Here is a 288,358-nt window from a genome sequence, read left to right on the forward strand (position 1 = left end):
TGATTGTAGCAGGATTGGTGTGTTAACTTAGCTGAACCAGATGGAGGCAAAGTTTGTTCAGTAAATGTGCATACACGGCAAATCCGACGTGGTAATGTCCGGTTGGTCTGATGGAATATATGCTGAAGGATCCTTACAGGAGCAGCTGATGAATCACGGAACTCCAGCTGAGTGTATCCCGTTGCAGCAAGCTGTATAAGAAATGACAAGAAGAAAACAGCGCATCCACGAATCAGAGCAGCGTTTATTCAGGTAAATGACACACACAGAAAATTGCACACTTACAAGATGACAGTAATGTATGAGCGGTAATGCCCTCTGGCTAGTTGTCTTTCGCCTGTAGCAAATCTCAGCGGGAACACCTCAGACACCGACCAGCAGCACCAAGAGACCCGCTTCCTGTCACATACGGCAGGTGCCAAAGAGAAACTCAAAAGAGCAGCAGTCCTAAACACTTTGATGGTAGAAGTTAGTTACCCTACGCGTTTCCTCTGCACACGGGCAGACTTTTTCAGGGGTATATGAAAATACAAGCTCAGGCTGTGCAGAGGAAACGCGTAGGGTAACTAACTCCTACCATTAAAGTGTTTAGGACTGCTGCTCTTTTGAGTTTCACTTTGGCACCTGCCGTATGTGACAGGAAGCGGGACTCTTGGTGCTGCTGGTCGGTGTCTGAGTTGATCCCGCTGAGATTTGCTACAGGCGAAAGACAACTAGCCAGAGGGCATTACCGCTCATACATTGCTGTCATCTTGTAAGTGTGCAATTTTCTGTGTGTGTCATTTACCTGAATAAACGCTGCTGTGATTTGTGGATGCGCTGTTTTCTTCTTGTCATTTCATCAAAGGGATAAAACAAATATGAGTATATTTGTATCTTTTAAAAAGTGTATCTTTTCTCCAAAATTCACCTTTTTAAGTGTTTTTTTTTTTAAAGTAAATAATTTGACAAGCTTTTCATAATATACTTATCTACAGAGCTGCAATATATTGCTGTGGCAGAGCAGGAGCCAATCAGAAGTGACATACACATATAGCCACCAATCAATATCTGTATGAGATTATTCCTTTGCAGGGGTTAAACACATTGTGAGCGACTAATGAACATTCATGAAGTAACAGAGCACTAACAAATTAGAACATCCCTGTAAAGGGACATGAATCCCAATTTTGTTTTGTTATAATAGATAAACACATTTTAATTCTCATATATCTTCCATATCAAATTAAGTTCCATCTCCTCAAAACTTTGACTCATTGGTCCCCATTTAGGAAGCTGTTTCTTGACGTGTTTGCAACTTCAGAGGTTGTGGATGTCAAATATCTTGGACACATTTGTCTGTGATGACTATTGGTTATATAAAGGGTGGGGTGCATAAATTCTGGAAGCTGATGCTGCACCATAGGCCCCATAATGTGTGCATTTTCCACAAGTGCCATGATAAATGGGAGACATTATATGCTCACTAAAGTAGAAGTAAAGTGGAGAGCTAACTAGGTAGGGCATTTAGTGTGAGCTTGGGTCCTGGGCAATGTAAAGTGATGCTAATTAGTTGCTGCCATAGTCACCCAATTTGACACACAGAGCTCATCAGTGTCTTTGATTGCAATAGCTCGGTCGTCTAGACTAATACGTTTTGTTTTCTGGGCTGTAAACATGCTATGGAAGGCTAAAATTTACTGAATACTGTAGGCTCAAACAATATAGACTAAACACAATATTATTCAATGGCAAATTCCCAAACATTAATGCTGAAAGCTCACTCATATATGTGACCCATACATGTGTTTTTGAAACTAGTAAAAAAAAAAAACCTTATTAGTGTCCCTTTAATGACAAGTCAGCAGATCAGTAAAGTCACCTCTCACAAGCATGTGTGTCACTGTCATCTGTTGCTTAATGTTGACAAAACTGTTCTCCCCTTTCTGTGTTTTCTATTTTTAGAGAGAGAATTAATTTGTTTGACTCACCATTTTAAACAATATATCATGTTAGTAATCACTGGTGTGAGCATACTTCTACCTTTTTTGTACTATTCAAATTCCCAAGGCAAATATGAATAGATTTTCATGTATGAACTGTACAGATAAATGCCAGCAACAGTGACTCACAACTGCGGCAACGCAAATATTTTACTAAGCAAAAACATCTACGTTTCTTTCTAACCACATTTTTATTTAAATGAAAGTGAACAGGGTACTATCTCAGTCAGCACTTCAAATATCTACACCCTTCCCTAAAGGCTACGTTTTATCCTATGCAGTAAGGTTATTCAATTATTAAGATAAGAATCTTGTTATTGTCGCATGTATCTGATTAAGCTGCTATAAATCATTTTTAAACATTAGACGTTCTACTATAATAAAGATGCTGCAATTCAGTAAAGATATGTATTATTATACATAATACATCATTACTGTTACATAATTAAAGTAATTTAAGAGGTGTGCTCTCATGACAGGATATTGGTGAATAAACCTAAGGCTGGCACTGTGTCTATTAGATATAGAGGGCTAGAAGACTGGTGCTATCACCCCTACAAAAACTATATTGACAATTAGGGAAAAGGGAAAAAAAGTATAGGAAACCAAAAGGGGTTCAGTGGACTCCCTCTAATTATTAATGTATCCCTTTATGATGTAACTTTTAGTGTACAAATATTAAAAAGAATATGCCAACAGGAACTACCAGCTTGGCTAAATGTACAAGATAGAGCAATCCTAATGGTCCTGGAAAATGGAAACACTATTGGCAGACAAACAAAGGCATAAACAAAGGAAAAAATAACAAAAGGCAAAAAACCTGTTACTTATGCGTAATACCCTCTGGTATTCCTGAAAATAACTGGAGCCTCAGCATCAGTTGGGGGTGGCTATTTCTGTTAAAACAAAAACAAACGCGTTTCGACCCATACACAGGTCTTTATCCATGCAAAGGTTAAAACCCAGAATGGCTCAAACATGCCGGTATTTAAACTCTATGCCTCCACTCACCAATCATCCTAATCATTAGGACATACATCTTCAAAACTATCAGACCGAATAATATCAGCTCTGGTTAACTATTGTGTGAAACAAAAAAGTGTTGCAAAACACATAAAAAATACATTACAAAGTACAGTTACACTCATTATAACACAGTCTAATAAAATAATCAGAATATATCAGATCTCCTGTGTTAGAAAAAAAAGGCACCCAAAGGGCTTTAACATAGCAATACATACTGTACATGTCTAAACATGGATATTATAAATATATATATATATATATATATATATATATATATATATATATATATATATATATACTGTATATGTATTTACAGACATATATACATATATAAACACAAATACATATGTATACTTATTTAGACATATATAAGTGCATTGGAGCCCGTCACAGTCGTGTAAATGAAAACATGTAAAAGCATATATTAATAAAGTGTTATACTGTATATTTACTGTAAATATTTCCCATTCAAGTGTTCTGCACATAGCAGAAAATGTTGTTCTTTGTATTTATAAATAGATATTCCTATATATATCTGTGTATATATATATATTTATGTACCTATATATAATCATCTATTTATAGGTATAAATATTTGTGCAAAAACATCAGATATATATATAGAAATATATATATATAAATATGTATTTTGAATAAATAGAACATTTTCTCTTATGTGAAAACATTGGAATGTGAAATATTCATATTTCCATGTCGGGCTAGCGCACTTGAGAATATTCGATAGGTGTTAGTTTTTTTTCCCCACTTTTTTGCTCCATTGACTTTCATGGGGGAATACATTATTGCGGGCGCGATATTGCAAGTTCGGCTTTTCACGCTCGCTGGGTTAGGGCGTGAGCGAAAACAGTTTACTTTTAATATGTGCGCAACCTGATGTTCTAGCGCAGTTATATTAACCACTAACACCATATGTAATTTCCTGTGATTTTGTCTAATTCAGACTAACTATAAAATGATTTTTTTTGCTGCCCTAAGCTGGGTCATGTCAATTTGTGGCATACTTAAAGTGATACGAAACCCAAGACATTTCTTTTGTGATTAAGACAGAACATACAATTTTAAAAAAAGTTTCCTATTTACTTTTATTATTATTATTGGTTATTTGTAGAGCACTGCGCTAACAGATTCTGCAGCGCTATAAAAATACATTACAAGGTACAGTTACACTCTCTATAAAACAATCTAATAAAATTATCAAAACAATATTGGACAAGAAAGTTATAAGAGCTCAAAGATATCAGATCTCCTGTGTTAGAAAAAAAAGGCAGGCAAAGGGCTTTAACATACAATACATACATGTCTATTATACAATTTGCTTAAAGGACCAGTAAATACGGTAGATTTGCATAATCAACAAATGCATGATAAAAAGACAATGCAATAGCACTTAGGGGCCGATTAATGAAGCAGCGGATGCTGCTTCCGACCCACCCCGCTTCAGTTCCGCCTGAAGCGGAAGTGAAAAAGCAGCGGTCCTAAGACTCCTGCTCCTTAACTCGTCCGCCACCTCTGAGGTGGCGGACAGCAATCAGTCTGATCGAATACGATTGGGTTGATTGACACCCCCTACTAGCAGCCGATTGGCATCAAATCTGCAGGGGGCGGTATTGCACCAGCAGTTCACAAGAACTGCTGGTGCAATGATAAATGCTGACAGCGTATGCTGTCGGCATTTATCGATGTGCGGCAGACATGATTCGCTATAGTGGATCATGTCTGTCCGCACCAGGATAAATTTACCCCATAGTCTGAACTTCAGATGAGTAGTAGATTTTTTTCTGACAAGTATCAGTTATGTCTATTTCCCCTTCCCCTCTATCATGTGACAGCCATCAGCCAATCACAAATGCATATACCTATATTCTGTGAATTCTTGCACATGCTCAGTAGGAGCTGGTGACTCAAAACGTGTAAATATAAAAAGACTGTGCACATTTTGTTGATTGAAGTAAATTTGAAAGTTATTTAAAATTGTGTGCTCTATCTGAATCATGAACGTTTAATTTTGAGTTGAGTATCCCTTACATTCCCATGATATTCTTTGTTGAAGAGATACCTAGGTAGGTGTCTAGAGCACTACATGGCAGGAAATAGTGGTGCCATATATGTATAACATTCTTGCAAAACTGCTACCATATAGTGCTCCAGACATGTGCATGCTCCTGAGCTTACGTCCATGTTTTCAACAAAAGATACCAAGAGAACAAAGAACATTTGATAATAGAAGTAATTTAAAAAGCTAACTCAAGGTATTTTACAGCAAAAACAAATACAAATCAGACCCAATGTATACTGCAATGTTGTTTAATTTTTATGAATTAATCAATCCATTAAAGTGATGGTAAACTTTCCCCTTTGAATAAATAGATCTGGAATGTTAGCAATATTCTAGATAGAGCTTAATGTATTATTTGTAATGAATATATACTTTAACCCCTTAATGACAACTGACGTACCAGGTACGTCATGCATTAACAAGCAGTTAATGACAATGGACGTACCTGGTACGTCAGTTGTCTAACAGAGTGCTGGAAGTGATCACAATCACTTCCAGCAGCTCTGAGGGTATTGCAGTGATGCCTCAATATGGAGGCATCCTGCAATACCCCTTTACAAGACTCCGATGCAGAGAGAGCCACTCTGTGGCCCTCTCTGCACCGGTAGTGATGGTGCCGATGGTGCCTTTGTCCGGTGGGAGGAGGAAGCGTGTGCGCGCGCGCGTGTGCACGATGCGCGCGTGCACGTGCACGGGTGTGCGTGTGCACGTGGGCGCGCGTGCACGTGCACATGCGCGCATTAGCCACACTGACACCAATGAAAAAGGAAGGGGAAATTTTTTTTTTTTATTTTTTTTTTACATTTAAAAGGATCTCGGAGGGGGAGGGGGTGGGGGTATTGTGGGGGGGCTACTACACTACAGCAATAATTAAATATACAAATAAAAGTTAAAAATAAAATTAAAATAGTTTGGTTTGTGGGGCCAAACTGGGTACTGGCAGACAGCTGCCAGTACCCAAGATGGCGGTAATTAGGTAGGGGAGAGGGTTAGAGAGCTGGAGGGGGGGATCAGGGAGGTTGGTGCTAAGGCAGGGGTCCATCACAACTAAAATATTTTATAATTTTTATTTAAAAAAAAAACAAAACTCTTTTATTTAGTACTGGCAGACTTTCTGCCAGTACTTAAGATGGCGGTAACAATTGTGGGGTGGGGGAGGGAAGAGAGCTGTTTGGGAGGGATCAGGGGGTGGGATGTGTCAGGTGGGAGGCTGATCTCTAAAATTAACCCTGCAAGCTCCCTACAAGCTACCTAATTTAACCCCTTCACTGCTGGGCATAATTCACGTGTGGTGCGCAGCAGCATTTAGCGGCCTTCTAATTACCAAAAAGCAACGCCAAAGCCATATAAGTCTGCTATTTCTGAACAAAGGGGATCCCAGAGAAGCTTTTACAACAATTCCTCCCATAATAGCACAAGCTGTTTGTAAATAATTTCAGTGAGAAACCTAAAATTGTGAAAAATGTAAAGTTTTTTTTTTTTATTTGCTCGCATTTGGCGGTGAAATGGTGGCATAAAATATACCAAAATGGGCCAAGATCAATACTTTGGGTTGTCTACTACACTACACTAAAGCTAAAATTAACCCTACAAGCTCCCTAATTAACCCCTTCACTCCTGGGCATAAAACATGTGTGGTGCGCAGCGGCATTTAGCGGCCTTCTAATTACCAAAAAGCAACCACAAAGCCATATAAGTCTGCTATTTCTGAACAAAGGGGATCCCAGAGAAGCTTTTACAACAATTTCTGCCATAATAGCACAAGCTGTTTGTAAATAATTTCAGTGAGAAACCTAAAATTGTGAAAAATGTAAAGTTTTTTTTTTTATTTGCTCGCATTTGGCGGTGAAATGGTGGCATAAAATATACCAAAATGGGCCTAGATCAATACTTTGGGTTGTCTACTACACTACACTAAAGCTAAAATTAACCCTACAAGCTCCCTACAAGCTCCCTAATTAACCCCTTCACTCCTGGGCATAAAACATGTGTGGTGCGCAGCAGCATTTAGCGGCCTTCTAATTACCAAAAAGCAACCACAAAGCCATATAAGTCTGTTATTTCTGAAAAAGGGGATCCCAGAGAAGCATTTACAACCATTTGTGCCATAATTGCAGAAGCTGTTTGTAAATAATTTCAGTGGGAAACCTAAAGTTTGTGACAAAATTTGTGAAAAAGTGAACTTTTTTTTTTTTTATCGCATTTGGCGGTGAAATGGTGGCATGAAATATACCAAAATGGGCCTAGATCAATACTTTGGGATGTCTTCTAAAACAAAATATATACATGTCAAGGGATATTCAGGTATTCCTGACAGATATCAGTGTCCCAATGTAACTAGCGCTCATTTTGAAAAAAAGTGGTTTGGAAATAGCAAAGTGCTACTTGTATTTATTGCCCCATAAATTGCAAAAAAAGCAAAGAACATGTAAACATTGGGTATTTCTAAACTCAGGACAAAATTTATAAGCTATTTAGCATGGGTGTTTTTTGGTGATTGTAGATGTGTAACAGATTTTGGGGGTCAAAGTTAGAAAAAGTGTGTTTTTTTCCATTTTTTCCTCATATTTTCTCATTATTTTTTTTTAGTAAATTATAAGATATGATGAAAATAATGGTATCTTTAGAAAGTCCATTTAATGACGAGAAAAACGGTATATAATATGTGTGGGTACAGTAAACGAGTAAGAGGAAAATTACAGCTAAACGCAAACACTGCAGAAATGTAAAAATAGCCATTGTCATTAAGGGTAAGAAAATTGAAAAATGGTCCGGTCATTAAGGGGTTAACATACATTTTAATGTATCGGTAAAATGAAAAAACACTGCTCTCCAGCTGCCCACTTCAAAATGTTTTTTTTTTTTGTGAGCTAACGGTTTGAACTGTTCTCCAATCGGCGCTCTAGCTTAAAAAAAAATTAAAAAATTGTCTGAGTGTCTTATGGCTAGATCGCCAATTGGAGAACAGTTTAAACCGTTTGCTCACAAAAAAAAATTAGCTTTGAAGTGGGCGGCTGCAAGGTATGAGAATTTCAATGCTGCATTAAAAAGTAAGTTATAGCGCTTTTTCATTACAACTGATGAATTAAACTTCATCTAAAATATAGCTAAAATTCTGGATCTGTTTATAATAAATAACTTTATTCTGAGTTAAATATCCCTTTAACTCTTTAATAGGAGGTAAAGGCAAATGAAAATTCATTGTATGCCAGGTCAGTACACTTCACAAGGCTAGGGGGGCGATTTATCAAGCGTCGTATGCATCTGTTTCCGCGCAAGCCTTCAGGCTCGCCGCAAACAGGAGTTAAAGGGACAGTCAAGTCCAAAACAAAATTTCAAGTTTCAAATAGGGCATGTAATTTTAAACAGCTTTCCAATTTACTTTTATCACCAATTTTGCTTTGTTCTCTTGGTATTCTTAGTTAAAAGCTAAACCAAGGAAGGCTCATATGATAATTTCTCAGCCCTTAACGGCCGCCTCTTATCACATGCTTTATTATTTGCTTTTCATGTGAGCCATATAGATAACATTGTGATCACGCCCGTGGCTTGTGGCAGACACTGCACTAATTGGCTAAAATTAAAGTCAATAGATAATAAATAAAATGTCATGTGATCAGGGGGCTGTCAGAAGATGCTTAGATACAAGGTAATCACAGACATAAAACGTTTATTAATATAACAGTGTTGGTTATGCAAAACTTGGGAATGGGTAATAAAGAGGTTATTTATCTTTTTAAACAACAAAAATTCTGGTGTTGACTGTCCCTTTAAGTGCACACCCAGTGCAACCCCTCAGGTAATGATAAGTAGGTATGCTCCATGCACAAGATATGGCGAATATTTTCCAATCAGCTAAATTCATATTGCAGTGTCCTATAAATGTTTTTGTTTTGGATCACAGCCACTCTCATTTGTTTATATACCGCCTATGGCTGCTTTTCGTGCTAAAACCTCAGAGCTGAGTAGTTTTGACAGAGACCGTATGTGACGCTCTTACCACTTTGCACTGCTGCTCTAGGCCCTGCAATATACAGTGACACTACCCTACTCAAAGTAAAAAAATAGAATGTTTTCAATGGATTCTCATCACAGCAGAATTTCTTCAAAAAAATAAAAACTAGTATGAGGATAAAACTAAAGTACGCTTCCCAAGCTCATCTGGTCACATATGTTAAAGTTTTGGAAATTTGTTTTCTTTCTTGCTATAGAAGTAACTACATAAGATCCTTTATTTTGCCTCTTGGCCCATAATGTCAGCTGCTTTACTCAGCCTGGGGGAATACTCCATTTAAAAAACAGCGTGGTCAAGGGGGTTGTGATTTAAGAACAATACTTGAGTATCCCTTGCTTACGATCCAAATGCCCCTAAGGTATTTATTAAACAATTCATATAGAGCATACTATTTTAAATAACTTTCCAATTTACTTTTAGAATCAAATTTGCATCATTCTCTTGGTATCCTTTGTTTAAGGAGTAGCAATAAACATTTGGTGAGCCAATGGCAAGAGGAATATGTGATGAGAGCAGGATGTGATGTCACTAGCTTGTGGGCGGGGCTTAGGTCCGGTGTCTGTGTCGCAGTTAGTTTAGTACAATCAACCTGTCTGGATGTGTATTGCTATGCTCTGTAATAAAATAGAGTTGTACCATCATTGCTGTGTCCTGCATATGTCCTGCATCTCATGACATGGTGTCAGAAGTTCTGGACTACGCTTCTGTTTCTGATGATGACGATGTCAAAGTTTACCCCACCTGAGCCTTTTGACTTTTCTCAGCCTGCAGCTTGGCCCACATGGCGTCAGCGGTTTCAGCGCTTCAGGATTGCATCCAAACTGAACAAGAAGAGTGGTGAAGTACAAGTTAATTCTCTTTTATATTCTATGGGGAAAGATGTAGAGCCAGTGTTCAATGCTTTTACTTTCCAAGAAGGGGACGAAGTTAACTTTGATATAGTTATGGATAAACTCAGTGCCCACTTTGTGCCCAAAAGAAATGTGATTCATGAGAGAGCTTGTTTTCACAAACGTAATCAGCGTGTGGGAGAATCTGTGGAGTCATTCGTGCGCAGCCTGTATGAATTAGCTGAATTCTGTGAGTTTGGTGTTGCTAAAGAAGAGCAAATCAGAGACAGAATAGTTATTGGAATTGCAGATGCTGAAGTCTCCCTGAAGCTGCAGTTAGAGCCTGATTTAACGTTAGACGGGGCTATTAGGATGGCCCGCCAGAGTGAACTGGTGAAAAAGCAAAGTGCTGATCTGAGGTCTGAGAGTATTGTGGATGAAGTGCAACAGTCTAGGAAAATTACTAGTGAAAGGCACAGTGTGAGCGGTAGATCTAAAGTACTGGAAAGGCCTAGAAGTGGATGGGCACAACATGGCCGATGCACACGGTGCTACCGGGCTCATGATCAGAGTGCTATATGCCCGGCCAGAGATAAAAGATGCAGAAAATGTAACAGAATAGGCCATTTTGAAGTGGTGTGTAAAACTGAATACATTAAGGAGATGCAGGTGGACAGTGACCAGGAGGGTCAGGAAGTGTCTTTTGTGGGGTCTGTTGTGGAACGGACAAGCTCAGAGGAAGATTGGAAAGTTACCTTTACTGTAATGGGAGCCAATGTTGATTTTAAGATTGACACAGGAGCTGATATCACTGTAATGTCTTTTGCTGAATTTATGAAACTGCCTCGACAGCCCCAGCTGGCGAAGGTTACTACAAATGTTCATAGTCCTGGTGGCCGCATTGATTGTGTGGGGAAATTTCTTGCCAGCTGTGAGTACAAACAAAGGAAGTTCACCATGTGGGTGCATGTGATCCGAGGTCAGTGTGTTAACAGTTTATTGAGCAGAAAAGCAGCCTGTGACTTGGGCCTCGTGGCCAGAGTGAATGAGATCTCTGAAGATATGTTTGGCGAGTTGGGCCTACTGAGCTGCAAACCTGTCCGTATAGCACTTAAAAGTGACGCAGTCCCGTACAGTATTTCTACTCCTCGTAGAATCCCGTTCCCGCTCATGCCTCAAGTGGAGAAAGAGCTCATGCGCATGAAGTCTATGGGGGTTATTGAAGAGGTTGTTGAAGCAACTGATTGGTGTGCCCCCATTGTTCCAGTTGCAAAGAAAAACGGAAAGGTGCGCATCTGTGTGGACCTGAAAAGGTTGAATGAGGCAGTGAAGAGGGAGAGATTTGTGCTGCCGACACTGGAAGATATAGCCCCGAAGTTGGCTGGGGCGAAGTTCTTTTCCACATTAGACGCTTCTAGCGGCTTTTGGCAGATCCCCCTGGATCCAAAGTGCCGCAAACTGACTACCTTTATCACTCCGGTAGGTCGGTTCTGTTTCTGCAGACTTCCCTTTGGGATATCCTCCGCTCCTGAGATCTTTCAGAGGGAAATGAGTTCTCTCCTGAGTGGCCACGTGGGCACAGCAGTCGTCATGGACGACATTCTAGTGTATGGGTCTACAGTGGAGGAGCATGATCAGCGTTTGAGTTGTGTGCTGCAGGCTATCAAAGAGTCTGGGCTGAAGCTGAATAAAGAAAAATGTCATTTTAGGAAAACTGAATTATGCTACTTTGGGCATATCATCAACGGGGATGGCATCAAGCCGGACCCCGAGAAAATTCGGGCTATCGAACAGATGAAAAGCCCTTCTGATGTACATGAGCTGAGACAGATATTGGGCCTTGTGAATTACGTGGGCAAGTTTCTTCCAGATTTATCTACAGTTTTACACCCTATCACAGAGTTGCTTAAGAAAGATGTTGCCTGGGTCTGGGGACCCTCACAAGAAAAAGCGTTCCTGCATGCTAAGTCCCTGCTGGGGTCTGCCCCAGTGCTGGGGTTCTACGACCCTTCAAAAAAGACTGTGGTTAGTGCTGATGCAAGCAGTTATGGGTTGGGGGCTGCACTCCTGCAGCTGAATGACAACAAACTACAGCCCATCGCCTACTGTTCCCGCACACTGACGGCTGCGGAGTCAAAATACGCTCAAATTGAGAAAGAGTGCCTGGCTGCAGTTTGGGCCTGTGAGCGCTTTCAGCGTTATCTAGTGGGTTTGGAGAAATTTAGTCTGGAAACTGACCACAAACCGCTAGTCCCTCTTATCAATTCTTATGACATCGACAAAACACCCTTGAGATGCCAGAGACTTTTAATGAGACTGCTCAGGTTCAATGTTCAGGCAGTGCATGTGCCGGGGAAGCAGCTGGTTGTGGCAGATACACTGTCCAGGCTCCCGCTGGCTGCTGCTGAAGAATCCTCCACAGAGTCGGATGTAAAAGTGTATGTTGATTCTGTTCTGGCCTCTAAGTCCATTTCCTCAAGGAAACTGGAAGAGATAAAGAAAGAGACATATTTGGACACAGATCTGCAAGAAGTTATAAGGTACATAAGAGATGGCTGGCCCGAGAGCCGGGCAGCCTGGATGTCTTTAAATGCTTACCAGCCAGAGAGGTCACAGCTCACGGAGCTGGAGGGGTTGGTGCTGTTCCAAGACCGTATTGTAATTCCTGTCAGCATGAGGAAGGAGATGTTAAACAGGATTCACGATGGCCACTTAGGCATTACAAAGTGCAGAGAAAGAGCAGCTACAGCTGTGTGGTGGCCTGGGATCAGCTCCGACATTGCAAATCACGTGTCTAAATGTGCCTTTTGCCGGGAACGCCGGCCTACTCAGAGAAGGGAGCCCTTAATGTCTACTCCGCTGCCTGCGGGGCCGTGGCAGAAAATAGCTGCTGATTTGTGCGAACTGCACGGGAAAAAGTTTCTTGTTGTTATCGACTACTATTCCAGGTATTTGGAAATAGCACCCCTGAATGATATCACAAGTCAGGCCGTTATCATTCGCCTGAAGAGCCTGTTCGCCCGCTGGGGCATTCCAATGGAGCTGGTGAGTGATAATGGCATGCAGTTCGCTTCTACAGAGTTCAGTGCTTTCAGCAGGGAATATGATTTTGTACATTCCACGTCAAGTCCACATTATCCGCAGGCCAACGGAATGGCTGAAAGGGCAGTTCAAACAACAAAATTCATTCTAAAGCAATCTGAACCGTACCTAGCCCTCTTGTCATACAGGGCGACGCCCATTCAAGCCACCGGGTTTAGCCCGGCACAGCTGATGCTAGGACGCCAGATTCGCACCACTTTACCCTCAGTGGGTGTCTTCAAGCCGCCTGGCCCTGTTCCTAGGGACGAAGTCCTTAGGAGGGATGAAGAGGCCAAAAAGGGTTATCGTTTCTTCTACGACAGGAGACATTCTGTCAGGCCTTTACAGGAACTGAAAGCGGGCCAAAGTGTCAGAATTAAACTGGATGATGAGAAGAAATGGAAGACGCCTGCTACGGTAGTGGGCCGCTCTCCAGAACCAAGGTCTTACACAGTCCTTACAGAGGGAGGGACGGTTACACGCCGTAACCGAAGACATCTTCAGCCTGTACCTGAGAGTCTGGAACCGGATACCTCAGTACCACCGCCGGTGGGATCCCCTGTTCTAAGAGAGGTGCCTTCCCCTCAGCAAGATCATAGCGGGGATATATCTTTGCCTCCAGCAGACTCTTGTTCACCATCTTCTGTATCAGAGGACAGTTCATGCAAAGTTACATCAAGCGGAAGAGTGGTGAGGCTTCCGGCCCGATACAGGGACTGACTTTAGCTAGAACAGTGACCGGAAGTATGGGCAGAATAATCCCATGGTCACTGTGGACTAGGGTAGTCTACCCCGATGTCCAAGTCAGGATGTAATTTATTTGTTCATGTTTTCTAATCCATCTGTTCTTATAATGTTCTAAAACAAAATGTTGTTGTATACCCTGTTGGTGTACCTTGTTATTTAATATATGCGAATGTATGCTTTGCCTTTGAAAAAGGGGAAGATGTGATGAGAGCAGGATGTGATGTCACTAGCTTGTGGGCGGGGCTTAGGTCCGGTGTCTGTGTCGCAGTTAGTTTAGTACAATCAACCTGTCTGGATGTGTATTGCTATGCTCTGTAATAAAATAGAGTTGTACCATCATTGCTGTGTCCTGCATATGTCCTGCATCTCATGACAGAATATATGTGCAGCCTCCATTTAGCAACTAGTGCGATGCTGTTCCCGAGCTTACCTGGGTATGCATTTTCAACAAAGATTACCAAGAGAATCTTGCAAATGAGGTAAAAGAAGTAAATTGGAATGTTGGGAAATCGCACCTTGAAAGTTTAATTTAGTTGTTACTGTCCATTTAACTAGAGCAGGAGGATGAGGGCCCTGCTTTGCCTGTACTAGATTTGTTTAGTCTGTGATGTGCTTGTATCTAATCACAAATGCCTGCCATTGTATACTCCTATCCAGCGCTACAGAATGTTGTGGCGCTATACAAATAACTGATAATACCAATGATAATATTTGATAATAATAATAAATGCAGAATTCCGTAGAGCTTCCTGTAACTGCTAAGGTTCTCACTTACAAGTAGAATTAACAAAAATAAGCTATAAAATGGATGGCATTACTGTTTCTGGTCTAAATCCAAGCAAATGTTGCAATTAGTTGCACAAGCTGATTTCCCTCACAGCTTCTGTTGTATTTCTATACACTGTTTTACCTAAATTATAAATTCCTTCCTTCCTCTCCCCAGCTGACATTCCTTTGTTGGCTTCCTACTAAGTGACTCATACCTTGCAAATCATCTTCCTCTCCTTCCAGACTAATAATCCCCCTGCATATCTCAATTTACCTCTCACACTATGCATTGTTAACATCTTCAGTTCAGAAATGTATATAGGACTTTTTAGTTTTTTTTTTGTTTCAAGATTTTGCATTGAGATGGATTCACTAAGTCCAAGAAAAATCCACCATTTTTATAATTTATTCTTTAACACAAAATATTAATTTAAGAAGTTTTGTGACCATCATATTGTGACATGGGACACTGGAGTCAGGTGTCTAGTAGGCCTAAAAGCCCCAAACTGCAAGAATGGTACACTGTTTGATTTTTTCTGTGCCCAACTTGTTTTCTGCACAGCCATTTTGGATGTGCGGCAGGAAACCTGGCTGCTAGTAAAACGCAAACTGGTGGGGTGAAGGCCAGGACAGGGTGGGGGCAATTGGACTACTTGTGTAGCACACACTAAAGCTACTCAGGTTCCTATTTAGGAAGTGGAACTGAAACAGCACAGGAACTTTGAGACTCCGAGGGGGCTGGCACAGTGGTGGTTCTATAGGGGTGCTGGGGGGTGATATGATCCTCCATACACACATGCAACACCCCCATTGAGCTGTAAAGGGCTCCTTGTAAAATTTTCACAACCTCTGTTAGTCCCCTCAATGAACCCCCAAATATTAATTTCTAGAACCACCACTGGGCTGGCTCCAGCACAATGGTAAAGTCAGAGCTGGAGCTGTACAGTTATTCAACATTGTATCTGAATCATGAAAGAAATGGGTTTCATGTCCTTTTAAAAACATCACTAATAGCAAAACAAAATATTTGTATATACATTTTTTATAGAGTCAGATTGTGTTGGATGGTTGTGCCGTGCAGTCATTTTTAATGGAGGTAGGTAGCTCTTCCTTAGCCACTGTTTCTAGCTAGCTGCAGTTCCAGCATTAGTTATTCAGTTTATTACTGATATATATCCACTAAATTAATAAATATGTACCCCCTGAAAACTCCAAATGCTGTAGAAAGTATCCCCTAGTATATCAGCAGATTGTTTTGTGTCAACTAATATTCAGACCTATGATACCTCTGTAAAGGTGAGTATTTAATACTTTGTATTTCTCTACTAGCCACTTAGTATTCCTATTGGGGGCAGGTATCTTTGAAATAAATAGAAGTGTAACATGTTACATAGACAGTGTAAATGTGTGTATTTCTTTGCTTGTTGTTATGTTGCTGTTTGTGTTTCTGTATGTGTTTGTTAGTATGTGTTTCTGTGTGCGTCAGAGTGTTTCCATGTGAGTGTGTCTGTATGTGAGTGTGTGTTTCATTGTAAATGTGTGTCTCTGTGTGCATTTGTGTGTTTCTGTGTGTGTGAGTTTGTCTGTGAGTGCCTGTGTTTGGGACTGTGCGCGATTGTGTCTGTTTGTGAGTGTGTGTTTCTGTATGTGCGTGTCTGTATGTGAGGGAATGTTTTTTTTCAAGTGTGTCTTTGTGTATCTGTGTGTGTCTGTGTCAATTAAAGGGACATAATACTCATATGCTAAATCACTTGAAACTGATGCAGTATAACTGTAAAAAGCTGACAGCAAAATATCACCTGAGCATCTCTATGTAAAAAAGGAAGATATACTTCACCTGCTCCCAGCTGCAGGTAAAAAAAATAAAAAAAAATGAAGAAATGAACAGCAGCCAATCAGCATCAGCAGTGCTGAGTTCATGAACTCTTACTGTGATCTCATGAGATTTGACTTAACTCTCATGAGATTTCATAGTAAGCTTCCTTTACCTGATTGGTGAAATAATATGAGAGTTCACAAGGCTCATCCCCTATGCTGTCCTAGGACAGACATACTAAAACGCTGCTTAGAAATCCTTTACAATGGGAGGTGGCTACTGAGGAACTTTTGAGGTAAAATATCTTTCTTACATAGAGATGTTCAGGAGATATTTTCTAGTCAGCTTTTTACAGCTATGCTGCATCACTTTCAAGTGTTTAAACATTTGGGTATTCTGGCCCTTTAATGTGTCTGTGTGTGTGTATGTTTTGGTTTGTGAGTGTGTGTTTGAGTGTTTCTGTTTGTCTGTGAGTGTCTGTGTTTTTTTAGAGGGATGCTAGTATCTTTACAACATTATCAAGCTAGGCTACACTCAACAATAAAGTGTGCAAACATTTTGGTCACTTGGCCCTAACTTCCACTGTTTAATTAGGGGCCCCAACATTTCTAGTGGCTGCCCTGATCACAATTCGTTATAAAAAATAAAGGGCCATATTATGAGTGGAGCAAGAGTTATGGGATTTATTTATTTTAATTTTTTTTTGGTTTTCAAAAAGCTTTATTTGCATCAAGTTAAAACATACATTTCACGAAAGTTGAACAATATTAGACATAAATATAAAGTGATACAGGCGACTAGCCCGTTAGGGAGGGAATATTGATGGACAAAGCTCAATAAGAAAAAGGTTTAGAATGTCTCTCAAAGTCCATTAACTGGAGGAATTACTCTCAGTTAGGTTCTGTTCATCATTTCAACCAGGGAATAGCTCCATTTTGCATATGTAACTCGATACTAACATATGAGAAAAGTCAAACATATAACAAGATATAAATCATCAAATGAAAAGACAAAAAAGAAAGGGTATCAACCATGCCGCTATATAAAAAAAAAAAAGGGAATTATTGAACAAGTAGTCTATATGTCCATGCGCTGGTTATGGAAGAAAAGTGTAATGTGTTAATAATCGTGGGCTCCTTAAGAGGTCGTGAGTATTGTGTTTGTCACTGGGTATTAGTTATTGAAGGGAAAACAAGGGAGGGGATAGGTGAGAAGGTTATGATGGTTGGTCCGTTATATTATTGGCAAGCTGTAGAGAATGTTGGTATTCCTCCCAAATTAATCGGATAGACAAGAATTAATCCGTTTTGTGTAGTTTTGAGTAATGATACTGTTCTAACTCTATAGCAGTGGTCACTCTATCGCGCCAAAATTGTAAGGTTGGTAAAGTTAGTTGCTTCCAATTATATGGAATGTATCTTTTAGCCGTGTTGACCATAATAGTAAGAAGTTTGAGTCTCAGCGAACAGGTGATCTGAGGGAAATAGTTAAAAAGAAAAGTCCATGGGGTATGTGGAAGGGGAGAACCTATTACTAGCTGTATTTCCTCTCTTATTTGGGACCAGTAAGTTTGTGCGACCGGACATGTCCACCATAAATGGGTAAAGGTTCCGCGTTGTGAGCAGCCCCTCCAACAATTAATATTAGAGCCTGGGAATAGTTTCCCGATTCTATCAGGGGTGTAGTGCCATCTGCAGAGAAGCTTTGTATTAATTTCCGCTATATTTATAGAGGATGCAGAGGAACTCATCTATTTATATATTATTTTCCAAATTTTGGAAGTTTGTTGATCATTAAGTTCCCTCTCCCAGCTGTTACAGTGTGTCGGGGGGTGTATTGAGCGATGTGAAAGTAACAATTTGTAAGATATGGAGAGAATACCCGTAGTTGGGAATGGTAGGTGGCACATTGATTCAAATGCAGTTAAAGGTCTCACCAAGTTATGTCTATCCGTATGTCTTAAGAGGTAGTATCTAAGCTGATGGTATGTGAGCCAACTGTTTAGGGTAAGGCCTACAATCTCTGTCACTTCCTCCCTGGGCCTAAGTTTACCATCTTGTAGGAGTAGATAATGCGGTATCGTCTGAGAAAGTGTATAGTTGTCGGTCGTGTGTAAAGTAAGTTGAAGAGGAACTGTGGGGTTATCTATAAGGGGTGTCAGCGGAGAGTTCGGTGTAGAAACCATCTTGTATCCCCTTAAAACTTTCCCCCATACATTAAATGTTTCTCGGATCAGGAAGGGAGAATCTAGAGAATTCTGCTCACATTTTTTTGTGAGCCAGCATCTACCGCCCAACTGCCCTCCCTTTGAAAGTTCGTGCTCCAAACCCACCCACTCCCTGTGACTAGCATGTTTGCACCAATCCACTATTCTGGTCAAGCGTTATGGGATTTATAGCGGGTGTTTGCGCTCATCAGGCTTATTGAAAGTAAACGTGATCACTTTAACGCAATCGTGATTTAGCCTAGAATGATTACCACAACTTCAGAGCTCTGGTTAACTATTTTGCAAAACAATAAAGTTGCACAAAACACATCAAAGTACATTACAAAAGTTATAAGGGCTCAAAAATATGAGGTCTCAGGTGTTAGAAAAAAAAAAAGGTAGACAAATGACTTTAACATTGAGATACAAATACATACATGTCTAAACATGTATATGTATGTATATAGATATGTCTATATATGTAAACATATGTATTTATATATGTATATATGTATTGACAAACATATATACACATATAAACACATAAATACATATGTAAATATATAGAGACATATATATATATATATATATATATATATATAAATATATATATATATATATAAGTGTATGGGAGCCCTTTGCAGTTAAGTAGATAAAAACATGTAAAAGCATATTTATGCAATATTCATATTTAATAAAGGTTTTAACTATATAATTAGTGTAAGTATTTCACATTCCAATGTTCTGCACATAGCAGAATATTTTCTATGGATTTTTAAATAGATCTATCTATCTATCTATCTATCTATCTATCTATCTATCTATCTATCTATCTATCTATCTATCTATCTATCTATATACAGGTATACCCCGCTCATACAGCGGGTTAGGGACCGGAGCCCCGCTGTAAAGTGAAAACCTCCTTAAAGTGAAATAAGGCAGTTTTAGCTTTCTTTTCACTTGCCAGTGTGTTTAAAAACTTGAACACATGTTTGAACTAACAAATATTAGGAGTGCAATAGTGCTGCATTTAGTTTAACACTAGCACAGCACAGTATTCAATAAATACTGCACCTGTAAAATAGTGACAATGACTGTAGTAAAATTTGTCAGACTATACCACTGAGACACAGATTGCACTGTAATGCTGTAAACAGAGTGAAGTGCGCATAACAAAATGGTGCCAGTCACTTTTCTCGCAATCTCACGAAGATTACAGCACTGTTTCAAAATCTTTGGAGGTTGAACTTCAGCTCCACAAAGCGCTGTATTAGCGAAACGCTGTAAAGTGAAGCGCTGTAAAGTGAGGTATACCTGTATACACAATCATATAGATTTATAGGTATACATATATATATATATATATATATATATATATATATACAGACATATGTATATATAGGAATATCTATTTACACATATTAACACATACATATATATGTACAGTATATAAGCAGTCCCTAAGACCACTATGTAAAGGCACTTTTCAGTGCGTTTTTTTTGTTTTGTTTTCTAACACCCCAGGCCTGCTCACTTTTGCTTTGTGCAGTTATGATTTAAAAAAAAAAAAAAAAAAAAAAAAAAAAAAAGCAGCTATTTTTTTTTATTTTATTAAAGACGCTACACACTTTATTTTGGGGGCAATTGAGGTTTGCCCGTTTACTGGTGCACAATAAATTAGTGCTCCAGTTGTAATCTAGCCCTAAATCTCTTACTCTGAGGGGCCCATTAGGGAACATTTTTATGTATATAATTATTTTTTTTTGTCGAACAGTTTGAGTGCATGGATGCACCTTATTTGGAACATTCACTTTCTTTTTTAAATTTGTTATAAACTTTCTAATTTACTTCTATTATCAAATTTGCTTCATTCACTTGGTGTCCTTTGTTGAAGGAGTAGCAATGCACTACTGTGAGCTAGCTGCACACATTAGGTGAACCAATGATGTCAGAATGAAGCAAATTAAATAAAGGAGGTTAATTGGAAAGTTGTTTTAAACTATATGCTATATCTGAATCATGATTAAATTTGGACTTTACTGTCCCTTTAACTATAGTGTATGTACTGAAATAACCATGTGTTTTGGATCCCTGTTCATTATAATAACCACATTAAATGAATACATTTTCAGAGGTAATAGAATTTCATGCTGATTCTCAGTCCGGCTTTTCACTGCTGTACATTTAAAGAGCAATATCATTTAAATTGTACTGGATGAACAGCCAGCAACAAGTCCAGACTTTTTCAAAACACAGTATGACCCAACAGCTAATGCAACATTTGGCCTCTTGAGAAAGTCAATAATGTAGGTTATTTACTTAAGGCCCTCTCATCACAAAACAGGCTTGTTGCTTAATTATCTTTGCAAAATTTCCAAGGCAACCAGCGCAATGATCCTGTGCTAATTAATGTAATCACTTAACCTCAGCAAAACGCTGCTCTGGTACTTTCCAAACTGTACTAAGTGTAAAGTGTGGAGATGAGGTTATTTATTAATCTCGTTCTTTTTGCTTCATAATTCAGATAGAGAATATAATTTTAAACAATATTCCTATTTACTTCTATTATCTAATTTGTTTCATTTTTTAGATATCCTTTGTTGAAGCAATAGCAATGCACATCGGTGAACCAATTACACAAGGCATCTATGTGCAGCCACCAATCAGCAGCTACTGAGCTTATTAAGATATGCTTTTCAACAAAGGATATTAAGAGAATGAAGCAGATTTGATAAAATAAGTAAATTGGAAGGTTGTGTAAAATTGCACGCTCTTTCTAAATCATGAAAAAAAACACAAAAAAACAATGATGTTTCATGTCCATTTAATCTTACATTTCTTTTGTTTATTGTGTTGATTTGTAAAAAAAGGAATAGAAAGTTGTTGAATTATACAAAAATAGGATGATCAAAAGCAAGAATATAATAATTTATTTAATGTGTTATCAATGTAAGAGACATTACAAATCGACTTGGCTTAATACAGTACTGAAGCCGAAACCCCCTTGAACTTGAGCCAGTGCCTCACCTTTCCTCGGAAAGCATAATTCACCCTTAGCAGATTTAACTGTCTTTTAAAATTTTGTGAATGATCTTTTATTCTCCTATATCTTTCATTTATACATGGAAGTGCAGCATGGGTTTTAATGAATTTCATTCTACATAAAGAAAACGTGCCTTTAAAAATACACCTTGTTCATTATTGCATTTTAAAGGGACATAAAACAAGTTGGGATAGAGACAAAATATAATAATATGTACAGGTAGCCCTCAGTTTACGCCGGGGTTAGGTTCCAGAAGGAATGGTTGTAAATCGAAACCGTTGTAAATTGAAACCCAGTTTATAATGTAAGTCAATGGGAAGTAAGGGAGATAGGTTCCAGGCCCCTCTTATTAAGTAACACTTAATACATTATTAAAATGAAGACTTTAAATGCTATACAGCATTATAAACCTAATAAAATAATCACACAACACAAAATATATAATTAAACTAAGTTAAATTAACAAAAACATTTGCTAAACAGCATTATAAATCTAATAAAATAAACACACAACACAGACTTCACTTGCATTTTTCTGCAAACAGTTCTTTCTTTGCATTCCAATCTGGACTGAGTTATAGACAGGAAGATCTTGTTCCTTTGAAATCTGCTTGATAGCTCAGGTCAGGTTAAACTGATTAATTTCAGCTTGCTTGGCTTTGCTGCAACACAAGCGGACAGCTCCACCTACTGGCTATTTTAATAAATGCACTGCTTTTCAAAGCTTTTTAATAGCAGTCACATGACTGGAAAAAAAGGTTGTTATTCTGAAACGGTGTAAATTGAACCGTTGTAAAACGAGGGCCACCTGTACTTTAATTACTTTACCTGCAAATGTATACTGCAGTGCCTCGCCATTAACCCTTTCTTTTTAGTTTCTCAACTGTAAAGCTCTAACTCCCCCACACATTTCCTTCTATGGCTGTATCTATATCTATTGTTTTTTTGGTAGAATGCAAAAGTGCATAGGGATTATCTGCTGGAGCATGCCTAGAATTTGTGAACTCAGTTGAAATACAATGCCTGTGTCTAAACGCTGATAAGGGTGGGTGGAGTTGGCTGCTCCAGGCAGCTTAGCTATGTTACTCATTTTGCTTATTTTTGAAAATTATTTTAAAATACTTGCCAGCAATTTTTAAACAATTTTTTATTTAAACTATTTTTAATTAATTAGGATATGCACAGATCGCAACCTGTTTTATGTCCCTTTAACAACTTACTTTTGCCTTCTATCAGAATATTATTTCTTTGGTTTTAGCCTGGGGAGGAAAGAGAATGAAGCACGTTCTTGCCACATAAGCAGTCTGCTATCTTATCCTTTCTGTGGGTAAACAAATACAATTGTATGGCTTTGTCAGAATAATCTCTAATCAGCTGTATAAGAGCTTATGACTGTCCAGAATTTTCCATAAGAGTCCAGCCCTTTCTTATTACAATTCTGCTTTTACAAAGTAAATCAGAATACACAGCCAACTCTGCATAACTCCCACCTGACTCCATTCTGCAGCTCCGCCCACATGTCTCCTAGTTCAGCCCCCAGGTTTCCTTTCAAAATATATGGGGCGAAATCCGATAAACGGGGTAGTTTGCAGCGCAAGCGAGGGAACCCCCGCCGCCCGCAGTTTCAGCTCGCAACTCGAGCTATCCTATATACGGCGCAGTCAGAGGCTAAATTTCTGGAGTCGCCAGTGACTTACGGCACTTTAGAAACTGCCGGCGCCTACAAAACCTGACTAAAGTATGAAATCTCCCGTACTGTCTAACACGCCTCCCAAACATAGCCCGACACGTCTAACCCTCTATCCGCTATCCCCCCTCACTATCCTAACAATAAAAAATGTATTAACCCCTAAACCGCTGCTCCCGGACCCCGCTGCCACCAAATAAAGTTATTAACCCCTAAACCGCCACTCCCGGACCCCGCCGCCAGCTATATTAAAACTATAACCCACTAATGTGAGCCCCTACCCTGATCTACCTTACCTACCCCCTAAAGTGAGCCCCTACCCCGCTGCCATCTATTTTAAAATTATTAACCCCTAATTTAATCCCCCTACACCGCCGCCACCTATATTAAATTTTTTAACCCCTAATTTAATCCCCTACCCCGCCACCACCTATATTAAATTAATTAACCACTAATCTAATCCCCCTACCCCGCCGCCAGCTATATTAAATTATTTAACCCCTAAAATACTAAACTATCCCTACCACTAAACCTAAGTCTAACCCTACAAATAGCCCTGAAAAGGGCTTTTTGCGTGGCATTACCCCAAAGTAAACTGCTCTATTGCCAGCCCTTAAAAGGGCTTTTTGCGGGGCATGCCCCAAAGAAAACTGCTCTTTTACCAGCCCTTTAAAGGGCTTTTGGCTGGGCTTTGTCACAAAGTAAACTGCTCTTTTGCCTACAATCTAAATTCCCCTACACCGCCGCCACCTATAATAAATGTATTAACCCCTAATCTAATCCCCCTACACCGCCGCCACCTATATTAAACACATTAACCCCTAATCTAATCCCCCTACACCGCCGCCAGCTATATTAACTAAATTAACCCTAATTATATTAGGGTTAATATAGTTAATATATTTATTATATTATATATGTTAACTATATTAACCCTAATTATATTAGGGTTAATATAGTTAATATCGTTATTATATTATATATATATATTATGTATAATAACCCTATCTAACTCTAACATCCCTAACTAAACTCTTTTTAAAATAAATCTAATATTAATATTATTAATTAAAATATTCCTATTTAAATCTAAAAACTTACCTATAAAATAAACCCTAAGATAGCTACAATGTAATTAATAATTACATTGTAGCTATTTTAGGGTTTATATTTATTTTACAGGTAACTTGGTATTTATTTTAACTAGGTACAATAGCTTTTAAATAGTTAACAACTATTTAATAGCTACCTAGTTAAAATAATTACCAATTTACCTGTAAAATAAATCCTAACCTAAGTTACAAATACACCTACACTATCAATAAATTAAATAAACTACAAATATCTAAACTAAAATACAATTAAATAAACTAAACTAAATTACAAAAACAAACACTAAATTACAAAAAATAAAAAAAAGATTACAAGATTTTTAAGCTAATTACACCTATTCTAAGCCCCCTAATAAAATAATAAATACCCCCAAAATAAAAAAAATTCCCTATCCTATTCTAAGTTAAAAAAATTAGCTCTTTTACCTTACCAGCCCTTAAAAGGACCTTTTGCGGGGCATGCCCCAAAGAAAACTGCTCTTTTGCCTGAAAAAAAAACACCATACCACCCCCCAACATTACAACCCACCACCCACATACCCCTAATCTAACCCAAACCCCCTTAAATAAACCTAACACTACCCCCTGAAGATCTCCCTACCTTGTATTCACCCAGCTGGGCAGAACTCTTCATCCGATCCGGGCGATGTCTTCAATCAAGCGGCAGTGAAGTCTTCTTCCATCCGGCGATGTCTTGAATCAAGCGGCAAAGAAGTCTTCTTCCATCCGGGCAATGTCTTCAAGCAAGCGGCAGAGAGTCTTCTTCCATCCGGCGATGTCTTCAAGCAAAGTGGCATCTTCAATCTTCTCTCTTCACTCCTCCGCCGCCGAGCATCCATCCGGCACGACGACTTCCCGACGAATGAGGTTCCTTTAAATGACGTCATCCAAGATGGCGTCCATCGAATTCCGATTGGCTGATAGGATTCTATCAGTCAATCGGAATTAAGGTAGAAAAATCTGATTGGCTGATTGAATCAGCCAATCAGATTCAAGTTCAATCCGATTGGCTGATTGGTAGGGAGATCTTCAGGGGGGTAGTGTTAGGTTTATTTAAGGGGGGTTTGGGTTAGATTTGGGGTATGTGGGTGGTGGGTTGTAATGTTGGGGGGTGGTATTGTGTTTTTTTTCAGGCAAAAGAGCAGTTTTCTTTTAAGGGCTGGTAAGGTAAAAGAGCTAACTTTTTAAAATTTAGAATAGGGTAGGGGATTTTTTTTATTTTGGGGGGCTTTATTATTTTATTAGGGGGCTTAGAATAGGTGTAATTAGCTTAAAAATCTTTTTTTTATTTTTTGTAATTTAGTGTTTTTTTTTTGTAATTTAGTTTAGTTTATTTAATTGTATTTTAGTTTAGATATTTGTAGTTTATTTAATTTATTGATAGTGTAGGTGTATTTGTAACTTAGGTTAGGATTTATTTTACAGGTAAATTGGTAATTATTTTAACTAGGTAGCTATTAAATAGTTATTAACTATTTAATAGCTATTGTACCTAGTTAAAATAAATACCAAGTTACCTGTAAAATAAATATAAACCCTAAAATAGCTACAATGTAATTATTAATTACATAGTAGCTATCTTAGGGTTTATTTTATAGGTAAGTATTAAGATTTAAATAGGAATATTTTAATTAATAATATTAATATTAGATTTATTTTAATAAGAGTTTAGTTAGGGATGTTAGAGTTAGATAGGGTTATTATACTTAATATATATATAATATAATAACGATATTAACTATATTAACCCTAATATAATTAGGGTTAATATAGTTAATATATATAATATAATAACTATATTAACTATATTAACCCTAATATAATTAGGGTTAATTTAACTAATATAGCTGGCCGCGGTGTAGGGGGATTAGATTAGGGGTTAATGTGTTTAATATAGGTGGCAGCGGTGTAGGGGGATTAGATTAGGGGTTAATACATTTATTATAGGTGGCGGCGGTGTAGGGGGATTTAGATTGTAGGCAAAAGAGCAGTTTACTTTGTGACAAAGCCCCACCAAAAGCCCTTTTAAGGGCTGGTAAAAGAGCAGTTTTCTTTGGGGCATGCCCCGCAAAAAGCCCTTTTAAGGGCTGGCAATAGAGCAGTTTACTTTGGGGTAATGCCACGCAAAAACCCCTTTTCAGGGCTATTTGTAGGGTTAGACTTAGGTTTAGTGGTAGGGATAGTTTAGTATTTTAGGGGTTAAATAATTTAATATAGCTGGCGGCGGGGTAGGGGGATTAAATTAGGGGTTAATTAATTTAATATAGGTGGCGGCGGGGTAGGGGGATTAAATTAGGGGTTAATAATTTTAAAATAGATGGCGGCGGGTAGGAGCTCACTTTAGGGGGTAGGTAAGGTAGATGGCGGCGGTGTAGGGGGCTCACTTTAGTGGGTAGGTAAGGTAGATAGCGGCAGTGTAAGGGGCTCACTTTAGGGGGTAGTTTAATATAGTTGGCGACGGTGTAGGGGGATCACATTAGGGGGTAGTTAATGTAGGTGGCGGCGGGGTCCGGGAGCGGCGGTTTAGGGGTTAAATATTTTATTAGGGATTGTGGTTGGGGATCGCGGTTGACAGGTAGATAGACATTGCACATGCGTTAGGTGTTAGGTTTATTTTGTAGCTAGTTTAGGGAGTTACGGGGCTCCAATAGACAGCGTAAGGCTTACTACAGCTGCTTTTTGTGGCGAGGTGAAAATGGAGTAAGATTTCTCCATTTTCGCCACGTAAGTCCTTACGCTGTATATTGGATACCAAACTGCGCTGTTTTGGTATACCTGTCTATGGCCCAAAAAACTACGGGCGACGGCAAAAATATACGACCGTAACTTCTAGGTTATGCCGTATATAGGATACCAAACCAGCGCAAAATTCAGCGTCGCCGGCATTTGCGGGCGACGCTGCATATCGGGTCGGGCCCATGTTGGGTATATTGTATTGCTCCTAGTTCTCAGAATTTCTAAAAATATTTATTTTTTACATTTAATGAACTATGCAGATATTTTTAAAGCCAGATTTAGTTAATGTAGAATGGGATCGGGACATGATTCAAATGAGTAATGAGAAACTGGGAAACTAATATATACAATTAGTACTTCAATTGAGAAATGTCATTATTAATGCAATATCAATAAAGCGAGTACAAGAGTAACCAAATACTTATATAAAATAGCTTAATAAATATCTTGAAATGCACTTGCAACATAAAAATATTCAAACTAGGATAAAACAATTATACTGTTAATGCAACATAGGTCACATCAGGTAGATCATGAAACTCAGGAAAGATCTCAATGAAAAGCACCATTGGATATAAAGGGATATTAAAAACCCAAGTGTTTTTCTTTTGTGATAGTGTCCATTTTACTTATATTATCAACATTGCTTTGTTTTCATTGTATTCTGTGTTGAAGAATTACCTAGGTAAGTGTCTAGCCTAGAGCACTATATGGCAGGAAATAGTGCTGCCATCTAGTGCTTCTGCAGATGTATAGCATTCTTGCAAAACTGCTACCATAAAGTGTTGCAGAGACACGCAAGCTCCTGAGCTTAAAGGACCAGTCAACACAGTAGATTTGCATAATCAACAAATGCAAGATAACAAGACAATGCAATAGCACTTAGTCTGAACTTCAAATGAGTAGTAGATTTTTTTTCTGACAATTTTTAAAGTTATGTTTTTTTCCACTCCCCCTGTACCATGTGACAGCCATCAGCCAATCACAAATGCATACACGTACCATGTGACAGCCATCAGCCAATCACAAATGCATACACGTACCATGTGACAGCCATCAGCCATTCACAAATGCATACACACTTATTCTTGCACATGCTCAGTAGGAGCTGGTGACTCAAAAAGCTTAAATATAAAAAGGCTGTGCACATTTAGTTAATGGAAGTAAATTGGAAAGTTGTTTAAAATGGCATGCTCTAGCTGAATAATGAAAGTTTAATTGAGTGTCCCTATAACTCCCTGCTTTTCAACAATGGATACCAAGAGAATGATGAAAATGTGATCATAGAAGTAAGCTGGGCAGTTGTGTAAAATGACATGCTCTATCTGAATCATAAAATAAAAAAAAATGTGTTTCATATCCCTTTAAAAATGATGTTCCCGTGTGGTTACATGCCATAGGAGAAGCTTTAGGCATAGAAGACATAGGAGCCCATCACAATCCTTTAGAAAAATGTATCAAAGGATTTGCAAAGTTAAAAGGATTTTTGTAGATAAATCATTTGATACTTTTCTTTTATAAAGGATTGCGATCAGCCCCACAAGTTAATTGCAAGCAAATCAAAGGTGCAATAACAAAATGATATATACTGTTTTAAGTCTCTTTAAAGGGACATAAACCCCCACATTTTTCTTTCATGACTCAAATAGAGCATGCCATTTTAAACAACTTTCCAATTTACTTATATTATGAATTTTTCTTTGCTTTCTTGTTACCCTTTGATGATTTCATGGGCGATAACTCTTGATTGGTGGCTGCACATATAGATACTTCTTGGCATTGGCTGACACAATGTGTTCTGCTAGCTCCCAGTAGTGCAGTGTTGCTCCTTCAACAAAGGATACCAAGATAATGAAACCAATTTGATAACAGAAGTACATTGTAAAGTTGTTTAAAATTGTATGTTCTATCTGAATTATTAAAGGAAACAAATAGGTTTCATGTCCCTTTAAATGCAAGAGTTCCTGCAAAATAAATATCTTACAAGACCAGACTAGCTGCAATACATGAAGCACACGTTCCCAGCTATGGTATTCACTGTAGCATGCCTAGATTTGCTAAATGTCTGTGAGTCTGCAAACAGCCCATTAAATTCACAAAATGTGCAGATAACAGTCTCCATAGGATTTATCAGGCGCTGCTTCTCATGCAATGTAATGGTGCTTGCTGAAAAAGGGAACACAGGTTTTAACAAGTCCTCTGTAACATTGTCCAAAATTGCCAGAATTTAATACAGATCAGAACTCAAAGTTTGCGGTGGGGAACATATGCTCATTTTTGAATGGCTGAGTAATTTATGTGGTTCATGGGGGAATTTTCTGAAACATTATTTATTGGTTCTGCATCAGTTTGATTACTATTTGTGTCATGGTGCATACATAAAGCAATATAAAGTAATAACTGTTGTTTTTACAGTTTAAATATAGTAATTAACCCTTTCATCAGTGACTTCATTCCTATCATACGTTTTATTGTACAGGTAGCCCTCAGTTTATGCCGGGGTTAGGTTCCAGAAGGAATGGTTGTAAATCGAAACCGTTGTAAATTGAAACCCAGTTTATAATGTAAGTCAATGGGAAGTGACGGAGATCGGTTCCAGGCCTCTCTCAAAATTGTCATAAGCAACACCTAATACATTATTTTTAAAGCTTTGAAATGAAGACTTTAAATGCTAAACAGCACTATAAACCTAATAAAATAATCACTTGCATTTTTCTGCAAACAGTTCTTTCTATGCATTCCAATCTCCAATCTGGACTGATTTATAGAAAGGAAGATCTTGTTCCTTTGAAATCTGCTCGATAGCTCAGGTCTGGTTAAACTGATTAATTTCAGCTTGCTTGGCTTTGCTGCAACACAAGCGGACAGCTCCACCTACTGGCTATTTTAATAAATGCACTGCTTCTCAATGCTTTTCAATAGCAGTCACATGACTGGAAAAAAGGTTGTTATTCTGAAACTGTGTAAATTGAACCTTTGTAAAACGATGGCCACCTGTATTTAATTTAAATGTCAATAATTGTATACAATTAGAGTTATGGACATTATCATTTGAAGGACATTAAACACTGACAAATTAATTTAATTAGTGAACACAAATATCTAACTTGTAACAAAAAGTACAGTATGTTGGCTATCCGCAAGCAACTGACTTTAAAGGGATACTAAACCCAATTTATTTATTTTATGATTCAGATAGAGCATGCGATATTAAGCACCGTTCTTATTTACTCCTATTATCATATTTCGTTCTCTTGGTATCTTTATTTGAGAAAGCAGGAATGTAAGGCAATTTTAGTTCAGCACCTGGGAAGCGCTTGCTTGATTGGTGGCTAAATGTATTAAAGTTTGCAAACAATGCAAGTGTTTCATTTTATAAATGTATTGTTAAATGTAATATTTATTGCATATATAGGAGTTATGCACCTATTTAAAGGGACATGGAACTCAACCATTTCCTTTTATTATTCAGATAGAGAATACAATTTTAAATAACTTCCCAACTTACTTCTATTATCTAATTTCCTTCATTCTCTTGGCATCCTTTGTTGATGGGGCAGTAATGCACTACTGGGAGCTAGCTGTTTCAAACTGCATGATCTATCTGAAATAAACATTTTGATCAATTAAAAAAATAAATGCTATCCAGCTTGTTCTGTATAAGGCCATTTTTAAAACCAAGAAAAAAAAAATCAGATAACCTTTTTTATGAACTCCTTTTACAAGTTGGGTAAACTTGGCCAATTTCTGGTGAAAATTAACTCTTACTAACTTTATTCAGTTAAGTTTGACTGTCTTTGGCCATATCCAGGAGTTAAAGGGACATGAAGCCCAAAATTTTCTTTCATAATTCAGACAGAGCATACAATTTTAACCCCTTAACGACCGAGGACGTGCAGGGTACGTCCTCAGAAAAAAGGCAGTTAATGCCTGAGAACGTACCCTGCACGTCCTCGGTTTGGAAAGCAGCTGGAAGCGATCCTGATCACTTCCAGCTGCTTTCCGGTTATTGCAGGATGCCTCGATCCTGCAATAACAATTTTTGCCCCTCCGGTGCAGAGAGAGCCACTCTGTGGCCCTCTCTGCACCGGACATCGATGGCCGCATTCGTTGGTGGGTGGGAGCGTAAATGGGAGGTGGGTGGGCGGCCATCGATGGCTTCTTAGTCAGAGAGGGGGGCAGGATCGGGGGCGGGATCGCCGGGGGCGCGCACAGGCGCGCGCGTGCACAGGGGGCGGCGGGAGGGCGCGTGCACGGGGAGGGAGCGGGTGGGAACCGCTTACACTACAGAAACTTGTACATATTTTTGTACAATATAATAAAAAATAAAACGTAATGGAAGGGATCTGGGAGGGGGTGGGGGATTGATCTGGGGGGGGGGAGCTACACTACAGAAAAAACTGAAATAAATGAAAAAAAAAACATTTTTATATGCAAACTGGGTACTGGCAGACAGCTGCCAGTACCCAAGATGGCCCCCAATAAGGCAGTGGGGGGGGGGGGGGGTAGAGAGCTGTTTTGGGGGGGATCAGAGAGGTTGGGGGCTAAGGGGGGATCCTACATAGCAGCATATGTAAATATGCTTAAAAAAAAAAAGTAAAAAAAAAAACCTTTTATTTTAGTACTGGCAGACTTTCTGCCAGTACTTAAGATGGCGGGGACAATTGTGGGGTGGGGGAGGGAAGAGAGCTCTATGGGAGGGATCAGGGGGTCTGATGTGTCAGGTGGGAAGCTGATCTCTACACTAAAGCTAAAATTAACCCTGCAAGCTCCCTACAAGCTACCTAATTAACCCCTTCACTGCTGGGCATAATTCACGTTTTGTGCGCAGTGGCATTTAGCGGCCTTTTAATTACCAAAAAGCAACACCAAAGCCATATATGTCTGCTATTTCTGAACAAAGGGGATCCCAGAGAATCATTTACAACCATTTGTACCATAATTGCACAAGTTGTTTCTAAATAATTTCAGTGAGAAACCTAAAGTTTGTGAAAAAGTTGACTATTTTTTTTAATTTAATCGTATTTGGCGGTGAAATGGTGGCCTGAAATATACCAAAATGGGCCTAGATCAATACTTGGGGTTGTCTACTACACTACACTAAAGCTAAAATTAACCCTACAAGCTCCCTACAAGTTCCCTAATTAACCCCTGCACTGCTGAGCATAATACACTTGTGGTGTGCAGCAGCATTTAGCGGACTTCTAATTACTTAAAAACAACGCCAAAGCGATATATGTTTGCTATTTCTGAACAAAGGGGATCCCAGAGAAGCATTTACAACCATTTGTGCCATAATTGCACAAAATGTTTGTTAATGATTTCAGTGAGAAACCTAAAATTTGGAAAAATTTTACTTTTTTTTTTTATTTGATCGCATTTGGCGGTGAAATGGTGGCATGAAATATACCAAAATGGGCCTAGATCAATACTTTGGGATGTCTTCTAAAAAAATATATATACATGTCAAGGGATATTCAGGGATTCCTGAAAGATATCAGTGTTCCAATGTAACTAGCGCTAATTTTGAAAAAAAGTGGTTTGGAAATAGCAAAGTGCTACTTATATTTATGGCCCTATAACTTGCAAAAAAAGCAAAGAACATGTAAACATTGGGTATTTATAAACTCTGGACAAAATTTAGAAACTATTTAGCATGGGTGTTTTTTGGTGGTTGTAGATGTGTAACAGATTTTGGGGGTCAAAGTTAGAAAAAGTGTGTTTTTTTTCCATTTTTTCCTCATATTTTATAATTTTTTTTATAGTAAATTATAAGATATGATGAAAATAATGGTATCTTTAGAAAGTCCATTTAATGGCGAGAAAAACGGTATATAATATGTGTGGGTACAGTAAATGAGTAAGAGGGAAATTACAGCTAAACACAAAGACCGCAAAAATGTAAAAATAGCCTTGGTCCCAAACGGACAGAAAATGGAAAAGTGCTGTGGTCATTAAGGGGTTAAACAACTTTCCCAAGTACTTCTATTATCTAAATTACTTAGCTTTTTTGGGTATCCTTTGTTGAAAAGCATATCCAGGTAGTCTCAGGGGCTGGGAGCTAGATGCTGATTGGTGTATGCACATTTATACCTCATTTAATTGGCTTACTGTTGTATTCAGCTAGCTCCCAGTAGTGCATTGCTGCACCTTAAAGGGACACTGAACCCAAATTTTTTCTTTTGTGATTCAGAGAGAGCATGAAATTTTAAGCAACTTTCTGATTTACTCCTATTATCAAATTTTATTCATTCTCTTGGTATCGTTATTTGAAATGCAAGAATGTTAGTTAAGATGCCGGACCATTTTTGGTGAACAACCTGTGTTGTCCTTGCTGATTGGTGGATAAATTCATCCACCAATAAAAAACTGCTGCCCAGAGTCATGAACAAAAAAAAAAAAGCTTAGATGCCTTCTTTTTCAATTAAAGATAGCAAGAGAACGAAGAAAAATTGATAATAGGAGTAAATTAGAAAGTTGCTTAAAATTGAATGCTCTATCTGAATCACGAAAGAAAACATTTGGGTTCAGTGTCCCTTTAAATAAGCGATAGTAAGAGAATGAAGTAAAATTGATAATAGAAGTAAATTGGAAAGTTGTTTAACCCCTTTACTATTCCCGGGAATTTCAGAGATGAACTGTCCCAAAATATTGGTTGAATTTTTAGCATTTTTGCTATTACTCCATTTTAACAGAAATAGAGCCTTGTTTTTTTTTTTCATCTGTCAAAACTATATATATGTTTTAAGCAGACAACCTAAGGTATTGATCTAGGCCCATTTCTGTTTATTTCATGTCATCATTTCACTGCCAATTGTGATTATCTAAAAAAAAAGTTAACTTTTTCACAAATATTGCGTTTCTCACTGCTTGTGCAATTGTGACATAAATTATTGGAAAAGCTTCTCTAGGATACCCTTTATTCATAAATAGCAGACATACATTGATTTGCTATTGGTTTTTGGTAATTAGAATGCCGCTAATTGCAGCTGTGCACCACATTTCTATTGTTCCCGGCAGTAAAGGGGTTAATCAGGTAGCTTGTAAGGTTAATTTTAGCTGCAGTGTAAAGATTATCCTCCCACCTGACACCTCCCTCCCTCACCCCACACTAGTCACCCCCATCTTAGGTACTGGTAGTTTTTTTATTATTATTATTTTTTTAAATATATATTTGTTTTTTTTAATGCAGATTATTGATCCTCCCAACCCTCCCTGATCCCCCCCAATTAGCTCTCTAACCCTCTCCCTCCTACTAAAAATGTTTTTTCCCTTTTTACATTTTTTTCTGTAGTGTAGTGGTCCCCCCCTCCCGGGATAGTTAGCTAGGGCCCCCCCACCCCATCACCCCAAATTTATTTCTGTAGTGTAGCTCCTGATCCCTCCCTCCCTCACTCCCTCCCTCTCCCTTCATTTTATTTTCTGCAGTGTAGTGCCATCCCACTCCTTCCCCCTTCTACCCCCCCTAAGCTTGACCGCCTACCTGCCTCCCGGATTCCCACCCACACCTACCACCAGCACCAGCAGATAATTGTTACAGACGGTGACACACACAGTGCCACAGTCTGTAAAAATCAGGCACCAGCCTTCATATGGAACTGGGGCACCGATCATGCTCCGGTTCCATATGCCTGGAGCTCAGGAACTCCAGATATATATAGATGCAAATGCTGAATCTGCCCTCCTGGGTCAACCACCTGCGCTTACACTCCAGTAATACATCCACAGCACAAACAGTGAAGACACAGGACATTTTTGAAAAGTGTAAATATAATTGACGTTTCAGGGATAGATTCTCCCTGAAACGTCAATTATATTTACACTTTTCAAAAATGTCCTGTGTCTTCACTCTTTGTGTTGTGTGTGTGTATATATATATATATATATATATATATATATATATATATATATATATACACATGTCATGTGGTACAATAGGCAAAGTACCACATGGCGTATATATACGTAATTTTGGGTTAAAGGGTTAAAAAAGTAAGCTCTATCTGAATCATAAAAGAAAAAAATGTGATTTCATGTCTCTTTTAGGAATAGACCATATTATGCAGAAATTTTTCCCCATTTCCTACTAAGATGAGATGCACTTGGGTCTGAAAAAAACGTGTCTGAAATGAAAGGGACATTAAACACTAAGTACATTTTACAAGCATAGTATTGATGATATTCCTCGCCTCCCTCTAGTGATGGGTGCTGCCATGTTGAAATTTGCCTTTCATTGCATTTCAGTGCTGATATGTTTGCACATGTGCAGCAACTCACTTCACATACCTGCAGTGTAACTTAAGTTCCAAAATGGTGGCACCCATGATTCGAGAAAGGTGCATGAAAAGTATTTAGTGTTTAATGTCCTTTTAGGAAGAGACAAACTATTTTGCAATTAATTCACACCAAAAAAAACACATCAATACAATTTATTTTCTATGTAAACATTTAAATAAATATGATGAATAACAGCTATGTGGTTTTAGTTAATATCGCATACTGTTTTCTCCAGCTGAAGCGAACTGCAAATATCTTATTTCTTTCCCTTAGAGAGATGTAACAACGGAGCTATAACTTTATATACGATCTAAAATAAATAGTTTAAGTAAATCATGTGTTAACTGTTAAATTGTATATATATTAATAGTATATTAAAGAAAAGTTCCAAACAAAAGATAACAGAAAATGAACATAAAGTGAAGATAAGCCATCATTTTTAACCACTATCAATTGCATGTCACCATGTGATAAGTGGTGAGGTGATTATTAACTTTACTTCACCTGATGCTCGTCCGTCTTATTATACTAAGTAATTGAAACAGTCAATCTTTTTGGCATGTGTTATCCTATAGGAAGTCTGTAAGGAATACATGATAGATTGTCCTCGAGGAAGAAGGAATGTCAGGTCAAGGAGAATGGAATTGTAGAACTGTGTCCTTCCTAAAAGTTTATATGTCAGTGATCATAATTTATATCATAATATTGGTACTAATTAATTCTACATGGTGTTTTTAACTCTGTCTGTATGCCTATCCATATATATGTGGGTGGGTGTATATATATATATATATATATATATATACACACCCATTTATCTAGCTATGATCTCTGTCTGTCTGCCTACCCATATATATGTGTGGGTGTATATATATATATATATATATATATATATATATTCATTAAAATGATTGTGGAGATAAAGGTCTGAGATTAAAATCCTCCATGTTACAAAAGTAAATCAATAAAAATTATTGCATAGGAAATGAGCACATCTAGGCAAGTATCCCCGCTTGCTTTTATCCAGGAAAACTCCATATACACTGTTACCAATGCACAAGAGGATTCTGGGTAAGATATGCAATTTAGATATTCAATCTGAGATGTTAAATATCTAATTTGCATATCATATATATATATATAAAAACTTTATGGGAAGGTGAAAATTAGATTAAAATCCTCCACTATGTACAATATGTAGATAGAATAACTAATTGTGAAGCCCATTAACAAATCTAGACAAGTCAGAAGGCTTGTTTTCCAAAAGAAGACCTCTGGATACATTGTTTCTAATGCAGCAAATAATCCTTTGCGGTTTTGGAGAAAATGTATCCAGAGGATTTCTGGGGGGAAAAAACAAGCCTTCTGACTTGACTAGATTTGGTAACGAGCTACACAATTAGCAGGATTTATCAAAGCAATTCTAAAATTGTGCCTATAAATCTGCATATGACTTAATCCTCTGGTTTATTAAAGAGATAGTCTAGTCAAAATTAAACTTTCATGATTCAGATAGAGAGTGCAATTTTAAGCAACTTTCTAATGTACTCCTATTATAATTTTTTCTTCATTTTTTTGGTTTTAAAAAGATTTAATGTAAGTTTAGAAGCTGGCTCATTTTTGGTTCAGCGCTTGATGATTGGTGTCTAAATGTAGCCATCCAAAGAGCTACCCAGGTGCTGTTCTTAAGCTTACTTTCCAGCTTTTTAAAATAAAGATACCAAGAGAACGAAGTAAAATTGATAATAGGAATAAATTTGAAAGTTGCTTAAAATTGCATGCTCTATCTGAATCATGAAAGTTTTTTTTTTGACTAGACTATCCCTTTAATGCAAATTGTGCCTTAAATTCGGCAAGTCCATCTATACATTCCTCTCACTTCATTCACTAAGGTGCACAGGTGCACTTAAAAAAGGATTACATTTGCTAGTTTTAGTCGCTTTTCATATAGAGTCCACCTTAGCACTACACACAGTTACCAATGTATCATTTTTTTGCTCCTTTTGAGAATGCAAAGTTAGCCTACAAATACGGGCATTATAGTTCTCCATTGTTAATGTGGAGAACAGCATTAGAAATCATTATGTCTTTGAGCTTGTGTCGTGTTCACATCTATTTCTGATGGAGTTAGCGCTGTGGAATCTGTTGGCGCTCTACAAATACCTGATAATAATAATGGAGTACTTTCTGATTCTAGCAGGTCTATCATCGCTAGATACATATGCTAAATAAAGAAGGTAAAATTGCCCCACAAAGAATGAAAATTCTTTTAAAGGGATACTAAACCCACATTTTTTTTCTTTCGTGATTCAGATAGAGCATGCAATTTTAAGCAAGTTTCTAATTTACTCTTATTAATTTTTTTTTCTTTGTTCTCTTCCTATCTTTATTTAAAAAGCAGGAATGTAAAGCTTAGCAGACAGCCCATTTTAGGTTCAGCACCCTGTATAGCGCTTGCTTATTGGTGGCTACATTTAGCAAACCAATAAGCAGGCATAACACAGGTCCTGAACCAAAAATGGGCCGGCTACTATGCTTTACATTCCTGCTTTTTAAATAAAGATAGCAACAGAACGAAGAAAAATTGATAATAGGAGTAAATTAAAAAAGTTGCTTAAAATTGCATGCTCTATTTGAATAATGAACGAAACAAATTGGCTTTAGTATCCCTTTAACGATTTGAATGTGCTTTGGTTATATAGGGTCATTATTATAGCAAAGTTACTTTATAACTGTACTAGTCCTAAAGCCCGTGTACACGGGCCAATTTTTCAAATACCGCGGTTCCAACCCTTGCTCCCTCTTTCTCCCTCTCTCTTTTGCACTCTCTCTCCCCCTCTCTTTTGAGCTCTCTCTCTCCCCCCTATTTTGCGCTCTCTCTCCCCCTCTTTTGCTCTCTCTCCCCCCTCTTTTGCTCTCTCTCTCCCCCTCTTTTGCTCTCTCTCCCCTCTTTTGTTAGCTTTATCTCTCTCTTCCCCCTCTTCTGCTCTCTCCCCCCTCTTTTGCTCTCTCTCTCTCGCCCTCTTTTGCTCTCTCCCCCTCTTTTGCTCTCTCTCCCTTATTTTGCTCTCCCTATCCCCTCTTTTGCTCTCTCTCCCCCCTCTTTTGCTCTCTCTCCCCACTCTTTTGCTCTCTCTCCCCCCTCTTTTATTCTCTCTCCCCCCTCTTTTACTCGCTCTCTCCCCCCTCTTTTGATCTCTCTCTCTCCCTCTTTTGCGCTCTCTCTCCCCCCTCTTTTGCTCTCTCTCCCCCTCTCTTTTGCACTCTCTCCCCCTCTCTTTTGCGCTCTCTCCCCTCTCTTTTGTGCTCTCTCCCTCCCTCTTTTGTGCTCTCTCTCCCTCTTTTGCACTCTCTCTTCCCCTTCTCTTTTGCACTCTCTTTCTCTCCCTCCTCTCTTTTGAGCTCTCTCTCTCCCCCTCTCTTTTGAGCTCTCTCTCTCCCCCCTCTCTTTTGTGCTCTCTCTCTCCCCCCTCTCTTTTGATCTCTCTCCCTCCCCCCTCTCTTTTGAGCTCTCTCTCTCCCTCTCTTTTGTGCTCTCTCTCTCCCCACTCTCTTTTGAGCTCTCTCTCTTTTGCGCTCTCTCTCTCCCCCCTCTCTTTTGAGCTCTTTCTCCCCCCCTTTTGTGCTTTCTCTCTCCCCCTCTTTTGCGCTCTCTCTCGCGCCCTCTTTTGCTCTCTCCCCCTCTTTTGCTCTCTCTCTCCCTTATTTTGCTCTCCCTATCCCCTCTTTTGCTCTCTATCCCCCCTCTTTTGCTCTCTCTCCCCACTCTTTTGCTCTCTCTCCCCCTCTTTTGCTCTCTCTCCCCCCTCTTTTACTCGCTCTCTCCCCCCTCTTTTGATCTCTCTCTCTCCCTCTTTTGCGCTCTCTCTCCCCCCTCTTTTGCTCTCCCCCCCTCTCTTTTGCGCTCTCTCCCCCTCTCTTTTGCGCTCTCTACCCCTCTCTTTTGTGCTCTCTCCCTCCCTATTTTGCACTCTCTCTCTCTCCCTCTTTTGCGCTCTCTCTTCCCCTTCTCTTTCGCACTCTCTTTCTCTCCCTCCTCTCTTTTGAGCTCTCTCTCTCCCCCCTCTCTTTTGAGCTCTCTCTCTCCCCCCTCTCTTTTGAGCTCTCTCTCTCCCTCTCTTTTGTGCTCTCTCTCTCCCCACTCTCTTTTGAGCTCTCTCTCTCTTTTGTGCTCTCTCTCCCCCCTCTCTTTTGAGCTCTCTCTCCCCCTCTTTTGCGCTCTCTCTCCCCCTTCTCATTTGTGCTCTCTCTCTTCCCCCTCTCTTTTGAGCTCTCTCTCTCCCCCCTCTCTTTTGAGCTCTCTCCCCCCTCTCTTTTGAGCTCTCTCTCCCCCCTCTCTTTTGTGCTCTCTCTCCCTCTCTTTTGCGCTCTCTCTCTCCCCCTCTATTTTGCACTCTCTCTATTTTGCGCTCCCTCTCCCCCCCTCTCTTTTGCGCTCTCTCTCTCCCCCATCTCTTTTGTGCTCTCTCTCTCCCCCCTCTCTTTTGTGCTCTCTCTCTCCCCCCCTCTTTTGTGCTCTCTCTCTCCCCCTCTTTTGCGCTCTCTCTCCCCCTCTTTTGCGCTCTCTCTCCCCCTCTTTTGCGCTCTCTCTCCCCCTCTTTTGCACTCTCTCCCCCTCTTTTGCTCTCCCCCCCTCTTTTGCTCTCTCTCCTCCTCTTTCTCTCCCCCCCTCTTTTGCTCTCTCCCTCTTCCCCCTCTTTTGCTCGCTTTCTATATTTCCCTCCTCTCTTTTGGTCTCTCCCACCTCTTTTGGTCTCTCCCACCTCTCTCCTTTTGGTCACGCCCATTTCACGCTCGCTCACGTGAGACCACGCCCCTTGTCACGTCCGAGAGGCCACGCCCCCTTATCATGTCCGCCGGTCATGCCCCCTTGTCATGCCCATCGGCCACGCCCCCAGCATGGCATGCCCGGCCACGCCCCCACCAGACAGCTTCCGAAGTGCGCACTCCTCTGCTGATCAAGGCCAGGTATGTTAATCCTCTGCCGTCTCTACTGCGCATGACTGCATCTGACAAACATACCTGGCCTTTTATTATATAGGATTGTGGTAACACACGATAGTCTCACCAAAAATAATGCGCAAATTTGCCCCATGTAAAACTCAAATGTCATGGATTTGCTCGAAGATCTAAAAAAAAAATTTACCTAAAAAAACTTGGGTTTGAAATGATCAATCAGGAGAACTTCCTTTTTTGCGTAGACAAATTCATCATAATTGGCCCCAGCTCACCTTCCAAACAGTGCGGATGAATACATGCAATTGTTTTATATATTCTTGCGCACCGGTGCGCCTCTCCAAGGGCGAGCTGCAGAGAACTTGGAGGAGAATATAAAGGAGAATTCTCCTAGCCCTATGAGTTATTCTCTCTCTACTACTCTCTCTCTCTAGACACTGTATATATTTTTATATATATATTTTACAAAGTATGTTATATGACAGAAATTATAATCAAGTTGTAACAACTGACGAGTCAGACAGAACTGTTTGTAGTGAGGGGGAGTGCACAAAATACATTTTGCAGGGTAAAGAAGTAAAGTTCTTGTGCTATCAGATATATTTTGAGGTTGTAACACAAAATGTTTACTTTTGTGTAGTAAATTGCAATATTGTTTATTTATTATTTATTTTATCCCATTTTATTGTAACTTAAAGGGACATGAAACCCAACATTTTCTTCTGTTATTCAGACAGAACATATAGTTAAAAAAAAAGTTTCCGATTTATTTCTATTATCAGATTTGCTTTGTTGTTATAGTATTCTTTGTTGAAGAGATACCTAGGTAGGTAGCGAACATATTTCTAGAGCAGTACATGACAGGAAACACTGCTGCCACCTAGTGTTCTTGCAATTGTATTAAATAGTTTTCAAGATGCTGCTATGTATTGCTCCATTCACATGCACACTCCTACACCTTCCTACCTGATTTTCAACAAAGGATACCAACAGAACAAAGTACATTTGATATTAGAAGTAAAGTTTTAATTTTTTATTTTTACACTCAATTCTGAATAACAAGATAAGTTTTTTTTTTATGTCCCTTTAACTCTGAAAATTGAAAGTGCACACTGCAAACTTTACAAACTAACTGGCTTAAAGGGACACTAAACCCAAAAATGTTCTTTTATGATTCAGGTAGAGAATACAATTTTAAACTACATTCCAATTTACTTCTATTGACTAATTTGCTTTATTCTTTAGATATCCTTTGTTGAATAAATAGCAATGCACACGGTAAGCCAATCACACGAGGCATCTATGTGTTGCCACCAATCAGCAGCTACTGAGCCTATCTAGATATGCTTTTCAGCAAAGGATATCAAGAGAATGAAGCAAATTAGCTAATTGAAGTAAATTAGAAAGTTGTTCAAAATTGCACACTCTTTCTAAATCAGTAAAAAAAGGGGGGGTTTCATGTCCCTTTAAGCATGGGACACCAGATTAGAAACTGCAACGCAATGTTAGTTTGGATAACAAAATGACAGTGGCTACTCAAGTACACTGCAAATAAATTAATTGGTGGGGAGAGTTTGGTTAATCAGAAACAATTGCAGTAAAAATGGTGTTAATACATTCAAAACATTTTCCCTCTCACCTAGTATGGTAATTTATTGCAAGACTACCGAACAGTCTAGTAATTACTTTTTTTTATATGCTTTCTAGCGGTGTAATATGGCAACATTAATATATATGAGAAATAAGCGGCGTATACATACTTATAATATCCAAATCTGAACAGAAGTTGATATTGCATTTTTATTCATCATGTGTTTGCATGTTGTCCTGATTATACATAGACAAAATGAAACAATTTATCCTATGGTGTAGTGTGTGCCTAATATGTGTTGGTGAATGTTCTATATTTGTAATGGTTTTATGTTCATATTTAGCATTTAGGGTTTAAAAAATATTTGCACTAATTTGCATATCTGATGATGTCACAGGAAGATCGGATGATGTCACCATATACTTATAATTATTTAGACACTTTACTTATGAAGTGACATGATCGCCTTATATATTAGAAATGTATTTATTAAGCACTGAAATCTCCCACTAAATAGATTGATCAACTTCAAACTTCATAAAATCCAAGGTACTGTGATAACACAGGAGGCGCTTACACAATCTGATATTTAATTTTCGTTCCACAATGTAAAAGTATTCATTAGAAATATGTATTCCGATTTGTACACATGCAAATTATTACAGTTCTACACTATTAATAAGGATCCATCAATATTCTTGTTCGGCGATTGATTCCTATGTCAGCCAATACATATGTAATCTTCATTATTATTCTTGACAATCACAAGAAAAAGCAAAAAAAAAGACAAATTATCAGACATAATCAAAGTATTTTTTTATGTGATGAATTATTCATCCAAAAGGAATTTTTTGTCTGTGTAATAGTAATTGTATAACATGCGACACGACATGTGATTATGACATTTGACAGTTCTGAATATGGAGCAGCAGTGCTAAAATACCTGAACTAAACATGTACCAAAGCACCCTGTTATTTACAGGATCATAAGAATACCTGTGATGTTACATGACCACTTAGATGCTAGTTGGGGCAAGTAGCCATGCAGACTGAAATTTACAAATATACGTGCTTGACAGAAGAATGTAATAACTTTAATGACATGTTATTGTCAGCATTTTTTCACCTTAAAACATTTCTCCCACAACCAGGGCAATAACATCACACACACACACACACACACACACATATATTTACTATATATATACATACATACACACACACACACATATATATACAGGGAGTGCAGAATTATTAGGCAAGTTGTATATTTGAGGATTAATTTTATTATTGAACAACAACCATGTTCTCAATGAACCCAAAAAACTCATTAATATCAAAGCTGAATAGTTTTGGAAGCAGTTTTTAGTTTGTTTTTAGTTATAGCTATTTTAGGGGGATATTTGTGTGTGCAGGTGACTATTACTGTGCATAATTATTAGGCAACTTAACAAAAAACAAATATATACCCATTTCAATTATTTATTTTTACCAGTGAAACCAATATAACATCTCAACATTCATAAATATACATTTCTGACATTCAAAAACAAAACAAAAACAAATCAGTGACCAATATAGCCACCTTTCTTTGCAAGGACACTCAAAAGCCTGCCATCCATGGATTCTGTCAGTGTTTTGATCTGTTCACCATCAACATTGCGTGCAGCAGCAACCACAGCCTCCCAGACACTGTTCAGAGAGGTGTACTGTTTTCCCTCCTTGTAAATCTCACATTTGATGATGGACCACAGGTTCTCAATGGGGTTCAGATCAGGTGAACAAGGAGGCCATGTCATTAGATTTTCTTCTTTTATACCCTTTCTTGCCAGCCACGCTGTGGAGTACTTGGACGCGTGTGATGGAGCATTGTCCTGCATGAAAATCATGTTTTTCTTGAAGGATGCAGACTTCTTCCTGTACCACTGCTTGAAGAAGGTGTCTTCCAGAAACTGGCAGTAGGACTGGGAGTTGAGCTTGACTCCATCCTCAACCCGAAAAGGCCCCACAAGCTCATCTTTGATGATACCAGCCCAAACCAGTACTCCACCTCCACCTTGCTGGCGTCTGAGTCGGACTGGAGCTCTCTGCCCTTTACCAATCCAGCCACGGGCCCATCCATCTGGCCCATCAAGACTCACTCTCATTTCATCAGTCCATAAAACCTTAGAAAAATCAGTCTTGAGATATTTCTTGGCCCAGTCTTGACGTTTCAGCTTGTGTGTCTTGTTCAGTGGTGGTCGTCTTACAGCCTTTCTTACCTTGGCCATGTCTCTGAGTATTGCACACCTTGTGCTTTTGGGCACTCCAGTGATGTTGCAGCTCTGAAATATGGCCAAACTGGTGGCAAGTGGCAGCTTGGCAGCTGCACGCTTGACTTTTCTCAGTTCATGGGCAGTTATTTTGCGCCTTGGTTTTTCCACACGCTTCTTGTGACCCTGTTGACTATTTTGAATGAAACACTTGATTGTTCGATGATCACGCTTCAGAAGCTTTGCAATTTTAAGAGTGCTGCATCCCTCTGCAAGATATCTCACTATTTTTTTACTTTTCTGAGCCTGTCAAGTCCTTCTTTTGACCCATTTTGCCAAAGGAAAGGAAGTTGCCTAATAATTATGCACACCTGATATACGGTGTTGATGTCATTAGACCACACCCCTTCTCATTACAGAGATGCACATCACCTAATATGCTTAATTGGTAGTAGGCTTTCGAGCCTATACAGCTTGGAGTAAGACAACATGCATAAAGAGGATGATGTGGTCAAAATACTCATTTGCCTAATAATTCTGCACTCCCTGTATATACACAGTATCTCACAAAAGTGAGTACACCCTTCACATATTTTATTATATCTTTTCATGTGACAACACTGAAGAAATGACACTTTGCTGCAATATAAAGTAGTGAGTGTACAGCCTGTATAACAGTGTAAATTTGCTGTCCCCTCAAAATAACTCAACACACAGCCATTAATGTCTAAACCATTGGCAACAAAAGTGAGTACACCCCTAAGTGGAGATTTCCAAATTGGGCCCAATTAGCCATTTCCCTCTCCGGTGTCATGTGACTCATTAGTGTTAAAGGTCTCAGGTGTGAATGGGGAGCAGGTGTGTTAAATTTGGTGTTATTGCTCTCACACTCTCTCATATTGGTCACTGGAAGTTCAACATGGCACCTCATGGCAAAGAACTCTGAGGATCTGAAAAAAAGAATTGTTCCTCTACATAAAGAGGACCTAGGCTATAAGAAGATTGCCAAGACCCTGAAACTGAGCAACAGCATGGTGGGCACGACCATACAGCGGTTTCACAGGACAGGTTCCACTCAGAACAGGCCTTTCGCCATGGTGGACCAAAGAAGTATAGTGCACGTGCTCAGCAACATATGCAGAAGTTGTCTTTTGAAAAGATATAATAAAATATTTACAAAAATGTTAGGGGTGTACTCACTGTTGTGAGATACTGTGTGTATATATATATATATATATATATATACACATACACACACACACACATATATATATATACACACAAACACACACACACACACACACATATATATATATATATATATATATATATATATATATATATATATATATATATATATATATATATTTATATTTACAGTATCCCACAAAAGTGAGTACACCCCTCACATTTTTGTAAATATTTTATTATATCTTTTCATGTGACAACACTGAAGAAATGACACTTTGCTACAATGTAGTGAGTGTACAGCCTGTATAACAGTGTAAATTTGCTGTCCTCTCAAAATAAATCAACACACAGCCATTAATGTCTAAACCATTGGCAACAAAAGTGAGTACACCCCTAAGTGGAAATGTCCAAATTGGGCCCAAAGTATCAATACTTTGTGTGGCCACCATTATTTTCTTGCACTGCCTTAACCCTCTTGGGCATGGAGTTCACCAGAGCTTCACAGATTGTCACTGGAGTCCTCTTCCACTCCTCCATGACAACATCACAGAGCTGGTGGATGTTAGAGACCTTGCGCTCCCCCACCTTCCATTTGAGGATGCCCCACAGATGCTCAATAGGGTTTAGGTCTGGAGACATGCTTGGCCAGTGCATCACCTTTACCCTCAGCTTCTTGAGCAAGGCAATGATCGTCTTGGAGGTGTGTTTGGGGTTGTTATCATGGTGGAATACTGCCCTGCAGCCCTGTAGCCGAAGGGAGGGGATCATGCTCTGCTTCAGTATGTCACAGTACATGTTGGCATTCATGTTTCCCTCAATAAACTGTAGCTCCCCAGTGCCAGCAGCACTCATGCAGGCCCAGACCATGACACTCCCGCCACCATGCTTGACTGTAGGCAAAACACACTTGTCTTTGTACTCCTCACCTGGTTGCCACCACACACACTTGACACCATCTGAACCAAATAAGTTTATCTTGGTCTTATCGGACCACCGGACATGGTTCCGGTAATCCATGTCCTTAGTCTGCTTGTCTTCAGCAAACTGTTTGCGGGCTTTCTTGTGCATCATCTTTAGAAGAGGCTTCCTTCTGGGACGAAAGCCATGCAGACCAATTTGATGCAGTGTGCAGTTTATGGTCTGAGCACTGACAGGCTGACCCCCCACCCCTTCAACCTCTGCAGCAATGCTGGCAGCACTCATACGTCTATTTACCAAAGACAACCTCTGGATATGATGCTGAGCACGTGCACTCAACTTCTTTGGACGACCATGGCGAGGCCTGTTCTGAGTGGAACCTGTCTTGTGAAACCGCTGTATGGTTGTGCCCACTGTGCTGCAGCTCAGTTTCAGGGTCTTGGCAATCTTCTTATAGCTTAGCCCATCTTTATGTAGAGCAACAATTCTTTTTTTTAGATCCTCACAGAGTTCTTTGTCATGAGGTGCCATGTTGAACTTCCAGTGACCAGTATGAGAGAGTGTGAGAGCGATAACACCAAATTTAACACACCTGCTCCCGATTCCCACCTGAGACCTTGCAACACTAACGAGTCACATGACACCGGGGAGGGAAAATGGCTAATTGGGCCTAATTTGGACATTTCCACTTAGTGGTGTACTCACTTTTGTTGCCAATGGTTTAGACATTAATGGCTGTGTTTTGAGTTATTTTGAGAGGACAGCAAATTTACACTGTTATACAGGCTGTACACTCACTACTTTACATTGTAGCAAAGTGTAATTTATTCAGTGTTGTCACAGGAAAAGATATAATAAAATATTTACAAAAATGTGAGTGGTGTACTCACTTTTGTGGGATACTGTATATAAACACACACATACATATATATATATGTATGTATATATATATATATATATATATATATATATATATATACACACACACATATATCTATCTATCTATCTATCTATCTATCTATCTATCTATCTATCTATCTATCTATATATATATATATATTATATATATATATATATAGCACACAGAGAAAGTCCAGCACTCACTCACAAGCTGTCATCTAAGATAAAAAGCAGCAATGGAAGAGTTAGTTACCGCATCTGGCCAAATGGGAAAAGCCCAGGTACATCGTCAAGGTCTCTTCCAAAAACCTGAGTCCCTAAACAGCCACGCAATGCAGGCTCACAATCAAACAACTGTGAAAAAATGGAGGGTGCACAGGCTTATGTAATTTCCCCAAACATATACAAAACACTGATGGGGTTAGCACTCTCAGGCCGGACTGGGTACACATCCTATGACCCTGTAACATGCACAGCCCTGGGTGCAAAACAGCACTCTCAGGAAGCTGCACTGTCACCAGAGTCACAGGCAGTTAACCCCAGACAGGCCTGGGTGCAAGGCCCAACAGGGAAAAATTAAAAAAAAAATACATTAATATAGCACACAGAGAAAGTCCAGCACTCACTCACAAGCTCTCAGCTAAGATAAAAAGCAGCAATGGAAGCGTTAGTTACCGCATCTGGCCAAATGGGAAAATCCCAGGTACCTCGTCAAGGTCTCTTCCAAAAATCTGGGCCCTAAACAGCCACACAATGCAGGCTCACAATCAAACAACTGTGAAAAAATGGAGGCTGCACAGGCTTATGTAATCTCCCCAAACATATACAAAACACGGATGGGGTTAGCACTCTCAGGCCGGACCAGGTACACATCCGATGACCCTGTAACATGCACAGCCCTGGGTGCAAAACAGCACTCTCAGGAAGCTGCACTGTCACCAGAGTCACAGGCAGTTAACCCCAGACAGGCCTGGGTGGAAGGCCCAAACAGGGAAAATTACAAAAAAATAATACATTAATATAGCACACTCACAGTTGTTTGATTGTGAGCCTGCATTGTGTGGCTGTTTAGGGACCCAGGTTTTTGGAAGAGACCTTGACGGGGTACCTGGGCTTTCCCATTTGGCCAGATGCGGTAACTAACTCTTCCATTGCTGCTTTTTATCTTAGCTGAGAGCTTGTGAGTGAGTGCTGGACTTTCTCTGTGTGCTATATTAATGTATTATTTTTTTGTAATTTTCCCTGTTTGGGCCCTGCACCCAGGCCTGTCTGGGGTTAACTGCCTGTGACTCTGGTGACAATGCAGCTTCCTGAGAGTGCTGTTTTGCACCCAGGGCTGTAAATGTTACAGGGTCATATGATGTGTACCCGGTCCGGCCTGAGAGTGCTGACCCCACCCGTGTTTTGTATCTATCTATCTATCTATCTATCTATCTATCTATCTATCTATCTATCTATTTATCTATATACACTCCTGTGGTTAGTTGGAAAATATCTGACATATGCAGGAAGATGACAAGTAATTTAATATAAAGGTTTTGAGCCATTAGTCAAAATGAGCTGTTTCATCACATGGAGATTCTTCATAGAGAATCAAATATGACCTCAGATTAGATGCATATCCCTTTTTATATTGTTTTAGATGCTACAGACTAAAAATGTAAGATGACCCAGTAAAGACTTTTACGAGGTATATATCCATATTGTCAGATTTTGTATTACTAAAACTTTTAGGAAGCTGTATGCCCAGGACAGGGGGTGTCAGAGCAGAAGCATATACTTAGCAACCTGTTTAACCCCTTAAGGCCGGAGATATTTCCCAGTTTCAGCGCCTAAATGACTGGTAATTTTGCTATTTTTGTCTGTATTGGTTTCATCATAATTATTCACTCTCTTGTTAATCGCACCCATACATATTATATACCTCTTTTAACAGATAAACAGGCTTTCTTAAATGTTTTGACACTTTCAATTTAACCATTTTGGGCTAGATTACAAGTATCGCTCTAAAGTTAGCGCGGTACACAAAAAGCAATATCACGACCGCTCTAACTTTTGTGCATATTACAAGTTGAAAGTAATTGGTTGTACACCAAGCACAACATAAATAAATTAAAATAAAGTATTACACTCATATATACACTACGGTACATAAATATATATGTATACATATATATTATATTAATAAATGTGTCACAATGAATCCCTATGTAAACGCACTTTCAGTTAGTTTTTTTCTAACACCTGACATATCATAACTTTGGAATCTTAATCATTTTTTAATGCAATAAAATGTATTTAGAATTTTTATCAGACAGTGTTACTGTGCTGCCCAATATATTTTTGATGTGTTTTGTGTAACTTTTAAGGTTTGCACTTTGGTTAACACCAGCTGTTCAGAAGCAGTTTTAACCAAAGTGCAAATCGCAATTGCGATGGCGAGATTGTATTTACTCACAACTTGTAATATGAGTAAAATTAGGTGTGCGCCCATAAAGTTACAATTTTTCTCAACCGTGAGCGCACGGAAGCATGTGCTCAACTTGTAAACTAGCCCTTAATTTTTTGTTCTATTTTTTTCATGTGAATATCTTTTCTTTCATGTAAGTGGCAAGAGTCCATGAGCTAGTGACGTATGGGATATACATTCCTACCTGGAGGGGGCAAAGTTTCCCAAACCTCAAAATGCCTATAAATACACCTCCACCTCACTCATACTTCAGTTTTACAAACTTTGCCTTCGTTGGAGGATGGTGAAGCAAGTTGTGCTTGATTTCATCTGTGAAAGGCGCTTCTAAGCATTTTGAAGCCCAGTTCCTCTCAAAGTACAGTGTTTATCTGAGGGATGTGAAGGGAGTATTTGCCTAATGATGCCATGTTTTCTCCTATGGAAAATCTATTCTAAGGCTCTCTGTAAATTCGGTCGTGGGGATTCATCTGCTGCCTCCCATTACAGATCGACATTATACTCCTCTACCATTAACTCTGCTGATATGTTTCAGTACTGGTTTGGCTGTCTGCTATATGTGGATGGGTGTCTTCAGGAAAGTATTATATATCTTTTGTCACTCTCAGCTATGTTTGGCACGTTATATTTTTTAAGTTTTAAATATATATTGCATATATTTGCTATGAGTCAGCTCTATGTTTATTTTCCTTTGCAGTCTAAGAGTTTCAGCATGGAAAGTTATGTTTGGGAAAAATGTATTATATTTTTTACTTAGCTGAGGTTTCAGCTAGTTGTAACTTTGGTCTGTTTTTTTCAAATTTTCACGGGCAAATTAGGCTCGCGATGGCGCAAAATACTTCTATTTATTGCGTCATTTTTGTCACAAATTTTTTGGCACGAAGGTTGCGTTTGTTGTGACGCGAGTCACGTCATTTCTTGCGTCTTTGTAGACGCAAATTTGTTTGACGCGAAGTCGCACCTCTTATGATGCAAATTCTGTCATTTCCTGTTAACCTTGGCGCCAAAAATTTTGCTATGTTAAATCTCTCCCTCTTTTGCTCTCTGCTTTTATTTGTTACAGAGGGCTATGATATTTGCTTTTGTTTTTCATATAAGCATTTTTTCCCATTCTTGAAACTGCTATTTTGAGGAAATTGGAAATATTGTTTAAATGTTATTTTTTCTTTTTTGTTACATTTTTCAAGATGTCTCAAACTGATCCTTTCTCTGATGTTACTGTAGGAACCAAGTTGCCAGAAAACAAATCTACCAAAGCTAAGTGTGTATGTTGTAAATTGGTTCATCTTCCTTCTTCAGCTCAAGTATGTGACACTTGTTTCATGCTGATAAAGTTTCTATAAGTACAAATACATATACTAATAAACCTCACAGTCTAATGTACATGACATTCCTATAGATATAAAGGAGAAGGCTATGACTGCTATTCCGCCTTCAAATAAACGTAAAACGTCTCTTCCTACTTCTCATAATTCTGATGAAGTTTGTATTGACCAACAGCATACTGAAGTATTGTCTGCTGATGAGGACTTCTCTGGCTCAGAGGATCCTATTTCAGACTCTGAATTTGATAAATCTTCCTTTATTTTTAAGATGGAATATATCCGTTCTTTGTTAAAGGAAGTATTGTTTACTTTGGGTATTGAGGAATCTAGTCCTCTTGATAACAAGAATAGCAAACGTTTGAATTCTGTTTTTAAAACTTCTGAGGTTACTCCTGAAGTTTTTCCAATTCCAGATGCTATCTCTAATATGATTACTAAGGAATGGTCTAAGCCTGGCACTTCTTTTAATCCTTCATCTAGGTTTAAAAAATTGTATCCTTTACCTGTGTCTAATTTAGAACTTTGGGAGAAAGTCCATAAAGTTGATGACGCTATTTCTACTCTTGCCAAATGTACTACTATTCCTATGGAAGATAGCACTTGTTTTAAAGATCCCTTAGATAGGAAGTTTGAATCTTATCGTAGGAAGGCATATTTATAAACTGGCTATATTTTTAGACCTGCTATTTCTATAGCTGATGTTGCTGCTGCTTCAACTTTTTGGTTGGACAATTTAGCAGAGCAGCTATTGAATCCTGATTTGTCTAACGTTGTTTTACTTCAACATGCTAATCATTTAATTTGTGATGCTATATTTGATATTATTAAGATTGATATTAAATCTATGTCTTTAGCTATTCTATCTAGAAGAGCTTTATGGCTTAAATCATGGAATGCAGATATGGTGTCTAAATTTAGATTACTATCAAGGTAATAGTTTATTTGGTTCTCAATTTGATTCTATTATCTTCACTATCAGTGGGGGTAAGGGAGTTTTCTGCCCCAAGATAAGAAATCTAAGGGTAAATTTAAAGCTCCCAATAGTTTTCTTTCCTTTCGTCAGTCTAAGGAACAAAAAAATACTCCTTCCCCTAAGGCCTCTGGTTCCAATTTGAGACCATCCACAAATTGGAATAAGTCTAAGCCTTATAAGAAACCAAATACAGCCCCTAAGACTGCACGAAGGTGCGGCCCTCAAACCAGTTCAACTGGTGGGGGGGCAGACTAAAATTATTTCAAGACATTTGGGCAGATTCTGTCCAAAATTAGTTGATTCAGGATATTGTTTCTCAGGGGTATCGAATAGGATTCAGAATTAGACCTCCCATGGGAAAATTCTTTCTTTCCCATGTTACAACAAACCCTGTGAAGGCTCAGGCTTTTCTGAAGGTTTCAGACCTAGAGCTTTCAGGGGTGATTGTTCCAGTTCCTCTACAGGAACAGGGTTTGGGTTTTTATTCAAATCTGTTCATTGTCCCAAAGAAGGAGAATTCATTCAGACCAATTCTGGATCTGAAAACTTTAAATCGTTTTATAAAAGTCCCAACTTTCAAGATGGTGACTATAAGGACTATTCTGCCTTTTGTTCAGCAAGGTCATTTCATGTCCACAATAGACTTACAGGACGCTTATCTTCATATTCCGATTCACCCAGACCACTATCGGTTTCTGAGATTCTCTTTTCTAGACCAGCATTACCAATTTGTCGCTCTTCCATTTGGTCTAGCAACAGCTCAGAGAATCTTTTCAAAGGTTCTTGGTGCCCTTCTATCTGTAATCAGAAAGCAGGGTATTGTGGTGTTTCCTTATTTGGACAATATCTTGGTTCTAGCTCAATCTTTGCATTTAGCAGAATCTCACATGAAACAACTTGTGTCGTTTCTTCAAGGACATGGTTGGAGGATCAATTTACAAAAGAGTTTCTTGATTCCTCAGACAAAGGTAACCTTTTTAGGTTTCCAGATAGATTCAGTGTCCATGATTTTTTCTTTGACAGAAAAGAGACGAATTAAGTTAGTGTTAGCTTGTCTAAACCTTCAGTCTCTATCATTCCCTTCAGTGGGTCTCATGATTGCAGCATCGGACGCGATCCCCTTTGCTCATTTTCATATGAGACCTCTTCAGCTTTGCATGTTGCACCAATGGTGCAGGGATTATACTCAGATATCACAGTTGATATACTTAAGTCCCAATATTCGACAATCTCTGTCTTGGTGGTTAAACCATCACCTTATTATTCAAGGGGCCTCCTTTGTTCGTCCTTCCTGGACTGTGATCACAAAAGATGACTTACAGGTTGGTGAGCTGTCTGGAGGTCTCTAACAGCACAACGGGTTTGGGAACCTCAGGAGGTGAGTTTACCAATCAATATTTTAGAACTATGTGCTATTTTCAGAATTCTTCAGGCTTGGCCTCTATTGAAGACAGAACTTTTTATTCAATTCCAGACAGACAATATCACTATAGTGGCATATGTCAATCATCAAGGGGGGGACTCGCAGTCCTTCAGCAATGAACAAAGTATCTCTGATACTGTCTTGGGCGGAATCCAACTCTTGTCAAATTTCTGCGATTCCTATCCCAGGAGTAGACAATTGGGAAGCGGATAATATAAGTCATCAGACTTTACATCCAGGAGAGTGGTCTCTCTATCCAGATGTGTTTTTTCAATTGGTACAGATGTGGGGTCACCCAGAAATAGATCTGATGGCCTCGCATCTGAACAAGAAGCTTCCAAGATATCTTTCCAGGTCCAAGGATCCTCAGGCGGACATGGTAGATACTCTAGCAGTTCCTTGGTTTTACCAACCTGCTTGTGTTTCTGATAGCTCCAGCTTGGCCTCAGGTTTTGGTATGCAGACCTTGTCAAGATGTCCAGTTGCCAACCTTGGCCACTTCCTTTAAGGCCAGACCTTCTGTCTCAAGGGCCATTTTTCCATCAGGATCTCAAATCTCTAAATTTGATTGAATGGAAATTGAACGCTTAGTGATTAGTCATAGAGGTTTTTCTGACTCAGCGATTAGCACTATGATACAGGCTCGTAAGTCTGTTTCCAGGAAAATGTATCATTGGGTTTGAAAAACCTATATTTCTTGGTGTTCCTCTCATTATTATTCTTGGCATTATTTCAGAATCCCTAGGATTTTATAGTTTATTCAGGATGGTTTGGATAAGGGTTTGTCTGTAAATACTTTGAAAGGACAAATTTCTGCTATTTCTGTCTTATTTCATAGAAAGATTGCTAAACTTCCTGATATTCACTGTTTTGTTCAGGCTTTGATTCGTATTAAACCTGTTATTAAATCTATTTCTCCTCCTTGGAGTCTAAACTTGGTTTTGAAAAGTTTGCAGGCTCCTTCTTTTGAGCCTTTGCATTCTTTGGATATTACATTACTTTCTTGGAAAGTGTTATTTCTTTTGGCTATCTCTTCTGCTAGAAGAGTTTTTGAGTTATCTGCTCTCTCTTGTGAGTCTCCTTATTTGATTTTCCATCAAGATAAAGCTGTTTTGCGGACTTCATTTAAATTTTTATCTAAAGTTGTGAATTCTAACAACATCAATAGTGAAATTGTTGTTCCTTATTATGTCCTAATCCTAAGAATACTCTATAAAGGTCTTTACATTCTTTGGATGTGGTAAAAGCTTTGAAATATTATGTTGAGGCTACTAAAGATTTCAGAAAGACTTCTAGTCTATTTGTTATTTTTTTCTGGCTCTAGGAAAGGTCAGAAAGCCTCTGCCATTTCTTTGGCATCTTGGTTGAAACTTTTGATTCACAAAGCTTATTTGGAGGCGGGACAGTCTCCGCCTCAGAGAATTACAGCTCATTCTACTAGATCAGTTGCCACTTCTTGGGCTTTTGAGAATGAAGCTTCAGTTGATCAAATTTGCCAAGCAGCAACTTGGTCTTCTTTGCATACTTTTACTAAATTTTACCATTTTGATGTGTTTGCTTCTTCGGATGCAGCCTTTGGTAGAAAGGTTCTTCAGGCAGTTGTCTCAGTTTGATTCTAATGCCTTTGATTTGAATTTTTCTGACATTTTTAAGAAAACGTAACTATTTTTTTTTATTTAATTTCTCAGCGGAATTAGCTGTTTTTATTTCATTCCACATCTTGGGTATTATATCTCATATGTCACTAGCTCATGGACTCTTGCCACTTTCATGAAAGAAAACATAATTTATGTAAGAACTTACCTGATAAATTCATTTCTTTCATAGTGGCAAGAGTCCATGAGACCCACCCTTTTTGTGGTTATGATCTTTTTGTATAAAGCACATTATTTTTTCCAGTTCCTCTTTTTTGTATGCTTTTTATTTCTTTTTTACACCTTACCTTTTAGCTATATGTTGAACTGAAGTATGAGTGAGGTGGGAGGTGTATTTATAGGCATTTTGAGGTTTGGGAAACTTTGCCTCCTCCAGGTAGGAATTTATATCCCATACGTCACTAGATCATGGACTTATATGACACATCAAATAAACAAAACAAATATATAATCATTAAAAATGTTACAAAGTGAAAATTAATTATATTGTTTCACTGCTCTACGTTATGCCTAACAAGAGTTTATAAGATATGTTGGTTGGCTTGAAAAAGTGGAAAACAGTTAGCGTTTCTCAGTGCAAGCAAATACAGTAAGACAGTTAAGTAAAATTGAAAACAGCCTTAACAATTACCTGTTTCTTTGCTTTTGGCTCATGTAAAGACATTTCACAACCACGAGATATAGTTTTGTGAATAGTTCCATACTGATTTTTTTGACATTTCCAGGAACAAAAAATGAATTCCTGGAAAAGTCTGACCATGCTTGCTGTTATATAGAGATGCTGGACAATGAAGCGGAAGACTATTCATGTTTGTTAATCATAGCGTGAAATTATATGGAATAAACTCAAGCCTACACAAGAATATATTTTTCTGAAATATGTACACTAAAAATATTAAATGTAAGAAAGAATAAATATTTTTTTAGTTGTGAAAATATATAGTTGTGTGAGATGTCCCAATACATGATATCTTGCCCATCAAATGAGAACAATTACAGCTGCAACAATTAGGAAACACTTGCAAAATTGTTGTACATGTTTGTAATCCTGCCTGTTTTCCTATGGTAAAGTAGTCTGGCTGGATAAAATGAAGGGAGATCAACCTGGGAGGTTCAGGGCTTTTTTAGGTTTTCTTTTTTTGTTATATGTTAGAGAAGATTGTTTTGTAGCGAGGGGGAACTTCCGGACTGAGGCCTTCTTGGGTCACAATATTTTGTGCTGCTTCAGCTTGCAATACAATCTGCTTAAAACCTATAATCATCCTGCTACAGGACTTCGCGCAATCCCTCTACAAGGTGTTCTGGAATCACTTAAGCTGTGTATTGTGTTGGATAGGTTCAGGGCTGGACTGGGAATAAAAAGCAGCCCTGGAAAAATATGAGTCGATAGAATGCACATGCCCTATTTTCCTCAAAGGGGAATACTGGGACACTCCTTCCCCAATATTTTTTCAGAATTAAATTATATTACTTTGTATTAAATACAAATGTCAGATTGATGTTATATAGCAGCCCTACAACCCAATTTGCAACCATTAATCACCCCTTTCAATTGTAGCTTTCCAGCCCCAGCTGCTGCAGCCCACCGGGAAATCTCCTGGTATCCTGGTAGGCCAATCCGGCCCTGGATAGGTTGGGCAGCCACAACCACCCCACAGCAGGACTCTTTGAGCTCCTGATGTATTGCAGCATCGATTTTACACTGCTTTATAACACTGCATTTAAAGAGATATGAAACACAAACACATTATTTTGTGATTCAGATAGAACATACCATTTTAGGTAGGCATCTGGAGCACTAAATGGCAGGAAATAGTGCTGCCATCTAGTGCTCTTGCTAATGGATAACATTCTTGCAAAACTGCTGCCAAATAATTCTTCAGAAATTGGCCAGCTCCTAAGCATACATCCCTGTTTTTCAACAAAAGATACCATGAGAACAAATACAAATTGACAATAGAAGTAAATTAAAAAGTGGTTTAAAATTGCATGCTCTGTTTGAATCATGAAAGTAAAATGTTTGGTTTCGTATCCCTTTAATGTTGAATAAAATCTTCAATTGCTGGCACTAACCTACTTAATAGGGGGTTTGTGAGCTCTAGGGCTACTTACGCTTTTCTAAGAGCAAGCAAAATATAGGGAGGCTGTGCTTCTGACTTTAAGATGGCATCAATCCCTTATAAAGGTATTGAAGACCCTGCTAGTTGCTCACTTTCTGTGGCTGACTATTCGATTTGATGCGACTTTGAGTATCATTGCGCCTGAGGTCTCTGCACAGCCTGTCTCTTGGCTGGAGGACAGAGCGGAAACTTCCTATGTCGGAGAATTCAGTGGAAGTGCCTGAGGTTGTGATCTGGAATTGGCTGAGGAGTATTGAACAGGGTGCCGCAACACTCTACCTCCTTCACCTCAGTGAGCCAGGAGACCAGTGAAGAAAAGCTGCTTATGAGAGTCTTACTAGTGGAGGGGGAGATTGGCCCAGAGTACTAATTCTCAAAAATGGTGGAAGAGGGGTGCCTTCCCTAGTGTTTGTCTGGGAGCCCTTACAGGTCTCAATATGCCCCTGTTTACTTTTTTTTTTTTTCTCGGAAATCAAAAATACCTGGTTGACTGAGGTGGTGCATAAATTCCCCTGGAAACCATGACCCCGGGTTGTCCGAAATATATAGTAAAATTTATGTTGAGTAAGTATTGCTTGAGCCACATGCCAATAGTTTGCTAAGCAGAGGGTGCGCTAAGCTGTTAACCCGTAAGAAGTTCTTCCTATAGCTCTGTTCTTGTCTACTTATATAATAATAATTGTTTGCTTCAGGTCTCTAAATTTTACTGCAGTATTTTGGCTTGTGCAACACTTAACTCACCACTTGTAAAACGGATGTAATGAGCTATTGATTAAAAGTATAAGGTACACTAAACGCGTTTTTCAGACGTGTTAAGATAAGTTGAATAAAATATTTATGCAACTGTATTGCAAAGTCCTTTGCAATTATATATAGGAGTTGTTCAGCTCCAGCATATTTCTGATTTTCATGTCTTCCAATTTAAGATATACAGATTTATGGATTAATAATTGTAATGAAAGACTATAAAAGCAATAAGACAAATGAAAAAAAAAACAAACAAGACTTGTTTGTTGATTCATAATGAGCAGTAAGTAGTCTAGTAACAGTTGTGGTATGCACTCTAGTCTCTATATTGTTTTATACAGATAACCTTATAGACAGAAGATTAAACCACAAAATTATTAGCAGAATGGTTTATACCAAAGCAATCTCACATTCCTGTAAAATAACATCAAAGAAGATTATAAAACTGTAAAAGCAATTTAATATAATAGACTTTTTTTTAAGGGAATAAATACTATTTCTGTTTATACAATTTTAAAGGGGCATTGTAGTAATTACATTTTTTTTTTTAATGTCATTTTAAAATATGTTACAGTTTGAAAAAAGAACATATGTTGCCTCGATAGGCCAGCAAGCGTTAGTACATACACAACTGACACTGCTGTATTAGTTTTAATTAAAATGATACAGCTTTTGTTTAACATTTTTTTCTGATAATATATTAGATATTTTCAATGTTTTTAAAGTAATATGAAAGTCAAAAACGGTAGTTTGTGCTCCCTCTCGTGCGTTTACTACGATAGAAGTAAGCTTTTTTGTGTGCGCCAAAGTACGAATATCATGATCGCATTAATGTCTTCCCCCTATAGAGTTCAATGGAGTGCAAAAAGTGGGAAAAAAAATCATAACACCCTTACTCGTGCGCAAACCTGATCACATTTTGTCAAGTGAGCTAAACTGACATGAAATATTAACATTTATCATTCAAATGTTCTTCACATAGAAGAATATTTTCCATTTATTTATATAAAATAAAACAGTATATATATATATGGTATACTATTTTGGTACAATATATTTCTATACCTATATATATATATATATATATATATATATATACATACATACAGATATATAAAGGAATATGTATTTATAAATACTTAGAACATTTTCCCTTATGTGTAGAACATTGGAATATGAAATATTTACAGTAAATACAAAGACTTTATTAAATATGAATATTGCATAAATATGATTTTCAGCTCCAATGCACTTAAAAATATGTCTATATCTGTATACATATGTATTTATGTTTATATATGGCTATTAAAAGGACATTAAACACTTTGAGATTGTAAAATAAAATGATAAATCGTATCTATAAAAAAAAGTCTGCAATATACTTTCATTATTTATTTTGTCCCCTTTTCCTATAATTCCATTCAGAAATTGTGAGCTTTTCAGTTCCTGTTAGAAATGGAAGTAAAGAACACTGTTATATTCCACACAGCTATTGGCTACACACTCTAGTGACCTATTTATAACTGTCTCTAATTGGCTACAGCTGAGAAGGCAACCTAAGTTACAACATGGCAGCTCCCATTGTTTTATAGACACTAAAACTTTGCACTTATTTTGTCACTATTTAAACAATTAATGAAAATGCATCTACAATGTTATTCTCAGACTAATCTTTTTTTTAATGCATTATTCTTTCTAGCACTTATTTAGTGTTTAATATACCTTTAATACATAAATACATACAGTGGAGCAAAAAAGTATTTAGTCAGCCACCAATTGTGCAAGTTCTCCCACTTAAGAAGATGAGAGAGGCCTGTAATTTCATCATAGGTATACCTCAACTATGAGAGACAAAATGTGGAAACAAATCCAGACAATCACATTGTCTGATTTGGAAAGAATTTATTTGCAAATGATGGTGGAAAATAAGTATTTGGTCAATATCAAAAGTTCATCTCAATACTTTGTTATATATCCTTTGTTGGCAATGACAGAGGTCAAACACACTGTTGCTGGTATGTTGGCCCATTCCTGCATGCAGATCTCCTCTAGAGCAGTGATGTTTTGGGGCTGTCGCTGGGCAACACGGACTTTCAACTCCCTCCAAAGATTTTCTATGGGGTTGAGATCTGGAGACTGGCTAGGCCACTCCAGGACCTTGAAATGCTTCTTACGAAGCCACTCCTTCGTTGCCCGGGCGGTGTGTTTGGGATCTTTGTCATGCTGAAAGACCCAGCCACGTTTCATCTTCAATGCCCTTGCTGATGGAAGGAGGTTTGCACTCAAAATCTCACGATACATGGCCCCATTCATTCTTTCAAGTACACGGATCAGTCGTCCTGTTCCCTTTGCAGAGAAACAGCCCCAAAGCATGATGTTGCCTCCCCCATGCTTCACAGTAGGTATGGTGTTTTTTGGTTGCAACTCAGCATTCTCTCTCCTCCAAACACGACGAGTTGTGTTTCTACCAAACAGTTCTACTTTGGTTTCATCTGACCATATGACATTCTCCCAATCCGCTTCTGGATCATCCAAATGCTCTCTAGCATACATCAGACGGGCCCGGACATGTACTGGCTTAAGCAGGGGGACACGTATGGCACTGCAGAATCTGAGTCCCTGGCGGCGTAGTGTGTTACTGATGGTAGTCTTTGTTACGTTGGTCCCAGCTCTCTGCAGGTCATTCACTAGGTCCCCCTGTGTGGTTCTGGGATGTTTGCTCACCGTTCTTGTGATCATTTTGACCCCACGGGGTGAGATCTTGCGTGGAGCCCCAGATCGAGGGAGATTATCAGTGGTCTTGTATGTCTTCCATTTTCTAATTATTGCTCCCACAGTTGATTTCTTCACACCAAGCTGCTTGCCTATTGCAGATTCCGTCTTCACAGCCTGGTGCAGGTCTACAATTTTGTTTCTGGTGTCCTTCGACAGCTCTTTGGTCTTCACCATAGTGGAGTTTGGAGTGTGACTGTTTGAGGTTGTGGACAGGTGTCTTTTATACTGCTAACAAGCTCAAACAGGTGCCATTAATACAGGTAATGAGTGGAGGACAGAGGAGCCTCTCAAAGAAGAAGATACAGGTCTGTGAGAGCCAGACATCTTGCTTGTTTGTAGGTGACCAAATACTTATTTTCCACCATAATATGGAAATAATTTCTTTCCAAATTAGACAATGTGATTGTCTGGATTTGTTTCCACATTTTGTCTCACATAGTTGAGGTATACCTATGATGAAAATTACAGGCCTCTCTCATCTTCTTAAGTGGGAGAACTTGCACAATTGGTGGCTGACTAAATACTTTTTTGCCCCACTGTATATACACACACATACACACACATACAAACACATACATATTTAGACATATGTATGTATGTATCTCTATATTAAAGCCCTTTGCAGTCCTTTTTTTTAAAAAAACCACTTGAGACCAAAGGGCATATTTATCAATCTCCGTATGGAGCTTGATGCCCCGTGTTTCTGGCGAGCCTTCAGGCTCGCCGGAAACACAAGTTATGAAACAGGGGTCTAAAGACCGCTGCTCCATAACCTGTCCGCCTGCTCTGAGGCGGCGGGCAGATATCTCCAAAAATCAACCCGATCGAATACGATAGGGTTGATTGACACCCCCTGCCGCGAATCTGCAGGGGGCGGTATTGCACCAGCAGTTCACAAGAACCGCTGGTGCAATAATAAATGCAGAGAGCGTAATGCATTTATTGATGTGCAGTGGACATGATCCGCAATATTGGATCATGTCCGCTCGCACAATGATAATTCGACCCCCAAATATCTTTGAGACCTTATAACTTTTAAAGCAATATTTTTTATTAGACAGTGTTATTATGTGTGTAACTGTACCTTTAAATGTATTTTTGCTGTGTTTTCCTCCCACTTTTTTGTCTTGCGTAACAGTTAACCAGAGTTCTGAGGTCACGCTATCCCGACGTGTTAAATTCAATTGCGCTCAAGCAGACACATTTACTTTCAACCTGTAATTTGCGCGTTACTTCCGACGCATAATCTAGCCCTAAACGTTTATTTGCCAGTATGCGCTCCAGCATGTCTCTGATTATTAGGCATGCTCCTTACACAGCACACAGATCATACAAATCAGCGCACCTGTTACATAGAGCAACACAGCACAAGTTCATATAGTAGCAAACTCAGCATTGAAAAAAGACTACAGCAGCTTTTTAAACACTTATTTGTAGCTTACTACCACAATGGGTACCCCTTTAAATGTGACGCCTTCATATATATGTGATAGAAAGTGTTTAAGAACAACGTCCCTTTAAAGGAGCATAAAAGAAAACAGTTTATTATTCAATTATAACCTGCTTATAAAGTTAATTTATGTTAGCTAGTTAAAGGGACATGAAACCCCACATTTTTCTTTCATGATTCAGACAGAGAATACAATTTTACACAACTTTCTAATTTACTTCTTTTATCTAATTGTCTTCATTCTCTTAGTATCCTTTTTTAAAGAAACAGTAATGCACATGACTGAGTCAATAACATGATGCATCTATGTGCAGCCACCAATCAGCAAATAACATGAGGCAAGGATGTGCAGCCACCAATCTGCAGATCCTGAGCCTAACTAGGTATGTTTGTCAGCAAAGGATACCAAGAGAGCAATAAAAATTAAATAATAGAAGTCAATTAGAAAGTTGTTTAAAATTGCATGCCCTCTCTGAATCATTAAATAATTATTTTAGGGTTCATGTCTCCTTAAAGCCAGCTCTAGAGCAGCAATACAATTCAAAGAAAGGCAATACTAGGACCTAGCTGAACTCATTTGTGCAGCCACCAATCACCAGCTAGTTCCCGGGAGTGCACTGCTCTGCTGCCCTTGAGCCTACCTACCTTTTCAACAAAGAATACAAGGAGAACAAATGTTGAATGCTCTGTCTGAATTATGAAAGGTAAATTGTGCCTTTAAGTTTAAACATTTACACCTTGAATGTATGTGAGACAAAGCAGTGCAGTACTCCTTGGTTGCTTGTGGGTTAAGTAATTAAGTTAAGCTCTAATGTTTGTTTTCTATACATTCCAGTAGTGATCTCTTGTCTTTGCTACTACATCTGTGGAACATGTTTTTGACAGCACTTTAAAGAGAGCTATAGCATATTTGTGAATGAGGATCATGTCTCCCAATGAGGAGGCCCTGTGCTAATGTAAATATGTCTGGTCTGCAGTCTTTCCTCTGAGCCTTTTAATGTAATATACATCCTATGGATTGCATCATCCTTTCTATTCCTGTTTTTTTTAGAGTTTGTGAGCAGCCAGCAGGAAAGCAGAATGAATTACTGAAAGAAAACAGCATGTCATTGAAAAATATGAAAACCTGTCTGACTCATCTCCTTATGTTTACTTTGTTAATAATTTATAGTTTGCTGTATTCTTAGCAATGTTTAACTTGCTGTGTTGATAAGGACTTTATTTATCATTAATGGGACATGAAACCCAATTTTTTTCTCTCTTGATTCACATAGAAATTACAATTTTAAACAACTTTCTAATTTACTTCTATTATCTAATTTGTTTCATTCTCTTGGTATCATTTGTTGAAGAAGCATCAATGCACTAATGGTTTCTAACTGAACTCATGGGTGAGCCAATCCCGATCGATATATATATTCAGCCACCGATCAACATATAGAACCTAGGTTCTCTGCTGCTCCTGAGCTTGCCTAGATAAACCTTTCAGCAAATGATAACAAGAGAAGGAAGCAAATTAAATAATAGAAGTAAATTGGAAAGTTGTTTAAAATTGTATTCTCTATCTGAATCATGAAAGAAAATTTTTGGGATTCGTGTTTAAAAAGTAAAATTAAGCACCATTACAGTTACAGTACAACCTTAAAGGGATATGAAACTTATTTTTATTTTTTTATTTTGTGATTGCAGAGCATGCAATTTTAAGCATCTTTCTAATTTACTCCAATTATCAAATTTTCTTTGTTTTCTTTCTTGGTATCTTTATAAAAAAAAAAAAAACAAGAATGTAAGCTTGAGTCAACCCATTTTTGGTACAGCACCCTGGGTATAGAGTTGCCACCTCAGCCATATTTTCCTTGACACTTATGAGTTACACATGCTACAGGGTTTTGCATGGAGGAACATGTAGTGCTGTCCAGAGTCACTATTCATGTGCTGGCCAGGTGCGCAGTGCATGTTGCCCTCTCTACACCCTGCAACATGTGTAACTCTTAAGTGTCTAGGAAAACATGGCCAATATGGCAAAGCTACGTAGGTAGCGCTTGCTAATTGGTGGCTACATTTAGCCACTAATCAGCAAGCGCTACCCAGGTGCTGAACCAAGCTTACATTCCTGCTTTTCAAAAAAAGATACCAAGAGAACGAAGAGAAATTGACAATAGGAGTAAATTAGAAGGTTGCTTAAAATTGCATGCTCTATTTGAATCATGAAAGAAAAAAAAATGGATTTCATATTCCTTTAAGTTAAGTGTTGCAAATATATATTTTTTTGCATTTTGTGATTTAAAGGCTTTCTTAATAGGCTTGATGATCTAAAATTTGTCAGCACTGCGAGAAATATCACACTGAGCCTCACTTAGGTAGACCTCATTGAAAAGGGACCATTGTGAACTTGCATCTATAGAAAGTAATGAAACTCACTAGAATGCAGAGGAGAGCGAAATGTGACATTGAGTGACAATAACAGCAACATTAGAAGCATATACAAATCAAATGACACTGTTTTCAGCGTACTTTACCTTGCATTTTGTTTTCAGTGCATTGCATATTTTATTTAAAAAATCACCAGCCTACATATAGCAATATGAAACTGCAAGGTGTAATATGCTTAGATAATTCTATACCAATTGTATGGCAACTTCATATATGCCCAAAGAACACCCCTGTTCAGCCCACTTGCTAATGCTAAGAATATTACTGTTTACCTTAAATAATTAGTTTTATTGCCTACATTGAATAAAATTCTATGTAATTTCATGGGGCAGTAAAGTCAAAATTAAACTTTCATTACTTAGATAGAGCATGTGCTTTAAAACAATGTTCCAGGGGATGTGTCATGGCAGTGACCAAGCAATATCAGGAACTCTAGGAGATAACAATGATATCCACTGAATATCTCTGGCATACAGTATCATATACACTAGAGAAAAAGAGACTTTGATATACTGCAGTTTACTGTATCTAACAGTACCAAGATCACTGTAAGTGTGAACCTAGAGGTCTGATCTGGACTATCTTGTTTTCTCACTCTCTTCTACAATATTATTTACTGCTTCAGCTAAATTACATTATGGAGGACATTGGAATTGCCAATCAAACCCCTTTTTTTGAAAGGACAATGCTCAAGAGATTTGATTACTGCTTTATGTGTGCTCCTGGCAGTCAAGGGGGTCGCATCACTATTATGTATGTGTGTTACTGGAAGCCAAAGAGGAAAATTAAAATAGGGCTTAATGACTGACTCATGGAAAATATACATAAGGAGGTCAAGAAAGGTTCTAAGGTAAAGGTTTTGGACTCGGAGGTACCATTGTGTGACCCCCACCTACCACATGTGTAGAGAATAAGAGTTGGAAAAGGCATCATGCCATAGAATTGGCAGACCAAATTTGCTAAATGTCCCTGCCCTAGGAATACACCTTGTTGGCCTATGCCAAAATATATCCCTGGTATTTTCCTGAGTGTCACAGTGAGTTACTGCAATAGCTTTTGATAAGCGGTATCGACCCAGCATCCTTTGCAAGAAAACAAATGTGCTATGATATTGGCTTCAAATAGGTATATTATAAAGGTGCAATATAAACAATATAAACAAACAAGAAACAATGCAATGGTGATTCATGTCCTTCTAATTCTGTTTAAGCTGAACATTGTTATATTGTACAGAGTAAGTTGGCACTAGAATGTCTAGAATACAGTGTTTCTTGGTTGGCACTATAAGAAACTAAATCACCCTGTGACTGACTCCTTCATTTACAATCAAGCCCTCTTAGCAAATAATGCAATGCAATAAAATAACAAACACAAATGAGTCATAAGGCAGCAGAATATTTGAAATGAAAGAAGCTTTATCTTACTGATCTGTCAGATCTATCCTCAGTAAAGTTAGCTCCACTACACCAAGTGCGCGCCCTAGAGAAACCTATTTAGCAGCTGCACAGTAACTACACCTGTAGTGCGCTCCCGGAGAATCAAATGCAACCTGATAAAGGTAATAAATAGGTTGTATTTGTCGTTATTTATAATAATTGCATCTCCATTATAAACATCTCCAATATACCATATATCCTGTCACTTTTGCTCCATGAGAGTCTCCTTCTTCTGTGTTTATCACATTTCATGAATTGTTTCAGTCATTTAAAGGGACAGTAAAGTCAAAATTAAACTTTCATGATTCTGACCCAACATGTCATTTTAAATATCTTTCTCATTTACTTTTATTGGCAAATTTTATTCGTTCCCTTGGAATTATTTATTGAAGAGTAAATCTAGGTAGGGTCATGAGTGTGCATGTATCTTGACTACTATATGACAGCAGTGTTTTGCAACATTGTTTGTAGCAGTTTAACACATTGTTGCAAAAACAGCTGCAGTAGGGTGCTAAAGACATGTGCACGCCCTTAAAGGGACAGTCTAGTCCAAAAAAAACTTTCATGATTCAGAAAGAGAATGTAATTTTAAACAATTTTCCAGTTTATTTTTATCACCAATTTTGCTTTGTTCTCTTGGAATTCTTAGATCAAAGCTAAACCTAGGAGGTTCATATGCTAATTTCTAAGCCCTTAAAGGCCGCCTCTTCTCTCAGGGCATTTTAACAGTTTTTCACCACTAGAGGGTGTTAGTTCATGTGTGTCATATAGATAACACTGTGCTCAGGCACGTGGAGTTCCAGTGAGCCAGCTCTGATTGGCTAAAATGAATGTATGACAAAAGAACTGAAATAAGGGGGCAGTTTAAAGAGGTTTAGATACAAGGTAATCACAGAGGCAAAAAGTGTATTTATATAACTGTGTTGGTTATGCAAAACTAGGGAATGGGTAATAAAGGGATTATCTATCTTTTTACAATACAAAATCTGGTGTAGACTGTCCTTTTGAGGTCCTATAAGCCTACCTAGATTTATTATTCAAATAAGGATAATAAGAGAACAAAGTAAATTTGATAATAGTAGTAATTTTGAACATTATTTAAAATTGCATGCTCTAGCAAAACCATTAAAGTTTAATTTTAATGTTCCTTTAAATGTGTGCTTGATATGGCAAATTTATAAAGAATCTACTTTGATTTTATGAAAGGTAAGTTGTTCCGAATAGAATACCCAGGGAGCCCTAAATCTTTAGGTAAACATACATCTACATATAGTAGTTCCTGGACTAATAAAGTAGGAACTAGGTTCTCCTATTTATGTTTGGTACCAGGCCAAATTTATGTCTTAGCAATGCAGTGTATGCAGAATGCATGTAGCCAACAACATGGCTATCTCCTTATGGCACAGATCATTTATCAGCAACAATATTGGAGGTGAAAGAAAGTGAATTTTAGACATCCTTAGTTTTAGAGCTACAGCAAGGGAAGCAATTTAGAGGTTAGACTGTTTGATTAGTGGTTTAGGTGTTGGATTTGAATTAGGGTGGGAAGGGCTATGGATGTGGTTATGTTTGGGATTTAGGGTCAGTGTTAGGGTAGCGCGCTAAGGGTAAGATTAAGGTTAGAATGAGGGGACAGCATGGATGTCTGCAGAAAATTTTCTGTTAGGTGGCAAAAAAATCTACCTTGGCAAAAATATTGTTTCTACAAACAAACGTTAATTTGATAAAGATTAAAATTCCTGGTTTAATTGCCCACCGTGCCCCGTTCTTCAGATAACTATGATTGATAAGCATATGGTTGTGTCTAGGGTTAGGGGCATGCATTACAACTGTTGCAGGAAATTATATATCCACAAAGTGAAATGTTGAGGCCAGATTAGAGTGTCCATATTTTTTTCTTATTGGCAACATGGTTTAATTAAGGATGAGAACTGTTCTACCCAAGACAAACAAGATTACTTTAGAGACCATCCTGGAGTCATTTGATGATCATTAAACTACTTAAGAAGTCATTTGCACATCATTAGGATGGTAAAGTCATCAGCTAAGGTAAACAATGCTGGGTAATGACTTCAGAATGATTAGCAGATAACCGTACTGATTACTTCACAAGCATGAACAGCCAATGAATGACTCTAGAGTCCTCTCATTTAAATATTTTGGCCTGTGGGCATACTTCATGATGGCTTCTGATGTCTAGTCTGGCGTTATCGATTACTTCAGAATGACTCCAGGAAGATCATCATTTTTGATGAGGAACAGCCAAGTCTAAATGTTTTAAAAACAAATTAATATCCTTTTTTTACTGCAATTGTTTTTCAATAGCTAAACTCCACCCACCATTTGCCTTATTTGTAAGAGCCAATCTGGGACTTTAGCTTGCCGACCACAATGCTAGCCAAGTTCATAATGTTAGTATTAACTAAATTGTTTTGCAGTTTTTATCTGTTAAAGCCTATGAGGGACAGATGTGTAGAAGGGTTAACCTTAAAGGGACAGTCAACTCAATTTTTTTTTATTGTTTTAAAATATAGATAATACCTTTAATGCACATTAACAGTTTTGCACAGAAAACATGGTTATATTAATACACTTTTTACCTCTGCGATCACCTTGTATCTAAGCATCTTATGACTGCCCCCTGATCACATGACTTTATCTATTGACTTGCATTTAAGCCAATTAGTGCTGTGTTGTTAGAACCCAAGGGCGTCAGCACAATGTTATCTATATGACTCACATGAACTAGCTTCCCCTGATGCGAAAAGCAAATACAAAAGCATGTGATCATTTTGCTGTCTGTAGGGACTTAGAAACAGACAGAAATTTAGAGGTTTAAAGGTTATAAAGTATATTAATATAGCCATGTTTTTGTGCAAAGCTGGGGAATGGGTAGTAAAGGCATTATCTATCTTTTTAAACAATAACCATTTTAGTATTGACTGTCCCTTTAAGATGCTAGCAGGGTACATTACAAGTTATGAGAATTAGAAAATCCTAAATTTTTAGAACTAAATTACATGAAAAGGGTAAAAATGCAAAACAAACAAATAAATAAATAAATAAATAAATAAAAGTATATTACAAAAATGTTTCATTACATATAATAACATTTTATATAAAATAATCTGAAGGTGTCCCCTGTCCCTTTAATTGTATATCCCTATTTTTAACTAGTTTTTACTTGTTCTCTCTTTATGCTCTTAGTATGAAGACTGATATTTAAAAGGAAGTTAATGTCTGTATACTATTAGGCAGCCTTCTAATGGGTCAGTAATTTAAAAATTAAACCTTCACATAGCGCATGAAATTTTAAACATCTTTCCAATTTACGCCTGTTGTCAAACTTGCTTTGTTCTCTTAATTTTATTAGTTGAAGGAACAGCAATGCACTACTGGGAGCTAGCTGAACACATATAGGGCCAGTTTATGAATGGCACATAAATGCGATAGCTGAGTTTTTTTACATGTAAATCCATATTACAAGTGGCACGTTGCTCAAATTACCGCAAATTTGGTTACGTGACCTTGTGGTAATTTACGTTCCCCATATTATCTATAGGTGGTGTTCAGCAGCAATGTCTGCTCGTATTACAAGTTGAAAGTAAATGCTATCGCTCAAATGCAATCGCATTTCATGCTTAAACTTTTTACGCAATTTAAAACTACACTATTAACCCTTAAACCCCCACACCCCCACATCACAAACTACCCTGCTACACTATTAACCCCTAAAATATGACACCCCCATATCGCAAACTACACCACTACATTATTAACCCCTAAACTGCCACACCCCCACATCACAAACTACCCCTCTACACTATTAACCCCTTAACCACCACAACCCCCATCACAAACTGCCCACTAACCTCTAATCCCCTAACCAGCCATACTCCCCTAACACCCCTAAACTAACACCCCCTAAGTTATAAAACCCCCCCAAAAAGCTAACATTACATTAAAAAACCCTATTTTAAAAAACAAAAACACACCCCAAAAAAGCCTACCACTAAACCCCAAAGATGGCACTCACCAAACTTGAATCCTGCTTCTACGTGATCGCCAAATGCGGTGCTCATCTTCTATCATGGTGGCGGTGGTCTTCTATCCCTATTCCGGCAGTGGCGGACGTCTTCTATCTTCATTCATCTTTATTTCTTCTCATCTTTGGATCTTCCGTCCCCGACTTCCTTTTCATGAGGTCACCGACCAGACACTGAATTTTGAATGCGAGGTACACCCTTTATATAGGGGGTACCCTTATATTCCTTTTGGCTGTTTTTTGCGATATTGTATTTTCAGCCCTTTGAGCATGTTGGTTTAGCTTGCAAACAAAAAACATTTTTTCAACATGTAATACGCGCGGTACCCAACAAGTGCAAACAGCTAAAGTCGAGTGTAGTTAGCGCGCAAGTGTGAGCTCCACGCTTAATCTAGTCCATAGTAAGCCAATAAAAGAGACATATATGTGCAGTCACCAATCATGAGCTAGCTCCCAGAAGGGCGTTGCTGTCCCTGATCCTACCTAGGTATGCTTTTCAACAGAGAATATCAAGAAAACAAAGCAAATTGAAAAGTAATTTGGAAAGTTATTTAAAACGGCATGCTCTATCTGAATCATAAAAGTTTCTTTTTGACTTTATTAACCCATTAAATAACATTAACTTTTTAAAATAAAGTGCTCTATTTTATCATACTACTTTTATTTTAATCAAAGTTGCTTCTTTTACTACGGGGGTTAATTCCAATCTTTTAGAAAAAAAATATATCTGATTAATCTAGAAAAATCCCTGAAGACTTAAATGATAGTGTCCTGTAGAAAATCATTAGATTAGTTTTTCTAAAGGATTAGAATCAACTACTTTCTATTAATTCCTTTTAAAGGGTTAAACATGTAGTCAATGGTCTAGATTTAATAAAGCTCATTCATTAAACCAATATCTCAGGAGAAGAAATTGCTGCTACATCGCAATTTGTGCAATTCATTAAGATTTATACCTATCCTCATCAGATATGTAAAGTGTGATTGTGAATTATTCCCCATGTAATCAATGCACCACAATCACCACAACTCAAGACAAGGTACTTCACAAGGGTAATAGTGTAATTAAGCCGAATGCTGAGCCGAAGTGTAGGCAAAGAATATAGACCACGCCCCTAGAACACCCATGGCAATCCCCTGCTTTACCATAAAAAGACAGACATGCAATTTTTTATATTAAACACACACTCATTTATATAAAAATAAAATGGTCAAACAAAATAGAGTATTTTATTATTTTATTGTTTTAAAATGTCCCTTTAAGGTACTCTTTTTAGTAGACATGTGCACAAGCAAACATTTCTGTTTGTCCGAGAGATTTGGTTCCGAATTTTCAGCCGATTCGTATTATTAGAATTTTGTTCATGGTTGCATTCGGTTTATCCGAATATTCGGATAAGAATTTAGTTTGAAATGAAATTTGTTCAATTGCATTACCACCAATGGGAAGCCCATGAAACATTCCTTTTAGCAGCAAATTTGATATTTAAGTAATTATCAAATGCTTTTAATTTCAATTTATTGTTTAAATTGCTGTAGCTCCTGTAGGTTGTTGTGTACCAGTTAGCACTGGATCTTTAAATTGTTGGCATTTCATAGCAGTGTAATTTAAATTATTCACTAATACTACCTTTTCTTACCACCCTATTGTATACCTTCTTCTAACCTTTCATTTCCACCACTACAGCCTTTCTTTACAAACTTACTATTTTTTCAAATCCCTCATGCTTAAGTACCCACATTCCTCAGTTTCTCACACACCTGCTCCATAAGTTTGTAGTTAGTTACCCTTGGAGACTCAATTCAGAGTAGAGCAGGCTTCTGATAATAATTAGGCTTCTGATAATAATAATACATAAAGCTAAAAAATAAAAACGTGTTTACAGTCCCTTGGATACATCGGCCAACATTTTCCTGAGGATTTGTCTTTGATGGGTGATGGCTACAACACAGTAGGAAGGGCAGGAGCAGCAGACTTACTGAACTAAAAAGGCCTCACAGTGCACAGATCTAAAAAAAAATACACCTCCAAGGGAGGAGGACAAACGTGTTTAAAGTCTCTTGGACACAGCAGCCAGCAATTTCCTGAGAATTTTGCACTGACTGATAATGACTACCACAGAACTGGATGGGCATTAGTAGGAGTAGCATCATATGGCAGCAGCGTTATTAAACAAGGTAGGCCACCGGATCACAAACCCCAAAATACACCTCCAAGGGAGGTGGACAAACACATGCTGAAATACCTTTGGACATAGAAGTCAACACTTTGCTAAGATTTTTAGCAATAAACTGATGATGACCACCACAGAGGAGGAAGGACAGGAGAGGGAGCGGTAGCAGAGTGAAAGCCGAATAACTGAAGTAGGCCTCTGATTATATTACACAAATACTACTATGGAAAGGATACTTTGGTAAAGGGAGTGAACTTTTGAGATATGCACAATTGTGGGGAATGTGCATCAGTACTGCAGCGACCACGGTCTTGTCCGTTTTGTTTTCCTAACTTGTGTGTACTCCACGTATTGGCAAATCATGTTATGACAGAACTACAATTATCCTCAGGGACATGGTATGGCATGGCTCCATATATTGGTTGAAACATCCACAGGGACCTTGTGTGGCACAGTGCCATCTATTGGTTGAACGTTTATAGTCACCAATATGTTTGCATATATTTTGCATGATGCGACATGATAACATGTTTTGTGCTGGAATATGTTGCATATGTTCCACAGACTCCCCTTCTCTTTTTCTGAGTCAGATTTCATGATTGTATTGTTACCTGTATATATACTATTTGGTTATCTTTTTGGTTGAGTGGGTCAACCCAAGCTAAGTGTAATGTTTTTAGTGCTAGTCCCAGTTCAAATAAAGCATTAGTAGTTGAGAAAAAATACTGTTAGTCTTGGGCAAGTCATAGTCTTGTTCAGTCATCTCTTGAGGAAGGTGGATGCCTTTCTTGAAAATTGTTCCTGGGGCATACTGAGTAGTGAAGTAGCAGCACTTGGCAGGAGACTGAAGGATTATATGAAATATTGTGTACTGTACGGACCTTATTTGGCAAACAATCTCAGTTCCACCCCCCTTTCCCGTGTGCCCTGAAAAATATTGTTACTCAATCATTTCCGTCCCCTATCCATTCATCTACTTGTTATGCAGACAATTGGATGAATGGTCCAACATTCAAGATGAATGCATATGTCTATTTTTTAGAAAGTTCTTGACTAGGAACAGTCTACTCTAGAATTTTAATTGTTTTAAAAGATAGATAATCCCTTTTTTACCCATTCCCCAGTTTTGTATAACCAAACACAATTATATTAATATACTTTTTACCTATGTGATTACCTTGTATCTAAGCCTCTGCAGACTGCACCCTTATTTCAGTCCTTTTGACAGACTTGCATTTAGCCAATCAGTGAACTCTCATAAGTAAATCCATGGGAGTGAGCGGAATGTTATCTATATGGCACACATCAACTAGAGCTTTCTAGCTGTGAAAAACTATCAAATGCACTGAGATAAGATGTGGCCATCATGGGCTTAGAAATTAGCATACCTAGGTTTAGCTTTTAACAAAGAGTACCAAGAGAACAAAGCAAATTTGATGATAAAAGTAAATTGGAAAGTTGTTTAAAATTGCATGCTCTACCTGAATCATGAAAGTTTAATTTTGACCAGACTGTCCCTTTAATGTTTTTTTTATGTTTAAACATTAAATTGTTATTAAAATATTGCTTAAATGGACATAAAAGTACAAAAAATGGTAATTTCAGCATTAAAACAGCACTGCAGCCATTCCAAATCTTGTCGGTATAGCTTGGGACTTCCATAGTGCATCCATTACAAGTTTTGCGGTGAGGCTAAAAAGCTTGCGTTCTAGCCTATACCGACAAGATCCGTTTCGCCATCTGAGACCAGTATTTATGAGTTTTACGCTACAAAACTGTTACATACATAACTAAAGTGTTAAAAAGTACACTAACACCCATAAACTACATATTAACCCCTAAACCGAGGCCCTCCCACATCGCAAACCCTAAATTAAATTTATTAACCCCTAATCTGCCGCTCTCGACATCGCCGCCACTAATAAAAGCTATTAACCCCTAAACCGCCACCCTCCCGCATCGCAAACACTATTTAAATATTATTAACCCCTAATCTGCCGTCATCCCACATCGCCCCCACTATACTAAAGTTATTAACCCCTAATTCTGCAGCCACTATAATAAACCTATTAACCCCTAAACTGAAAGCCCCCCACATCACAATAAACTACTTTAAACTAGTAACCCCTAAACCTAACCCCCCCAAACTTTATATTAAAATTACAATTTCTCTATCTTAAAAATTAAATTAAAACTTACCTGTAAAGTTTAAACTAACAATTAAACTAATATAACTATTTAACTAATATTAAACTAACTAACAAAAACCTAAGCTACCCATTGCCCTGAGGGAATTTGTATGGGCATTGCCCTTAAAAGGGCATTTAGCTCTTTTAAGAAAAGCCCAAACTCTGAACTAAAATAAAAACACCCAAAAAAAACCTTAAATAAACCTATCACTAACCCCCCGAAGATCCACTTACAGTTTTTGAAGTCCCGCTTGAATGATCTTCATCCAGGTGGCGAAGTCCTCATCCAGGTGGCAAGAAGTTTTCATCCAGGCGGCCTCTTCTATCTTCATCCAGATGGCGAAGTCCTCATCCAGGCGACAAGAAGTCTTCATCCAGGCAGCCTCTTCTATCTTCATTTGATTTGAACAGCCAATCGAATTTCAGAAGCTCTCATCCTATTGGCTGTTTTGAACAGCCAATAGGATTTCAGTAGCTCTCATCCTATTGGCTGATTTGAATTTTACAAAATCAAATCAGCCAATAGGAATGCAAGGGACGTCATTTTGAATTGCGTACCTTGCATTGAAGATTCAGTATACAGTCGCCGCCGAGGATGCTCCACCCCGGATGTCTTCAGGATGGACCCGCTTAGCGCCGACTGGATGAAGATAGAAGAGGCTGCCTGGATGAAGACTTCTCGCCACCTGGATGAGGACTTCGCTGCCTGGATAAAGATAGAAGAGGCCACCTGGATGAAGACTTCTCGCCGCCTGGATAAGGACTTTGCCGCCTGGATGAAGATCGTTCAAGCGGGGCTTCAAAAACTGTAAGTGGATCTTCGGGGGTTAGTGTTTTTTTTTTAGTTTAGGGTTTGGGCTTTGCATAAAAGAGCTAAATGCCCTTTTCAGGGCAATGCAAAAGACCTAAATGCCCTTTTAAGGGCAATGCCCATACAAATGCCCTTTTCAGGGCAATGGCTAGCTTAGGTTTTTTTTTAGATATTTTTTTTATTTTGTGGGTTTGGGGGGTGGGGTTTTTTAATGTTATTGGGACTTTGTATTTTTTTTCAGGTAAAAGAGCTGTTTAACTTAGGGCAATGCTCTACAAAAGGTCCTTTTAAGGGCTATTTGTAGTTTATTGTAGATGATGTTTTTTATTTTGGGGTGTTTTTTTTTAAAATGGGTATTAGAATAGGAATAATTTTTATTATTTTTGATAATTAGTTTGTTATTTTGTTTAATTTTTTTTCGTTTTGGAATGGGTTTTTATTTTTAGATTAGGGTTTGGGCATTTCATAAAAGAGCTGAATGCCCTTTTAAGGGCAGGAAAAATAGCTAAATGCCCTTTGGGTAATGCCCATACAAATGCCCTTTTCAGGGCAATGGGTAGATTAGGTTTTACATTATTTTTATTTTCTGGGTTTGAGGGCTGGGTTTTTTTATACTGTTAGGGGGTGTTTGTTTTGTTTTTTAGCAAAAGAGCTGTTAACTTTAGGACAATGCCCAACAAAAGATCCTTTTAAGGGCCCACAAAAATGCCCTTTTAAGGGCCCTTGGTAGTTTATTTTAGATTAGGCTTTTTTATTTTGAGGTGTTTTTTTTGTAAGGATATTAGAACAGGAATAATTTTTATTATTTTGGATAATTTCGTTTGTTATTTTTTGTAATGGTAGTTTTTTTTATTTTTGTAATTTTAGTGTTTTTTATTTTATGTATTGGTAGTTTTAATTTTTGTAATGTTAGGTTTTAGTGTAAGGCAGCTTAGGTTTTATTTGACAGGTAAGTTTGTATTTATTTTAACTAGGTAGCTATTAAATAGTTAATAACTATTTACTAACTAGTCTACCTAGTTAAAATAAATACAAACTTATCTGTGAAATGAAAATAAAACCTAAGCTAGCTACAATATAACTATTAGTTATATTGTAGCTAGCTTAGTTTTATTTCACAGGTAAGTATGTATTTAGTTTTAAATAGGTATTATTTAGTGAATAATTGTAACTTTAATGTAGCTCTATTTTAATTATGTTAAAGTTAGGGGGTGTTAGGGTTAGGGTTATGTTAGGGTTAGGTTAAGGGGTTAATAGTTTAATTTAAGTTGTTGTGATGTGGGGACTGGCGGTTTAGAGGTTAATAGATTTATTTAGTTGGGGTGCAGGGGCATAGGGGTTAATAACTTTAGTATAGTGGCTGCAATATCGGGAGCAGCAGATTAGAAGTTAATAGATTTATTTAGGTGGCGGTGATATTGGGAGCGACAGATTAGGGGTTAATAACATTATGTAGGTGGCGGCGATGTCAGGGGCGGCAGATTAGGGGTGTTTAGACTTAGGCTTTATGCTAGGGTGTTAGGTTTAAACGTTATTTTTTTTCCCCCATAGACATTAATGGGGCTGCGTTACGGAGCTTTTCATTCCGCATTCGCAGGTGTTAGATTTTTTTCTGACCCGCTCTCCCGATTGATGTCTAGGGGGAAAGTGTGCACGAGCAATAGACATCAATGGGGCTGCGTTACGGAGCTTTTCATTCCGCAATCGCAGGTGTTAGGTTTTTTCTGACCTGCTCTCCTGATGTCTAGGGGGAAAGTGTGCACGAGCACGTCAAAACAACGCTTGTATTTTGTGCGGTATGGAGCTTAAAACCACCATATCGCATGCACAAGCCGGCTGTTTCAAAACTTGTAATGGCTGCGCTATAGAGAGTTAAATAACGCAACTTTTGTCGCGTCCGTTAATTTCCCTATAGTGCGCATAACTCATAATCTAGCTGTCTGTGTTTAACAATAGTTAAAAAATAAGGTTTTGCATTAGGATGATGTAAGAAAACTATAGGGGCTTTTATTGTGTTAGTGTGTTTTTAAATTGTTAAGAGAGATGAAAGATGTGTGAGAAAACATAACACTATTTATGTGTAATTCAGTTTATTAACGTTGTAGTGATACAAGTGACCAAATGTTCTATTATTTTAGGTTTGTGTAATGGAAGATTTGTGTACTTAGAATTACATTTTCTCACATAATCAAAAGGAAACAGAAAGCGGAAGATTCTCATTTTTCCTGATGGGAAGCCTCACCTTTCCTGCTCGAATAGATGACAGTATTATGACATAAATGAAGCGTTGTTATACTTTCCATGAGGAAAAAGAGATGTGCAGCAAAAATGTTTCATTAGCCCACAAATTATTGTAAGGTCGTTTGTGCTCATTAACAAAGATTCTGTAATTAAATAAATTAGACTTATATTTAAAAAAGTTCTTATTTTTCTCTGTATGTTGTATATTCAGATGCACTTTTTTATTATAATTTATTTATTCGTAGAGCATGAACAAATTTGCTAGTGTTGGGCAAATGAGTAGAAATACACAATGTGTACAGGGAGTGCAGAATTATTAGGCAAGTTGTATTTATGAGGATTAATTTTATTATTGAACAACAACCATGTTCTTAATGAACCAAAAAAACTCATTAATATCAAAGCTGAATAGTTTTGGAAGTAGTTTTTAGTTTGTTTTTAGTTATAGCTATTTTAGGGGGATATCTGTGTGTGCAGGTGACTATTACTGTGCATAATTACTAGGCAACTTAACAAAAAACAAATATATACCCATTTCAATTATTTATTTTTACCAGTGAAACCAATATAACATCTCAACATTCACAAATATACATTTCTGACATTCAAAAACAAAACAAAAACAAATCAGTGACCAATATAGCCACCTTTCTTTGCAAGGACACTCAAAAGCCTGCCATCCATGGATTCTGTCAGTGTTTTGATCTGTTCACCATCAACATTGCGTGCAGCAGCAACCACAGCCTCTCAGACACTGTTCAGAGTGTTGTACTGTTTTCCCTCCTTGTAAATCTCACATTTGATGATGGACCACAGGTTCTCAATGGGGTTCGGATCAGGTGAACAAGGAGGCCATGTCATTAGATTTTCTTCTTTTATACCCTTTCTTGCCAGCCACGCTGTGGAGTACTTGGACGCGTGTGATGGAGCATTGTCCTGCATGAAAATCATGTTTTTCTTGAAGGATGTAGACTTCTTCCTGTACCACTGCTTGAAGAAGGTGTCTTCCAGAAACTGGCAGTAGGACTGGGAGTTGAGCTTGACTCCATCCTCAACCCGAAAAGGCCCCACAAGCTCATCTTTGATGATACCAGCCCAAACCAGTACTCCACCTCCACCTTGCTGGCGTCTGAGTCGGACTGGAGCTCTCTGCCCTTTACCAATCCAGCCACGGGCCCATCCATCTGGCCCATCAAGACTCACTCTCATTTCATCAGTCCATAAAACCTTAGAAAAATCAGTCTTGAGATATTTCTTGGCCCAGTCTTGACGTTTCAGCTTGTGTGTCTTGTTCAGTGGTGGTCGTCTTTCAGCCTTTCTTACCTTGGCCATGTCTATGAGTATTGCACACCTTGTGCTTTTGGGCACTCCAGTGATGTTGCAGCTCTGAAATATGGCCAAACTGGTGGCAAGTGGCATCTTGGCAGCTGCACGCTTGACTTTTCTCAGTGCATGGGCAGTTATTTTGCGCCTTGGTTTTTCCACACGCTTCTTGCGACCCTGTTGACTATTTTGAATGAAACGCTTGATTGTTCGATGATCACGCTTCAGAAGCTTTGCAATTTTAAGAGTGCTGCATCCCTCTGCAAGATATCTCACTATTTTTTACTTTTCTGAGCCTGTCAAGTCCTTCTTTTGAGCCATTTTGCCAAAGGAAAGGAAGTTGCCTAATAATTATGCACACCTGATATAGGGTGTTGATGTCATTAGACCACACCCCTTCTCATTACAGAGATGCACATCACCTAATATGCTTAATTGGTAGTAGGCTTTCGAGCCTATACAACTTGGAGTAAGACAACATGCATAAAGAGGATGATGTGGTCAAAATACTCATTTGCCTAATAATTCTGCACTCCCTGTATTGTGGTTCCGGCGAGTTCATGTTCGAAACTCAATGGGGCTCATTTCAACTCCATTTTCTTGCCGTTCACCACTACTTTTATTTATATATATAAGGGTTGTTCACAATCTATTGGCTGCAGCCTTTTTCCTCTCTTTTTCTGGCCGAAAAGGTCACTTTTCTATTTGGTGCAATCACCGTAGTGCATTCTCAGCTATTTCCCGCCCACACAATCTCTTTTATTGCATTTTACATTATCGAACATTTAAACAGGATTGTTCCTTTCTAAACATGAGTTTGCCCAAAACGCAAAAAACAAACAAAAAAACATTTTGAGAGAAAATCTCTGATAGGTTGTGATCGACTCCATATTTGTGATAAATGTCTCCATCCATACTACATGGTTATGAACCTTCATATTTGAAAACTGCAGCTTTATTGTTTTCAAATGAGCATATTGTTTACTGATTTCCCTGTCCCAAGAACAAATCACAAACTAATACGCAGATATAACATGAACTCTGCAGTTCATGAAAAGACTGGGGTAGCCTGACCTCTTCTCTTCGTTTAAACTTATTGTACACTTTAGATAATCAAATACCATATATGTAATCTTTACCATTAAAAAAGTATATGTGTACCTTTTTTTTTTTTAAATTTATCAGTGAAAAGGGTTACATGCGTGCTATAGTAATGCTTCTGATACACTATGTTATGCCGGCCCACTGGGATGAACTCTTTTTTTATGACAATTCCAATGAACATCCAATCAGTTTGTGGGTCATATGACACTCTTGAAGTCCAGCCCTTTGAAAGCCCTTAGGAAGCCTATGTAGAGAGTGGGTGGAACTGCTCTATTTGTCAAAGCCCAGCCAAAAGAGGAAGTCAAGGGGGCGGAGGAACAGAAGATACCAAGTATACTTATAAAATACATACACACTTTTTTTTTTTTTTAAATAATTATGCGGTTTTGCTTGTATACTAGTATATTTTTTAATTGCAACATTCTTAAAATCTGAAATCTACCATCACTTTAAAATGGTTTTAGCACTGATTCAACTTAGTTACTTAGGTAATAATTTATTTAAACAGACAGACATATACTCTTTTCTTTTTTCTATTGAAAAGCTAAATACAAATATATATTTATGTATTAACAATAATATGCAAATCTAAAATACCTAGTATGCCCACTGCACTTGCAAAGAATGATTTCCCTATCATGATTGTTAATGCAAAACTGATAATCCAACTTTTAATAACAAGTAACAGGTTAGGAGGGAGGAGGGAAATACATAAAAGTTCACATAGATTGCCTTAAAGTATTAACCTAAACCTCCCAGGGAGAAAATAGAACAAGCACAATTTCCAGATGTATTTTACAGCAAAAGACAGCAAAATAAATAATGAATGTATACAGCAAGAGTAAGTCACTTGCAATGAAACATTTTAAGTGCTATTGTACTGTCAAGTTTAATGATCATTCAAAGTAGTCTTGCTGCCTAGACCACAGGGGATCAAATGATTTATCTACAAATATCCTCAAACTTAAAGGGATACTAAACCCAAATTTTTATTTCGTGATTCGAATAGAGCACGCAATTTTAAGCAATTTTCTAATTTACTCCTTTTATCAATTTTTATTCATTCTCTTGGTATCTTTATTTGAAAAAGCAGGAATAAAAGCTTTGGAGCCGGCCCATTTTAGGCTGAGAACTTGGGTTGCGCTTGCTGATTGAATGGCTAAATGTAGCCACCAATCAGCAAGCCCTATTCAGGGTTCTGAACCAAAAATAGTCCGGCTCCAAAGTTTTCATTCCTGCTCTTTCAAATAAAGATAGCAAGTGAACAAAGACAAATTGATAATAGGAGTAAATTAGAAAGTTGCCTAAAATTGCATGCTCTATCTGAATCATGAAAGAAAATATTTGGGTTTACTATCCCTTTAAATGGGACACAAAAACCCATATTTTTTCTTTTATGACTCAGCTAGAACAGACAATTTTAAACAAATTTCCAACCTGTACTTCTATTGTCCAATTTTTTGTTATCCTTTGTTTAAAAGTAGGAAGGTAAGTTCAGTAGTGTGCACGTGTCTGCAGCACTATATGCCAGCAGCAATGCAACAATGTTATACATTAGCAAGCGCACTAGATGGCAGCACTATTTCCTGTCATGTGGTGCTCCAGTCATGTGCACGTTACCTATCTAGATATCTCTTTAACAAAGCATAACATGAGAACGACACAAATTTGATAACAGAAGTAAATTGGAAACTTTTTAAAAATGGTATTCTCTGTCTGAATCCTGAAAGAAAAAGTTTTGGTTTTATGTCCCTTTAATGGTGGTTTTCTGTAGAAAAAAATAAGATACATTTTTCTAAAGGACATGCGGTCGACCCCTGTATCAGTTGCTGATGGGCGTTCCAGGGTTGTCCTTGAGGTGTGGTGGAAATGTTGTGTCTAACATACATGATTTAGATAGACATGATTGTCTGGGCGCAGTATCACATCTCACGTTCGTGTCTGACCAAAGCTGCTGATATTGTCTCATTTTATTTTCTTTTTTTTTCAGATTTGCTTAACAGAGCATTACAAAAGCTTTTTTTTTCATCTTTGTTCTTTGTTTGTTTAGTAAAGTTTTTAAAACACTTTTGTGATGCCAGTTTCCTTGACAGTAAAAGTGACTCTATGCTGCAGGAAGTTAACAGTTGTGAGATAGAGGAAGCTTCATTGATTTCAAAGGAGCTGATCTCACCCCTTGCTCTTTTGATAAAGGGCAGGTACAAAGCTCTTTAAAATGTGTCATTTTCTAGAGCCGATTGTAGATATTAGTTTTATGAAAATTCTTAATTAAAGGGACAATCTACTTCACAATTTTGATTGTTTAACCCCTTTGCTACCGGGACTTTTAGAGAAGAACTTAGCCAAAATACGGGAGAATTTTTAGCATTTTTGCTATCACTCCATTTGAACAGAAATAGAGCCTTGTTTTTTTATTTACATGTGAAAAAGATATATTTTTTTAAGTAGACAACCCAAGGTATTGATCTAAGCCCATTTTGGTATATCTCATGCAACCATTTCGCTGCCAAATGTGATCAAATAAAACAATTGTTAACGTTTTGACAAACTTTGGGTTTTCCCCTGAAATTATTTACATTCTGCTTGTGCAATCATGGTGCAAATGATTGTAAAAGCTTCTCTGGGATGCCCTTTGTTTGGAAATAGACATACGTGTGTTTGCCATTGTTTCTTTCATGTAATTAGCAAGAGTCCATGAGCTAGTGACGTATGGGATATACATTCCTACCAGGAGGGGCAAAGTTTCCCAAACCTCAAAATGCCTATAAATACACCCCTCACCACACCCACAAATCAGTTTTACAAACTTTGCCTCCTATGGAGGTGGTGAAGTAAGTTTGTGCTAGATTCTACGTTGATATGCGCTCCACAGCAGGTTGGAGCCCGGTTTTCCTCTCAGCGTGCAGTGAATGTCAGAGGGATGTGAGGAGAGTATTGCCTATTTGAATTCAATGATCTCCTTCTACGGGGTCTATTTCATAGGTTCTCTGTTATCGGTCGTAGAGATTCATCTCTTACCTCCCTTTTCAGATCGACGATATACTCTTATATATACCATTACCTCTACTGATTCTCGTTTCAGTACTGGTTTGGCTTTCTACTACATGTAGATGAGTGTCCTGGGGTAAGTAAGTCTTATTTTCTGTGACACTCTAAGCTATGGTTGGGCACTTTTATATAAAGTTCTAAATATATGTATTCAAACATTTATTTGCCTTGACTCAGGATGTTCAACGTTCCTTATTTCAGACAGTCAGTTTCATATTTGGTATAATGCATATGAATAAATCATTTTTTCTTACCTTAAAATTTGACTTTTTCCCCTGTGGGCTGTTAGGCTCGCGGGGGCTGAAAATGCTTAATTTTATTGCGTCATTCTTGGCGCTGACTTTTTTTGCCCAAAAACTTTTTTTCCGTTTCCGGCGTCATACGTGTCGCTGGAAGTTGCGTCATTTTTTACGTTTTTTTTTGCGCCAAAAGTGTCGGCGTTCCGGATGTGGCGTCATTTTTGGCGCTAAAAGCATTTAGGCGTCAAATAATGTGGGCATCTTTTTTGGCGCTAAAAAATATGGGCGTCACTATTGTCTCCACATTATTTAAGTCTCATTATTTTTTGCTTCTGATTGCTAGAAGCTTGTTCACTGGCATTTTTTCCCATTCCTGAAACTGTCATTTAAGGAATTTGATCAATTTTGCTTTATATGTTGTTTTTTCTATTACATATTGCAAGATGTCCCAGATTGACACTGAGTCAGAAGATACTTCTGGAAAATCGCTGCCTGGTGCTGGATCTACCAAAGTTAAGTGTATCTGCTGTAAACTTGTGGTATCTGTTCCTCCAGCTGTTGTTTGTACTGAATGTCATGACAAACTTGTTAATGCAGATAATATTTCCTTTAGTAATGTTACATTACCTGTTGCTGTTCCGTCAACATCTAATACTCAGAGTGTTCCTGTTAACATAAGAGATTTTGTTTCTAAATCCATTAAGAAGGCTTTGTCTGTTATTCCTCCTTCTAGTAAACGTAAAAGGTCTTTTAAAACTTCTCATTTTTCAGATGAATTTTTAAATGAACATCATCATTCTGATTCTGATAATGGTTCCTCTGGTTCAGAGGATTCGGTCTCAGAGGTTGATGCTGATAAATCTTCATATTTATTTAAAATGGAATTTATTCATTCTTTACTTAAAGAAGTCTTAATTGCATTAGAAATAGAGGATTCTGGTCCTCTTGATACTAAATCTAAACGTTTAAATAAGGTTTTTAAATCTCCTGTAGTTATTCCAGAAGTTTTTCCTGTCCCTGGTGCTATTTCTGAAGTAATCTCCAGGGAATGGAATAATTTGGGTAATTCATTTACTCCTTCTAAACGTTTTAAGCAATTATATCCTGTGCCATCTGACAGATTAGAGTTTTGGGACAAAATCCCTAAGGTTGATGGGGCTGTCTCTACTCTTGCTAAGCGTACTACTATTCCTACGGCAGATAGTACTTCCTTTAAGGATCCTTTAGATAGGAAAATTGAATCCTTTCTAAGAAAAGCTTACTTATGTTCAGGTAATCTTCTTAGACCTGCTATATCTTTAGCGGATGTTGCTGCAGCTTCAACTTTTTGGTTAGAAGCTTTAGCGCAACAAGTAACAGATCATAATTCTCATAGCATTGTTAATCTTCTTCAACGTGCTAATAACTTTATTTGTGATGCCATCTTTGATATCATTAGAGTTGATGTCAGGTATATGTCTCTAGCTATTTTAGCTAGAAGAGCTTTATGGCTTAAAACTTGGAATGCTGATATGTCTTCTAAGTCAACTTTGCTTTCCCTTTCTTTCCAGGGTAATAAATAATTTGGTTCTCAGTTGGATTCTATTATCTCAACTGTTACTGGAGGGAAAGGAACTTTTTTACCACAGGATAAAAAATCTAAAGGTAAATTTAGATCTAATAATTGTTTTCGTTCCTTTCGTCACAATAAGGAACAAAAGCCTGATCCTTTATCCACAGGAGCGGTATCAGTTTGGAAACCATCTCTAGTCTGGAATAAATCCAAGCCTTTTAGAAAACCAAAGCCAGCTCCCAAGTCCACATGAAGGTGCGGCCCTCATTCCAGCCCAGCTGGTAGGGGGCAGATTACGTTTTTTCAAAGAAATTTGGATCAATTCAATTCACAATCTTTGGATTCAGAACATTGTTTCAGAAGGGTACAGAATTGGCTTCAAGATAAGGCCTCCTGCAAAGAGATTTTTTCTTTCCCGTGTCCCAGTAAACCCAGCGAAGACTCGAGCATTTCTGAAATGTGTTTCAGATCTAGAGTTGGCTGGAGTAATTATGCCAGTTCCAGTTCTGGAACAGGGGCTGGGGTTTTATTCAAATCTCTTCATTGTACCAAAGAAGGAGAATTCCTTCAGACCAGTTCTGGATCTAAAAATATTGAATCGTTATGTAAGGATACCAACATTCAAAATGGTAACTGTAAGGACTATCCTGCCTTTTGTTCAGCAAGGGCATTATATGTCCACAATAGATTTACAGGATGCATATCTGCATATTCCGATTCATCCAGATCACTATCAGTTTCTGAGATTCTCTTTCCTAGACAAGCATTACCAGTTTGTGGCTCTGCCGTTTGGCCTAGCAACAGCTCCAAGAATTTTTACAAAGGTTCTCGGTGCCCTTCTGTCTGTAATCAGAGAACAGGGTATTGTGGTATTTCCTTATTTGGACGATATCTTGGTACTTGCTCAGTCTTCACATTTAGCAGAATCTCATACGAATCGACTTGTGTTGTTTCTTCAAGATCATGGTTGGAGGATCAATTTACCGAAAAGTTCATTGATTCCTCAGACAAGGGTAACCTTTTTAGGTTTCCAGATAGATTCAGTGTCCATGACTCTGTCTCTGACAGACAAGAGATGTCTAAAATTGATCTCAGCTTGTCGAAACCTTCAGTCACAATCATTCCCTTCGGTAGCTTTATGCATGGAAATTCTAGGTCTTATGACTGCTGCATCGGACGCGATCCCCTTTGCTCGTTTTCACATGCAACCTCTTCAGCTCTGTATGCTGAACCAGTGGTGCAGGGATTACACAAAGATATCTCAATGAATATCTTTAAAACCGATTGTACGACACTCTCTGACGTGGTGGACAGATCACCATCGTTTAGTTCAGGGGGCTTCTTTTGTTCTTCCGACCTGGACTGTAATTTCAACAGATGCAAGTCTGACAGGTTGGGGAGCTGTTTGGGGGTCTCTGACAGCACAAGTGGGTTTGGGAATCTCAGGAGGTGAGATTACCGATCAATATTTTGGAACTCCGTGCAATTTTCAGAGCTCTTCAGTCATGGCCTCTTCTAAAGAGAGAATCGTTCATTTGTTTTCAGACAGACAATGTCACAACTGTGGCATACATCAATCATCAAGGAGGGACTCACAGTCCTCTGGCTATGAAAGAAGTATCTCGAATACTGGTATGGGCGGAATCCAGCTCCTGTCTAATTTCTGCGGTTCATATCCCAGGTATAGACAATTGGGAAGCGGATTATCTCAGTCGCCAAACGTTACATCCGGGCAAATGGTCTCTTCACCCAGAGGTATTTCTTCAGATTGTTCAAATGTGGGGACTTCCAGAAATAGATCTGATGGCTTCTCATCTAAACAAGAAACTTCCCAGGTATCTGTCCAGATACAGGGATCCTCAGGCGGAAGCAGTGGATGCATTGACACTTCCTTCGAAGTATCATCCTGCCTATATCTTTACGCCTCTAGTTCTTCTTCCAAGAGTAATCTCCAAGATTCTGAAGGAATGCTCGTTTGTTCTGCTGGTGGCTCCAGCATGGCCTCACAGGTTTTGGTATGCGGATCTTGTCCGGATGGCTTCTTGCCAACCGTGGACTCTTCCGTTAAGACCAGACCTTCTGTCACAAGGTCCTTTTTTCCATCAGGATCTCAAATCCTTAAATTTAAAGGTATGGAGATTGAACGCTTAATTCTTAGTCAAAGAGGTTTCTCTGACTCTGTGATTAGTACTATGTTACAGGCTCGTAAATCTGTATCTAGGAAGATATATTATCGAGTTTGGAAGACTTACATTTCTTGGTGTCTTTCTCATCATTTTTCCTGGCATTCTTTTAGAATTCCGAGAATTCTACAGTTTCTTCAGGATGGTTTGGATAGAGGTTTGTCTGCAAGTTCCTTGAAAGGACAAATCTCTGCTCTTTCTGTTCTTTTTCACAGAAAGATTGCTAATCTTCCTGATATTCATTGTTTTGTACAAGCTTTGGTTCGTATAAAGCCTGTCATTAAGTCAATTTCTCCTCCTTGGAGTTTAAATTTGGTTCTGGGGGCTCTTCAAGCTCCTCCGTTTGAACCTATGCATTCATTGGACATTAAATTACTTTTTTGGAAAGTTTTGTTTCTTTTGGCCATCTCTTCTGCTAGAAGAGTTTCTGAATTATCTGCTCTTTCTTGTGAGTCTCCTTTTCTGATTTTTCATCAGGATAAGGCGGTGCTGCGAACTTCTTTTAAATTTTTACCTAAGGTTGTGAATTCTAACAACATTAGTAGAGAAATTGTGGTTCCTTCATTGTGTCCTAATTCTAAGAATTCTAAGGAGAGATCATTGCATTCTTTGGATGTAGTTAGAGCTTTGAAATATTATGTTGAAGCTACTAAGAATTTCTGAAAGACTTCTAGTCTATTTGTTATCTTTTCCGGTTCTAGGAAAGGTCAGAAGGCCTCTGCCATTTCTTTGGCATCTTGGTTGAAATCTTTAATTCATCATGCTTATGTCGAGTCGGGTAAAACTCCGCCTCAAAGGATTACAGCTCATTCTACTAGGTCAGTTTCTACTTCCTGGGCGTTTAGGAATGAAGCTTCGGTTAATCAGATTTACAAAGCAGCAACTTGGTCTTCTTTGCATACTTTTACTAAATTCTACCATTTTGATGTGTTTTCTTCTTCTGAAGCAGTTTTTGGTAGAAAAGTACTTCAGGCAGCTGTTTCAGTTTGATTCTTCTGCTTATAATTTCAGTTTTTTTCATTATAAGATTTAAACTTTATTTTGGGTGTGGATTTTTTTCAGCGGAATTGGCTGTCTTTATTTTATCCCTCCCTCTCTAGTGACTCTTGCGTGGAAGATCCACATCTTGGGTAGTCATTATACCATACATCACTAGCTCATGGACTCTTGCTAATTACATGAAAGAAAACATAATTTATGTAAGAATTTACCTGATAAATTCATTTATTTCATATTAGCAAGAGTCCATGAGGCCCACCCTTTTTTTGTGGTGGTTATGATTTTTTTTTTTTTGTATAAAGCACAATTATTCCAATTCCTTATTTTTTATGCTTTCGCACTTTTTTCTTATCACCCCACTTCTTGGCTATGCGTTAAACTGATTTGTGGGTGTGGTGAGGGGTGTATTTATAGGCATTTTGAGGTTTCGGAAACTTTGCCCCTCCTGGTAGGAATGTATATCCCATACGTCACTAGCTCATGGACTCTTGCTAATATGAAAGAAATGAATTTATCAGGTAAGTTCTTACATAAATTATGTTTTTTTGTTAATTAGAATGCCTCTAATTGCAGCTGCACACCACACTTCTTTTATTCCCAACAGTGAAGGGGTTAATTAGGTATTTTATAAGGTTAATTTTAGCTTTTGGAGAAGATTACCCTACCAGCTGACACCTCCCACTCTTTGATCTCTACCTAATCCCACAAAACAGCTCTCTTTCTTCCCTCACCCCCCCCCCCCCAGCAGTCACCACCATCTTAGGTACTTATTATTATTTTTTTTAAAATGTATTTTTTCTGCATTGCAGTTATCCTCCTCGACGATCCCACCTGCCTGATCCCCCCAAATAGCTCTCTAACCCTCCCACTACTTACGGCCATCTTTAGTACTGGCAGCTGTCTGCTAGCACCAATAAAATACATATTTTTTTTTGTAATTTTTATATTTTTATTTTACATTTTCTGTAGTGTAGTGGAACCCCCACATCCCCTCCTCTGGCGATCATTGTCTAAGACCCTCCACCCCAACTTTCTTTTCCTGTAGTGTGGCTTCCCATCCCTCCCTCTCCATTTATATATTTTTCCGCAGTGTAGGGCCATCCCACTCCCTCCCTCCCTCCCTCCCCCTCCCTCCCCCCTCCACTGCTGGAATACCCAACTGCCTCCTGATTTCCCTCCCACACCTCTCACCAGCACCAGCAGATGATCATTACAGAAGGTTACACACACAGTGTCACCATCTATAGCGATCTGACATCTGCCTTCATTTGGAACTGGAGCACCGATCGTGCATTGGTTCCATATGCAGGCAGATGCCATAAGTTCAGGAACTCCAGCTCTCAGCTGTAACGCAGTTATATTAATATACTTTTTACCTCTGTGATTACCTTGTATTTAAGCCTCTGCAGACTGCCCCCTTACTTCAGTTCTTTTGACAGACTTGCATTTTAGCCACAATGTGATCTATATGGCACACATGAACTAGTGCTGTCTAGCTGGGAAAAACTGTCAAAACGCACTGAGATAAGAAGCGGTCTTCAATGGCTTAGAAATTAGTGTATGAGCCCACCTAGGTTTAGCTTTAAAAAAAAAAACAAGAGAAAAAAGCAAATTTGATGATAAAAGTAAATTGGAATCATGAAAGTTTAATTTTGACTAGACTGTCCCTTTAAGTCTAGGCCAATGGCAGTAATTTATGGTAAAAAATGAAATACAGATACATAAATTAGACAAAACAAAAGAGTTTACAATCTATTGGATAGCGTTAGGAGGTAGATTGTGTGGGTAGCTTGTCACATGGATTGTGCAAGTGAGACACTTAAAGGGACAGTCTAGTCAAAATTATACTTTCATGATTCAGATAGGGCATGCAAATTTAATTAACTTTCCAATCTACTTTTATCATCAAATTTGCTTTGTTCTCTTTGTGTTGTTGGTTCAAAGTTAAACTTAGGTAGGCTTATATGCTAATTTCTAAGCCATTGAAGGCTGCCTCTTATCTCAGTGCATTTTGGCAGCTAGACAGCGCTAGTTTATGTATTTCATATAGATAACATTGTGCTCACTCCTGTAGAGTTATGCATAAATCAGGAATGACTGGCTTAAATGCAAGTCTTTCAAAATAACTGAAATAAGGGGGCAGTCTTCAGAGGCTTAGATACAAGGTATTTAAAGAGGTAAAAAGTATAATAATATAACTGTGTTGGTTATGCAAACCTGGAGAATGGGTAATAAAGGGATTATCTATCTTGTTAAACAATAACAATTCTGGAGTTTTGCAATCAAGTGGTTAATAGCATTACATGAAAACAAAATACTATTTGTATATATACTGAACAGCATGTCTGTGCTCATTTTTGGGGAGTGGTTAAAAATGTCTCCATAATTAGCAACATCAGTTTAGCAACTCCTTTAATTTGTCTTTAAATGTTTAATAACAATACAATTTGCTTTTTTTTAGATAACATTTGCAAACCTTCCCCTATCCATGCAATTATTTTTGAGAAAATTATACTTTACAAATCTGCAGGTTGTAAAAATGTCCACTCATGGTTCTTTGGAAAAAGTTTAAACAAGGCTACAGTCATTTAACTGTATTCCTTTATAGCAGAGAGATAGAGATAGACATCTTCTGCTGTCCTAAAAAAACAAAGTAATTTGTCAAAATGATTTCTGAAATAACCTGGGACCTCCCAAAATGTGGACTGGAGAGCCAAAGCTCCACTCCAAGATTATTTGGCCCTCAACAGCTCACAATCAAGTCAGAGTCCAATCTTGCAACTCTCAGCTGTGCTGAAAGGTGTTTAAAAATCTCTATGAAATCTATAATTTTCACATTGTAAAGGTGGGGCAACTTTTTCTGTGTAAGATATTAATTTCACAAATGGGCTTTATGAAAAATCTTGTCCAATATCTTTTATACTAGTACTCTATGCTTCATGTACTTTTTTTGTGTAACTGAAGAGGAAATCAACAAGAACAAACATCAAAAATTCTTCTGCAAGTCTACAGAATTTGGTTTCTATGTGACTGTGCGACTGTACATTTATTCAATTAATTTGTTTGATTCATATGTTTCACAACATTGCATTTTAGCCTTCCCTTCATGCCAAGAATCTGTATGTTTTACATTTCCAGTATTGTTTTTAGGCTGAACACTTTTTAGTGATAATTTTTTCTTCTCACAAAAGTAAACTCAGACATTATGGGGGCCTATTTTTGACAGTGCGAGCGGGCATGATAGTGTGTATGTAGCATATCATGTCCACTGCACATCCATAAATGCCGTCAGCATATGCTGTCTGCATTTATCATTGCACAAGCAGTTCTTGTGAACTGCTTGTGCAATACCGACCCCTGCAGATTCGCAGCCAATTGGCCACTAGCAGGGGGTGTCAATCAGCCCGATCATATAGGATGAGGTGGATTGATGTCCGCAGCCTCAGAGGCAGCGGACAAGTTATGGATCAGCGGTCTTTAGACCGCTGCTTCATAACTGCTGTTTCCAGCGAGCCTGAAGGCTCGTGCGGAAACAGGGGTATCAAGCTCCATTCGGAGCGTGATAATTCGGCCCCTATACTTCACTACTAGAAGCAATACAGGCCCTCAACTTTCCTGCAAACAAACTCAGACAGACATTATACCTCACTACTACAAGCAATACCTCACTGATTACTGTCTGAAATCAAGAAATGTGTGAATATGTTTTCCACATTTCTTTGGGCTATTTTACAAACTCTCTCTTTTTCTTATTCCCATCCTCACTCCTCTGCCTCCAGCATTGTTTTTAGGCTGAACACTTTTTTATTAATATTTTTTCTTCTCACAAAAGCAAACTCAGACAGACATTAAACTTCACTACTACAATTAATACAGATACCAGGGCTGGACTGGGAATAAAAATCAGCCCTGGAAAAATATGAAGACCAGCCCTATTTTCCGTTGAGTCGATAGAATGCACATGCCCCATTTTCCTCAAAGGGGATTACTGGGACACTCCTTCCCCAATATTTTTTCAGACTTAAATTATATTACTTTGTATTAAATACAAATGTCAGATTGATGTTATATAGCAGCCCTACAACCCAATTGCATCCATTAATCACCCCTTTCAATTGTAGCTTTCCAGCCCCAGCTGCTGCAGCCCACCGGGAAATCTCCTGGTATCCTGGTAGGCCAATCCGGCCCTGACAGATACCCACCTTTCCTGAAAATTCACTACAAATATCTACAAGCACTTCCCACCCACCCCTCCACCCTACTGCTTACTCATTTATATAACCTTGCCTTTTAACTAAGATTAGGTGAAAGTGTATGTGTAACTTATCACATAACTGCTTTCGTATTCTTCCCTCTCTCCAGCTATTACACATCCTCAAATAAAACAAAACAATTGTTATAGCAATTTATCTATTTCCCCTCTCGTGCTGTGTCATATATTTTTTCTCCTTTAGAGTGTAAGCTTCAATCTATACAGTATAATAAAGCCACATCACCACAAGTATCTTCAAAGGATAATACCTTTAGTCCGCAGAAAACATGCAACGTTTCGGCCTCAGAGGCCTTAATCATGCTTATCAAATTAGATTGTAAGCTTGAGAGCACCTCTAACTGTAGCTCACTTTGTATAAAAGTGCACCTACAACTAATTGTGCTCTGGGGCAGGGTGTTCCTCTCATTTTGGTACGTTTGTCAATGCAAATGTAGTAATGCACATTGTATAGTCTTACATAATGTCTTATTGTGTTTTATTGTATTGTACCCTTATGACTGTAATGTACCTTTGTATAGCGTTGCGTAAAATGTTGGCGCTTTATAAATAAACAATAATATTAATAATAATATAGATTTTGCCTCTTATGTATTACAATATTGTATTTTATACTTCCCTTCATACACAAGAATATGTATGTTTTATATTTCCAGTATTCTTTCTAGGCTGAACATTTGCTATTGATAATTGGTACTCTCCTCTCTCAGAAAAAAATAAGTTAAAGGGGCATGAAACCCATTTTTTTCTTCTTTCAGGATTCAGATAGAACATACCATTTTAACCCCTTAACGACCAAGGACGTACGCCACACGTCCTAAAAAAAAATACAGTTAATGACCGAGGACGTGTGGCGTACGTCCTTGGTCTGGAAAGCAGCTGGAAGCGATCCTGCTCGCTTCCAGCTGCTTTCCGGTTATTGCAGTGATGCCTCAACATCGAGGCATCCTGCAATAACCCCCCTTGGCCATCCAATGCAGAGAGAGCCACTCTGTGGCCCTCTCTGTACCGGACATCGATGGCCGGTTTCGTTGGTGGGTGGGAGCCAGTCTGGGAGGCGGGTGGGCGGCCATCGATGGGCCGTATGATGTGGAGGGGGGCAGGATCGTGGGCGGGAACGCCGGGTGCGCGCGCGCGGGGGTAGGAAGCGGGTGGGAACCGCTACACTACAGAAAATTTATGGGAGAAAAGTGGCAGTGATTGCCAAATATATATATATATATATATCGATCTAAGAGATCTGGGAGGGGTGGTGGGTTGGTCTTTTGGGGGGGGGCAAGCTACACTACAGAAAATTATTTTAAAAAAATAATAAAACAATGTTTTACTATAAACTGGGTACTGGCAGACAGCTGCCAGTACCAAAGATGGCTACTAATAAGTTAGAGGGGGATGGGTAAAGAGCTGTTTGGGGGGTATCAGGGAGGTTGGGGGCTAAGGGGGGATCCTCCAGAGCAGCATATGTAAATATGCCTTTTTTTTTATTTATGTTTTATCAAGGATAGCTTTTTTTTTTAGTACTGGCAGACTTTCTGCCAGTACTTAACATGGCGGGGACAATTGTGGGGGGGGAGGGAAGAGAGCTGTTTGGGAGGGATCAGGGGGTGTAATGTGTCAGGTGGGAGGCTGATCTCTACACTAAAGCTAAAATTAACCCTGCAAGCTCCCTACATGCTACCTAATTAACCCCTTCACTGCTAGCCATAATACACGTGTGATGCGCAGCAGCATTTAGCGGCCTTCTAATTACCAAAAAGCAACGCCAAAGCCATGTATGTCTGCTATTTCTCAACAAAGGGGATCCCAGAGAAGCATTTACAACCATTTGTGCCATAATTGCACAAGCTGTTTGTAAATGATTTCAGTGAGAAACCTAAAATTGTGAAAAATTTTACTTTTTTTTTTATTTAATCGCATTTGGCGTTGAAATGGTGGCATGAAATATACCAAAATGGGCCTAGATCAATACTTAGGGTTGTCTACTACACTACAATAAAGCTAAAATTAACCCTACAAGCTCCCTACATGCTCCCTAATTAACCCTTTCATTGCTGGGCATAATACACGTGTGGTGCGCAGTGGCATTTAGCGGCCTTCTAATTACCAAAAAGCAACACCAAATCCATATATGTCTGCTATTTATGAAAAAAGGGGATTGCAGAGAAGCATTTACAACCATTTGTGCCATAATTGCACGAGCTGTTTGTAAATAAATTCAGTGAGAAACCTAAAGTTTGTAACAAAATGTGTGAAAAAGTGAACAATTTTTTTTATTTGATCGCATTTGGCGGTGAAATGGTGGCATGAAATATACCAAAATGGGCCTAGATCAATACTTTGGGATGTCTTCTAAAAAAAAATATATACATGTCAAGGGATATTCAGGGATTCCTGGAAGATATCAGTGTTCCAATGTAACTAGCGCTAAGTTTGAAAAAAAGTGGTTTGGAAATAGCAAAGTGCTTCTTGTATTTATTGCCCTATAACTTGCAAAAAAAAGCAAAGAACATGTAAACATTGGGTATTTCTAAACTCAGGACAAAATTTGGAAACTATTTAGCATGAGTGTTTTTTGGTGGTTGCAGATGTGTAACAGATTTTGGGGGTCAAAGTTAGAAAAAGTGTGTTTTTTTCCATTTTTTCCTCATATTTTATATTTTTTTTATAGTAAATTATAAGATATGATGAAAATAATGGTATCTTTAGAAAGTCCATTTAATGGCGAGAAAAACGGTATATAATATGTGTGGGTACAGTAAATGAGTAAGAGTAAAATTACAGCTAAACACAAACACTGCAGAAATGTAAAAATAGCCTTGGTCCCAAACGGTCAGAAAATGGAAAAGTGCTGTGGTCATTAAGGGGTTAAACAACTTTGCAATTAACTTCTATTATCAAATTTGCTTCATTCCCTTGATAACCTTTTCTGAAGGAACAGGAGAAAGCTAGCTGAACACATCTAGTCAGCCAATCACAAGAGACAAATGTGTGCAGGCACCAATCACCAGCTAGCTCCCACTAGTGTAGGAAATGTCCATATTCTTTTTAGCAAGAGAATTAAGTACATTTAAAAATAGAAGTGGATTTAAATGTGTCTTAAAAGTACATGCTCTAGAAATCCAGGGGCTTCCGGTGTGTGATGTCATGCTTTGCACGCTGCGCATGTTGAACACGCTGAGCAAGAAGCACGCTGAGTAAGGAGCAAGGAGCGGTTGCAGCCCTGTGAGAATCGCAGAGGAGAGAGCGTGGACCAGCGTTATTCAAGCAGACACCGTCGTTAGTTTTTTCCTAGGCCTGTCTCGCAATTAACCGGCCGGAACAACTAAACCATCTTGCAAGGACACCGAGACTGTCCTGAAGCCTCCCACAAAGAGCCACGGGCTGGATTCCTTGGCAGTTCATCACACACGGATCTGAGCTTCTGACACACACACAGGAGAGACGGTATTGGCCCTACAGTACGGAACAACACAGCTCCAAGTACACACTGTAGACCCTGCTCGGACAATCCCTATCTTCTGACTGAGGTATCAGTGGGAAGGGGGACAGCCTACAGGCTAGGTGCAGTTGTAACTGACAGCCGAGATACAAGGAAACTGCTCTGGAAAGAAGTACCCCGACTCAGGTAGGGCCGTACCATTTAAAGTTTGCAACGTATATGTTTGCTGTGTGGGACATTTAGAGGACTGCCAGAAGAAGGGAGTATAAGAGGGGAAGGTAATAAAAAACACCCCAAACTTTAAACACCCTAGCTGTTGATGCCTAATTCAATTTAATCCTGTATTATGGAAATGCTTTAAATATGACATATTAAGAGGTGCGCTAAAGGGTAACTTAAGCTTCCTATCCCTTATTATACCTCTGAAGCAGCAGGTGGGCTTGAGATAAAAGAAAAGAAAGTCTGTATTGGTGAAAGACTACGGGACTATACTGGGGCTAACACTGAGATCTTTTGATGGCACGTATGTCCTAACATCTATGCTATTACTGTCAGGGACTGATGTGAATGCTTTGATAATCTAACTGGGAGAAAAAAATCACCTATAAAGCTGGTAACAGACAAAGCATAAAAACGCTATACAGAGACATTTGCAGTTATTCACAGTCTCTTCAAAGATACTCTAACGTTTGCAATAAACTAAGCCACCTTCTTTTAAAAGAAAAAGGGGAACTCTATAAAGATCTAAGAGAATTGAAATCTTATGGGAGAGAAGAACAGTATCTAATTCTATGAGAAAAGCTGTGACTCTTTCTTGGCTGTCCTCTTCTCTTTTTGCTCCTTATTCTCTTCTTGTGTATCCTGGCTTACATATACATTTATGTCGCTGCATATCCACTTGTACGATAAGCTGTTTTTCTTATATTAGAAATGTTTGCTGCACTAGATAAAAAGAAATAGCTACATGTGAAATAACTGTAGAGTACAAATACAAGTTTCGTGCTGAAACTAACTCACTATTTATACGATCAGTGTGTTAAGTTGAAAGCACATTTGGAATCTATAATCTCTGAGCTAGGGCCAAATAGTAGATCTCCTTAAACCTGCCACATTGGGTATATGAGATTTTTGATTAAGGGGCATTATGGGGCCACTCGGTTACTTAGCAGATTCAAATTGTAACTTACAGTTATAGAATATTCTGAAAGTAAGATATTTTGAATAATATCGACAAACAATCTTTATGTAAAGGGGTAAATACTAGCCTTTTGTTGATATCCTTTTTGGTATATGAGATAAGTGTGTAAAACGCATCTCGAAGTTATCCTGTTTTTGGCAGCCTTTTTTTTTCTTTTTTTTTTTCCTCATCTACACTATATAATTTTTCACAACTACACTATTTTGCATGTTTCACATAACCCTGTAATAAAGAGGTAAATCAAAATAAGGAGGAAGGACAGAATACAGAATACAGAAAGGGTAAAAAAAAAAAAAGTAATTTTGGTCACTTAGGAATACACCAGAATAGTTTTTTTACGATAGAAATTTTTTCGTTTGTTTTTGTGTTTAACTTTACACTTATCACCTATGGATAGATTCTTATCCAATAAATCACCTGCAATGCCTGCCAGAAATAGAGATAAAAGGGTAGCGATGAGGAATAGCATTGAGAACAGTTCAGAAATTAGGACGGAGACAGCTGGAATAGGTATTAACCCTGCAGATATAATTGAAATTTCTAAACAAGTAGCAAATTTGTTATTACCACAATTTGAACAGATTAGACAAGATGTTGCTTTATTAGCAACAGAAATGAAACAGTTTATAGCAAGAATTACAGAGACTGAAAATAGGATTTCAGAGATAGAAGACACTCAGGTCATTCAGGAACAAAACTTACAAACTCATAGTGAGCAGATCTTAGATATGCAGAAGAAGATTGAGGAACTTGAGGATAGGTCCCGCAGGAATAACCTTAGAGTTATAGGGGTACCTGAGATTACTGCTTTTCAAGTCCTGATGAATTTTGCGTCTACCATTTTACCTCAGGCTTTAGGAATAAATACACAAGAAAGAGCGATACCAATTGAAAGAGCACAAAAATCCCCCTTAGAAAATGGCGCACATAGGAGACCTATTATGATTAAATTTCTGAATTTTCAAGACAAGACAGCCATACTTCGAGCTTATAGAGGGGTTAACAATCTAGAAATAGCGCAAAATAAGGTGTTGCTCTTTCAGGACAGGAAGTGCTAGAAATTTTACAAAGAAATGGTGTTGGAAACTGTACCTAAAAGACGATGGGTATTGCAAAGAATTGGTTTTATAAAAAATTCTACTTATTTGTTTTTTTTCTTTTTTCTTTTTTTTTTTCTTCTCCTCTCTCTCTTCTTCTCTCGCTCCTCCCCCTTTGGGTCAAGTCACAGTGACAAATATTAGTGATGGCCAATGTTAAAATAATATCATGGAATGTGGGGGGTATAACTAGTCCAATAAAACGGAAACGTATCCTAGCTAATATTAAAAAGAACAAGGCAGATATAGCTCTAATCCTTAAGACACATCTTTCCAAAACAGAAAATGAGAAGTTAAAAGTAAACTGGGTACAAGAAGTAATAGCTACGCCCTGTACAGCTAGAAAAAGGGGAGTAGCAATACTGTTCCATCGCAATTTGGAATATCAAATTCTATTCAAAGATCTAGACCCCAAAGAAAGATATATTATAATCAAAATATTAGTTAGAGACAGAATCTTTGTAATATGTAATGTTTATGGACCAAATAAGGCTGATCCAATCTTCTGGTTGGATCTAAGAAATAAACTTTACAAATTTATGGACTTTAATATAATTATAGCCGGGGATTATTACAATATGGTATTCAATAAGCTAGATAGATTGAGAACTGCAGATTTGAGTAGCGGAAATAAATTAACAAATAAATCACTTAAGATGATTTGTAAAGATCTTAAATTAACAGATGTATGGCGACTTTATAACCCTAATATAAGAGCATATACTTGCGAATCCAAGAAATATAAGTCACTATCTAGAATTGACTTTTTTTTAGTTTCAGCAGCAGTGCTTGGATTAAATCCGGAAGCTGAGGTCGGTGACTTTACAATCTCAGATCATGCCATAATTTCACTTAAAGTACATTGGGGGGAAGGTCCTTGTGACATAACTAGAGGATATATCTTTCCAAGATACCTTGCGTCTAATTTCAAATTTAAAAACTGGCTGATTCAACAATGGCATACATATAAGCATGCCAATTATACATACATAAAGAAAGAGGAAACATTTTGGGAAGCTGCAAAAGTAGTGTTAAGGGGGGGACATAAGAATGTATGCTGTTAAGCAAAAGAAAGAAACAAATAGAAAAGAAATGGAATGTTCAAGTTATTTAAAAAACAGATATAATACATACGTCAGTACTCCCAATAAAGAAAACTGGGAAAGATATATTAAGGCTAGAGCAGAATGGGAAATAGTAACGGAGCAGAAAAATACCTTAAAAGATCTTAGGTATAGAGCCAAATTCTACAGTTTTGGGGATAAAATTGGTAAACTGCTAACAAACTGTGTCTCGGTTAAGGGGAAACAAAATTCTATCAATAGGATTAAAGTGGGGGATAAAACTATCATAGAACTTAATAAGATAAGAGATTAATTTTTTTTTAATTTTTCAAAAATCTATATTCCTCTACAGAAGTATGTGCAATAAATAAAAATATATTTTGGCAGGATATCTCTCTCCCGCAGATAAATGCAGAAAGCTTACAACTTTTAAACTCGCCCATTTCTCTCTTAGAAGTACAATATGCCATAGACAACTTAAAACTTAACAAGGCGTCAGAACCGGATTTGATACCCGGAGAGTTTTATAAAATACTTAAAGATCAGATCGCCCCCACCTTGATGGATCTCTTCAATAATTATCTTATCAAAGGAGAAGTTCTATCAAGATATTTTGCAGAATCATTAACAACACTACTCAAAAAGGGGAAAAATCCTGAAAATATAGATTCTTATAGACCCATTTCATTACTGAACGCTGATTATAAATTATTTACAAGTATATTGGCTAAGAGGCTCAAAAAAATTATTGATCTTTTAATAAATATAGATCAAACTGGATTCATGCCCAATCGCAACCCATCAGCTAATCTACATAAGGTTTTTCTATTATTAGATGCATATGCGAATATTACTAAAAATAAGATGGAGGAAAGGTCAGTTCACAACTCTGCCATATTATCGATCGATGCCCAAAAAGCATTTGATTCGATAATATGGGACCATCTTTTTTTTACACTAGGACAATTTGGGATTAAGAATCAATTCCCAGAATGTATCCAAGTTATCTATAGTAAAGCATCAGCGACCTTATTAATCAATGGAACAAGAACAGATAGCTTTGAACTAGCTAAAGGGACACGCCAAGGCTGTCCAATGTCTCCTCTCCTCTTTAACTTGGCAATTGAGCCTTTAGAAATTAAGCTTAGAGACTTGTTGGAGGGATTGTGTCTTTACGCAGAAGATTTGCTTCTATTTATTAAGGATGTTAGATCTAAAGTCCCTAAGGTTTTAGAACTAGTACAGATATTTAGCTCTATATCTGTATATCAGATCAACGAAGCTAAATCCGAATTATTTTGGATTTTGCAAGATGTTAAACGAGATATATTGACGCCATTCAAGGAAATAAATACCCAATTTACATATCTGGGCATAAATATATGTAGTGACACGAAACTATGGTATAAAATTAACTATACCCCTATAATTAGTAAAGTAAAACGGGATTTAGAAAGCTGGGCAAGATTGCCGCTATTCCTAACCGCTAAGGTTAATTTAATTAAGATGATAATAATTCCTAAATTCCTATATCTCATGCATAATATACCAGTTTTGATGCCCAAAAAGGATATCGAAGAGATCTATAAAAAATTTAGATGGTTTATATGGGGAAAAGGGCGTAACAAAATAGCATTGAATACATTAATGCAGGCTAAAGGTGCAGGTGGACTCGCACTCCCCTCGCTTGAGATATATAATAATATCTGTCTTGGAAAAGTGGCACTGGATTGGTTTACGCAAGGGAATTATATTGCATCACTAGTGACAGAGGAATATATAGCATCGCCATACTCTTTACAAGCGCTTTTGCACTGTCATCCAAGGGCAGTACCAGCTAATATAAAAAAATACTCGACCATATATGTTATTATTAAAGCTTGGTATCACATATATAACTGGCTAAAAGTAGATCACTCAGTTTCTAATCGATTACCGATAGTGGGGAACACCTTTTTTGTAGAAGTAATCAATAACAATCTATTTAAAGTATGGGCCAATAATGGCTTAAAATATATATATATATATCAATTAAAAGATCCAGGAGGTTTTAATATCCTCTCAAGCATCAATTTGATTTAGTTAATTCAGATTTCTATGCGTATCTACAAACACGTCACTGGTACAACTCAATAATTAAGAGGCAAAATCATACATGGATAAATACCGATATACATTCAGGTATAATCTTATACTCAGCCGGTATTCATTCTCTAAAATATTGGCTTAAGCTGATATTAGAGCAGCGAGGAGAATCTTCAAAAGTTGGTTTTGTCGTAGTCCTCTGCGGTACAAGATTTAAATAAGGAAGACATTATTAGAAGTATTCAGAAAGTAGAAAATGCCACATTGGCAGCAAGTTGTCGTGAAAGCCATTTTAAACTAATTAATAGGAGTTATATCTCACCCGCCGCCTTAAATAAATGGTTCCCTAATACAGAACACTGCTGTGCCAGATGTGCCAACTCTAAGGCCGACATATTACATATGTTTTGGTCCTGCCCCAAAATTCAACAATTCTGGGGTAAGATAAGTTAAGTAAAGTATTACAGGCTCCATTCAAATTAGAGAAAAACCATATCTTTTTCTTAGTAGACTTTGATACTCGTAGACAAGTAAATGTGCGGTTTATTAACTGTACGATCCTTGGTGGCCGTTATGTGATTCTTAAAAATTGGAAAGATAAAAAGCCCTCATCAATCCATAATTTAATTCACTTAATCTTGAAGCAAGCTGTAATGGAGCAATTTGACTGTACCTCAGGTACTGAACAGCGTATAAAGAAATTCTGTAACAAGTGGTATAGTCTTATAAAGACATATGCCCCATTCCTTACATGTAACTATGTGGAGCGTTTAATGCAGAGGATTTAGAAATAAATCACTAAATATTAAACTAAGGCGGGATGGGTGGGAGGGGAAGGGGAGAGGGAGAAGGAACGTAATTTCCCCTTTTTTTTCTTTCTTTATGCGTTATGCGTCATGTTTTGTGATATGTATTAACTGCAATTGTATTCACACCATATTGTGTCGTGACTATTAGTATGATTCTAGCCACGACCTTGTGTAATGGACTATTTCACTTGGATTAGGTGGACAAAGCCTAATCGAATGTAATATAAGTTTTGAAACTAGAGTCAGATTAGGGATGTAGATAAACCGTATTGCCTTACTGTCTTTGTTTTGGAGAAAGTCACCATGAGTTGCTATAATGTGCTTACTGAAGTATTATTCTTGTTTGTTGTATATAGGTTTATATATTTAATTAAGGATATTATGTAACATAGCAAGCTGATGCGAGTAGACAAATGCAAATATGGTTTATATTATGTCAGTAAGAGGTAGACTGGTACTTGTCATTTAGATAAAAATAGGAAGTTTTCTTTTGGTCAAGATACAAGGATTTTAATCTTTTTTGCTTTTTTTTTAATGTTAAAAAATGAAGACACTGTACAACATATATTGTTTCTTCATTTATTTTGTTTTCCGTGTTTTTTTTTCTGTTTTTCTGTATGATATGTTTTTGAGTGTACATCCTTTAAAAACTCTAATAAAAAGATGTTAAAAAAAAAAAAAAAGTACATGCTCTATTAAATCATGCACGTTTAATTCTGACTTTCCTACCCCTTTAATCTCTCTTGCTATTTGTGATGCAATCCTGTGGAGTATTGCATTATGCACCAAATGTACACACAAGTATACACAGTGTATGAAAATCATGTGCTTGCTATATATGCGAATTATTCATTGAAGCATTTAATTGAATCCCACGTGGTTGGGTGGATACAGATCATTAAGGGATTAAAAAAAAAGGGAACGGAAGAGATTTGCAAATGATGCCTGCTCTCTATTGACATAACAAATGGAATGAGACCTAACAGTCACATTTACTGTTTACATTAAATTAGACATGTGAGACAGAACATGTCAGCTCAGTATACAATACCCTGTTCTAGTCTATCACACCTTGTGTTCCTTATGGTATTAAAATGGTTGTAAAAATGACTAATTCCTTCTCATACTGATAATTGTATGTTTCTGTAACCAACTACTTTTATTTGTTTAAATACATTTTCGTATGTTTCAACAAGTGATGTAAGTCAAACCTAGCCTGGTGTTACTTGTTCAAAGGACATTAAACACATATTGCTTTTTGTAAAAAACAGTTTTTGTTTAAAGTCTCTACAATAAAGGGATATTAAAAATAAGAAAAAAAAAACCCATCAAGAAATTCTAATGAAAGTACAATGTTTTAGTTTGTATCAAAAAGGTTAAGGGGACTGTGAACTTCTTATAAATACAAGATATTTTTTGTATTGCTATAGAATAACATATCAGCCAAATCTAAACATTTTAAAACAAATGTATTCGCTTGGGCAGGACGAGAGGGGCACCCGCCCAGGGCCCCGCACTTTGGGGGCCCCCGCACTTTCAGGGTCGAGAGTATGAGAAGGTGCAATGTATATCCTGTAGAGAGGCAGGGCCCCTCTCCCCCTTGCCAAAAGGGCAGACCTGTATTTGACATTTAAGCATAGGAGTGGACAAGTATCATACCATATAATTACTCTTCAAAATCTTCTGCCTCACCCTAAAGCCGGTTGCCCTAGGCAGAGGCCACATTCGTTTTTGCCAAAATATACCAATAGTCTTGTGCAAAAGTCATAGCTCCTGCAAAGAAATTAACAAGCACCATTTAGCCAAAATGACACTAAAGTCTAATAAAAATAAAACTTTTATGATTCAGAGAGAGCATGCAGTTTTAAACAACTTTCCAATTTACTTCCATTATCAAATCGTGCACAGTATTTTTATATGCACACTTTGTGTGGCTTCAGTCCATACTGAGCATGTGCAAGAGTTCACAGTATATAGTAAGTAGTACTATTAGGGATATCTCGTCAAACTTAATTTTACAGGTACCACGCCCCTTTATAGGCAAATTTTCGCCCCTTTATATGCAGATCCCCGCCCACTTTCCTCCCAATATTTTCACCCTATCCGCCCACTCTTTTCCATATTTTACGCCCCTTTTATGGCTTCTTCTAAGAGCATTTTAACATTTATTTTAATGTTAAAATAATTCCCTTTTATGGCTTTATTTGAGTTATAAAGCAAACAAAAAAAAAGTTTTATTACAGAAAACAACCGTTGATAAAATTTACAAAGTCAACCACGTTGAAGGATTAAAAAGTGATTTAGGTCTTTTCTTTGATGTCAGCTCAGGTAACCTTGAGGTGTAGTTAGTCCCATGGTGGGTGTTGAAGGTAATGGTAAAATATGATGTTGAAGCAATGTCTCTGGTAAATGAGTAATATCCCTAATTTCCATTTTTAGATGTTCAAAATTATCCCTTTTTCTAGTATTACCAACAACTGACGATGGAATATTCAGTTCAGCCATAGCTTTCATAAAAGACTCCCAACCTTGTGGTGTTTTGCGGATGGTCACATTGTGACTTTGGGCGCCATGTACTAAGCTTCGAAGTGACCGTCCGTCTGTATTTCCGCGTCAAAATTCGCTCACGATCTGCTTCTCGTATGTATCAATCTGCGATCTGCTCGAAAAACCACTATTTTTCATCAGCGATCGTAATTTTACTCAACTCATCGTTCCGAAGCCTTTTTCCACTTACTACATGTTCGATCGCACGTAAATTCGCTGTAATCGGAAATTATGAATGTTACAACTAATCCGCCCGCTCCAACTTTCACTGTAACTTCGCGTGATTTGCTTCGCGACCATTTAGGTAGCGAATACAATAGAAAACTATAGGGGGTATCAACCTGACGCCAGGTAGAAGTACTTTAGTGAAAGGACTAGACTACTATTGTAGCATTATTGGTTTTTGGATCAGTGAATGAAGATGGAGACAGTTTTACACATGTTTCTTTTCCGATTAATTCAATTACGAGGAAGAAGGGCTATACAGGCACCGGTTAACAACTTGCAGAGAAGGAGAGGTAGAAGAATTAGAGTCCCTAGAGTTTTCCTTCCACGTTTGGGTTTGGAAAGCATTTCTGATCAAGAGATTATCCAGAGATTCCGTTTGGATAGAGAAGCTATTATGCAACTTTACAATGAAATAGCAGAATACCTTGAACCAATGACAGCGCGATCACAAGCCATACCCGGACTATTAAAACTGTTGGCAGCCTTACACTTTTTTGCCACCGGTTCATTCCAAGCTGTGTCTAGCGTTATAATTGGCATCAGCCAGTCTGCTTTTTCGAGGCACCTAACACAAATGAAAAGGTCTCTAAAAACATCTTTCTCAAATGTTTCCAATAGAGAATACAATAAAAAAGAAATTACAATTAACTACTATTATCTACTTTGCTTCATTCGTTAGTTCTCCTTTGTTGAAGAAATAACAGCTAGCGTGTATTTCTAATATCAATATATGTTATTCAACAAAGAATATATAGAAAATAAAGCAATTTAGATAATGAAAAAACTAAATTAAAGGTGGGTTAAAATTGCATGCCCTTTCAAAATCAAACATTTGGGTTTCATTTTACTGTGCCATGTAGGCCTTATTTTTTTAAAATACATTAAGCAATATGAAAAAAAATTGAGCATATTAGATAATTTAAAATGTTTTTCATGCTCCATCATGAATGCTTTCCTTTTTTGTTCACTGGAACTTTAAAAAAATAGATACAGAGAGAAGTTATGTAAATCATAAATCTATTTTAAAGGAACAGTAAAGCAAAAATTGTACAATCAAGATTCCGTTAACAGAATCCAATTTTGTAAAACATGAACGTAAGAGAAATAATTTTGGAGCAGACAAGAAAACAATATAAATATTAATTTATAACTTATAATTACCACGAATATCGCTATCACAGTCATCGGTTATGCCCTCAATGACCTCCGTGCCAAGCCTCTGTAAAACTTTTCTTTCAAAGTCTGTCAAATCTGCGACATAAGGTTGTCCGCCTCCAGTACCTCGGGCATATTGCTTTTCTTTGGCAATTTTGGATTTAGTTTGACGCTTGATATCGTTGAACCTTTTTTTGCAGGACTCGATATCTTTTTTAGTGGGTCCTTGAGCACTCACTGCGTCACTAATTTTCTCCCAAATAATCTTCTTACGAGCGCCTGGGGTTTGCTTGACTCGACTACCATAAATATTGTCATAATATTCGAGTACTAGATCAACAAGTACAACATTCTGTTGATGCGAGAAGTTAGGGTTGCGAGTCTTCTTAGAAGTAGCAGAATCTCCGGAGCAAGCCATCTTGTCAAAGTGAATACCGAAAAGTAAATAAACAATATTCTAAGATTTCTGGGAAAATGCACATTCTTATACATGTCAGCAGCCAGACGTTGCCGCTTGTCTGGCGATTATGACACCTAGATCGTCACGTGGGTAAAGAACTAAACCAATCAGGTCGCAGACTGCTTCTTAACTTTGCTCTTTCGCGCCGAACGAAGCTTCAAAATTATCAATAATCCGATTGTCTTCGACACACAATAGACGCAAAATTTTACGGCTTGGTTTTTAGTACATTCATGTAACGAAGTGCCACCCGCATGGTGCGAATGCCGGCGGGTTATTTCGATACGGTCTGTGCGACAAAATTGACGCCTTAGTACATGGCGCCCTTTGTGTAGCACAACATACTAAGTCTAGTTTGTTTGAACCAATAATTGTTTGTTTTTTTTAAACATACTCCCCATTATCATTCCAATTAGTTATATGTTTGGATTGTGCCATTTTAGAAAGAAGTAATTCAGCATTTTTCTTAAACCGGTCATGCACATTGTTCCGGTCATGCACAACTTCATGAAATATCCTATCACCTTTTTCAATAGATACACTACTTGTGTTATTATAAGTGTGAATAGGATCTCCTGGGGGCATTAAAAGTCTTAAAGTAGTACTCTCTCTAGAATTTTGTTTAGCAAACACCAGATATTTTTGCAATGCAGCATTGTACTTTTTAATTTTTACATCTTCAGGCAAATTATAATTATTTAAGATATCAGCAATTTCATCATCCAAACGTGTTGTAACTGTGTGACGAATATCTGTATCACCCTGTTTTGTACGTTTCAAGCGGTCCACATCCTGTTTTGGTACCAGGTACATTTTTTGAGTATGCTCCATTAACGGTTAGTTAACAGACTTGTCAGTAGAGGTATAGCAAATCCTAAAAGCGGTGCTAAAAATCCACCAGATTGATTTACCAACTTCTTTTTTTTGCTAATCGATATTGTCCTATTACTAAGACTTTTTATAATTTTTCTCCACTTTTTAAGACGTCCTTTCTGCTTTGCTGTCAAGGGCAATCTACCTTTTAGAATGTTCAGTGCTATTTCACATATAGCAGATATTAAGTCTGTAGAAGCACCACGTAAAATAGTCTTTCTCTGTGTTGGTGAGGCATGACTTAACATTTTTAAAGCTTACCAGATGCGGAATAGCACAGTCCTAATGTTTTAAGTTGAATGATGGATAAACCAAAAAAACTTTACTTTTTAGAGGGCGACTTTTTAAAAATATATGCAACAGGTGTATCTGGTGGAAAGAGGCATGTTCTTAACCTGAACTCATCAGGTGTGGTGGCTCTTACATCTACTAACAAATAACCATAAGGGATACGTGTGGCATTTTCAAAAGCTTCTAAAAAGTAATTAGATTTCCCAGGGTACATCTGTCGTGCTAAAGTAGTAATTTGTAACTTATCTCTTGGGTTTTTAAAAAGTACCATATATTTTGTGTTTAAAGTGATAGTTCTGGTTTTTTTACCCTGACAAAAAACATTTTGTACAAGATACATGATACTCAGATTCCTGTGGTGTACATATTTTGTAAACACTTTCTCAATTTCAGAACTGCCACTGGCAGCTTCCATCAAATCATCAACAATTGTTAGATTAATTTTATCAGGTGGAAATAAATCATCATCGACAAATGTGTTTGGAAGACCTTCTATAAATTTAATATATGGGAAAGTATATAATAATTCATCATACAATTTTTGCCAGCATGCATAAAACCACACAATATTATCAGGTTTGTGGGACAGAAGTGTGTCAGAATGTTGTAAAATTTGTTTTACAAAATAACTTTTGCCTGAATTTGAAGGACCTGCTAAACTACAAGAAAAAGGGTGTTGCGAACGCGTGTCCATTGTTAGGACTATATTAGTAACCAAATGGTAGTGTTGTAAAATCGTGTGATAACTTTCTTTTTGTATGAACACACTTTTGTGTTTTCCTTAATGGACGTGTCTCAATCTGCCAGTAGCGTTTGTTTCTGGTAAAACACTGTTGCTCTACCACAAGTCTTTTTTTTATTGTCTATGTTACAATTTAAAGGGTAGTCCAACACCAAGTCTTTTAAGCTTTCAAAATTGATTATATCTGTGTTAGCAGTGTTCAAGGTTATGCCCTTTACTTTAAGATTTGTTTTTCCATTGCTCAGTCTGTACCCATACGTCTTGGGACCTGCAGAAACAAACTCTATGATGTGTTCTCCGGGCCGGTAGTTCACTAGTTAACTCCCCTAGATAATCACCCAGAGGTGGATTCCAAGCACTGTCCTTGCTCACAAATATTACAGAATATGTGTCATGATAAAGGCACCTCTCTTGCAGACTGTCCAGTACTCTGTACTATTCAAGTCTGGCATATGCTGTAGTAAAACAGGCTATAAATATGTTAACATTTTTACTGGTTGTGTACCTCTCTTTTGCATATTTCCAACTAAGCATTGCTGTTTCATCATCTATGAAATCCAAAGAAGACACCTCATAGTATGGTAAAAAATGCATACCTGAAAAGCTCACCAGGGTCTGTCACAATGCATGTGTTGGGAAAATTAGTTCTTTGACCAAACTTACCCCACAGGGAATTTAGAAACAATTTAGAAATGTGTCTTTTTGCAGAGTTTACTGTGATATGATTTGTCTTAATTCTACATCCTCCTTTTTTTGTAATCTTGGATGTACTGTGTCTTTTTTTCATCATCAGTACATCATGCAGGGTAGCCAGAAGCTTCCTGTTTATCCCTGAGATGTAGTTTAATGTAGTTTTCAAACAGATTTTTTTTATAATTTTCAAAATGCCAAATCTCATAGATTTTAGAAATTTTATATCCTTTTTCCACAGCTAATTGTATTTCAATTGTACACCATGTGCCAGTCAGAGCGTGTTGTTCATCACTATGATCACACTGTGTCACGCTGTTATTGGTGGCACAGGTCAAGCAAAGTGGGAACATGAGCTTACCATTTAATTTTAGAGGTAGGACCGGGAAAAATAATCCTCTAGGTGGTAGCATTTTTACTTTAGCCAAACCAAAATAAAAATTAATGTTCCTGAAATTCTCATAAATAATTCTTGGGTGCCCTACAGGGTAAGCTTTTGTCTTGTTCACAAAGGGGTACAAACTTGTAAAGTCATAGTAGTGGATACTTTCACCAGGTGCTGTTTTGTGGTACAGTTTAATAGCATTTGTGCGACCACCGTAAAGTACATCTCTGGGGTCCAAGGGCTGTGGGAACTCGTTTTTAATAATAAAAGCTTGCAGCTCTTTGTCTTTGGCTAACATATCCAACCACTCGTGTTCCCAGAGCTCTCTGACCTCAAATCCGCACGACTGTAAAAAAAGTTTATTTTTATTTTTATTTCATCTGTTTATTGGGAATCGTACAACAATACAAACGTCATAGTGAAAGTGAATTTTCAACATACATTTCTCCAAAGGTCTGCATAATTATCTTTAGTACAGATGATGATATTGAACATAGCTCTAACCAAAATAAAATACAGTAATACCAAACCTTGTCCTGTGCTCACTAGTGCAAAATAATTTATCTCCACCTCAAACTATCTGGCATATTTCGCTAGCCTAGGTAGTCAAAAGTATATACTGTATAAGATTCCAAAACTAAAAATGTCCTCTATAAACTGCTGATACTTATATTTTTAGAGAATGTATTGAAGAGGGATTGGAATGAGCAAGTAGGGACCTCCGGAACTCTGTCTATTATACCGATCTTCTCCGTAATGGCAGTAATGATTCTTCCCATATGAAGCGTATACCAGCTATGATATCTAGTTTATGTCTTTTTAAGTAACCATATTCCTCTAGATCCAGGAGACTGGAAACTTTCATTCTCCATACTGGTATAGAGGGTATATCTGGTGATTTCCATTTATGTGCAATTAGGGCCTTAGCTCTGTTTAATCCCATTTGCAATAGTGTAAGTCTCAATGTGCAAGTGGCGTGTGGTTTGTCGTTAAGTAAAGCTATTTTATGTGTCAACCTGAAACTGTCCGGCAGTATTCTTCTGAAATGTGTTTCTATGCCTTCCCATAATGGCTTAACTCTGTCACACTCCCACCACATATGTAAATAATCTCCCCTCTGCCTACATCCTCTCCAGCACCTGTCACTTGCTCCCAGATAAATCAAATGTAACCTCGCCGGTGTCAAATACCATCACATCAGAACCTTAAAGTTAAGTTCTATTATTTGTGGGGACGTGGAAGATTTTTTAGTGTTTTTAAATATCTTTATCCAGTCCTCTGTTCCTATTTCTAGGTTCAGATCTGTGTGCCATCTGGTGGTATAAGTGGGAAGTTGGGTGGTCTGAGGTGTCTGCAACAGTTTTCTTGAGAATGATAGAGAATGTGGTGTTGTCTCCTCTCTGGAGCACAACTGTTCAAAGGCTGTCAAGTCTCTCAGGTAGTCAGTTCTGTATGGGGATGTGTGAATAAAGTGAGCCAGTTGGTGGTATTTAAGCCATCTCGCATAGTTACCGTTCGCTATGTTTCTGATGTCTTCCCTGGGTTTAAGTTTCCAGTTCAGCGTAAAGTCCACTAATGGTGTTGTGTAACCCCATTCTGTCAAGCGTTGCTGCCCACTATCTAAACCCTCTATTAGTTCTGCATTGGTGGGAATAGGAAACAAGGGGGATCTAAGCCCCGTAATATGTGGTTTTGTTGCAATTATTCTATCCCAAGAATCGAACATCTGTCGGTATCTCTCTAAATTCATGCATTGTGGGGGTCTTAAGTGTTTTGGTGTCCAACATAGTGTTCCCACTTTAGGGACTTTCATTTAAAAAAAAAGTTTTTAACAATGTATTTATTATACAGCTGACTGTATGTGGAGTCTGTTACCTCATTTGTATCATTTTCATTGTAACAAACAGGGCAACCATGGTAAAAACAACCTTGAAATTCAAAAGCTGTAGGAACATTGTTTATTACAGCATAGCCATCCAAGCAGTATTTACCTACCCTGCGCTTACCACCGCGTAAAGTGTGTTGTATTGCAATACCCTCCTTATGTGCAACATACATCAACCACTGAATGGCTGGTGTAGAGTAGCGTTTTTGTGTTTTGTGATAATTATCACAAGGGAGTATTGCAATAGTGTGATTAGGTAAGAATTTGAATCTATACATAGCCATACACACTGACGCTAATGTGGTGAGTTGAAACGGGTCAATACAGTTTATGTCTTCAATCAACTCCCCATTTTTGTTAAATTTGATTGTTTCTGTCCAAGTCATGTCCATTACGCTTTCTCTAAAACACAAACATGCAAGTCTTAAAACCTCAACATCTTGTTTACAGTAGATTTTAAGAGCAGTCTGAAAGTCAAATGTCTCATTCTTATTCTCTTAAAAAAATTCAGCTTTCTCATCGGGCATCATGTACTCAACACCATAGTGGTCTACACAGGGCATAGGCCCTATATAGCTTTGATTTTGGAGTGTGTTAAAGAATGAGGAAAATGGCCTTTAGATTCATAAAAACCTAGGGCTTTTGGCAGTTCGCTGAGTTTCATTGGTAGAAAATTTAGAGAATCTATAAAACTGATTTTTAAGTCAGGCACTGTGACACACAAGAGTTTACCACCTTGCGCCAACAACTTAATTGCTAATTTCTCTTTAATTAGCTGTTGAACCACTAAATTTTGAATCATATCTACCACCGTTATGTGCTATAAATGTAACAGACTGGACTTTCGTTGTAACAAAATGGTTCACAAAATCCTTCAAACAATCAGATCCCTGAAACTCACATGACTTTGAATCATCTAACTTTTTAGCATAAACGTAATTAGGTATATGAGCACCTGTTTCATAAACATAAACAATGTAATCAGTCTCTTTCTTTGGTGGTTTGTATGGCGTCATGTAACAGAGATGTGTGTCAATTTCATCATGGCATATGCTACATGTTGGGGGTGTACAGTCATGACCATCTTTCCTAACATATGCACAACACACATCACAATACACTTTGGTATGACACTCTACCTTACCCTCTTGTGCTAAAGCATTATGCAAAGCCAAACACTCAACTGAGCGACAAACCAAACGACAACTAAGGCATCTACATATTTCATCTTTAACCTCAACACAATTCTGTCTGTGACATGTTCTGCAAAAATATTTACAAGAGTGATTATTCTTGTGGTGAAAATGGAATGGCAATACTGACAAAAATAATCATGACCTATAAAAGCTTTGATGTTTTTAATGCCGTAATAGTGCTCATTGTGATGCAAAACAAACAGCACTTTATCCTTACAGGGGCCATCAGTATAAAAATACTGCCAAGAACCCTGATTATGATAAAGTATTTTAATAGTGACATTCAAGAGCTTTTCAAAAGCCTGAATGTCACTAAAATTAACAAGATGTTCAGCGGGTATGCACAGTGTTTTGTGCATCTCTCTGGCTTCTACTATTAGTTCTGAATCAGTAATGTCACGTTGTTCATCTAAAAGGGCTTTGAGACTAGCAGCCAAACACAAGTTAGAGTCATAGTTGTCAAAAATTAAATAGCCGTCTTTTTGTGTTTATGAGTGAACTATATGTAGTTGACCGTATCTTCCTACGTTTCATAACACCACCAGCCCTGTTTCTAAGAATTATGATCACAAGTCTTAAACAACCACTACCTATACACTCGGCATTGCTTTGCAACAAACCAGAAACATTGTTTAAAAAAGACTCAGCATCTAGACCATCCATGTCCCTTCTTAAGGAATATAAAGGCCTGTCAAATCCATCACCTTCAAATCTTAACTGAACTAGGTCACCAGGTCTTACTTCAGATTCAAACGATCTTAATTTATCTAGGTTTACAAACCTGAAATGCTCATAATACATAACAGCACCAAAACGATTAATGTTTCTTTGATACCCATCTATGCGTTCTAAAATGACAGGTGGATCACTTTGATGCTGTCCAGCATTATGTTGAAGCTCTGGCTCAGGGGGTGATTGGCAATCTACAGTTTCTGATTGGTGGGGTAATTGTGTCTCTGATACAGGAGTTGTGCCCTGAGATACATGATACATATCTGAGTTTTGCTGCATATTTATTGCTTGGTTACCCAGCTCCCTGGATAACACACTATGTCGTAGTCGGTCAACACGCCCTAATATCTTTATTGCTTTTCTGACAGCTCTATTTCTATACTGTCTTCTTAGCAACCACCGTCGCCCCCTACTACGTCGAATTCCCCTTCCAACCATGTCTAGTCAATTTGTCATGGGTGTCTGTTGAAAATATAGATTACTGGTCTTTACAATACTGTTGATAGTCTCTAGAAGATTGCTAATGGCAATGTCTTTTTGAATGATAACTGCTTCTAAGCTCTCACACCTTGAACTACATATCCGTGGAACCCCTAAGCTTAAACATGTGTTGTTTTTTACTGTGTTTGTGATATCCTGCAGTGGAACAACAGGTTTTAAGATATTACCAGAATTTTTGAGTAGAGTTCTTTTTTTTGTATTTTGAGCATTATTCTCACCACTAGGTTTTCTTTTAACACATGATTTCTTAGTTGTGTTTGTGTGTTGTGTTTTCTGTCCCAAACCTGGTAATTGTAGAGAATTCAAAGAGTTTTTTGGATTGTTAGAAAAATCCTTGGCTCTGCAATTCGTGGATACTGCTGTTGGAGACTTTTCATCATCATCAATGGTGGTTATGATGTCTTCTACAGGTATAGATTTTCTAGAAGCCACAGATGAAATGGGCTGTGATTGTTTACTTCTGGAACATGATGAGACTAGTGGAAAAAGATATAATTGTAAAGTATTGTGCTTTTAATTCTAAGTAAATACAAAATAACAAGAGAGCCCCAACAATTTGAACTCACCAGTAGTAGAAGCTTTTAGTGCTTGTTTTACATGTTCCTGCTGTCTGACAGAGCAGGAGCGAGCTGCACTTAGTGCTATGGTGCGGTCGGGCCGGGCTGTGACTATACAGCTGGCCCGATGCGCTGTTTGAAAAAAACAGACCCGCTCAGAAGATCACAGAGAGCGGGTCTGTAAAACAGCAGGGTTTTTTTTAAATTCAAAGGGGAAATTTTGTTTTAAAACGTTTGCGCTAATATAATAACATTATTTTTAAGGTTTACTGTCCCTTTAAAATAAAAAAAAATAAAAAAAAATATAGCTTTTAAGGATTTATGATGTTAAACAATAGTAGGATATAGACACAAATACACAATATTAAAGCTGTGTCACAAATTGCTTGTATTCTGTACAGACTGCAACTAAAGGTATACCTCACTTTACAGCAATCATTGTGTTCTGTTTTTTTTTTTGTTTAAATTTAATCGCATTGAAATCTTACAAAATATCATATACATAAAACATTAACACAACACTATTTAAAATAAAATTATATTGTTTATAATTTTAACATTAAAATAAATGTTAAAATGCTCTTAGAAGAAGCCATAAAAGGGGCGTAAAATATGGAAAAGAGTGGGCGGATAGGGTAAAAATATTGGGAGGACAGTGGACGGGGATCTGCATATAAAGGGGCGGGAATATGCCTATAAAGGGCGTGGTTTTGCATATAAAGGGGCGGGGTTTTGCATATAAAGCGGCGTGGTACCTGTCAAATTAAGTTTAACGAGATATCCCTAATAGTACTACTATAGTATAAGGGTTTGTGATTGGTTGATGGCTGTCACATGATACAAGTGCTATTGCATTGTCTTTTTATTATGTAGGTGTTGATTATGCAATTCTACTGTATTTACTGGCTCTTTAAAAATACACTAAACACCTTGTAATTACTGTACAATTATTTTGTGCTGCTATAGAATAATTTATAAACCAAGGCTGAACATTTAAAAAAAATATCTTGTGTTCTGCAACTCTTTTCCACAGCTGAACTCCACCCACTATTTGCCTAATTTAGAGGAGCCAATCTGGGTTGTCATCAGTCTGCCACTGACAAGGCCACTGTCATAATGTTAGTATAAAGTGCAACGTTTTGCAGTTCTTATCTGTTAAAGCCAATGAGGGAAATACATGTAGCAGGGTTAGCCTTGAACAGCCTGCAGTGTGCTTTTTTTGCTCTAAGAATTAGAAAAGTCTTTTTATATTCAAATCTCAAGGTATTTACTGCCCTTTTTAATATTTGCTATAGACATTTTATTTATTTATAAAAAACAAACAAACAAATAAAACATCCTACATAGCAAACATATATTGTTTGCATGGGAATTAGGAAACTTAAAGGGGCAGTAAACCTACACAATAATGTTGTATAATTCTGCACATAGTGTAGAATTATATAACATTATGTTAGCACCAAGTTTATAAAACAAAGAATTTTTATCAAGAATTTTGTATAACGCCTCTCCTGGCTCTACTGAGCGAGTCTGTTATTTACCTAAGAGCATTGCGGCACGCTGTCTAGTCACAGCCAGCCTGGTCGCGCCATTAAACTCAATGTAGCTCGCTCTAGCTACCAGACCAGAGCAGGAGGGAGCTACATTGAGTTTAATGGTGTGACCGAGCCGGCTGTGACTAGACAGCGTGCCACGATGCGCTTAGGTAAATAACAGACCAGCTTAGTAGAGTCAGGAGTGGCGTAATACAAAATTCTAAGTTCTTGATACAAATTATTTGAAATAATTTGTTTTATAAACTTGGTGCTAAAATAATGTTATATAATTCTGCACTGCACTATGTGCAGAATTATATAATATTATTGTGTATATTTACTACCCCTTTAAATCCAGTAATATCTGGGATACAAGTATATCTAGGAACTGTTAGCAAAAACATAAACAAAAACCTGACACTTGCATTACACAATTTAGATAGAAGTTGGTATATCTTTTTTATCACAGCATTGTACTCAATATGTTTATTTTTACAAGCTTTGAGGTGTTTAACATATATTTAAGCAATTTGTCAAAATGAGTATCTGTGGGTTGCCTGTGGTGCGGAATAAAAACTGTTTTCTAGGTTTTAGGACACTTATTTTTTTTAATTCTATGACAAAAAAAATCTTATACAGAAGAACCTGCTTTTTTGCATTGTGGAAATGTTGGAAGTGTCTAGTCCTTTAATTCTAAGAAATAATGTATTCAAGTCCTTGGCATTTATTGCAACAATGTAAATGGAAAAAAGCTTGAATCTTAAAATGGAAAGGAAGAGAGTTGTGAAAATGAATCTGTTCTTGTTTGTTGAACAAACAAACATCAATCCTTCCAGCGGCACTGATTCACGTAGGAGGCAACATTTAATTTGGTTGGCACATTGAGCTATGCTCACCCTATTTCACCTTGGCAATTTCATAATTCCTCCATTTGGCAATACAAACACCATCACTCCTTTCCATGTCACGCCATGAGTCAAAATATTTCAGAGCCCTGCATGATTTATTGAGCAACATATGAGCGTTTCTACTTTATTTCAGATATGCCATTTGCTACACAGACCAACGCAAAATAAAGTCAGTAACATATGCCGAATATTTCCTCTCTCATAGGAACCATTGATCTAAATATCTCTGGGCTGGCGAGATTCTTTAACAATGTTTGCCAGTACTTGTATTTCCCTAATGGAATTCTTTAAAGCCACTTTTTAACCTTAAAGGGACACTCAAGTCAAATTTAAATTTTCATGATTCAGATAGAGCATGCAATTTTAAACAACTTTCCAATTTACTTCTATTATCAAAATATGCACAGTCTTTTTATATTTCAAGTTTTGAGTCACCAGTTCCTACTGAGCATGTGCAAGAATTCACAGACTATACGTTTATTCATTTGTGATTGGCTGATGGATGTCACATGATACAGGAGGAGTGGAAATATACATAACTTTGACATTTGAGAGAAAAAATCTACTACTCATTTGAAGTTCAGACTAAATGCTATTGCATTGTGTTTTTATCATGCATTTGTTGATTATGCAAATCTACTGTATTTACTGTTCCTTTAAAAAGGGTCTTTCGCTAAGGGGAATATACTGTTAGTGCAAAATGAAAACCGTAATTTAAATATCATACAAAACTAATAATTTAACCTTTGACAGAAAATAACACAGGAATACGTTATTGCTAAGGTGCATCAAAAATTGTAATAAAATTGTTCACCAAAAAACATATTTTATAAAAATAAATTAAGTTTTATATGTAAATTACACAGGAATAAATTGTATTAAATATGTACAAAATAAATCGTCATTTAAGTACTCTGGATGTGCAAAAAACACAGAGAAATTTGTACTAATAAGTACTTGATACAAAAAGCGTAATTGTTTTTTTTTTTTATTGTAAAATAAGTTGAATATGGGCGTTCCATGGAGGTGCATGAAATTGTCTCTCAAATCGCAGAGTAATCCTGTAAACATTTCTGCCCTACAGATCTCACTCGGCTAGATTTAGAGTTTTGTCGGTAACGACCCACATAGCTAACGCTGGCTTTTTTCCCCCGCACCTTTTAAATACCGCTGGTATTAAGAGTTCACAGAATGGCTGCGTTAGGCTCCAAAAAAGGGAGCGTAGAGCATAATTTACCGCCACTGCAACTCTCAATACCAGCGGTGCTTACGGACGCGGCCAGCTTCAAAAACGTGCTGGTGCACGATTCCCCCATAGGAAACAATGGGGCAGTTTGAACTGAAAAAAAAACTAACACCTGCAAAAAAGCAGCTTTCAGCGTTCACCTAACACCCTAACATGTACCCCGAGTCCAAACACCCCTAACCTTACACTTATTAACCCCTAATCTGCTGCCCCCGCTATCGCTGACACCTGCATATTTTTTTTAACCCCTAATCTGCCGCTCCGTACACCGCCGCAACCTACGTTATCCCTATGTACCCCTAATCTGCTGCCCCTAACACCGCCGACCCCTATATTATATTTATTAACCCCTAATCTGCCCCCCCAACGTCGCCAATCAGCCAATCGGAATTAAGGTAGGAAAATTCTTATTGGCTGATCGGAACAGCCAATAGAATGCAAGCTCAATCTGATTGGCTGATTGGATCAGCCAATCGGATTGAACTTGAATCTGATTGGCTGATTCCATCAGCCAATCAGAATTTTCCTACCTTAATTCCGATTGGCTGATAGAATCCTATCAGCCAATCGGAATTCGAGGGACGCCATCTTGGATGACGTCCCTTAAAGGAACCTTCATTCTTTGTTAGGACGTCAGAAGAAGAGGATGGATCCGCGCCGGAGGTCTTGAAGATGGAGCCGCTCATCGTCGGATGGAAGAAGATAGAAGATGCCGCTTGGATGAAGATGTCTACCGGTCCGGATCATGGACATCTTCAGCCCCCGCTTGGGCTTGGATGAAGACTTCGTAGCCTGGACCGATCGGTGATACCCGGAGTGGTGAAGATAAGGTAGGAAGATCTTCAGGGGCTTAGTGTTAGGTTTATTTAAGGAGGGTTTGGGTTAGATTAGGGGTATATGGGTGGTGGGTTGTAATGTTGGGGGGGGTATTGTATGTTTTTTTTTACAGGCAAAAGAGCTGAATTCTTTGGGGCATGCCCCGCAAAAGGCCCTTTTAAGGGCTGTTAAGGTAAAAGAGCTTTTCTATTTGTATTTTAGAATAGGGTAGGGCATTTTTTTATTTTGGGGGGCTTTGTTATTTTATTAGGGGGCTTAGAGTAGGTGTAATTAGCTTACAATTGTTGTAATATTTTTATAATGTTTGTAAATATTTTTTGTATTTTTTGTAACTTAGTTCTTTTTTTATTTTTTGTACTTTAGTTAGTTTATTTAATTATATTTATTTGTAGGTATTTTATTTAATTAATTTATTGATAGTGTAGTGTTAGGTTTAATTGTAGATAATTGTAGGTATTTTATTTAATTAATTTATTGATAGTGTAGTGTTAGGTTTAATTGTAATTTAGGTTAGTATTTATTTTACAGGTAATTTTGTAATTATTTTAACTAGGTAACTATTAAATAGTTATTAACTATTTAATAGCTATTGTACCTGGTTAAAATAAATACAAAGTTGCCTGTAAAATAAATATGAATCCTAAAATAGCTACAATATAATTATAATTTATATTGTAGCTATATTAGGATTTATTTTACAGGTAACTATTTAGCTTTAAATAGGAATAATTTATTTAATAAGAGTTAATTTATTTCGTTAGATTTAAATTATATTTAATTTAGGGGGGTGTTAGTGTTAGGGTTAGACTTAGCTTTAGGGGTTAATACATTTATTATAGTGTTGGCGAGGTCCGGTCGGCAGATTAGGGGTTAATACTTGAAGTTAGGTGTCGGTGATGTTAAGGATGGCAGATTAGGGGTTAATACTATTTTTTATAGAGTTTTTGAGGTGGGAGTGAGGCGGATTAGGGGTTAATAACTTTATTATAGTAGCGGTGAGGTCCGGTCGGCAGATTAGGGGTTAATAAGTGTAGGTAGGTGGCGGCGACGTTTGGGGTGGCAGATTAGGGGTTAATAAATATAATATAGGGGTCGGCGATGTTAGGGGCAGCAGATTAGGGGTACATAGAGATAACGTAGGTGGCGGCGGTGTGCGGTCGGCAGATTAGGGGTTAAATTTTTTTATTAGAGTGGCGGCGATGTGGGGGGACCTCGGTTTAGGGGTACATAGGTAGTTTATGGGTGTTAGTGTACTTTAGAGCACAGTAGTTAAGAGCTTTATGAACCGGCGTTAGCCCAGAAAGCTCTTAACTCCTGGCTTTTTGCTGCGGCTGGAGTTTTGTCGTTAGATTTCTAACGCTCACTTCAGCCACGACTCTAAATACCGGTGTTAGAAAGATCCCATTGAAAAGATAGGATACGCAATTGATGTAAGGGGATCTGCGGTATGGAAAAGTTGCGGCTGCAAAGTGAGCATTAGACCCTTTCCTGACTGACTCTAAATACCAGCGGTAGCCCAAAACCAGCGTTAGGAGCCCCTAACGCTGGTTTTGACGGCTAACGCCAAACTCTAAATCTAGCCGACGTTTTTTTCTCTAAAATTAAAAGTGGTGATGTTTTATCAAACTACTCAAAACACTAATTACTCATATTATATGTATTTTTATTTGTATTAGGTGTAATATTAAAGTTTAGAAATACTCCGGGGTTCTCCATTGTGAACTTTTATATTGCAGAGAACTCTAATTAATTCTATTAGAGACAGTTTGCATGTTTTTTTCTTGTTTTTAGTGGTGAACAATTGGCCCATAGTGTCTTTGGAAGGATGTGTGGTGTCTCCACACCATTGCCAGCAATACATCTGATAACTGTGCATGAAACATTTGTACAATGTAGGGCATTGTAAGTGGAGTTTAATAGGTTGACAATGTAGCCTGTTAATGGTTTTATGTGACAAACTCCTAGGTAAACACTATAAACAGTGTATTTATGTTTTCAAAGCGTCATAGAGTAAAAGAACATAATAAACTGAAAATGTAATTCCCATTTAATGGCTTAATTATGCATAGCGGAAAAACTATGTAATGCACTTTCCTTATTTATTTTGCATTAATCCCTTGTACTTTAAAGGGACACTGAACCCAAAATTTTTCTTTCGTGATTCAGATAGAGCATGCAATTTTAAGCAACTTTCTATTTTACTACTATTATCAATTTTTCTTCGTTCTCTTGCTTTCTTTATTTGAAAAAGAAGGCATCTAAGCTTTTTTATTTGTTCAGAACTCTGGACAGCTTTTATTTATTGATGGATGAATTTATCCACCAATCAGCAAGAACAACCCAGGTTGTTCACCAAAAATGGTCCGCATCTAAACGTACATTCTTGCATTTCAAATAAAGATACAAAGAGAATGAAGGAAATTTGAGTAAATTAGAAAGTTGCCTCAAATTTCATGCTCTATCTGAATTATGAAAGAAAAAAATTGGGTTCAGTGTCCCTTAAAGTTTGACAACCATAATGTTGAGAGTTTGGGGTGCATTTGAATTTCAGAACAGGCTGATATTTGCAGGATCTTTTTGTTATACCTGCCCCTAAGTAACCCTAAGAGAAAAGATAAACAGCTATGAAGAGTTTTTAAGGTGTTTGCCTGTACTGCATGATTTAGTTACAAAATGATAGTTGTAAATGCTTTTAAAAATGTGTTGCTTTTGCATGTAGATCTCTTGCAATGATCTGATTCATTTCTGATAAGTATACAGTAAATTACCTCAATGCCCCTTCAAATTATTGGTTTTCCCAAACACATCAGCCTTTATTTTGCAAATCACTCTTCTGTATATATACACATTGGAGCCCTTTCCAGTCAAACTTTACCATATACCATATCCCCTTTTAACCTTTTTAAAACCTTTCTATAAATGTTAAGATTATATTTTTTATTTAAATATAAGTGAAAAACTTAATTTTATTACATTTTGGAAGTGTTTTGTGAATTTTTTAAAACTACACTAAGGTGGATATTTATCAAAGGTATGTTGGACCTTATCCGACAGTGCGGATCAGGTCCGACATACCTCGCTGAATGTGGAGAGAAATACGCTCTCCGTATTCAGCATTGCACCAGCAGCTCTTGTCAGATGCTGGTGCAACGCTGCCCCCTGCAGATTCACAGCCAATCGGCCGCTAGCAGGGGGTGTCAATCAACCCGATCATACTCGATCGGGTTGAATTCCGGCAGGCGAACAGCGTTATGGAGCAGCGGTCTTTCAACGGGCCCTCAAGCTCCATTCGGAGCTTGATAAATGGGCCTCTAAGCCTCCTGTTAGTGTGGCCATGGCTCTGGCTAGAAGAAGATCGGGTTAGCGCTCTCTACAGCACGCAAAATGTATATATTAACCCTTATTTTTTTTTTACGGAAACAAAGGAATGCTGATGAATTTCATCAGTATTTATTTATTTTTTTACATTTTTTCTTGGTGTATTCAGACAAATATCCGTTTTTCGATATGAACGTTTATTTGTAACAAAACAAATGAACAGCACTAGTGGCGCTGCTTACAGATCTGAGAAAAATATATAAATATTTTCAAAAAGTAAATGATTTAAAAAGCTCATTTAAAATGTCAGATTTTTATTATCAAAAATATTTCTGCATACATTTAATTACTGTTAAGGCAACAATAAGTATCATTATGATTCTCATAGTTATGACTAATGACAAAAAGTCCCTGTATCACCACTACAGTCATGGATGTCTAAAAACATTGATGTCTTAATCTCATCATAAGATCAATTAAAAACAAAGCAAAAATTAACTGAGCCTCAGGGGCCATTTAACAAGTGTCTGGCGGACATGATCCGCTGTACCAGAATATGTTTGCCAGACATCGATAAATGCCGGCAGCATATGCTGTAGGCATTTATCATTGCACAAACAGTTCTGGTGAATTGCTTGTGCAATGCTGCCCCCGGCCAATCGGCCACTAGCAGGGGGTGTCACGAAAGGAGGCGTACGAGTTAAGACCGCTGCTTCTTAACTCCTGTTTCTGGTGAGCCTGATGGCTCACGTGGAAACAGGGGTATACGGCCCCATTTGGGCCGTGATAAATTGGCCCCTCAGCCTCATATAAGCAAATATGGGCCAGATTATGAGTGGAGCGCAAAATTGCAATTATGGGCTGGTGTTTGCAGTGCAGCGCAATGTGAACGTGATCTTTAGGAAGCTATGCGCTCAATAGAGCATGCTTCCATAGGCTTCAGTAGGAGCCTCGTTCTCATGCCATGATACACAGCATAAGAACTAGCACAGCAAAGGGAAAAAGTTGCACAGCGATGGGCAGCAGATTGTAAATATATATTTGTATGAATATATACATATATATGTATGTGTTATTATGTGTATATACATATATATGTATGTGTTATTATGTGTATATACATATATATGTATATGTTAATATGTGTATATACATATATATATTTAAAGGGAACACACAGTTCCCATAGACCACAATGTAAAGACGTTTTTCAGTGTCGTTTTATTTCAAATACCCAACACCCTCCAAATTTAGCCCAGATTGTACTTTTTTCTTTTTTTATTAAAGCAACACTATTCCTAAGAGATCTGATCTCTGGTTAATTTAATTAATGCTAATTGCTATCGCAAGCTCGCTGTAGCAATAACCAGCCACTTGTAATTGGCAAATTTGCATGTTTGCGGGTGCACGATAAATTAGCGCTCGAGCCCTTAATAATTTTTAATGCTTCAGAGCCATACTCCCCAGAAATTCCAAGTTTTGCATAAACTGCAGGCATCAATATTGACACCAGGAATTTTAAACAATCAGATTTTCTGAATATTGTTTTATTAGATGCTTTTTTGAACAAATGATTGGTCAGATAACTGCATATGTGGGGCAACATATGTAAAAAAAAAACTTGGATTCCCACAACATCATTAGAATTCTAAAAAATTCTTTAGAATCTATCGGCTAGATTACGAGTTGTACGTTAGGGTAAAAAAGCAGTGTTAAAAGGTCCTAATGCTGCTTTTTTACGCCTGCTGGTATTACGAGTCTTGCAGGTTTAGGGGCACCGCACACTTCTTTGGCCTTACCGCAAAACGACTTACGTAAACTTCATAAAGTCTTTTTTCTATGGGACTTCCATAGCGCCGGTATTACGAGTCTGTCCAGGGAGGCCAAAAAGTGAGCAGTACACCCTACCCTGTCAAGATCCCTAACACATTTAAAAGTCAGTAGTTAACTCATAACTAAAGTGCTAAAAAGTACACTAACAACCATAAACTACCTATTAACCCCTAAACCGAGGCCCTCCCGCATCGCAAACACTATAATAAAAATGTTAACCCCTAATCCGCCACTCCAGACACCGCCGCCACCTACATTATATTTATGAACCCCTAATCTGCTGCCCCCAACATTGTCGACACCTACATTACATTAATTAACCCCTAATCTGCCGCCCCCAATGTCGCTGCAACCTACCTACACTTTTTAACCCCCTAAGCTGCCGCCCCCAAAGTCGCCGCCACTATAATAAACATATTAACCCCTAAACCGCCTCACTCCCGCCTCGCAAACATTAGTTAAATATTATTAACCCCTAATCTGCTGGCTCTAACATCGCCGCCACCTACCTACATTTATTAACCCCTAATCTGCTGCCCCTAATGTCGCTGCCACTATATTAAAGTTATTAACCCCTAAACATAAGTCTAACCCTAAACTTAACACCCACTAACTTAAATATAATTTAAATAAATCTAAACAAATATTCCTATCATTAACTAAATAATTATTTAAAACTAAATACTTACCTATAAAATAAACCCTAAGCTAGCTACAATATAACTAAAATAAAGACAAATTTACCTGTAAAATAAAACCTAACCTAAGTTACAATAACACCTAACACTACAATATAATTAAATAAATTAACTAAATTAAATACAATTACCTAAATTAAATTAAATTAGCTAAAGTACAAAAAAAAACAACACTAAATTACAGAAAATAATAAACAAATTACAGATATTTAAACTAATTACACCTAATCTAATAGCCCTATTAAAATAAAAAAAGCCCCCCCAAAATAAAAAAACCCCTAGCCTAAACTAAACTACCAATAGCCCTTAAAAGGGCCTTTTGTGGGGCATTGCCCCAAAGTAATCAGCTCTTTTACCTTTTTAAAAAAATACAAACAACCCCCCAACAGTAAAACCCACCACCCACACAACCAACCGTAATCTAGGTGTATGATTCTAAAAAATCTTTAGAATCTATGATGACAAAGGTTGCAAAATAGATCTCCTTTGTTGTCCACGCTCCCTAGGTACAAGTGCGAAAATATCTAGAAGCTTATTTTTTCCTTGTCAGGTCATAGTGGCCAAATGGACAAAATTCTGGTAACATGTTATGCAATGAAGAACGTTTACCTATGAATTTATTCACCAAATATAATTTTCCTGTTGTCTACCAATAAGTATGAGAGCACAGAACAGTTCTTCTAAGATGTAAAATTCATACGTTCTATACAAAGCAATTACACCCAAAAAGCCACTCTCTATCTCTAAATTGCTAAACAGAGGCAATTGCTAGTTTTTTATTTGATAACCATAAATGTAAAAATCTTGTTAGATTTTCTGCTAAAAATGTTCCTTGTTCAATTCCCTCTTCACAAAATAAATTCATGCCTGAAACACTGGTAATCGTTCTTTAAAAATGGTGAGAGAAGAAACTCCAGTACCACTATAGAAAATGCCTATCAAAACACATTCTTTATCTTCAGAACCATATTAGAAAATATTAAAAACTTCTAAAAAACTGATAATATATGAGTGAAAAGCCCAAATTAGTTTTATGTTCCTAAAACCTGAAGTTTGCAAAAATGCTGTTAAAAAATGTTCTAGATTGTAAGTTCCCATAGAAATAGGGCCCTAAAGGCCTCCTGTATTTGTTTAATTTTTTTGTCCCTTAAAATATTTATCATTGTTGTATTTTTATTTTTTGTACCCATGGACATCACTGCAGATTTTTTTGGTGCTTTATAAATAAAGAATAATAATAAAAATAATACCCTTGCCAAAGGCAATGAGAAATCCATACATGCTTGTTATTCTCAGACTCAAGAGATCATAATGACCATTTATCTTATGGATATTAACACTGTCTGTAAATAATAAGATTGAGAATTTAAAAGATTATAAAAACGTTTTTGTTCAATTTTGCATTCATTTTATGGTAATCTGGTGGCATGAAGACTGAATACAATGCCTAAATATTACATTGGTCTGTATACTTTTACAATATATATAATTGTGTTTTTATTATGTGAATATTGGACAGTTATTCTATAATCAATAAGTGATGGCTTCTGTCCCCGAGCAAATTAACACAGTCTTTTCATTATTGTGATGCACACTTGTTATTGAATCAATGACAAACACGTACATGTTGGGCATTAATTTTCCAGGATTTCTTGCAGCATAGAATGTAAATATCCATGCCTAAAATACCTTGTGTTATAGCATATCAAATGAGTGATGATTCTTTTATACTAAATCATCTTTAGAAATTGTGATGCATAGCTTTTTTTTGGTATAATAATAGTTTTGCAATATGTAATATAGGTACAAAACCCTTTATCCAAACTGCTTGGCACCAGAAAAGGTTTGGATTTCAAAATAGTTTGGTTTTCTGAGTAGTTTATATTTTATATCAATAAAATGGCTTGGAGAGGAGATGTGACCATTTAAGAAATATTTACATGTCCTAACACAGCATATACATGCAACCTAAAGGTAGTTTTATATAACTTTTAAAATGCTTTTATACACAGTGCCATCAGAAAGGTAATAGTTGTTGATTTAAATAAATATAGAATATAATTTGCACTTTAGAAAACAAAAACCAAACCAAATATGCAAGAAGAGAAGATTGTGACTTACTGGCTGGGAAAATGGTATTTTTTAATTATTTTAATTTAAAAAATGTTATTAATAAAAAAAGTCTTGATTTTGGAATAATTTGGGATTTCGGAATTCCAGATTTGGGGATTTATACTTAAATTGTACTGACTCATTTCATTTTTAGTTTTAGTAACATTTCTAAAATATGTACTAACATGAACTTGCCATTAATTTAAAAGACCACACAATACTATAGAATTTAATAATTGACATATACACAATAAAAAGCACTTACTTTGAATTTAAAATGAGCAGCAGAATATTTTCTGGAAAATTTCAAAGTAAATAGTTCCCTCCCCCTGTATCATGTGACAGCCATCAGCCAATCACAAAATGCTCATATATGTATACTCTGCCCTTTTGCACATGCTCAGCAGAAGTTGGAATCTCAGAAAGTGTGCATATAAAGAGAATGTCCAGATTTTGATAAAATAATTATATTGGAAAGTGTTTTTAAATTGTATGCTTTATCTGAATCATGAAACATGTTTTATTCTGGGGATAAAAACAATATGTAGTTTCCATGGGTAGATCAGAATAAATCATTAAAGTTTAACTGAGCTATGTCAAATATATATATACTGTATATATATATATATATATATATATATATATATATATATATATATATATATATATATATATATATATATATATATATATATATATATATATATATATATGTGTGTGTGCGTGTGTATATCCTTATTATTTAAGATGTCAAGGCTAGGTCCTTAGAAGGTTAATTATAGACATAGCAGCCATAAGTGCTATGGAAAATGAACCTTATTGATTCTGATTGACTCCTCTTGAGTACCATTATAAATGTGAGCTGGAATTCATGGCAGGTTTAGGACATGAGTCATAATGTTCATTTTTGCTCTTTGACCTTGTGTTCTGGTTCCTCACACAAATTATTGCATCACCCCAGGCGGTTGCAATAAAGCATTCAGGAAAGCATTATGATTTATGGATAGTTTCGTGAAGACACTGATTATAAAATTTAATCTAAATTATTGATTAGGATAACGTTTCTCCTATGGGGTAAGCCATTCTAGCCCAAAATAGCTAAATAAACTTTCATTGCAGATATCTCTATTCTGTTGGCTCTCCCTTATCAGCATTTGGATGCACGAATGAGAAGTTTGTTCTTATTTATCAGAAAGGTATTATTATAGTTTAAATGAACTGTTATAAAGAAACAACTCTTCTCCTTTCCACAGTTTTAATTGTATTTAAAGGGATATTAAAGACCAATAGCACAAATGCTCTAATGCACTCTTACATGATTAGCACACAACTTGATATATTACAAGTCCATGGTAAAACGCGTTTGCCAGAGAAGGGTTAGCGCATCTGACATAGCTCTAGCGCAGCCTATACTTTCAACGGATATTGTGACCAAGATAATGCGCTCAGAAGTTGAAAGTTAAAGTTTGCACTCAATCAAAAGTCTAAACTGTGCTAGCAAATTTAGCTCAACTTAAAACCTGAAGTAAAGTGTAAGGGTTAAAGAAAGTTGCACAAAACACATAAAAAACACATTAAAATAAAATATTACACACATATATACACTTTACATATTTACATATTTTAATATTTTAATAACCCCTAAACCCCCACAACCCCCACAGTAATAAACTCCCTTCTACACTATTAACCCCTAAACCACCTCATAGCCCACCACTATAAACTGACTACACTAGTATCCCCTAAACTGCCACATAGCCAATTAATATACACTCCCTATACCAGTAACTCCTAAACCTCCAATCTCTCCATTGCAAACTACCCCCCTATCCTATTAACCCCTAACTTCCACAACCCCCAATCTCAAAATACCGCCTAACCTATTTAACCCCTAACCGCCACAACCCCCATCGCAAAATTCCCCCTAACCTATTAACCCTCTACCAACCACAACCCCCATCACAAAATACACCCTAACCTCCTAACAGCTAATCCCACAAGAACCCTAACCTAAATTACAAAAAATAAAAAACTACCATTACAAAAAATAAAAAAAAACTATCGGCTAGATTATGAGTTTTTGTTGGTAATGGTGTGCGGTGCTAACGCTCCTTTTTTTCCTCACCGCTCACTTAAGACAACGCTGGTATTACGAGTTTTCTGCAACCCGGCGTTAGCCTCAGAAAAGTGAGCGTAGAGCAAAATTTAGCTCCCCATCTCACCTCAAAAATTGCTTAAGTCAGCAGTAAGCTGGCTGAACGTGCTCGTGCAAGATTTCCCCATAGGAAACAATGGGGCTGAGCCGGCTGAAAAAACCTAACACCTGCAAAAAAGCAGCGTTCAGCTCCTAACGCAGCCCCATTGTTTCCTATGGGGAAATACTTTTTACGTCTGCACCTAACACCCTAACATGAACCCCGAGTCTAAACACCCCTAATATTACACTTATTAACCCCTAATCTGCCGACCCGACATTATCGCCACCTGCATTATATTATTAACCCCTAATCTGCCGCTCCGGACACCGCCGCCACCTACATTATACCTATGAACCCCTAATCTACTGCCCCCAACATCGCCGAACCCTACATTATATGTATTAACCCCTAATCTGACCCCCCAATGTCGCTGCAACTATATTAAATTTATTAATCCCTAATCTGCCACCGCCAACGTTGCCGCCACTATAATAAATGTATTAACCCCTAAACCTAACACCACCCCCTAAATTAAATATAATTTAAATACATCTAAATAAATTATTCCTATTTAAAACTATTGCAATTAGCCAATAGAATTGAAGTTCAATCCTATTGGCTGATCTAATCAGCCAATAGGATTGAGCTCACATTCTATTGGCTGTTCCAATCAGCCAATAGAATGCAAGCTCAATTCTATTGGCTGATTGCATCAGCCAATAGGATCTTTCCTACCTTAATTCCGATTGGCTGATAGGATTCTATCAGCCAATCAGAATTGAAGGGACGCCATCTTGGATGATGTCACTTAAAGGAACCTTCATTCTTCAGTCGCCGTCGGATGGAAGAGGATGCTCCGCGTCGGATGTCTTCAAGATGGACCCGCTCCGCTCCGTATAAAAGAAGATAGAAGATGCCGCTTGGATGAAGACTTCTGCTGGTCTGGATGTCCTCTTCTGGCCAGATCGGATGAAGACTTCTGCCGTTCTAGAGGTCCACTTGTGCCCGGCTGGGTGAAGTCAGCTCAAGGTAGGGTGATCTTCAGGGGGTTAGTGTTAGGTTTTTTTAAGGGGGGATTGGGTGGGTTTTAGAGTAGGGTTGGGTGTGTGGGTGGTGGGTTTTAATGTTGGGGGGATTGTATTTTTTTTTACAGGTAAAAGAGCTGATTACTTTCTGGCAATGCCCTGCAAAAGGCCCTTTTAAGGGCTATTGGTAGTTTTTTTTTTTTTTTAAATACATTTTTATTGAGGTTTTTGCATAATAAATATAGAACACAATACACCTTTTTGTCACAAGAAAGAGATACAAACAGACTTGACCGGAACATTTCGGCAGCCATATAATACATTGGTGAAAAGTTGATGAAACCTCGATTTTTCAATAAGATATCATGAATGACTGACCAGCTGAGAACATATTATTAGGCCCCATGAGCCAAACGTATAGAAAGTAAAGGGTATCTGGTGGTCAGATGTCCAGCTCTTTAGGAGCTTCGTAAAGAGCGTAAATGCGTATATAGAAAAAGGGGGAGGAGGATATTCAGCGGATAAGCACCGCTATATATATGAGGGAAAGGGTGGAGGGCGAAGCCTTATATATATATATATATATATAAGTATTATAGGAAACTTGGTGGGGACTCTTGCCAGTGAAGTAATATAGATGAGCTATGGGGCTGAGTTGTCTATCTATTTGATGTGAGCCATATATAAGCATAATGGGGGTATACAAAATTATAGTATTATGTATGTAAGTTGAACGATCCATTGAGAATCAGACATTATATAATGAGTGAGTAGGCCGTAGGATTATAGCAATATGTGTTAGGAGTGGATATCTATATTATGTAGTAGCCAGAATCAGAGCAGCCACTAAACTAATAGTAGCCTTACAACATTATAAGATATATCTTATATTACACTTAAACAGGTAGGTAGAATACAATACTATTGGAAAAAAGGGAAGCAAACTGTCACCTACATATAAGCACTTTAGGTGAAGTGTGGCAGTGCATCAAAGTCCGCTGTGTGCATGATAACCTGAATAGAAATGCAACATCATTATAAGGTGTAAGTTATCTTAATACCAAACAACTAGTGAACATATAAATTGTTGGTAGTGTTCACACTGTGAATATAGGTAGACCTTTAGATAATGAACTATGCCTTAATATGTCGTGAGCTATATACATTATAGAGAGTATGCGAGGGTGGAATTATGAACTCCTAAACTTAGTTCAGCAGTACCAGTAACACTTTAACTAGGCAAAGTTTACCAGAATATATATGGGCATATCTAGAGAAGGGAGTATTATGAGTCTTGAGGATTAGCTATAAAAACAAATACTGCTGGCTTACAATCTGTACCACAAAAGAGGACATCTGGATCCCTCCCTAGGGGGGATGTCGTGGTCAATGGGATCTAGTGGAGTATCTATCTCCTGATATATAGTGGAGTCTGATTATAAATAGATGAAAGATACTGGGCATATATAATATAGCCCCTTGGGTTAATAGAAGTAAGCATTAGCAAATTATGTTATTTTACATGTAGTATGATTGCATTTCAAAGCGAACATTAAACAGTCATCTGTGCACTAGAGTTATCAAGCAACAAAAAAGCATAAAACAATAACAGTGCACATATTTATAATAGTATATCTCATGGAAAGTGTTTTAGTCCGTATATCATTGCGACAGACATAGAACATAAGAATAGTCTAACTTGTCCCTGAGAAAAAAACAAAACAAAAAAAAACTGCTGGGTTCTTTTATACTATAGGTGGATGGAAAGTTAAAGAGACCTCTATATAGGAAAAACATTTAGAACTCTACACATAAACACCAATTTTAGTGACCCTCAACTCAACCATGGACTTTTAAATCAAGCCTTATTATTAACATTGAAGACCTGAGAATGAACTACTACATGCTAGGGGCTCTTAATTATACTTGCTGCAATATGGTATGTCAGATGAAAAGTTCAGGCATAAACTGCATGTTAGTGGACATTCCTTCATAAGTGTACTTTGTTTTAGTATACATCGTACCAAGAGTAAAAGTGCAGGGGTATAACATGTGTATATTAGTATATCAAGTAGATGGCTGTGACATTTAGGCATCACCCAAGCCACACAATGCTGAATATATCTTTGTGAAGGGAGAACAGATACACAGCAGACATAAACTAATATTAGCTAAACTGAAACGTGGGGGTTAAAGCTACATCTGAACTAGTTATGTGTCCATAATAGGAAATATCCCACTAAGGAAACTCTCCAATTCCCAGGTTAAATGGTATGCTATAATTACCAAGGTGGGGTATACTGTAAATTTGTCAGAGAGTAGAGTATTTGCTGTAGTAGCGCTTACTCAGGGAGCTACTCAAAATATATCTTTATTATCTCCTCTAATTGCAAATATGGTAGGGAAGATTTACCCATAGTCATATATGAATGTCCTTAACCAGACACTCCAGCTCCAACTCAACCCCAGACTGTAGCGGTTAAAAAAAAAAAAAAAAGATTGCATTAATCTTTTTTGCACAGTCTTAAAAATAACCTGAGGCAAGTCATAGTACTGCAGACCACATTTGTAAAGCTTATGTATAAGGGGGGGCATGCACAACTAACTAGAGGATATAGACTTACAGATGTATGAAGAGAGCTTACTCCCACTATACACACTTAGATAGATAATCCTTATTGGTAATGATTAAATAAGGAGGCACAGAACATTATTAATCTCAAACATACACATTAACTATATAGTGCAAAGGTATATCATTAGGCATAATACAGCAACAACCTAGGTTAAGCATAATGAGCTAACATAAATGTCTGTCCCTTGTTAAGTCACCAAGCTAAGCAGCTGTCATTAGGGAATAGAGGGCCAAAATGAAAATGCTACATGTCTCATATTTATACTAGATTAGAGGAAAGAGTCTAATGCCGTGCACCGTTTGAGATGTGTTTGCAGTTGCTTGACTAGGGTGCGCTGATCAGTCTGCTCACGTTTGCAGAGTGTTTCAAACTGAACGATCAGATAAGTCCTAGGGAGAGCCAACACAAGAAGCGCTGCATCTCTTCCTCCCAGCCCGACAAACAAGTGCAGCCAACTGCAAAACTCTCACAGAAATATCCACATGAATGTCCAGGAGACACAGACACAAGGAAGCCCCGTGCGGGAGCAGGAGTCTGTGGCTTCAACAGCATAGCGTCCACATCACCATACTCCAGCCCTTGTATGGTGACTTAGGGAATGATTACACTCAGGCTGTAGTGCTGGTCCGCATGGTGTGTAGATCCCACTGGTTAGCTGCAACCCAAATCCACCAGGGCTAGCCAGGTAGTGCAGATATAAACTGCCCTTCAGGGAATTTCGATGAGCTCCCCCTGTGATCAGAAGTGGGTGTTCATCAGCAATAGCACCTTCATAAACAGCATCGCGGTTCAGAAAAACGGCCTCTATGATGCAAATGTCTGAGAGGCAAAGTTTCATGTTAGAGCCATGTTGCTGTATGGTCATATTGTCATTACTTGTAGTGTGTGTGCTACTGGGTCCCCTCTTAGGTAATGCCACCTCTAGTACCTTATCTGCACTTCCATGTGGTATCTGATCCTCCTTTCTGCTATCGGTGAGGGGCTCAGCTTGCGTGGTCAGCGCACGTGGGGATTCAGCTCTGCTCTCCGCCATCTTGATTTTTGTGTCTTCTCCCATGGTGTGTGGCGCTCTAATTATGGACGTTAGTTCGAGAAAATTATTTTGCATCTGCCCCGCGAACTGCGAGAGGAGCATCCGAATCTCGTCCATGGTCAGCAAGTAGAAAGTTTCAGATGTAGCTGGAATCGGCTGTAGTGGGAGTAGAGCCAAGTTTCAAACTATCTAGGATGTATAAATCTCCTCCCTTCAATACTCTATTACAATAAGCTAGTCGTTTGTCCTAGAATGCCCCTAAAGCAAGAGTTAGTCACTGATATGCTGAGAAAACTTAGTTTTTTGCCACAAATATGCATGTGTTTTGGCTCTAGATGAGGAGCCCCAAAGATATGCGTCTGGCTCCAATGGCTGTTGGCTCCGCCCCCCGGCTATTTGTAATTTAGTATAGGGTAGGGATTTTTTTTATTTTGGGGGGCTTTTTAATTTTGTTAGGGGGATTAGATTAGGTGTAATTAGTTTAAAATATATGTAATTTCTTTTTTATTTTCTGTAATTTAGTGTTAGTGGTTTTTCGTAATTTAGTTTATTTAATTTAATTGTAATTAATTGTAGGTATTTTATGTAATTAATTTAATGATAGTGTAGTGTTAGGTGTAATTGTAACTTAGGTTAGGGTTCATTTTACAGGTAAATTTGTACTTATTTTAGCTAGGTAGTTATTAAATAGTTAATAACTATTTAATAACTATTGTACCTAGTTAAAATAAATACAAAGTTGCCTGTAAAATAAAAATAAATCCTGAGATAGCTACAATGTAATTATTAGTTATATTGTAGCTATCTTAGGGTTTATTTTACAGGTAAGTATTTAGTTTTAAATAGGAATAATTTATTTAGATGTATTTAAATTATATTTAAGTTAGGGGGGTTAGGGTTAGACAGGTTTAGGGGTTAATAAATGTATTATAGTGGCGGTGAAGTTGGCTGCGGCAGATTAGGGGTTAATAAAATTTAACTAGTGTTTGCGAGGCGGGAGTGCAGAGGTTTAGGGGTTAATACATTTATTACAGTGGCGGCGATGTCTGGTCGGCAGATTAGGGGTTAAATAATTTTATTATAGTGTTTGTGATGTGGGGGGGCCTCGGTTTAGGGGTTAATAGGTAGTTTATGGGTGTTAGTGTACTTTATAGCACTTTAGTTAGGAGTTTTATGATACGGCGTTAGCCCATAAAACTCTTAACTACTGACTTTAAAATGCGGTAGGAGTCTTGGTTGTAGAGGGTGTACCGCTCACTTTTTAAAGCGATCGTAATACTGGCGTTAGGCAAATCCCATTAAAAAGATAGGATACGCAATTGACGTAAAGGGATTTGCGGTATGCTAAAATAGCGGGAAAAAGTGAGCGTTACACCTGTACTTGCCTGACTCGTAATACCAGTGGGCGTTAAAAAGCAGCGTTAGAACCCCTTAACGCTGCTTTTTATCCCTAACGCAAGACGTGTAATCTAGGCGTATCGGATTAAAAAATAAATAAAAAAATATGAAAAATAAAAAACCCAACCAATAAGACATATCCTAAAACTAAAGTCCCATTAAAAAGCCTACCTAAAAAACCCTAAACTAACACTAAAACCTTCTCTAAAAATTGCTCTGAAAAGGACATTTGTCAGGCAGTGCCCTAGTTGTTAGTGATAAGCTCTTTTGCATAAAAAAAGCCAAAGGAAAAAAAAGTAAATAAATAAAATAAAAAGAAGACGGATGGAAGATGAAAGAAGAGGTCATCCCCAGAGGAGAGGAGTATCGCAGGACCAGCTGATTCAAGTTGGTGAATATTAACTTTTGGGGTTTACCATAAGGGATTTTTTTTGGGGGGGGGGGGGGTTTAGTTTAGGGTTTGCAAAACATCTTAATGACAGATGCACTTTTCAGGGTATATTTTTTTTTAATATTTTTTTATAATTTTTTTGCAAAATAGCTTAATTTGTTTTTATGTATTATTTTTTTTTTTTGTAGCTTAGGGGGTCTTAGGTTAGGGGCCTTAGGGGGTTAGCTTTTAGGAGGTAAGAGGTTATTTTGCAATGGAGGGTTGTGGCGGTTAGGGGGTTGATAGATTAGGGGGTATTTTGCAATTGGGGGTTGTGGCCTATGCGGTGGTTTTGGGGGTAATAGTGTAGGGTGTGGATACCCTTTTTTTTGTTTGTTTAGTGCAACACTTTTCTCCAACCAATGTCTTTACGTGAACTTTCATGTCGCGTAAAAAGTTTGACCTTAAAGGGCCACTAAACCCAAAATCTTTCTTTCATGATTCAGATAGAACATACAAATTTAAACAACATTACATTTTACTTCTATTATTTATTTTGCTTCATTTGTTAGATATCCTTATTTGAAGAAAAAGCAATGCACATGGGTGAGCCAATCACATGAGTCTTCTACGTGCAGCAGCAAATCAGCAGCTACTGAGCATATCTAGATATGCTTTTCAGCAATGAATATCAAGAGAATAAAACAAATTAGATAATAGAAGTAAATTAGAAAGATGTTTAAAAAGGCATTCTCTTTCTAAATCATGAAAGAAAAAATGTGGGTATTATAGCCCTTTAAAGTGACATGAAACCCAATATTTTTTCTTTCATGATTTAGGAAGAGCAAGCAATTTTTTTTTCTAATTTACTTCTATTATCTAATGTGTTTCATTCTCTTGATATCTAGATAGGCTCAGTAGCTGCTGATTGGTCAAGGCCTTTGCAGCCACCTATTAGACTTTTTGCAAACAGTCTTTTACTTGCACCTATGTCAAACACTCTGAAATGACTACTGGAGACATTCTACAGGTTTATTAACATATGTGGTATCGATTTAATAAAGCTCTATTTTTCCCCTATTGGAGAGGCTGTATATGGTCAACAGGGTAAACATTTACATATGTATAGGGACATATACATACGTAATTATGAAGATTACCTGATACATGTCCAGCAACATCTACGAATAGCGTAATTTTATGTTTCATTTTTAATATTTGGTTGTATTTCTCACTTGCACTGTTGTGATTGTCACAAACAGTACAGATGTTTCTACAGGAGATAACATAACCGCAGCTTTCAGAGTTAACTATTATAATGCTTTTCCCACGGCACCACTAGTGCTAAGTCATCTAAATGCATCTTTTAGGTTATGTAGATGGGCCGACTGTGCACTGCTTTCTATTGCTTCTGTATATGGGCGTTTGAAAACTTTCAAAAGGATTCTTTCAAACTATATTTATTTCTATTAGTTGTTAAAGGCCCAGGTCCATTTTGGAGTGAACTATAAACAAAATGGCAGACACAAGTTTCTATGCAAAATATTTAAAATAACATTTTTTATAGGATTTTCACTTCATTTAAACTGTATGTTTCAGCCTTGCTTCTTTGCAGGTTAGTATCTTTCTAATAGACCATTAAATGAGAATGCCTTTTTATAGGGGACAATCCCCTATGCACGCTAAGTCCAAACTCATTCATGACAATCCCTATATTATTGACCTCACAGTCATGAATGCTTGTTCCAGATTACAAGTTCAAAGACTAAAACACTTCACCTTCTCATAGAGTCTGCAGTGGCTTGTACGACACAAATTAAATGAAGTCTTCACAGGCACAATGCACACCACCGCCGACAGCTCTATGAGCTTGAATTCTGGTGCACAGGACCTCACAGATTTCTAGAAGCATTATAGCTAATGGTAACTCTAACAATCTCTTTTTAACAGCTCCTCTGCGCAATGATCTCTTCCTCAGCAGGGACAACCATTTAAAAAGCATTACCTGAGACTGCAGAATGACTCCTATACCCTCCCATGTTTAATATTTTATTGCCATATGGTAGGGACAAGAAAAGTTCTTACTAGGAAAAAAAATAAGTCTAAGATTCGCCAGCTGCCAAAGGGCCATAATTTAATTAATTACAACAGCTTTCGAAACAAAGGCCAATTGAAATTAGACATCTGCAAGAGAGTTATTACACCTGGCACAAGTCATGCTATAAAGTGGATATTTAGGGGTCGATTTATAAAGCAGTGCTGCTTCCGACCCACTCCTCTTCAGTTCCGCCTAAAGCGAAAGTTAAGAAGTAGCGGTCCTAAGACTCTGAGATGGCGGCAGCAATCAGCCCGATCAAATATGATTGATTGGCCGCGAATCTGCAGGGGGCGGCATTGCACCAGAAGTTCACAAGAACTGCTGGTGCAATGATAAATGCTGACAGTGTATGCTGTCGGCATTTATCGATGTGCGGCGGACATAATTTGCTATAGCGGATCATGTCTGTCCGCACCATTATAAATTTACCCCATAGTGCTTAGCAACACAAGACCAAGAGGCACAGATATCAGATCGCAAAAAAAGAGCAAGCTCAGTTTGTCACACCAAAGTTTCACAGAGCTGCCCTAGAAGCACCCTCCAAAGCTCTACAGCAAGAACTATGGGGACAATGTCAAGCAGGTTTAAGTTCTTAGTAGGATCTTTCTGCAGTCGCTCCGCTGGCCAGGGACCTGCACTTTATTTGCCTTGTAAATACCGTAATTGTGTCTTTAAAGAAGTGTAATGTTTGGCTAATTCTTATTTGTTTTTTCTCCTTTTTGTGTGTGTGTAATTAGGGGAAGGATTAGTTTCACTTGTGTGGGTGTGTGGGTCTACACTATAAATTTAGCTCGCTAACTCTGTGAGCCTTGCCTGTGAGTGGCTTGCTGCATTCAGTTTCTCCGTGTTAAGTAAGTTTCTCTGTGTTATGTATAGCGTTAAAGAACTAAGGGAGTTTGAGCAAATAAGGGAATGGAGTAACCAAGATTAAATATCTTTTATATTTTTAAGATAAACCTTTTAAGTAAGAATGTGTGAGAATCTCATTCAGCTTACAGCTTGCCATTTATTTGCATCACTGGAGCAGCCACTTCAGGGATCATACTGTATGTCTGTGGGAAGTGTGAGCATATTGTCTCTTTAGAAGCTTGCATTAGTGTTCTAAAGGAACAAATAGCAACACCCCATAATATTCAGACACTTGAAAGGGAAATGCTGGGTCACAGTTAGAATGGAAAGTAAAGTAAGCTGAAGAGACAGGTCAGTTCTGATATGGTACATCCCAATATATTTGCCATACTGAGTTAAGATATTGAGGATATCAGCTCAGGGTTGGCAATGTCAAACAGGGCTGTTCTGCCTAGTATAGTGAGCAGTCTTTCAGTCATAGAAGAGGAGCATAATATAGTGAACAGTCCTTCAGTCATGAAAGAGGAGCATACTAGAGTCAACAGTCCTTCAGTCATGGAAGAGGAGCATACTATAGTGAACAATCCTTCAGTCATGAAAGAGGAGCATACTAGAGTCAACAGTCCTTCAGTCATGGAAGAGGGGCATACTATAGTGAACAGTCCTTCAGTCATGGAAGAGGAGCATACTATAGTGAACAGTCCTTCAGTCATGGAAGAGGAGCATACTATAGTGAACAGTCCTTCAGTCATGGAAGAGGAGCATACTATAGTGAACAGTCCTTCAGTCATGGAAGAGGAGCATACTATAGTGAACAGTCCTTCAGTCATGGAAGAGGGGCATACTATAGTGAACAGTCCTTCAGTCATGGAAGAGGAGCATACTATAGTGAACAGTCCTTCAGTCATGGAAGAGGAGCATACTATAGTGAACAGTCCTTCAGTCATGGAAGAGGAGCATACTATAGTGAACAGTCCTTCAGTCATGGAAGAGGGGCATACTAAAGTAAACAGTCCTTCAGTCATGGAAGAGGGGCATACTATAGTGAACAGTCCTTCAGTCATGGAAGAGGAGCATACTATAGTGAACAGTCCTTCAGTCATGGAAGAGGGGCATACTATAGTGAACAGTCCTTCAGTCATGGAAGAGGAGCATACTATAGTGAACAGTCCTTCAGTCATGGAAGAGGAGCATACTATAGTGAACAGTCCTTCAGTCATGGAAGAGGAGCATACTATAGTGAACAGTCCTTCAGTCATGGAAGAGGAGCATACTATAGTGAACAGTCCTTCAGTCATGGAAGAGGAGCATACTATAGTGAACAGTCCTTCAGCCATGGAAGAGGAGCATACTATAGTGAACAGTCCTTCAGTCATGGAAGAGGAGCATACTATAATGAACAGTCCTTCAGTCATGGAAGAGGAGCATACTACAGTGAACAGTCCTTCAGTCATGGAAGAGGGGCATACTATAGTGAACAGTCCTTCAGTCATGGAAGAGGAGCATACTATAGTGAACACTCCTTCAGTCATGGAAGAGGAGCATACTATAGTGAACAGTCCTTCAGTCATGGAAGAGGGGAATACTATAGTGAACAGTCCTTCAGTCATGGAAGAGGAGCATACTATAGTGAACAGTCCTTCAGTCATGGAAGAGGAGCATACTATAGTGAACAGTCCTTCAGTCATGGAAGAGGAGCATACTATAGTGAACAATCTTTCAGTCATGAAAGAGGAGCATACTATAGTGAACAGTCCTTCAGTCATGGAAGAGGAGCATACTATAGTGAACAGTCCTTCAGTCATGAAAGAGGAGCATACTAGAGTCAACAGTCCTTCAGTCATGGAAGAGGAGCATACTATAGTGAACAGTCCTTCAGTCATGGAAGAGGAGCATACTATAGTGAACAGTCCTTCAGTCATGAAAGAGGAGCATACTAGAGTCAACAGTCCTTCAGTCATGGAAGAGGAGCATACTATAGTGAACAGTCCTTCAATCATGGAAGAGGAGCATACTAGAGTCAACAGTCCTTCAGTCATGGAAGAGGAGCATACTAGAGTCAATAGTCCTTCAGTCATGGAAGAGGAGCATACTATAGTGAACAGTCCTTCAGCCATGGAAGAGGAGCATACTATAGTGAACAGTCCTTCAGTCATGGAAGAGGGGCATAGTATAGTGAACAGTCCTTCAGTCATGGAAGAGGAGCATACTATAGTGAACAGTCCTTCAGTCATGGAAGAGGAGCATACTATAGTGAACAATCTTTCAGTCATGAAAGAGGAGCATACTAGAGTCAACAGTCCTTCAGTCATGGAAGAGGAGCATACTATAGGGAACAGTCCTTCAGTCATGGAAGAGGAGCATACTAGAGTCAACAGTCCTTCAGTCATGGAAGAGGAGCATACTAGAGTCAACAGTCCTTCAGTCATGGAAGAGGGGCATACTATAGTGAACAGTCCTTCAGTCATGGAAGAGGAGCATACTATAGTGAACAGTCCTTCAGTCATGGAAGAGGAGCATACTATAGTGAACAGTCCTTCAGTCATGGAAGAGGAGCATACTATAGTGAACAGTCCTTCAGTCATGGAAGAGGAGCATACTATAGTGAACAGTCCTTCAGTCATGGAAGAGGGGCATACTATAGTGAACAGTCCTTCAGTCATGGAAGAGGAGCATACTATAGTGAACAGTCCTTCAGTCATGGAAGAGGAGCATACTATAGTGAACAGTCCTTCAGTCATGGAAGAGGAGCATACTATAGTGAACAGTCCTTCAGTCATGGAAGAGGGGCATACTATAGTAAACAGTCCTTCAGTCATGGAAGAGGGGCATACTATAGTGAACAGTCCTTCAGTCATGGAAGAGGAGCATACTATAGTGAACAGTCCTTCAGTCATGGAAGAGGGGCATACTATAGTGAACAGTCCTTCAGTCATGGAAGAGGAGCATACTATAGTGAACAGTCCTTCAGTCATGAAAGAGGAGCATACTATAGTGAACAGTCCTTCAGTCATGGAAGAGGAGCATACTATAGTGAACAGTCCTTCAGTCATGGAAGAGGAGCATACTATAGTGAACAGTCCTTCAGTCATGGAAGAGGAGCATACTATAGTGAACAGTCCTTCAGCCATGGAAGAGGAGCATACTATAGTGAACAGTCCTTCAGTCATGGAAGAGGAGCATACTATAATGAACAGTCCTTCAGTCATGGAAGAGGAGCATACTACAGTGAACAGTCCTTCAGTCATGGAAGAGGGGCATACTATAGTGAACAGTCCTTCAGTCATGGAAGAGGAGCATACTATAGTGAACACTCCTTCAGTCATGGAAGAGGAGCATACTATAGTGAACAGTCCTTCAGTCATGGAAGAGGGGAATACTATAGTGAACAGTCCTTCAGTCATGGAAGAGGAGCATACTATAGTGAACAGTCCTTCAGTCATGGAAGAGGAGCATACTATAGTGAACAGTCCTTCAGTCATGGAAGAGGAGCATACTATAGTGAACAGTCCTTCAGTCATGAAAGAGGAGCATACTAGAGTCAACAGTCCTTCAGTCATGGAAGAGGAGCATACTATAGTGAACAGTCCTTCAATCATGGAAGAGGAGCATACTAGAGTCAACAGTCCTTCAGTCATGGAAGAGGAGCATACTAGAGTCAATAGTCCTTCAGTCATGGAAGAGGAGCATACTATAGTGAACAGTCCTTCAGCCATGGAAGAGGAGCATACTATAGTGAACAGTCCTTCAGTCATGGAAGAGGGGCATAGTATAGTGAACAGTCCTTCAGTCATGGAAGAGGAGCATACTATAGTGAACAGTCCTTCAGTCATGGAAGAGGAGCATACTATAGTGAACAATCTTTCAGTCATGAAAGAGGAGCATACTAGAGTCAACAGTCCTTCAGTCATGGAAGAGGAGCATACTATAGGGAACAGTCCTTCAGTCATGGAAGAGGAGCATACTAGAGTCAACAGTCCTTCAGTCATGGAAGAGGAGCATACTATAGTGAACAGTCCTTCAGTCATGGAAGAGGAGCATACTATAGTGAACAGTCCTTCAGTCATTGAAGAGGAGCATACTATAGTGAACAGTCCTTCAGTCATGGAAGAGGAGCATACTAGAGTCAACAGTCCTTCAGTCATGGAAGAGGAGCATACTAGAGCCAACAGTCCTTCAGTCATAGAAGAGGAGCATACTATAGTGAACAGTCCTTCAGTCATGGAAGAGGGGCATACAAGTCTGGGACTGAGGCAGATGTTGGTTGTAGGAGACTCTATTGTTGGGAAGGTTGATAGGGTAAATTGTCATCCAGATCCCTTAAATAGAACAGTTTTCTGTACTTCAGAGGCTTGTGTTAAGCATATTGTGGGGTGTATTGATTGATTGTTAGAGTGATCTGGGTCTGATCCTGCAGTCATGGTGCATATTGGCACTAATGAAGGAACCAGGGGGAGATGGAGTGTCCTAAAAACTGACTTCAGGCAGTTAGGTAGCAAGCTTAATTCACGGACCTCCAAGGTAATATTTTCTGAGATGTTACCAGTGCCAAGTGCTAACCCAGTCAGGCATAATGAGCTAAGGTAATTTAATTCCTGGTTTAAAACTTTTTAGAGCACTGGGCTGACTTTTTACTTGGTTACAATTTGTACAGTAAGGATGGATTTCACCTGAATGACATGGGTGCAGGCATGTTGGGGGAGAGGATGGTAGCACGCTTAGAGAATCTTTTAAACTAGGAAAAGTGGGGAGGGTCAGTCCAAACAAAAGAGAACAGACAGATCAGCCTGTAAATATGTCACACCTACAATATCTCAAGGAAGAGATGACAGAAGGGTATACTAAGGAAATGTCACACTAGGAAGCTTGGAAGAAAGTGCACCAAGTAGCAGCAGAAAGCACATGAAAATGAAATGTATGACAGCAAATGCAAGAAGCATGACTGGTAAAATGGGTGAGGTAAAGAACTGCTGGTCATGAACCAAACACTGGGTGAGTGGTAGTTTCCCCTTGGGGCCAGCATTTCTTTACCTGAGTTTCAAGAACAGTACTTTATATATGTGTTTATCCTTTTTAATGAGTTAAACACATACTGATAGATTACGAGTTTTGCCAAACCCGGCGCAAAAAGACAAAAAGTGAGCGTAGAGCAAAGTTTTGCTCCAAATCTCACTTCAATACCAGCGCTGCTTAAGTCAGCAGTGAGCTGGTCGTACATGCTTGTGCACGATTTCCCCATAAGAATCAACGGGGAGAGCCGGCTGAAAAAAGTCTAACACCTGCAATAAAGCAGTGTAAAACTCAGTAACGCAGCCCCTTTGATTCCTATGAGGAAACACATTTTATGTTTACACCTAACACCCTAACATAAACCCTGAGTCTAAACACCCCCTAATCTTACACTTATTAACCCCTAATCTACCGCCCCCGACATCGCCGACACCTACATTATACTTATTAACCCCTAATCTTCCGCTCTGGACACTGCCGCCACCTACATTATACTTATTAATCCCTAATCTGCTGCCCCCAACATCGCCGACACCTACATTATATTTATTAACCCCTATTCTGCCACCCCCAATGTCGCTGCAACCTACCTACACTTATTAACCCCTAATCTGCCGCCTCAACGTTGCCGCCACTGTTATAAATATATTAACCCTTAAACCGCCACACTCCTGCCTTGCAAACATTAGTTAAATATTATTAACCCCTAATCTGCTGCCCCCAATGTCACTGCAACCTACCTACATTTATTAACCCCTAATCTGCTGCCCCCAACGTCACTGCCACTATATTAAATGTATTAACCACTAAACCTAAGTCTAACCCTAACCATAACACCCCCTAAGTTAAATATAATTTAAATAAATTTAAATACAAATTACTATAATTAACTACATTATTCCTATTTAAAACTATATTCTTACCTATAAAATAAACCCTAATCTAGCTACAATATAACCAATAGTTACATTATATCTAGCTTAGGGTTTATTTTTATTTTACAGGCAAGTTTGTATTTATTTTAGCTAGGTAGTTATTAAATAGTTAATAACTATTTAATAACTATTCTACCTAGTTAAAATAAATACAAACTTGCCTGTAAAATGAAAATAAACCCTAAGCTAGCTACAATGTAACTATATTGTAGCTAGTTTAGGGTTTATTTTATAGGTAAGTATTTAGTTTTAAATAGGAATAATTTAGTTAATGATAGTAATTTTATTTAGATTTTTTTAAATTATATATAAGTTAGGGGGTATTAGGGTTAGACTTAGGTTTAGGGGTTAATACATTTAGTATAGTGACTGCGACGTTGGGGATGGCAGATTAGGGGTTAATAAATGTAGGTAGGTGGCGGCGATGTTAGGGACGGCAGATTAGGGGTTAACAATATTTAACTAATGTTTGCCAGGCGGGAGTGCGGCGGTTTAGGGGTTAATATGTTTATTATAGTGGCGGCGACATTGGGGGCGGCAGATTAGGGGTTAAAAAGTGTAGGTAGGTGGCGGCGACATTGTGGGCGGCAGATTAGGGGTTAATAAATATAATGTAGGTGGCGGCGATGTTGGGGGCAGCAGATTAGGGGTTCATAAGTATAATGTAGGTGGCGGCGGTGTCCGGAGCGGCAGATTAGGGGTTAATAAATATAATGCAGGTGTCGACGATGTCGGGGCGGCAGATTAGGGGTTAATAAGTGTAAGATTAGGGGTGTTTAGACTCAGGGTTCATGCTAGGGTGTTAGGTGTAAACATAAATTTTATTTCCCATTAGGAATCAATGGGGCTGCGTTACTGAGTTATACGCTGCTTTTTTGCAGGTGTTAGACTTTTTTTCAGCCGGCTCTCCCTGTTGATTCCTATGGGGAAATCGTGCACGAGCAAGTTACACCAGCTCAACGCTGACTTAAGCAGCGCTGGTATTGAAGTGAGATTTGGAGCAAAATTTTGCTCTACGCTCACTTCTTGTCTTTTAATGCCGGGTTTGTAAAAACCCGTAATACCAGCGCTGTATGTAAGTGAGCGGTGAGAATAACGTGAATAAAAGTTAGCACTGCACCCCTGTTACCCCAAAACTCGTAATCTAGGGAGTTTCTTATAGAATTATAGAATTTTACAAGATCATAGAGCTTTAGAGAACTGGACTCTAAGTGATCTAAGCTTTCCACTTAAAGGCCAATTCTTCATCCATTAAAGGGACACTCAATCAAAATTAAACTTTCATTATTCAGATAGAGCATGCCATTTTAAACAACTTTCCAATTTACTTCTATTAACTAAATGTGCACAGTCTTTTTATATTTAAACATTTTGAGTCACCAGCTCCTACTGAGCATGTGCAAGAATAAGTGTGTATGCATTTGTGAATGGCTGATGGCTGTCACATGGTACGTGTATGCATGTGTGATTGGCTGATGGCTGTCACATGGTACAGGGGGAGTGGAAAAAGACATAACTTTTTAAATTGTCAGAAAAAAAATCTACTACTCATTTGAAGTTCAGACTATTATTATTATTATTTATTTTATTGTCGGTTATTTGTAGAGCGCCAACAGATTCCGCAGCGCTATTAACAAAGGCGGAGTACAACAAAACAATTATAGGCATCAAATGGGTAGAGGGCCCTGCCAAGAGTTGCACTGTTGTAGTCAGCTCTTGAGAAGGTGATCAACAAACAGCTGGACTCTTAGGCTTACATGCTAAGGGGGTTCAGGGGATAGCAATGGAGGAGAGGAACTGGTATAAAGAAAGGTTAGCATAGGTTGTATGCATCCCTGAACAGTAGAGTCTTTAGGGAGCACTTGAAGCTTTTAAAACTAGAAGAGAGTCTTGTGGAGCGAGGCAGAGAGTTCCACAAGATGGGAGCCTGTCTGGAGAAATCCTGTAAATGGGAGTGTGATGAGGTGACAAGAGAGGAGGAGAGTGGGAGGTCGTGAGCAGAGCGAAGGGGACGGGAGGGAGAGTATTTGGAGACAAGGTCTGAGATATAGGGGGGAGCAGTGCAGTTGAGTGCTTTGTATGTCAGAATGAGAATTTTGTGTTTGATCCTAGAGGCAAGAGGAAGCGAGTGAAGAGATTGGCAGAGAGGTGCAGCAGATGAAGAGTGATGTGTAAGGAAGATGAGTCTGGCAGAGGCATTCATTATGGATTGTAAAGTTGCTAGGCGGTAGGTGGGGAGACCAGAGAGGACAGAGTTGCAGTAATCGAGGCGGGAGAGAATGAGAGAGTGGATTAAAATCTTAGTTGTGTCTTGTGTAAGGAAGTGTCTAATTTTAGAGACGTTTTTAAGGTGGAAGCGACAGGCTTTAGCCAATGACTAAATGTGAGGAGTAAAAGAAAGATCTGAGTCAAATGTGACCCCGAGACATTGGGCATGCGGGGTAGGAGTAATGATGGAGTTGTCGACAGTTATAGAGAGATTGGGGGGGAGAGTTTAGAAGAAGGGGGGGAAATAAGGAGCTCAGTTTTGGAGAGATTTAGCTTGAGGTAGTGAGAGGACATCCAGTTGGAGATGTGAGAAAGACATTTAGTGACACGGGTTAGCAAGGAAGGAGAAAGGTCTGGTGCAGAGAAGTAGATTTGGGTGTCATCGGCATACAAATGATATTGTAAACCGTGGGACTTTATTAGGGAACCTAGTGATGACGTGTAGATTGAGAAGAGAAGGGGACCGAGGACAGAGCCTTGCGTTACTCCGACAAAAAGTGGTGACGGGGCAGAAGAGGCCCAAGAGAAGGCTACACTAAAGGTACGGTTTGACAGGTAGGAAGAGTGCCACAAAAGGGCTATGTCACATATTCTGAAGGATTGGAGGGTTTGGAGCAAGAGAGGGTGGTCAACAGTGTCAAAGGCTGCGGACAGATCAAGGAGGATAAGCAGAGAGAAGTGGCCTTTTGATTTTGCTGTAAGTAGGTCATTGGTAACCTTAACAATTGCTGTCTCAGTGGAGTGATGGGGGCGAAATCCAGATTGCAATGGGTCAAGGAGGGAGTTTATTGTAAGGAAATAGTATAGGCATGCATAAGCTAGTTTTTCGATAAGCTTTAATGCAAGAGGGAGGAGGGAAATAGGGCGGTAGTTGGATGGGGAGGTAAGATCAAGGGAAGGTTTTTTGAGGATAGGTGTGACCAGTGCATGTTTCAGCGATGAGGGAAATATACCGGTGCTGAGGGAGAGGTTGAAAGTGTGTGTGAGTATAGGGGTAAGGGTGGCAGAGAGGGAGGGGAGTAGCTGTGAGGGGATAGGGTCAAGGGGACAGGTAGTGAGGTGAGAGCGCAGTATAAGTGCCGAAACTTCTTCCTCAGTAACAGGGGAGAATGAGCTAAGTTTAAGGTTATGTGGGTTGTGGTTGATTGAGAGCATTTGAGGGGGGTGAGAGAATGGAATTATGTTGAGAGCTGATTTCACTTCTGAGTCGATTTTGTTGAAGTGGTTGGCAAAGTCTTGAGCTGACAGAGAAGTTGTATTAGGAGGTGGGGGACTGCGGAGAAGAGTATTGACTAAGTGCTATTGCATTGTCTTGTTATCTTGCATTTGTTGATTATGCAAATCAACTGTGTTGACTGGTCCTTTAATAAGATCCCAATATATGTTAGAATCAATTGGTCTTATATTCCTTAAAGGGACATGAACCCCCAAAGTTTTGCTTTCATAATTCAGATAGACAATGCGATTTTAAACAACTTTTTAATTAACTTTGATTATCAAATCTTCATTCTCTAATGAGCCGGCCCATGTCTGGAGCACAATATGGCAGCAGTTTTTCAAGAATGTTATCCATCTGTAAGCACTAGATGGCAGTTCTATTTCCTGTCATGTAATACTCTGGACTCCTACCTAGGTATCTATTCAACAAATAGTACTGTGGGAATAAAACAAATTTGATAATAGAATTAAATTGGTAACTGTTTTAAAATTGTAAGCTGTCTAAATTACAAAATAATTTTTTTATGTTTCATATCCCTTTAACATCTTTACAGAAACAACCTCTATTTCAGCTGAATTTTTTTACACCCTTATATGACTGTAACTTCTGATAAATACAGAAACACTACTAACACTAGTTTGTGTAGTTCATTATTTTGACCACTTTGTGGAATGCTGGGAAATTGCTTGTTTTGTGTCTATGATGTTTAAGTTAGTGGTCTTCATCAGTTTGATATATCTCAGAAGTTAAAGTGAACCCATTGCTTTGTATTCATAGTGCCTAAATGCATTGTCATTGTCAAGTTATTATTTTGTATATAAGTAGAGAGGAGATAAGCATTGCATGGCACACTTTATAGAGAGTGGTTACAAACAATCATTGAATTGCAAACAATAAAACGTAACATTTAATAAAGTATATTAAAATATATGGACATCGCCATCAAGTATAAAATATATGTATTTAAACCAAACAGAAGTACAGAACTGCCCCCACACACACACGTATCACTCTTGAGCACTATCAAAGAAAGGAAAAACGCTATTGTATTAAAAAATACAGGATCAGCACAGAGTGGGTGATTAGCACTATCAAAGAAAGGAAAAACGCTATTGTATTAAAAAATACAGGATCAGCACAGAGTGGGTGATTAGCTTCACCATTAAGTGTACTGCGAGTACAAGCAGTCCCTATAATACTAGAGTAGCCATCAGACTTAACTAGTCTTAAGCAATACCCCTGGGTAATACTGTGCTGTTACTATTATGTGGTTAACAAAGTGTTCCTATTTTCCAGTGAAGGCCAACAATTTACAGAGTGATCAACATATGTAGGGAGGCAGTGCCAAAGCCTGACGCGTGTTTCACAACTGCTTTATCAAAGGCAAGTTATTATTTTGTTAGGATTATAATAAAAAACTGTTTTGTTTATTTAAAGGAGAATATAATAATAAGAAATATTGCAGAAATTATCTACTACCTTACATAATACAAAATATAAATAGGGGGCGCCTTTAATTAATATCCAATCAATATATATATATATACAAACACAGACAGTATATGTCACACCAATAAATGAACTAAAGAGTGTATATTCTCATGGGATAATATAACATACTATCAAATATGATACCAGATAAAACTTTGTTATAATACAGTGTGTAGTTACACCATTAGACCAAAGTCCCAAATTATGGTAATAGAGGGTTTGGTGTACTCCTCAAGCACAGTAGGTAGATGTAGGTCCATCCAGCTATCTGTGGAGGATTAGGTCACGATCCAGGTTCAGCAATCTATTACAATGGAAAACAGATGCACAACATGGCCTAGTATTGTCCAACTATATAAAAAGTTCTAATGTGATATATTCCACTCACATTTGATAAAGCACCTTTGCAGTGCAAATGGAGCAGTCTGGGATCAAACAGTCACCTAGCAGACTGGCCTCTGGTATGGATTCAGCAATCTCTAAATGAGGTGGAAGCAGAATAATGCAAATATGGCCTAGTATCGTTTGACTCAGTGAATAGTAGTGATACAAGTAAAATTGCACTCACGTGTGGTAAAGCACCCCTCTTGGTGCAAATGTAGTAGGCTGAGATTAAAACAGTCACCCAGCAGACTGGCCTCCAGTCTATCAGGAAAAACTCCAAGGAGATCCAAGGACTCAAGTGTAGAGTCCCCAAATTGAAGGTATGGCAGCAAGTGGTAAGTAAAAACTTAATTTAATAAAAGTATAAAAACATGCAACGCGTTTCTCAATCCAGAAAGGTTGTACTTTTCTGGGTTGAGAAACGTATTGCATCTTTTTATACTTTTATTAAAGTAAGTTTTTACTTACCACTTGCTGCCATACCTTCATTTTATCTACTATATTGACATCTTTTGATGTACTCAATTTGGGTACTCTACACTTGAGTCTTTGGATCTCCTTGGAGTTTTTCCTGATAGACCGGAGGCCAGTCTGCTGGGTGACTGTTTTAATCTCAGCCTGCTACATTTGCACCAAGAGGGGTGCTTTACCACACGTGAGTGCAATTTTACTTGTATCACTATTATTCACTGAGCCAAACAATACTAGGCCATATTGGCATTATTCTGCTTCCACCTCATTTAGAGATTTCTGAATCCATACCAGAGGCCAGTCTGCTGGGTGACTGTTTGATCCCAGCCTGCTCCATTTGCACTGCAAAGGTGCTTCATCAAATGTGAGTGCAATATATCACATTAGAATTTGTTATATAGTTAGACAATACTAGGCCATGTGGCGCATCTGTTTTCCATTGTCATTACTACCTTACATGTTTAAACACATATTTACTTTTCTCCTCTTTTGCTGTCTTGGGTTCTTTAAATTTGTGAATTTCTGAATATAAATACATTGTGTTGATTTTTACATAGCAATAGATCAAAGTTTGAAAAAAAATATTTAAACCACTAGGTTCCAAGTTAAGTTGTAGGAAAAGTTTTTGATGACAAAAATCTATTTCTAGAAAGAATATACATGAGATCACATTTTTAAACCAACCAAGATTGCTCAAGAGCGAGTGTTTTAAAAATGTCAGTCAAGTAATATTTAAATGTAACAAGAAAAAGAGGCTCCAAGTCTAAGATGTTGTATAAAAAAAGCTGTGGTGGCTCTGTTATTTAATAATCCCGCCACAATTTTCACATCCCTCAATTCCTAAAGCAGAACCCTGTAACAAAGTATTCTAGAAGTCTTCTCTTTTAATTCCTTAGGCCTAATTTGTATTTCTTCCTGTTTGAGTTCAAGAGTAAGATATAACCCATTGTTTGTAATAATGTTCTACATATAGTGCTCAAGATCTGCATGAGTCTGAGGAAACCTCAGCAGCATTTGCAAGAATGTTTGTAATAATGTTATACATATGGGGCTGGATTACAAGTGGCGCTCTAACAGTTGTGCGCAAGCGAAAAGGGGTTTGTGCACGTGTTTTTTTTTGGCTGGTATTACAAGTTGAAAGTAAATGCAATCGTTTGAGCGCAATTGAAGTTAATGTGCAATGGGTTAGCTCAACCTCAGAGCTCTGGATAACTGTTTTGCGAAACAAAAATGGGTCACAAAACACATCAAAAATACATTACAATGTACAATAACAGTTATAATAACACCATCTAATAAAAAATATTAAAAATACATATTGCACAAACAGGTTATAAAGACTCAAGATATGAGGTTTCAGGTGAAAAAAAGGCAGGTAAAGGGCTTTAACAGAGACATACATATACATCTCTAAAGATGTGTATGTATGTGTGTGTGTGTGTATATATATATCTATATATATATATATATATATATATATATATATATATATATGTGTGTGTATATATGTATTTATATGTGTATTTACAGACATATAAACACATAGATATATGTACACATCATAACACATATATAGAAGTGCACTGGAGCCCTTTAAGTAGATGAAAACATGTAAAAGCATATTTATGCAATATTCATATATTTTAAAGGTTTTAACTATGTATTTACTGTAAATATGTCACATTCCAATGTTCTGCACATAGTAAAATATGTTCTATGTATTTATACATAGATATTCTTATATATCTGTATATAAGCCAATATGATTTGAGCAGCTCTTATTCTATTGGCTGTCCCAATCAGCCAATAAGATTTGAGCTCTCATTCTATTGGCTGATTGGAACAGCCAATAGGATTTTAGCAGCTCTAATCCTATTGGTTGATTGAAATCTTTCAGCCAATCGGAATGCAAGGGACGCCAACTTGGATGGCGTCACTTGCATTGAAGTTCCAGTTTACAGCGGCGACCGTATGAAGAGAATGCTCCGCGCTGGATGTATTCAGGATGGATCCTCTCCACGCCGGATGGATGAAGATAGAAGATGCTGTCTGGATGAAGACTTCTTGCCACCTGGATGAGGACTTCGGCTGGATGAAGATGGAAGAGGCCACCCGGATGAAGACTTCTTGTCGTCTAGATGAGGACTTCCCCGGCTGGATGGATCTTTCAAGCGGGACTTCAAGAACTGTAAGTGGATCGTCGGGGGTTAGTGTTAGGTTTTTTTTAAAGTTTTTTTTGGGTGGGTTTTATTTTTAGATTAGGGTCTGGGCATGTAAAAGAGCTAAATGCCCTTTTAAGGGCAATGCCCATACAAATGCCCTTTTCAGGCCAATGGGGAGCTTAGGTTATTTTAGATTTTTTATTTGGGGGGGTTGGTTGGGTGGTAGGTTTTACTGTTGGGGGGGTGTTTGTATTTTTTTTACAGGTAAAAGAGCTGATATCTTTGGGGCAATGCCCCACAAAAGGCCCTTTTAAGGGCCATTGGTAGTTTATTGTAGCCTAGGGTTTTTTTTTATTTTGGGGGGGCTTTTTTATTTTGATAGCGCTATTAGATTAGTTGTAATTTTTATTTTTATTTTTGATAAATTGTTTTTTTATTTTTTTCGCAATTTAGTGTTTTTCTTAATATGTAATTTAGTTTATTTAATTGGTAGTTTAATTTAATTGTAGTATAATAGTTAGGGTAGGTTAATTAATAGTTTAAAATAGTTTCTTTAAATACTACAGGTAAGTTTTAATTTATATTAAGATAGGGATTTTGTAATTTTAATTTAAAGTTAGGTGATTGTTATGTTTAGGGGTTAATAGCTTAATTTAGTTTTTGGCGATGTGGGGGGCTGAAGGTTTAGGGGTTAATAGGTTTAGTTAGTGGTAGTGATGTGGGAGGTCAGAGGATTAGGGGTTAATACGTTTATTTAGTGGTGGTGGCGGTGGCGGGGAGCGGAGGGATAGGGGTTAATAACTTTATTTAGGTTTCAGCGATGTCGGGCAGCAGCGGGATAGGGGTTAATACATTTTATTTAGGTTGCATCGATGTCGGGGAGCAGCGGGATAGGGGTTAATACATTTTATTTAGGTTGCAGCGATGTCGGGGTGGCAGATTAGGTGTGTTTAGACTCGGGGTTTATGTTAGGGTGTTATGGGTTATATTTATTTGTCTTGCAGCATTGAACATAAGCTTTCACTGCTTTCAGACTTCCATTGATTTCTATGGCATCTGCGGCCTCCAGGATGGCGGATTGAAAACCAGGTACGATGCGTCCTAATAGTCACGAGCGTACCTGTTAAAAGTTTGATAACTGGGAAAAAGAGATAGAGCCGAATGTGTATTTGTAACATCTGAAATGACGTAAGCATCGATCTGCGTCGGATTGAGACCGGCAGATCGTATGTTACATCACAAATTTCAACTTTTGCCGGTCTGTAGGCTTTGATAACTAGGTCAGATCAATCTTGCAACAATTTTGATGATGAATTCCGGCGTATTTGTGGTTGACAGCTTGATAGATAGGCCCCAAAGTTTTTACCGTCCCTTTAACACAGCATGAAGTAACTGATTAGAAAACCTGTTTAGCCAACAAGTTATGATGGTGGCTTTGAAAACAGCCAATCCCACCACGTTAATCTATGCAAAAAACTCAGCAAGAAGATTGAAATCTGGGCACCAGTTATCTTATCCCTCTTCCCAGGGAGCATCTGGATGGGTGTCTGAGCTACATCTTGCACCGTTTTCTACCTGTTAATGGTTGCACCCTGTTAAAGTGTTTATAGGAGCAGCCCACCTTGCTTTTCCCGTCCCCTAAATCTTCCAAAGTGCATTAAATTTGACTGTACTTTCAGATTTGTTTTCTGGGAAACAGAAATAGTTTTTCAGTAAAACAGCTGCATTTAGTGAAAGGAACTTGTATGAAACAGAGCTCGCACAATGTGACATAGCCAGTGAATCATCTCTGAGAAGGCCTTAAATTAGCAGAAGCAAAGAAAGCAATGAACTATAAAATATTCTGACCTCCGTGGTTGTTATTTCCTCTTGTCGTTTACTATTTAAGGAAATAGGAATGCAGCAAGTGTGTTCTCAACTATATTAATCATAATAAAATAATATTTCCTTTGAACTGATAGAGAAATAAGATATTTCTGTGTAAGACCATCTATGAAATAAAACTGATAAGTAAAGCCTGGTTTAAGTCTATTAAAGAATGTATTTCTGTAATTTCTTTGTGTATTTAGCTGACACCGGCATTTATTATATGGCAATCTATGTTACAGTGAAGAATTGTGCAAGATCTGAACTTATTGTTAGCCTGAGAGGTAGAGATGTCATATAGTTACTGCTGACTAAAATATTCCTGTTACTATCATGGAGAAAGTCTTATTTTATTATTATTATACTTTATTTATGAAGCGCCAACATATTCCGCAGCGCTGTCCATGGGTACAATTAATTTAAATAAAACAATGATATAAAACTTGTAAGAGACAGGACAAAATTTACAAACACATACATCAGGAATTAAGGGCCCTATTCCTGTGGGAACTTACAATCTAGAAGGGTAGGAGGTTGAGGAACAGGAGGCGAGGACTGGAAAAATAGGAAAGATGTTAATGCAGAGTTAGATGAGGGAAGTGAAATTAATTTATTATTGAGTTAGGTGGTTGGCTTCTCTGAACAAAAATAGTCTTCGTTTACAGGACTATGTGTGGCAGTATACCTCCCAACATTGGCGACTGGGACTCTGAGGTTTGGCTGAAGTCTGATTAGTTTGTCGTTGGGCTTATATGATCGAAAGGTAAGGTGAGTCAGTCAGCTAGTTGGTGTCTGCATGGCCCTGGGGCTTGCCTGAGGCTGTAATTTAAGCATTTCCTGTGATGTCTAGGATCATAAGACATAGAACCCAATAGCTAGATCTATAAGAAATGCTCATTCCAGTTTCTCAAGGCTCCCAACAGGCAAAATGTTATAAAAAAGTGGGCTGACCTTCGCTGTACAGGCGAGAGGTGATGTTACTTCAATAGGAAAGTATAGGGTTCACTGCCTGAAGAACAATCCCAACACATCGCCAGCACATTTACACAACATATAATGTGCGTTCAGTAAATATAAAAATGATTTCTGTTTTGTAGTAGTTCAAATAATAGGTAAGCAAACTCGGTTTCACAGTACATGCATTTGATTACTTCCAACTTCTTATCTCGTAACTGAAAGTTTGGTGACACAGGTATGTATTAAAAGGTTCACCTAAGCTGGTAAATATTGTTTAGAACTTTAGAACTTCTCAGGCAAGTATTCCCAATATAATAGCGGTTACTCCCATGGAAGGCCTATGAAACTCCTATGGAACATCTATATATTCCCTATCTATGTGATCGCCATTGTTGATAAAGAACAAAAAAAAATCTTAATAATTAATCTATATCAGCTGGGGGATTGAGGGTATATTGTACATGTGTATATTGTGTGATCTATTATATATTATACTGTAAAATAGTCGAATATGTTTTTTAACTATGTTAGTCATTTAAATAAATAAATGTATTTTTTTACTTTTGGCAATTTTTTTTTAAGAACAAGTTTCTGTGTGCTGGATATTAATAGAATGTAAAAAAGTGGTCAGCACTTCTTCCGATTAAAAACACATTCCTTTATTGGCACATATTTAAAAAAAATAAAAAATGGCGAGGTCACACCTTACATGTTTCGACCTGAGGCTTTAATCATAGACTTCTAATGCCGACCTTGCCATTTGGTTTTTTAAACATGTGCCGAAGTGGAACGAGCTGATAAATAAATACTTTAACACCAATATGTTATATCCAGGTGCCAAGGGGACAGCATTTGCAGTGATGGTCTCTAGACACGGTTTGTTACACGGAAGGCACAGGCTGCCGAAACCCACTCAGTGAGCTTCATGAGGGGAATGGATTGATTGTAATACCCTGCATTATATACTATGGTTCTAGGGGAACTGGTCAAGAGGTAACAACTTTTTTTCACAATACTGTGAAAGAAATAAAGGGGACTACATTGCTGCTTTATCATCTCATTAATGATAGAGAGCTGGAGTTTTGGAAGTAAGGTTTCCTTTTGCAAACATTTGAGGACTTGTTAGAACTTTGATCAAATATATAATTCCAGCATTTATAACTTTTATTGTTGCTTTATTAAGAGTATGTTGTAATTTTGTACATGAGATTAGGTACATTTGTAACTTAATAAAATGTTGTTTTTTTAATCCATAGTTTCACTACGGTTTCTAATTATTATTTTAATGAATACTTTAATGTGCAGTGCCAGATAGGAATAATCAGTTTTTTTCTTTTATTACATGAATTTCTTCCTTTAGATATTCCCCAACCACCAGTAGTGGCGATATTTATTGGACACCGATACTGGGACCCACATTATATTACAAATTCCTATGGTGCAAATGGCTAGTTTCAATAAATTAATAAATAAATATATATATATATAAATATATATACAGGGAGTGCAGAATTATTAGGCAAATGAGTATTTTGACCACATCATCCTCTTTATGCATGTTGTCTTACTCCAAGCTGTATAGGCTCGAAAGCCTACTACCAATTAAGCATATTAGGTGATGTGCATCTCTGTAATGAGAAGGGGTGTGGTCTAATGACATCAACACCCTATATCAGGTGTGCATAATTATTAGGCAACTTCCTTTCCTTTGGCAAAATGGGTCAAAAGAAGGACTTGACAGGCTCAGAAAAGTCAAAAATAGTGAGATATCTTGCAGAGGGATGCAGCACTCTTAAAATTGCAAAGCTTCTGAAGAGTGATCATCGAACAATCAAGCGTTTCATTCAAAATAGTCAACATGGTCGCAAGAAGGCGCAAAATAACTGCCCATGCACTGAGAAAAGTCAAGCATGCAGCTGCCAAGATGCCACTTGCCACCAGTTTGGCCATATTTCAGAGCTGCAACATCACTGGAGTGCCCAAAAGCACAAGGTGTGCAATACTCAGAGACATGGCCAAGGTAAGAAAGGCTGAAAGACGACCACCACTGAACAAGACACACAAGCTGAAACGTCAAGACTGGGCCAAGAAATATCTCAAGACTGATTTTTCTAAGGTTTTATGGACTGATGAAATGAGAGTGAGTCTTGATGGGCCAGATGGATCGGCCCGTGGCTGGATTGGTAAAGGGCAGAGAGCTCCAGTCCAACTCAGACGCCAGCAAGGTGGAGGTGGAGTACTGGTTTGGGCTGGTATCATCAAAGATGAGCTTGTGGGGCCTTTTCGGGTTGAGGATGGAGTCAAGCTCAACTCCCAGTCCTACTGCCAGTTTCTGGAAGACACCTTCTTCAAGCAGTGGTACAGGAAGAAGTCTGCATCCTTCAAGAAAAACATGATTTTCATGCAGGACAATGCTCCATCACACACGTCCAAGTACTCCACAGCGTGGCTGGCAAGAAAGGGTATAAAAGAAGAAAATCTAATGACATGGCCTCCTTGTTCACCTGATCTGAACCCCATTGAGAACCTGTGGTCCATCATCAAATGTGAGATTTACAAGGAGGGAAAACAGTACACCTCTCTGAACAGTGTCTGGGAGGCTGTGGTTGCTGCTGCAATGTTGATGGTGAACAGATCAAAACACTGACAGAATCCATGGATGGCAGGCTTTTGAGTGTCCTTGCAAAGAAAGGTGGCTATATTGGTCACTGATTTGTTTTTGTTTTGTTTTTGAATGTCAGAAATGTATATTTGTGAATGTTGAGATGTTATATTGGTTTCACTGGTAAAAATAAATAATTGAAATGGGTATATATTTGTTTTTTGTTAAGTTGCCTAATAATTATGCACAGTAATAGTCACCTGCGCACACAGATATCCCCCTAAAATAGCTATAACTAAAAACAAACTAAAAACTACTTCCAAAACTATTCAGCTTTGATATTAATGAGTTTTTTTGGGTTCATTGAGAACATGGTTGTTGTTCAATAATAAAATTAATCCTCAAAAATACAACTTGCCTAATAATTCTGCACTCCCTGTACATACATGCACACATACATATATATATATATATATATATATATTTCAATATTTATATGAATAGTTTAATCAGATAGTATATATTATTGTAACACTTTATTTGAATGTACTTATACTGTGCTTGGTGCAACTTTATTTTTACCCCTTACACAAGGGCGCCCATTTATCAAGCTCCGTAGTAAGCTTCTGGACACGTGTTTTTGGCGAGCCTTCAGACTCGCCAGAAACAGCAGTTATGAAGCAGCGGTCACAAAAACCGCTGCTCCATAATCTGTCTGCCTGCTTTGAGCAGGCGGACAGACATTGCCGGAAATCAACCCGATCGAGTTCAATCGGGTTGATTGACACCTCCCTGCCATTGGCCGTGAGTCTGCAAGGGGCGGCGTTCTCTTGTGAGCTGCTGGTGCAATGCTGAATACGGAGAGCGTATTGCTCTCCAGATTCAGTGAGGTCTGGCGGACCTGATCCGCACTGTCGGATCAGGTCCAGCAGACTTTGTAAAATAGAGGCCATGGTCTTCACTTGTGCTAACCTGAAGAGCGCAAACATTAAACTTTTAATACGTGTGCAAGTTAGTGTGATTGCAATATTGCTTATTCTTTCTGAAGGGCCAAGTGACTACTCAGTAAGATGTCTGTGAAAAAGGAGGCATATTTAACCCCCCAATGTGACTTAACTTCCCTTCCTCACCTTTTTTATGGCAGTGGCATTTCTGTGGGGTAAATGGTGGCAAAAGCACTCCATTCTCTTAAGTTGCAGCCTCATTGTGCTTCTTGGGCTGAGAAAGAGGATGAAAACTGCACTCTGCTGCTCTCCCTTCATGCTTAGCCACTCTCCTGAATGGTCTAGCCACACCCATATCATCCCTGACTCTCCCTGTTTAGCTCACAAAATGCCCTCAACTATGTGCCCACCCACTCTGTCTACATGGAATAAAAGCAACTCCTTCCAGTGGCTTCCTGACTCCGGCACAGAGCTGCAGGCTAGGGGCCTGATAATTTAAAGCTCTCTGCTCAGATGAGATGATCTAAAAGGATCCTCCAGCCTGGAAAGATCCCTAAAAAAAGTCTAGAAAGGCAAATGTTGCTTTACTTCTCAAAGGGTATTCTCTGCATTTCCGAATGTGAAGGAGAGAAGCCAAGTGCAATATAACACTGCATCATAGGAGTTTTGTTACATTTACACTTTCTTCTTTGTATTTTATATTGCTTTATACTTTAGGTTATGTCATAGCGTTTTATTACATTTAAACTTTGCACTTTCTATTTGGTATTGTCATGAATTTAGATGCTATATGTGTCTGTATCTTCTCACAATTCACATTATATTCTCTAAGCATTTTACACCTGCTGGACTAATTTATCTTGCCAACTCTATGCAGGTGACATTGATTCAAAATTCAATACACTTATTAACTGTCAGAAAATTAATTTTTAGTACCAAATAAGTAGCAAATGCAAGTTAAATTGTAGTGAAGATATTTGTTTAATTTGTGTTTGCTACATAATTCCTGTCAGTGCCAAGTACTCCCCTGTTAACTTTATTCTCCTTTGTGATATGCTCTATCCCAGAGAGCTTTGTTGCTATCTATGGGAATCAGTGCTCATCACCCTTTTCCTTAGAGAATTCAGTGAGTTCAGCCCCATTGAAGTCTGCACTATAATTTCTCTCCAAACTGGAAATTTTTGATCATTGAGCCCTTAGGGGCATATTTATCAAGGTCCGTATGGAGCTTGAGGCCCCTTGTCTAAAGACCGCTGCTCCATAACTTGTCTGCCTGCTCTGAGGCAGCAGACATAAATCAACACGATCGAATATGATTGGGTTGATTGACACCCCCTTCTAGCAGCCGATTGGTGGCGAATGTGTAGGGGGCGGCATTGCACCAGCAGTTCACAAGAACTGCTGGTGCAATGATAAATGCAGACAGCGTACGCTGTCAACATTTATCGATGTGCAGCGGACATGATACATTACTTCGTATCATGTCCGCCCACACATTGTGAAATATGCCCCCATGTGTTGGCCTCTCAAAATGTTTTACTGGTTTTACTTTTTATAGATATGTGTTTGAGTAAAATGAACATTTTCGTTTTATTCTATAAACTACTGACAACATTTCTCCGCAATTCCAAATAAAAATAATGTAATTTTGATAATGTATTTGCAGAATATGACAACTGGTCAAAATAACAAAAAAAGTGCAGTGTTCCCTTGAATAATGCAAAGAAAACTAGTTCATATTAGTTTTTAAACAACACAATACTAATGTTTTAACGTAGCAAGAGTTAAGAAATCAGTATTTGGTGGAATAACCCTGATTTTCAATCACAGCTTTCATGCGTCTTGGCAAGCTCTTTACCAGTCTTTAACATTGCTGTTGGGTGACTTTGGGGGAGATTTATCAAAGGAATCCGCTCACAATTGCGCCCACAACTATGCATACGACTATCTCTCTATGTTTATGTAAGCAATCTGCGCCTATAATTGCGGAAATCTGAAAAAAAATTATTTGCACTCTGCTTTAATTTGCCTAGGTGCACAGGCGCGCTCCCGAGTGCACCAATATACATTAGTAATAGACGTAATTTCACAGCCCAACCTACAAATACACCCAGTTTCTTATTTATCGTTGCTTTTGGGAACTGAAATTTCTCCTTAAATTGCGTGTTCTATATGTCGCCATACATACATAGGCGAACAGCATTATCATACATTCTTTTACAGCTTGTGATAGAGTACTTTCTTCTTTTAACTGCTTTATCCAAGGCTTAGCACCAAGAAGAGACTGATATTGCCAGAAATTAGCGCTTCCACAAGCACATAGGGGTACCAAGAGTTTTCTTGCCCGTTGTGGTCTTTATAAACCTTGACTGACAATTATACACACACACACACACATATATATATATATATATATATATATATATATATATATATATATATATATATATATATACAGTCGTATGCAAAAGTTTAGGCACCCCTGACAATTTCCATGATTTTCATTTATAATTAATTGGGTGTTTGGATCAGTAATTTCATTTTGATCTATCAAAAATCTGAAGGACACAGTAATATTTCACTAGTGAAATGAGGTTTATTGGATTAACAGAAAATGTGCAGTATGCATCCAAACGCAATTAGACAGGTGCATAAATTTAGGCACCCCAACTGAAATATTGCATTAATATTTAGTAGAGCCTGCTTTAGCCGAAATAACAGCCTCTAGACGCTTCCTATAGCCTGAGTGTCTGAATTCTGGATGAAGGTATTTTGGACCATTCCTCCTTGTAAAACATCTCCAGTTCAGTTAGGTTTTATGGTTGCAGAGCATGGACAGCCCACTTCAAATCACCCCACAGATTTTCAATGATATTCAGGTCTGGGGACTGGGATGGCCATTCCAGAACATTGTATTTGTTCCTCTGCATAATTGCCATAGAAGATTTTGAGTAGTGTTTTGGGTTATTGTGTTGTTGAAATATCCAGCCCCGGCATAACTTCAACTTTGTGACTGATTCCTCAACATTATTCTCAAGTATCTGCTGATATTGAGTGAAATCAATGCGACCCTCAATTTTAAAAATATTCCCAGTACCGACACTGGCCACACAGCCCCACAGCATGATGGAACATCCACCAAATTTTACTGTGGGTAGCAAGTGTTTGTCTTGGAACACTGTGTTCTTTTGCCACCTTGCATAACGCCCCTTGTTATGACCAAATAACTAAATCTTTGTTTCATCAGTCCACAGCACCTTCTTTGAAAATGAAGCTGGCGTCCAAATGTGCGTTTGCATACCTCAAGCGACTCTGTTTGTGGCGTGTGTGCAGAAAGGCTTTTTCCGCATCACCCTCCCATACAGCTTCTCCTTGTGCAAAGTGCGCTGAATTGTTGAATGATGCACAGTGACACCATCTGCAGCAAGATGATGTTGTAGGTCTTTGGAGGTTGTCTGTGGGCTGTAATTTGACCGTTTTTGCCTTTGCCTCTCTGATATTTTACTTGGCCTGCCACTTCTAGCCTTAAAAAGAACTGTACCTGTGGTCTTCCATTTCATTACTATGTTCCTCACAGTGGACACTGACAGCTTAAATCTCTGTGATAGCTTTTTGCAGCCTTCCCCTAAACCATAATGTTGAACAATCTTTGTTTTCAGGTCATTTGAGAGTTGTTTTGAGGCCCCCATGTTGCCACTCTTCAGAGGAGAGTCAAAGAGAACAACAACTTGCAATTGTCCACCTTAAATGCCTTTTCTCATGATTCGATGCACCTGTCTATGAAGTTCAAGGCTTAATGGGCTCACCAAGCCAATTGTGTGTTCCAATTAATCAGTGCTAGGTATTTACAGGTATTCAAATCAACAAAATGACAAGGGTGCCCAAATTATATTGCACATTTTCTGTTAATCCAATAAACCTAATTTCACTACTGAAATATTACTGTGTCCTTCAGTTATTTGATAGATCAAAATGAAATTGCTGATCCAAACTGAAAATCATGGAAATTGTCAGGGGTGCCTAAACTTTTGCATATGACTGTATATATATATATATATATATATTTTTTTTTTTTTTTTTGTTTGTTTTAATTTTTTTTTTATATATTGATTTGTGTGATCTTAAATTACCAACAAGGAAGAACATATGGAAAAACAGTACGGAAACATTATTAAATATGTCAAAAATAGAAAATATAACATTAACACATTATTAAATTAAGTATTGTACCTAACTGTACATTTTTTTTAAAAGATATGACATATAAATATGCGCAAAATAGATACCTAAAAAAAGCATCTTTAATAATCAAGACATGGCGGCGTAAATATTTATAGGGATGTACTATGATAAATAGGGAGTAAATGATTTTTTCTGACAGGCGAAATTTATCATTATTACGCCCGAGCTCGCCTTTTACTAAACGTGCAAAGTTACGTCAATTTTTGTGATAAATTCAGGCACACATGTGCGCTTCTCTGGAGGCGAGCTGGGGCACAGTTACAGGCAAAGCACATCGACAGTTCGCCTAGCCTTTGATAAATCGCCCCATTTATGCCACTCCTGGCGCAAAACTTCAAGCAGCTCAGGTTTGTTTGATGGCTTGTGACCATCCATCTTCCTCTTGATCACATTCCAGAGGTTTTCAATGAGGTTCAGGTCTGGAGATTGAGCTGGACATGACGGGTCTTGATCTGGTGGTCCTCCATCCACACCTTCATTGAACTGACTGTATGGCATGGAGCATTGTCCTGCTGGAAAAAAACAATCCTCAGAGTTGCACACTTAATAGACTACAGTATAGTGTACATATAACTTTAATATGTGCTGGGAAACAAAAAAAATGAGTGTGACTCACTTTATTGCTATAACCAAACTGCAATATCTCCATCTATTTATTTATTTTGTCCACTTCTCCTATAATATAAAATTGCCTGATTCATTGTTGTAATATAAAAAACACACTAAACAGTGGGTCTTTACAGGAAGGCAAAGGAAAATCTTAATATTTTAAGTGGTTGCTAAGAGACATGTGCACTAACTTTGTCAGTTTCTTGCCCATGCTCAGCAGAGGACTTTTGCTGCATAAATCATGTAGAACATAAGTTCTATAATTCTAGCTTCCTTATCTCACTAAAGGCAGGGAAAACACACAAGAAAACATGAAATTGCTTTGCTCTTTTTCACACAATCTGTTTACTTTGATTTAGATACTTTTTATCTAATGGAGCACTGTTTTCATATCCATAAAAGTTGTTGGTTTTCTTAATTCCACTGAGTTTCTATGAAGTAGTGGGCACCACCATGTTTGAACTTAGATTTTCTATTTGTTTCTCTCTACTGCTGAAGACAATTAGGGACATATATAAATCAGACAGTAAAAGAGACTGTGCAATAAAGGCTGTGTGGAAACCATGTTAGATGATTACTTTAACAAACTTATATTATGCACAACTCTTTTACTGCCTGATTTATATATGTCCCTAATTGTCTTTGGCAGAAGAAAAAAATCAAACCTGGTGGCTCCCTTTGCCTTATATAAACTAATGTACTTTATAGAAACTACATTTTTACACATATCATTAATATTTAAGCAACTAATATAAAGTAAAAATACATCTCCAGTACATATAATTCTTAGGGCTTATCATTGCTTTAAATACATAATTATATCTAGCATATATTTACTGTTTAATATCCATTTAAAAAGAGCAATAAAGGGTACTGTTGAAATGAGGTGCTCCATTGTAGCTTTTGTCCTGGAGTGGAACAAGCTCTAGTTACTCCCCTGCAGGGAATTTAATAATATAATTATAAACTATGTTATTTGATTGGGTAGTGAAAATTTTGGAAAATCTATGTATTTAACAATTTTTTTTACATTAAATATATATATATATATATATATATATATATATATATATATATATATATATATATATATATATATATATATATATATATATATATATATACAGGTGGCCCTCGGTTTACAACGGTTCAATTTGCACCGTTTCAGAATAACAACCTTTTTTCCCAGTTATGTGACTGCTATTGAAAAGCATTGAGAAGCAGTGCATTGATTAAAATAGCCAGTAGGTGGAGCTGTCCGCTTGTGTTGCAATAAAGATATGCAAGACAAGCAAGCTGAAATTAATCAGTTTAACCAGACCTGAGCTATCGAGCAGCTTGCAAAGGAACAAGATCTTTCTGTCTATAAATCAGTCCAGATTGAAATGCATAGAAAGAACTGTTTGCAGAAAAATTAAAGTAAAGTCTGTGTTGTGTGATTATTTTATTAGGTTTATAATGCTGTTCAGCAAATGTTTTTGTTCATTTAACTTAGTTTAATTATATATTCTGTGTTGTGTGATTATTTTATTAGGTTTATAATGCTGTTTAGCATTTAAAGTCTTCATTTCAAAGCTTTAAAAATAATGTATTAGGTATTACTTATGCCAATTTTGAGAGGGGCCTGGAACCTAACTCCCTCACTTCCCATTGACTTATATTATTAGCTGGGTTTCAATTTACAACAGTTTCGATTTACAACCATTCCTTCTGGAACCTAACCCCGGCGTAAATTGAGGGCTACCTATATATATATATCCAATGAGACCAAGTCAGTTCACTGCAGTAACTAAAAAAAGTCAGAAAAAAGGGCAGAATTTCTGAGTGTAAGTGGATGTTATCTGGTATCAGTATCTGAAACAACCAAAAGGTCAGAGGTTCTGAAGGTTTCACAGATTCTGTAGTTCCCCTGAGAATTTTCTCAACAGCAAATTTAAAGGACAAAGGTCTTGTGCTATGTCCTGAGGGAGAAAGTCTAAAACAGGAGAAAACCTGCAATGGACTCATAAGATTTCCATGATCACATAGTTGATTTACATCAAGATGCAGACGTGGTTTGGATTATGGGAATATTGCTCAATCACACAGCACAAAAATAGCACTTCTTGTAATCTGTTTCTATGAAATGTGCTAACTCACTAAAACTGCAGTATTTAACTGTATTTGTGTAGTGTTTGTTTATTTATTCTAATAAATGTACTTATTTCTCAGAAGACCCTCAGCTTAATTATTTAAAATAAATAAATAAATAAATAAATAAAATCTAGTTTATGCCTAGAAATTGTTTTTTTTTTTATTTTAGTGCCTAATAATATTCATATTAAATAATAAATTATAAGAATCCGTTTGGGCTCTACAAATAATTAATAATAAAAGTAGTATAAGACTTTCATTATCTATTATAACATATTTCATATAGGCATTGGTATAAGCTGCTATTAATCATTAAAAGTGACAGTAAAGGGACATGAAACCCATATTATTTTCTTTCATGATTTAGAAAGAGCATGCAATTTTAAACAACTTTCCAATTTACTTATTTTATCTAATTTGCTTCATTCTCTAGATATACTTTGTTTAAAAGCATATCTAGATAGGCTCAGTAGGTTCTGATTGGTGGCTGCACATAGATGCCTTGTATGATTGTCTCACCCGTGTGCATTACTATTTCTTCAACAAAGAATATCTAAAGAATGAAGCAAATTAGATTGTAGAAGTAAAGTGGAATGTTGTTTAAAATTGTATTCCCTATCTGAATCATAAAATAAAAATTATGGGTTTCATGTCCCTTTAAAGAGACATTTTTTAAGGGGACATTATGGTGCAGTTAGAAAATCCTCTAATGGGTTAAACATTTTTTGCTTATAACTTTGGAGCTGTGGAGTGGCAACACACTTTTGATAAACATAACTGATAATTTGAAGCTATGCACATATGTTGCCCCTGATTGGCTCATTGGCTCTGTTCAGCTTTGGACTACTAGTGTGTGCTTCTAGTCAGTTTCTGACTTTAACTATGTGTTTAGTCATTTTACTAGATGCATTGGAGCATTTCTTTTTCCTATAATTATTATCATTTATTTGTACAGTACCACCAAATTCTGTATTTTAATATTGCAGATTTATGTCCTTTAAAATATATATCTACTATTTGTCTACAATTGCAAAACACTTGCACGTGTTATACAGAGTTAAAAATAATTAAAAACTGTCATTTTTGTTTACATTTAACATTTTAAAGCAATCTAGGGTTACACCACTTGAAAACCCTCTTGAGTATGTTTAAGTATATGGGAAAATGGGAAGACCACAATTTGCAGAGCTAAATCACTGGAAAACAAGGCAAATAAATAAAGTATAAATAAAGCATTTTTACTATGATTTAAAGACACATACAAGTGCAAAAAGAAAATGCACTGCATGCTGGTATATATTACTATTGCACTGTTCCTTGCATATTTATTTATAAAATATTTTACCAGGAAGGATACATTGAGATTTCTCTCGTTTTCAAGTATGTCCTATAACTATGTTTTTTAATAAATTATTATTATGAGTTATTTGTAGAGCGCAAACAGATTTCACAGTGCTATAGGTATAGTATGCAAATGGATACAGGAATCTGCCAAGTGTTGCACTGCTGTAATTCAGTTCTCATGAAGGTGATCTACACAACAGCTGGGCTCATAGGCTTACATGCTAAGAGGCATCAAGGGGGGGCAAAAGAGACACAAAACTGAGGTAGGAAAATGTACATTGTCTGCATCCCTGAACAGTAGACACTTTAGGAGCATTTGACACTAGGGGAGAAAAAACTAGGCTTTAGTCTTGTGGGATGAGGCAGAGAGTTCCATAAAATAGGGGCAATTCTGGAGAAGTGCTGTAGATAGGAATGTGAGGAGGTAACAAGGAGGAGGAGAAAAGCAGTTCACGGGCTAAGCAAGGGGACAGAAGGGAGAATGTTTGGAGACATAGTCAGAGATAAAGGGGGGAGAAATGTTATTAAGGGTTTTGAATGTTATAGTCAGGATTTTGTGTTTTATTCTGGAGGTTGGAGGAAGCCAGTGAAGGGATTGGCAGAGAGTGCAGCAGATGAGGAACAACGTGTAAGGAAAATCAGTAAGAGGGAGGCATTCTTTGCTATAAATGGCAGCTAGGGAGACCAGAGAGGATGGAGTTGCTATAGTCAAGGCAGGAAATGATGGATTAATTAGTTGTGCCTTGTGTGAGGATGTGATAGATTATGTTTTTAAGGAAGAAATAACAATAATTAGCAAAAGACTGGATGTGAGGAGTGAATGAAAGATCTGAGTCAAGTGTGACTAGAAGGTGTTAGACTTGAGGGGTTGGGGTAATTATGTTATTATTGACAGTTATAGAAAATTGGGGGGTCAAGATTTTGGATGAAGGGGGAAAATAAGGAGCTTAGTTTTAGAGAGATTTAGCTTAAGGTAGTGAGAGGATATCCATGATGGAACACCAGACTGACAGTTAGTGACACAAGTTAGCAAGGAAGGGAATAGGTCTAGTGCAGAGAGAAAGATTTGTGTTTCATCAGCATACAAGTGATATTGAAACCTGTGGGACTTTATTAAGTAACCTAAAGATGAAGTATAGATTGAGAAGAGTGGGGGATCAAGGTTAGAGCCTTGTGGTACCCCAACAGAAAGTGGTAAAGGGGCAGAGAATGCACCAGAGAAGGCTTTACTAAAGGTGCAGTTAGACAGGTAGGAGAAGAACCACGAAAGGGCTGTGTCACAAATGCCAAAGGATTGGAGGATTTGGAGCAAGGGAAGGTGGTCAACAGTTTCAAAGGCTGCAGATAGATTGAGAAAGATTAACATAGAGAAGGGGCCTTTAGATTTTGCTGTAAGTAGGTAATTAATACATGATTACAGTCTCTGTGGATTGTTGGGGGGGGGGGAATCTAGATTGCAATGAATCAATAAGGAGTTTAATGTGAGGAAATGTGATAGACATGTATATAATTGCCTTTCCAGAAATTTTGAAGCAAGGGAAGTTGGGAATATGGTGGCAGTTGGAGGGGGAGGTTGGAGCAAGAGTTTTTTTTTTGTTTAAGGGATCAGGGAAATATACCAGTGCTGAGGGAAAGAGTGGATAATTGTGTAAAGATTGGAGTAACAGTTAATGGGGCAAAAGAGCAGAATTTGTGGCTATGTGGGTTTTGGACATTTGCAAATGGTTGAGACGGCTGGAGACTGGTGGTGTGTTGAGAGACTATTTAATTTATGATGGAATCAATTTTGTTGTTGAAGTTGCTGGCAAAAAGTGGTCATAGGATGTAGGGGTGGGAAGAGAAGGGTATTGAAAGTGGAGAACAGATGTTTTGGGTTTGAAGAAAAAAAATAGATGATAGCAAAGAAGTAATCCTGAAGAATAGTAGGAGATCAAGGTGAACTTGTAGTTCTCAACATCTGCAAAGACGTTACACACAATTTTGTGCAGAAAACCATCATTGACACCCTCCATATGTATTTTGTGCAGAAAACCATCATTGACACCCTCCATAAGGAGGGAAAGCCTCAAAAGGTAATTGCAAAAGAAGTTGGATGTTCCCAAAGTGCTATATCAAAGCACATTAATAGAAAGTTATGTGGAAGGGAAAAGTGTGGAAGAAAAAGGTGCACAAGCAGCAGGGATGACCGCAGCCTCGAGAGGATTGTCAGGAAAAGGCCATTCAAAAGTGTTGGGGACTTTCACAAGGAGTGGACTGAGGCTGGAGTCAGTGCATCAAGAGCCACCACACACAGACAGATCGTGGACATGGGCTTCAAATGTCGTATTCCTCTTGTCAAGCCACTCCTGAACAACAAACAACGTCAGAAGTGTCTTACCTGGGCTAATGAAAAACAGATCTGATCTATTGCTCAGTGGTTCAAAGTCCTCTTTTCTGATGAGAGCAAATTTTGCATCTCATTTGGAAACCAAGGACCCAGAGTATGGAGGAAGAATGGAGAGGCACACACTGCAAGATGCTTGAAGTCCAGTCTGAAGTTTCCACAGTCTGTGTTGATTTGGGGAGCCATGTCATCTGCAGGTGTTGGTCCACTGTGATTCATTAAGTCCAGGGTCAACGCAGCTGTCTACCAGGAGATTTTGGAGCACTTCATGCTTCTTTCCGCAGACAAGCTCTATGGGGATGCTGACATTTTCCAGCAAGACTTGGCACCTGCCCACACTGCCAAAAGCACCAAAACCTGGTTCAGTGACCATTGGATTACTGTGATTGATTGGCCAGCAAACACGCATGACCTGAACCCCATAGATAATCTATGGGGCATTGCCAAGAGAAAGATGAGAGACATGAGACTGAATAATGCAGAAGAGCTGAAGGCCGCTATTGAAGCATCCTGGTCTTCCATAACACCTCAGCAGTGCCACAGGCTGATAGCTTCCATGCCACGCATTTCTGCAAAAGGGGCCCAAACCATGTACGGAGTACATACAGTATGCATGCTTATGCTTTTCAGAGGTCCAATATTGTTCTATGTACAATCCTTGTTTTATTGATTGCATGTAATATTCTAATTTTCTGAGATTGTGGATTTGGGGTTTTCATGCGCTGTAAGCCATAATCATCACAATTATGTCAAATCACAACTTGAACTGTCCATTCTTATACAGCATAAGAATATCAGTTCCTTAGAGTCCTCAGAGTGTATTATGTACTACAAATGATTTATGCTTAGCCACATATTGTAAACAATTATCTTAATATATATATTTTTTAAATTTTCCAAAGCCTTTTGTAACAGCGCTTTACCATAAACCTCTCCTACCAATATATATATATATATATATATATATATATATTGTGTTGGAAGAGAAAAAGAGAAGATTCGGCGCTAGGTGTCCCCCCCGAGAAGTATTTTGTTTGTAACGTGAATGAATGAACTGGCTGCCCTTGTACCTGAAATAAGGGCAATTGCAGGGTCCCCACCCTGCACTGTCCTATTTCGATTTATAGAGAGAACTATTGGTGGGAAGAGCGGTATTGAGGCGCACTGTTCATAAGAATAATAACCAATGTATTATTAGTAATGGTGTCAGAGGAGTGGGTATAATGCAAACAATCAGAATTTAATGATGTAGATAGTTCTATATGGTATATATAGTACAAATATTTGTACCAGCGGTGTCTGATTGAGTTAAACCCAAAAATGTTTGCTAATTATATAATGTATAGGTATAGGATGGGGTACCTGCCAGGTCAGAATAACATCCTAAAATCCTAAAAAATACCTTCCTTCACAGTTCAAAATATGGATACACATTCAGTATAACATAATAAAATGAAGTTCACAAAGATTCACAGGTGTTCTTAGTCCCAAAAGTCCAGTAGATATATGTAGAGTTAATGAATATAAAATAATAATAAATACAAATTTCTCTGTCTAATCCTTATGTTGTAAGTAAATGCCCACTTACTAGATGAAACCTCAATCCTATGAGGTAAGTGGGAAGCGTCTTTGGTAGATACAATTGTCCCCCAGCAATCTGGAACCTCTGCTTCTCTGCCTCTTAGGTGTAGTCAGAAACACTGCTTTCCTGCTTCTTTAGTATGGTAGAGATTCCTTTCTCCCTCCTTCCAAATGGCTTAGATATTCACTCAGCTCCCAGTAGTCCGTGATGTGGAATACTTCTTCATCAGAGGAAATTTTTGAGTGTCGAAAAAAAAATAATTTCCTCTGATGAAGAAGTATTCCACATCACGGACTACTGGGAGCTGAGTGAATATCTAAGCCATTTGGAAGGAGGGAGAAAGGAATCTCTACCATACTAAAGAAGCAGGAAAGCAGTGTTTCTGACTACACCTAAGAGGCAGAGAAGCAGAGGTTCCAGATTGCTGGGGGACAATTGTATCTACCAAAGACGCTTCCCACTTACCTCACAGGATTGAGGTTTCATCTAGTAAGTGGGCATTTACTTACAACATAAGGATTAGACAGAGAAATTTGTATTTATTATTATTTTATATTCATTAACTCTACATATATCTACTGGACTTTTGGGACTAAGAACACCTGTGAATCTTTGTGAACTTCATTTTATTATGTTATACTGAATGTGTATCCATATTTTGAACTGTGAAGGAAGGTATTTTTTAGGATTTTAGGATGTTATTCTGACCTGGCAGGTACCCCATCCTATACCTATACATTATATAATTAGCAAACATTTTTGGGTTTAACTCAATCAGACGCCGCTGGTACAAATATTTGTACTATATATACCATATAGAACTATCTACATCATTAAATTCTGATTGTTTGCATTATACCCACTCCTCTGACACCATTACTAATAATACATTGGTTATTATTCTTATGAACAGTGCGCCTCAATACCGCTCTTCCCACCAATATATATATATATATATATATATATATATATATAAGTAATATGTTTTGCTGTGTATTTACTGTAAATATTTAACATTCTAATGTTCTTTATATAGAGGTAAATGTTCTTTGTATTTTTACATAGATATTCCTATACTTATCTGTATATATCTATACCTGTATATATTCATAGTATTAATAATTATTATAGCTAATGTAAAATATACATATACATTCAAATGATTTTTAAGAATTTTTAAGAACATCTATAATAATTATTATTAATATTTTTTTTAAATATTCTATATTTAAAATTTACATAACGCTCATTCCCGGGGGGAAGCTGGAGTGGCTGTCAAGTTTAAAAGGTAAGTATTTTTTCACAATGAGTGAAATGTAAATTTTGATTAATTAAAGTGCCCCTGTTTTTAATCGAATTTTTAAAAACCGGGCACTTTAGCATCAAAATTTACATTCACTTTAATTTGGGGTGGCTAGAATCCCTGTTAAGGGATAGACTTAAAGGGACAGTCTGGTTAAAATTAAACTTTCATGATTCAGATAGGGCAACTTTCCATTTTACTTTTATCATCAAATAGGCTTCGTTCTCTTGGTATTTTTTTTGAAAGCTACACCTAGGTAGGCTCATATGCTAATTTCTAAGCTCTTGAAGGCCGCCTCTTATCTCAGTGCATTTTGACAGTTTTCACAGCTAGATAGCACTAGGTCATGTGTGCTCACTCCCGTGGAGTTATTTATGAGTCAGCACTGATTGGCTAAAATGCAAGTCTTTCAAAATAACTGAAATTAGGGGGCAGTCTGCAGAGGCTTAGATACAAGGTATTCACAGAGGTAAAACGTATATTAATATAACCGTGTTAGTTATGCAAAACTGGGGAATGGGTATAAAGGGATTATCTATCTTTTTAAACATTAACAATTGTGTAGTAGACTGTCCCTTTAAGGTTGCCAGATACCTTGAGCTATCATTCCATTCATTTATTAAATAATAATATATACAAGCAACACATTTCTCAATCATTGATCAATTTGCTATTTCAATAGGCTTCATAAACATTACCTGCTGAGCCTGTTTATATATCGACACACAACATATCCGTAATTCACCTGAGTGATACTGCATGTCTAAGTATAGCATAGTAAAATATTAAGCACACAAACCCATTGGCAAGATTTTGTAGATAAAAATGTGAAAAGAAGAAGTAAATATTATAACTAAACTATAATGTCACAGCAAATCAAAGGATTTCTTAATGTGGAATTACTAGAACCAAAAAGATTATGGGGTCCCTTGTTTCAGGCTCGCCGGAAAAAGAAGTTATGAAGCAGCGGTCTAAAGACTGCTACTCCATAACTTGTCCATCTGCTCTGAGGCGGTGGACAGAAATCAACTTGATCGAATACGATCGGGTGGATTGACACCCCCTTAATCTGCAGGGGGCGGCATTGCACCAGCAGTTTACAAGAACTGCTGGTGCAATGATAAATGCCGACAGCGTATGCTGTCTGCATTTATCAATGTGTACCGATGTGCAGCGGACATGATATGCTACTTCCTATTATGTCCGCTCGCACATTGATACATATGCCCCTATATATGAAGTCATGTAACCACTCCAAACCAATAACTGGTGATCATGTCATTGTGACACACTAATAAGGACATTAATAGCAATCATGTAACATCAATTAGCAATTAAGAAATGGAGAAAAAAACACAAAGAAGAATATGAATAAATATCCATAGTAACCATGAAAAGAATTCTAAAATTATATATACAGTTAAAATCTAAATTATTCAACCCCCATTACAAATCAGGTTTATTGTCAAAATTTACAGTCTTTCAGCTGTTTGCAATGAACAAATCAAACAAAAGCAATTGAAATAGCTCAACACAACGAATGCTTTAAGTTATTTCCCCAAATTCAACTGAAAATGCAACTTTTAATGAATTCTGCAGTCTCAAAACTATTCAACCCCTTTATGGCAAGCATCTTTAGTACTTAGATGAGCACCCTTTTGTTGTTATGACCTGCTGTAAACAAATGCATAGCCAGACATCAGCTTCTGGCATCATCACTGAGAAATCTTAGCACGTTCCTCATGAACAATGGCCTCCAGTTCAGTAATATTATTGTGCATGCGTGCTGCAACCACCTTCTTCAAATCCCACCAGAGATTTTCTATGGGGTTCAAGTCAGGTGAATGTGATGGCCACTGTAGAATCTTCCAGGACTTCTTCTGTATACAAGCCTTGTTGGAATTTGATTTATGCTTGGGATCATTGTCCTTTTGAAAAGTCCAATGAAGCCCAAGCTTCAGCTTCCTCACTGACGGCATAATGTTTTCTCCTAGGATTTCCTGATACTTCCATGATACCATCTTACCTTCCAAATGCTGCAGGTTTCCAGTGCCAGAGGATGCAAAGCAGCACCAGATCATCACTGAGCCACCACCATGCTTAATTGTAGGCAGAGTAATCTTTTCAGCATTTGCTTCATTCTTCTTCCGACATACCGCTAATCCACTGGGCTGTAACGTTCCAGTTTTGTTTCATCGTTCCACAGAACAGAATCCCAAAACTGTTGCTTATTTATATGATTTTGAGCATATTGGAGCTGACTTTTCTTGTGCTTTTGGGTCAGTAGTGGTGTACGTCTTGGAGTTCTGACAAAGAAACCTTCTACGTTTTGTATGCTCCTTACTGTGCAAACTGAAACCTCAGTCCCTTTTGCTACGAAGTCTTGCTTCAGGTCTTTTGCATTCACTTCAGGGTTTTTCTCAGCTTGCCTTCTCAGAAATCTGGTTGCTGCTGTTGATAGCTTCCTTTTTCTGCCCCATCCAAGTAGTGTAACCACTGTTCCTTTAACTTTGAACTTGCGAACTATGCTTCCAATGGTGTCTCTGGAACATTAGGTGCCTTTGCTATCTTCTTGTACCCTTTTCCTTGTGTGTGAAGGGCGATGATCTCTTGTCTTAACTTTTGGGACCATTATTTTGCATGTTTCTAACATGCAGTCAAACATGACACTCAACAAACCCCTAGCCAGTTCAGGTATTTCATGTGTTCTAGCTCACACCTGCTGCAACCAGTTAAGCTATTGATTAGTTGCATCAGGTGTGCTTGAGACAACACCTGTTTTGCATATTTGTGCTGTTGTGAGGGATTCTATTCAGGGGGTTGAATAATTTTGCGACTGCAGAATTTATTTCCAGTTGAATTGGGGGAAACCAATTGAAGCATTCGTATGTTGAGCTATTTCAATTGCTTTTGTTTGATTTGTTTATTATTACAAACAGCTTAAAATCTGTACATTTCGACAATAAACCTGATTTGCAGTGGGGGTTGAATAATTTTGTAATTTTGATTACAACTGTACATATATACTGTGTGCGTATACTACAACTGTACATATATACTGTGTGTGTATATTACAACTGTACATATATACTGTGTGCGTATACTACAACTGTACATATATACTGTGTGTGTATATTACAACTGTACATATATACTGTGTGCGTATACTACAACTGTACATATATACTGTGTGTGTATACTACAACTGTACATATATACTGTGTGTGTGTATATATATATATATATATATATATATATATATATATATATGTGTGTGTGTATGAGTGTTTGTTGTGTGTAAATCTCTATTGTGTGTAAGCCTCAGTTGCAGCTGAAAGGGCTGTTCTGCTACACCATTGTACCTGTTTTAAATGAAGCAAATAAAGACAACTCTTCTGTATCATCGTTCTTTTTAAATATCTATTGTACCAAAAAAAAATCAAACATGTAGAAATATTTATTTATAAATAAACAGAACATATGCTGCTATGTGAAGAAGATTGTGATGTGAAATATTAATATTTTCATGTCGGTTTAGTGCACATGAGAATATGCAATCGGGTTTGCGCGAGAGTAGGGTTTTTTCCACTTTTTTTCTCCATTGACTTCTACCGGGGGAATAAGTGAACATGCACGCAATAGTCTAACTTCGGCTTTTTGCGCTCGTTTGGGTAAACTCTCACTGTTCTGAAGTGTTATACTTATAATATTGCGACCACACTGTAAAAAACGTGTTCTATATTATTAACGCATTTGCTACAGTGCGGTAGCAATATTATAAGTATAACAGTGAAAACGTATAATATAGTAAACACACTGTAAAAAAATGTGTTGTTAATATAGCACACATTTGTTACAGTGCGGTTATAATATTTTAAGTATAACACGTTCAGAACAGTGAGAATTTATATTGGCAATAAATAAAGAAAACTAGAAAGTTGCGGCTACTGTCATCTATGAAATATTAATAGTAATAAGAAAAGGTGCAAAACCAAATCATTTAACCAATATACTTATATGTTTCCCATACACTTATATCTAATCCAGGAGTGCTAGGAGTGCCAAGGTAAATATATAGCATATAGTATTCCCACATAAAGAAAATATATAACCACTTGGCACACACAATATCCCATAACCTAATGATAGGGCCAAAGATTAAAACATAACTTTTATTCTAAATGCTAAAAATGTATCATCTAGATACTTAAAGTGAAGGTAAAGTTTTAATATGCTGAATACAGTAATGAATTTGTCATTATTTAAATAAGGTAATAGCTATCTTTTTGTTTATTTATTAAATAAATCTTTTTTAGAATTCCTTACTTTTCCGATCTTGACTTCTCCCAACCGATATTTCCTTATTTTCTATTCAGTGATGTATAGAGGGGTTCCACCCGTTCTATACATGTCTCCAAAGTGGGTTCACGATGATCCGTTGAACTGCGCATGTGCAAAGCAGCAATTTCTCTCACTATTGCGCATACCATCTGTAGGAAGCCTATTGTGTATTATGGTAAATCCATAATTATACCAATAGGCATGTGTGAAACTGGAGCGCGCGTGGAGTCTGAGAGGCGGATGACGTTGATTGACGGTCGCCTAATGGCCAGATTTTCAATTGGCTCATAAAAAAACGTGACCAACCCAGGAAAAAAAAATATATCAACGGGTTGAATTTGTGGACCAACAAAAAGTGATTAAAAATGGCAAAAACTTACTTTAAACTTTAAAAAAACGTATGAATAAAACTCATATTCATTTTGGGGAGCTAATATTATTACAATTTACCTTCACTTTAATTAAAATCAATTAAAAAGGGTAAACAAGTAGCACTGCCAGAGTACCTGAAAATACTATCCAAATAAATCCGAGAGCAGCAACTGACTTAGAGGCCCATTGTGAAACACCCAGTGAGTATAAAAGATCACTAGAATTTTACAGTCTATGATTGCGTGAGCCCCACAAATATGGGAGATCAATGAGCTTATCAGACTATCTCTCACTGGGTGAATGTTCACAATAAAAAATGTCCCGGCATAGTCAAGCTCTTTGGAACTGTACAAATAAACCAAAATTACATTTAAAAGTAACGCATAATATGACTAGTTCACAGTCACTATCTCACACACTGCTGGTGCAATGCCACCCCCTGCAGATTCGTGGCCAATTGGCCGCTAGCAGGGATGCCAATCAGCCCGATCGTATTCTATCAGTTTGATTTCTGTCTGCGGCCTCAGAGCAGGCGGACAGGTTATGGAGCAGTGGTCTTTAGACCGCTGCTTCATAACTTCTGTTTCCGGAGAACCTGAAGGCTTGCTGGAAACAAGCAGCATCAAGCTCCATACTGAGCTTGATAAATCGGCCCCACAATCTCTCTCACACACAAAGACACTCACTCACACAAAGACACTGACACTCACACACACAAAAGACACTAACACTCACACACACACTCTCACACACACACACACACTTTCTGTAGGCATGTGCAGTTTGTAGCAAATGCACAATGTCACCTTTTTGGCTTTGGCGGTTTCCAACCAAACCCTGATATTTGCATGTCCTATCCTGACCCTGCTTCAAACCCGGACACACAAATGGAAAAATTGACTGCCTGGTTCATTACTGTACAGGTGGCAACCCTATATTGTCTGTATAGTGTTGTTGATTACTAATTTCCATTGGGATACACACATATAGGTATATTTTTTTTAGACATTTTGATTTTTTTTTTATTCTTTTATATTAACACTCCATTTTATCTTACCGTAAACACATCTTCTTGCCTCTGTTTAAGCAATGACAAGTAGGATATTTGGATTCTATAAAAAAGCAAGCTATAGGCAATCTCTCTTTCTCTTCTGTAATGCTTGGCATTTGTCCATAAATAGGTTTCTTTGAACAACAGAAATACAGAGGTGCTTATGAGAAATAAGAATATTAGATTGCATTAATACAATTTTGCTAGCATCTGTAATTTTCTGCATTTGTTCCGCAGAACAGTTTCACAATCACAGTTATGTAGCAAACCCCAGCTGGTTATAGAATCATTATCATAATTCCATACTGTCTTGAAGCTTTCTCTGCCCACATGCTAAGAATGTTCCTATAAGGATTTAAAGTAGTAGCATCAACCACCCATTTTTATTAATTTAGTTTAGCTTGCATGTTTCACTTCTATAGGGAAAAACATCTGCTATCTTTCCTAATCTCCATTACCCTGCCATAATAATGCAGATTTCCGAACCTCTCCAGTTCCTCTTTCACTTCTATGCAAGGTTATTTTATTTTTATTAAGGCTCTTAGTGTACGCATGGAAACTAAGTTAAATCACTGTGAACAAGGGGAAGACCCCTTAGGGACAAAACTCAGCTTCTCCTTATTGCATAAGAAGTATTTTCATTTGCATGAATCACACAGTATGTCTCCATCAATTATTTGCCGAGTTAAGCATTTTGGCAAACCAAACCATATCACTGGTAGGCATACAAAAATGGCTATTCATGAATAACAAAAACATTTTTATCTATATAAAGACAGTTTTCTTTTTTGTTTACAAATAAAACACAGTTTTTTGTTAGAATATTTTATTAAATAACATTTATAGGGGCTAAAGTCATAAACAATGCAATCTTGAGAAAGGTACGACTAATCAGGTGTGGAATATTTTTGCCTCCACCAATCACTTATAAACTCTTGCTGAGAAACAGCACAAGTGCACACCTAGGAGTAGATTTATTAAAAGTCGAGCGGACATGATTCGCTGTCGACATTTAACATTGCACAATCATTTCTGGTAAAATGCTTGAGCAATGCCGCCCCCTGCTCCCTGGCGGACAATCGACCACTAGCAGAGACTGTCAATCATAATCATCCCAATAGGACCGGATTGGGATGATCTCAATCTAAAAGGTGGCGGACAAGTTAAGGAGCAGCGGTCTTATGACCACTGCTTCTTAACTTCCGTTTCAGGCGAGCCTGAAACGATGGGACTCCAAAGCAGCATCCGCTAATTCATAAATAGATGTAACTTTATGTGTTTAATACCTTTTACAAGTTAAGTATATGGTGACAAGAATATTTTTTTTAACAAAACACTTACAAAAAAAATGTAATACCTTAGCTGTATCTCCCTTTAATACATTAACAATTATTTTATTTTTATATTAAGTTTGAATGAATTAATGGCATGCCAGTCAACTAAATTCTGTAAGGCTTTAAATAGACAGGTGCATAGGCGAAATTTTTGATTCCGCAGAATCTTTCATGGGGCTGATTTATCAAGCTTCGATGCCTTCAGGCTCGCTGGAAACAGAAGTTATAAAGCAGCGGTCTAAAGGCTGCTACTCCATAACTTGTCCGCCTGCTCTGAGGCCGCGGACAGAAATCAACCCGATCGAATACGTTATGGAAATAAATCTCATGTAAAAGTGAACCTAAATTTGTATCTGCAGATGTATATAAATGTACACCAGCATAAATGTACACCAGTATAAATAAGTATAGAATGCAAGACCTGCTACACACTCCCTGCTAGCGGCCGACTGGCCACAAATCTGCAGGGGGCAGCATTGCACCAGCAGTTCACAAGAACCACTGGTGCAATGATAAATGCAGACAGCATATGCAGCGGACATGATACGCTACTTCGTATCATGTCCACTTGCACTATGATAAATCTACCCCCATGTATTCAAAATACTTGCTGTTCAGTATTCGCCTTGTTTTAAACTAAACGAATACCAACCACTCCTTTAACATTTTCGTTGAATGAATGTGCATGTTCCATTGTTACAGGTGAAAAAGTTCACTGAGAGCAACTAAAATACTTACTTAAGCACTGGAGAGCCGAGCTAACCCACTCCTCATCTTTACAGAGCGCTGGCCGTTCTAACACGGCAGCTCCCAGGGCCTTTACTAAAAGACCTTCTCTTTTAGTGTAGGCCCTGGGAGTTTCTGCGCTAAGCCTCATGATAGAATGTCCAGCCCTGTGAAGAAGAGGAACGGGTTAGTTTGCTTTCATCATACTTAGGTAAGTATTTTTAACTATTTAAACTTAGGAAACAAATGAAAACTGCCAAATTTTGTATTATTCCTTCATTTTCTTTTAATTTCATGCTGCATTCTTTTGGATATGTGTCTTGTTAAAACAAAACAAATGTACATGTCTAGCTTTAACTATTACCTGCTGAATAAGTTCTTCGAGTCTCGCTGACATGATTATTATCACCTTTTTTATGTCCTTTTATTTCTCTTAACATTTCTTACAGATTTCTTTTGTGCAAGAGAGGACTGTTTTATAGAGAGTGTTTATTTATTTACTTTTATCATTCGTTTGGTAAAGTTGTGAAAGTGTTTTTGTGATACGCAGCCATCTTAGAACTCATTCTATTTGGCGATACATTAACTGCTGCTTGTTAGATTCAGCTCCATTGATTATAATTCAAGTTTTAAATTATGATGTTGTATCCAATTTTTCAGTACAATTTTAGTTTCAAGAACAGGTTTTATTGAATCTATGACATTGTATTCTAATGTAAGTCGTTCTCTTTATTATATCTCTTGTTAGCTAGTTTTAGAAGAACAGTAGCTGGCTTTCTGGATTAGTAAATACTCTGCTCTGCATAAATTATACTTTACAATAGGAATAAAGTAGTAACAAGTGAACAATGTTTAGATTACAGTATTTGCTTATAGGAACAATAACAAGCTTAAAGGGACATTAAAGAGATGGTAAACTATGCCGACTTCAAACTTGCGATGGTATGCAAAATAAAAAATTAGGTGGACTTTCATTTATGAAAATCTCTTATTCGCTCGTTATATTTAAATAATTACTATAAAATAGATGAAATTTCACATACTTTCCTCCTCCCGTACAATGGCCGTCATTGATTTATTCATGTCACGTGTTTTCAAACACCAATGACAACCCAGGCCAGTTGGCGATACTGATATCAGCAAACACGCCGTAGGTTACTTATGCGTATGCACTACACGTTGGATCGCCGACTGACAGTGCCATAACATGTATTAATATGACGTAGCGAGGGGAGGTTCAGCTCTCTTGCCGGCTAAAGAAAATAACAGAAAGTAATGCTGGGGGCAGAGCAAGGAGCGATAACGCTCTGTAAGTATAATATAAATTATTATATAAAAGGATTAAGAGAAATAAGACAAAAACATAGTGATTTGTGTTGTACATAACTGAGAATTAGAAATTTATTTGCAAATTGGTCAAAATTTACCATCACTTTAAACAATAAATAAATGCTAGACAGAATGAGACATTTAAAAAATGATTAGTCTGAGAATAACATGTAGATGAATTTTTTAAAGTTTCATTAGCTTTAAATATTGATAAAAAAAAGTGTAAAGATAGACGCCTAGATTTAGAGTTTTGTTGGTAAGGACCCGCGTAGCTAATGCTGGCTTTTTTCTGGCCGCACCTTTTAAATACCTCTCGTATTGAGAGTTCACAGAATGGCTGCGTTAGGCTCCAAAAAGGGAGCGTACAGGCATATTTCCGCCACTGCAACTCTCGATACCAGCGGTGCTTACGGATGCGGCCAGCTTCAAAAACGTGCTCGTGCACGATTCCCCCATAGAAAACAATGGGGCTGTTTGAGCTGAAAAAAAAACCCTGCAAAAAAGCCGCGTTCAGCTCCTAACGCAGCCCCATTGTTTCCTATGGGGAAACACTTCCTACGTCTGCACCTAACACTCTCACATGTACCCCGAGTCTAAACACCCCTAACCTTACACTTATTAACCCCTAATCTGCCACCCCCGTTATCGCTGAACCCTGCATATTATTTTTAACCCCTAATCTGCCGCTCCGTACACCCCCGCCACCTACATTATCCCTATGTACCCCTAATCTGCTGCCCTAACATCGCCGACCCCTATATTATATTTATTAACCCCTAATCTGCCGCCCCCAACATCGCCTCCACCTAACTACACTTATTAACCCCTAATCTACTGACCGGACCTGAGCGCTACTATAATAAATGTATTGACCCCTAATCCGCCTCACTCCCGCCTCAATAACCCTATAATAAATAGTATTAACCCCTAATCTGCCCTCCCTAACATCGCCGACACCTAACTTCAAACATTAACCCCTAATCTGGAGCTCACCGCTATTCTAATAAATGTATTAACCCCTAAAGCTAAGTCTAACCCTAACACTAACACCCCCCTAAGTTAAATATAATTTAAATCTAACAAAATAAATTAACTCTTATTAAATAAATTATTCCTATTTAAAGCTAAATACTTACCTGTAAAATAAACCCTAATATAGCTACAATATAAATTATAATTATATTATAGCTATTTTAGGATTTATATTTATTTTACAGGTAACTTTGTATTTATTTTAACCAGGTACAATAGCTATTAAATAGTTAAGAACTATTTAATAGCTAAAATAGTTAAAATAATTACAAAATTACCTGTAAAATAAATCCTAACCTAAGTTACAATTAAACCTAACACTACACTAGCAATAAATTAATTAAATAAAATACCTACAATTACCTACAATTAAACCTAACACTACACTATCAATAAATTAATGAAATACAATATCTACAAATAAATACATTTAAATAAACTAACTAAAGTACAAAAAATAAAAAAGAACTAAGTTACAAAAAATAATAAAATATTTACAAACATTAGAAAAATATTACAACAATTTTAAACTAATTACACCTACTCTAAGCCCCCTAATAAAATAACAAAGACCCCCAAAATAAAAAAATGCCCTACCCTATTCTAAATTACAAAAGTTCAATGCTCTTGTACCTTACCAGCCCTAAACAGGGCCCTTTGCGGGGCATGCCCCAAAGAATTCAGCTCTTTTCCCTGTAAAAAAAAACATACAATACCCCCCCCCAACATTAAAACCCACCACCCACATACCCCTAATCTAACCCAAACCCCCCTTATATAAACCTAACACTAAGCCCCTGAAGATCTTCCTACCTTATCTTCACCTCACCGGGTATCACCGATCGGTCCTGGCTCCAAAATCTTCATCCAACACAAGCGGGGGCTGGCGATCCATAATCCTGCGGCTGAAGAGGTCCAGAAGAGGCTCCAAAGTCTTCATCCTATCCGGGAAGAAGAGGCGATCCAGACCAGCAACCATCTTGATCCAAGCGGCATCTTCTATCTTCATCCGATGAGGAACGGCTCCATCGTGAAGACCTCCAGCGCGGACCAATCTTCTTCCGACGACGTCCAACTGAAGAATGACGGTTCCTTTAAGGGACGTCATCCAAGATGGCGTCCCTCGAATTCCGATGGGCTGATAGGATTCTATCAGCCAATCGGAATTAAGGTAGGAAAATTCTGATTGGCTGATGGAATCAGCCAATCAGAATCAAGTTCAATCCGATTGGCTGATCCGATCAGCCAATCAGATTGAGCTCGCATTCTGTTGGCTGATCAAGATGGCGTCCCTCGAATTCCGATTGGCTGATAGGATTCTATCAGCCAATCGGAATTAAGGTAGGAAAATTCTGATTGGCTGATGGAATCAGCCAATCAGAATCAAGTTCAATCCGATTGGCTGATCCGATCAGCCAATCAGATTGAGCTTGCATTCTATTGGCTGATCGAAACAGCCAATAGAATGCGAGCTCAATCTGATTGGCTGATTGAATCAGCCAATCGGATTGAACTTGATTCTGATTGGCTGATTCCATCAGCCAATCAGAATTTTCCTACCTTAATTCCGATTGGCTGATAGAATCCTATCAGCCAATCGGAATTCGAGGGACGCCATCCTGGATGATGTCCCTTAAAGGAAACGTCATTAGTCGGGAAGTCATCGGAAGAAGAAGATTGGTCCGCGGTGGAGGTCTTCAAGATGGAGCCGGTCCTCATCGGATGAAGATAGAAGATGCCGCTTGGAAGAAGATGGTTGCCGGTCCGGATCTACTCTTCTTCCCGGATAGAAGGAAGACTTTGGACCCTCTTCTGGACTTCTTCAGCCATCGGATGATGGATGTCTAGCACCCGCTTGGGCTTGGATGAAGATTTTGGAGCCAGGACCGATCGGTGATACCCGGTGAGGTGAAGATAAGGTAGGAAGATCTTCAGGGGCTTAGTGTTAGGTTTATTTAAGGGGGGTTTGGGTTAGATTAGGGGTATGTGGGTGGTGGGTTTTAATGTTGGGGGGGGTATTGTATGTTTTTTTTTTACAGGCAAAAGAGCTGAATTCTTTGGGGCATGTCCCGCAAAGGACCCTGTTCAGGGCTGGTAAGGTAAAAGAGCTTTGAACTTTTGTAATTTAGAATAGGGTAGGGCATTTTTTTATTTTGGGGGTCTTTGTTATTTTATTAGGGGGCTTAGAGTAGGTGTAATTAGTTTAAAATTGTTGTAATATTTTTCTAATGTTTGTAAATATTTTATTATTTTTTGTAACTTAGTTCTTTTTTATTTTTTGTACTTTAGTTAGTTTATTTAAATGTTTTTATTTGTAGGTATTGTATTTAATTAATTTATTGATAGTGTAGTGTTAGGTTTAATTGTAGATAATTGTAGGAATTTTATTTAATTAATTTATTGATAGTGTAGTGTTAGATTTAATTATAACTTAGGTTAGGATTTATTTTACAGGTAATTTTGTAATTATTTTAACTATTTTAGCTATTAAATAGTTCTTAACTATTTAATAGCTATTGTACCTGGTTAAAATGAATACAAAGTTACCTGTAAAATAAATATAAATCCTAAAATAGCTATAATATAATTATAATTTATATTGTAGCTATATTAGGATTTATTTTACAGGTAAGTATTTAGCTTTAAATAGGAATAATGTATTTAATAAGAGTTAATTTATTTAGTTAGATTTAAATTATATTTAACTTAGGGGGGTGTTAGTGTTAGGGTTAGACTTAGCTTTAGGGGTTAATACATTTATTACAGTAGCGGTGAGATTAGGTTGGCAGATTAGGGGTTAATAATTGAAGTTAGGTGTCGGCGATGTTAGGGAGGGCAGATTAGGGGTTAATACTATTTATTATAGGGTTATTGAGGCGGGGGTGAGGCGGATTAGGGGTTAATAACTTTATTATAGTAGCGGTGCGGTCCGCTCGGCAGATTAGGGGTTAATAAGTGTAGGCAGGTGGAGGCAACGTTGTGGGGGGCAGGTTAGGGATTAATAAATATAATATAGGGGTCGGCGGTGTTAGGGGCAGCAGATTAGGGGTACATAAGTATAACGTAGGTGGCGGTCGGCAGATTAGGGGTTAAAAAAATTTAATCGAGTGGCGGCGATGTGGGGGGACCTCGGTTTAGGGGTACATAGGTAGTTTATGGGTGTTAGAGTACTTTAGATCACAGTAGTTAAGAGCTTTATAAACCGGCGTTAGCCCAGAAAGCTCTTAACTACTGACTTTTTTCTGCGGCTGGAGTTTTGTCATTAGATTTCTAACGCTCACTTCAGCCACGACTCTAAATACCGGAGTTAGAAAGATCCCATTGAAAAGATAGGATACGCAATTGACGTAAGGGGATCTGCGGTATGGAAAAGTCGCGGCTGAAAAGTGAGCGTTAGACCCTTTCCTGACTGACTCCAAATACCGGCGGTAGCCTAAAACCAGCGTTAGGAGCCTCTAACGCTGGTTTTGACGGCTACTGCCAAACTCTAAATCTAGGCCTTGGTGTCTATAAAACAATGGGAGCTGTCATGTTGTAACTTAGGTTCCCTTCTCTGCTGTGGCCAATGCATTGTTGAAAGACCAGCAATTGGGAGCTTGCTCTACTCATTAGGTGAGCTAATGACAAGAGTAAAATATTAAAATATTATTATAGATACTGTAAAAAATTCTAAATAATCCATAGAATATTTATATTTTTTACAGTATCTATTATAATGTTTAATACAATTATTAATATTTTTTTAATAATAACAATTATTAAATATTATTATAGATACTGTATTTAAAAAAAAAAATCCATAGTGTATATACAGTATTTATAATATTTAATAATTATTAATATTTTTTATGTTATATGTAATATTCAATAACATGCTTTAAGATAAGTAAGTTTTCATGTGCGCAAACCCGACACTGCATTACACCTAAATCGCGAAACATGAATCCATAGAATAAATATATTTTTTTACAGTATCTATCATAATGTTTAATAAAAATTATTAATATTTTTTAATAAAAACAATTATTAAATATTATTATAGATACTGTAATTTAAAAAAACATAATAATCCATAGAATATATATATATATATATATATATATATATATATATATATATATATATATATATATATATATATATATAAAAATGTATATATATTTTTTTACAATATCTATAATAATATCTAATAATTTGTATTAATCTTGTTTACGTTATATGTAATATTCTATAACACGCCTTGACATAAGTAAGTTTTCATGTGTGCAAACCCGACACCGCATTACACCTAAATCGCGAGTTCTTCACATAGGAAACAATTTAATTTCTAATCTTAAATATATATTTCTACAAATATCGTATCATGTTAATGTAAAATCGATATCTATACCTAGATATCTATAGGAATCAATATACAGGTATAGGTATGTATAGATATCTTCAGAAATTTAATTGTTCTGTATGTGAATAACATTGGAATGTGAAATATTAATAACTCCTGTGGGGTCAGCGTGCGAGCGATAAGTGTTAGGTTTTATTCTTCTACTCTCTCCATTGAAGTCTATGGGGCAAATGCTTAAGCATGGTTGCGATATTCGAAGTCTGGAAGTTAGCACTTTGGGTTTAGCTTGAGTTTAATCTTTTTACTTTCAGCTGTAATACATGTGCTACCCGACACATGCAAAAAGCTTATTTCTAACGAAGTTTAGGATCGAGCGGAAACATTAAATAGCATGCCACTTGTAATCTAACCCTATATATATATATATATATATATATATACTGCTTTTATAAAAAGGGGAAACCCCAAAATGTCACATTAAAGTGGATAAAAGTTACTGACCAGAGAGTGCCGTAATGTCTAATGTATATATATATATATATATATATATATATATATATATATATATATATATATATATATATATATATATGTGTGTGTGTGTGTGTGTTGCGCATATTTTAATTTTATATGAAGAGGGATCGTGAAGTCAAAATTAAAATATAATTATTCAGATAGAGCACACAATTTTAAACAATTTTCCAATTCACTTCCATTATCTAAATATGTACACTATTTTATATGTACACTTTCAAAGACACCAGCTCCTACTGAGCATGTGCAATTCACAAAATATAAGTATATACATTTTGTGATTGGCTGATGTCTGTCACATGATGCATTAGGAAGAAAAATGTAACTAACTTTGACATTTGTCAGAAAAAAATCTACTACTCATTTTACCCCTGTGCCATTTTGTATAGCACAGTCTCACTATTTTAGCAAGCTTCCGGATGGAGTGAGGAACTATCAGTATTCGTCAAGACCCACACTATTATAGGCACACAATCCCTCAACCACCAGCAACGTACAGTGTACGTCGTGGCAGTTAAGAGTTTAAAATTCAAACTAAGTGATTTTATATTGTCTCTATTATACATATATTGATAATGCTATTCTACAGGGTTTAGTTTACTGGGATATATTAACCCCTTAATGACCACAGCACTTTTCCATTTTCTGTCCGTTTGGGACCAAGGCTATTTCTACATTTCTGCGGTGTTTGTGTTTAGCTGTAATTTTCCTCTTACTCATTTACTGTACCCACACATATTATATACCATTTTTCTCGCCATTAAATGGACTTTCTAAAGATACCATTATTTTCATCATATCTTATAATTTACTATAAAAAAAATTATAAAATATGAGGAAAAAATTGAAAAAAACACACTTTTTCTAACTTTGACCCCCAAAATCTGTTACACATCTACAACCACCAAAAAACACCCATGCTAAATAGTTTCTAAATTTTGTCCTGAGTTTAGAAATACCCAATGTTTACATGTTCTTTGCTTTTTTTGTAAGTTATAGGGCCATAAATACAAGTAGCACTTTGCTATTTCCAAACCATTATTTTTCAAAATTAGCGCTAGTTACATTAGAACACTGATATCTTTCAGGAATCGCTGAATATCCATTGACATGTATATATTTTTTTTTAGTAGACATCCCAAAGTATTCATCTAGGCCCATTTTGGTATATTTCATGCCACCATTTCACCGCCAAATGCGATTAAGTACAAAAAATCGTTCACTTTTTTACTAATTTTTTCACAAACTTTTGGTTTCTCACTGAAATTATTTACAAACAGTTTGTGCAATTATGGCTTAAGTGGTTGTAAATTCTTCTCTGGGATCCCCTTTGTTCAGAAATAGCAGACATATATTTCTTTGGCGTTGCTTTTTAGTAATTAGAAGGCTGCTAAATGCCACTGCGCACTACACGTGTATTATGCCCAGCAGTGAAGGGGTTAATTATGGAGCATGTAGGGAGCTTTTAGGTATAAATTTAGCTTTAGTGTAGTGTAGTAGACAACCCCAAGTATTGATCTAGGCCAATTTTGGTATATTTCATGCCACCATTTCACCGCCAAATGCGATCAAATGAAAAAAAACGTTACATTTTTCACAATTTTAGGTTTCTCACTGAAATCATTTACAAACAGCTTGTAAAATTATGGCACAAATGGTTGTAAATGCTTCTCTGGGATCCCCTTTGTTCAGAAATAGCACACATATATGGCTTTGGCGTTGCTTTTTTGGTAATTAGAAGGCCGCCAAATGCTGCTGCATTTCACACGTGTATTATGGCTAGCAGTGAAGGGGTTAATTATGTAGCTTGTAGGGAGCTTGCAAGGTTAATTTTAGCTTTAGTGTAGAGCTCAGCCTCCCACCTGAAACATGAGACCCCCTGATCCCTCCCAAACAGCTCACTTCCCTCCCCCACCCCACAATTGTCCCCGCCATCTTAAGTACTGGCAGAAACTCTGCCAGTACTAAAATAAAAGCTATATTTGGGCTTTTTTGTGTTTTTTTTTAGCATATTTACATATGCTGCTGTGTAGGATCCCCCCTTAGCCCCCAACCTCACTGATCCCCCACTAAACAGCTCTCTAACCCTCCCCCTCTGCCTTAATGGGCGCCATCTTGGGTACTGGCAGCTGTCTGCCAGTACCCAGTTTAGTAAAAAATTTGCCTTTTTAAAAAAAAATTCCCTTTTCTGTAGTGTAGCTTCCCCGATCCCCAAGACCAACCCCCCCACCCCTTCCAGATCCCTTAGCTGTTACTTTAAAATTTTCAAAACTTTTCTTTTTGTTGCTTTTTAGAGCTTAATTTTTCTGCAGTGTAGCGGTTCCCTCCCGCTCCCGCCCCGTGCAAGCGCCCGCCCGCCGCCCCCGTGCACGCGCGCGCTCCCGTGCGCGCTCCCGACTGACCCGCCCCCGATCCCACCCCCCTTCCCTCTACTCGGCACATTGATGGCCGCCCACCCGCCTCCCAGGCTTGCTCCCACCCACCAACGATACCGGCCACCGATGTCCGGTGCAGAGAGGGCCACAGAGTGGCTCTCTCTGCATCGGATGGCCATGGGGGGTTATTGCAGGATGCCTCCATATCGAGGCATCACTGCAATAACCGGAAAGCAGCTGGAAGCGAGCAGGATCGCTTCCAGCTGCTTTCCAGACCAAGGACGTACGCCACACGTCCTCGGTCATTAACTGTCTTTTTTTTGAGGACGTGTGGCGTACGTCCTTGGTCATTAAGGGGTTAAAAAGCAACTAGATCATAATCTTATTGCAATTAGTTGTGACAAGAAACCTGTTGCAAACAGCTGTGACCAGCAAATGTTCTAGAAATTACATTTTCAAATTTTCGGGGAGGGGGGCAAATACTTACAGTGAAAAGGTCTATGCATGGGTCAGGATGCTTGGGACTAAGTCAGAGATGTCAGCCAAACCCCCCTGATTGGTTTAGACAAAGTTTTGTATCAAGGATCATAACAAATCATTATGATCAGTAATGATCAGTAATGATCCAATCCCCACATAAGGGCGGGTTCATCATACGGGTATTACCTGTTCAGTTCAGCTGGCGCGTACCCCTCCGAAGAAGCGTTATGTGTGAAGGAACAATGGCAGGGAGGGACATTTTTCTCCATTCTCCTACACACCTACGCTAAACCACCAAAACGTTAAAGCCTGGAGTGGTATTGTATCTCAGTGTACCATTGTACGCAGCAACATTTTCTGAGTTGTTTTTTTAGTGTTAATTTATCAGAGTTAAAAAGTGTTGAATCTGGTGTTAATTTGAATCACATCAACACTTGCAGTGTAAATCAACGGTCAGAGTCAGTGTTATTACAGCGAGTTGAATATAACAACACTTGTGAGGAGTTGATCAAATTTCCGGTCTTAGAACTATTTTGCCTTTTCTTTATTTTAAAATATATATTTGCCTCTTGGGGTGGGTGGTGAAAATAAAATATATATTTTTAATATAATTTACACTTAAATCACTTACACTTGTAAATGATAATAAAAATATATATAAAATTTTTTAATTGTGTTCAATGTTCCCTATCATGACAGTGTAGCCGCACATTGATACATTTTTGTCCTGTGCACCTGTCAATAAAGCCGGCGCATCACATGGGGCGTTGATTGTCCTGGAGCCCTCAGCGCGCCAAAATGTTCTCATTGTGACAAAAGTCTGTCTGTGGCACAGTGCACAATTGCGGTATCGCTGGCGATCACAGCCAAGAGCCATGATTAATACGATTATTGTAAATTGTTATATATACGCTATGTTTATCACACTTGACGCATATTTGTTGTATGTCTAGAAGCTATTTTTATGTACAGAGTTTTTCTATCATGTATCATTTGTATGCCTCGAATTGGGCCTCAATAAAAAAAGAATAATATAATAAAATAAAAGTTTAAACTGATACTTTCTGTTGCCTGTTCTTTTAGGATGAGTGACTGTATTTATTTGAACAGTGTGTAGATTAAATTTAAATACCTTAAAGGGACAGTCAACACCAGAATTTTTGCGGTTTAAAAAGAAAGATGAGCCCTTTATTACCCATTCCCCAGTTTTGCATAACCAGCACTGTTATAGAAATACACTTTTTACCTCTGTGATTCTTGTATCTAAGCCTCTACAGACTGCCCCCGTTCTTTTGACAGACATGCATTTTAGCCAATCAGTGCTGGCTCCAGGGTAACTTCACGTGCATGAGCTCAATGTTATCTATATGAAACACATGAACTAATGCCCTCTAGTGGTCAAAATGCATTCAGATTAGAGGAAGTCTTCAATGTCTAAGAAATTAGCATATGAACCTCCTAGAATTAGCTTTCAACTAAGAATACGAATAGAACAAAGCAAAATTGGTGATAAAAGTAAATTGAAAAGCTATTTAAAATTACATTCCCTATTTAAATCATTAAGTTTTTATTGGATTTGACTGTCCCTTTAAAGGGAAAGTCAAAATTAAAATTGCATGATTCAGATAGAGCATGTCATTTTCAGACACAGTTAAATTCACTTATTTTCAAATGTGATTTGTTCTCTTGGTATTATTTGAAAAAATTAGGTCTGAAAAAGCTTTTTCCTTTTTGGGTCCCTATGAAAAGTTGGACTGAAATAAAACCCATTTCTAGAACATATTGTCAATGCACTATCACTGCCCACTCTGTCCCTGTTAAGACATGTTCCTGTTGCAGTATTACTATGTTTGATCACTACATTATCGCAATTTTGGGGTTTCCATACCATTTTAACCCTTTGCTTTGGCAATTAAATAGGTACAGTGTCATTATACTCATACTGTAAATATATGAACAGAATTCATTTGGTCTCTAGTGTAGAGAAAGGGTGGTACCTCCGTGTCATCAAGAAACAACATAAACAGATGTTCTGAGATTGCATAATTTCAGGCACAACATTGACTGCCACATGAATTTAAGACTGATGGAAAAAAAGAGTACAGTCAGTCTGTTACATAAAATAATAACATTGTTTTAGTTTCTGAAAGTTAAAGGGACATTAACTTCAAAATTACACTTTGAAGGTGGAGACTGAGCATGCAATTTTAAGAAATGTTTTATTTAATTATGCTATCAAATTTACCTTATCTTGGTATCTTTTGCTGAAAAGCATACTTAGGTAGGCTCAGGTAGCAATGTGAAATAGCTGGTGATTGCAGGATCCATAAATATGCCTCTTTTCTTGGCTCACCAGATATAGGTCTAGATAACGAGTGGCATGCTAACTGTTGTGCGCAAGCGATAGGGGGTTTATTGTGACGTTTAACGCATGACGGACATAGCGTGCATATTACAAGTTGAAAGTAAATACGTTTGCCCAATGTTTATATGTGTGTACAGATGTATTTATGTATTTATATGTGTATATATGTATTTCCATACGTACACATATAAACACAAAAATGCATATGTACTGTATACATATATATAGACATACGTGGCCGGACTTTTAGCCGACGGACACTTGGCCGACGGACACTTGGCCGACGGACATTTGGCCGACGGACATTTGGCCGAAATACAAGTGGCTGTCACATAACAGTCCGGCCACGAGATAGATAGATTTGATAGATAGATACATAGATTAGATAGATAGATCAATAGATGCAATAGATACATTTGATAGATACGATAGATAGATTTGATAGATAAATAGATAGATTTGATAGATAGATAGATAGTTTCCCAGACAGAGTATTACAAAACGTGCGGCCTGGGACCCATGGTAAGGTTCCCAGAGGCAGTTGCGGCGCCCGAGGCTCTGATTAGAACAGAGCACTCTGGAACGTATATGCCCTCGGCCGAAATCAGAACATTCTTTAGCTTTCTGTCTGTCAGCCAAATGTCCGTCGGCCAAATGTCCGTCTGCCAAATGTCCTTCTGCCAAATGTCCTTCTGCATTTTGTCAGAGCACCATAGACATATACTGTATAGAAGTGCATTGGAGCACTTTGCAGATAAGCAGCTGAAAACATGTAAAACATATTTATGCAATATTAATATTTAATAAAGTGTTTAACTGCGTATTTACTGTAAATATTTCACATTCCAATGTTCATACCGTAAGGGAATATGTTCTAAGTATTTATAGATATTCCTATATATCTATATCTATATATATATATATATATATATATATATATATATATATATATATATATATATATATATATAAAAAATATGTATTTATTAATACCTAGAACATATTCTGCTATGTGAAGAACATTTCTTGTTTGGTTAGCGCACTCGGTTAAATGCGAACGGATTTGCAAGACTTCTTGGGTGTTAGCTTTTTTTCCACTTGTCCCGCTCCATTGAAGTCTATGGGGGAATACGTTAATGCAGTCGCAATATTCTAGCTTCGGCTTCTTGCGTGCGTCAGGTTAGCGTGCAAGTGACAACTTTTTACTTTCAACTTGCAATATGCTTGCTATCCGACGGGAGCAAAAAGCCGAAGTTGTAATCTAGCCCATAATCAGCTAACTCCCAAAATTGCATTTCTGCTATAGACTTAACTTTGCAGTTATACACACATGCAAGCAACAGAGCAATTAAAAATGGTCTAATGCATTAGAATATTTTATTTTTGTATTTTTATGTCCCTTTAAACATTTACACCCAAACATCAAATATGCATTTATTAGTATAACCTTTTTTCTGTCTTTAGGTTACATTTAGAGTGATATTTTCTTTTCTGTGACGTTTAACTCTTTGTATAAATTTGTTTTGAGTTACTTACAGGCTCTTGTACATTCAATGATTTCAATCACATCAGTATATTAGTGTAGGCAGCATTAGTTCCAAAACACAAATATAGAGAAGTAACCACAGTTTGTGCAAAAGGAACAATTTAGAGTAACCCATGTTGTCATGTTTTATAATAAACAGCCGTCTTGTGTTTTGTATTTTGAATGATGGCAGCTTAAAGGGACATTTACTACATTAATTGGAAAAAAAGTGTATCTTTGCAAAATCAGTATAAACTGTAATTATCTAGAGGGGTATTGCAAGGTTGTAAAAAATATTAGGGACTTTATTTCATGGATATTTTCAATTACCCCTCCCACCACAAATGAGCAGTAATTTGCTCACCCTATGAGAAGGGATTTTACCTCCCATGCCTGCCAGCAACACACAAAGAGTAATGATTTATTTTGTGCCAGCAAAATTAATAGTTCAGTGATTACCCAATAGATTTCAGCAGTGCACAAAGATTTGGTATTTTTACCCCCAGCTGCTTACCAATAATACACACAGATCTGTGATTTAACTTCCTTTACTGCCAGCAAAATACACAAAGTGTTCATTAACCCATTTATGCCAGCAGCATACACAGGTAACTGCTTCAACTTTTTGACTGTCAGTAACACACATTGATCTATTGTTTTACTATTCTATTTATTTGCAGCACACATGAATCACAAATTTTACTGCCATTGGCTTTCAGCAATCCGCAAAGGGAAATAGACCTTTTACTCTTGAACAGCCACTATGGATCACATTGGTTGACTTTATTGCCTAGCAATAGCACAAATGGAAAATAATCTAATCCCTGTTTACTGCCAGTTACAGAACTATGGTTTAACTAAATTGTGGCAGCAACACACAGGCTTTAAAGGGATATGAAACCCAATTTTTTTCTTTCGTGATTTAGAAAGAGCATGTCATTTTAAACAACTTTCTAATTTACTTCTATTATCTAATTTGCTTCATTTTCTTGATATCACTTGCTGAAAAGCATATCTAGATATGCTCAGTAGCTGCTGATTGGTTGCTGCACATAGAGGCCTTGTGTGATTGGTTAACACATGTGCATTGCTATTTCTTCAACAAAGGATATCTAAAGAATTGAGCAAATTAGATAATAGAAGTAAATTGGAAAGTTGTTTAAAATTGCATGCCCTATCTGAATCATGAAAGTTTAATTTTGACTAGAGTGTCCCTTTAAGAATATCCCTATCTTAGCATACATATTAATTAACCCTTTATTAGGTTCTATGGTAGCCATGGTTTACTGTCTGTTCTGTTTATTGGAGAGAGGAATTCTTTCAGAGGTATCTCCCATTCCTATTTTATCCCATACAGGTTAATCACTGAATCTGGCTTGTCTTTCCATTCCTTGTAAATGAGCATCATAGACCAACATGAGAACGGATGAGTATTAAGAATGGTGCTTAGTACCATACAACTTTAGCAAATCTAAAGGGACAGTCAAGTCAAAATTAAACTTTCATGATTCAGATAGGGCATGCCGTTTTAAACAACTTTCCAATTTACCTTTATCCTCAAATTTGCTTTGTTCTCTTGGTATTCTTAGTTGAAAGCTCATATGCTAATTTCGAAGCCCTTGAAGACTGCCACTTACCTTAATGCATTTGACAGTTTTCCATAGCTAGAGGGCGTTAGTTCGTGTGTGCCATTTAGATAACATTGTGCTTATTCCTGTTGAGTTACATATGAGAGGGCACAAATTGGCTAAAGTGCAAGTCTGTCAAAATAAAATGAGATAAGGGGGCAGTCTGCAGAGGCTTATATACAAGGTAATCACAGAGGTAAAAAGTATATTAATATAACCCTGTTGGTCATGCAAAACTGGGGAATGGGTAATAAAAAGATTATCTATCTTTTAAAACAATAAAAATTCTGGAGTGGACTGTCCCTTTAATATGAAAAGATACAAATAATATTTTTCAAAATAATACGATTAAGAAAATAAAATAAAGAAAGAAGATTAAGTAAGCACATAAATGCCATTAGCGAATGTGTGTTTTCTGGAGCCTTAACAAAGTGTAATAATTAGTGGTATTTTGTGATCAATACATTTGTATTTAAAGGATATGTTACCTATATGCTGCTAAGTCACTTGAAAGTGATGCAGCATGTGAGCAGTTATCCTTCAGCTATACTTTTTGCTGTGGACTGCACGACAAAAAACAAAAACAAAAAAACAACAGCCAATAAGCATTATCAGTGCAGAGTTCACTTTTTGCTTTATTGTGATCACATTGAATTTCTCTATACTTCTTCTGCAAGATTTCGTAGTAAACTTCCTTAAACTGATGAGGGACATACAGTGACTGTGCATGTTCCTTTATAAGTCCCAAGAAAAGCATCCTAATTCTTGATCCTTTTACAATAGAATGTGCTTATTGAGAAAACTTTGAGATAAAATATCCTCCATTTTTACAAAGAGATGTGCATTTTATATTTTTTGGTCATCTTTTAACAGATATGCTGCATCACGTTCATGTTACTTAGCATGTGATTAACATCCTTTTAAAGGGATATTAAACTGATTTTCTTTTATTTATCCCATCTAAAAGAAGACATTTTTTGTCCCTATACATAAGTTTTTGTTATTGTGCTTGTAAGGTGTGACACTTTTTACCAAATGATTTGTGGGAGTTGCCCTCATAAGCTATTGAGCAATCTATCTGACAGACAAGCTGTGCAAAAGTGCTCCTAGTGTTAACTTAAAAAATAATTTAAATAGATTTAAAGTAGTAACTTGTGCTACTGCTTTAAAGCCCCAAAACTGCCTAGTGCAGTTATTTTTTATTTAAAAAAAAAATAAAAATGCTACTTTTAAAAAAACAAAAACAAACTATAATGCCATCTATTTTGAGGGCTTTTGTGACACTTTTAGAAAATTACCCAGAAATCTATTCTCTGGTTAATTTTCAGAGAAAGCTTGCATTAGCAATAACCATAAAAAGCTTAAAGATATCAGCACAAATAATTCAGACATTATTTTAAAAAGGGCTGATAAGGGAGGGGCGGTAGTGGTTTTAGACAAATATTATTACATCAATGAGATTTAAAAACAACTTAATGATGAAACAGTATATAAAAGGCTTGCACACAATCCTATATTTAATATACAAAAGGAAATTGATAAGTATTTATATAATGCTTTAAGAAGTGGTGCTATAAGCAAAGATGTTGCTGTTTTTTTGAAAATAGAGAAACCATTTACCCCTGTGATATACACTTTACCAAAAGTGCATAAAAATATGAATTACCCCCCTGGACGCCCCATTGTTGCGAGTACAAACTCTGTTTATACCAATATCTCCATCTTTTTGGATAAGATTCTCCGTCCATATGTAGAAATGTCTAGTTCATTTGTTAAGGATACTGGAGATTTTTTGAATAAATTGAACTCTTTGGAATTAACTACCAGTAAATTTATATTATTTAGTTTAGACGTTGAAAGTTTATATACGTCTATTACTCATACTAGTGGAATGGGATCAATTTATTATACATTGCTATCAGATAAGAAATATAGTATTGCTCAGATTGATTTCTTCATGCAGTTACTTTCTATTATTTTGTACGGTAATTACTTTTTATTTAGATATGATTATTATCTCCAACTACAGGGCACTGCCATGGGTTCCAACGTCGCCCAGAATTATGCCAATATTTTTATGAATGTCTATGAGGAAACATTTATATTCTGTAATGATCTATTTAGTCGATATGGCGCCACATGGTGGTGCTATATCGATGACATTTTCGGTATATGGCTGGGCGACGTTGGAGCCCTGGAAAAATTTGTTGGTGATCTGAATTTATCCACTAATCATATTAAATTTAAACTGATATGGAGTGAAGAGTTTTTAGACTTTTTGGATGTTAGAATCATCAAAGTAGGTAATTCATTTGTCACAGATCTTTATAGAAAAACTACTGATCGTAATAGCCTACTTAGATATGACAGTGCCCACCCTCCATCACTTATTAAGTCCCTCCCACATAGCCAATTACTTTGTGTACGCAGAATAGTTTCATCAGAAAATTTGATAGGAAAAAGATTGATAGAAATGGGTAAAAGGTTTACTGATAGAGGGTATCCAAAAGGTATGATAAATGATAACATAAACACTGTTAAATCCATTCCCAGAGAGGATCTTTTGAAATCTAATATGAATAAGAAAGTTCAGAGCCCTAGAACAATATTTGTTTCAAAGTATAATACTCAAAGTTATGCTATTCAACGTATTATTCGGAGGCATTGGAATATATTATCTAATTGTAATCCACATATTAGGGACTTTCAAGAATACCCTATGCCAGCTTATAAAAAAGGTATGAACCTACAAGAGAAATTAGTTAAAGCGGATGTAGGCCCCAAAACTATATCAAAACTAGGTTTATTTCATCAAAAAATAATGGATGTTTCCCATGTCTGGGCTGCTCCTGTTGTAGTAATATGACAAAAGGTTCTGTATTTTATCACCCCCATACTGGAAGGAAATATAATATTAAGGGTTATTATACTTGTCTTACTACTTTCATTATATATATATATATATATATATATATATATATATATATATATATATATATATATATATATATATATATATATATATATATATAGTTAAATGCCCATGTGGGAGGGTTTATATAGGTGAGTCCATCCGCAGTGTGAGAGACCATATAATTGAACATAAAAGCAACTTACGTACCAATAACTTGAAAGCCCCCTTGCATATCACTTTTTGACAGCTAGACATTCAATTAGCCAGCTTAAATTTCAGATTATAGATCATATTGTGCTACCGCGGAGAGGCGGTGATAGGGAATTACTGCTGAAGCAAAAAGAATCCTTCTGGATTTATGAATTATGGACCCTTACCCCTAAATGTATGAATAAAGACTGGGATCTGTCCATTTTTCTATAAACACTTTAGATATCACTGTTTATTTAAAATGTATATAAAGATGAGCTGTTTTGTAAACTAAATGTTATTGAGTAAGCCACTAGCTAAATATGAAATGTTGTATTGAATTATTGTATATATTTTGAACTCAGAAAGTGTAAATGACTCTTTATCGCCACCTTGTGGTGTATAAGTATATAAAGGTGTGTGAATTATTTTGCATATTTTGAATATAGAAAGGGTTAATGTCTCTTTATCGCCACCTAGTAGTGTATAGGTATATAAAGGTGTGTGAATTATTTTGTATATTTTGAATGTAAAAAGGGTTAATGTCTCTTTATCGCCACCTAGTGGTGTATAGGTATATAAAGGTGTGTGAATTGTTTGTTTGGCATGGCATGAATAAGGGATAACATCCTGAAATGTCGCCTATTTTTTGTCTTATCTAAATAAACATTAGATTTATGCTGTCACCTGTCTACCTTTTTTTGATATATTAGCAATATCCAGCCACTTGTAATGACTGGTTAATTATCGCTCGACCGCAAATGGGCGTTTGTGGGCACATGATAATTTAGTACTTCACTTATAATCTAACCCACAATGTGCTCCAATAAGCAGGTTCTCCAATGGTATTTTGGCAGTTCTTATCCTTGAACATAAACCAGTTCTTAGTACTTAGTACTTGTATGCATACAACAATGACTGCACTACAAACCAAGTAGTAAATAGGGCTAAAAAGTGACACAGATAATTGGGTGACCCAGAAAAAAAAAAGATAAAGATAAGATGGATAATAGAGAGGGATGGCTTGAAGTACATTATAAATGCAAGAGAAAAAATAGAAATAATGAAGGATATGAGGATAAAAACTATAGAAGAGATCAAAGAGCATCCTATGGGTCATCTCCCAATCATGGGAAAAGTTACAGATTATACAATAATTGGGGCAGCTATAGGGATAATAGAGATAATAGAGATAAAACCAGGTATCTTGATGATGAAACTTTTTCAAGAAAATGGAGAAACCAATGGAGTGAAAGAAGAAATTGGGAAATACCTACTTGCAATAGATATAATTCTCTCTATAGCTATGATGACCAGAAAGATAATTTGACACAGGAATTGAAGGCTTTTTTAGCCCGAAGCCCACAAAGGAGGACACCTCGATAAATCTTATAATGGGGGAAAGGAAGGAGTTATTAATAAAAATCCACAACAGAAGAAAAAGATTACTAGAGGAAAGAGAGGAGGAGGGATCAGCAAGCAAAGTCAAAAGTTGGAGGAAGAAGGGAAACCATCAGGAATGTTATATATAAGTAAGGCAGAGTTAAAAAAGGAGGAAAAGAGAATTTTGGGCCTGGGTTTATCCTTTGCTCCCACTACTAAGATGCACAAGTTTGAGATCCATATACATGTAAAACAATACGTAAGAAAACTTGCTTTGAAAATAATTTTTATGAAAAAAACATTGGAGAGTAATGGGTACCCCTGCCAATGAAATCCCTAAAACAGACTGGCTCCCATCTTGTAGGACTCTCTACCTCGCTCCACAAGACTCTCCCCTAGTTTTGAAAGCTTCAAGTGCTCCCTAAACACTCTACTGTTCAGGGATGCATACAACCTACACTGACCTTTCCTAATACCAGTTCCTCTCCTCCAATGATATCCACTTGAACCCCCTTAGCATATAAGCCTAAGAGCCTAACTGTTTGTAGATTACCTTCATAAGAGCTGACTTCAACAGTGCGACTCCCAGCAGGGCCCTCTACCCATTTGATCCCAATAAATGTTACCTTGTTTACCGTTTATGTTTATAGAGCTGCAGAATCTGCTGACGCTCTACAAATAACCGATAATAATAATAGTTTTTCACATACTAATATGAAACAAAATCTACATTTTACCCAACCTAAATCTGTAAAACAACACTTAAGTAGAAGGGATAGGGAGATTTTGAACAATTTACAGAAAAATAAAGAAGTGACCATAAAGCCCACAGATAAAGAGGACAGAGTGGAGGTCATGGACACAGATAAATATATACAAAAGGCCTATAGGTTACTCAGTGATGGATAAACATACAGGAGATTAGAACTTGACCCTGCAAACTCCTTTCTAAAGAGACTAAATGTGATTCTGGAGAGAGGAAGAAGGAGAGGCATCCTTAATGAGGATAAGTATTATTTCCTGTTGTCCAAATTTCCTAGGATTCCGATCTTTTATTTCCTACTGAAAATCCATAAACACTTAAATAATCCCCCTGGGAGGCCAATCATATCTGGTATTGACTTACTTACGCCTAACCTTTCTAAATATGTAAATTGTTATCTACAGAAATATGTGAAAAATTTGGGCTCCTATTTACGGGACTCCATCCATGTTGTCCAGTTACTCAATGGTCTCAGGTGGGAGGAAGATTTGATACTTGCCACCTGTGATTTAACATCCCTATATTCAATAATAGACCATGACTTGGGTGTCAAAGCCATGTACAATTTTTTACAGAGAGATAAGGAACTTGAAAGTGATTAAATAAACTTCTTGTTACAAACCATCACCTTTATACTGCAACATAATTATTTTGCTTTCCATGGGCAGTACTTTTTACAAATAGAGTGAACAGCTATGGGCACAAGGTTTGCACTAAGCTATGCCAACCATTTCGTGGGTGATTGGGAAAATTCCTTCCTTGGTGAGGCAGAGCTTGGTGGAAGCTCTGTGCTGTATAAAAGATATATGGATGATATCTTAATTGTAATTGTAGAATTGTTTAGTAAAGTAAATAATAATGCAAGGGGTCTAAAATTCACATATAATTACAGCAGAGAATCCATTGTTTTCTTGTAGCTTGAAATCATAGCCAAAAATTAGAATATTGAGACATGGTGGTAGATTTATCAGATGTTGGACGGCATGTCTGCCTGACATTGATAAATGCCAACAGCATATGCTGTCTGCATTTATCATTGCACAAGCATTTCTGGTGAAATGCTTGTGCAATGCCGCCCCCTGCACATTCGCGACCAATAAGTCGCTAGCAGGGGGTGTCAATCACCCCAATCATATCCGAAAAGGGATGACTGCAGTCCGCCACCTCAGAGGTGGGGAACGAAATAAGGAGCAGCGGTCTTATGACCGCTGCTTCTTAACTTTTGTTTCCGGCGAGCCTGAAGGCTTGCACGGAAACAGCAGCATACACTGCATTATAAATCTACCCCTTAGACTTATTTCAAGACAGTGGATTCAAACAATTATATTCATACAGCAAGCTGTCATCTAAAATGTTGAGAAGATAATATACCGACAGGACAGTTTTTGCAAGTGAGGAAAAACTGTTCACAAATAGAGGATTTTGAGAATCAGGTCGTCATATTGATGCAGAGAACAAATGAGAGAAGATATGAACAATCAAATATAGATAAGGCAGTCAAAAGAGCAAAATGACTGAGAGAGAATCCTTATTAAATTATAAAGAAAAGAAGGAAGAGAATAATTATACTTTTGATGACCCTTTCATTACGAATTATAGTGCAGATCATGGCAGAATAAGAGAATAATAAAAATTATTTAAAAAAAGCATTCACAGCTAGTTAAAGCAGATAAAAAATCTGAAGTAAATTTTGGCTCCTAATGAGTTAAAAATAAAGAATGATGGGATGGTGGAGCCAAGACTCAGACGAGGTGGATGTGTTCTCTCTGCTAATTACTTGACGGGACGAAGCAGCATCACCCCAGGACAACAATCGGCACCGAATACTGAAAATTGGAAGTCCGTAGACACTGCAAATAGTTGCAGCGGTGCAATCGCATATATGCGGCCTGATGGGTCCCAGTAAGAAGGTATTCTAGACACTTTGGAACACGTCCTTAACGGAGGCTCTAAACCTTCATGAATATCTTGGTAAATACTTTATCTCACACACGGCTAAGAGTGGGGATTATTTGATGGCACACTTTGATATACAATTATTGGACACACATCTTTATTTATGATGGACAAGGCTCATAGAGCATTAAACAAACCCTCTAATCCTTCATCGATTTGTTATGTAATAGTAAAGCTTCATTACTATTCTACAAAAGAACAACTCAAGCTGCAAAAAAAGTGTCAAAGTTAACCTATGAAGGTTTCAGTATCCAGATTTTTTCAGATTTATCTCCTTTCACTTTAAAGAAATGGAGAGAAATGTAGCCTATCATCTCAGCTTTGATGAAAGCAAATCTCAAATATAGATGAAACTTTCCATTCAAGCTGTCTTTTCTTAACAACAAAATCTCTTATTCCTGCGTGACAGTAGAAGAAGGAAGATCTTACAGAAATTACACATTTCAATGGAGGGCATTGCAATGCCACTGCCACAACGCTCTCCAATAAAGCCTTTATCACGCTCCTGGACACAAGTGGGAAGACCTAAAGGATCCACACCTCAGGTGTCTAGCACTGTTAGCGCTAATACAGATTCCCACTCTGTACTAACTACTAAATGACGTAGACACTTTATGATAACATGTTGATAATCTTGGTTTTATATACTGATGTATTTATACCTCACTGCACACCACTTGAAGTCCTTTAAATATAAGGAGGGACCTGATAGTATCCCCTTGAAGCACAGAACTATACTTACAACCTCAAATGATTTTCTTAGGATTAAATGTTGAATCACACCACTTGAGTTCCTTAAAATATAAGGTGGGATCTATTAGTATTCCCTTAAAGCGTAGGATTGCACTTGGAGGTTTTGGTTAAGAGAAAGGAGCAGCTTTAGAGGTGTGAGGTTTTTAATAGAACACTCTTTCTGGTGATCACTGGTTGCTATATTACACTTGTTTAACAATATAAGTTATGTTATTTTTAGTATTAGAAGGGCTAGCAAGTAACCCTAAAAAAATATAATCTTAAATAACGGAGTAAGCTGAGGACACAAGGAATTATACTCTGAGGTGGCTACATATTACTTTATCATACCACTACAATACAAATTTAACATTGTGAATGATGTAATGATGGGCTGTAGATAGGAGAGGGTGACTTTAGAGGGATCTCTCTCTTCATAAATACACTTATTAGGGTTAACACATAAAAAGATTGAATGTGGTCACTATGGTTTACTTTTATAAAGGTGACTGTTGTTATTTTACATCTGTTTCACATTGCAAGTATTGTGTATAGCATTAAAAAAAGTGAGCAAATTTTACTGCTCAAAATGGGTCAGGACATAGTCCTGTGTTGACTACAGTCTAAAGAAGTTATAAAGAAATAAAGAGTTTAAACTTTTGAGCATATAATTATTAGAGTTCTACAACTATTTGTGTTTTTAAAAAATAAAAAAAAATAAAAAAAAATATTTAAGGTAATAAATATTACTTACAGTATTACTTCTGACCACTAGCTAACAAAAGAAAAAGAGATAAAAGAGTTATGTTTTCAACTCTATATATTTTTTATGTGTTTATAAAATTTCCATAGTTTAATTGGTCAAGACTAGACCTGTTTCACAGTGGTTCCTCAGTTTAGTTTTTAAATGTTTCATATTAAATTGAAGCATCTTTTGATTTTGACCATTTCTCTTTCCCTTCCCCCCCCCTAATCTTTGTTACAGTGTTAAGACTGAAGTTATCATTATTGGCACAGGCAGTTAATCCAATTTATATGAGATGTTTCTCCCCCCCCCTTTTTTTTTGTTCAGGGGTGGTCCAAGTTTTGGCTCAGGTACATATGTTTGTTTATATTATTATATTTCTTGTAAGATTTTCTTATGTCAGTTAGGATAATCACACATAATGTTAGAGGATTGCACTCTAATGTAAAAAGGAAAAAGGCTATATCAGAATATAAAAAACTTAATGCTCAGATTGTTATGCTTCAAGAGACCCATTTTACCTCTCAACAAACATCTAAGTATTGGGACACTGTGTTCCTGACCCAATACCATGCAGCGAGCTCTAAAAAGAAATGTGGGGTTTCTTTTGTATTACATTCTTCCCTAAATGTTATAGAGGAGGAGATCAGAGATAAAGAGGGCAGATTTTTAATTTTAAAATGACACCTTTAAAAACTTCCCATAATAATAGTTCATGCGTATGCACCTAATGAACATCAGTCTACTTTTTTTTTTCTAGAATAAGTAAGCTATTGACTTCATGGAAAAGATATAGAATAATTATGGCAGGATATTTTAATCTTACCCTAGATGATAGAATAGATAGATCTAATCAATCAGCCTTGAACTCCAGATAATCTTCAAAAAGAATACTAAGTGATTTCCTAATTGATCACAACCTAATAGATGGCTGGAGAGTTTTGCATAGGAGAGAAAGAGATTATACTTTGTTTTCCTCAGTACATAATTTTTACTCAAGATTGGATTATGTTTTATTAAGCAAATTCATACTGTCCTTGGTTATTTACTCAAACATCATTTCGAGCACATGGTCAGACCATTCTATGGTGGAGCTTGTTTTAAAGGGAATATTTGACCCCTCTAGAAGCAGGTTGTGGTCACTGCATCCCTATATGCTCAGAAATGAAATATTTGTTAATAAATTAAAGGAACAAACAAGTTTATTTCTTGCTGACAATATAAATTCCACTACTAACCCATTATATGTTTGGGGAGCGTTAAAAGCTTATCTTAGGGGGATTATTATGAAAGAAACAGCTCTAACTAACAAGTCAAGGTCACAACACATTCAAAATTTAAGAAATGAAATAAATTAATTACAAACACAACATCATATTAATAGATAAAGGAGAGTTTTTGAATTGCTTCAATAAAAAAAATAAATGGATGACCATTTGAATGAGGAGACGAGGAAATCTATAAGAGTACTTTATGCCCATTATTTTACATATGTTAATAAGCCGGATACATTTTTAGCTAGAAAGATAAAAAATATCCCCCTACAATCTACTATTCAACAATTGCAATCTCTGAAAGGAGAAATTATTAGTAACCCAAAAAACATTGCAGATTTATTTGCTTCATTCTATCAAAAACTGTACCACTTACCTAGGTCAGGAAATCCAGAGCAGAGAGCTATTGAAATAGATATGTTTCTTTCTGAATATGACTTACCTTCACTAAACTCAGATGCATTAGATAAGTTAAATGCTCCAATTAGAGCAGAAGAGATAAAAACTGCTATAAAATTGCTTAAACCATCTAATGCCCCTGGACCTAATGGGTTCTCAGGAAACTTTTATAAAAAACTAACCCAAGAGATAACTCCCCAATTAGTTTTAATCTTAAATGATATTATGATTGGAGGAGAAATTCCCCAAGAACTTTTAATGACTAGAATTTCAGTCATCCCTAAACCAGGGAAAGATAAATTATCCTGTAGCAATTAAAGACCCATTTCACTTATCAATCAAGATCTTAAACTTTTTACGAAAATGTTAGCCATTAGATTGAATACTATAATGACAAAGTTAATAGCACCTGATCAAGTGGGATTCATTAGCTCTAGAGAGGCTCCTGATAATATCAGACGGATAGTGGAACTAATTGATTTCACTACAGTAAATGGAGTTCCTTCTCTGTTCCTCTCGTTTGATGCAGAGAAGGCTTTCAATAGAATAGCATGGGATTAAATTTGTCATTCAAGGCAGCTTTTTCAAGGCAATAGCCTTTTTGTATACAATACCGTCAGCTTTTATTAGAGTAGCTGGTTACCAGTCACAAACTATACATATCAGAAATGGAACATAACAGGGGTGTCCTCTCTCCCCTTTATTGTTTTAGTATAGAGCCGTTGGCCTCTAGTATAAGAAATAATCCGGATATTGATGGGGTTAGGGTAGGATGAACTAACAACAAGTTAGCTTTATTTACAGATGATGTGATCTTAATGGTCACCAAACAATTATTGTCTCTTCCTTTAATTTTCGATCTGATAAGCAAATTTGGCACAATCTTGGGTAACAAAATGAATAGTGAAAAATGTGAAGCAATTGCAGTAAATATACCAGAATGTACCAAAAAGTTATGAGCTCTTAATTATGACTACAAATGGGCAGAGAAAGCAAAAAAAAAATTACAAGGGTTTACCTCCCTAATAATCAAAATTTTCTGTCTAACTACAATTATAAACCCATCTTTACCACAATTTGAAAAGACTTAAAGAAATGGTCTACCTTTAAAATGTCCTTCTATGGAAAAATAATAGTGAGTGAGATGGTTATACTTCCTAAACTCTATTTATTCAGGGCACTTCCTATATCAATAAACCATAAATATTTAAAAGATATACAAACAGAAATGTTAAGTTTCATATGGAACTATAAGAAAGCTAGAATAAACAAAAATTCTATGATAACACATAGGAATGGGGGATTGGGAATTCCTGACCTACAGGCATACTTTTACTCAGCAAGAATAGCACAGACATTGTTATGGCATAATACAGATGATGGAATAATGTGGGTGAATTTAGAAAGAGATATGTGGACATTGATCCGATATATATTATCTGCTTTGGTCCCCTAACATTCATAGACCTCCAATTTGGAAAACTTTCAAAGCAATAGCTTATACTATTAAACTATGGGACATATTAACAAAGAAATTGCCCTTAATAGAGATAGGCTGTCCAGCAACTCCAATAATTGATCTGGCATCAAACATTAGTAAGGACATAGCTGATATCTGGGCTAATAAGGGACTTTATAGAATAGCCCATGTATACAAACATAACAGTTTTCTGACATATGACCATTACTGTGATTTACAGCGCTCTTCGTCTCGTGCATGGTATCATTATCTTCAATTAATATCGCAAACCTGAAGCCTTTGTAAAAATGCACAAAACGTCCAAGACAAAATTTTTTGGAATTTTTATGCTTATCACGTAATAGGTCTAAGGGTGCAATCTCAGGTCTTTACCCTTTTTTTAATTTGAGTAGGAAAGAACAAAAGTTTGCAGCAATGACTAAATGGGAAGTGGATCTTGACTTACAAAGATCATTAGAACAATGGAGTATAGATATAAAAAAGGGAATGGTGGTCTTTACAATTTGTGTGAATCTTAAAGATAGTCATTTAAAAGTAATGTATTGATGGTATCTTATGGATGTAATAATTCAATCTCAGCGATGTGCTATAGGAACTGTTTAGAGAAAGCTTTGTGTTTTCATATGTGGTGGCTATGCCCAAGAAGTAAAGAAATGTGGGACAAGACACGTTATTAAGCGATCTTTTTTACAAATATTTGACTCTAACTACTGAACAAGCTTTGCTTCACATCCCGTTCTTAGGTTTTTCAAAATCAGGGAACAAACTGATTGCATTTATATGCACTGCAGTTAAAACAACTATAGCTAAGTTTTGGAAAACTTCCATACCGACATATAAAGTGGTGCTAGATAAGATCCAACAATATTACCAGATGTGTGATATTTACTTGAATCTATTAGATACAAGATAAGAGTGTTTAAATATTTGGGAAGCTTGGTATACTTGGGAGAACAAACAGAGAAGGAGGAATAGAGTTAGAGCAAATACAGACACTAGGCCTATAGGGTAATATAATGAACTTTATATCAAAATATAGGCTTAGTTCAAATAAAATATGTGGCTTAAGTTATAATATTATGTTTGATAAGGGAAGAGGGTTTTTTGTGGATGGCCACCATTGGACAGATCTTCCTCCCCCTTTTTTTAATTATTTTTATTTTGTGTTGTTTCTTGGATTAACTGCTGGAAAGAGATATTAGATTGCAATTGACTTGATCAGATTTGGTTACACACATTTATTTTTGTAAATTGAGACTATTAAAGGGCCATAATGTAAAAAGCTGACTAGAATATATCACATGAACATCTCTATGTAAAAAGAAAGATATTTTACCTCAAAAGTTCCTCAGTAGCCACATCCCATTAGAAAGGATTTCTAAGCAGCATATGAGTATATCTGTCCCGGGACAGCCGAAGGGATGAGCCTCGTGCACTCTCATCTTATTTTCCTATTCAGTGTATGGAAGTTTACAATGAAATCTCATGAGAGTTAAGTCAAATCTCATGAGATCACAGTAAAAAAGTTCATGACCTCAGCACTGCTGATGCTGATTGGCTGCTGTTCATTTCTTCATTTTTTCTTTTTTTAACTGCAGCTGGGAGCAGTTGAGTTTAAGTTTTTACACAGAACATACTCTGCTGAGCTGAGGAGATTGTGAGCTTTTTACAGTTATACTGCATCAGTTTCAAGTGATTTAGCATATGAGTATTATGTCCCTTTAAGCATTAATTAACGTTAAACTAACGGAAATCATCCTTTCTTATAAGGGACGTGATGTTTAAAAGTAATATTTGAAAATGTATCTTAAATTTGTGATTGTCTCATATAATTTGAATTGTATCCTTATATGTATGTATCGGTATATTACAGTCTTGTTGTTTGTATAATGAAATAGACAAATTAATAAAAATGTATATAAAAAAAATGAAAAAGAAAGAATGATAAGAGATTTATAGATAAAGATTTAAAATGTAACAGTCTGACTCCCCCCCCGTTATACATGCAGATCATGCTAATTTAGCACTAAAAAGAGACAATACCCAATACAGAAGAGGAATTTATAGTTAAAGACTTTTTAAGATGTACACAAAATGCTTTACAGTGTACTTGTAATTTACTATATTTAGGGGAAACAAAGAGATGCTTAAAGGGGCACTGAACCTAAATATTTTCTTTCGTGCTTCAGATAGAGAATGCAATTTTAAGCAACTTTCTAATTTACTCCTATTATCAAATTTTCTTCATTCTCTTGGTATTTTTATTTGAAAAGCAAGAATGTAAGTTTAGATGCCGTCCCATTTTTGGTGAACAACCTGGGTTGTTCTTGCTGATTAGTGGATAAATTCACTCACCAATAAACAAGTGCTGTCCAGTGTTCTGAAACAAAATAGCTTAGATGCCTTCTTTTTCAAATAAAGATAGTAAGAGAATGAAAAAAAATGTTATTAGGAGTAAATTAGAAAGTTGCTTAAAATTGCATACTCTATCTGAATCACTAAAGAAAAAAAAATAGGGTTCAGTGTCTCTTTAAGAGATTGTATACTTAACACCTGTGCAATATTAAGAGAGGAGATTTAGAAACCCACTTGTACATGCACTTCAGGAAAGTTCATAATAATAGAATTAGTGACCTGAAATATTGGGGATTATGTAAAGTGGTCCCAAATTGTTGATGAAGAGGTCTAGAAAATAGACTTGGAATTAGAATTAGAAATGGAATTAATTTATAAGATGGACACATTATTCCCGAAGGGTTTAAATACTGAATTAGATTGGTCTCCATTTCTGTCTGATGGTTAGAAGCCATTAATAAATAACAGGTAATAAAATCATGTGTAGCAAACAAAAACATGGAAAATAATGTATAAGTAAACTAAAAGATTTATTAGATCGTTAAAACATTCAAACACCACCTGAGGTATCTCACATATATTTTATATGTTTTGATCTACCTATATAAAACTTGATTTTATAGATGGGAACCTTTTCAGAAACCACTCTTTGAAATGTCTGCAATGAAAAAGAGATGCCTAATAGATGGAACAATGGTATCAAACTATAGTATCTAAAGCACATCTGACTTTAGCTGTATCACTTTAAGAAATAATGAGAATGTTTTAGCCAATGAGAGAAGAGAATTCCCATTATAAAGAGCACACATGAACACTACAATGTATCTTTAAAACCCCCACAAGCTTGATGAAATGCATCAATATTGTAGTGAAGTGGTTGCTGTATGCATACAAGTACTTAGAATTGGTTTATGTTCAAGAATTGGAGCTGGCAAATTACCATTGGAGAACCTGTGTGTTGGAACACATTACGTGCAGGAAAACTCAACTTTGCGGTATTCCGAGAAGGATTGGCTTGTACTAATTTATTATCAGGTATTTGTAGAGCGCCAACAGATTCCTCAGCGCTAATTCCAGGTGACTCTAAGGAGTCTGAAACGAAAGTTATTTTAAACAATACATATTGGATACATTCTAATAAGTCTGTTACATCAACCGGCTACTACTGTGATGTATAGATCACATGATCAGGAAGAATATACTAAATGAAATGCCAAGGACGAACAAACACATTGGGACCCAGAGACAGTTTTGGGAGTGTGAATAAGAAATTGAGACACATATTTGTATTTTGATCAAAAAATAGAACTGAAAGAGGTGGTGCTTGATAATAAGAAGTGCTATGTATGTAGAAAGTTTAACGTTTTTGTATATTTGCAACAAGGAATGGGCGAATGTGCTGAAAATGTAATTCATTTGGTAGAACGAGTATTGCTGTGCTCATTCGTTTTGGACAATTGAATGTTGATAAGAATGAAAATCCATTAAAATTCAGTAATCAAATGTTACTTAAGTATTCGAATGTTCATAATGAAATCAAATATCCACATTCCAAATGTAACAGTAGTTCATGTGGTAGGGAATTTAGTAAATTGATACATATTAGATACAAATATATCAATTTGAATGTTTCTTTTTTGAATATTGCATAATTCAAATATTACTGTAGCACAGGCTGAGTATTGCTCTCTAAAGCATTGCATTTTTGTGGCTAAACTGATAGCTGACAGAGACTGGAAGAGAGACTCTATTGGTTACTGCTGTAGCTAAGAAGAAAGTCCACCCCTAACAACGAAGGCAAACAAGGACTGGAGGAGAGAGGAGAGTGGTGATTTGATCAGAGAACCATTTTTTTTAAACACAAAGTGGCGGGCACTGGTTGTTCTGATGTGCCTCTGTCAATCGCTGTCCTGATGGCAGACCTCTGATTGGCCATCCATGTCCGGAGGTCATCACAGGTCTTCCCTACATAATATAAACCATACGTACAGTGTTATAAGTACAAAATGTAGGTGGTAGTACACGTGAGGCAGAACTTATGTTTGTAACATTTCCTTCTATGAGGATGAGTAAATGTTGTACCTGTAATCAGTCCTCCCGGTGCAACCTTGACAACGGTACACCCTAGGTTTTTTCATGTCTAACCAAGTAGACTTGGTGTAACAGTGTACAGGGTCCATTTGTAACAAGATGTCTCGTAGGGATCTTGACCTTTTAAAGCCTATTTGTGGCGGTGCCATCTCCTGTAAAGGTAATATTAGGTCTGTATTTATAATGTCCCAATGTTTCCGAAGTGCTTGTGCCAGGCCTTTTTTATCTCCTGTGTACATCGTTACAAAGGTTATTCTGTTCTCCTCTTTTTGTTCCTTTACACGATTTGTGGTTCCCAGGAGTACCTCTTTTGTTTGCTCATGCTCAGGAGTTTAGCAGGGTAAATTCTCTGTTTATCCCCTAAATAGAGGGGGTGATCGCAACAGAATTTTGCTACAAAAAGAACCACGTTGGACATATAATCTGGATACGTTGAGTCCGAAAGGATTAAATACACATTTGGAATGGCAAGCTTTCCTATAATGAACTACCTGAATGTTTTTTTTTTGTTTTTGTTTTTTTGCCTTTTTTGCTATTTTTTCTGCAATTTTTTTCTAAAATTTTGGCCTTGAATATTTTTTTGGCCCAATAATATACAGTTGGGGACCCCCTCTGTAATGAAGTAAGAGAGCCATGATCGCATTCTAGTATATACTAAAGCTGTGTTTTTATATTAATATATTTTTGCTCTGAGACTGTCCCCGCATATTATATCTTACCGCTGTAGGAATTTTTTGACACAATACGCTGGTTGCGTTGTATTGTTTTTGAATTGGCTGGCTATATGTCTCTGGGGTTACTTTTGTAATATGTGGGGACAGCTATGGCAAGGTGTATATTGTTATGTTGAGTACAAAGTCCTCTACAGCATGCATAGGTAATTTTACCATGTAGGTTAGTAGGACTCCTAGATAGAGTATTATGCTATTTGAGACTACATTTGTGTCATTTGGTTTGATTATTCCCTGAGTTGGATCCTGCCCCAACAGCATATAGTTTTGTGTCTCTTTTGGTAGATAAGGATGCTGTTTGTGTTAATCTAAGTTCATTGTATTAACACTTATAGTTAGCATACCATTATATATTATATAATTGTGAATAGCTTGTTATAGGAGCCTACAGATTTGTACATGCTTATTATGTTACTATGGCGACCATGAATTGCGGGTTATATTTAGGACCTTCTAATTTGTATTCTTTGAGTGTTGTAATGCATTTAGCTTTTTCGCTACTGCTATGACATTATGCCCAATGTTTTTGCCAATTATGTCATGCCCGGGGACAGTGACGTCATGAGAGGGGCAGACCAACCCGGAAGAGGGTGGTGGCAGCTTTCTTGCAGTGTACTTATGATGGAGGGTAACTCTTGTTTGTTTCACATAATGGCCTGAGGACGGACTTGGGTCTGAAAACGTTTACCATAAAGTGTATTTGTTAATTTAATAGTCCCGTGGAGTGCTCTTTCTTTCTTCTACTTTATATATTTTTGGTGCACCCAGGGCATTTTCTACATAGTCAGGAGTGCGGTCTGAACTTTGTTTATATATATATATATATATATATATATATATATATATATATATATATATATATACTGTATATATATATATATATATATATATATATATATATATATATATATATATATATATATATATATATATATATATATATATATATATATATATATATTGGAGCCCTTTGCATTCAAATACCTGAAAACATGAAAAAGCATTTTCATTGACTATTCATTATTAATAAACAGGTAGATTATGAGTTTTGTGTTACGGCTTTTAATTATATAAAAATAGAGAAAAAGACAGATGCGCCACATGGCCCAATATTGTTTGATCCACAGAATTAGATTATCAGATTGTATTCTATCAAACTCACTATCTTGGAAGCACTCCAATTAGTACAGTGGGAGCAGTCTGGGATCTATAACAGTCACCCAGCAGACCGACCTCTTGGGGTGAAGATGGATGTTCTGTAGTAAAACACAAGGGGACACAAAGGTGCCTATATGGCCTAGTACAGTCTTATACTAGAAGCAATAGTGTGTGTGGTAAGATATATACTCACAAAAAGTAAAGCATCTCCATTTATGCTAATCAGACAGGATGGGGTCAATATAGTCACCCAACAGACTGTATCAAGGCTTCCACAGGAGGCAGACAGCAGAGGTCCAATGGACAATGTGTTGATCCAAATAAAACACAGTAGCAAGTGTTTGAGTTAAAAAAGTATTAAACTTTACATATATAAATTAGAATACAGCGACACGTTTCTCAGTCACAGACTGTTTCCTCAGGCATAATTATGCATTATGCCTGAGGAAACAGTCTGTGACTGAGAAACGCGTCGCTGTATTTTAATTTATATCAGTAAAGTTTAATACTTTTTTAACTCAAACACTTGCTACTGTGTTTTATTTGGATCAACACATTGTCCATTGGACCTCTGCTGTCTGCCTCCTGTGGAAGCCTTGATACAGTCTGTTGGGTGACTATATTGACCCCATCCTGTCTGATTAGCATCAATGGAGATGCTTTACTTTTTGTGAGTATATATTTTACCACACACACTATTGCTTCTAGTATAAGACTGTACTAGGCCATATAGGCACCTTTGTGTCCCTTTGTGTTTTACTACAGAACATCCATCTTCACCCCAAGAGGTCGGTCTGCTGGGTGACTGTTATAGATCCCAGACTGCTCCCACTGCACTAATTAGAGTGCTTCCAAGATAGTGAGTTTGATAGAATACAATCTGATAATCTAATTCTGTGGATCAAACAATATTGGGCCATGTGGCGCATCTGTCTTTTTCTCTGTTTTTAGATTACCCTCTTGGATCCAGGCCGGGTCCGCTACAGATTGCTGCCTCTCCATTACCTTTTTGTACAATCCAAAGACTTTCTTTATATAATTATTTATTATTATTTTTTATTATTTTATATTATATTTATTTTGTATTTTGTTGAATTATTATTTTGTTAATAGGTTTATCGATATTGTCCTCCCTTGTACATTTTACTCATTAGTATTATATACACTATATAGCCAATTGAGTGCTAATCTCTAGGGCGCTCCCTATCTTATAGACAATTATATAAAAATGTCAATTTCAGCGTAATGGCAGTAACGCACTATTATGAGTCGTGTCGGGATAGCTATACCACAAGCATTTTAGCCTGTAACACAACGTCCATTCCGCACTTAAAAGAATTACGTTTTTGTGGTGGATTTTCCTATACCGACATGATCCATACCACCATCTGAGAGCAGTAGTTATGAGTTTTGTGTAAAAAAAAGTTTCACAAAACTCATAACTAAAATGTTACAAAGTACACCCATATACTAGCTATTAACCCCTAATCTGCCACCCTCCTGCATTGCAAACACTATATTAAACATATTAACCCCTAATCCGCCGCCCACCCACATCGGAACTATTAAATACATGTATTAACCCCTAATCTGCCACCCCCGACATCGCCGACACTATAATAAAGCTATTAACCCCTAATCTGCCACTCCCCAACACCGCTGCCACTATAATAAAGTTATTAACCCCTAAACCTCCCCTAAAAACTTACCTGTGAAATAAAAATAAACCTAACATTAAACTATAAATTAACCTAACCTCACTATTCTAATAAAATTAAAAAAAAATACAAATTAAAAAATCTAAATTACAAATTTAAAAAAACTTAACACTACGAGAAAAATTAAAAAAATCTGAAATTACAAAAAATAATAAACACTAAATTACGAAAAATAAAAAACACTAAGTTTACAAAAAATAATAAACGAAATTATCAAAAATAAAAACAATTACACCTAATCTAATAGCCCTATAAAACAAAATAAAAACGCCCCCTAGCCTACAATAAACTACCAATAGCCCTTAAAAGGGCCATTTGCAGGGCATTGCCCTAAGTTAAACAGCTCTTTTACCTGTAAAAAGATACAAAGTCCCCCCAACAGTAAAACCCAGAACCCAACCAACCCCCAAAATAAAAACCTAACTCTAAAAAAATCTAAGCTACCCATTTGTATAGGCATTGCCCTTAAAAGGGCATTCAGCTCTTTTTCATTGCCCTTAAAAGGGCATTTAGCTCTTTTCCAAATTTCCCAAAACATAATCTGAAAAAAACACCCCAAAAAAGAAAAAAATACCTAACACTAACCCCAGAATATCTACTCACGGTTCCTGAAGTCCGAACATCCATCTCTATCCAGGCGGCGAGAAGTCTTCATCCAGGCGGCGACATCTTCATCCATCGGGGGGGTCATCTATCTTCATCCCGGCGGAGCGGTGAAGACATCCAGCGTGGAGCCTCCTCTTCATATGGTCAATAGGATTTCAGTAGCTCTCATCCTATTGGCTGTTTTGAACAGCCAATAGAATTTCAGTTGCTCTCATCCTATTGGCTGATTTGAATTTGAAGAATCAAATCAGCCAATAGGAATGCAAGGTACACCATTTTAAAACGGCTACCTTGCATTGAAGCTTCAGTGTACGGCGGGGACCATATAAAGAGGACGCTCCGCGCTGGATGTTTTCGCTCCTCCACGCTGTCAGGATGAAGATAGAAGACGCCCCCGCGATGGATGAAGATATCACCGCCTGGATGAAGACTATTTGCCTCCTGGATGGAGATGGATGTCCGGACTTCAGGAACCGTGAAAAGATATTATTGGGTTAGTGTTAGGTATTTTTTTTATTTTTTGGGGTGTTTTTTTTTCAGATTAGGGTTTGGGCAATTTGAAAAAGAGCTAAATGCCATTTTAAGGGCAATGAAAAAGAGCTGAATGCCCTTTTAAGGGCAATGCCTATACAAATGCCCTTTAGGGGCAATGGGTTGCTTAGGTTTTCTTTAGAGTTAGGTCTTTTTATTTTGGGGGGTTTATTGGGTGGTGGGTTTTACTGTTGGGGGGACTTTGTATTTTTTTACAGGTAAAAGAGCTGTTTAACTTAGGGCAATGCTCTACAAAAGGCCCTTTTAAGGGCTATTGGTAGTTTATTGTAGGCTAGGGGGGTGTTTTTGTTTTGGGGGGGGGGCTTTTTTATTTTTATAGGGCTATTAATTGTAATTGTTTTTATTTTTGATAATTTTGTTTATTATTTTTGTAAGCTTAGTGTTTTTTATTTTTTGTAATTTATTGTTTATTATTTTTTGTGATTTTGATTTTTTAATTTTTCTCGTAGTGTTAGACTTTTTTTAAATGTGTAATTTAGATTTTTTTTATTAGTAGTATTTTTTTACTTTATTAGAATAGTAAGGTTAGGTTAATTTATAGTTTAATGTTATTTTTATTTTTATTTCACAGGTAAGTTTTTATTTATTTAAATATAGCTATATTGTAATTTTTATTTAAAGTTAGGGGGATGTAAGGTTTAGGGCTTAATATTTTAATTTAGTGTTTTGCAATGTGGGGGGTCGGCGGTTTAGGAGTCAATAGGTTTACAGGTAGCCCTCAGTTTACGCCGGGGTTAGGTTCCAGAAGGAATGGTTGTAAATCAAAACCGTTGTAAATTGAAACCCAGTTTATAATGTAAGTCAATGGGAAGTGAGGGTGATAGGTTCCAGGCCCCTCTCAAAATTGTCATAAGTAACACCTAATACATTATTTTTAAAGCATTGAAATGAAGACTTTAAATGCTAAACAGCATTATAAACCTAATAAAATAATCACACAACACAGAATATATAATTAAACTAAGTTAAATGAACAAAAACATTTGGTAAACAGCATTATAAACCTAATAAAATAATCACACAACAAAGACGTCACTTGCATTTTTCTGCAAACAGTTTTTTCTATGCATTCCAATCTGACAGGAAGATCTTGTTCCTTTGAAATATGCTCGATAGCTCAGGTCTGGTTAAACTGATTAATTTCAGCTTGCTTGGCTTTGCTGCAACACAAGCGGACAGCTCCACCTACTGGCTAATTTAATAAATGCACTGCTTCTCGATGCTTTTCAATAGCAGTCACATGACTGGAAAAAAAGGTTGTTATTCTGAAACGGTGTAAATTGAACCGTTGTAAAACGAGGGCCACCTGTATTTAGTTGCGGAGATGTGGAAGGCCGTAGGTTTAGGGGTTAATAGGTTTATTTAGTGGCGGCGATGTCTCTCCCTTAAGTTCCCCTTAACCAATAATGTTATGGGACCTTCCTCATCTTAGAACAGTTCCTTTGGCTTAGATCAATATTTATTGCTACCAGGATACATTAAACTACTGACATCCTTCTCTCATTCCATACCTTATTTTCCCTCTGCTTCTTTCTTCCCACAAAACACTCTGCCCCCCCTTTATCTCCTTTATCTCCCCAATACACATATACCCCTTATTCTCCCATTAATACTTCCATTTTGGAACATTATCAATGCTATTACTTTTCAAAATTAACCTAACCCCCTCTTCTACTCCCAGACTCTCTGATTTTAGTATTATAACTACAAATTTCTTTAATCTATACAGGCCATCTCCAGTACCTGACTAGCTCCTATAACATACCCCCAATTCTCACAGTTCTCTGTTAGACACCAGAAACTAAATTGCAGTTTCCCTCGAAAACACCCCACTAATTTTATTTCTCAAATCCTCAGTACCTCCACATTACACTGATTCACTGTAGAAATATTGCGTTTTGAACCTTCCCCCCCTTTTTTATTTATTTTTATTTATTTTTTATTATTATCTCCCTCGTCCCCCTATACTATCACACCCGTCATGGCTGTAGTGTGCGCATTCAATATTGTTAGGGGACTTAATTTCCCCACAAAGCGCAGCCTTCTCTTCCATTACAGGCTAAAGTAGTCTTTTTACAAGAGACTCACTGCGCTCGGGTAGTCCCCCGATACGGTCTCCCTCTTACCCCATTGTGGAAACAGCGTCATTCACTAAAAAGGCAAGAGGAGTAGTCATACTAATTCATCGCGATATCACCTATGAGCAGTTATTGATTGATTCTGACCCCCAGGGGCACTTTCTGATAATAGTCTGTAAACTAGACAGCGCTCTATATACACTCGCCACATATTATAGTCCTAACTCCAAACAAATTAGGCATTTAAAAAAAATTCTAGGTCGTCTAGATACTCTTAAAAAAGGATTACTGTTATTGGCTGGAAACTTCAACATGGTCCTAGACCCCAATCTGGAGAAACATCTACCCGCGAACCGTAAACTAGATAAATCCACAATGGCTTTGTCAAAACAATTCTTCTCTCTTCTAGCCCAGTCCAAGTTATTTGACATATGGTGATCACTACACTTTACTGCTAAGGATTACACATTTTACTTTCCAGTCCATAAATCCTACTCTAGGATAGACTTTTTCTTCTGCAATTGTTGGATATTAGATAAAATTATAAAATCCCAGATTGGTGACTGCACATGGTCTGATCACTCTCCTATCACTACCCAGCTCCCACTGCTAGCATCCATAACCACTAGACCCCCTTGGAGACTTCTAGACTCACTGCTCTCTATACCATGCTTGAAAGATTCCTTTTCCAAAGAAAATTTTCATTACCTACAACTCAATGATACACGTGAGGTAGACGATTTTTGCCTCTGGGGCTCTTTAAAAGCCTACCTCAGAGGACTATTTATTAAAATACAATCTCAAACAAGGAAACGCTCTTCTGCCTCCCCAGCACAACTGCATCAAACACTCCGAACTCTTATAGCAGAACATAAAACTACGTGTCGCGATCGCTCAGCTGCTGATCGCTTCTTTTTACTTCTGCCTCAGCGCGGTAACGCTTTCATTGGTTGCCTAGCAACCCTGTTCCTGTCGGCCCTTCCGATGACGTCAGGAGGCCTTCTTATTCCGGCGTCTCCTCTCATCGGTGCCTGTTTGTTTTACTCGTGGGCTTTTGTGAGTACAAATTTATTTCTTTGATATTCTGAATCTGTGCCTGTTTATTCTGAACCCTAATACCCTACCTACCTGATATCGTTGCTGGGCACTGCTTACCGGACTATTCTATTGGTTAACCCCTACCTGCCTGATAACACGTTGCTGGACACTGCTTACCGGACTACTCTATTGGTTAACCCCAACCTGCCTGATAACACGTTGCTGGACACTGTTTACCTGACTACTCTATTGGTTAACCCCTACCTGCCTGATAACACGTTGCTGGACACTGCTTACCTGACTACTCTATTGGTTAACCCCTACCTGCCTGATAAAACGTTGCTGGACACTGCTTACCTGACTACTCTATTGGTTAACCCCTACCTGCCTGATAACACATTGCTGGACACTGCTTACCTGACTACTCTATTGGTTAACCCCTACCTGCCTGATAACACGTTGCTGGACACTGCTTACCTGACTACTCTATTGGTTAACCCCTATCTGCCTGATTACACGTTACTGGATATTGCTTGCCTGACTATTCTATTGGTTAACCCTTACCTGCCTGATTACATGTTGCTGGACATTGCTTGCCTGATTACTCTATTGATTAACCCTTACTACACGAAGTTTCTTCTCCTGACCCTGCTGTGTCATCTTCCAGTCTATTATTGTGAGTATATATTACACTACAGCTGTCGCAGGGTCAGGTCCTGGTATATACTCACTGTGCTAGGGTGTTATTAACCTCATTCTAGCATTTGGGTCTAACTCTGGACTTTACCTAGCCTGACATTACAAACAGGCCATATAATGGACCCTGGTGAGTTATCCAGAGCTGTAGCTCTACAGGGACAGCTTCTTGGAACCCACTCTGCACACCTGCAATCCCTGGATTCTAAATTGGATCAAATAACTGCTCTTTTGCATAATCTTTCTCCTCCTTCTCAAGTCTCGGCAACACCTGTTGTTCCTGTGGCCAGCTCTAACCCTGCATTTAATCCGCCACAACCTGCAGAACAATTTATTCCTAGAATTCCACTACCGAATAAATATGACGGCAATCCTGAAGACTGTCGAGGATTTCTTAATCAGTGCCGCCTTCACTTCAGAAATAATCCTCAGATGTTTGGTTCCTCTTCCTCCAAGATCACCTTTTTAATTTCTCTTATGAAGGGTAAAGCCCTGGCTTGGGTTTCTCCACTGTTGGAAAAGGATGATCCTTTGCTCCAGGATATTGACACTTTTGTATCTATATTTTCTTCTGTGTTTGATAAACCTGGTAGATCAGCGGCGGCTGAAGCAGGACTTTTAGATTTAAGACAAGGATCTCTTTCTGTAGCACAATACGCTATAGAATTCCGGACTTTAGCTGCTGAAACTATGTGGAATCATGGGGCACTGCGTGCAGCATTTCGTAAAGGTCTTTGTGATCGTTTGAAAGACGAATTGGTTTATAGGGATCTTCCCGATTCTCTAGAAGATCTTATCAACCTATGTATTAAGCTTGATGCTCGTTACTCTGAGCGTCTCCATGAAGGTGACCGTAACAGAAGATCCTTTATCAGATCTTCCTTTCGTCCTATGCCTCATTCTCCAAAACTTCCTACTCCAAATACTTCTATCTCTGAGTCAAGTGAACCCATGGAGGTTGGTGCTATTAAATTATCAGAAGCTGAACGTCTCAGAAGGTGTAATCTGGGACTATGTCTTTACTGCGGTATTAAGGGGCATATGTTAAAAGATTGTCCAACTCGTCCAGAAAAAGCCAGGGCTTAACTCCAGGAAGAGGGGCTGAGTTAAGCCAAAGTTCTTTTTCTTCCCTCAATCCCAAGCTGTTTGTTCCGGTTACTGTCCGCTTTGGCAACACCAAATTTCAGGCTCAAGCACTCATCGACTCTGGAGCTGCAGGAATGTTTATGGATTCAGAGTTTGTCAATGCTTTTCATATTCCTTTGCTTTCCAAGAGCCAAATAATTAAAGTCACTACTGTCAGTGGTCAACCTTTAGGTTCTGGTTTCATTCGATATTCTACCATTCCTCTTCTCATGTCTGTAGGAGTACTTCATTCCGAAACCATTTGCTTTGACATCATCTCTTCTCCACAGTTTCCCCTCATTTTGGGACTTCCTTGGCTTCAACTACATGATCCAGTTTTTTCCTGGTCTAAAGGAGAGCTTGTTGCTTGGGGATCTTCTTGTTTCACACAGTGTTTACGGAATGCTTCTAGTACTGTTGTGGCAGTTTTGGACGTTCCTGATTCTTTGCCTGAACAATATGATTCTTTTTGTGATGTCTTTTCCAAAAAAGATGCTGAAGTATTACCTCCTCACCGGACCTTTGATTGTCCCATAGACTTATTACCAGGAGCACCTCTACCTAAGGGTAAAACTTACCCACTTTCTCGTCAAGAAAATGTTTCACTTGAGGAATATATCAAGGATAATTTGGCCCAAGGTTTTATCCGCCCTTCTTCTTCTCCAGTAGGGACAGGTTTTTTCTTTGTGGAAAAGAAAGATGGAGGTCTTCGTCCTTGCATTGATTATCAAGCTCTTAATCAAATTACAATCAAGAATTGTTATCCACTCCCTCTTATTCCCGAATTATTTGATCGTCTCCAGGGTGCTTCCATCTTTACCAAATTGGATCTTCGTGGGGCATATAATTTGGTCAGAATTCATAAAGGGGATGAGTGGAAAACTGCCTTCAACACTAGGTTTGGACACTACGAATATTTAGTTATGCCTTTTGGGTTATGCAATGCCCCTGCAGTTTTCCAACATTTCGTTAATGAAATTTTCAGAGACTATCTTAATCAATTTGTTTTTATCTATCTTGATGATATTCTGATTTATTCCCGGACTGTACAGGATCACATTCATCATGTTACATTAGTACTCCAGAGATTACGTGAAAATTCTCTTTTTGCCAAGCTTGAAAAGTGTTCTTTTCATCAAGAATCTATTCCTTTCTTGGGTTACATTATTTCTCCATCTGGATTCAAGATGGATTCTGACAAACTGTCGGCTATCCTAGACTGGCCTAGACCTACTTCCTTAAAATCTCTTCAAAGATTCCTGGGGTTTGCCAATTATTATTGTAAGTTCATAAAGGACTTTGCTAACATCTCGGCACCCCTTACTGCTCTTACTAAAAAGGGTCAGGATTGCAAGCATTGGTCTGATCTAGCCTTACAGGCATTTGAATCTCTAAAATCTGCATTTACTTCGGCTCCCATTCTTTGCCATCCTGTTCCAACTCTTCAATTCATTCTTGAAGTGGATGCTTCTCTGATTGCTGCTGGGGCAGTACTATCTCAGCGAAATCCTGTTTCTAGCAAGATTCTTCCTGTGGGATTTTTCTCCAAGAAGTTCAATACCTCCGAACTGAATTATGACGTTGGAAACAAAGAACTGTTAGCTATTAAAATGGCTTTGGAAGAATGGAGACATCTGCTTGAAGGCACTGTTCAACCATTTCTTATACTCACAGACCATAAAAATCTTCTGTATCTTCATACTGCCAAACGCCTCAACTCACGTCAAGCACGATGGGCTCTGTTCTTCTCCAGATTTAATTTTGTCCTCTCTTATATTCCTGGCTCTAAGAATACGAAAGCAGACGCTTTATCTAGACAATTTCTGGCTTCTGATTCTACATTTCTGGATTCTGAACCCATTCTTCGCCCTGCTAAAGTTCTGGCTCAGTTATCTACGTTTCCTCTACAAGCGTTACAGTCTGCTCAAGCTTCTGTTCCTTCATCTTATGACATACCTCCTGGGATCTTATTTGTACCTACTGAATTCTGCCTAAAACTTCTTCGTTGGGCTCATGATAATGTTCTGTCTGGACATCCAGGAGTATGTAATACTTTGTGGAGACTCAAACAACATGTCTGGTGGCCTTCCATGGGCAAAGATGTCAAAGATTATGTTGCAGCTTGTAATTCCTGTACCTCAAATAAACAATCTTCATCATTACCTCTTGGTCTCTTACAACCTCTGCCTGTTCCGTACTATCCCTGGTCTCATGTTTCCATGGACTTTATTACAGATCTTCCTAATTCTACCGGAAACAAGACCATATGGGTGGTGGTAGACAGGTTTTCCAAAGCAGCTCATTTTGTTCCATTAACTGGATTACCATCGGCCCAGAAACTCGCTGAATTGTTTATTCTCCATATCACCAGATTACATGGTTTTCCTTTGGACATCGTTTCCGATCGAGGAGTTCAATTTGTCTCAAGATTTTGGAAATCTCTGTGCAAACAGTTTGGAGTTACTATATCTCTTTCTACTGCGCATCATCCTCAGTCCAACGGGCAAACTGAGCGGGTAAATCAATCTCTTGAGTCCTATCTCAGGCACTATGTTAATCATCAACACTCCAATTGGTCTCAACTTCTTCCTTTAGCAGAACTTGCTTACAATTCCCGCTTTAACTCTTCTTTACAGACTTCACCTTTCAAGGCAGCCTATGGATTCGAACCTAGAACTTTTCCTATGTCTTCGGGAGGTTCTAGAGTCCCTGGAGCAGATCGTACTGTGAGAAGTCTTTGTAAACACTGGAAGAAGATTCGGGAAATCCTTCTTCTCTCTACTCAAAAGTATAAACGATTTGCTGATCGCAGACGCCGGAAGGAGCCCTCTTTTCGGACTGGAGACAAGGTTTGGATTTCCACCAGATTCATCCGACTCAAACAACCCTGTGCTAAATTGGGTCCCAAATACATCGGACCATTCAGGATTGTTTCCAAGGTATGTTCTACTGCCTACAGGGTGGCTTTACCAGACAACTTGAAGATTCACCCTGTCTTTCACGTATCTCTTCTTAAACCAGCAGTCTCTAACCGGTTTTCCACCAAATGTAGAGTTCCCTCTCCGTTCCTTGTGGATGGTACTTCAGAATTTGAGATCAGTCAAATTCTTGATTCCAGATTAAGGGGTAACCGTCTGTACTATTTGGTCCATTGGAAGGGATATCCCATCACTGAACGTTCTTGGGAACCTGCTTCTCATGTCCGTGCCTCTGCTTTGATCAAACGGTTCCACGCCCAGAATCCTTCGAAGCCTGTTCGTGTTTCCCGGAGGGGTCCTTAAGGTGGGGGCACTGTCGCGATCGCTCAGCTGCTGATCGCTTCTTTTTACTTCTGCCTCAGCGCGGTAGCGCTTTCATTGGTTGCCTAGCAACCCTGTTCCTGTCGGCCCTTCCAATGACGTCAGGAGGCCTTCTTATTCCGGCGTCTCCTCTCATCGGTGCCTGTTTGTTTTACTCGTGGGCTTTTGTGAGTACAAATTTATTTCTTTGATATTCTGAATCTGTGCCTGTTTATTCTGAACCCTAATACCCTACCTACCTGATATCGTTGCTGGACACTGCTTACCGGACTACTCTATTGGTTAACCCCTACCTGCCTGATAACACGTTGCTGGACACTGCTTACCGGACTACTCTATTGGTTAACATCAACCTGCCTGATAACATGTTGCTGGACACTGTTTACCTGACTACTCTATTGGTTAACCCCTACCTGCCTGATAACACGTTGCTGGACACTGCTTACCTGACTACTCTATTGGTTAACCCCTACCTGCCTGATAACACGTTGCTGGACACTGCTTACCTGACTACTCTATTGGTTAACCCCTACCTGCCTGATAACACGTTGCTGGACACTGCTTACCTGACTACTCTATTGGTTAACCCCTACCTGCCTGATAACACGTTGCTGGACACTGCTTACCTGACTACTCTATTGGTTAACCCCTATCTGCCTGATTACACGTTACTGGATATTGCTTGCCTGACTATTCTATTGGTTAACCCTTACCTGCCTGATTACACGTTGCTGGACATTGCTTGCCTGATTACTCTATTGATTAACCCTTACTACACAAAGTTTCTTCTCCTGACCCTGCTGTGTCATCTTCCAGTCTATTATTGTGAGTATATATTACACTACAGCTGTCGCAGGGTCAGGTCCTGGTATATACTCACTGTGCTAGGGTGTTATTAACCTCATTCTAGCATTTGGGTCTAACTCTGGACTTTACCTATCCTGACACTACGTTAAACCCACAGCTCCTCCCGCGTAAAGCTTCAACTAAAAAATCCCTCCAATTGATAACAAAATTATATTCTACCATAAGGGGAACAAAGCAGATTACTTACTGGCCAGAAAGCTAAGGGATCGGGCCGCTCAAGTTCAAATCCCATATTTGAAAAATGGGGGATCAACTATAATGAATCCTAAAGCTATAGGTTCCAAATTTGCAGCGTATTATGCACAACTATATAATTTACGCTCTACATATCCCCAAAATATCCCAGAATGTGGCCAAATAAGGTAATTTCTCTCCCATCTTAATGTCCCAAGCCTTACACAAGATTAAATAGATAGTATAAACTCTCCCTTTACTGTAGAGGAAGTTGCTGCCTTCATATCTAAATTAAAATCCTGCAAAGTGCCAGGCCCAGATGGCTACACAGACACATTCTACAAAGCATTTATAGATCAATTAGCCCCCCTCCTATTAAGAGTATTTAATACAGCAGGGCAACAAGGCATTTTCCCCAAAGAGTTTCTTAAAGCCACGATTGTTACTCTACCCAAACCGGGTAAAACCCCTGACACATGTGCTAATTTTAGGCCCATTTCGTTAATAAACCTTGACACTAAATGTATGCCAAGATCCTGACAAACCACCTTAGCACTTTAATTCCCTACTTAATTCATACAGACCAGCATTAGGATGGGAGGGACCTGACAATACTAGGAGGTTACTCAATATATTCCTAGAGGCTAGTAGACTCGGTCAACCATGTGTAACTTTGTCACTTGATGCTGAAAAAGCCTTTGACCAAGTCGACTGGCTATACCTACAAGAAACGTTGCTGGAATTTGGCTTTCCCCAAACATTCTGTTCTATGGTTATGGCACTATACTCATCCCCCTCGGCAAAGGTATGCGGTTTAGGTTTTTTCTCCCCTACATTTAAAATAACCAACGGCACCCATTAGGGATGCCCTCTTTCCCCATTGCTTTTCACCCTTGCAATGGAACCACTGGCGTAAGCCATCAGAATCTCCCCCAAAATACAAGGAGTCTGCCTCGGTGGCACCTTGCAAAATTTTTTGCCTAAAATCCTACCTCCTCATTACCAACCCTGTTCTCTTTACTAGACGAGTTTGCTAAAATTAGCTTCTAAAAATTAAATTTCACTAAAACAATAGCTTATGCTTTGAACATCACGGATAGAGAACTTTCAGACTTTAGAAAGCGGTCCTCGTTTGTGTGGTCCACAGAAAAACTTTCATCTCGGGGTGTATCTATCACATAACATTTCGATAACAATATCAAGTAATTTCACTCCATTGTTGCAAAGACCTTACGAATCGTTGGAATTCACCATGTCTCTCATGGTGGGGTAGAATAGCCGCAGTTAAGATGAGCCTGTTACCCAAACCAACCTACTTTTTCCGCTGCTTACCAATCCCTATTTCAAAACCCTTAATTGTACAATTTTAGCAAATTTGTAACTCTTTTATTTGGAAGGGGAAGCGACCCAGGGTAGCTATGAGATACTTACATAACCCAGTGTTAGCAGGGGGAGCCGCTATGCCTAACCTTATTGCATACCACAAAGCAGCTAGACTAGCACACTTTTTAGCCTGGGGAGACACCACATCCTACATCAAATGGTTCAAGCTTGAACAAGCCTCAATTTCCTCTAAGATAAACCTACACAACCTTATCTGTATACCTAAACATATGAGAAAAGCGAACCTCTCTAAGAATTTCATAGTTAACTCTAACCTAAAATTTTGGGACAAGATCTGCCACACTGACGGACTCACACCCAGACTTGTGGACAGAGGTAGGTATAGTATCAGGTGCTGACCTATTTACTAACGGTTCCATCCTCCCCATGACAACTTTTCAAACTAAATTCCCTCAATCACCATTGCTCCGTTTCAAGTTCCTAAGACTTAAAAGCTTTTTAAGATCTTGGGACTTCCTGGATGCACCTTTGAGACAGGTAACTGACTGGGAAAGGAGATGGGCCACAGGTACATGAATACCAAAGATGTTCTCCCTATCATATGTAAATATCCTTAAGCCACCCACTTTCTACAAAACACTATATATTAAATAATGGGAGTGATCACTAAGGTTTGATGATACTGAACACTTGTGGTCTGCAGCAGTCCTACTAACAAAAACTACAATACATAGTATTTCCTATTTAAGATTCTCACCCAATAGCATCTAACCCCCCAAAGGCTTTTTCAGATTTCTCACTTAAATTCCCCACTATGCTTGAGAGGTTGTGGGGAAAAAGGATCCCCCTCACATATGTGGTGGGATTGCCCAAAATACCAACGGATATGGACTAGAGCCTTCTTGTATAGTAGACAATTTGGTATCGATAAAAGTAGAAACCCCAAGATGTGACTCTTCCATTTGTTCCCCAAAAACAATCCATCTTATATCCTCAATCTATGCATCTATTTGTTTATGGCAGTTAAATTGGCTATAGCTAGAGCTTGGTGCCAACCTAAGGGCCCTAGGTTGAACCAAGTACTAAAAATAATTACACACATCGAAACTATGGAAATCCCTATATTTGCTGCTCATAACAAAATTGATATACATTGTATATTGTGTTGGGAACTTTGTAAACACCATCAGAGAGATCGCCTACGTTAAATTTCCCTAAAATGAGATAAGCACAACACAACAACCTGCATGATAATAATCTACACATGACTATAATACAATAATAGCGTTACTAGTAAAACAAGTTAAATTAACTCCAAAGTACGGTGGTGAGAGTATCGATAAACATATTTATTAATGTGCGAGCGGACATGATACGAAGTAGCGTATCATGTCCACCGCACATCGATAAATGCTGACAGCATACGCTGTCGGCATTTATCATTGCACCAGTAGTTCTTGTGAACTGCTGGTGCAATGCCACCCCCTGCAGATTCGTGGCCAATCAGCCGCTAGCAATCAACACGATCATATTCGAAAATAAGGGGCATCAAGCTCCATACGGAGCTTGATAAATATGCCCCATTGTGTCATTATCTTTATTAGGGGTTGTGTTCTGCAGATCTGAATATTATTTTTATAGGTTATGTTAGGGTGAGTATATAGAACCAAGGGGAGAGGTGATCTGAAAGGTTTTGGAACCACTGATCTAAAACCTTCAGAAAATACTTTTCCACCGGCAAAGAAGCCTTTCCCACCGGCAGAAAAATACTTTCCCTATTTAAAGGGACAGTCTACACCAGAATAGTTATTGTTTTAAAAGATAGATAATCCCTTTATTACCCATTCCATAGTTTTGCACAACCAACACAGTTATAATAATACACTTTTTACCTCTGTGATTACCTTGTAGCTACGCCTCTGCAAACTGCCCCTTATTTCAGTTCTTTTGACAGACTTGTATTTTGGAATTTGTGTATAAAAATGTATTGGAAAATTGTATTAAAGGGACAGTCGAGTCCAAAATAAACTTTCATGATTCAGATAGGGCAGGGGTCAACAACCTTGGCTCACCTGATGTTTTGGAACTACATTTCCCAGGATGCTTAGGCAGCCTAAAGATTGTCTTAGCATCATGGGAAATGTAATTCCAAAACATCTAGAGAGCCAAGGTTGCTGACACCTGAGATAGGGCATGTAATTTTAAACAACTTTCCAATTTACTTTTATCACCAATTTTGCTTTGTTCTTTTGGTATTCTTAGTTGAAAGATAAACCTCGGAGGTTCATATGCTAATTTCTTAGACCTTGAAGGCCGCCTCTAACCTGATTGCATTTTGACAGTTTTTCAAGTCTGTCAAAAGAACTGAAATAAGGGGGCAGTCTGTAGAGGCTTAGATACAAGGTAATCACAGAAGTAAAAAGTGTATTAATATAAATGTGTTGGTTATGCAAAACACAGGAATGGGTAATAAAGGGATTATCTATCTTTTAAAATAATAAAAATTCTGGTGTAGACTGTCCATTTAAATTGTATTGAATGCTAGTGTGCATAAAATGCAATTAATAATCTATTTTGCTACTGTAGATTTCTGTATGATAATTCACAAGACAAAGCTGTACATTATTATAAGAAGAATGTATGTACTAATTGCCTGGGAAATGCTGAAGCCAAGACACTAAATGAAGAAAAATATATAAGTATGTTCATAAATGTGAATTATCTAAAAGGAAAAAAATCTACAAAGTGCTGCTTTTGTAGGGTAAAGAACAGAGAGTGGGAAATGAATCAAACCTGAAGAAAATTATAAATGTCTTCAACTTTGTAAAAAATAACGATATATAATGAAAGTATATTATAACAGCTTATGGGGTAGATTTATCCCTGCATCCACAGAAAATGCACAAAGACATAGAGGCCTATTTAACAAAGTTCTGTCGGACCTGATCAGACAGTGCGGATCAGGTCCGACAGACCTCGCTGAATGCGGAGAGCAATACTCTCTCCATATTCAGCATTGCACCAGCAGCTCTTGTGTAACGCCGCCCCCTGCAGATTTGCTGCCTATCGGCCGCCAGCAAGAAGTGTCGATAAACCTGATTGTACTCGGGTTGAATTGCGGCGATGTTTGTCCGCCTGCTCAGAGCAGGCGGACAGGTTATGGAGCAGTGGTCTTTAGACCGCTGCTTCATAACTGTTGTTTCTGGCGAGCCTGCAGGCTCACCAGAAACACACGCCCTCAAGCTCCATCCGGAGCTTGATAAATGGGCCATAGACACACATACACCCTCACAGAGACACCCACAGAAAATGCACAAAGACACACCCTCACAGAGACATTCACAGCATATGCTGTCTGCATTTAACATTGCACAAGCAGTACTTGTGAACTGCTTGCGCAAAGATACCCCCTTCAGATTTGCGGCCAATCAACAGCTAGCAGGGGGTGTCAATCAACCCGATCGTATTCGATTTGGCGGATTGATGTACGCTGCCTCAGAGGCAGCGGACGAGTTAAGGAGCAGCAGTCGTAAGACCCCTGCCTGAAGGCTCGTGCAGAAACAGAGGCATTGGGGCAGATACAGAGATTGTTAAATCGGCCCCTATGGCTTAAAACTCAGCATATACCCTTCTATAATATTTTAAACATTCTATACCTATGGATAATTTAAAATATAACCAAGAAATAAATGTATAGGGCGGAGCTTGTGTGTAGTTAGAGAGGCCAGGGGGTGGAATTTGGGTAGTAAGGCCGACATTTGTATGCTCCAGATAGGTCGATTTACAGCTGTCTGGAACTTGGTTTGTGCAGTCCTAGGGTTCCGAAAGAGAGTAGAGGAAGAAAAGCATGGGTGATAAAGTTCCTAATTTAGCACTGTCCTGAAAATAGCATATAATGTAACACCTAAATTCATTACTCACATTCACACCTTTAGAAAACAGTGGGACCTATTTTCTAAAGGTGTAAAATGTGACTAATTAATCTAGGTGTTACATTGTGGAATTAAAATGACATAGTAGTTTATCAAATTTAAAGCAAAGCTAACAGGAAGTACGTGGTTGTGTTCATCTATATTCCAGGGCTCTTCTGCTGACTGACTGGTAGGGAAAGTTGCTTTATTTAGTACAGGAACATCCATTATTCAATAAGCAAAGTAATGTATTGCTTTATGGAATGTTCTTTTTTTACATAGAACACACATTTTAACAATCATGTCCCTGTAAGTAGATTGTTTATGGTCAATGCATTTTCATGTCAGGTTTGTAGTTTAATAAAACTTTGTAAAGCCATAAATGGCAGGCCAGTCACCAAGGCTTGCTGAGGTCTATGACCTTCCAAACTATATTTGTGAGAGCAACTCAAACACACCTAAGGCAAACCCTTATATACCCCACTCTTTGACACTGCAAGAATTGTTGGAAGCTTAATGGCAGTGAAATTTATTTAAAAAAACTACCTCAATAAAAAATTAAAATACTATCCACTCAATAGTTATTTTACAAGCCATTGGAAGCTTTGATTGGTTAGAAATGTTTAAACTTAACATTGTGGAGACATTATCATCACTTTATCCAATAAGAAGACCAAGTAGGGTGGAATAAATGTGTGTGTTTGCATGGAGTCTAGGTCAGGGTTTGGGATTGTACCTAGGGAAAGATTGTGGGGTGTCAGCACTACATTTACGCATTAGTTTAAGTGCCTTGTTTTTTTTTGCAACATAGAGATTCCTATTAGTAAAAATGTTTAGAGATACAAAAGATATATAACTTGGATTTTCCCTGAGAGGGTTTCAGACAGAATGAAAAGGAATACTCTATTGGACAGGTGTGAAGGAAATATTGACAGATCCTAGCCACAGCTTCATTATAATTAAATGAATAAAGCTTGGTGGTAATGGTGGTGCTGGCCCATGGCTTAGCTTGCAGTCCTTCTAGACTTTTTGAGATTGGTATTGGGCAACAACCAACTGACAGCTGACCATCTATAAGGCAATATGCCCAACTGCTGCCTAACCAAATTTATATCACTTTCAAATGGGTAGAGACTTACAGTGCCATAACTCATTGTAGCACTAGTCTGTGACCATGGCCTCCCACCTCAATTCTATCAACAGGGTGTACCCCACAGGGTGTACCCCACAATGCTGGCTGCCTACTGTCAAACCCTTTGCAAAGAGAATGTAAAGCGATGTGATACTCTTATAAGATTATAGCATTTTCAAGATAGACCGTAAAACATGTTAACATGTTTGTAATAAAGTATGGTTAAGTAAAACTGTTTAAATTTAAAGTCAAATAAGAAGTGCATGTGTATAACTGAGTCCTGGGACTCTGCAGCTTACAGGCTGACAGGGGCAATTTCCCACAGAAACTAAGAAGTGCATGTGTATAACAGTCCTGGGACTCTACAGCTTACTGGCTGGCAGGGGCAATTTCCAACAAAAAAAAATGTTGAAATGAACAGAGGAACAGAGGGCCCTGCTCTCCTCAAAGCTTAACTGCCATTTTTATGTGTGGTTGCACTGTCTTTGTGGCAAGGTCAGACTGATATTTTGTACTGTCTACAAAGTTAGCGCTCCTTTTATTTCTCTTTGTCAGAAATTACCTCTGGTTTTGTCTTTGGTGCCAAGACTGAGTAGGAGGTGTTAAAAGGCCATCTCAGACTCCCATTCAGTGCTTGGTTATTTTCATATAGAGACCAAAGAGTTCATGTTCCTTGCCTGTTACTATGATCTTGACCTCGACAAATTTTCTGGATTTGGCTACCCTTTTTACCCTCCTGTTGAGATACGTATTTTAAGGACTGATTTACAGGCTTGTAAACTCTAGACATGTGCAATTCGATTCGGTCCGAATCGAAATTCGGACGAATTTGGCGAATTCGGAGATTCGGATCGATTCGAATTTCCGAATTGCGGTAGTGCCGAATCTACCGAATAAATCCGAATCGATTTGAATTTATTCGGTAGATTCGGATGGATTTGGATGGCCTTGTATTACACTAGTATTGTACAGTATACTAGTGTAATACACAGCACATCCCACTTAACACTGACCAAAATTCCGAAATTCCAAATCGATTCGAACCGAATCGAACTGAATCAAACCGAATTTCCCACGAATCCGAAAGAATCCGAATGAATCCAAAACGAATTAATTCGATTTCTTACGAATTCGAATCGATCCGAACCGAAATTCGAATCGGTCCGAATCGATCCGAACCGAACCGAATTTTTCGCAGCTGCACAAGTCAAGTAAACTCTGCAACTGTGCCAAGTCCTACTTATCTGACTTGCCCCTTCCGCTTGGATATCTTGATCTGAACTTCTCTTCTGGCTTTGACCGTTGGCTTGCGTATGGATAATTCTACAGTTAATATGACAACTGATAGCTGCTTATTCTTTGCTCTACTGGTTTCAGCCTCTAAATCAGGTGATTTGACTATTGCCTGATACAAGCATAAGGGAGTGAAAATTGCCTCTTGCAGAAGTGATTTCAAAACTTTTAAAAGGGTGTAGTAATTAAGACTAATCTATAGTTTCATTACAATTCTACTTAAAAGGTATTGTAAACATATCAAGATTATGGGGCATATTTATCAAAGTGCGAGTGGACATGATACAATGTAGTGTATCATGTCCGCTGAACATCGATAAATGCCGACAGCATACACTGTCAGCATTTATTTTGGCACAAGCTGCTGGTGCAATGCCACTAGCAGGGGGTGTCAATCAACCCGATCGTATTAGATCAGGTTGATTTCTGTCTGCCGCCTCAGAGCAGGCGGACAAGTTATGGAGCAGCGGTCTTTAGATTCAGAACTTGATATTTCAGCCCCTATATCAGCACTTCCATGACTCTTCAAGAAATCACAGGACAAGATGAGCTGGCAGTATCAAAAGGTTTTCACGGTTTCATGGTTTTCATGGTTATTGAAATGCTGATGAATTGTTGCCCTTAAGTGACTGCAGTGACATCACAAACCACAAGAGACAAGATCAAACATTTCAACATGGTACCAGAGCTATGTAATTAACTATAAATGTTATGTTGAGAGGATTTTCCCCAAGTCATCTCACTCATTGCTTTTATTTTTGCAAAACAGTTTTGTAAGGAAGAGTGACTTTCATGATTAAATTTTACATAAGTAAGTACATTAAAATAATATAAGTAGATATATATTAGATCACCAGCATATCCACTAGGGAGCAGGGTTGGCTCCAAGGGGGGGGCATTGGGGCCAATGCCCACCCAAATGGAATGCTGTGCCCCCTCAAAAAATATCTCCCAGTGGTAGCTCTTTTTGGGTAGGCGTTTGTCAATGTGGATGCGGCTACCAGCTGCCTGCTTGTAGTGCGCACACAGAGTTAATCTGCACCTGGCTGCAATTTAGAAGATATGTGGGTGTGGAGCTTGCTTGTGCTAAGCCTATCTATGCACAGGGTGGAGTCTGAGAGGGAATATGGGAGCTGGATGCCTGGCGCTGCATGACACTGACCGAGATTCTGTGTGAAAATGACTCTGAGCCACATGAATGACGCCAGGCCAGACCGGTACTGTCTGCAGTGAAGAGGTAGGAGGGCGGGTTCTGAGGGTGGGACTCTGGGGACAGTCAGGGTGGAGAGGCCATAAGAAGTACCCAGGCCAGACAGGTGTTCTATCAAAAACTCCAATACATCGAGAACACCAGTACTGTCTAAAGTGAAGTGGTAGGAGGGCAGGTTCTGAGGGTGGCGGTAGTCAGATCACAGAGGCCATAAGAAGTGGTAGCCGCGCGGACCTGGGCTGTGCACATGATATGACAGTGTGAGTGACAGGGACCAACCGCAACAGTGCAGCACTGTGACAGACTAATTATATTAGTGGCAACTGGCAAGTGAAGTCAAGTAGCATTGGTAATGACCCCCCTCAGGCAGCTGAAGTGTTGACTTGAGACAGAGCCGCCCCCTGCAGATTTGCTGCCTATCGGCCGCCAGCAGGGAGTGTCAATCAACCCGATAATACTCGAGTTGAATTGCGGCGATGTTTGTCCGCCTGCTCAGAGCAAGCGGACACGGTTATGGAGCAGCGGTCTTTAGACCGCTGCTTCATAACTGTTGTCTCTGGCGAGCCTGCAGGCTCACCAGAAACACAGGCCCTCAAGCTCCATTCAGAGCTTGATAAATCGGCCATAGACACACATACACCCTCACAGAGACACCCACAGAAAATGCACAAAGACACACCCTCACAGAGACATTCACACCATATGCTGTCTGCATTTAACATTGCACAAGCAGTACTTGTGAACTGCTTGCGCAAAGCCGCCCCCTTCAGATTTGCGGCCAATTGACAGCTAGCAGGGGGTGTCAATCAACCCGATCGTATTCGATTGGGCGGATTGATGTACGCTGCCTCAGAGGTAGCGGACGAGTTAAGGAGCAGTAGTCTTAAGACCCCTGCCTGAAGGCTCGTGCGGAAACAGAGGCATTGGGGCAGATACAGAGATTGTTAAATCGGCCCCTATGGCTTAAAACTCAGCATATACCCTTCTATAATATTTTAAACATTCTATACCTATGGATAATTTAAAATATAACCAAGAAATAAATGTATAGGGCGGAGCTTGTGTGTAGTTAGAGAGGCCAGGGGGTGGAATTTGGGTAGTAAGGCCGACGTTTGTATGCTCCAGATAGGTCGATTTACAGCTGTCTGGAACTTGGTTTGTGCAGTCCTAGGGTTCCGAAAGAGAGTAGAGGAAGAAAAGAATGGGTGATAAAGTTCCTAATTTAGCAATGTCCAGAAAATAGCATATAATGTAACACCTAAATTCATTACTCAAATTTACACCTTTAGAAAACAGGGACCTATTTTCTAAAGGTGTAAAATGGGATTAATGAATCAAGGTGTTACATTGTGGAATTAAAATGGCATAGTAGTTTATCAAATTAAAAGCAAGCTAACAGGAAGTACGTGGGTGTGTTCATCTATATTCCAGGGCTCTTCTGCTGACTGACTGGTAGGGAAAGTTGCTTTATTTAGTACAGGAACATCCATTTTTCAATAAGCAAAGTAATGTATTGCTTTATGGAATGTTCTTTTTTACATAGAACACACATTTTAACAATCATGTCCCTGTAAGTAGATTGTTTATGGTCAATGCATTTTCATGTCAGGTTTGTAGTTTAATAAAACTTTGTAAAGCCATAAATGGCAAGCCAGTCACCAAGGCTTGCAGAGGTCTATGGCCTTCCAAACTATATTTGTGAGAACAACTCAAACACACCTAAGGCAAATACTTATATACCCCACTCTTTGACACTGCAAGAATTGCTGGAAGCTTAATGGCAGCAAAATTTATTTAAAAAAACTACCTCAATAAAAAATTAAAATACTATCCACTCAATAGTTATTTTACAAGCCATTGGAAGCTTTGATTGGTTAGAAATGTTTAAACTTAACATTGTGGAGACATTATCATCACTTTATCCAATAAGAAGACCAAGTAGGGTGGAATAAATGTGTGTGTTTGCATGGAGTCTAGGTCAGGGTTTGGGATTGTACCTAGGGAAAGATTGTGGGGTGTCAGCACTACATTTACGCATTAGTTTAAGTGCCTTTTTTTTTTTGCAACATAGAGATTCCTATTAGTAAAAATGTTTAGAGATACAAAAGATATATAACTTGGATTTTCCCTGAGAGGGTTTCAGACAGAATGAAAAGGAATACTCTATTGGACAGGTGTGAAGGAAATATTGACAGATCCTAGCCACAGCTTCATTATAATTAAATGAATAAAGCTTGGTGGTAATGGTGGTGCTGGCCCATGGCTTAGCTTGCAGTCCTTCTAGACTTTTTGAGATCGGTATTGGGCAACAACCAACTGACAGCTGACCATCTATAAGGCAATATGCCCAACTGCTGCCTAACCAAATTTATATCACTTTCAAATGGGTAGAGACTTACAGTGCCATAACTCATTGTAGCACTAGTCTGTGACCATGGCCTCCCACCTCAATTCTATCAACAGGGTGTACCCCACAATGCTGGCTGCCTACTGTCAAACCCTTTGCAAAGAGAATGTAAAGTGACGTGATACTCTTATAAGATTATAGCATTTTCAAGATAGACAGTAAAACATGTTAACATGTTTTTAATAAAGTATGGTTAAGTAAAACTGTTTAAATTTAAAGTCAAATAAGAAGTGCATGTGTATAACTGAGTCCTGGGACTCTGCAGCTTACAGGCTGACAGGGGCAATTTCCCACAGAAACTAAGAAGTGCATGTGTATAACAGTCCTGGGACTCTACAGCTTACTGGCTGGCAGGGGCAATTTCCAACAAAAAAAAGTTGAAATGAACAGAGGAACAGAGGGCCCTGCTCTCCTCAAAGCTTAACCGCCATTTTTATGTGTGGTTGCACTGTCTTTGTGGCAAGGTCAGACTGATATTTTGTACTGTCTACAAAGTTAGCGCTCCTTTTATTTCTCTTTGTCAGAAATTACCTCTGGTTTTGTCTTTGGTGCCAAGACTGAGTAGGAGGTGTTAAAAGGCCATCTCAGACTCCCATTCAGTGCTTGGTTATTTTCATATAGAGACCAAAGAGTTCAAGTTCCTCCCCTGTTACTATGATCTTGACCTCGACAAATTTTCTGGATTTGGCTACCCTTTTTACCCTCCTGTTGAGATACGTATTTTAAGGACTGATTTACAGGCTTGTAAACTCTAGACATGTGCAATTCGATTCGGTCCAAATCGAAATTCAAACGAATTTGGCGAATTCTGAGATTCGAATTTCCGAATTGCAGTAGTGCCGAATCTACCGAATAAATCCGAATCGATTCGAATTTATTCGGTAGATTCGGATGGATTCGGATGGCCGTGTATTACACTAGTATTGTACAGTATACTAATGTAATACACAGCACATCCCACTTAACACTGACCGAAATTCCGAAATTCCAAATCGATTCGAACCAAATCGAATTTCCCACGAATACGAAAAAATCTGAATGAATCCGAAACGAATTAATTCGATTTCTTACGAATTCGAATCGTTCCGAACCGAAATTCGAATCGGTCCGAATCGATCCGAACCGAACCGAATTTTTCGCAGCTGCACAAGTCAAGTAAACTCTGCAACTGTGCCAAGTCCTACTTATCTGACTTGCCCCTTCCGCTTGGATATCTTGATCTGAACTTCTCTTCTGGCTTTGACCGTTGGCTTGCGTATGGATAATTCTACAGTTAATATGACAACTGATAGCTGCTTCTTCTTTGCTCTACTGGTTTCAGCCTCTAAATCAGGTGATTTGACTATTGCCTGATACAAGCATAAGGGAGTGAAAATTGCCTCTTGCAGAAGTGATTTCAAAACTTTTAAAAGGGTGTAGTAATTAAGACTAATCTATAGTTTCATTACAATTCTACTTAAAAGGTATTGTAAACATATCAAGATTATGGGGCATATTTATCAAAGTGCGAGTGGACATGATACGATGTAGTGTATCATGTCCGCTGAACATCGATAAATGCCGACAGAATACACTGTCAGCATATATCTTGGCACAAGCTGCTGGTGCAATGCCACTAGCAGGGGGTGTCAATCAACCCGATCGTATTCGATCAGGTTGATTTCTGTCCGCCGTCTCAGAGCAGGCGGACAAGTTATGGAGCAGCAGTCTTTAGATTCAGAACTTGATATTTCGGCCCCTATATCAGCACTTCCATGACTCTTCAAGAAATCACAGGACAAGATGAGCTGGCAGTAGCAAAAGGTTTTCACGGTTTCATGATTTTCATGGTTATTGAAATGCTGATGAATTGTTGCCCTTAAGTGACTGCAGTGACATCACAAACCACAAGAGACAAGATCAAACATTTCAACATGGTACCAGAGCTATGTAATTAACTATAAATGTTATGTTGAGAGGATTTTCCCCAAGTCATCTCACTAATTGCTTTTATTTTTGCAAAACAGTTTTGTAAGGAAGAGTGACTTTCATGATTAAATTATACATAAGTAAGTACATTAAAATAATATAAGTAGATATATATTAGTTCACCAGCATATCCACTAGGGAGCAGGGTTGGCTCCAAGGGGGGGCATTGGGGGCCAATGCCCACCCAAATGGAATGCTGTGCCCCCTCAAAAAATATCTCCCAGTGGTAGCTCTTTTTGGGTAGGCATTTGTCAATGTGGATGCGGCTGCCAGCCGCCTGCTTGTAGTGCGCACACAGAGTTGATCTGCACCTGGCTGCAATTTAGAAGATATGTGGGTGAAGATATGTGGGTGTGGAGCTTGCTTGTGCTAAGCCTATCTATGCACAGGGTGGAGTCACAGGGTGTCAGTCCTAGAGGTGTCAGTGTATGTGTGTATCCTCAGTCCTAAAGGTGTTAGTGTATGTGTGTATCACCAGTCCTAGAGGTGCAAGTTTATGTGTGTATCCTCAGTCCTAGAGGTGTCAGTTTATGTGTGTATTCTCAGTCCTAGATGTGTCAGTCAGTGTTAATTTTGACGGCAAATTTCAATTTAGTCTTAGTTTTAGTCTTTTGACTAAAATGCCACTTTAGTTTTAGTCGTATTTTAGTCATCTGAATTGTTTTAGTTTTAGTCTAGTTTTAGTCGACTAAATCTTCAGTTTATATTAGTCGACTAAATCTCCAGTAGATTTTAGTTGACTAAAATCTAAGGGGTTTAGTTAAAGTATAATGTATTATTTAAGCATTTCTCTATCATTTCCAAACTCATTATATACTTTAGGAGTAAACATAACACCTGTTATTATTTATTAAATTAAGGTTTAAACATCCATTACAGACACAGATTTAGAAACTGTTAATTTTGACAGCAAATTTATTAACACTGGTGTCAGTTTATGTGTGTATCCTCAGTCCTAGAGGTGTCAGTGTATGTGTATGTCATCAGTCCTAGAGGTGTCAGTTTATGTGTGTATCCTCAGTCCTAGAGGTGTCAGTTTATGTGTGTATCCTCAGTCCTAGAGGTGTTAGTGTATGTGTGTATCATCAGTCCTAGAGGTGTCAGTGTATGTGTATATCCTCAGTCCTAGAGGTGTCAGTTTATGTGTGTATCCTCAGTCCTAGGGGTGTCAGTTTATGTGTGTATCCTCAGTCCTAGAGGTGTTAGTGTATGTGTGTATCATCAGTCCTAGAGGTGTTAGTGTATGTGTGTATCATCAGTCCTAGAGGTGTTAGTGTATGTGTGTATCCTCAGTCCTAGAGGTGTCAGTTTATGTGTGTATCATCAGTCCTAGAGGTGTTAGTGTATGTGTGTATCATCAGTCCTAGAGGTGTCAGTTTATGTGTGTATCCTCAGTCCTAGAGGTGTCAGTGTATGTGTATATCATCAGTCCTAGAGGTGTCAGTCCTAGAGGTGTCAGTTTATGTGTGTATCCTCAGTCCTAGAGGTGTCAGTTTATGTGTGTATCCTCAGTCCTAGAGGTGTCAGTGTATGTGTATATCATCAGTCCTAGAGGTATCAGTTTATGTGTGTATCCTCAGTCCTAGAGGTGTCAGTTTATGTGTGTATCCTCAGTCCTAGAGGTGTTAGTGTACGTGTGTATCATCAGTCCTAGAGGTATCAGTTTATGTGTGTATCCTCAGTCCTAGAGGTGTCAGTTTATGTGTGTATCCTCAGTCCTAGAGGTGTCAGTTTATGTGTGCATCCTTAGTCCTAGAGGTATCAGTTTATGTGTGTATCCTCAGTCCTAGAGGTGTCAGTTTATGTGTGTATCCTCAGTCCTAGAGGTGCCAGTTTATGTGTGTATCCTCAGTCCTAGAGGTGTCAGTTTATGTGTGTATCCTCAGTCCTAGAGGTATCAGTGTATGTGTGTATCCTCAGTCCTAGAGGTGTCAGGGTATGTGTGTATACTCAGTCCTAGAGGTATCAGTGTATGTGTGTATCCTCAGTCCTAGAGGTGTCAGTGTATGTGTGTATCCTCAGTCCTAGAGGTGTCAGTGTATGTGTGTATCCTCAGTCCTAGAGGTGTCAGTTTATGTGTGTATCATCAGTCCTAGAGGTGTCCGTTTATGTGTGTATCCTCAGTCCTAGAGGTGTTAGTGTATGTGTGTATCATCAGTCCTAGAGGTGTCAGTTTATGTGTGTATCCTCAGTCCTAGAGGTGTCAGTGTATGTGTGTATCCTCACTCCTAGAGGTGTTAGTGTATGTGTGTATCATCAGTCCTAGAGGTGTCAGTTTATGTATGTATCCTCAGTCCTAGAGGTGTCAGTGTATGTGTGTATCCTCAGTCCTAGAAGTGTTAGTGTATGTGTGTATCACCAGTCCTAGAGGTGTCAGTTTATGTGTGTATCCTCAGTCCTAGAGGTGTCAGTGTATGTGTATATCATCAGTCCTAGAGGTGTCAGTCCTAGAGGTGTCAGTTTATGTGTGTATCCTCAGTCCTAGAGGTGTCAGTTTATGTGTGTATCCTCAGTCCTAGAGGTGTCAGTGTATGTGTATATCATCAGTCCTAGAGGTGTCAGTTTATGTGTGTATCCTCAGTCCTAGAGGTGTCAGTTTATGTGTGTATCCTCAGTCCTAGAGGTGTTAGTGTATGTGTGTATCATCAGTCCTAGAGGTGTGAGTGTATGTGTGTATCATCAGTCCTAGAGGTGTCAGTTTATGTGTGTATCCTCAGTCCTAGAGGTGTCAGTTTATGTGTGTATCCTCAGTCCTAGAGGTGTTAGTGTATGTGTGTATCATCAGTCCTAGAGGTATCAGTTTATGTGTGTATCCTCAGTCCTAGAGGTGTCAGTTTATGTGTGTATCCTCAGTCCTAGAGGTGTCAGTTTATGTGTGCATCCTCAGTCCTAGAGGTATCAGTTTATGTGTACAACACACAGAGAAAACCCAGCACTCACTTACAAGCTCTCAGCTAAGATTTAAAAGCAAAAATGGAAAGGTTAGTTACCGCATCTGGCCAAATGGGACAAGCTCAGGGTGATTACATATTCCTGTGCACCCTTCCCTTGTTTTCAGTTTGTTTGGATTTGAAAGCTTGCATTGTGTGGCTGTTTTAGGGTCTCAGGTATTGGAAAGGACCTTGACGTGGTGCCTGAGCTTGTCCCATTTGGCCAGATGCGGTAACTAACCTTTCCATTTTTGCTTTTAAATCTTAGCTGAGAGCTTGTAAGTGAGTGCTGGGTTTTCTCTGTGTGTTGTATTAATTTGTTTTGTAATTTTCCCTATGGTTCTTGCACCCAGACCTGTCTGGGGTTAACTGCTTGTGGCTCTGGGGACAGCACAGCTTCCTGTGAGTGCCAGTGGCACCCAGGGCTGAGCATGTTGCAGGGTCATGGGATGTGTACCCGGTCCGGTATGAGAGTGCAGTTCCCTTCCGTGTTTTGTATCAGTTTATGTGTGTATCCTCAGTCCTAGAGGTGTCAGTTTATGTGTGTATCCTCAGTCCTAGAGGTGTCAGTTTATGTGTGTATCCTCAGTCCTAGAGGTGTCAGTTTATGTGTGTATCCTCAGTCCTAGAGGTATCAGTGTATGTGTGTATCCTCAGTCCTAGAGGTGTCAGGGTATGTGTGTATACTCAGTCCTTGAGGTATCAGTGTATGTGTGTATCCTCAGTCCTAGAGGTGTCAGATTATGTGTGTATCCTCAGACCTAGAGGTATCAGTGTATGTGTGTATCCTCAGTCCTAGAGGTGTTAGTGTATGTGTGTATCCTCAGTCCTAGAGGTGTTAGTGTATGTGTGTATCCTCAGTCCTAGAGGTGTCAGTTTGTGTGTATCCTCAGACCTAGAGGTGTCAGTGTATGTGCGTATCCTCAGTCCTATAGGTGTCAGTTTATGTGTGTATCCTCAGTCCTAGAGGTGTTAGTGTATGTGTGTATCCTCAGTCCTAGAGGTGTTAGTGTATGTGTGTATCCTCAGTCCTAGAGGTGTCAGTGTATGTGTGTATCCTCAGTCCTAGAGGTGCCAGTGTATGTGTGAATCCTCAGACCTAGAGGTGTCAGTTTGTGTGTATCCTCAGACCTAGAGGTGTCAGTGTATGTGCGTATCCTCAGTCCTAGAGGTGTCAGTTTATGTGTGTATCCTCAGTCCTAGAGGTGTTAGTGTATGTGTGTATCCTCAGTCCTAGAGGTGTTAGTGTATGTGTGTATCCTCAGTCCTAGAGATGTTAGTGTATGTGTGTATCCTCAGTCCTAGAGGTGTCAGTGTATGTGTGTATCCTCAGTCCTAGAGGTGTCAGTGTATGTGTGTATCCTCAGTCCTAGAGGTGTCAGTTTATGTGTATATTATCAGTCCTAGAGGTATCAGTGTATGTGTGTATCCTCAGTCCTAGAGGTGTTAGTGTATGTGTGTATCCTCAGTCCTAGAGGTGTTAGTGTATGTGTGTATCCTCAGTCCTAGAGGTGTCAGTTTGTGTGTATCCTCAGACCTAGAGGTGTCAGTGTATGTGCGTATCCTCAGTCCTAGAGGTGTCAGTTTATGTGTGTATCCTCAGTCCTAGAGGAGTTAGTGTATGTGTGTATCCTCAGTCCTAGAGGTGTTAGTGTATGTGTGTATCCTCAGTCCTAGAGGTGTCAGTGTATGTGTGTATCTTCAGTCCTAGAGGTGTCAGTGTATGTGTGTATCCTCAGACCTAGAGGTGTCAGTTTGTGTGTATCATCAGACCTAGAGGTATCAGTGTATGTGCGTATCCTCAGTCCTAGAGGTGTCAGTTTATGTGTGTATCCTCAGTCCTAGAGGTGTTAGTGTATGTGTGTATCCTCAGTCCTAGAGGTGTTAGTGTATGTGTGTATCCTCAGTCCTAGAGGTGTTAGTGTATGTGTGTATCCTCAGTCCTAGAGGTGTCAGTGTATGTGTGTATCCTCAGTCCTAGAGGTGTCAGTGTATGTGTGTATCCTCAGTCCTAGAGGTGTCAGTGTATGTGTGTATCCTCAGTCCTAGAGGTGTCAGTGTATGTGTGTATCCTCAGTCCTAGAGGTGTTAGTGTATGTGTGTATCCTCAGTCCTAGAGGTGTCAGTGTATGTGTGTATCCTCAGTCCTAGAGGTGTCAGTGAATATGATTTAGACTTCATTCTTTTACCTAGTGATTTAGCATATTCTCCAAATGTTAATAGTGGGGGATAAGTCAGCCAGAAGCTACACTTTCCTGCAGAATATGTAGGTCTGCTCTTATTTTGACTCTCATACATGCTTTGTAAATGCGTGCCCCCTGGTGAAATAAAAATGCCCCCCCATTTCATTAGTTTTGGAGCCGACCCTGCCAGGGAGTCTAACCCAGTTCTGCCTACCCTCATCCAGATTACTAAGGTATGGTTTAAGAGAAGTGGAGGTGGAACCTGCATATGTGGGTGCACTGGCTCAGCTGGCAGCCGCATTAGCCCCACACAAATTAATTAAACAACAGTCACTCACACAGACTCAGTCACAACCCAAATATATTTAAATATATTGACCTTTTTTATTAGAATTTGCTGTTATATTTATAGGGGCTGGCAGACTTTGCCCTGGGCCTGGGGCCCACTGAGGTGTACTTAGATTTCTGGGGTATTTTTTTTTTCTCTTTGCAGGGGTTAAAGTAAACACATAATTATATAGAAGCATTTGTGAGAGAAAATACAATGCACTATTATTATTGTATTGTTATGTATGACTGTCCAGGTGCAAAATCAGGATTAAAGGGACACTGTACCCAAAAATTTTCTTTCATGATTCAGATTGAGCATGACATTTTAAGCAACTTTCTAATTTACTCCTATTATCAAATTTTCTCCATTCTCTTCGTATCTTTATTTGAAATGCAAAAATGTAAGTTTAGATGCCGGCCCATTTTTGGTGAACAACCTGGGTTGTCCTTGCTGATTGGTGGATAAATTCATCCACCAATAAAAAAGTGCTGTCCAGAGTACTGAAACCAAAAAAAAGCTTAGATGTCTTCTTTTTGAAATAATGATAGCAAGAGAACGAAGAAAAATTGATAATAGGAGTATATTAGAAAGTTGCTTAAAATTGCATGCTCTTTCTGAATTACAAAAGAAAAATTGTGGGTTCAGTGTCCCTTTAAATTGCTTGCTGATATAAAGTATGCACATATTACTTCATTACAGGGACATGAAACTCAAAACTGTCATCATTTTAAACAACTATACAGTTTATCATTTGTTGAAGGAGTAGCAATGCACTACTGTTTTCTAACTGAACACATGGGTGCGCCAATAACAATCAGTAGATATATGCAGCCACCAATCAGCAGCTAGAACCTAGGTGCTTTGCTGCTCCTGAGCTTAACTAGATAAACCTTCATCAAAAGATAACAAGAGAAGGAAACACATTAAATAATAGAAGTAATTTGGAAAGTTGTCATGAATATGGGGGGGGGGGGTATGGTGTTGCGGTGGGGGATTCGGGGCGAGGGGGCGTAAAAATGCACCTTTGCCTGTGTAGACAAAAATCCTTGCACCGGTGTGTTTATCCTCAGTCCTAGAGATGTTAGTGTATGTGTATATCATCAGTCCTAGAAGTGTCAGTTTGTGTGTGTATCATCAGTCCTAGAGGTGTCAGTTTATGTGTGTATCCTCAGTCCTAGAGGAGTTAGTGTATGTGTGTATCCTCAGTCCTAGAGGTGTTAGTGTATGTGTGTATCCTCAGTCCTAGAGGTGTCAGTGTATGTGTGTATCTTCAGTCCTAGAGGTGTCAGTGTATGTGTGTATCCTCAGACCTAGAGGTGTCAGTTTGTGTGTATCATCAGACCTAGAGGTGTTAGTGTATGTGTGTATCATCACCTTCGCCTGTGTAGACAAAAATCCTTGCACCGGTGTGTTTATCCTCAGTCCTAGAGATGTTAGTGTATGTGTATATCATCAGTCCTAGAAGTGTCAGTTTGTGTGTGTATCATCAGTCCTAGAGGTGTCAGTTTGTGTGTATCCTCAGTCCTAGATATGTTAGTGTATGTGTATATCATCAGTCCTAGAGGTGTTAGTTTATGTGTGTATCCTCAGACCTAGAGGTGTCAGTTTGTGTGTATCCTCAGTCCTAGAGGTGTCAGTGTATGTGTGTATCCTCAGTCCTACAGGTGTTAGTGTATGTGTGTATCCTCAGTCCTACAGGTGTTAGTGTATGTGTGTATCCTCAGTCCTAGAGGTGTCAGTTTATGTGTGTATCCTCAGTACTAGAGGTGTTAGTGTATGTGTGTATCCTCAGACCTAGAGGTGTCAGTTTATGTGTATCCTCAGTCCTAGAGGTGTTAGTGTATGTGTGTATCATCAGTCCTAGAGGTGTCAGTTTATGTGTGTATCCTCAGTCCTAGAGGTGTCAGTGTATGTGTATATCATCAGTCCTAGAAGTGTCAGTGTATGTGTATATCATCAGTCCTAGAGGTGTCAGTGTATGTGTGTATCCTCAGTCCTAGAGTTGTCAGTGTATGTGTGTATCATCAGTCCTAGAGGTGTCAGTGTATGTGTATATCATCAGTCCTAGAGGTGTCAGTGTATGTGTATATCATCAGTCCTAGAGGTATCAGTGTATGTGTATATCATCAGTCCTAGAGGTGTCAGTTTATGTGTGTATCCTGAGTCCTAGAGGTGTCAGTGTATGTGTGTATCCTCAGTCCTATGGTTGTCAGTGTATGTGTATATCATCAGTCCTAGAGGTGTCAGTTTATGTGTGTATCCTCAGTCCTAGAGGTGTCAGGGTATATGATTTAGACTTCATTCTTTTACCTAGTGATTTAGCACATATTCTCCAAATGTTAATAGTGGGGGATAGGTCAGCCAGAAGCTACACTTTCCTGCAGAATATGTAAGTCTGCTCTTATTTTGACTCTCATACATGCTTTGTAAATGTGTGCCCCCCAGGGTCGGCTCCAAGGGGGGGCATTGGGGGGCAATGCCCGCTGAAATGGAATGCTGTGCCCCCTCCCCAGCCCACTGGCACTGCTGACATACAAACACTTCATTAATGTTCTGTTTTATTTATTTTTTAAACACTTCATTAATGTTCTGTTTTATTTATTTTTTAAGCTGGGTTGTGCGTGCCCGATCAGGTCTTCTCTGTATGATTCTATGACATCAGTCTGTCTCCGGAGTCTGGAGTCTAAGCTCCGCCTACCACAGCATGCGCCGCTGCGCGGGAAGGAAGTCGGGACTACTGGCCAGGCAGCTGTAGACTGCTTTTCAGTCAGGCTCAGCTCACTCAGCGCCAGAAGTGAGTGTCAGCGTTCCACAGTTAAATGATGGAACTGGAAGTGGACACTGATCTTTCATGCTAGTGCTGCCCTGCCACTGCAGCCAGCATCTACATCAACCAGGTAAGTGTTAGTTAGTGCATGCAGATAGCAAGAATCAAGACACTGCCTACAAATATTGCGTGCATCAGGTCAGGACCAAAAATTGAAAAAAAAAAATAGATGATTGACAACAACAGAAAGATTATATTTTTTTGCTGACACAACAAAGTATTTTGACTGGAAGTGTGTTTATTTCACACGCAATAGTACATTAGTCATGAGTGTGCAAATAATGTTTATTGAGGCTTCACAAATCTAACTAAAAGACGACATCTCAGAGACTCAGAGTATATTCCTGTGTAGACAATACCAGACTGTAGGCAAATAATAGCAGATATATCTCTCAAATTATCTTTTTACATTAAAAGTTCCATACTGTCAAATGATTATTTTGCAATTTAACTTAAGATATTGTGCTAGTTTAATCATGAGTGTCTTTTATTCATATAATTTAATTGTAGTTCACAATCTGTGTTTTACTGTCTACAGTGAGTGACAATGAGTGAGACTGAGCTATATGAGGGAAAGAGTTAGAGTCAGAGACTGAGGTAAAGAGACACTCACAGGCTGAAACAGACATATACAGATATCTGCTAAGAGGGAACTCTAATGGTGATGTCTGGCTGGCTTAACTAGATAGAATAGGGAGGGAGACTTCTATGAGAGGTCTTGGAGTTGGCCAAAATTACATTCCATCTATCAATGAGTGTGTAATGTAATTCTTAAAGGGAACCTTGTCTCATGTGAATCTGGTGTGACTTAAGTGAGGGGAGGGATATGTTTCCTCAAAAGTCGCTAGGTGCTATATCCAGCATTCTGTGTGGAATTGATCAAAAACCATTCCATCTATTCTATCCATCTATCAATGAGTGTAATGAAATAATGAATCTGAGGTAGCTCAAGTTAGGGGAGGATTATGCTTACGTCTTACTCAAAAGTCGCTAAGTACTAACTATATCTAGCATTCTGTGTTAATCCTAAATGTGTCGGATGTCAATCCAGTTAATCTATCTGAGATATTAGTATAGTAGTAGGGGGAACAAGGGGAAGAGCTAAGGATAAGTGTAATCTTAAAGGGACACTGAACCCAAATTTTTCTTTTGTGATTCAGATAGAGCATACAATATTAAGCAACTTTCTAATTTACTCCTTTTATCAATGTTTCTTCGTTCTCTTGCTATCTTTATTTGAAAAAGAAGGCGTCTAAGCTTTTTTCTTTGTTCAGAACTCTGGACAGCAGTTTTTGATTGGTGGATGAATTTATCCACCAATCAGCAAGGACAACCTAGGTTGTTCACCAAAAATGGGCCGGCATCTAAACTTACATTTTTGCATTTTAAATAAAGATATCAAGTAAATTTGATAATAGGAGTAAATTAGAAAGTTGCTTAACATTTTATGCTCTATCTGAATCACAAAAGAAAAAATTTGGGTTCAGTGTGCCTTTAATGAGACTGCCAATTTATGGTAAATAGCACGTTTGGGGAATCTAAGATTTTATTTTCACTAAATTATAACTCATATGCATTATATACATTTTACAGCTTAATAGTTGTATAAATGGAATATATAGATTAGCTTTGCTCTTATTTTGACTCTCATACATGCTTTGTAAATGTGTGCCCCCTCGTGAAATAAATGCCCTCCCATTTTCTTCGTTCTGGAGCCGACCCTGGTGCCCCCTGGTGAAAAAAATGCCCCCCCCCATTTCATTTGTTCTGGAGCCAACCCTGCCAGGGAGTCTAACCCAGTTCTGCCTACCCTCATCCAGATTACTAAGGTATGGTTTAAGAGAAATGCAGGTGGAACCTGCGTATGTGGGTTGAGCTCCACATTCTGCCAATAAATAAATATTTATCAGGAAAACAAAAACATACTTGCATTCTATGTTATATTTCATTCTTTATGTCATTCACACAGTGGTCTTCCTTGCTTCAGAAATCTTTATTTTTTCCCCATAAATGAAATCCTGCCCAAAAGAAATCAGTAGCTAATATAAAGTCTTCTTATATACACAACTTTTGGTTCAATAGTAGATATTCAGAAAGAGTGATTAAGAATAGAAAAATATATTGTAGTCAGGATAAATGATAGCCTGTTCTATCTTAATTAAAGGGGTACATTAAATGATAGCAAATTATCTAGCATGGTGCCTCAGTTATTAGTGATTGCTTAATATTTATTTATTGTGAATTTATGTGGTTCAGTGGAACTTATGTTTATATTTGCTGATGATTTTAGTATAAACAACTGAGAGAAATAGAGAATTAAAGGATAAATTACCAGCCGTTACAAGTGGCTGGTTATTGCTAATGTGTGCTCGCGGTAGTAAAATAGCTCTCCAAAAATTAACCAGAGATCAGATCTCTGGCTCATTTTCAAAATGTGCCCCAATTGCCCGCAAAATACATTGTGAAGTTCCTTAGTAAAATAAAAAAAATGTAACATCTTTAATTTTTAAAAATAATAATTGCATGAAGCAGTTTTTAGTGGTTAAAGTTAAGGGATGTGGGATGCCTTTTCATTGTGTATTCTCTATACATATATATGCTTATATACATATATTTTTATGTGTTAATATCTGTATGTACACATATAAACACATACATATATATGTATATATTCATTTACATACTGTATATATTTAACCTTTGCTGACCCTCGCTGTGTGACTTACCCCCTTCACTGTGCTAGGTTCTCATGCCATGTCTCACAGCATGAGAACGAGGCTCCCATTGGAGCCTATGAAAGCGAGCTCTCGTGAGCACAAAGCTTCCCAGAAATGCAAATGCGAAGTCGCTCAACGTGCAGTGGAACGCAACTATTGCATTTTCGTAAGCAATATTTTGCGCCCCATTCATAATCTGGCCCTAAATGAGTAACCCTTTGGATAGCAGTGAGAACGGCAATATATGTGGTGACAATCAGTTCTCTCTTTGGTGGCCAAGGAATTAATATTATAAAGTGCAAATTATGCATTTAGTGAGATACACAACTATCAAAATAAAATGTGCCTGCACAAAGTCCTGTGAAGGACCTCAATAGAACTAATGTGTCTTTATAGATAATCTCACCTGAGTGGAGAGTTTAAGAAAATCGAACCCATAGTTTTAAGAGACTTTTAAAGATATAATTGTGAGGGCAGGTTCATTGTTTACATCATTATGACTGCATTGCTGTGCTTAGAGGCACATTTAACCTCTTAACGGCAGCGAAGTACCCTGTATGTTGCCGGTCCTTAAGGGATTTTGTGGCTATAATAGTGCAGGTCTTGCCGCGAGTGGAAGACTGTGCTATTAGGCTCTCCCTCCCTCCCTCTGGAAGGCTTGCTAAAATAGCTGGGTCTTGCAGCTGATGGCGAGACCGCGCTATTGAATGTGTCACCCCCATAGAAAGACCAGGGACATACACGGTATGTTGCTGATCATTAAGGAGTTAAGGAGGTTAGATCAATTTATATTGTTATTTATGCATACATGATATGGGTTGCGTACAAATCAAAGCCTTGTAATATTGATGTTGTGCTTTATCAATTTTCTATAAATGCCATTAAAATAAAAAAGATGCACAAAACCCATCAATACTGAGCTTGCAAGTATCATCATTTGAATACATCTGACAGTGCACAAATGACAAGGATCCAGATAGATGACCAAGTTAAGTGCATACTATTAATGATTTCTAAGTGATTGGCTTTAATCAGTAACACAGAGGATGTGGAACATGCTGAGTTACAGACCTCAACCACTCTGTACAGGTCAGAGGTTTTACTGGGTCACTTAGTTCAAGAGTATTTTTATCTTGTTCATACTGTCAGATGTTCCCTGACTCTAAGCACTAGTGCATATTAATAACAGCTAACAAACTGTCTCGTTCCTATTTCAGATACGTCATACTTTTGCAGAAATATAGCAAAAACTTGTTTCATTAATACAACAAACCAAAGACAGTAAAATGTTGCTGTAATAATAATACCCTTATTTAGATCTTAGAATAGGTCTAAAAACATTTATAAGCCTTGTATTTCCTACTTGAGCAACAATTATTAGTGTATTATAATTAGGACCTAGCAGACATGATTACAGCTACCATTTTTTGTGAACTACATTTTTGGGTATGTTTCTGCTTTTTCTTTAAAATATCAAAAGGCCCACTACATTGAAGTATGTATAACGGAAGATTATATGGAAAAATGATTACCCCTTAGTCATTAGTGACGCCTTCGATAACCTCCCGTCTGAGTCTCTGAAGTACTTTTTCTTCAAAATCAGTAAATTTTGTGACAAATGCATGGCTACCACCGGTTCCACATGCAGATTGGTTTTATTTGGCAAGCTTCGCTTTGGTATGTCGTTGAATCGTTTTTTGCATGTATTGATATCCTTTATTGATGGTCCTCCATAAAATATTTTTACTTGCTCCCGGAGTTTGCTTTACGTTACTTCCATAAATAAAATCATAATATTCCAGTATTTTGCCTACTTAAAATATCACATTCTGATAGTGAGAGAATTGTGGGTTTCAGTTTTTTCTTTGCAGCAGCCTTATTAGCTCACGTTCAATAGTAGGACACTAACGGAGTACAAATGTTTTTTATTTGTTTTCTGGAAAACCTCATTCTCATACATATGACCTCCATTATCTTTCCACTCACGTGATGTTTTTTACACCTTTATGGAAACGCTGGGTAAAAAATTGACTAATCGAACGTAGACAGATTAGCAACTTGGGTTTGCTCTGAGCAAAGCTTCTAAGTTATCAAAACACTGACTTCCTTCACCACAGAGATTTTTTTTTTTAGTAAATTAATTTAACGAAGATTGTTCCGCAAAATGCAAGCTCTGGCAGGTATTTTCAATTTGCACGATGCGTTAAATTTGACACCTTAGTGGTACATGTTGGCCTTAGGGCTCAATGATTAAAGAATTGCCATGTCTGACAAGAAAAGTTAATTTCTGTCTTGCCGGTCTCACAGTATTCATAGAAGGTGAAAAGATAAAAAATAGTGGGCTTACCCTCGCCATACTTATTACTGGTGATGATCTTTCCATAGGAAAGTATGGGCCTTGCCATCTTAGAACATTCCCAACACAATGCTAAGAAATGGAAATCTCAGCAGCGTGGAGGGGCATATTTTTAAAAGATGTTTATATTAACATATATTGAGCCTTTCATAAATCTGAAAATGGATTATGTTTTGTTATAAATAATCTATATGCAAACAAATTTTTACAATAAATTATGAAAGGGTGGCGAGACATGTATTTGTGACAATGTTCACCCAAACTTGCGTGTATTATTTAGAACATTAGAATATACCTGCAAAGTTTCCTCATTGTAATTCAAGTTACGCCCATGGAATGCCCAAGGAACACCCCATGTAATGCGATGATTATTGTTAATAATAAAAAAATGATGTATTACATATTTTAAGTAACTTTTATATAAAAAATGTGTCATTTGTGTTTATTGGTTTCTCACTGGAGAAAGTGGCGGCAACTTTTTTTCATTTACAAAAGTGAACTTTACAAAGTTTGCACTCTGTAAATTGGGTTTTTAAAGCAATTACAAGATTTCTAGCACTGAAACTATTGAGCCAATACAATCACGCCACATATAAGTTCTCACTGTGCAGAAGGGGTTTATTTGCAAGATTCTGCAAGTAAGCCAGTGTTTTTAGGTTTACTTCTTTTAAGTAAAAAAAATCCCAGTATGGATATTTAAAATCTGAATAGGTGTCTGAATTTGACACTTAGCCAATGAATCTGCAATTCAATAATCTGATTATCTAATTAGGATTATGTTTTTTTGTATATGAAGAAACCTCTAAGGACAAACAGATGCTATGAAGGTCAAGAGAAAGAGGACCTGTGCTACTACTTAATGGAAGAAGATGAAGATTCACTAGCATGGGGTGTCAATCAACCCGATCATATGAGATCGGGCGGATTGATGTCCGCAGCCTCAGAGGCAGCGGACGAGTTAAGGAGTTCTTGACTCCTGGAAACAGGGATATACGACCCCACTCGGGTTGTGATAAATCAGCCCCTAAGTCTCACATTGGGCTAATAATGCTGGAGCAGGGTCAGTGTTTGTATTATTTGCAATCAGGATTATATTACTGCCACATATATAGATACCACCTATATAGATACCACATACTTCCACCTAAATAGAGACCACGTTAATGTATTCCCCTATAGACTAACATGACTGTGTTTATTCAAGAGCATTAAACCCTACATGAAATATGAATATTTTACATTACAATAATCTTCATATAGAAAAATATGCTCTATTTATTCTTAAATAAATATTTATATATATAGCTGATGATTTTTTGGTAAAATATATATCTATACCTACATTACGATTATATATAGGTATAGATATATACAGCTATATGTAGGAATATCTATTTAAAATACTAAGAACATATTCACCTATGTGAAGAACATTAGAATGTGAAATATGTACAGTAAATACATATTTAAACTTTTTTTTTATCAAACACCATTTACCATCTATCTTTGAGCCCTTATAACTTTTTTTAGCAGTTATTTTTTTTTTTATCATCAGTTTATATGAGTGTAACTGCACTTTTACATGTATTTATGTTGTGTTTAATGAAACTTTGTTTTCTTCCGCTACCATTTATGCGAGCTCTGGAGTAGTGCTAACCTGATTAGATTGCGCTCAAGCAAACGCATTTACTTCCAACTCATAATGCACACAATATTTCCGTTACGTGCAAAAAGCAGAAGAAAATTGATATCGCTTGCTCACTACAGTTATTGCTCCTCTTGTAATCTAGACCTAAATGTATTTGAGAAACACTAGAGCAGACTGCACCTTCCAAAAAATACACACAAGTTGTTATAAGCAAATACTTTTTTGCTTAATCTAACTCAGAATACAAAGCGGAGAAATCATAACAGTTAAGGGATTTAACACAATAGAGGATAAAAACATTTTTTCCCAATAAAAGAGAAACGCTAGAAAAAAGGGTAATCTTTCCAGTAACAGAGGTATTATGGACAAATACAATAAGGCACTAGAATTATATCTGGGTCATGCACCCTAAGAATGAATTAAAGGAAAATAAAGTAAACATTAAACATTCATGGTTCAGATAAAGCATACAATTTTAAAATAATTTTCAATTTACTTTTGTTATTTACTTTATTCTCTATGCATCCATAATGAAAACATAGCTTGGTAGGCTTAGCAGCATCACTGCACTACTGGGAACTAGCTAGTGATTGTTGGCTATACCCATATTCCTTTTGTCATTGGCTTATCAGATAAGTTCAGCTTTCTCCCAGTAATGCATTGCTACTATGGAGCTGACTTTATATGAAAGCAGTAGTTTAAAGGGATGCTCAAGTCAAAATTAAACTTTCATGATTTAGAGAAAACGACAATTTTAAGCAACTTTCCAATTTACTTTCATTAACAAAATGTGCACAGTCTTTTTATATTTACACTTTTTGAGTCACCAGCTCCTACTGAGCATGTGCAAGAATTCACAGAATATACATATATGCATTTGTGATTGGCTGATGGCTGTCACATGATACAAGGGGAGTGGAAATAGACATAACTGATATTTGTAAGGAAAAAATCTAAAACTAATTTGAAGTTTAGACTTAGGGGCTGAATTATCAAGCTCCAAATGGAGCTTGATTCCCCTGTTTCCGCGTGAGCCTTTAGGTTTGCCGGAAACAGCAGTTATGAAGCAGCGGTCTGCTCCATAACTAGTACGCCTGCTCTTAGGCTGCGGACATCAATGCGCCCGATCCTAAACGATCGGGCTAATAGAAACCCCCTGCTAGCAGCCGATTGGTCGCAAATCTGCAGGGGGCGGCATTGCACAAGCAGTTCACAAGAACTGCTTGTGTAATGATAAATGCCGACAGTGTATGCTGTCGGCATTCATCGATATCTGTTGGACATGATCCACTGAGCGGATCATGACGGACAGACCGATGATAAATTGGTCCCTAAGTGCTATTGCATTGTCTTTTTATCATGCATTTGATGATTTAGTAAATCTACTGTATTTACAGCTCCTTTAATAAAAAATGCATTAGTGCATTATACAAAGTACAGTTACACTCATATTAACACTGTCTAATAAAAATTATTTAAAAAAAATATTGCACAAAAATGCTATATGGGCTCAAAGATAGGAGATCTCGGGTGTTAGAAAAAAAAAGCAAGCAAATGGCTTTAACATTGAGACACATACATATAAATTGCTAAAGATGTATTTATATGTGTTTATATGTATTATATGTATTTACAGTCATATATACACTTATAAAAACATTAACCTATATGTACACACATTATATAGGCATATATATAAGTGCATTGTAGCCCTTTGCCATTAAACAGATAAAAACATGATAAAACATATTTATGCAATATTCATATTTAATAAATATTTTAACTATGTATTTACTATAAATATTTCACATTAACTAATGTGAATATGCTATGTTGTATGCACGATGGGTGTTTTGTTTCAACAATTTTTTCTTCTTCATTGACTTTTATGGGAAATGTGAAAAGGCTATGGAGTTTGCGCAATCTCGGGGTGTTAGCTTTTTTTCCCACTTTTTTCTCTCCATTGATCTCTGGGGGAATACATGCACGCACACGTGAAATCCTAAGTTTGTTTTTTCTCTCTTTTCGAGTTAGCACTGGAGCAAAATAAGTTATTTTTAGAATTTGTAATACGAACGCAACCCCGCAAGTGAAACAATTTAAATCCAAATAGGGTTTTCGCTTAAGCAAAAGAAAAATATCCTGCCACTTGTAATCTATCCCTGTGTTTCTATGTTTCAAGTATCTGATTAATCATATGTGAGCATTATCTGAATACTTATACTGAGCCTTTACAGATTTTTAGTCAGTTATTGTGAGATGAAGAGTTTCTTGTGATTTTGTTAGAGAACAGTTTGCATTTCATAAACCCAGCAGTTTCTCCACTGTGCGTTACTTCATGCAGAATATTTCACTGAATTATGATTACAGGGATGTGTGCTCAGACTAAGTTGCTACAGTTATATGGTGTCCTAATAACTTAAGTGGGTGGGATAGATAAAAAACGTAGCCCTTCGTTTGAAATATCTTCCCTTTCTATAGTCTAAACATTTCACATAGACATCAAAAGGCAGATAAATTAACCATATCAACAAAATAAACTTTATTTGCAGCTAACGAGCAACTAGCAAAATGTGACAAAAATGTTTATACAACATCATATACAAAAATATTACTTTTTTTTCTAATAGCAAAAAGTTACTTAAAGCTTAGTGAGTTTATTAAATAACATTATGTATTTTTCACACATTTTCTGTATTATTTTATTTTCATTTACCAAGCTCCATAGTAAAATAGCTTGGAGATGACAATACTTGGCAGTGAAGTGAGTGGGAATGGTATTTTGTGGTTTCTTAGTACATTTAAGACGTAGGAAGCGTAAAATAAAAAGTCTTCAGTTTTCCACTCACAAAAGCATTGTTTTTTATAGCATTGTTTAAATAATAAACTCAGTGTTCTCTCTCCCTCTTCCCTTGTGCACTCATTTTAGCCCTAGCTTTCCAGGCATTGTGAAGTGTTCCTTTCATAACAACATCTTATCTGCTAAGTAGGGTTGCAACACATTATAAAATATACCCCCTTCCTTTTTAGATAGGCTGACCATATTGCCGCTTTAAAAAGGGACACATATGAAAAATACATATGTCAGGGCTGTTTTCAGGGCTGTTTAAAAAAATGGTTTGTATAAAAACCCTCACATATGTATTTTTCATATGTGTTCCTTCTTAAAGCGGCAATATGGTCAGCCTATTTTTAGAGTATATTGCTCCAAAACCAATATCATAGATAAAATGTGGTATTGTTACTGGCACAAGGATGCCATGCAACATTTCTACTGAACAGTTAACTCCTGTAAATTTCTTAGATGTCAGAAAGAACTGCAAAGCTTTTTGTGTTTTTAACATATTGTCACCGAAGGAGTTTACCTGCATCCAAACTCTATTTATAGTTCTAACCTTAACCATAATACCCTAAGCCTAACTCTATCTCTAACCTCAATAGTAACCCGAAACCTGCCGCTAATCACTAGCGGTTAACCTAACCATAACTGTAACTCAAAAACAACTCTCGATTAAGCCCCAACTGTAAACCTAACCTCTTAGCTGAAAGTAAGATAAGAGATAATGTTCCCATGTCATAGCTGCTTATGATCTCATGGCTGGTGAGATATTGGCAGGTGCTAGATAATGGTTGGCAAAATCTCATCTGTGACACTAAGGTTGGCAGTCTTGAGGACGCATACCATAACCCATATTCTGATTACAGTAGAACTTTTCTCAGAAGATTGTTGCCAGGGAGATGGGATACCATGGTGTGCAAGAGCATTGATATATCAATGCTACAGATCATCTACCTCAGATAATTTCCATCTTCTAGACACTTACTGCATCAGCTCCTTCTTTAAAATTAACGCACAGCTACCCAGACCACCCAATGGGGCATATTTATGATTGTGTGAGCGGACATGATCCGATATAGCGGATCATATCCGCTGCACATCGATAAATGCTGACAGCATACACTCTCGGTATTTATCATTGCAATCTGCCGCTAGCAGGGGGTGTCAATCAACCCAATTGTATTTGATCGGGTTGATTACTGGCAATTTCTGTCCTCGGCCTCAGAGCAGGTGGGCAGATTATGGAGCAGCAGTCTTTAGACCGCTGCTTCATAACTTCTGTTTTACCTCACACATCACATTAACCCCTTCCACACTAAATATGATCCTACAGTATACCAATATTATTCCTTATCCTCGTAAAGGCAGCTTTTGGCTGATGTTAAACTGTAAATCCAGACTTAATTATACTGTAAATGCAGTGCAGAGGAAATTTTTAAATCAACCAATCAGAATAGGCTAGGGGAGTGACGCATTTAAGGGTGCTGAATCTTGGCACATAGGTGTGGCAGTGGTAGGGAATTGTTACAGGGTATAATAATGCTGTATTGAGTGGTGACATGGCAGTAATAGGGTGTACAACATTTACGTAGGGGTTGGTGAAAGGACAGTGATGCGTTGAAATGGAATGCTGTTCACTTACTGTAAAGTTTATATGAAAAGCAGTTGTCATTTTCAATTCAATTGGCCCACATTCCAATCCATTAGAAGGGTTATGTGAAGTGCAATTCATGGCTTTTTGAGTGGTTTTCAAATTCAGATACATTCTGATAAATTTGAGAAACATTTGAAACCCAATTTTGAGCTTTCAAATGCCTTTATTTCACTTTATTAACCCCTATACATTGCTTTATACCAATTTCAAATGTATCAGAAAACATTTTTAAAGCAGATTTTAATTCATTAGGCTTGAGCTCTTGATACTCATTTGAATGTGCTTCAACTGGCATTTCTCAGATATTTGCATGGCTTCAAGTTAAGGCTGTGACACACTGCAAGCGTTGCGGCGCGAGGCAAAGCAGCTACTTCGCACCACTTCACATAGCTTCTGAAGTTCAAATATTTCATCTCTGAGCGCTCAGCTATGCGACCTGACGCGGCCGAGTGCTCAGAGGTGAAAATGCAGGACACACTGAGCGCGCACAGCCGCATCTACACGCAGCGCGCCGCTCCGCTTGCAGTCTGTTACAGCCTTTAATGGGTGTGCTCAGTTCACTTGTTAATGAACAAAGATCATTTCCTTGCTGTTTTAAAAATATATATATATAGCTTGCCAAGTCAGAATGTTATATTATGAGAAGGATTAATTATGTGGACTTTTTAGAAAAAATTGAAAATGTAAAATGCTATAAATTGTTGTAAATTGTTAATTGCACACATCATACATCATACATCAATATTATTATTCAAGTTAAAAAAATCTGCATGTAAAAACATTAGGCAGTCATTATCAACACTGGATCAATTAGCTGTCATGCTTCAGTTGGCCAAGTGTCTTTAAGTTTAGTGTGTTTATTTGAAACCTCTGTGAAAATCCCATTGAAAAGCCTGTGGAATACAGGTCTCTTATAGGCTTTTCTTCTGTTAAGTGTGATCAGTCCACGGGTCATCATTACTTCTGGGATATTACTCCTCCCCAACAGGAAGTGCAAGAGGATTCACCCAGCAGAGCTGCATATAGTTCCTCCCCTCTACGTCACTCCCAGTCATTCTCTTGCACCCAACGACTAGATAGGATGTGTGAGAGGACTATGGTGAATATACTTAGTTTTATATGTTCAATCAAAAGTTTGTTATTTTAAAATAGCACCGGAGTGTGTTATTATCTCTCTGGCAGAGTTTGAAGAAGAATCTACCAGAGTTTTTGTTATGATTTTAGCCAGAGTAGTTAAGATCATATTGCTGTTTCTCGGCCATCTGAGGAGAGGTAAACTTCAGATCAGGGGACAGCGGGCAGATGAATCTGCATAGAGGTATGTAGCAGTTTTTATTTTCTGACAATGGAATTGATGAGAAAATCCTGCCATACCGATATAATGTCATGTATGTATACTTTACACTTCAGTATTCTGGGGAATGGTACTTCACTAGAATTACACTGTAAGAAATACATAAAGCTGTTTAATAACTAGAGATTATGTTTAACGTTTTTGCTGGAATGTAAAATCGTTTTCATTTACTGAGGTACTGAGTGAATAAATGTTTGGGCACTATTTTTCCACTTGGCAGTTGCTTAATCTGTTTTCTGACAGTTTCTGTTCTCCCTCACTGCTGTGTGTGAGGGGGAGGGGCCGTTTTTTTTGGCGCTTTTACTACGCATCAAATATTTCAGTCAGCAACTCATTGTATTCCCTGCATGATCCGGTTCATCTCTACAGAGCTCAGGGGTCTTCAAAACTTATTTTGAGGGAGGTAATTTCTCTCAGCAGAGCTGTGAGAATTATAGTTTGACTGAGATAAAAAACGTTTATTCTGTAATTTGTTTCCTGCTTTCAGAATTTGTTATCTTTGCTAATGGGATTAAACCTTTGCTAAAGTTGTGTTATTTACAAGGATTGAGGCTATAACTGTTTCAATTTATTAATTTTCAACTGTCATAGATCTTCTGTGCTTCTTAAAGGCACAGTACGTTTTAATATTATTCTAATTGAATTGTATTTCCAAGTTACAAGTTTATTTGCTAGTGTGTTAAACATGTCTGATTCAGAGGATGATACCTGTGTCATTTGTTGCAATGCCAAAGTGGAGCCCAATAGAAATTTATGTACTAACTGTATTGATGCTACTTTAAATAAAAGTCAATCTGTACAAATTGAACAAATTTCACCAAACAACGAGGGGAGAGTTATGCCGACTAACTCGCCTCACGTGTCAGTACCTACATCTCCCGCTCAGAGGGAGGTGCGTGATATTGTAGCGCCGAGTACATCTGGGCGGCCATTACAAATCACATTACAGGATATGGCTACTGTTATGACTGAGGTTTTGGCTAAATTACCAGAACTAAGAGGTAAGCGTGATCACTCTGGGGTGAGAACAGAGTGCACTGATAATATTAGGGCCATGTCAGACACTGCGTCACAGGTGGCAGAACATGAGGACGGAGAACTTCATTCTGTGGGTGACGGTTCTGATCCAAACAGACTGGATTCAGATATTTCAAATTTTAAATTTAAACTGGAAAACCTCTGTGTATTACTAGGGGAGGTGTTAGCGGCTCTGAATGATTGTAACACAGTTGCAATACCAGAGAAAATGTGTAGGTTGGATAAATATTTTGCGGTACCGACGAGTACTGAGGTTTTTCCTATACCTAAGAGACTTACTGAAATTGTTACTAAGGAGTGGGATAGACCCGGTGTGCCGTTCTCACCCCCTCCGATATTTAGAAAAATGTTTCCAATAGACGCCACCACAAGGGACTTATGGCAAACGGTCCCTAAGGTGGAGGGAGCAGTTTCTACCTTAGTTAAGCGTACCACTATCCCGGTGGAGGATAGCTGTGCTTTTTCAGATCCAATGGATAAAAAATTAGAGGGTTACCTTAAGAAAATGTTTGTTCAACAAGGTTTTATATTGCAACCCCTTGCATGCATTGCGCCGATCACGGCTGCAGCGGCATTCTGGATTGAGTCTCTGGAAGAGAACATTGGTTCAGCTACTCTGGACGACATTACGGACAGGCTTAGAGTCCTTAAACTAGCTAATTCATTCATTTCGGAGGCCGTAGTACATCTTACTAAACTTACGGCGAAGAATTCAGGATTCGCCATTCAGGCACGCAGGGCGCTGTGGCTAAAATCCTGGTCAGCTGATGTTACTTCTAAGTCTAAATTGCTTAATATACCTTTCAAAGGGCAGACCTTATTCGGGCCCGGGTTGAAAGAGATTATCGCTGACATTACAGGAGGTAAAGGCCATGCCCTGCCTCAGGACAAAGCCAAAGCCAAGACTAGACAGTCTAATTTTCGTTCCTTTCGTAATTTCAAAGCAGGAGCAGCATCAACTTCCTCTGCACCAAAACAGGAAGGAGCTGTTGCTCGCTACAGACAAGGCTGGAAACCTAACCAGTCCTGGAACAAGGGCAAGCAGGCCAGGAAACCTGCTGCTGCCCCTAAGACAGCATGAATTGAGGGCCCCCGATCCGGGATCGGATCTAGTGGGGGGCAGACTTTCTCTCTTCGCCCAGGCTTGGGCAAGAGATGTTCAGGATCCCTGGGCGCTAGAGATAATATCTCAGGGATACCTTCTGGACTTCAAATACTCTCCTCCAAGAGAGAGATTTCATCTGTCAAGATTGTCAACAATCCAGACAAAGAAAGAGGCGTTTCTACGCTGCGTACAAGAGCTCTTGTTAATGGGAGTAATCCATCCAGTTCCACGATCGGAACAGGGACAGGGGTTTTACTCAAATCTGTTTGTGGTTCCCAAAAAGAGGGAACTTTCAGACCAATCCTGGACTTAAAGATCCTAAACAAATTCCTAAGAGTTCCATCGTTCAAGATGGAGACTATTCGGACAATTTTACCTATGATCCAAGAGGGTCAGTACATGACCACTGTAGATTTAAAAGATGCTTACCTTCACATACCGATTCACAAAGATCATTATCGGTACCTAAGGTTTGCCTTCCTAGACAGGCATTACCAGTTTGTGGCTCTTCCATTCGGATTGGCTACAGCTCCAAGAATCTTCACAAAGGTTCTGGGTGCTCTTCTGGCGGTACTAAGACCGCGGGGAATCTCGGTAGCTCCATACCTAGACGACATTCTGATACAAGCTTCAAGCTTTCAAACTGCCAAGTCTCATACAGAGTTAGTGCTGGCATTTCTAAGGTCACATGGATGGAAGGTGAACGAAAAGAAAAGTTCACTCGTTCCACTCACAAGAGTTCCCTTCCTGGGGACTCTTATAGATTCTGTAGAAATGAAGATTTACCTGACAGAGGACAGGCTAACAAGACTTCAAAGTGCTTGCCGCACCCTTCATTCCATTCAACACTCGTCAGTGGCTCAATGCATGGAGGTAATCGGCTTAATGGTAGCGGCAATGGACATAGTACCCTTTGCACGCTTACACCTCAGACCACTGCAACTGTGCATGCTAAGTCAGTGGAATGGGGATTACTCAGACTTATCCCCTTCTCTGAATCTGGATCAAGAGACCAGAAATTCTCTTCTATGGTGGCTTTCTCGGCCACATCTGTCCAGGGGGATGCCATTCAGCAGACCAGACTGGACAATTGTAACAACAGACGCCAGCCTTCTAGGTTGGGGTGCCGTCTGGAATTCTCTGAAGGCTCAGGGACAATGGAGTCAGGAGGAGAGTCTCCTGCCAATAAACATTCTGGAATTGAGAGCAGTTCTCAATGCCCTCCTGGCTTGGCCCCAGTTGACAACTCGGGGGTTCATCAGGTTTCAGTCGGACAACATCACGACTGTAGCTTACATCAACCATCAGGGAGGGACAAGAAGCTCCCTAGCTATGATGGAAGTATCAAAGATAATTCGCTGGGCAGAGTCTCACTCTTGCCACCTGTCAGCAATCCACATCCCGGGAGTGGAGAACTGGGAGGCGGATTTCTTAAGTCGTCAGACTTTTCATCCGGGGGAGTGGGAACTTCATCCGGAGGTCTTTGCCCAAATACTTCGACGTTGGGGCAAACCAGAGATAGATCTCATGGCGTCTCGACAGAACGCCAAGCTTCCTCGTTACGGGTCCAGATCCAGGGATCCAGGAGCAGTCCTGATAGATGCTCTGACAGCACCTTGGGACTTCAGGATGGCTTACGTGTTTCCACCCTTTCCGTTGCTTCCTCGATTGATTGCCAGAATCAAACAAGAGAGAGCATCAGTGATTCTAATAGCACCTGCGTGGCCACGCAGGACTTGGTATGCAGACCTGGTGGACATGTCATCCTGTCCACCTTGGTCTCTACCTCTGAAACAGGACCTTCTGATACAGGGTCCCTTCAAACATCAAAATCTAACTTCTCTGAAGCTGACTGCTTGGAAATTGAACGCTTGATTTTATCAAGACGTGGGTTTTCTGAGTCAGTTATTGATACCTTAATACAGGCTAGGAAACCTGTTACCAGAAAGATTTACCATAAGATATGGCGTAAATACCTATATTGGTGTGAATCCAAAGGTTACTCTTGGAGTAAGGTTAGGATTCCTAGGATATTGACTTTTCTACAAGAAGGTTTAGAAAAGGGTTTATCTGCTAGTTCATTAAAGGGACAGATCTCAGCTCTGTCCATTCTGTTACACAAACGTCTGTCAGAAGTTCCTGACGTCCAGGCTTTTTGTCAGGCTTTGGCCAGGATTAAGCCTGTGTTTAAAACTGTTGCTCCACCATGGAGTTTAAACCTTGTTCTTAATGTTTTACAGGGCGTTCCGTTTGAACCCCTTCATTCCATTGATATAAGGTTGTTATCTTGGAAAGTTCTATTTTTAATGGCTATTTCCTCGGCTCGAAGAGTCTCTGAATTATCAGCCTTACATTGTGATTCTCCTTATTTGATTTTTCATTCGGATAAGGTAGTCCTGCGTACTAAACCTGGGTTCTTACCTAAGGTAGTTACTAACAGGAATATCAATCAAGAGATTGTTGTTCCTTCTTTATGCCCAAATCCTTCTTCAAAGAAGGAACGTCTACTGCACAACCTGGATGTAGTCCATGCTCTAAAATTTTACTTACAGGCAACTAAGGAATTTCGACAAACGTCTTCTCTGTTTGTCATTTACTCTGGGCAGAGGAGAGGTCAAAAAGCTTCCGCTACCTCTCTTTCTTTTTGGCTTCGTAGCATAATTCGTTTAGCTTATGAGACTGCTGGACAGCAGCCTCCTGAAAGAATTACAGCTCATTCTACTAGAGCTGTGGCTTCCACTTGGGCCTTCAAGAATGAGGCCTCTGTTGAACAGATTTGCAAGGCTGCAACTTGGTCTTCGCTTCATACTTTTTCCAAATTTTACAAATTTGACACTTTTGCTTCATCGGAGGCTATTTTTTGGAGAAAGGTTCTTCAGGCAGCGGTTCCTTCTGTATAAAGAGCCTGCCTATCCCTCCCGTCATCCTTGTACTTTTGCTTTGGTATTGGTATCCCAGAAGTAATGATGACCCGTGGACTGATCACACTTAACAGAAGAAAACATAATTTATGCTTACCTGATAAATTCCTTTCTTCTGTAGTGTGATCAGTCCACGGCCCGCCCTGTTTTTAAGGCAGGTAAATATTTTTTAATTTATACTCCAGTCACCACTTCACCCTTGGCTTTTCCTTTCTCGTTGGTCCTTGGTCGAATGACTGGGAGTGACGTAGAGGGGAGGAACTATATGCAGCTCTGCTGGGTGAATCCTCTTGCAATTCCTGTTGGGGAGGAGTAATATCCCAGAAGTAATGATGACCCGTGGACTGATCACACTACAGAAGAAAGGAATTTATCAGGTAAGCATAAATTATGTTTTTTTCACCTCTACTTAATTAGAGGATTTTTAACATTTCAAATATCCCCTCCTCTTATGGTCTGGAATGGCATAAAAAAGAAGAAACCAATAGGCACCCAAGTGTAAGTATGTTTTCAGACAGCACTTTGGATGGATTAAAATTGTGTTTATTGGGCTAGATCTATAAAATCTTATTAATCTGCTAAGAAGCCTTGCTTTAAGGTGAGATCACGTTCTAAATTTATGGCAAGACTTGCTTTTCCTTTGATAGCATTTCATTAGTGGGCCTTCTTATCATTAACGGGCCATGAAACACTAAATACATATAATATAAAGTTAATAAAGAATGATATTATGGTTAATCCCCACCTCCCTTTAGCTATGGGTGCCACCATGTTGAAATCTAGCTTTCAATGAATTCCAGTGATGATTTGTTTGCCTATGTGCAGCAATGCTTGTTCAGATACCTGCAGTGTATATCTAGGTTCTAGGTTCCATAATGTCAGCACCCATAGTTAGAGGGAAGCAATCAAGAACTAGCAAAGTAAAAGAAGCAATGATTACCACTGTCACATAAAGGAAACACACTTGTCAAAAATGTTTTGTATATGAGTGTGATTGTAAAATGGTGATAGTGATTGTGTAAAACATTTGCACGTCTGTTTTATCAGGGTAAAGAAGTCTTGTTGTATAGAACAAGAGCCGTCTCCAAAATCTTGTAGAATTGAATGTTCCTGAGCATTCCAGAGGTGCGATTGGGATTTTTTCACCTAAGACTCATTCATAAATCCATAAGTCACGACGCCTCTATTGCACTTGTGAAGTATTTATCTTTGTGGTTGAGCTTTTTTTTTCAAAGCTTGTATAGTTGTCCTTTTTTATTTTTATTTTATCTCTAATGAACATTTTTCTTGTGTATTAAAGTGGACTGGTTTATAGAGATTTTGCTTTTTTATTTGTTTGTGAAGGTGTTTTTGAGATGTTGTTATCCTTGACTGTGGAACATGAGTAAAGTGAAAATGTATTTTTTATATTTACAATTTGTTTGTTTCACTCAAGTTATTATACCTTTGACTTTAAGAACCTAGGGATACTGTGATTTATGAAGATGCAGTCATTATTTCTACTTTGTAAGATAAATCTGAGACATGCTTTTTATGCATGATGTAAATAACTACACAATTAAGTACCTTTGGACACTTTTATCATTAAAGTAAAGAAACTTTGGGGGGTTTTCTAACTCCCACATGGAGACATCACATGACAACTTGGGTGATTTTTTTTGTTGCTTAAGAAGTTTTGAATTGGAAAATAAAGCATTTGGAATAGAAAATTGTGTAACAAGAAACTAAACAAATATGTGAAAATCAAACAGTAACTAAAACAAGTAAGATTCTAATTAATTTAGTAAGGGTAATATATGTCTTAAATGTCTGAATGCAGATTATTTTCACTTAACCATTCATATTGAAGGGACATGAAACCCAAAATGTATTATTTATGATTTAGATAGAGCATGCAATTTTAAACAACTTTCCAATTTACTTCTATAATCTAATTTGCTTAGTTCTCTTCATGCCCTTTGTTGAAAATAATACCTAGGTAGGCTCAGGAGCTAGGAGCTGGCTGCTGATTGGTTGCTGTACATATAAGCCTTCTTTTGTTGGCTTACCGATGTTTTCAGCTAGTTCCCAGTTGTGCGTTGCTGATAATTCAACAAAGAATACTAAGAGAATCAAGCAAAATTGATAATAGAAATAAATTGGAAAATTGTTTAAAAATCTATGTTGTATCTGAATCTTGAAAGAAAGAAACAAAATGTCATGTCCCTATAAGTAAGGACATTTTTTTAAACTAATAATTCCATTATATTTAGAATAAATTTATAGTTAACAAAGTCCAACCTCCAGGTACTTCATTGCAATCACATTTAGATGATCATATTACATTTTTGTTCAAGTTTTCATAGTTTGAAATATATTTTTAACTTGTTAAAAATGGGCTTATTTTGAACTGAGCATATGCAAAAATGTTAACACTGGAAAACAGCAGTGCAAGTAGCCACCAAATACCACTCAAAATAGGCAAAAATTAGTTAGAAATTTGCAAGTCGTAGAATCTAAAAAGTATATGGGAAAATGCAAAAAGATATATTCTTATGGAATGTAATATATTTGGGGTGATTTCTGAGAAAGAGAGAAAGAAAAAAAGAACGAGAGAGAGAAAGAAAGAGAGAGATGAAAGAAAGAAAGAAAGAAAGAGAGAGAGAGAAAGAGAGAGAGAGAGAGAGAGAGAGAAAGAAAGAGAGAGAGAGAAAAAAAGAGAGAGAAAGAGAGAGAGAAAGAGAGATGAAAGAAAGAGAGAGAGAGAGAGAGAGAGAGAGAGAGAAAGAAAGAGAGACAAAGAAAGAGAGACAAAGACAGAAATAAAGAGAGATGAAAAAAAGAAAGAGAGAGAAAGAGAGAGAGAGAGAGAAAGAGAGAGAGAGTGTGTGAGAGAGAAAGAGAGAGCAAGAAAGAGAAAGAAAAAAGAGAGAGAAAGAGAGAGAAAGAGAGAGAGAGAGAGAGAGAGAGAGAGAGAAAGAGAGAAAGAGAGAGAGAGAGAGAAAGAAAGAGAGAGCAAGAAAGAGAAAGAAAAAATAAATAGAGAGAGATAAAGAAAGATAGAAAGGAAGAGAGAGATAGAGAAAGAGAGAGAGAGAGAGAGAGAGAGAGAGAGAGAGAAAGAAAGCAAGAAAGAGAGAGAGAGAGAGAGAAAGAAAGTGAGAGAGAAAGAGAGAAAGAAAGTGAGAGAGAAAGAGAGAAAGAAAGAGAGAGAGAAAAAAAACAGAAAGAGAGAGAGAACAAGAAAAAGAGAGAAAAAGAACGAGAGGGAAATAAATAAAGAAAGAAAGAAAGAAAAAAGAGAGAGATAGAGAGAAAGAAAGAAAGAAAGAGAAAAAGAGAGAAAGAGAGGGAAGGAATGAAAGGAGCCTTGCTTTAAGGTGTGAGAGCGAAATAAAGAAATATAAATTCTTACAATGATAGATTGAGAAGTTTTTGCTAGACAATAGGCAGGCAGAGATAAATGTGATAAAACTCTCTCTAATGAATGTGGGATGTAGACATGCCGACACATAGAGAAGTATGGGACTTTCTGCGGAATGTGGTGTAAAACTTCTGCAAGATTAGGTGGTCTGCAAGTCATCAGTATGAGGCAAGAGAATAATTTCAGAGAATGAGAGAAAGAAAAAGAATAGAATACTGATTTTAAATATGGACCCACTCTCACTTTAAATGAAGTACACATTATACCATATCTGCCAGCAGGAGAACACTGTGCTCTATTAACATGATCCCTTAACATTCTAGACAGTATCTCATTTCAGCCTCTTGCTGTTTGAGTCACATCATTACACCATTCCATCAGACTGCTATGACTTAACAGGATTTTTGTAACATTCTGCAATATATTACATCATAAAAGCTTAAGCATTCTTTCTTGGTTAATTAATAATGATATATTTTTTATTGAATATTTTTACTAAACACCAATATATATGGCATTGCTCATGTGATTGCACAGGAAATACTATTGCAGATAAAAGTGTTTTCAAAAGCTGCTAATGTATGTGCCAAATTCTAGAAGAAAACAAAACAAGAGAAAACTAGTGAAGAAACATGTAATTAAGAAATGCAGCTTTGTTGAAATGTAAATTGCAATGGAAATTTGCTACAACTGAAAGTCATTTTTATGAAACTTCTCTTTTAGAGTTTTCACCATTTTTTTTTCTTTTTTTTTTTTTTTGGTGTCTGAGTTTTAAGCATCTTATTTTGGGGTTTATTCTATTATGACTGATAAGCACCTAGAAGTTAGGAAAATTATGTTTTAGGCAGGTCCCTGTATTGGTTGTTGCTTCACAAATAATTAGGCTTTAATCATAAATGGCTTACATCATACCACTCAAACAATGTTGTGATAAAATTGTTTTTCAGAAAAAAACAGTTAACACCTAGATTACAAGTTGTGCGGGATGGCTTTACCGCTTAAAAATTGGCCTTTCCATGCGGAATGGTCAGCTACTCTGTATTACAAGTCGCTCGGTATGGCTTTACCGCTATCGTTATGGCCTATACCGCAACAATTCATTCCACACTCAAAGACCTGTAGTTATGGATTTTGCAACACAAGAAAGTTTCACAAAACACATTAAAAATATGTTACAAAGTACACTAACACCCCAAACTAAACTATTAACCCTAAACCACCGTGCCCCTACATCGTCAACATTAAATAAAATTATTAATCTCTAAACTTCCATCTCCTCACATCCTCAACACTAACTAAATTTATAAACCTATTAACCCCTAACCCGCCTCCCCCCACGTTGTGACTACTAAAATAAACCTATTAACCCCTAAACCGCCGTCCCCCCACATCACAAGGCATTCAGCTCTTTTTAAGCCCATAAAAATAAAAAATAAACTAATCTATAAAAAAAAACACCCAAAATTAAAAAACAAACAAACACTAACCCCGAAATCGGTACTCACCATTGCTGCAGTCCGGCTCCACCTTCATCCATCGTGGGTCCATTTTCTATATTTTTGGCAGAGGCACGGAGCTGGAGCGGTCATCAGATCCGGAGCGGGCGACATGGAAGTCCTTTTCATACGATCGTCCGCCGCACACTGAAGATTGAATGCAAGGTACCCCTTTTATATGGGGGTACCCTTGCATTCCTATTGGCTGAAAAATTAAAATCAGCCAATAGGATGAGAGCTGCTTACATCCTATTGGCTGATTAGACTTTGATCTTTATTATTTTTTGTAATGTTAGGTTTTTTATTTTTTGTAATGAAGGCTTTCTATTTTTAAAAAAAAAGTAATGTTAGTTTTTTTTGTAGTTTAAGCGTAGGTTTTTTTTTCTTCACGGGTAAGTTTTTATTTATTTTAAGGTAGTTGATATATTGTAACTTAAATTTAAAGTTAGGGGGTGTTAGGTTTAGGGGTTAATAGTTTTATTTAGGTAGTCGCAATGTGGGGGCAAAGCGGTTTAGGGTTTAATAGGTTTATTTTAGCATTTGCGATGTGGAGGGACGGCGGTTTAGAGGTTAATAGCTTTATTTAGTGTTGGTGATGTGGGGGGATGGCGTTTTAGAGGTTAGTAAGTTTATTTAGTGTTGGCGATGTGGGGGGACGGCGGTTTAGGGGTTATTAGACTAGGGGTTATGTTAGGGTGTTAGGTTTTTGTAAAACTTTCTTTTCTCCATAGACTTCAATAGGGAATGAGAAAATGTAGCTCGCTCCCGCTACCAGACCAGAGCAGTAACGAGCTTCATTTAGTTTTTTTCCAACATTTTTTCTCTATTGATCTCTATGTGGGAATATGTGCACAAGCATGCCAAGTCGGAACTTGGTCTGTGTGCAGTATGTGGTTTACTGAACCATACTGCACAACAAAAGAAAGTTTTACGGTGACTTGTAATGGTGGCATTATGAAAATAGCGCTACACCCCCATTTTGCGCTGTTTGTATGCAACGGGTTTATCGCACAACTTGTATTCTATTATTAATGTAATTATTTACCAACAACTAGCCAATTTTTTTAAAAATTTTTTTTAGATAATTGATTTGAAATCAAGTGCTTGGTAAACTGAATGTATGGGTTTAAATCTTTTTTATTTTAATTTATTTTTTAAACATTATATTTTATTTTAGTTGTTTCTTCCTAACATCCAAAAAACATGAACAACAAGATAAACAACTCTTAAGCTAACATTTTCTAAATTTGTTTGAGGGACCTCACATTCCTGATTAGCTTTGTTACGGCTAGATTTAGAGTTCTGCGGCCAAAGGGGTGCGTTAGCTACGCATGCTTTTTTTCCCCCGCACCTTTTAAATACCGCTGGTATTTAGAGTTCACAGAATGGCTGCGTTAGGCTCCAAAAAAGGGAGCGTAGAGCTTACGGACGCGGCCAGCTTCAAAAACGTGCTCGTGCACGATTCCCCCATAGAAAACAATGGGGCCATTTGAGTTGAAAAAAAACCTAACATCTGCAAAAAAGCAGCGTTCAGCTCCTAACGCAGCCCCATTGTTTTCCATGGGGAAACACTTCCTACGTCTGCACCTAACACTCTAACATGTACCCCTAGTCTAAACACCCCTAACCTTACACTTCTTAACCCCTAATCTGCCGCCCCCGCTATCGCTGACACCTGCATATTTTTTTAACCCCTAATCTGCCGCTCCGTATACCGCCGCCAGCTACATTATCCCTATGTACCCCTAATCTGCTGCCCCTTACATCGCCGACCACTATGTTATATTTATTAACCCCTAATCTGCCGCCCTCGCTATCGCTGACACCTGCATATTATTATTAACCCCTAATCTGCCGCTCCGTACACCGCCGCCAGCTACATTATACCTATGTACCCCTAATCTGCTGCCCCTAACATCGCCGACCACTATGTTATATTTATTAACCCCTAATCTGCCGCCTCCACTATCGCTGACACCTGCATATTATTATTAACCCCTAATCTGCCGCTCCGTACACCGCCGCCAGCTACATTATACCTATGTACCCCTAATCTACTGCCCCTAACACCGTCGACCCCTATATTATATTTATTAACCTCTAATCTGCCCCCCACAACGTCGCCTCCACCTACCTACAATAATTAACCCCTAATCTGCCGACCGGATCTAACCGCTACTATAATAAATGTATTAACCCCTAAAGCTAAGTCTAACTCTAACCCTAACACCCCCCTAACTTAAATATAATTTAAATCTAACGAAATAAATTAACTATTATTAAATAAATTATTCCTATTTAAAGCTAAATACTTACCTGTAAAATAAACCATAATATAGCTACAATATAAATTATAATTATATTGTAGCTATTTTAGGATTAATATTTATTTTACAGGCAACTTTGTAATTATATTAACCAGGTACAATAGCTATTAAATAGTTAATAACTATTTAATAGTTACCTAGTTAAAATAATTACAAAATTACCTGTAAAATAAATCCTAACCTAAGTTACAATTAAACCTAACACTACACTATCAATAAATTAATTAACTAAAATACCTACAATTATCTACAATTAAACAGTACACTATCAATAAATTAATTAATTAAATACAATACCTACAAATAAATACAATGAAATAAACTAACTAAAGTACAAAAAATAAAAAAGAACTAAGCCCCCTAATAAAATAAAAATGCCCCCCAAAATAAAAAAATGCCCTAACCCTATTCTAAAATTAAAATAGAAAGCTCTTTTACCTTACCAGCCCTGAAAAGGGCCCTTTGCGGGGCATGCCCCAAATAATTCAGCTCTTTTGCCTGTAAAAAAAAAAACATACAATACCCCCCCCAACATTACAACCCACCACCCACATACCCCTAATCTAACCCAAACCCCCCTTAAATAAACCTAACACTAAGCCCCTGAAGATCTCCCTACCTTGTCTTCACCTCACCGGGTTCAGAGATCGGTCCAGAAGAGGGTCCGAAGTCTTGATCCAAGCGGCGGCTGAAGAACTCCATCATCGGGCTGAAGTCGGAAGTCCATCATCGGGATGAAGTCTTCTATCAAGCGGCATCTTCAATCTTCTTTCTTCCGGAGCGGAGCGGAGCGGAGCCATCTTCTTCCCATCCGACGCGGATCCATCCTCTTCAACTGCCGCCTACTCGCCGAATGACGGTTCCTTTAAATGACGTCATCCAAGATGGCGTCCCTCGAATTCCGATTGGCTGATAGGATTCTATCAGCCAATCGGAATTAAGGTAGGAATATTCTGATTGGCTGATGGAATCAGCCAATCAGATTCAAGTTCAATCCGATTGGCTGATCCAATCAGCCAATCTGATTGAGCTCGCATTCTATTGGCTGTTCCGATCAGTCAATAGAATATTTTTCTAATGTTTGTAAATATTTTTTTATTTTTTGTAACTTAGTTCTTTTTTATTTTTTGTACTTTAGTTAGTTTATTTCATTGTATTTATTTGTAGGTATTGTATTTAATTAATTTATTGATAGTGTAGTGTTAGGTTTAATTGTAGATAATTGTAGGTATTTTAGTTAATTTATTTATTGATAGTGTAGTGTTAGGTTTAATTGTAACTTAGGTTAGGATTTATTTTACAGGTAATTTTGTAATTATTTTAACTAGGTAACTATTAAATAGTTATTAACTATTTAATAGCTATTGTACCTGGTTAATATAATTACAAAGCTGCCTGTAAAATAAATATTAATCCTAAAATAGCTACAATATAATTATAATTTATATTGTAGCTATATTAGGGTTTATTTTACAGGTAAGTATTTAGCTTTAAATAGGAATAATTTATTTAAAGGGCCATAATACCCAAATGTTTAAACACTTGAAAGTGATGCAGCATAGCTGTAAAAAGCTGATTAGAAAATATCACCTGAACATCTCTATGTAAAAAAGAAAGATATTTTACCTCAAAAGTTCCTCAGTAGCCACCTCCCATTGTAAAGGATTTCTAAGCAGCATTTTAGTGTGTTTGTCCTGGGACAACTGAAGGGACTAGCATCGTGCACTCTCATATTATTTCACCAATCAGGTAAAGGAAGCTTACTATGAAATCTCATGAGAGTTAAGTGAAATCTCATGAGATCACAGTAAGAGTTCATGACCTCAGCACTGCTGATGCTGATTGGCTGCTGTTCATTTCTTCATTTTTTTAAATTTGTTTACCTGCAGCTGGGAGCAGCTGAGTATAACTTTTTACACAGAACTTACTCTGGTGAGCTGAGGAGATTGTGAGGTAAAATATCTTCCTTTTTTACATAGAGAAGCTCAGGTGATATTTTCCTGTCAGCTTTTTACAGTTATACTGCATCAGTTTCAAGTGATTTAGCATATGAGTATTATGTCCCTTTAATAATAGTTAATTTATTTTGTTAGATTTAAATTATATTTAAGTTAGGGGGGTGTTAGGGTTAGAGTTAAACTTAGCTTTAGGGGTTAATACATTTATTATAGTAGCGGTGAGATCCGGTCGGCAGATTAGGGGTTAATTATTGTAGGTAGGTGGAGGCGACGTTGTGGCTGGCAGATTAGGGGTTAATAAATATAATATAGGCGTCGGCAGTGTTAGGGGCAGCAGATTAGGGGTACATAGGTATAATGTAGCTGGCGGCGGTATACGGAGCGGCAGATTAGGGGTTAATAATAATATGCAGGTGTCAGCGATAGCGGGGCGGCAGATTAGGGGTTAATAAATATAACATAGTGGTCGGCGATGTTAGGGGCAGCAGATTAGGGGTACATAGGGATAACGTAGCTGGCGGCGGTGAACGGAGCGGCAGATTAGGGGTTAAAAATTTTTAATAGAGTGGCGGCGATGTGGGGGGACCTCGGTTTAGGGGTACATAGGTAGTTTATGGGTGTTAGTGTACTTTAGAGCACAGTAGCTAAGAGCTTTATAAACCGGCGTTAGCCCAGAAAGCTCTTAACTACTGACTTTTTTTTGCGGTTGGAGTTTTGTCGTTAGATTTCTAACGCTCACTTCAGCCACGACTCTAAATACCGGCGTTAGAAAGATTCCATTGAAAAGATAGGATACGCAAATGGCGTAGGGGGATCTGCGGTATGGAAAAGTCGTGGCTGCAAAGTGAGCGTTAGACCCTTTCCTGACTGACTCCAAATACCAGAGGGTGGTAAAAACCAGCGTTAGGAGCCTCTAACGCTGGTTTTGACGGCTACCGCCCAACTCTAAATCTAGCCGTTAGATAGTTAGATCTTTGGGCTCTAAGTATTTTTATATTTAATGTATTTTGCTTTGGCAGTTCATAATGGTAAGTGTTGCTAAAATACTAGTTAAAATAGGTTTTTAGATTGCTGTGCGGATAAAAGGTTAGCTTTATAAATTTAAATAATCATATTGCATTTATTACTAAATTGGTTGCTGCACTTATCTGTATTTGATCATTACCCTGCTTGTAGCCGACCACTAGCCACTAGCAAAACTGTATTAGACTACTGGACCCCAACCTCAGTACATTCCCAGTAGCATTAAGCTCACCTATATGTCAACACTGGACAATAGCCATTCCTATTTCAGTGACATCAGGCTCCTATAATACCTATACTTTCTATTGGTCCTCTGCCTGCCTATATCTGACCACTGCACTCTAACCTGCTTGAATCTAATCATTGGTTACTAGCCTACCTATATCTGACCACTGCATTCTAACCTGCTTGGATCTGATCATTGGTTACTAGCCTACCTATATCTGATCACCATACTCTAACCTGCTTGCATCTGATCATTGGTTACTATCCCACCTATATCTGACCACTGCACTCTAACTTGCTTGCATCTGATCATTGGCCACTAGCCTACCTATATCTGACCACTACATTCTAACCTACTTGCATCTTATCATTGGCTGCTAGCCTACCTATATCTGATCACTATACTCTAACCTGCTTGCATCTGATCATTGGTTACTAGCCAACCTATATCTGACCACTTCACTCTAACCTGCTTGCATCTGATCATTGGTTACTAGCCCACCTATATCTGACCACTTCACTCTAACCTGCTTGGATCTGATCATTGGTTACTAGCCTACCTATATCTGACCACTACATTCTAACCTGCTTGCATCTGATCATTGGTTACTAGCCCACCTATATCTGACCACTGCACTCTAACCTGCTTGCATCTGATCATTGGTTACTAGCCTACCTATATCTGATCACTACATTCTAACCTGCTTGCATCTGATCATTGGTTACTAGCCTACCTATATCTGACCACTGCACTCTAACTTGCTTGCATCTGATCATTGGTTACTAGCCTACCTATATCTGACCACTGCACTCTAACCTGCTTGCATCTGATCATTGGTTACTAGCCCACCTATATCTGACCACTGCACTCTAACCTGCTTGCATCTAATCATTGGTTACTAGCCTACCTATATCTGACCACTGCACTCTAACCTGCTTGTTTCTGATCATTGGTTATGAGCCTTCCTATATCTGACCACTGCAAAACAGTGTTAATTTAGTTGAAGAAAATATTTTCGTCAAAGTTTTCGTCAGCAGCATGTTTTTAGTGACGAACACTTAACGATAAATAAATTAGTATTTAGTCAACTGACGAAACTATGACGAAAACCCGAAACTATGACGAAAACCAATTCAAAATTTCCTCAAGGAACGAAACCAAAAAGAAAATGGGATGGTCTGAGGGAGGGACGTCACCTGAACTTCCGCTTTCCTCGGAGCTCCGCCTATCTGTTAGAGATCGAGATTGAGTGAGATGCAGTGAGCACGCATGGGAGAGAGAGTGAGAGACACAGGATCCCTCTGTCTGCCTGGGACTTCTGGAAGAACGCCCTGTGTCTGGAGACTGGAATTTGGATGTGATTGTTGTGACGTGGTGGTGAGTTAAGTTTTTTTTCCATCCTAGTAGCAGCGTGACCTGGTTAGCACTGACTGAAGCAGCAGCCAGCCACGTGGTTATGCCATTGATTTCAATGCATTGCAAATGCAGTAATGCCCTACTGCCTCTGTCTCCTATTGTGTCAGCCTCCTCTTGTGACTATACATAGTAGTTAATATAGTGACTCAGTCCATTCACTCTAATGACCACTGACCACCCCTCCCTGTCCCATCTAATTTTTCTAAAAGGTGAATTTATTAGGGGCACTGATCTGATCCATGATCTGATGGTCCTGAAAACAAGGGGCAGAGTGGGGGGATGTCTGCCTGCTCTGCTGCTGTCTGTGCCGACTGCCCAGTCCCACCAGCTGTACATAGGTTGCTGAGCTGACTGACTGACCCCTCCCTTACACATACACACAGAAATTTTCAGTTTTCTGTATTACCATTTTGACTACTAGTAATATCTTTCTTTTTGTGTAACACCAGTCACCACCAGGTAGCAACATACACTGCTGCACAAACTGTACAGAAATGTTAGCGTCTGGGAGAAAGAGAAGAGAAGATCTATGGATGCCCTTTACATTTAATGCTTAGGAGAACAAGACCCTTTGCAAACCATGTGGAGTGACAATCACTGGTAAAAATACAACAAACTTGAAGAGTAATTTGCAGACGAGGCATCCCGGAATTCATACAAAGGAATGCACACTTTACTTAAATGTTTTTTAAGCTAATGTTATAATAGTCAGGGAGGTAACCCAAACTGGTGTTTTAACAAAACTTAAAGGGACATAAACAGGTTGAGATCTGTGCATATACTAAAAGGGCTAATTAATTAAAAACAGTTTAGCATAAAAAAAAATTGTTTACAAATTGCTGTCAAATATTTTTTTTTTTATAATTTTCATAGCTAAGCTGCCCCATGTCATGGAGCAGCCAACTCCACCCCCCTTATCATTGTTTTACACAGGCATTGTATTTCAACTGAGTTCACAGCTTCTAGGCATGCTCCAGCAGATAATCCCTATGCATTTTCGCATTCTACCAACAAAAACACAATAGCTATAGATACAGCCATAGAAGGAAATGTGTATTTTTATTTCACAGGTAATTTTGTATTTATTTTAACTAGGTAGAGTAGTTAGTAAATAGTTATTAACTATTTACTAATTACCTAGTTAAAATAAATACAAACTTACCTGTGAAATAAAACCTAAGCTGCCTTACACTAAAACCTAATATTACAAAAAATAAAAAAACCTACCATTACAAAAAACCCACCCCAAAATAAAAAACCCTAATCTATAATAAACTATCAAGGCCTTTATAATGGGCTTTTGTGGGCCCTGAACAGGGCATTTTGTAGGGCATTGCCCTAAAATAACAGCTCTTTTGCTAAAAAAGAAAATCAAACACCCCCTAACAATATACAAACCCTCACCCCCCAAACCCACAAAATAGAAATAAAGTAAAACCTAATCTACCCATTGCCCTGAAAAGGACATTTGTATGGGCATTGCCCTTAAAATGGCATTCAGCTCTTTTGCTGCCCATTAAAAATGAAAAATGTCTATTTTAAAAAGAAAACCCCACCCAAAAACGAAAAAAACAAAACATTGCACAAAATAACAAACGAATGATCAAAAATATTAACAATTATTCCTATTCTAACACACATTTAAAAAAAAAACACCCCAAAATAAAAAACCTAAGCTATAATAAACTGCTAATAACCCTTAAAAGGACCTTTTGTAGGGCATTGCCCTAAGTTAAACAGTTCTTTTACCTGAAGAAAATTACAAAGACCCACTAACATTACAAACTCACAAAATAAAATAAAAATATCTAAAAAAAACTAAGTTACCCATTGCCCTGAAAAGGGCATTTGTATGGGCATTGCCCTTAAAAGGGCATTTAGCTCTTTTGCATTGCCCTGAAAAGGGCATTTAGCTCTTTTACGAAAAGCCCAAACCCTAAACTAAAAAAAAAACACCCAAAAAAGTTTAAAAAAATCCTAACACTAACCCTCGACGATCCACTTACAGTTGCTGAAATCCCGCTTGAAGGATCTTCATCCCAGCAGCTCCATCTTCATCCAGGTGGCATCTTCTATCTTTATCCCGGCGGCATCTACTATCTTCATCCCGGTGGCATGAAGTGGGTCCATCCTGAAGACATCTGTTGTGGAGCATCCTCTTGATACGTATACTGAACCTTTAATGCAAGGTATGCAATTCAAAATGGCGTCCGTTGCATTCCTATTGGCTGTGGAATGTTAAATGCCGACAGCATATGCTGTTGGGATTTAGCGATGCCGAGCGGACATGATTCGCTGCAGCGAATCATGCCCGCCTGGCATTTGATAAATCTACCCCTAACAGTCTGCTGGTTCCCAAGAAACAATTATTTTCTTCTATTTTGGTGCCTTCAAATAAATTAAAACAAATTTACTCCTCCTAAAGAGAGAATATATTTTTCTGTAATAACAACTCAGTATTGTACTTTTAGTCTTCATTGTTGAAATTTGCTCCTCAACAAAGGGCTAATTATAGATACTGTAAAAAAAAAAAAAAAAAAAAAAATAATAATAATAAAATATATATATATATATTCTATGAATTATTTAGAATATTTTAAGACATCTATAATAATGTTTAATAATTATTATTAATTTTTAATAGTTAATAATCAATACTTCAATAACGCGCCTTAAAATAACTCATTCTTCATGTGCGCTAACCCAACACCGATTTAGACTTAAAGCGCGAAAACTTAAGCAAATTACGCGTTTTACATTCCTATGTTCTCCACATAGAAAAAAAATCTAATTTGTATTATTATATATATATATATATATATATATATATATATATACTGTATATATATGATAATATTAATATAAAATATGTGTCTATACCAATATATCTATAGGAATAGATACACAAGTATAGGTATATATAGATATATACAAAAACATGTATTTAAAATAAAAATTAAATTTTCCTGTATGTGAAGAACATTGGAATGTGAAATATTAATAACTCCTGTTGGGTTAGCACGCAAGCAAAAAGTATTAGTTTTTTTTCTTCTGCGCTCTCCAATGAAGTCTATGAGGAGAAAAAAGTTATCGAGGATGCTATATCTGAAGTCCTTTAGTTAGCGTGCAGAATTTGCTTAAGCACAAAATTTTTACTTTCAACTTGTAGTACATGCGCTAACCTGTGCGCGCAAAATGATTACTTGTAGCAAAGTTTACGCTCGAATGGGAGTGATATATATAGCACGCCATTTGTAACCTAGCCCTAAATGTTTAGTAACATTCTCATATAGTGTTATTTTAGATGCATAAAGGAATTCTTTTTTACTTTAAAGGTCCAGTAAGAAACATAGGGTTGAGTCTGTTTAATATCCTGACACAACATCTATGTGAAGCTTTTAATAGATGGGTGTGTGTTAGTTGATTCAAATGCAGATGGTCTCTTGAATACAGAGGTTGTCATAGGAACATTATATTAGAATATGATCTATCCGACGGCGCTAACTGCCAAGACCCAAGCTCCTATAACAATTGGGTCTCTAGATACCCAAGAAAAGAGTCTAAAAGAATTGTGATGTGTTTGGAGCGCCTAGTAAAAGGCTAGGTCTAAATTGGGTGTGAACTAAAAGTGTTGTTAAATACACTAGCACAATAGGTATCTTAAAATAGCCCAAATTGACAAATTTAATAAATGTAATATAGATGTAATTTAATAAATGTAATATAGCATATGATTACAAGTTTACAAACTTGTAATCATATGCTATATTACATTTATTAAATTTGTCAATTTGGGCTATTTTAAGATACCTATTGTGCTAGTGTATTTAACGACACTTTTAGTTCACACCCATATTTAGTCATAGGAACATTATCCCTGAAATGCATTGAGTACGATCGGGTTGATTGACACCCCCTGCTGGCGGCCGAATGGCTGCGAATCTGCAGGGGGGGTGACGTTGCACTAGCAGCTCACAAGAGCTGCTGGTGCAATGCTAAATACGGAGAGCATATTGCTCTCAGCATTCAGCGAGGTCTGTCGGACCTGATCCGCATTGTCGGATCAGGTCCGACAGACCTTTGTTAAATAGGTCCCCAGGTGTCCAGTGAGCTGGAGGCTGCTGAGAGCTTGCTCTACTAGCACTTATCCATAGTGCTTTATTCCTTGTGAGCTCCCTTTTGGGAATTTTTACTCTGATCAATATATTTTTGAAACTTTCTGCACCATGAAGCGCCCTTCTTCTTTCCATTCCAGATAGCCCTTTGCCAGACCAACCAGCATGAGGAGGAGCTGACACATGGTGTTTATATTTACACAGCATACATGTTTGATTTTTTGTTACCAGTTTTTATTGTTTTTTTTTATCATTTTCACAACGTTTAGTTCATTTTATATAATTGTGATTATTATTGGTTTTATGCCCTGTAATAGACCCAGTAATAGGCCTGTCTAGTCTAACAGCAACTCAGATTTATTTTCAAACAAGATTTTATGGTTTACAGCGCCCCTTAAGACACGTGATCTTTACTGTTTTATCAGAATTATAATGTTTGTATATTTAGTAAAGCTTATATTATAGTATACTAGTCCTAAAGCCCGTTCACACGGTCTATTTTTTGCAGTACAGTGGTCCCACCCCTTGCACTCTCTCCCTCCCCCTCTCTTTTGCTCTCTCTCTCTCACCCTCGCTTTTGCTCTCTCTCTCCCCCTCTCTTTTGAGCTCTCTCTCCCCCATCACTTTTGAGCTCTCTCTTTCCCCCTCTCTTTTGCGCTCTCTCTCTCCCCCTTCTCTTTTGCACTCTCTCTCCCCCCCTCTCTTTTGCGCTCTCTCTCCCTCTCTCTTTTGCGCTCTCTCTCCCCCTCTCTTTTACGCTCTCTCAACCCTCTCTTTTGCTCTCTCTCTCTTCCCCTCTCTTTTGCACTCTCCCTCATCTCTTTTGCGCTCTCTCTCTCCCATCTCTTTTTTGCTCTCTCTCCCCTCATCTCTTTTGCGCTCTCTCTCCCCCCTCTCTTTTGAGCTCTCTCTCTCCCCATCTCTTTTGCGCTCTCCCCCTCTCTTTGAGCTCTGTCCCACCCTCTCTCTTCCCCCTCTCCTCTCTCTCCCCTCCTCTCTCTCCCCTCCTCTCTCTCTCTCTCTCTCTCTCTCTCTCCCCCTCTCTCTCTCACCTCTCTCTCTCTCCCTCCTCTCTCTCCCTCCTCTCTTTTGTGCTCTCTCTCCCCCTCTTTTGCTCTCTCTCTCTCCCCCTCTCTTTTGTGCTCTCTCTTTCCCCCTCTGTTTTGCGCTCTCTCCCCCCCTCTCTTTTGCGCTCTCTCTCTCCCCCTCTCTTTTGCGCTCTCTCTCTCCCCCTCTCTTTTGCACTCTCTCCCCCTCTCTTTTGCGCTCTCCCCCCCTCTCTTTTGCTCTCTCTCTCCCCCCACTCTTTTGTGCTCTCTCTCTCCCCTCTTTTGCTCTCTCTCTCTCCCCCCCTCTCTTTTGTGCTCTCTCTCTCTCCCCCTCTCTTTTGCGCTCTCTCCCCCCTCTCTCCGCCCCTTCATGTCAGCCACGCCCATTTCTGCTGCAGATGAGATCAGCTAGGGAGTAGGACTCAAAGGCCAGGGGTGTTTGTCCTCGTGCTGTCTCTACTACGCATGACAGCTTCGGACAAACACACTTGGCCTTTTATATAATAGGATTATCAGCACTCTATGTGGTGCAATTGATAACAAGTGCTAGATAGTATACCCTCTCTTTCAGTGTTTATGCTGAATTTACTTTCAAGTTTTGGTTACCTATGTCTAACAACAAAATATGACAATAAATTAACCAAAAAATAGGGTAAAAGATGGTTGTGATACAATATAAAGTTGTTCCTCATTTATTTTTGCAGATCCTAAAATATGACAAAAAAACTTGCTGCATATATAGATGGAATGTAGTACTTTTAGACCGTCCAGCTTTGAGTCCCAAAGACCTGAGTATAAGACCAAAAATGGACAGACCACAACCATAATCTAGGGACCAGCTGCTCCTACGGACCAGAGGCGACCATTAGGCCAAATAGGCGATCGCCTTAGGCCTTACTCATGATGGGGCCTCGCACAGGGGCATAGAAAAAAATCTCTTTTTTCCTCATAGTACACTAGCCCACTGGTTTCCTCTAAGCACAGTCATATGATATAATTTTCATAGGCATGAGCTGGGGGTGGAACAGAAGTGTCCAGGCACAATGTGGGGATTCCTGCTGTAATAAGTCCTGTGTTTAATGAATGTCTAATCTGCTTAGTACAGCAGCAGAGCAACATGCAGTCACTCACTTGGCTTTATCTGCCTGGCTGATATGTTTGGTAGTAAAGCTCAGTACTTTTTGCCATACTTATCTCCCCTGCAGCAAGAGAGCACTGAACTAGAAGGCAGTGTGAAAGTTGCCCACTCCTCAGTCACTCACTTAAGCTGAGCTCCCGGCATTCCTGTGTGAGGTGTTGAGCCCTTCCCCTGCTTAGGCAACTAGTTACAGACAGCTGCAATGGGATCAGTAAGCTGTGTTTGTATATTTTAACCCCCTAGATACCAGAAACCACTGTGAAACAATTGCATCTGTTGCTTGTGATGGCAAATACAAGTGCTGTGTATGTGTATAGCAGATTATAGCATTTAAAGCTATAGTTTGCATTGAAATGTTCTTTTAAACAAGATTGCTTTATGTTTTTCTCTGTGTTTTATATACATTTTAAAAGGGTAGGCAGATTCATTTAACATTTAGGAGCCAGTAAGAATATTGAGCCAGTCGCATACTTCTGAGGACCCAGGTGTTTTTTAAGTATAGATACATGTAGACTTATGCAAAAAGTTATGAGCCAGAGTAGAATTCCAGACTTGGATTTGGTAAACCTTGCATGAAAATTATTCAGTTTATATAAATTAATATGTTGGCCCAAGTTTTGCATTTTTTCTTTGAGATATGAAGACATATGAAACACATTACATCACTTCTTGCACCCGCTCGGCACCCTAAAATCAAACACGCCAAGTGAGACCGGCAAAACTACTATATACCTAACCTACATATTACACACAGATCGATATTTTAGATATATTTATTTTTAATTGAAATATTTTAAACAGCATCCTAATAAATTGTATTTTTTTTATGGACACAACTGTATATAAATTGGAACACTCCTATTAATTATACACCACTTAAACTAGTGGCATGTATATAGGATAGTTTCTACATTTATTTATCACACGACCCATCACATTATTATCACAGATAGGGACATATAGTCACCCAAAAGCGGATGATATACCTCATAACTTTGAGGTATAATAGGGTGAGCCTTAGAGCCTGGCGAGTTCCATTGCTTTTTGAGAATGTCTTAGATAAAAAAACGTTTACTCTAACCTTTGCGTTAGGAGCTGAGTATAGGGAAAAAATTGTATTAAGAAATTTGGATCTGATTCCTAATTTAGTTAATACCGAACGCATGAATTACCAGTTGACCGGGTCAAACGCTTTCTCTGCGTCTGTGGAGACCAGCGTTAGTGGAATCAAATTGTTATGTGAATCTGTAATTAATTGTTAAACCCTAAGAGTATTATCTCTGGCTTCACGCTCCGGGATAAACTTGACTTGGTCCGTCGAAACCAACTGTGGTAAAAATGTATTTAATCTATTCGCTAACACTTTGGCCAAAATCTTTATATCAGTGTTGAGCAGTGATATAGGCCGGAAATTCTCTGGGCGATTTGAAGGTTTGCCTATCTTGGGTATTACAGCTATATGGGCTTCCAACATTGTGTGTGGTAGTGTGGAAGTATTGGCTAGTTTATTAAAAATGGATAACATTCGGGGGGCCAACGTCTCAAGGAAGGTTTTATAGTACTTAGTCGTATAGCCGTCCGGGCCAGGACTCTTGCCTATTGGCAGATCCTTTATAGCTGTTGTGATTTCTTCTAATGAAATGGGGGTTTCCAGACACTCCGCATCTTCCTCAGTCAGTTTTGCCATGTCAATGTCTGAGAGATACTCCTGTATGTCCCGCTCCAGGTCTGTTTGGGATTGAACGTCTCTCCTGGCGTGTTCTTTGGGACGTATGTTTTATAATGACTCATAGTATTTTCCAAAAAATAATAGCAATGTGTACATCATCTGCTTTTATGGTTCCTTGTTGATCTGCCAAATTGTGGACATATGCTTCAACCTTTTTGCACGATAGAGCTTGAGCCAAAAAGTTCCCTGCTTTATCTCCTTCTTCAAAATATTGTTGCTTTAAGTATAATGCTTTTTTCTGGTGCTCCTTTTATAGGAATATGAGTAAGTCCGCTTTGGCTTGATTCAGAGTAATTTGCAGTGTAGCATTTTCAGGGTGTTTTTTATGGACTTGGTCCACATGCGAAACTTGCTCATGTAGGGAATTATAATAGTCATTTTGGAGGTTGATTTTTGTTTTATGCTTGATCAGTACACCTCGGACGACACATTTATGCGTCTCCCAGGTTGTGATACAGTCTGTGAGACCATTTTCATTAAGATTAAAATAGTCTTCAATCGAGGTTGTACATCTTCTTTTATTAGTGGGTCAGTGAGCATCAGGTCATCCAGTCGCCACACATAAGGTGTTATAGGTGTGTTGGGCCATAGTATCGAGCATGTGACTAGGGCATGGTCAGACCAAGTGATCGGTTTTATGTCGCTTCTAGATGTGATTGTGAGGCCTACTGTGTCTGTAAAGAGATAGTCTATCCGTGTATATTTTATGTGTGGATGTGAGAAAAATGTGTAGTCTTTGGTTGTTGGGTGTAAGGTATGCCAGATGTCGTGTAACACTAATTCCCTCAGGGAGTCTTGTAAATTCCTTACGGCGAGATTATGAATTTTGCGTTATGAGCATTTTTTTCTTACAGCTCACGTACCTACAGCGCTGGTATTACAGGTTTTTATAAATCCGGCTTTATTCTGTGAGCGTAGAGCAAAATTGTGCTCCATACCGCACTCCAATACCAGCGCTGCTTAAGTCAGCGGTGAGCTGATCGTACTTGCTCGTGCACTAGTTCCCCATAGACATCAATGGGGAGAGCCGGCTGAAAAAAGTCTAACACCTGCCAAAAAGCAGCGTAAATCTCAGTAATGCAGCCCCATTGATTCCTATGGGGAAACACATTTTATGTTTACACCTAACTGAAAAAAAGCAGCGTAAATCTCAGTAACACAGCCCCATTGATAACTATGGGGAAACACATTTTATGTTTACACCTAACTGTCACTATGGTGCATTGTGGGGATGCTGCTCATTTCCTGCACTTCCTTTTATGGCCAGACTGGTGTGCATCATCCATGTGAGACAGGATGCAGTCTCAGAATTGTGATGTCATCACTTATTATTTAAAGGGCCTCTGTTCAGTATGCTTTGCCTTTGCGTTGTCTGTTCCTGACTCTGCTGTTTTCCTTGTTCCTGATTCTGGCTCTTCTGACTATTTGCTTTGGCTCCTGACTCAGCTCGTCTGACTACCAGCTCTGGTTTTGACTCCTGGCTTGTTATTTGACTTGTGGGCTTTTTATTATTTTTTGCTATTAATAAAGGTGTGATTATTTTTGCACTTCTCGTCTCAGTCTGATTCCTGGCACCCTGACATTACTTAAAGGCCATGAATCCTGATGGTGCTAATAATCCACCTTTACCTGCCATCATTTCCAGGATGGATGAACAGGATCACCACTTGGATCAATTTGCACTAGCCCTGCAAACCCTACTGACTCGCACTGCACATTTGGACCAAAGTGTCCCACAAGTTATGGCTGCTCCTGTTTCCACTGCTGCACCTATGCCTACCAGGAACATGTCTGGTTCTGCACCTCTACCTCAGCGATATGGAGGCAATCCTATTCAGTGCAGAGGGTTTTTGTACCAGGTGGGCATTTACTTTGAGATGTTACCTCAGGCGTTTCCCTCTGACAGAGCGAAGGTGGGATTTCTCATCTTGTTACTCTCTAACACAGCTCTTGCCTGGGCTTATCCCTTGTGGGAGACTAATAAACCTGTGATTTCAAATTACCCTGAAATTGTGGCCTCCTTTCGAAGGGTATTTGATGTTCCGGCTCGCTCCTGCTCTGCTGCTAAACGACTCATGTCCATTCAGCAAGGTACACGATCTGTTGCTCAGTATGCTATTGAGTTCTGTATGCTTGCCGCAGAGGTAGGTTGGAACAATGAAGCCCTTGTTGCCGCCTTCTTTCATGGGCTCTCTGATGCGATTAAAGACAAAGTTGCTGCCAGAGATTTACCAGAGGATCTCAAGGCATTGGTGTCTTTTTTGATCCTAATTGAAATCAGACTCAGAGAGAGGCCCACTTTAAAGGAGCGCTTGCGGAAGCCTCCTGTTCCGTTGTCTCCTACGTGTTCGTTCCCACCCATGCCTCCCTCTCCTCCCATGCCTCCTGGTCCTGAGTCACCAGGTCCTGAGCCAATGCAGCTGGGATTCACATGTCTCTCCGCGGAGGAGAGGGCCTTTAGGAGGAGGGAGGGGCTCTGCCTCTATTGTGGGTTACAGGGCCACCTTTTGAAGTCTTGTCCTACACGGCCGGGAAACGCTCACACTTAAGATCCTGTCTGGGGCAGACCTTGGGTGGTTTATCCTCGTCCCCGGAACCGCTTAAGGAGAAACCTTTGGTCACGGTTGTCCTTTCCTGGGTGGACTCCTCCATAGTAACTCAGGCTCTTGTTGATTTCATTGACAGTGCTTTTGTTTCAAAGCTATTGAGGTCATTGATGGCAGGCCCCTTCAGCCTGCACTCGTTACTCACGAAACTGCTCCGTTGTCCATGCTGTTGGGGCTCTCCATTTTGAAAACCTCCAGTTCCAGGTGATAAACTCTCCGCATTTTCTGGTTGTTCTGGGTTATCCCTAGCTCCAAAAGCACAATCCCAGTCTTGACTGGCGCAGGTCCGAAATGTTGTCGTGGTCCCTGCAATGTATTTCCATTTGTCTTCGGAGACCAGTTAAAGTCTTGTGCACTTCTTCGGTATCTCAATTGCCAGAGGAGTACCTAGAGTTCCTAGACGTGTTTGACAAGGTGCGTGCCGGTATATTGCCTCCTCACCGGTTTTACGATTGTGCCATAGACCTGCAACCCGGAGCCATTATTCCTCGGGGCCGGGTGTACCCTCTGTCTGTTGCAGAGAATTGTGCTATGGAGGAGTATGTTGCCAATGCTCTGTTGCGGGGGATCATCCGCAAATCCTGCTCTTCTGCAGGGGTTGTGTGAAGAAAAAGGGTGGTGAGTTAAGACCATGTATCGATTATAGGGGTCTTAATCGTCTTACCATTAAGAATGCTTACCCTATGACGCTTATTACGGAACTCTTTGACCACCTCAAGGGAGCTACGGTCTTTACTAAACTTGATTTGAGAGGAGCGTACAATCTAGGATTAAGGAGGGCCACGAATGGAAAACAGCATTTAACACCAGGAGCGGGCATT

This window comes from Bombina bombina, chromosome 5, assembly GCF_027579735.1.
Source record: "Bombina bombina isolate aBomBom1 chromosome 5, aBomBom1.pri, whole genome shotgun sequence".
In the NCBI taxonomy this organism is placed as follows: Eukaryota; Metazoa; Chordata; class Amphibia; order Anura; family Bombinatoridae; genus Bombina; species Bombina bombina.